Source organism: Coregonus lavaretus, assembly GCF_964263955.1.
Source record: "Coregonus lavaretus genome assembly, chromosome: 27".
In the NCBI taxonomy this organism is placed as follows: Eukaryota; Metazoa; Chordata; class Actinopteri; order Salmoniformes; family Salmonidae; genus Coregonus; species Coregonus lavaretus.
This window is the reverse complement of record NC_140014.1, coordinates 14,349,717-14,638,074: the sequence shown is the minus strand read 5'-3', so window position 1 is coordinate 14,638,074 and position 288,358 is coordinate 14,349,717. Positions and strand designations below refer to the sequence as shown.

General features: G+C 44.5%; 6 protein-coding genes, 1 long non-coding RNA gene and 4 pseudogenes across 12 annotated transcripts in view; 6 read left to right on the top strand and 5 right to left on the bottom strand.

Annotated features, from left to right (window-relative positions):
• LOC311103161 (peroxidasin-like) overlaps positions 1 to 33,576 on the top strand; it is a gene marked incomplete at its 5' end in the record, with an annotated part of 88,007 nt that extends 54,431 nt beyond the window's left edge. The window contains 18 exons of the mRNA XM_084144711.1: positions 3,574 to 3,645; positions 6,600 to 6,769; positions 9,509 to 9,626; positions 9,740 to 9,909; positions 10,788 to 11,060; positions 11,276 to 11,551; positions 12,980 to 13,092; positions 13,549 to 13,705; positions 14,352 to 14,460; positions 17,356 to 17,513; positions 18,614 to 19,620; positions 19,787 to 20,283; positions 20,388 to 20,522; positions 20,694 to 20,902; positions 29,145 to 29,259; positions 29,440 to 29,572; positions 30,252 to 30,365; positions 30,966 to 33,576. Of these exons, the coding sequence (XP_084000837.1) occupies positions 3,574 to 3,645; positions 6,600 to 6,769; positions 9,509 to 9,626; positions 9,740 to 9,909; positions 10,788 to 11,060; positions 11,276 to 11,551; positions 12,980 to 13,092; positions 13,549 to 13,705; positions 14,352 to 14,460; positions 17,356 to 17,513; positions 18,614 to 19,620; positions 19,787 to 20,283; positions 20,388 to 20,522; positions 20,694 to 20,902; positions 29,145 to 29,259; positions 29,440 to 29,572; positions 30,252 to 30,365; positions 30,966 to 31,136 (3,997 nt within the window). The 3' untranslated portion in view covers positions 31,137 to 33,576. The remainder of the gene's footprint in view (positions 1 to 3,573; positions 3,646 to 6,599; positions 6,770 to 9,508; positions 9,627 to 9,739; positions 9,910 to 10,787; positions 11,061 to 11,275; positions 11,552 to 12,979; positions 13,093 to 13,548; positions 13,706 to 14,351; positions 14,461 to 17,355; positions 17,514 to 18,613; positions 19,621 to 19,786; positions 20,284 to 20,387; positions 20,523 to 20,693; positions 20,903 to 29,144; positions 29,260 to 29,439; positions 29,573 to 30,251; positions 30,366 to 30,965) is intronic.
• Positions 33,577 to 74,312: 40,736 nt separating this feature from the next.
• Positions 74,313 to 75,520, bottom strand: LOC311102606 (C-C chemokine receptor type 6-like; annotated as a pseudogene). The gene is made up of 3 exons: positions 75,158 to 75,520; positions 74,637 to 75,022; positions 74,313 to 74,524 (listed from the first exon to the last, which is right to left on the bottom strand). The product of its transcript is annotated as a C-C chemokine receptor type 6-like (transcript).
• Positions 75,521 to 85,220: 9,700 nt separating this feature from the next.
• On the bottom strand, positions 85,221 to 86,576 carry LOC311102605 (C-C chemokine receptor type 6-like; the record flags this gene model as incomplete). Its single annotated transcript, XM_084143975.1, has 3 exons — positions 85,221 to 85,595; positions 85,713 to 86,123; positions 86,259 to 86,576. 3 exons carry the CDS (start codon positions 86,574 to 86,576, stop codon positions 85,221 to 85,223), a joined length of 1,104 nt encoding a protein of 367 aa, XP_084000101.1.
• A 5,957-nt stretch (positions 86,577 to 92,533) lies between these two features.
• On the top strand, positions 92,534 to 151,075 carry crybg1a (crystallin beta-gamma domain containing 1a). The gene is made up of 22 exons (XM_084144706.1): positions 92,534 to 93,214; positions 120,541 to 120,685; positions 123,641 to 125,004; positions 128,677 to 129,854; positions 130,130 to 132,849; positions 134,718 to 134,756; positions 135,998 to 136,116; positions 136,343 to 136,657; positions 137,305 to 137,431; positions 137,547 to 137,582; positions 138,391 to 138,563; positions 138,760 to 138,886; positions 139,093 to 139,238; positions 145,541 to 145,667; positions 145,878 to 145,907; positions 147,432 to 147,544; positions 147,745 to 147,877; positions 148,055 to 148,194; positions 148,618 to 148,741; positions 149,051 to 149,209; positions 149,459 to 149,624; positions 150,078 to 151,075. Exons 1-22 carry the CDS (start codon positions 92,871 to 92,873, stop codon positions 150,164 to 150,166), a joined length of 7,914 nt encoding a protein of 2,637 aa, XP_084000832.1. The 5' UTR covers positions 92,534 to 92,870; the 3' UTR covers positions 150,167 to 151,075.
• rtn4ip1 (reticulon 4 interacting protein 1) lies at positions 150,605 to 174,588 on the bottom strand (the record flags this gene model as incomplete). Of its 2 annotated transcripts, XM_084144708.1 has the most annotated exons (9): positions 174,080 to 174,588; positions 173,180 to 173,337; positions 170,656 to 170,724; positions 169,421 to 169,545; positions 168,061 to 168,109; positions 167,434 to 167,570; positions 167,082 to 167,265; positions 163,235 to 163,327; positions 150,605 to 151,390 (listed from the first exon to the last, which is right to left on the bottom strand). In XM_084144708.1, exons 1-9 carry the CDS (start codon positions 174,357 to 174,359, stop codon positions 151,262 to 151,264), a joined length of 1,224 nt encoding a protein of 407 aa, XP_084000834.1. In that variant the 5' UTR covers positions 174,360 to 174,588. The 2 variants fall into 2 exon arrangements, with proteins under 2 accessions (XP_084000834.1, XP_084000835.1); XM_084144709.1 differs by lacking the exon at positions 170,656 to 170,724 and having other exon boundaries at positions 151,262 to 151,390; positions 174,080 to 174,572.
• On the top strand, positions 156,826 to 157,255 carry LOC311103160 (uncharacterized protein; the record flags this gene model as incomplete). The annotated part of the gene is made up of 2 exons (XM_084144710.1): positions 156,826 to 156,939; positions 157,122 to 157,255. The coding sequence occupies exons 1-2, from the start codon at positions 156,891 to 156,893 to the stop codon at positions 157,253 to 157,255; spliced, it is 183 nt and encodes a 60-aa protein (XP_084000836.1). The 5' UTR covers positions 156,826 to 156,890.
• LOC311102573 (amino acid transporter heavy chain SLC3A2-like) lies at positions 161,161 to 162,556 on the top strand (annotated as a pseudogene). Its single transcript has 2 exons — positions 161,161 to 162,093; positions 162,238 to 162,556. The product of its transcript is annotated as an amino acid transporter heavy chain SLC3A2-like (transcript).
• Positions 174,589 to 174,652: 64 nt separating the features above from the next.
• qrsl1 (glutaminyl-tRNA amidotransferase subunit QRSL1) lies at positions 174,653 to 178,959 on the top strand. Its single transcript, XM_084144707.1, has 10 exons — positions 174,653 to 174,772; positions 175,196 to 175,355; positions 175,461 to 175,559; positions 175,668 to 175,764; positions 175,887 to 176,048; positions 176,158 to 176,449; positions 176,560 to 176,752; positions 177,365 to 177,482; positions 177,674 to 177,879; positions 178,177 to 178,959. The coding sequence occupies exons 1-10, from the start codon at positions 174,749 to 174,751 to the stop codon at positions 178,392 to 178,394; spliced, it is 1,569 nt and encodes a 522-aa protein (XP_084000833.1). The 5' UTR covers positions 174,653 to 174,748; the 3' UTR covers positions 178,395 to 178,959.
• A 32,239-nt stretch (positions 178,960 to 211,198) lies between these two features.
• LOC311102471 lies at positions 211,199 to 212,866 on the bottom strand. The gene is made up of 2 exons (XR_014610013.1): positions 212,728 to 212,866; positions 211,199 to 212,009 (listed from the first exon to the last, which is right to left on the bottom strand). It is a non-coding gene; the product is annotated as an uncharacterized lncRNA (long non-coding RNA).
• Positions 212,867 to 269,037: 56,171 nt separating this feature from the next.
• On the top strand, positions 269,038 to 280,498 carry LOC311102572 (isoleucine--tRNA ligase, mitochondrial-like; annotated as a pseudogene). Its single transcript has 19 exons — positions 269,038 to 269,297; positions 269,948 to 270,070; positions 270,767 to 270,837; positions 271,108 to 271,297; positions 271,457 to 271,506; positions 271,655 to 271,855; positions 271,982 to 272,097; positions 272,184 to 272,338; positions 272,531 to 272,601; positions 272,696 to 272,844; positions 273,051 to 273,211; positions 273,274 to 273,376; positions 276,015 to 276,108; positions 277,211 to 277,291; positions 278,036 to 278,144; positions 278,244 to 278,337; positions 278,461 to 278,586; positions 278,725 to 278,963; positions 280,408 to 280,498. The product of its transcript is annotated as an isoleucine--tRNA ligase, mitochondrial-like (transcript).
• Positions 280,499 to 281,520: 1,022 nt separating this feature from the next.
• LOC311102571 (rab3 GTPase-activating protein non-catalytic subunit-like) overlaps positions 281,521 to 288,358 on the bottom strand; it is a 26,468-nt pseudogene continuing 19,630 nt past the window's right edge. Inside the window, exons 14-25 of the transcript XR_014615773.1 lie at positions 288,121 to 288,281; positions 287,853 to 288,027; positions 286,508 to 286,681; positions 286,308 to 286,414; positions 286,075 to 286,141; positions 285,921 to 285,991; positions 285,773 to 285,808; positions 285,563 to 285,637; positions 283,308 to 283,523; positions 282,913 to 283,221; positions 282,604 to 282,768; positions 281,521 to 282,445 (exon numbers count right to left, since the gene is read on the bottom strand). The product of XR_014615773.1 is annotated as a rab3 GTPase-activating protein non-catalytic subunit-like (transcript). The remainder of the gene's footprint in view (positions 282,446 to 282,603; positions 282,769 to 282,912; positions 283,222 to 283,307; positions 283,524 to 285,562; positions 285,638 to 285,772; positions 285,809 to 285,920; positions 285,992 to 286,074; positions 286,142 to 286,307; positions 286,415 to 286,507; positions 286,682 to 287,852; positions 288,028 to 288,120; positions 288,282 to 288,358) is intronic.

Sequence of the window (288,358 nt, the reverse complement as noted above, 5' to 3'; positions counted from 1 at the left end):
TGGCCCAAAACCTGTTTTACAACTTCAGGGTTCTGTGTGTTTGTTAATCACTGACCCATCAGATTTCTATGTGCTATGTAGGACAGACGCTAAGAACCCAGGTCAGCTAGAGTTATCCTGCAGGGCCAAAGGGTCCACTGATAACACCTGGGCCTTTTGTCTGGAGAGATATCAACTCTCCTGACACCTAACATAGGTGGGATCTGAGAGAATTTCACCAGGGAAATAAGGGAACAATATGAGCGAACGATTTTAATGAAATAACTTTCTTATTGAAGTAACAGTAGACAGAGTGGATGAATAGAGTGAGTGTCGAGGCTCAGTGAACTATGTCAGACCCACTGGACCTGGACTGGACCTTCTACCGTGCGGATGGATGGATGGCTCACCGGCCGGCTGGCCTCTGTTTTCACGCTCTCACACCAGATGTGGGAGTGTTGGATCCGATCTGAATTCCTCCATCGGTGTCCATCTCTCCTCGTTTACGGGCTACCCCTGGAATCCCGCCACACACGTTCCCAACCCTCAGCAGAGAAGGAGCTGCCTGCACACAGCTGGAAAGGGGAAGGAATTCCCAGGTGCATTCATTCTGGAACGTTTGTAGGGGAAGATTTCCATGACAACGGAGTGTCCAGTTTCACTTGTTTGTGACCAAGAGAAGTCTGAAAGATGTATCTATCTCCTGTGGATTGAAAGAGAAGAATAAGAAGGAAAAAAATCTTGTTGAAAAATCTTGTTGTTTCTTTTGATTTACGGTGATCGCTAACAAAAGTGAAGGTTTGTTGGCGTTTGGGGAAAATCTTTCCATAGCTGTATTTATTCATCTTTAATCTGTTTTCAATAAAGGAATCCATAATCTCATCTTTGTTTAAGATCGTTGGATGGTTTTGAAGAAAGGGGTCATGGCACGGAGCCTTGATAGTTTGTCATGAATGGGAAACTGATCATATTTCTTATCCCAGATAAAAATAATATAAAATGGTAAAATGGCTGTCTTCCAAAAACATTTCAATATGGCTCCCAATATTAGCCTGCAGGCCAACATCAAAGGGACTGATGCTGTAAGCGATATCTTCAATGAATGTCAAAGTAGAAAGCTCAAGTAATTTAATAGAATATATGCACATTCCTCATGAGTCACTAACTTTATGTGTTTGTTTACACTGCGACATAGGAAATATGCTATAGGAAATATGCATATAACATAAAGGAAAATCTTTTGGTATTTGTTTCTGTCACGATCGTTGACTGAAGACTCGTGGAACCAAGGCGCAGCGTGATAAGCGTACATCTTTATTGTGTACTTAACAACACGAACAAAACAACAAACAAACGATACGTGAAGTCCTGAGGTTATACACAACAAAACTTTACGGAACAAGATCCCACAAACTAACTGGTGCCAACAGGCTGCCTAAGTATGGTCCCCAATCAGAGACAACGAGCTACAGCTGTCTCTGATTGGGAACCACCCTGGCCAACATAGATAAACACGATCTAGAACAAAAACATAGAAAACTAAACATAGAACATCCACACCCTGGCTCAACAATTAAGAGTCCCCAGAGCCAGGGCGTGACAGTACCCCCCCCCAAAGGCGCGGACTGCGACCGCGCCACACAAACACAACAGGGTAGGGGCCGGGTGGGCATTCCGCCTCGGAGGCGGATCCGGCTCCGGGCGTGACCACCACTCTCTCTCCACCCCCCCGTTGCGCCCCTGGTCTGGTCCCGCTGGCCGGAGCTGGACTGGACACCGGTGGAGCGGATTGCTCTGGCTCCGGAGTGGATCCGCTGACTGGAGTTGGACCGGACCCCGGTGGAGAGGATTGCTCTGGCTCCGGAGTGGAGCAGCTGACCGGTGCCGGACCGGGCTGACGACGCGCACCACTGGCTTGGTGCGGGGAGCAGGAACGGGCCGGACCGGGCTGACGACGCGCACCACTGGCTTGGTGCGGGGAGCAGGAATGGGCCGGACCGGGCTGACGACGCGCACCACTGCCTTGGTGCGGGGAGCAGGAACAGGCCGGACCGGGCTGGCGACGCGCACCACTGGCTTGGTGCGGGGAGCAGGAACAGGCCGGACCGGGCTGGCGACGCGCACCACAGGCTTGGTGCGAGGGACAGGAACAGGCCGGACCGGGCTGGCGACGCGCACCACTGCCTTGGTGCGAGGGACAGGAACAGGCCGGACCGGGCTGGCGACGCGCACCACTGGCTTGGTGCGGGGAGCAGGAACAGGCCGGACCGGGCTGGCGACGCGCACCACAGGCTTGGTGCGAGGGACAGGAACAGGCCGGGCCGGACTGTGGAGGCGGACTGGAGGTCTGGAGCGGAGAGCTGACACAACCCGTCCTGGCTGAATGCCTATTTCCACACAATATGTGTGAGGCATCAGCACAGGACGTACAGGGCTGTGCACTCGTACTGGCGCTACAGCACGTGGCACTGGCGCAGGATATCCGGGACCACGAGTGTTGAGCCGGCACACCCCGTCCTGGCTGCATGCCCACCTTTGCACGACACGTGCGTGGTGCTAGCACAGGACGTACAGGACTGTGCCGGAACACTCGCGGCACAGTACGTGGCTCCGCATAACACGGAGCCTGCCCAGTCTCACGCTTACTAGCCTGAGTACGGGGAGTTGGCTCTGCTCTAACTCTAGGCTCCGCCAACCACCCTTTTAGCCCCCCCAAAAAAAATTATTGGGGCTGTCTCTCGGGCTTCCTCCTCGGCCGGTACCCTCTGCGTTGCCGCTGCTCCTCTCTGTAGCGCGCCTCCACAGTCTCCTCCCAAGGACGGCGATCCATTCCGGCCTGAATCTCTTCCCAAGTCCAGGATCCCTTCCTGTGTTTTCCTGGACACGCTGCTTGGTCCTCTTTGGGTGGGATCTTCTGTCACGATCGTTGACTGAAGACTCGTGGAACCAAGGCGCAGCGTGATAAGCGTACATCTTTATTGTGTACTTAACAAAACGAACAAAACAACAAACAAACGATACGTGAAGTCCTGAGGTTATACACAACAAACCTTTACGGAACAAGATCCCACAAACTAACTGGTGCCAACAGGCTGCCTAAGTATGGTCCCCAATCAGAGACAACGAGCTACAGCTGTCTCTGATTGGGAACCACCCTGGCCAACATAGATAAACACGATCTAGAACAAAAACATAGAAAACTAAACATAGAAAATCCACACCCTGGCTCAACAATTAAGAGTCCCCAGAGCCAGGGCGTGACAGTTTCATTAGTCCATTGTTGATATATTTCCAAAAATGTTTTGTATGTCAGCAATCAAGTTTTTAAGATATATAACTTTAAAAATAGAGAAATACAGCCGATATGATGCATTTTGCATCATACCGGCTGTATTTCTGTCCTTGTATCTTAACTTGATTGTTGACATAGAAAACATTTAGGGACTATTTCAACATTGGAGTTTTCCTTTAATCCCTTTAGAGGTCAACCCCTGTCAACCTACTAAACAGTGTGTCAAATGTACAAATTACAAATTACACGCAGCATGAAGTCCATAATTAATGTGTCTGTCTCTCTCTCTTTGCCTCTTGCAGGTTTTTGCACAACAACAGAATCACCCATCTTGTACTGGGGACCTTCTCCCATCTCCAGTCCATGAAGAGACTGTAAGTTCACTGATAACATGCATGGACAGGGCAGCTGTGGTGTTGTCTGAGAATGCGTATCGACCAACATTTGACTCCCATTACACAGAGGGGTCATGGGGGAGAATACGAGCCGTTTTTCAACAGTACACCACTCTGTCTAGGCCCCTCAAATTAAAGGACCTCAAAGCCAGTTCTATTGCTTTTTTTAATTCTTCCCCTCTAATCAGTGACTTATTTGGACCTGGGACACCAGGTGGGTGCAATTGATTATTAGGTAGAACAGAAAACCAGCAGTACTCCGGACCTCCCAGGGTAAGATTTGAATACCCCTGGTCTAGGACTGTGAGAGAGATGAATGGCACTGACAGAGCCCTGCCTGTCTGTGTACAAAGACCAGGCAGTTAATTAGGATCTAGATTTTGGCCCTTTTGTTTTCTCACTCTTTTCAACAAGACTGACTTCCAGGATGTGTTAGATCCAGAGCCAGTATGCTGTGGTTGAGAGGTACAGTAGACAGACAGGAGAACTGGCAGGCTGGGAGGAACTGGATTCAAAAACAATATTTCCCTCTGATTATTGCAGCACTCAGATTTGGAGGATGTTCAGAGTGGGATCAGATTAAATGAGATTATTACTGTCTCCTGGAATGTACAAATCTCTCTGAAACCTGAAGAGACCTACTGGTAGAATAAAGAATAAAGGAAAGTCAGCCAGCAACCAGTCTGCACTCTGCTGTAGACAGACAGTTTCCCGCAGCAGGAGAGGAGTTCTACCAAAAAGGCCATGCTGAGTCCCAGTGTTTGGACGGAGCTAGGCCTAGCTGTATGGCATAGCTGGTGTGTGTGTGTGTCCATGTGTGCATGTGTGTGTCTGTGTTTGGCCAGTCTTGGTCCACACTGGGAGGCCACCAGCGAGGATTTACACTACCGCCCAGTCAGAGTCAGCCCACTACTGACACCAGACAGACAGACTCATACTGTTTACCTATACTACTGTAATAACACAGGACTGGTAGCAGTGTGATCTGTATTGTATGATGTACAGTTAATAGTCCTGTATTGATGTGTGATATTGCGGTCTACAGTCGTGGTCAAATGTTTTGAGAATGACACAAATACTAATTTTCACAAAGTCTACTGCCTCAGTTTTGATGATGGCAATTTGCATATACTCCAGAATGTCATGAAGAGTGATCAGATGAATTGCAATTAATTGCAAAGTCCCTCTTTACCATGATAATGAACTTAATCCCCCAAAAACTTTTCCACTGCATTTCAGCCCTGCCACAAAAGGACCAACTGCCATCATGTCAGTGATTCTCTCGTTAACACAGGTGAGAGTGTTGACGAGGACAAGGCTGGAGATCACTCTGTCATGCTGATTGAGTTAGAATAACAGACTGGAAGCTTTAAAAGGAGGGTGGTGCTTGAAATCATTGTTCTTCCTCTGTTAACCATGGTTACCTGCAAGGAAACACGTGCCGTCATCATTGCTTTGCACAAAAAGGGCTTCACAGGCAAGGATATTGCTGCTAGTAAGATTGCACCGAAATCAAACATTTATCGGATCATCAAGAACTTCAAGGAGAGAGGTTCAATTTTTGTGAAGAAGGCGTCAGGGTGCCCAAGAAAGTCCAGCAAGCGCCAGGACTGTCTCCTAAAGTTGATTCAGCTGCAGGATCGGAGCACCACCAGTGCAGAGCTTGCTCAGGAATGGCAGCAGGCAGGTTTGAGTACATCTGCACGCACAGTGAGGCGAAGACTTTTGGAGGATGGCCTGGTGTCAAGAAGGGCAGCAAAGAAGCCACTTCTCTCCAGGAAAAACATCAGGGACAGACTGAAATTCTGCAAAAGGTACAGGGATTGGACTGCTGAGGACTGGGGTAAAGTCATTTTCTCTGATGAATCCCCTTTCCGATTGTTTGGGGCATCCGGAAAACACCTTGAGAAGACAAGGTGAGCGCTACCATCAGTCCTGTGTCATGCCAACAGTAAAGCATCCTGAGACCATTCATGTGTGGGGTTGCTTCTCAGCCAAGGGAGTGGGCTCACTCACCATTTTGGCTGAATAAGAATGGTACCAACACATCCTCCGAGAGCAACTTCTCCCAACCATGCAAGAACAGTTTGGTGACGACCAATGCCTTTTCCAGCATGATGGAACACCTTGCCATAAGGTAAAAGTGATAACTAAGTAGCTCGGGGAACAAAACATCGACATTTTGGGTCCGTGGCAAGGAAACTCCCCAGACCTTAATCCCATTGGGAACTTGTGGTCGATCCTCAAGAGGCGGGTGGACAAACAAAAACCCACAAATTCTGACAAACTCCAAGCATTGATTATGCAAGAATGGGCTGCCATCAGTCAGGATGTGGCCCAGAAGTTAATTGACAGCATGCCAGTGCGGATTGCAGAGGTCTTGAAAAAGAAGGGTCAACACTGGAAATATTGACTCTTTGCATAAACTTAATATAATTATCAATAAAAGCCTTTGACACTTATGGAATGCTTGTAATTATACTTCAGTATACCATAGTAACATCTGACAAAAATATCTCATAACACTGAAGCAGCGAACTTTGTGAAGACCAATACTTGTGTCATTCTCAAAACTTTTGACCACGACTGTACTATATACTCTGTATTTAAGAGATGGTGAGTTATACTGAGGAAGAGTAGAACATACACACATCTAAAGACTTGCAGGTGCAGGATACACAGAAATCAGCATATGACAAACACTATATTTGGAGCGTTACTATAAACAGCCTTTTATTTTTTCCGCATGGTGAGTGATACTGTAGTAATCTCTCTCTCTCTCTCTCTCTCTCTCTCTCTCTCTCTCTCTCTCTCTCTCTCTCTCTCTCTCTCTCTCTCTCTCTCTCTCTCTCTCTCTCTCTCTCTCTCTCTCTCTCTCTCTCTCTCTCTCTCTCTCTCTCTCGCTCTCTCGCTCTCTCTCCCTCTGTGTGCAGGCGTCTGGACTCTAACACTTTGAACTGTGACTGTGAGCTGCTGTGGCTGGCTGACCTGTTGAAGCAGTATGCTGAGTCAGGCAATGCACAGGCTGCTGCCACCTGTGACTACCCCAGCCGGCTGCAGGGACGATCTGTGGCCACACTCACTGCTGAGGAACTGAACTGTGGTGAGGCCACACACAGGCGCTCACACACACTCACAACCCCCCCCCCCCCCCCCCCCCCCAACACACACACACACACATCACCACACACACACACACACACACACATCACACACACCTTCTCTCGCATACCGTCCACTTCACTGAAACCCCAACTCACTCCACACAAACCACGGCTTTCCTAGCCACACAAAACCTTTTCTGTCTGTTTAGCTGTTGGCTCCCGACCACAGTGGTCTTGAGCTGTGACGGGATTTCCCCAGGTGGGTCCCTGTCTGTCTGTCTGTCTGTCTGTGGAGGTTGGTCTGTGGTCTCCAGCCAGCTTTTGTTCCACCATGACCCCAGCAGCTGTGGTCCTGGGCTGGGTAGCATGTCAGACAGGAGCCCCTGCCACTGCTCTGAGCCCAAGAACCTAGCAGCCTGCCTCCTGAAGCCAGCATCTGCTAAGCCCATCAGGCCTCTGTGTCCTGGACGTGGGTGGCGGATGGATAGGTGGAGTGTGGATTGTAAGGGGTGGATAGAGGGACCAAGTCCATGTCTGCTGTGATTGTTTTGGGGTTGGGTGTGGGAAAGAAGGAAGGGGTGAGGGAACTGAGAAAGTGATGCATGTGTATGAGGGATGGATGGGTGAGGCTGGTAGAATATAAGCGCGAAAGCCGCCAATGGAACCCAAGAAAACCAGCCAAGTCAGGGCAGATTAAACGTGTTGAAATGCCTGTCTGGTTATTTCCATTACACTAGTCCTTTGGGAAAGGAAAGGAGTGGAGATATGTGTTTATCTTGCAGAACAATGAAATGTGTAGGTCTACTGTATGTAGTACTTAGGCCAGGAAGTCTTTCTCTCCCTAATGGACTTTTAAGCCAGTTTGATCCTGTTACATCAGAGTGGCTTTACCACCCTCATTATGCCCTCTTCTCCTCCCTCAGTAACAGCCATTGTGGGGTAGGCAGGCAGCAGCTGTCAGTTTACGTTATAAAAACCACACAAGCCTCCGCAGCTAATTTGACGGCTCTGACTTGCCTTTTCTTTCTTAATGAATCCCCTTCTGTCTGTCTGTCTGTCTGTCTGTCTGTCTGTCTGTCTGTCTGTGTGTCTGTATGTGTGTGGAGTAAAGTCTGTTTTAAACAGTGGAACCATTCCACTCTCCTTCTCTCCCCCTCTCTCCACTCCCTACTCACCCCTCTTCTCCCGTCCGTCCTCTCTCCTCTACTTCTCCTCTACCCTCCTCTCCTCACCCCTCATCTCCTCTCTTCTCTCCCTCCTCTCCCTTACCTTCTCCCCTCCTCTCTCTCCTCTCTGCTCCTCTCCCCTTTTCTCCCCCGGCTCTTCCTCCATTCCCCGTATAAATGAAGGAACAATGTGCAGCGGGCCGAGCAGCTGTCAAAACAACAGGGCCTGTGGATGAAGTGCCACCTCCCTGCTGGCCTGGCTACCCACTGGCCTCCTTCCCTTCCCTGTCCCTTCTCTGCCCTGGGCCTATGGAAGAGCAGGAGCCAGGGCTGGGTTGCCATGTTTGGAGTTAAGGGAAGCAAACAGTGTAATTAGTGCCCTGTGCCAATGTGGTCTAATGTGGAGGTGGTGAGAGAGAAAAGAGAGCCGGGCTGTTATATGCAGTCTGAGGTTACTGCTTCCCATCGGTCTTGTTTCGGCTGCTGGTTGGCCTGCTGGGCTGGTTGGTGGTGGAGGACCTGGAAGGCCCAGAGCAGACAGATTTATGTCTTGGCCTTTCCCATGTGCATGGTTTGTGCGTTAGGAGAGAGGGGAGAGCTGTTGGACTGGAGGGCCTACTCTATGCTCTCTAATAAATGTGTCTGCCACATGTAAACAAAGGGGCATGTGTGTGTTTGTGTGTGCACGCGCATGTGTGTATGGATTGGATGATGTATGTGCACCTAAAAGTGCCAGTCTGCCAGAGAGGACAGAGTATCTGAGGAGGCAGCAGCCGGAAGTCCAGCACCACCCATGTCCTAGCACACACAGGGTGGCTGACTTATTTGTGGAGCAGTTTAACTATTTCCTCACAGGAGGTGATTTGTGTGTGTGGGTGTGTGCCCCTGTTTCCATCCCTGATCCTAACCAGAGAAGCCCCCACATCAGGCCCCCTCACAGCGCCCTCAGCATACGTCCACAGGGCCAATCTCAGGAGAGCAGTGTCCTCTCTCCGGTCCATTACTCTGGCCGTAGTCATATCAGACCAGCAGAGAATAGAGACATGACTCTTGTCCTGAAAGGAAATGGTTCTGTATTTATGTGGCTGGTCTGGTTGCTTTATTGTTTTGCTTCAACCTGTCTTTATCCCTTCCTCTTCTCATCCTCCTCTCTTCCTCCTCTCTTCCTCTTCTCATCCTCCTCTCTTACTCCTCTCATCCTCCTCTCATCCTCCTCTCTTCCTCTTCTCATCCTCTTCTCATCCTCTTCTCATCCTCCTCTCATCCTCCTCTCTTCCTCTTCTCATCCTCCTCTCATCCTCCTCTCTTCCTCCTCTCATCCTCCTCTCTTCCTCCTCTCTTCCTCTTCTCATCCTCTTCTCATCATCCTCTCATCCTCCTCTCATCCTCCTCTCTTCCTCTTCTCATCCTCCTCTCATCCTCCTCTCTTCCTCTTCTCATCCTCCCCTCTTCCTCCTCTCCTCCTCCTCTCATCCTCTTCACTTCCTCTTCTCATCCTCCTCTCTTCCTCTTCTCATCCTCCTCTCTTCCTCCTCTCTTCTTCCTCTCCTCCTCTCCCTCTCTCCTGTGTAGAGGTGCCCAGGATCACGTCGGAGCCCCAGGATGTTGACGTGACGTCGGGGAACACTGTGTACTTCACCTGCAGGGCCGAGGGAAACCCCAAACCACAGATCATCTGGCTCAGGAACAAGTAAGGCCCGCTCTTCAATGAGGATATCAACGTTGAAACAGTTGTTCAGTAATGCGTCCTATACAACATATTGTACGCACATTAATATGGAATTGTATTTTTCTCCCTGTCAGTAATGCTCTGAACATGCATGACGACTCTCGTCTGAACCTGCTGGAGGACGGTACCCTGATGATCCAGGACACGCGGGAGACGGACCAGGGAGTGTACCAGTGCATGGCCAAGAACGTGGCTGGAGAGGTCAAGACCTCCCAGGTCACACTCAGATACTTTGGAGCCCCCTGTGAGTGGATCCCTCACATTATGTAACACATGTTGGAATATTTAAATATCCTTCCTTTGTCTCTTCCATGAAGTAGTCACTGCCTGCAAGCTCAACACTGTACAGCTTTCCCTTATCCAATCGTATTTGCTTCACAACGTCCCATTGTATTCAGACAGGGCCCATTTCAGTGAAGGAAGAAATGTGTGGTAAAAAGCATTCTGTTCAATGGAGAGAGTTCGAACAGCGGGGGTTGAAACAGCAATGACCATAGCTCTGTGTGCATATTGTAGAGAACAGTGGGGTTGCCATTTAGGTCAAAAGTCAAATAATTTAGAGGTCGCACCAAGCTGCCGGGCGAAGAAATCACACTGCGTTCCATGAGAAAAGCATTTCCCTCAACAGCCTTGTTTGTTCCCCTGACGACCACTGTCACCCCAAGAGATTAGCCGGGCTGTCTCCAGATGACCAGGGGTCATTGTCCGGGTGACGGATGGTTGCTGGGCCGACTCTACTTACAAACTGCTCTGAGAACAGCTGTTGACTGTTTCCTGTTTCTTTGATTTTAAAACGAGAGGACAGACAGTGTACATATTTCCTATAGCCCCGGGCCCACTGTAGCAGTGGGGGAGGGGTCAGATATAAACAGAGTTTGTCTGAGTTCATGGGCTGTATTATGTAAGTGTGCTCTGTGCTTCTTGCTCCCTTTCATTTGTTCCTCCACACCTGACCGATGATATGGTCATGTGTAGGGCAACATGTTTTTCCTGGTCAGATCAAGTGGTCAGGAACAACTCTTGACTTTATGTAGGAAATAATATACTTCTTTCCACCTATGTTATCACTTAGATACTTTGTCTCAATCTTCCTCTGTCTCTCCTTTGTCCTCTCTCCCTCAGCGCGACCCAGTTTTGTGATCCAGCCCCAGAATACAGAGGTGTTGGTGGGGGAGAGTATCACCCTGGAGTGTAGCGCTACAGGCCAGCCCCAGCCCCGGGTCTCTTGGACCAAGGGGGACCGCACGCCGTTGCCCACCGACGCCCGTATCAACACCACCCCGTCTGGGGGGCTGTTCATCCAGAACGTGGTGCAGGCAGACGGGGGGCAGTACACCTGCTTCGCCTCCAACAACGTGGACACCATCCACGCCACCGCTCACATCATCGTACAGGGTGAGTAGCACCATCGAGGTGTACATGGACCAAGTTATTAAGCAACAATGTACATTATCATTTGTTTTCAATGAAGAACCATAAGTGTAAATTGTATTTGAATGGTACAGATGTTTGTGTCTGGTAAGAATTGCAGACATCTTATACAGGACACTGTTGAGAGAACATGATCTAACTTGTTTGTTTCTAACGCTCCTGTCGTTCCTGTTGTCCAGAGACCCCCCAGTTCACAGTGACCCCCCAGGACCAGTCGGTGTTGGAGGGTCACACGGTGGATTTCGCCTGTGAGGCCAGCGGCTACCCCCAGCCTGTCATCGCCTGGACGCGGGGGGGCAGCCCCCTGCCCCAGGACCGACGCCACCTGGTCCTCTCCTCGGGCACGCTGAGGATCGCCCACGTGGCGCCCCACGATGAGGGCCAGTATGAGTGCCAGGCCGTCAGCCCACTCGGCACAGTGCGCACCGCCGTACAGCTTAATATCCAGCAGAGAGGTGAGACCGATCTCTACTCTATACCCTAACAGGATCCAGATGTTATGCCTGATGTATGAATATTTTATCAATCTGCATGCTGTTATGATTGATGTTTGAATTATGAATGAATGAAATGACAATTGTGTCTAGAATGGTAATTATAGGACATTTCGTTTTAAGCACTTTTCGAAACATCCAAGGACACTATGTCAATGTTGACAAGTGTCAAGTGAATGCCATCTGTGACATGATAATTATACTGCATCTTTATGTAGGCTAGAAGGGAAAAGGGTTTCAATGTATTATTGTAAGGGCCTCTCCAAGTGCTCATAGGCTTTTTAAAAGGAGTCAAGGGTCGTAAAGCTCGAGAGGGTGGGAGTGACGATACACAACGTTTCAGCCTGAAATCAGAGAAACAATTCCTCGACATAGTACAAAAACTAGTGACAGACATATGGCTGGGTCTCTCTCTTGCTCTCTCTCTCTCTCGAACAGAAATGACAGGCTTGTAGTTGTAAATGGGATGTGGAGCAGAGCAGGGCAAGAAAGCATGGCACTCTGTAATCCCAGATGGCACCATGTTTTCCATGTAGTAATGGCTGTTAACATGCAGAAAAGTACTGTAAACCATTTACAACACTGTAAACCATTTACACACAACCCCGAGACAACCCTGAGCAACACTTTAGTGTGTGATGGCTGCTTAAACACAGTGCGACTTTCAGCAAGCGAGACAGAGAGAGAGGGAGACAAGGAGAAAGATGGCTAGTTGGCTACATTGACATACATGTTTTTAGCCTGACATGATAGGGTGTGTTCAGAACATTATAGTATTTCCTAGCCTAGACTTTCCTAGTCTGCTTGGATAGCTTGGGAACAGTTCATCTGCTTTAAACCTCAGGATCCCTCAGGGCTTAGAGGGCTTTCCTCAAACTGGGAATGGTATCTTCCCATGACCAGGTGGCTAGCCGCAGGGGTTACACGCCCGCCATTGGGGAATTTGAATTTTTACTGGGAAGAGGAAAAGCACCTCCCCAGCTGTGTGTGAGAGAGATGAGTGGTCTAATCCATGTTCACAGGGACACACTGAGGAAACTCTCTATGCCTTGGATGAGAGTTGATCTTTGAGTGTTGTGTGTCAATTAAAATCTTCAGCTGGCCCCTGTTAATGTAATTAGAACAGAGATTTAATAGGACGTGGAACTTGAACATGTGAAAAAAGTGTGTGTGTTTGTGTGCGTGCTTGCATCTGTCAGTGTGTGTGTGTGTGTGTGTGTGTGTGTGTGTGTGTGCACATACTAGCATGAGAATCATGCCAGTGTTTGTTTTGACAGGCTGAGAACATTAGGATGACAATGTGTTGTACTGCATTGGGATTCATTTCACTACACTGTGAGCTGCTGCGAGCTTTGATGTAATCATTAACACATGTTTTTAAATCATCAGTAACGCCTGTTTTCACAAATGCTCCAAGGGACGTGACTGTGGAGTCTGGCACGGACGTCCAGATTCCCTGCAGCGCTCAGGGACAGCCCGAGCCTGTCCTCACCTGGAACAAGGTTAGACACCTGTCACCTGGTCACCATTTACTGGTCACCACGGCAACACCGTTGTCCCATCGCCGTGGCAACAAGGCTAGCATAGCCAGGCTCTAGCTGAGGACAGGGGATGGGGAGAGGGAAGGGGAAGGAGGGCAGGCTGCTCAGATCAGGAAATGGCTGTTAGTAACTTTCCCAATATTATTAGGCCTATATGTATTTAAAAAGTGATTTTGTACAGCCTAGAATATCACAGCTTATTGTAAAACATAGCCATGTATCCCAAGCTGATTTGAAAGACTCCATGTAACCCGACCCAGTCAGGCCTGACAGACCCTATGACTTTGACATTGTAACTCAAGACAGTGCCCTACTGTCAGGCTTTATGGCAGTGTTGTTCCCTGTTTGACCCCATAACCCCACACTAGTCCATACCTCCTGACCTTTCAACTCCTGTCTGTTCCGGCAACGCTGCAGGACGGCGTCCAGGTGACGGAAAGTGGGAAGTTCCACATCGCCCCTGAGGGCTTCCTGGAGGTCAAGGACGTGGGTCTAGCCGATGGCGGACGCTACGAGTGTGTCGCCCGCAACCCCATTGGCTACCAGTCCGCTAGCATGGTGCTCACCGTCCAAGGTAAAACGTAGCTAGAGTATGCTAAGCTATGCTAACACTAGTCGTGGAGAACTATAGGCTCTGCAAGCTTTGGTTCCAGCCCTGCTCTAACACACCTGACTCAGATGTGTTTTTGCTGGGCTAGACCCAAAGCCTGCACACACCAAGGCTTTGTGATGGCTGTACTGCAGTTATTGTAACATGTAACACAATGGGTTGGGCCTACTCCTCAACTCTAGCCTCAGTGTTGCTTATTTGCCCTGGCCTGCCTGTGTGCTGTCTCGTGGCAGTTGCTAGCTAGCGTGCTGCCAGTGAACTGTGACCATAATGGGTTGATGTTGGACAGGTCTGCAGCCCACACATCAGATACTCCATGTTTTACATGGCACACTATAGAACTACACTACAGTCTGCCAGAAATGTGTTCTGTTCTCTCCAATCTCCAGGGTTGTGATACACATGTACACCAGTGCCCAGCTCTATATGGTGTAATCACCCAGTTAACTTGCTCTCTGGGGAGAGGATTTTAAAGCCTTTAGTTGAACTTATGTTACCTCATGCTGTCTTGACCATGACAACGAATGACATACGCAGTTGAAACATCTGGTGTCAGTTTATGGCGAATAATTCGATCAGTATTAGTTGATTTTTTAATTATCTTTTGCAGTGCCTCCAGTGAGTAGGCAAGGGGACACCTTTGTGACATCGTCTATTGAAGAGGCCATCCGCAACGTGGACAGTGCCATCGAATCCACCAGGAGGCATCTGTTTGATGGGTAAGTCAAATGCCTTTTTTAGTCCGAAGGTTGGAATCAAACTTATGATACTGAGCTTTGTTGAATTATCATTTCTGAAGCCTATCTTGAGTTGTGCTTTGTGTGTGAGCGCTTTCAACTGATGATGTGTTTAACAGGAGCATGTTTCCATACACGCACACACACACACACACACACACACACACACACACACACACACACACACACACACACACACACACACACACACACACACACACACACACACACACACAGCCAGCTAGCTGGGGAATTCCAGCTCTGTTCTAATGACAAGCCCAGGAAGAAAAGTTGCCTCTGGGCCCACAGAGCTCAGTGGGTTCTATGTGACGTGTCTTTGTGCTCTGTGACTGGCTGGCACGTCCAGGCATCCTCTGAAGGCTGTTTACACAGCATGAGGGCGGGGTTGCAATGCTCTGTCCGATGCGAGTCATCATCACTATATCAAAAGGATGACGAGCATATCAAATATTCTTGATTTGGATGCTTTAAATACTACAGTGAGGTAAAAAAGTATTTGATCCCCTGCTGATTTTGTACGTTTGCCCACTGACAAAGAAATGATCAGTCTATAATTTTAATGGTAGGTTTATTTGAACAGTGAGAGACAGAATAACAACAAAAAAATCCAGGAAAACGCATGTCAAAAATGTTAGAAATTGATTTGCATTTGAATGAGGGAAATAAGTATTTGACCCCCTCTCAATCAGAAAGATTTCTGGCTCCCAGGTGTCTTTTATACAGGTAACGAGCTGAGATTAGGAGCACACTCTTTGTTACCTGTATAAAAGACACCTGTCCACAGAAGCAATCAATCAATCAGATTCCAAACTCTCCACCATGGCCAAGACCAAAGAGCTCTCCAAGGATGTCAGGGACAAGATTGTAGACCTACACAAGGCTGGAATGGGCTACAAGACCATCGCCAAGCAGCTTGGTGAGAAGGTGACAACAGTTGGTGCGATTATTCGCAAATGGAAGAAACACAAAATAACTGTCAATCATCCTCGGCCTGGGGCCTCCATGCAAGATCTCACCTCGTGGAGTTGCAATGATCATGAGAACGGTGAGGAATCAGCCCAGAACTACACGGAAGGATCTTGTCAATGATCTCAAGGCAGCTGGGACCATAGTCACCAAGAAAACAATTGGTAACACACTACGCCGTGAAGGACTGAAATCCTGCAGCGCCCGCAAGGTCCCCCTGCTCAAGAAAGCACATATACAGGCCCGTCTGAAGTTTGCCAATGAACATCTGAATGATTCAGAGGAGAACTGGGTGAAAGTGTTGTGGTCAGATGAGGTCAAATCGAGGTCTTTGGCATCAACTCAACTCGCCGTGTTTGGAGGAGGAGGAATGCTGCCTATAACCCCAAGAACACCATCCCCACCGTCAAACATGGAGGCGGAAACATTATGCTTTGGGGGTGTTTTTCTGCTAAGGGGACAGGACAACTTCACCGCATCAAAGGGACGATGGACGGGGCCATGTACCATCAAATCTTGGGTGAGAACCTCCGTCCCTCAGCCAGGGCATTGAAAATGGGTCGTATATGGGTATTCCAGCATGACAATGACCCAAAACACACGGCCAAGGCAACAAAGGAGTGGCTCAAGAAGAAGCACATTAAGGTCCTAGAGTGGCCTAGCCAGTCTCCAGACCTTTATCCCATAGAAAATCTGTGGAGGGAGCTGAAGGTTCGAGTTGCCAAACGTCAGCCTCGAAACCTTAATGACTTGGAGAAGATCTGCAAAGAGGAGTGGGACAAAATCCCTCCTGAGATGTGTGCAAACCTGGTGGCCAACTACAAGAAACGTCTGACCTCTGTGATTGCCAACAAGGGTTTTGCCACCAAGTACTAAGTCATGTTTTGCAGAGGGGTCAAATACTTATTTCCCTCATTAAAATGCAAATCAATTCATAACATTTTTGACATGCGTTTTTCTGGATTTTGTTGTTGTTATTCTGTCTCTCACTGTTCAAATAAACCTACCATTAAAATTATAGACTGATCATGTCTTTGTCAGTGGGCAAACGTACAAAATTCAGCAGGGGATCAAATACTTTTTTCCCTCACTGTACATATTTATTTTAAGAGTTGTTTGTAAGGAGAAGGGAATGTGCTTTGCTTCATTGGCCAAGTATGCATCTAAATGATAGCCATTTGTTTTGATTTGGGATTGGATATGATACCTGTAGGCACCTGGTATTGCCCTGCCTGGCTTGAACTGACCCAAGGCATGTGTGCTTGGTTGCGTGCATTTGTGCGTGTGTGTGTCCGTGCATGCGTGCGTGCCATGGTTTATGAATGCTGCGTTCAAAGCACCTCATAAATAACGATGCAGTCATTGGGATGCTATGAAAGAAATGTGATGCCCATATAAGGAAGTGAAAGCAGGTTTATTCCCACACCTACACTTGAGATGGATTATGAGATCAACTAGCTAGTGTTTACTTTTTTCACTCACACCCGTTTGTTATCGGTGAGGAGAATGTGTGTGTTGAGAGGAGTTTTATTGACTGTGCTTATCTGAACTCTTTCATCTGCTCATGTCATTTGGGTCAGGAAGGATGTTTTCACCATTCACTCCTGGTAGACAGATTAGAGTTGTTTTCCCTGGCAAGAACAAAGAAGGGCTGTAAACATTTCCATCTCTCAATCCAAAAGACTTGCAGGCACAGGATACACAGAAATCAGCATGTGACAAACAATATTTGAATTATTACTATAAACAGCCTTTTATGTGTTCTCCATGGTGAGTGATACTGTAATAATCTCTCTCTCACTTTCTCTCTCTCTCTCTCTCTCTCTCTCTCTCTCTCTCTCTCTCTCTCTCTCTGTCTATTTCTCCCCCTCTCTCCCCATCTCACTGTAGAAATCCTCGTACCCCTGGCGAGTTGCTGGCCCTATTCCGTTACCCCAGGGACCCGTACACAGTGGAGCAGGCTCGGGCGGGGGAGATCTTCGAGCAGACCCTGCTCCTCATCCAGAACCACGTCAACCAAGGCCTCATGGTCGACACCAACGGCACAGGTGAGACAACAGACATTGCCTTATTTAATAAAGATGACCATCTCTGTCACATAAAGCTCTGGTTTGGAGTTAGCAGACTATCTATGCAAAGTGAAAGTGAAGAGGACATGCGAATCCACAAACATTCCAATGTGTTAGCAGTTGACTGGATGCTCATAAAGTATTTTACTAGCCATGCGTCATCCTGTATAATGGCAGCCGAATGTGGTCAGTTGCCACGGGTGAAAGCCATCCCAGATTTGGCCGGTCCAGGGAGGTGTCCAATGACCCAAACAAGGGGACTGGTCCTCCATATTAAGGATTTATGGTACATAAAATGCTCATGTTAATGTGGCTAAGGTTTAACAGCCATGCAGGCTAAATGGACCAGTTGTGTGAGGTAATGGAGAACACTGGCTGATATAAGGCTGTGGTGCTACAGGCCTCAGATGAGTGAGTGAGAGAGAGTGAGTGAAAGAGAGCGCGAGAGAGAGAGTGAGCGAGAGTGTGAGAGAAAGAGAGAGAGAGAGAGACAGTGTTTTCACTGGTTATGACAACAGTCAAGTGTTCATTGTTACACTGGCCCCTAACTTTTGTCCGTCAGCAAAAACAATGTAGCCTGTTTGGTTTATGTCTATGTGACCTGGCACACCACCTAGCACTGCTACCCTGTAGGTTGTGTATGGCTGGATCGATTCTGTGAGTGACCAGAGAGGTAGAGGGGTGGCATTTTGGGGGAGATGGGAGGGGTGGTGGGTGTTGCCGTTTTCTCCGCCAGCTGGCTGCTGACAGGAAGTCTCACTTTTCCCCATTGATTTGAGCTACACAAGGCACACACACACACTGGAGCTGTAGCTCATGCACCGGAGCAGTAACACAGGAATTGTTACGTCTCTGAGCGAGTCAGGACATGTCAGAGGAAAACTCAAATCTGTGCCCTCAGGATGCAGGTTTAGATTCCCAGGGAAAACATAACCTACATGGTGCAATCAGCAGTCTCCTCTGTTAGGTGGAACTATAAAGTTAATGTAGTAGTGTAGTACACAGCCCTGTGCTTGTCTTCTCTGTATGTGGCCTTATATCCTCACTAAATAACCTATTTTCCCTCCCTTCGTCCCCAGCGTTCCGCTACAATGACCTGGTGTCCCCTCACTTCCTGGATGTGATCGCCAACCTATCAGGCTGCACGGCCCACCGCCGCTTCAACAACTGTTCTGACATCTGCTTCCACCAGAAGTACCGCAGCCACGACGGCACCTGCAACAACCTGCAGCACCCCATGTGGGGCGCCTCCCTCACCGCCTTCCAGCGCCTCCTCAAGTCGGTCTATGACAACGGCTTCAATCTGCCGCGCGGCGCCAGCGGCCGCCAGCAGAACGGCCACGCCCTGCCCCTGCCCCGCCTCGTCTCCACCACCATGATTGGCACGGAGACCATCACACCCGATGACCGCTACACCCACATGCTCATGCAGTGGGGGCAGTTCCTGGACCATGATCTGGATTCCACTGTTGCCGCCCTCAGCCAATCACGTTTCTCTGACGGCCAGCTGTGCACTAACGTGTGCACCAATGACGCTCCCTGCTTCCCCATCCAGTTCCCCCCGGGTGACCCTCGACAGGCACGCAGCGGGGCACGCTGCATGTTCTTTGTGCGCTCCAGCCCCGTATGCGGCAGCGGTATGACATCACTCCTCATGAACAGCGTGTTTCCACGGGAACAGATCAACCAGCTGACGTCGTACATCGACGCGTCCAACGTGTATGGCAGCTCACGCCACGAGTCAGAGGAGGTCCGGGACCTGGCCAGTCAGAGGGGTCTGCTGAGGCAGGGCATCGTCCAGCGCTCTGGGAAGCCCCTCCTACCCTTCGCCACGGGGCCCCCTACAGAGTGTATGAGGGATGAGAACGAGAGTCCTATCCCCTGCTTCCTGGCTGGAGACCACAGGGCCAACGAGCAGCTGGGTTTGACATCCATGCACACGGTGTGGTTCAGAGAACACAACCGCGTGGCTACAGAACTGCTCCGACTCAACCCACACTGGGACGGAGACACCATCTACCACGAGGCAAGGAAGATAGTTGGAGCACAGATGCAGCACATCACCTACAACCACTGGCTGCCCAAGGTAAGAACCTGCACTACTCCCTCATAATATAGATCTACTATTCTCTCATACTCTAACCAAGAGTTTTGTGAAAGGTCTTCAGATTGATGAAAGGTACTGTGTCTGTAAGTAATGATGTTGACTATAATATTGATGATGATGAAGATGATTTCCCCCCCTCCCTCAGGTCCTGGGTGACACGGGGTTGAAGCTGATGGGCGACTACCGCGGCTACAACCCAAACATCAACGCCGGCATCCTCAACGCCTTCGCCACGGCCGCCTTCCGCTTCGGACACACCCTCATCAACCCCATCCTGTACCGGCTGGATGAGAACTTCCAGCCCATCCCCCAGGGCCACATCTCCCTGCACCGCGCCTTCTTCTCCCCCTTCCGCATTGTCAACGAAGGGGGTATCGACCCCCTGCTGCGGGGCCTGTTTGGTGTGGCGGGGAAGATGCGCGTGTCGACCCAGCTGTTGAACACGGAGCTGACCGAGAGGCTGTTCTCCATGGCTCACGCTGTGGCACTGGACCTGGCCGCCATGAACATCCAGAGAGGAAGGGATCATGGGATACCGCCTTACAATGACTACCGGACCTTCTGTAACCTGACCTCGGCACAGAGCTTTGATGACCTGAGGAACGAGATCAAGAACCCCCAAGTCAGGGAGAAGCTACAAAGGTACTTTTGCTATAAGGCTTTCAGGAAACTCACCCCTGGATAAATAAAGATTAAATTACCATATTACCTTATCAAAAACAATCTGTATTTTTGTCCTTCTCCAGGCTATATGGCACTCCCCTGAACATTGACCTGTTCCCTGCTCTGATGGCTGAGGACCTGGTTCCTGGGAGCCGGCTGGGGCCCACCCTTATGTGTCTGCTGGCTGCCCAGTTCAAACGACTCAGAGACGGGGACCGGTGAGCTCACATCCCCTCAGCTACCAATTCTAGTCAGATTCATTTTACTCATCCCTTACACATTTACAGGAGGATGAGATAGTTACAGAAGGGTAGCCTTTGTCTTTATGGTGTGTTTACATGTAACAGATAACTAGTGTAACCCTCCCTCCTCCTGGGTTGTGCTACCAGGTTCTGGTATGAAAACCCAGGTGTGTTCACCCCAGCCCAGCTGACCCAGCTGAAGCAAGCGTCTCTGACAAGGGTGCTGTGTGACAATGGTGATAACATCACCCGTATCCAGCAGGACGTGTTCAACGTGGCAGAGCTGCCCCACGGATACGGCAGCTGTGACGACATCCCCAACATTGACCTGCGCATGTGGCAGGACTGCTGCGAAGGTGGGTCACATGGAATATAAAACACATCTTTCACATTTATGCTCTGTCTTGAATGACTCCTTATTCCCTAGATATACTGTTTGTCGTAGACATAGTGTATTGTCTTTCTATATGGCTTTGTTCCAAAGTAGTGGTCTGTGGGAATGGGGAGTTTCTGGGCTTGGTTGTGTTGATGCTGTGTTACACACTTGTGGACTGTGGCAATGGTACAAACCTCTTCAGTCAACTTCCTCTTCTCCTTGACTTCATCAGAATGGAAGGATTTTTAGAACTTACTGCTTCCATCTTGCATACAAATAAAGAACACTACCAAGACTGTTGGTACTCAGGGTTACACAGGGTCAATGTTCGGACGTTTAGTTCTGTGGAATGTGTAGTCAGAAGCAGCAGGACAAGACAGGCGTCCAGTTCTCTGTCATGTTGTGCTAACATTTTATTAGGAGGCACCTGACTAGGCTTTGTAATAATAATAATATAATATGCCATTTAGCAGACGCTTTTATCCAAAGCGACTTACAGTCATGCGTGCATAATTTTTTTGGTGTACGGGTGGTCCCGGGGATCGAACCCACTACCTTGGCGTTACAAGCGCCGTGCTCTACCAGCTGAGCTGGTCAGTACCCCACAGTGTTTGAGACAGCATATACAAAAGCTTGACTTTGTTTTGTGTGTTTGTCTGACAGTGCTATCTGTATGACTGCTGTCATGTGAAAACATCAAAGCAAGATAAGATAGTGAAGAGATGAAATAATAAACATGTCTTCAGGCTTCGTCTTCTCACAGTGAAAAGGGGCATTGACTAGCTAGATTGGGTCCCCAGTTGTGGCTGTATAGGGTAGGGCTTGCCTATCTTTTGAATGGATTAGTGGCTCAAAACTGTGCCTTTGATCAACATTAGAGTAAATGCAATGGGTTATTTAGCTGATTTTGCTAGTTTGTTTGTCGTGAGAGATGAAGAGAATCAGCTACCTCTTCTGTTGCACCCTACTACTCTCTGACCCCAGAACTGCTATTACATTACCAGGCTTTTTAAGAGACATTACCATGTGATTGTAGGGGCTAGAGATTATATTGAGAGAAAAAGCCCTGATGTTGTTCATTTTATCCCAGGGTTCCATTTACTAACCAAGTAGGCTACACTGGGATGACAGTAGGTACCCGTTTGAGCGCTTTCAGTGGGGGTTTGTCTCGCCTCATCCACTTAAAGATATTGTTTGGTTAACGTGTCGTCACATGTACGAGCAGCGCAGCCAATTCACCAATTTACTGAATTACATGGGACACTTATAAAATGAAGTTGTCTTCATCCAAAACATGCAGTAGTAGACTATGATATTGGAAATTCATGGAAAGTTGGAATTGGTGTCTGGGGTGCAGAGGTTTTCATATTTGGAGAGCAGCTGAATGTTCAGTCCAACAAACCCCTGAGTGGATGACTCTGAGCCTCTTATTCTGGGTGGCTGGGTGAGAATACAGGACTTCTGTGAGCAGTGGGCTATTACACATAATAAGCTATTTGCTCCCTACTGTGAGACACTCCAGTCGCCATGCATTTTCCATTGGCTCATTTGAATGTGTTGGATGAAGGCATGAGTTGCACTGAGTTAAAAACAGTTTGTATTCAGGTGGATACTGTGATGCGGTGGTTCCGTGTGGCTCAGTTGGTAAAGCATGGCGCTTGCAATGCCAGGGTTGTTGATTCGATTCCCACGGGGCACATGTACCAAACATTTATCTACTCACTACTGTAAATTGCTCTGGATAAGAGCATCTGCATCCACACTTTTATTGGTCATATGTGCCGAATACCATGAATGCTTATTTACGAGCCCATTCCCAACAATGTAGAGTGAAAAAGTAAGAAAAATATTTGCAAAAAAACAAAAGGAAATAGTAACACAATAAAATAACAATAGCGAGGCTATATACAAGGAGTACCAGTACCGAGTCAATGTGCAGGGGTACAAGGTAGTTGAGGTAATTGAGGTAATACAGCATGTACATGTAGGTAGGGGTAAAAGTGACTAGGCAATCAGGATAGATCATAAACAGAGTATGAAGTGTGTGAGGTGTGAATAGTTTGTCTGTGTGCGTGTGTGTGTGTGTGGCATCAATATGTGTGTGTTTTGTGTATGTGAGCGTATGTAGTGTGTGTGTTGGAGTGTCAATGTAGTATGTGTGAGTGGGTGGGTATAGTCTAGTGAGTGTACATAGAGTCAGTGCAAGAATGTCAGTTGAAAAAAATTACAACAACAAAAAATTATACAAAATGGGGTCAATGTAAATAGTCCTGATAGTCATTTCATTGATTAACTGTTCAGCAGTCTTATGGCTTGGGGGTAGAAACTGTTCAGGAGCCTTTTAGTTCCAAACTTGCCGCTCCGGTACCGCTTGCCGTGCGGTAGCAGAGAGAACAGTCTATGACTTGGATGGCTGGAGTCTTTGGCAATTTTTAGGGCCTTCCTCTGACACCGCCTGATATAGAGGTCCTGGATTGCAGGGAGTTCAGCCCCAGTGATGTACACTATATATACAAAATAATGTGGACACCCCTTCAAATTAGTGGATTCGGCTATTTCAGCCACACCCGTTGCTGTCAGGTGTATAAAATCGAACACACAGCCATGAAATCTCCATAGACAAACATTGGAAGTAGAATGGCCTTACTGAAGAGCTCAGTGACTTTCAACATGGCACCGTCATAGGATGCCACCTTTCCAACAAGTCAGTTCGTCAAATTTCTTCCCTGCTAGAACTGCCCCGGTCAACTGTAAGTGCTGTTATTGTGAAGTGGAAATGTCTAGGAGCCACAACGGCTCAGCCGCGAAGTGGTAGGACACACAACGGGACCGCTGAGTGCTAAAAATCGTCTGTCCTCGGTTGCAACATTCACTACCGAGTTCCAAACTGCCTCTGGAAGCAACGTCTGCACAATAACTGTTCGTCGGGAGTGTCATGAAATGGGTTTCCATGGCCGAGCAGCCGCACACAAGCCTAATATCACCATGTGACATGCCAAGCGTCGGCTGGAGTGCTGTAAAGTTTGCCGCCATTGAACAGTGAAAATCACGCTTCACCATCTGGCAGTCCGACAGACGAATCTGGGTTTGGCGGATGCCAGGAGAACGCTACCTGCCCGAATGTATAGTGCCAACTGTTAAGTTTGGTGGAGGAGGAATAATGGTCTGTGGCTGTTTTTCATGGTTCAGGCTAGGCCCCTTAGTTCCAGTGAAGGGAAATCTTATCGCTACAGGATACAATGACATTCTAGACGAATCTATGCTTCCAACTTTGTGGCAACAGTTTGGGGAAGGCCCTTTCCTATTTCAGCATGACAATGCCCCCATTCACAAAGCAATGATCTCAACCCAATCGCACACCTTTGGGATGAGTTGGAACACCGACTGCAAGCCAGGACTAATCACCCAACATCAGTGCCCAACTTCACTAATGCTCTTGTGGTTGAATGGAAGCAAGTACCCCGCAGCAATGTTCCAAAATCTAATGGAAAGCCTTCCCAGAAGAGTGGAGGTTGTTATGGCAGCAAAGGTGGGACCACACTGCCAGGTCTCTGACCTCCTCCCTATAGGCTGTCTCATCGTCATCAGTGATCAGGCCTACCACCGTCGTGTGGTCGGTAAACTTAATGATGGTGTTGAAATCGTGCGTGGCCACGCAGTCGTGGGTGAACAGGAAATACAGGAGGGAGGGACTAAGCACGCACCCCTGAGGGGCCCCTGTGTATAGGTTCAGCATGGCGGATGTGTTGTTGCCTACCCTCACCTCCTGAGGGCAGCCCGTCAGGAAGTCCAGGATCCAGTTGCAGAGGGAGGCGTTTAGTCCCAGAGTCCTTAGCTTAGTGATGAGCTTGGAGGCCAGTATGGTGTTGAACGCTGAGCTGTAGTCAATGAACAGCATTCTCACGTAGGTGTTCATTTTTTCCAGGTGGGAAAGGGCAGTGTGTATGGAGTGCAATAGAACAGTGGTTCCCAAACTGTGGGTGTGGTCCCGCCCCCCCCCCCCCCCCCCCCCCCAAAAAAAAAGGAACTCACTCCAGCTTTCAACTTACTCTTGAAAGTTGTAATAGTAGAATGCACAAGGTGCAATTTCGAAATTGGGTAGTGCATCATCAGTTTTCCTCTTGTCATGTCAGTCATTGCATACCTTAGAGAGCTACTTGTCCAGATCAACTGTCAGCTAATGTTTTTTAGCTAAGTTTTTTAACCCATAGATTGTTGTAATGTTTGAGTCTCTCAAATATCAAATGAATACAAATTAGACATGGCAAAATGTATAGAATTGCAAGAAAATTAACTTTCAAACTGCAACATTTTCTCTGCACCCGATGACAAAATGTGTAGAATTGCAGGAAATAAGCTTTAAACCTGCAAAATGTTCTCTCCTTGCCAACAATAGGGGTGTGAACAGTTTTTGTCATGTACAGTGCTTGTGCCCATAGACTGTAAATAGAAGTGGCTCATGCGCAGGGGGGGCATGGGATGTTCCCCAATGCTGGAAGGGGGGCCTGAGTGAAAAAGTTTGGAAACCACTGCAATAGAGATTGCGTCATTTGTGGATCTGTTGGTGCGGTATGCAAATTGGAGTGGGTCCAGGGTTTCTGGGATGATGGTGTTGATGTGAGCCATGACTAGCCTCAAAGCATTTCATGGCTACAGATGTGAGTGCTATGGGGCGGTAGTCATTTAGACAGGTTACCTTGGCGTTCTTGAGCACAGGGACTATGGAGGTTTGCTTGAAACATAGACGTAGACTGTAATATGGTAATTCATCAAGTAATAGTGAAATTAACAAATGTCAGAAATAGAAGTCAAGAATGCCATTATGGCTGTATCAAAATCAGCCTTGGACAACCGCCAACTAGTTTAATCAGTCCTTGCAATGCGCTCAGATAATTCCCCTTGAGAATTTAAGAGCCAGTCCTAATGATTTTGGGATTAAATATATGACCGTGGTTTAATAAATGGCGCTCTGTGTCTCTTATCCTTAGATTATTGTTTTCGTTTCTCTTGGATCTGACCCTGGATCAGCCTTCACAAATGAACATGGGAAAAGACAAGCTAATAAACAATGAATATCCTGTCAGTGGAGAGGGTCAGAGGAGAAGAGGACAGAGTAAATACATTTTCACAATTAGCTCATCTCTCAAATACATCACTACAGTTGTTAGTTTGCTAACTAGCAAATTTTTGGACATATAGACATGGTATAATTCAAAAGATCTCAACAGAAGACATGGTATCAAGAACAAGATACAACTAACTGAAACAAGCCACCTACGATTCCCCACATGGCAGCTTCCTGTCATTGTTGCTAACTATCTGACCGTTCCGTTCAGATTCATAACAACATACGGCCTTCCAGAGTTGTGGACTCGAGTCATATGACTTGGACTCGAGTCTGTCTCAAGTCACAAATTTGATGACTTAAGACTCGACTTGATAGAAAATAAAATGACTTGGAGAATCAAGAATCGGGACTCGATTTTGACTTGAGACTTGAAATTACCCTGCCAGATTTTGTAATGTTTTGTCACTCATTTTGTGGCACAGAGTCTACGTGGATGACTCTACATGCAGCCAGAGACAGTAGCCGCAGCATCGCCCTTGTAAAAAAAACATCCATGTTGCAACAGATTGGCTAGTGAAACACACACTTGGCACTCTGATTGGACCAGCAAAGGACCTTGTGAAGATGCTGGAGGAAACCGGTACAAAAGTTGTCCCACTGGCTATCATAAGTTGAATGCACCAATTTGTAAGTCGCTCTGGATAAGAGCGTCTGCTAAATGATGTAAATGTAAATGTAATGTATCTATATCCACAGTAAAACAAGTCTTATATCGACATAACCTGAAAGGCCGCTCAGCAAGGAAGAAGCCACTGCTCCAAAACCGCCATAAAAAAGCCAGACTACGGTTTGCAACTGCACATGGGGACAAAGATCGTACTTCTTGGATAAATGTCCTCTGGTCTGATGAAACAAAAATAGAACTGTTTGGCCATAATGACCATCGTTATGTTTGGAGGAAAAAGGGGGTAGCTTGCAAGCCGAAGAACACCATCCCAACCGTGAAGCACGGGGGTGGCAGCATCATGCTGTGGGGGTGCTTTGCTGCAGGAGGGACTGGTGCACTTCACAAAATAGATGGCATCATGAGGAAGGAAAATTATGTGGATATATTGAAGCAACATCTCAAGACATCAGTCAGGAAGTTAAAGCTTGGTCGCAAATGGGTCTTCCAAATGGACAATGACCCCAAGCATACTTCCAAAGTTGTGGCAAAATGGCTTAAGGACAATAAAGTCAAGGTATTGGAGTGGCCATCACAAAGCCCTGACCTCAATCCTATAGAAAATCTGTGGGCAGAACTGAAAAAGTGTGTGCGTGCAAGGAGGCCTACAAACCTGACTCAGTTACATCAGCTCTGTCAGAAGGAATGGGCCAAAATTCACCCAACTTATTGTGGGAAGCTTGTGGAAGGCTACCTGAAACGTTTGACCCAAGTTAAACCATTTAAAGGCAATGCTACCAAATACTAATTGAGTGTATGTAAACTTCTGACCCACTGGTAATGTGATCAAAGAAATAAAAGCTGAAATAAATAATTCTCTCTACTATTATTCTGACATTTCACATTCTTAAAATAAAGTGGTGATCCTAACTGACCTAAGACAGGGAATTTTTACTAGGATTAAATGTCAGGAATTGTGAAAAACTGAGTTTAAATGTATTTGGCTATGGTATATATAAACTTCTGACTTCAACTGTATATTACATATAATACTACAATAATTGCTAGCGTGTCATCATTCCATCCCGTACCGTTTATTGCAACATGTAGACATTTCTGTTTCAATGTTTGATAGGTCTACGATACATTTTCATTTAGCCAACCATTTGTTACCCTGCTCTGAGTGGGCGCAATGTGTATAGTGCTTTGTCTCTGTCAATTTTGCTGTGCGTAATAGGAGCCCGTGGCCTGCGCTCCATGCTTTGGAGTCAGAACGTTGAATAAGACACAATTATTGTTCCATGTATGCATGGTGTTGAAATATCATTAGTACTCATTAAGTCTGATTGAAGACGAATGTACCAATGTAACAATGGATGTGGAAATTGCCTTTTACATAATAGAACCAGTTTATTCCTTGTAATTGCCAATTGGGTAATTGTATGGTCCAGGGGGCCAAGTACTTATATTATGTAGGCCTACTTGTTTGAGCTCCTGTTAGACAGATTCGATTTGGTTTCTCAAGGTGAGGCTGTATAATTTTGCCCTCTACCTGTGTCGTTCAGAGAGGACAGGTTAAGCCTGACACAGAGGCTATTTCTTTTGGGCTATTGCCCGTGTATATCCGTGTATATTTGGTAAATCTACTTGTATATTTTGTATATGACACTTTCACCATTGGATCACCAAGACCTGTAAATAAATATACACTCTGAGCACTTCAACCTGCCCTGCCTTCTGCTGATTTCATGCCGTTACCACTGCTACATGGTCCATATTTTACAATTACATAAGCTAATCAAAATAATAAAAAGGTCTGTCCTCAATAAGTAGACAAAGATTTGTAGTTGAACAAGTAATTGCATGTATAGATTTATTTTACTTGACTTGAAACCTGTGACTCGACTTGACTTGCTCTTAGAATGCACGACTCAGACTTGACTCGAGTCTTGACCCGTTCTACTTGGGACTCGACTTGAGACTTGGACCTTGTGACTTGAGACTTGCTTGTGACTTGAAAATAGTGACTTGGTCCCACCTCTGCGGCCTTCTACCCCTGCGACGCGCACTTAACATTTTCGCGACATTGTCAGGCAACCCGTCTATAAGGTGTGTATGTGTCTGAGGGCTGGTGAGGCGAGTGTATTATCTGATCTGGGACCAGTCTGAATGGCAGTGTGTGGGAGGGTGGCCTCTCATTAGCCCTGCTCTCAGATCAGCTCTTTGAAGTGTGATGAAAGGGGACCGGCAGATGAAGTGGTGTGTATTCAGGGCAGATCCCCCACCTACCACCCACCACACTATACTATGGTGTGAGTGAGAGACTGTAATCAGAGACACTTCAGCTACCACCCTACCAGCATCAGTGATTACATCACAGCTAAGACTGCACATTGCATGGGCCCTGGGCTTGAACTAATTGGTCTTTATGCAATCTGAGTTTCCTGATATGCCCCGTTGTCTAAGTTGTGATTTGTTGTACCCCCCCAGACTGCAGGACCAAGGGTCAGTTCAATGCCCTGTCCTACCATTTCAGAGGGCGCAGGTCAGTGGACCAGAGCTCTGCCAAGAAGAAGCCTGTCAACAGCATACAGGAGAACAGCAGGTAACAACTAATGCTACTTGTTTGGTACCTTGTCATTCTCTGACTACATGAAGTTCCTTGAATGTGATAACCATTCTGCGTCATAGCTAACGACTGTGGTGACTAAAAACACTATAACTTACAAAGTTATGCTATAATAAGGTTGGGATGTATTTTGGGATGTGTTTTCTTACATTCCAGCCCAGCTGAAGGCGCTCCTGAAAGTCTTGTGAATGTCACTCTCACCTCACAACAAAGCACTGAACCCTCGCTGAATGACTTCCAAGACTTTGTCGTAGACATGCAGAAGACAATCACAAGTTTACGAAAGCAGGTGAGAACAGTTGTGTACTGCACACAGGCTACATCAGCTGGGTTTTTTTTTATTCTTCCTGCTCATCACACATTCAAATAGCAACCCCAGTCTTTTTTGGATAGTGATTTGAGTGCTTCCTTTCCTCCTTCCTTTACACTGCAAGTCCAGACATGTTCAGCTCAGGCTCTTACAGGCAGAACCCATGCAGAACCTTGTAGAATCCAGACACTGTTCCAATATTATTAGCCTGTATTCTATGTGCCCAGATTGAACATGATATGCTGCCTGAGGGTAGAGTATCATATAGCATGTAGCACACTGGGGTGGGATGAAGGGAAACTAACGGTGCTGTAGGCTAACATGGCTTTGATTAAGTCGTCAGCGGTATAGATGATTTAAACAGACTGGGCCCTGAGTCCCAGCCTTGGCCCCTCTGTGTGCTGCCTAGGTCTTTCAACACTAAGGGAGGGGTATTTATTGTAAGTCGATGGTTAAATAAATCTAGGTTGTTCGCATGACTTGCATTACAGGAAAGACGTGGGCTGTGTGCGTACGTACGTGTGTACGTGCTTTGTGTGTTGCTCTGATCTTTAGTTAGCAGAGAAAGATGGCATTACAGTAGTCTAAACTGTCTTCCCTCTACATACCTCCTTTTCTTAATCTCCATTTACACTCCTGTCCCTGTCTGTCTGTGCAGATTAAAAGACTTGAAGCTCGTCTGAGTAAGACAGACTGCACTGATGCGGAGGGTCGTGAACGATCGGACGGAGAGAGGTGGAAGAATGATCCATGTTCCACATGCGAGTGCAAAGTATGCACACACACACACACACACACACACACACACACACATACGTGTCCATACAGACCACACACACAAGTACAGACTACACACAGACTTGCACAACCACAGTCTATTCACCACCCACTCCTCAACAGGCACACAGTGCAAAGTGTACGTTATATTCACTTCTCACATTCACACCCAGCTTATCAGGCCTGTTTGCCATTAGGGGCCTCTTCCCACACCTTTTCACACTGCCCAGAGTTGGGCTAGCTGATTAGATTGACAGTGCCAGCCCCACTCCACTCAGCACCATGCCAGTGCCAGAATCCACCTGTCCTGTCCCGTTCTGTCCTTGTCTGACACCATGGCCAGCATTATATCCTTCTCTCGCTCTACCTTTTGGCAGTACCAACCATCTGGCACTGCAGACCCATGTACAGTGTGTCACTTTTCTGCTTGACCGACTCATTTCATCTCTTTATCTCCATGACTCTCTAGTCTCTCACTGTTCCAACTGATGGCAGAGGGGAAGGTCTCTCATGCCAAACCTGATGGTCCCCCCCTCTCTCCCCCCTCTATGTCTCTCCCTCTCTCTTTTTGTCTTCCCCCACTCCCTCACTCCAGGGTGCCCAGGTGACGTGTTTCGTGGAGTCGTGTCCACCGGTGGAGTGCCAGAGGCCTGTGAAGCTAAAAGGAGCATGCTGCCCCGTGTGTCTCAACCAGGGAGAGGGAGAGGCCAGCAACAGCCAGACCCAGACAGGGAAACAGGCGCCGGGTAGCCACCACCATGTATAACCTCTCAGGGGCCACCATGTATACACACAGAGGGAGAGACCCTGACGGTGTGCTTATCTTACAGCCACCTGCACCCAATTGCCTCGTTTTTTATTCGTGTTTCTACAAAAATCATTATTGTTTTCTTTTTTTGATTTTGATTGTCATGTCTCCGTGGCCAACTAACTGCCGGAGGCTTGGTTTCAAATCCACTGGCAACGGGAGAGCAGTCGCTATTGATCTGCTTCCTTCTGGAACGATGAATGGATGGATGAATAAATGGATGGATGGACAGATGGACAACCCCCCTTCCTGGCCCGGGCCCTCCCAAACAGGGCCTCAGATAGTCTCTGATCTGAAGTGTTACCCCACCACTGCATTTGAAGGCCCCACAAAATGCCTGAAACAAATGTGTGGTGTGAAGAGGAGGGAATGGCACTGCAGCCGAGCAGGAAGGGGAAGTAGGTCGGCCATGTTGTCTCACAAAGCTTTCTCAGGTTAGAGATGCTGAAAAAAACTGGTGCTATTTTTCCCCTTTGTCTTAACGATTTAGTCACTAAATACTTCAAAGTAATGTTTTCGTTTTTGTTTGTTTTTTAACAATATGCAAAGCAACATATACACTCATTATGTGCCTTCTCATCTTTAAAAAAATCGCATTTGAGATAATCTTTTTTTATTTGCTCGAAATACATTTTATGTACAAAATTACGCTTTTACTAAATTTATATGGTGCTCTATATCATATTATAAATACCGGTATGTATTTCTCCCTTTTGTATCACCTGCTTACATATGAAGATAATGTGAAGCCCTACAAAAACTTTTGTAATGCAAAGATGTCTACTGATTATTACCTTGTTATCACATGTTGCTCCAATGGCAACTGTTGGTGAACTAAATAACATCTGGTATTTAGATATGTTCTCTTCTCTCCCCAAGGCCATGTCAACACTTTTACGAACTTGAGGGATGTTGGTTGGAGTTGGGGATGGGGTTGGGTTTGAGGCAGGATGTTCCCTTTTGGCCTAACCACTCCTTATTGGAAGGCATAATGCATTTTTATCTCTCAAGATGTAATGCTTTTTTCACACTCCATGTTGTAAAAGCAGTGAAAGGCCATTTGTTACCACTGTAGAGATGTAGTAGTTTTTGTCCCGACGTTTTCAGTGTTTGCCTACTCCCTCAGTGCCTACTGCAAACCTACCACAGCAGTATTCTCAGTCTTACCCCTAGTGTCCCCTTTTCCCCTCTGTCCAGCATTAACCCATACTCAAACGTAGACATTGAAGGACTGCAGCCATACCACTTTACTCTAACTAACTATCTGGTGCTCTCATGACCGAACACACAGCTTTTCAGCTCCAGTTTACAGAAGGACACTCACATGCATTCCTTTCCCATTCCCAAGCACTCAGTCAATATGATGTTGTAACCATTCTCCTCTTGTGTGCTGGAGAGTGTGTGTGTGTGATCAATCATCAGGTTTTTCTGACGGCTCTTCAGAGCGTCTCTTTAGTGTTAATGCGGGTGATAAACCTCGCCTGGCTCTCATCTCTTAGGTTCCTGGGAGACGATGGAGATGGAGGCGAGGTGAGGTCATTTGGCCGGGTGTGTGAGGCGCAGATTTCTACCTCTCTGACCCCCATTCCTATCTAATGGAAGCCAGATGGGAGGGGAGGGGGAACGGGAGAGGACGCCAATCATATATCTGGCGCTGCTTTATTTCTGGAGGCTGTCTATTGTTAGTAATCAGCCAAAAGAGTGTGTCCCGTTGACAGACACACACACACACAGGCCCAAATACCAGTCACTCAGCCCCTTGTGCTGGTCCACTCTGCTCAAACAGTGATTCATAGTTATCTTCTGCATTATCTTTGTGTTGTCATGGTGATGTGCTCAGAATGTGGCAGAAATCAGATACAGGATGCTGGAGGTGTTTGGGGTTTCTCCAAGAATGTCAAAGCAAGCATGTGATGGTGGTGGAGCTGCATAGCAATGTTGGCACATTGGTATCAAACCACATGGACATTTCCTGCTTTTGTGTTGTAGATCTATACTGTTTCATCTCCTTCAGTGTTTAACCTTTCCTTTTCTCCTCCTTCTCATTTCCTTTGCGGTACCTTTGTTTTTACTCCTGCTCCAGTGTGTGTGTGTCTGTACGGTGTGAGTGAATGTGTATGCATGAACCCCCAGTTTTGGCTCCCCCTTTTTTTATTTTCATTCTAACCCCTCATCTTAGTGTTCTCCCTTTTGTTCCCCAAACCCACAACTGTCAACGGAATGCACTGCTCTACAAGATTGAACATGCTTTACCTACACTGTTCCAAAGTCAGTGGTCAAAGTGGATACCTATCTGACAATTGTATTGTAAGTTTGCCAAAGAATTGTTTGCACTGTAATGTATGCCTCTCTACAATAATAAAAAAAAATAGGCCACATTTGAAATACACAACCGCAATTGTTTGTTTCTGGCCTGTTATTTCCCTTCTCCCTTTAGATATGTTTCCAAACAGTCTCCTTATGGGTAAACATGTACAATACTGCCTCATGTAAAGAAGATTGATAATAGAGTTGTATGTCTTAAAACAGATGGGACCTAACTCAGTTTTCCCCAACGCTATCAATCCTGTACTGTACTACTGTATATAGCCATTCCTCATGGTCTGTTGTGATTTGGCTTTTACACGTGAATGGAGAACAAAAGTAAGTCATGTTTAATGAATACTTGTTGTTGTGGAAACCCTATCCCCTGTGTGACTAAGGGAAATCCATCTGTGGGTATCTGTGTTGTGGCACTGTGGAGTTAAACAGACCCAGATGTACTGTGTGTTTACTATTTATCTCTAGATTGGTCTGTAGAATGATAGAATTGTTCTGGTTTAGAACCTACCAATGTCTTTGGTTACCTCATCTATAGGGCCAGTTGTTTTCCTGACCAGCTTTACTCTTGTGTGGGAACTAACAATGCCTTTTGATACCTGATGTAATTATAGATTTAATCACATCCTCATTGTAAATTGTTCTCCCACCCTTTGTGTAGTGCACAGATGTGTTGTTTTCAGGATGTAACATGTGTTGTTAACAGACCAACAAGCATCAGAAAGCTTTGTTAACCAAACAGGAGACAGCTGGTGTTTACTGAATGACGTCTCTTCCATTGATCATCAAGCATTAGTACTATTACCAATGCATCATCATCATGCCATGGGTGCATTTTAAATGTTTTTATGAGGAAAAGTCTGTCTCAGATGTACCTCAGGTAAAAAAGAACTGGATCTTTTCAACCAAAGTGTTCACTTAAAAGAAAAGTAATTTTGAATTAGGATGTCTGATGCAATCATTTATTGTAGCTCTTACAAAGATATCCCAAACATTGTCTCTGGATTATGTCTTCAGGTGTCTGTCCCTGGATTACCTTCAACATTTAATCTAATTTGGTTCTGAAACACTGGAACAAATAGTCCTACATTGGGACTACAATTTATTCATGATGAGAAAGTAATGAGTGAATGAAAAGTTCTCCATGACGGAGTATTAATCAAACAAGCAGTCTGCTTGGTGTCCATGTCTGGCTTTTCTCTGAACCAGGTCTCTCTCATCTATTTTTCCCTTCCTCCTTCCTCTCTATTCCTGGCCTCTTCTCAGAGGAGGGTCTGATCCTTGTCCTCCCTCCGGTGGAAGCTCCTCTCGCAGCCAGGGAGACTAGAGGGAGGAAATTGGAGGTGGAAATTAGGTTTCCAGTGGCAGGCCTGATAAAAGGCCTCCTCTTCCCAGTCAGGAAAAGCTATTATCACCATAACAACATGGAAGCACCACTCCACGGCCGGCCTGGGGTGACGTCCTCAGAGGTCTGAGTCATCAGATCGGGAGAACCCTAGAGGGCATGTTGGAGGGAGGATGGGGGGGGGGGGGGGGGGGTCTCTCTCTCCCATTTCCCTTCATAGTCTACTCTTTCAGGTATCTCCCCTACTCCCTGCATGCACTGAAGCCTCACTCCTGGCCACTCAGCGCTGAGCGAAAGCCCAGTGTTGACTTTGGAGGGAAACAAGAGTGTGGACGGGGTGTGATTATGTAAGTGAGGAAGTGCTGTAGGTGTTACAGGGCCTGCTCCAGTCCAGACATAGGCAGACGGTGTGAAGCAGACAGACCTACAGACCCTCCCCAGCCTGCAGCTGCACAGCCCTGGCTCTCCACCGCCTCTACTCTACTTTCTTAATCAAGACCTGTTATTTCATTTGGAAGACTAGGTTTCGGTGTTGCATTAAGGTGGGGAGTTTCCCCCCTCCCTTCCTCTCTCGCCTGGAACGTCAGTCTAATTTTCTGATGAGATGAAAGGGAGAACTCTGGATCCTGCTGTAAGCGTCAAAGCACTGGGGTATATGATTGGATGTCATCCAGTGGAAGCCTTTTCCAAAATGGCACGCAACCCTTCTGTAGTATGTACAGTGCAGTCGGAAAGTATTCAGACCCCTTGACTTTTTCCACATTTTGTTACGTTACTGCCTTATTCTAAAATTGATTAAATAAAACAATTTCCTCAGCAATCTACACACAATACCCCTTAATGACAAAGTGAAAACAGGCTAATTTATTAAAAACAAAATACAGAAATACCTTATTTACATAAGTATTCACACCCTTTGCTATGAGACTCGAAATTGAGCTCAGGTGCATCCTGTTTCCATTGATCATCCTTGAGAAGTTTCTACAACTTGATTGGAATCCACCTGTGGTAAATTCAATTGATTGGACATGATTTGGAAAGGCACACACCGGTCTACGTAAGGTCCCACAGTTGACAGTGTATGTCAGAGCAAAAACCAAGCCATGAGGTCAAAGTAATTGTCCGTAGAGCTCCGAGACAGGATTGTTTCGAGGCACAGATCTGGGGAAGGGTACCAGAAAATGTCTGCAGCATTGAAGGTCACCAAGAACACAGTGGCATCCATCGCTCTTAAATGGAAGAAGTTTGGAACCACCAATACTCTTCCTAGAGAAATCGGGGGAGAAGGGCCTTGGTCAGGGAGGTGACCAAGAACCCGATGGTCACTCTGACAGAGCTCCAGAGTTCCTCTGTGGAGATGGGAGAACCTTCCAGAAGGACAACATCTCTGCAGCACTCCACCAATCAGGCCTTTATGGGAGCGTGGCCAGACGGAAGTCACTCCTCAGTAAAAAGCACATGATAGCCCGCTTGGAGTTTGCCAAAAGGCACCTAAAGGACTCTCAGACCATGAGAAACAAGATTCTCTGGTCTGATGAAACCAAGATTGAACTCTTTGGCCTGAATGCCAAGCGTCATGTCTGGAGGAAACCTGGCACCATCCCTACAGTGAAGCATGGTGGTGGCAGCATCATGCTGTGGGGATGTTTCTCAGTGGCAGGGACTGGGAGACTAGTCAGGATCAAGGGAAAGATGAACGGAGCAAAGTACAGAGAGATCCTTGATGAAAACCTGCTCCAGAGCGTTCAGGACCTCAGACTGGGGCAAAGGTTCACCTTCCAACAGGACAATGACCATAAGCACACAGCCAAGACAACGCAGGAGTGTTCTTCAGGACAAGTCTCTGAATGTCTTCGAGTTGTCCAGCCAGAGCCCGGACTTGAGCCCGATCAAACATTTCTGGATAGACCTGAAAATAGCTGTGCTGAGACGCTCCCCATCCAACCTGACAGAGCTTAAGAGAATCTGCAGAGAAGAATGGGAGAAACTCCCCAAATACAGTTGTACAAAGCTTGTAGCGTCATACCCAATAAGACTTGAGGCTGTAATCGCTGCCAAAGGTGCTTCAACAAAGTACTGAGTAAAGGGTCTGATATTTCCGGGTTTTATTTTTAATACATTTGCAAAAATCTGTTTTTGCTTTGTCATTGTAGGTTGTTGTGTGTAGATTGATGAGGGGAAAAACGATTTAATCCATTTTAGAATAAGGCTGTAACGTAAAAAAATATGGAAGAGGTCAAGTGGTCTGAACACTTCCCAAATGCACTGTACAGTATAGGCAGTGGCTGGAAAAAGTACCCAATTGTCATACTTGAGTAAAAGTAAAGATACCTTAATAGAAAATGACTCAAGTAAAAGTGAAAGTCACCCAGTAAAATACTACTTCATTAAAAGTCTAAAAGTATTTGGTTTTAAATATACAGTGCATTCGGAAAGTATTCACACCCCTCGACTTTTTCCAAATGTTGTGTTACAGCCTGAATTAAAAATTGATTAAATTTAGATATTTTTTGGGTCACTGACTTACACACAACAACCCATAATGTCAAAGTGGATAAATATTTTTTGAAAAGTGTACAAATTAATAAAAAAATGAAACGCTGACATGTCGAGTCCAGTGGTGATTTTAGCATGTAAATATTGGTGGGGCAAACAACATAATTGTTTTGATGCATGCCACAACACACCACTAAACAATACATGAATTACACTATAACGGTGACAAACGGTGCCCACAAACTGTTATGGCCTACATAAAACTGTCCCAACAGCAGAGCTTTCTTTTCATTACCATGGAGTGAATCCTTACCACCGCTACACCTGGCTATCAGCGGAGCCTTGTCTGGCAGCGAAACAGTTCATTCAGTCTCATTTACTGCCTTTAAAAAAAACATAGCTGATATGGCTGACTTGCTTAAACAAATGTGGTTTCTATTGACAATTGAGATGTACAAACTATGGCATAAGGTAACGCTGAGCGGATAAGAGGCAATCCGTAATTTCGATTAAGAAAATAATGAAGAAGCTAAGACGGGGAAAAAAAGTATTTAGTCAGCCACCAATTGTGCAAGTTCTCCCACTTAAAAAGATTAGAGAGGCCTGTAATTTTCATCATAGGTACACGTCAACTATGACAGACAAAATGAGAAAAAAAATCCTGAAAATCACATTGTAGGATTTTTTATGAATTTATTTGCAAATTATGGTGGAAAACAAGTATTTGGTCAATAACAAAAGTTTCTCAATACTTTGTTATATACCCTTTGTTGGCAATGACACAGGTCAAACGTTTTCTGTAAGTCTTCACAAGGTTTTCACACACTGTTGCTGGTATTTTGGCCCATTCCTCCATGCAGATCTCCTCTAGAGCAGTGATGTTTTGGGGCTGTCGCTGGGCAACACGGACTTTCAACTCCCTCCAAAAGATTTTCTATGGGGTTGAGATCTGGAGACTGGCTAGGCCACTCCAGGACCTTGAAATGCTTCTTACGAAGCCACTCCTTCGTTGCCCGGGCGGTGTGTTTGGGATCATTGTCATGCTGAAAGACCCAGCCATGTTTCATCTTCAATGCCCTTGCTGATGGAAGGAGGTTTTCACTCAAAATCTCACGATACATGGCCCCATTCATTCTTTCCTTTACACGGATCAGTCGTCCTGGTCCCTTTGCAGAAAAACAGCCCCAAAGCATGATGTTTCCACCCCCATGCTTCACAGTAGGTATGGTGTTCTTTGGATGCAACTCAGCATTCTTTGTCCTCCAAACACGACGAGTTGAGTTTTTACCAAAAAGTTCTATTTTGGTTTCATCTGACCATATGACATTCTCCCAATCCTCTTCTGGATCATCCAAATGCACTCTAGCAAACTTCAGACGGGCCTGGACATGTACTGGCTTAAGCAGGGGGACACGTCTTGCACTGCAGGATTTGAGTCCCTGGCGGCGTAGTGTGTTACTGATGGTAGGCTTTGTTACTTTGGTCCCAGCTCTCTGCAGGTCATTCACTAGGTCCCCCCGTGTGGTTCTGGGATTTTTGCTCACCGTTCTTGTGATCATTTTGACCCCACGGGGTGAGATCTTGCGTGGAGCCCCAGATCGAGGGAGATTATCAGTGGTCTTGTATGTCTTCCATTTCCTAATAATTGCTCCCACAGTTGATTTCTTCAAACCAAGCTGCTTAGCTATTGCAGATTCAGTCTTCCCAGCCTGGTGCAGGTCTACAATTTTGTTTCTGGTGTCCTTTGACAGCTCTTTGGTCTTGGCCATAGTGGAGTTTGGAGTGTGACTGTTTGAGGTTGTGGACAGGTGTCTTTTATACTGATAACAAGTTCAAACAGGTGCCATTAATACAGGTAACGAGTGGAGGACAGAGGAGCCTCTTAAAGAAGAAGTTACAGGTCTGTGAGAGCCAGAAATCTTGCTTGTTTCTAGGTGACCAAATACTTATTTTCCACCATAATTTGCAAATAAATTCATAAAAAATCCTACAATGTGATTTTCTGGATTTTTTTAACCCAATTTGTCTGTCATAGTTGACGTGTACCTATGATGAAAATTACAGGCCTCTCTCATCTTTTTAAGTGGGAGAACTTGCACAATTGGTGGCTGACTAAATACATTTTTCCCCCACTGTAACTTTTTGTTCGGCACTTTTGAAATGTACAGCGGCATAATTCAGAACATGGGCCGTTCTTACAGTATTCTCCCTGTACACCAAGTCAGAACCGTAGGATAAATAAAGGGGGCATATAAGCAGACAATGAAAGCTCTTACAATATTCGATGATGACATTTCTCTAAAACAGGCTATAGGGTACATGATGCACCACCAAGTCAGAACAGTAGGCCAAGTTATGAGGGGAAAGGGGACCAAATTATTAGGGTGAGACAAATGGGCTACTAACAGCTTATATTTAGTATTACTTTCTTAGTGACAGTAATATATATATATATATATATCTCACTGGCATTTTACTTCATTTTTGGACTCACCTTGTGCTCACTTGAACAGGACGGTGGCGCGGCAGTCCTTCTTTTGGGCAAATTTTGTCATCAAACTTTGTCATCAAAGTCTGGCATTCTCTGGATGTATGGTGCTTTCAAGACAACTGGGAACTAGGAAAAAAAACAAGGTCGAATTATGACATCAGTGATCTTGAGGTCGGAGCTCTAGAAAGAGGCCTGAGTTCCTGACCTGGAATTACGAGTTGGATGACCGTTCAAAATGTATTTTCCCAGTCGGAGCTCCCAGTTGTCTTGAACTCACTGAAGTCTGAGATTTCCCAGTTCCGGGCTTCCAGTTGTTTGGAACACAGCAAAAGTCAGGCTGGAAAACAGGAACATGAGAAAGACAGGCGCAAGGGGGAAACTGCTGGTATGCTTGACGAAACAAAACGAACTGGCAACAGACAAACAGAGAACACAGGTATAATGGGGAAGATGGGCGACACCTGGAGGGGGGTGGAGACAATCACAAAGACAGGTGAAACAGATCAGGGTGTGACAAGCATGGCCAATGTATTCAACATTTTCTGGCCCATGGTGTTGCATGTGAATATTTATCGTTTTAAGCTTGGAAAATAGACCCTTAAACCCAGACTTGGACCACACACCCTCTCCACTGAATAGTAGGCTAGTGATATATTCACAGTGCTTGCAGTTAGCCACTGATTCCTTCCAAACCACTCATTGTTGAATTTGCAATTTCCAACTTGTTGTGTAATGTTTATGTCCAGTTGGCCAATGAGCACTGATACATTTTCTCTATAATTTATCTTAATAATAATAATATAATATGCCATTTAGCAGACACTTTTATCCAAAGCGACTTACAGTCATGTGTGCATACATTTTTACGCATGGGTGGTCCCGGGGATCAAACCCACTACCCTGGCGTTACAAGCGCCATGCTCTACCAATTGAGCTACAGAGGACCACATCTTCATATGACAAGGATTGAAAAGGATTTGCCAGTAGATTGTCGACTTGATTTATGATGATGACTGCTTGTCTAGCTTGCTAGCTAACATTTTGAAAGTATGATGTTGACATGATCAGTCCAATCAAAGCCACGGTAGATATAACGTGATTTGACGTCAATTTAGCTGTGGCCAATGACCTTGAGCTTTCTTGGATGGGCACTTCTAATATTAATCTATGGCAGCACCCAAGGGGCTTTAATTTTTTACCTCTACCTGTAGATTTTGCAGTGACGTAGTTTCCCCATGAATGACAGAACACTGAGCCAATCACGACGCAACTAGAAAACATTACCAACCCCTATGCTCCGTATTTTCTGCTGGCTGCCCCACCACCACAGAAAGTGCTGAGTTAGGCTGAAACACCTGCATTTTGGAGCTGTCTTAACTCAAGTAAACAAAAAAAAGTCCATGTTTGTATGCAGCTGAAACCATCAAGCGCTATGATGAAACTGGCTCTCATGAGGACCGCCACAGAAAAGGAAGACGCAGTTACCTCTGCTGCAGAGGATAAGTTCATTAGAGTTAACTGCACCTCAGATTGCAGCCCAAATAAATGCTTCACAGAGCTTAAGTAACAGACACATCTCAACATCAACTTTTCAGAGGAGACTGTGTGAATCAAACCTTCATGGTCGAATTGCTGCAAAGAAACCACTACTAAAGGACACCAATAAGAAGAAGAGACTTGCTTGGGCCAAGAAACACAAGCAATGGACATTAGACAGGTGGAAATCTGTCCTTTGGTCTTAGTCCAAATTTGAGATTTTTTGTTCCAACCGCCGTGTCTTTGTGAGACGCATAGTAGGTGAACGGATGATCTCTGCATGTGTGGTTCCCACCGTGAAGCATGGAGGAGGAGGTGTGATGGTATGGGGGCGCTTTGCTGGTGACACTGTCTGTGATTTATTTAGAAATCAAGGCACACTTAACCAGCATGGCTACCACAGCATTCTGCAGCGATACGCCATCCCATCTGGTTTGCACTTAGTGGGACTATCATTTGTTTTTCAACAGGACAATGACCCAAAACACACCTCCAGGCTGTGTAAGGGCTATTTGACCAATAAGGAGAGTGATGGTGCTGCATCAGATGACCTGGCCTCCACAATCACCAGACCTCAACACAATTGAGATGTTTGGGATGAGTTGGACCAAAGAGTGAAGGAAAAGGAGCCAACAATTGCTCAGCATATGTGGGAAGTCCTTCAAGATTATTGGTAAAGCATTCCTCATGAAGCTGGTTGAGAGAATGCCAATAGTGTGCAAAGCTGTCATCAAGGCAAAGGGTGGCTACTTTAAAGAATCTGTTTAACACTTGTTTGGTTACTACATGATTCCATATGTGTTGTTTCATAGTTTTGATGTCTTCACTATTATTTTACAATGTAGAAAATAGTAAAAATAAAGAAAGACCCTTGAATGAGTTGGTGTGTCCAAACGTTTGACTGGTACTGTATATATACACTACCGTTCAAAAGTTTGGGGTCACTTAGAAATGTCCTTGTTTTCCATGAAAACATACATGAAATGAGTTTGAATAGGAAATATAGCAAAATTAATAGGAAATCTAGTCATTGACAAGGTTAGAAATAATGATTTTTAATTAATAAAATAATTGTGTCCTTCAAACTTTGCTTTCGTCAAATAATCTTCCATTTGCAGCAATTACAGCCTTGCAGACCTTTGGCATTCTAGTTGTCAATTTGTTGAGGTAATCTGAAGAGATTTCACCCCATGCTTCCTGAAGCATCTCTCACAAGTTGGATTGGCTTGATGGGCACATCTTACGTACCATACGGTCAAGCTGCTCCCACAACAGCTCAAAAGGGTTGAGATCCGGTGACTGTGCTGGCTACTCCATTGTAGACAGAATACCAGATGACTGCTTCTTCCCTAAATAGTTATTGCATAGTTTGGAGCTGTGCTTTGGGTCATTTTCCTGTTGTAGGAGGAAATTGGCTCCAATCAAGCGCCATCCACAGGGTATGGCATAGCGTCGCAAAATGGAGTGATAGTCTTCCTTCTTCAAGATCCCTTTTACCCTGTACAAATCTCCCACTTTACCACCACTAAAGCACCCCCAGACCATCACATTGCCTCCATCATGCTTGACAGATGGCATCAATCACTCCTCCAGCATCTTTTCATTTGGTCTGCGTCTCACAAATGTTCTTCTTTGTGAGCCAAACACCTCAACTTCAATTTGTCTGTCCATAACACTTTTTTCCAATCTTTCTCTGTCCAGTGTCTATGTTCTTTTGGCCATCTTAATCTTTTATTTTTATTGGCCAGTCTGAGATATGGCTTTTTCTTTGCAACTCTGCCTAGAAGGTCAGTATCCCGGAGTCGCCTCTTCACTGTTGACGTTGAGACTAGTGTTTGGCGGGTACTATTTAATGAAGCTGCCAGTTGAGGACCTGTGAGGCGTCTGTTTCTCAAACTAGACACTCTAATGTATTTGTCCTCTTGCTCAGTTGTGCACCGGGGCCTCCCACTCCTCTTTCTATTCTGGTTAGAGCCAGTTTGCGCTGTTCTGTGAAGGGAGTAGTACACAGCGTTGTACGAGATTTTCAGTGTCTTGGCAATTTCTCGCATGGAATAGCCTTCATTTCTCAGAACAAGAAAAGACTGACGAGATTCAGAAGAAAGTTCTTTGTTTCTGGCCATTTTGAGCCTGTAATCGAACCCACAATTGCTGATGCTCCAGATACTCAACTAGTCTCAAGAAGGCCAGTTTTATTGCTTCTTTAATCATCACAACAGTTTTCAGCTGTGCTAACATAATTGGAAAATGGTTTTCTAATGATTAATTAGCCTTTTAAAATGATAAACTTGGATTAGCAAACACAACGTGCCATTGGAACACAGGACTGATGGTTGCTGATGATGAGCCTCTGTACGCCTATGTAGATATTCCATAAAAAATTAGCCATTTCCAGCTACAATAGCCATTTACAACATTAACAATGTCTACACTGATCAATTTGATGTTATTCTAATGGACAAAAAATTTGCTTTTCTTTCGAAAACAAGGACATTTCTAAGTGACCCCAAATTTCTGAACAGTAGTGTATATTTTTTAGCTAAACAGGTGGGGCTGAATGACAGGTCGCCACTGCTTAAGTCAATACGTATTCAACCCCTTTGTTATGTAAAGCCTAAATAAGTTCAGCAGTAAAAATGTGCTTAATAAGTCACATATTAAGTGTCATGGACTCACTCTGTGTGCAATAATAGTGTTTAACATAATTTTTGAATGACTACCTCATCTCTATACACCACACATACAATTATCAGTTGAGCTGTGAATTTCAAACCCAGGTTCAACCACAAAGACCAGGGAGGTTTTCCAATGCCTTCCAAAGAAGGGCACCTATTGGTAGATGGGTAAAAAAAAAATCAGACATTGAATATCCCTTTGAGCATGGTGAAGTTATTAATTACACTTTGGATGGTGTATCAATACACCTGGTCTATCCCCCCCCACTCGGCGTTGGAGCAGAAAACCCTGACACCCGGCAGCTGTGCCGTCATAAGCTCTCGGGAGCGAGAGCCGAATCCCACTGGACCCCGGAGGTAAAACGATGGGTATCGATGTAGGTGGTGGTGTCATCAGAGGAGGTATAGGCAGACCTCCTCTCTCCCATCATTCCATTTTGTTAACCACACGTTCCATGGCGGTGCCGAGAGCCTGGATCATGGCCGCTTGTTGTTGTACGCGTTCCTCCATTGATCCGGCTGGCACCGCTGCTCCTGCTGACTCCATGTAGGGTGTGTGATTCTGTCAAAGGCAGCAGTGAAATGCGGTGGGCGAAGTCAAACGCAGGACACAGAGCTGATCAGAAAACGTACTTTACTAGAAAGTAATCTGAGAATACACAATCTCCACACAGGGAGGAAATAACCCGCACACTAACAACTGCCGATAACAATAACAATCACACACAACACACAGTGTAAGACAGAGGGTTAAATAGGGAAGACAATACTAAATAATGGGAAACAGGTGTAACCAATCAAGACAGAACAAGTCGAACATAGAAACATAGATCGGTAGCAGCTAGTACTCCGGTGACGACGAACGCCGAAGCCTGCCCGAGCAAGGAGGAGGGGCAGCCTCGGCTGAATCCGTGACAGTCCCCCCCCCCCCCTTGACGCGCGGCTCCAGCCGTGCGCCGACCCCGGCCTCGGGGACGGCCAGGAGGACGCGGAGCAGGGCGGGTCGGATGACTCTGGTGGAAATCCCTCAACATGGAGGGATCTAGGATGTCCCTCCTAGGGACCCAGCACCGTTCCTCCGGACCATACCCCTCCCACTCCACAAGATACTGCAGGCCACCCACCCGACGCCTCGAATCCAAGATGGAATGGACCGAGTACGCCAGAGCCCCCTCGATGTCCAGTGGGGGCGGAGGAACCTCTCGTACCTCAGACTCCTGGAGTGGACCAGCTACTCCCGGCATGAGGAGAGACACATGGAATGAGGGGTTAATACGGTAATTAATAGGCAGTTGCAACCTATAACACACCTCGTTCAATCTCCTCAGGACTTTAAATGGCCCCACAAACCGCCGACCCAGCTTCCGGCAGGGCAGGCGAAGGGGCAGGTTTCGGGTCGAGAGCCAGAAACAATCCCCCGCTCGCCTTTTATCGCCTGATAGCCCGCTGCAGGTGTACATGCGCAGCGTTCCAGGTCTCTTCCGAGCGCCGAAACCACTCGTCCACCGCAGGAGCTTCGATCTGGCTCTGTTGCCAAGGTGCCAGGACCGGCTGATAACCTAACACACACTGAAAAGGTGTAAGGTTAGTAGAGGAGTGGCAAAGTGAGTTTTGGGCTATCTCTGCCCAGGGGATATAACCCGACCACTCCCCCTGCTGGTCCTGGCAATAGGACCTCAGAAACCTACCCACATCATGGTTAACTCTCTCCACCTGCCCATTACTCTTGGGGTGAAAACCTGAGGTAAGGCTAATCGAGACCCCCAGACATTCCATGAACGCCCTCCAGACTCTAGAGGTGAACTGGGGACACCGATCTGACACTATATCCTCAGGTACCCGTAGTGCCGGAAGACGTGTGTAAACAGGGCATCAGCAGTTTGTAGGGCTGTAGGGAGACCTGGCATAGGAATGAGACGGCAGGCCTTCGAAAACCGATCCACAACGACCAAGATCGTGGTGTTCCCCTGTGAGGGGGGAAGGTCCGTGACAAAGTCCACCGATAGATGAGACCACAGCCGTTGTGGAACGGGTAGGGGTTGTAATTTCCCTCTGGGCAGGTGTCTAGGTGCCTTACACTGGGTGCACACTGAGCAGGAGGAAACATAAACCCTCATGTCCTTGGCTAAAGTGGGCCACCAGTACTTCCCACTAAGACAGTGCACTGTCCGACCGATACCAGGATGACCAGAGGAGGGTGACGTGTGAGCCCAATAGATCAATCGATCACGAACTTCGAGCGGCACGTACATCCGACCCTCCGGACACTGGGGGGGAGTAGGCTCGGTACGTAACGCCTGCTCGATGTCTGCATCAACCTCCCACACCACCGGTGCCACCAGACACGACGCCGGGAGTATGGGAGTGGGCTCAATGGACCTCTCCTCTGTGTCATACAGTCGGGACAGGGCGTCTGCCTTAGCGTTCTGGGAACCTGGTCTGTAAGTGAGCGTAAACACAAATCGAATAAAAAACATAGCCCATCTTGCCTGACGAGGGTTCAACCTCCTCGCCGCCCGGATGTACTCCAGGTTACGATGGTCAGTCAAAATTAGAAAAGGGTGTTTAGCCCCCTCAAGCCAATGCCTCCACACCTTCAGGGACTGAACCACAGCTAACAGCTCCCGGTCCCCTACATCATAATTGCGCTCCGCCGGACTGAGCTTCTTAGAAAAGAAAGCACAGGGGCTGAGTTTTGGTGGAGTACCCGAGCGCTGAGACAGTACAGCACCGATCCCAGCCTCGGACGCATCCACCTCAACTTAGAATGCCAAGGAAGGATCCGGATGAGCCAGCACCGGAGCCGAAGTAAACAGGTCCTTCAGACGCCTAAAAGCCCTGTCCGCCTTAGCCGACCACTGCAGACGCACCGGCCCTCCCTTTAGCAAGGAGGTAATGGGAGCCGCTACCTGCCCAAAGACCTCGGATAAACCTCCGGTAGTAATTGGCAAAACCCAAGAACCGCTGCACCTCCTTCACCGTGGTTGGAGTCTGCCAATTACGCACGGCCGAAATGTGGTCAATCTCCATCTCCACACCTGACGCGGACAAGCGGTGTCCCAGGAAGGAGATGGACTCTTGGAAGAACATACATTTCTCCGCCTTCACATACAGGTCATGCTCCAACAGTCTACCAAGCACCCGACGAACCAGGGACACATGCTCAGCTCGTGTAGCGGAGTATATTAGAATGTCATCGATATTCACCACTACACCCTGTACATGCAGGTCCCGGAAAATCTCATCAACAAACGATTGGAAGACTGAAGGAGCATTCATCAGACCGTATGGCATGACGAGGTACTCATAATGCCCCGAGGTGGTACTAAATGCTGTCTTCCACTCATCTCCCTCCCGAATACGCACCAGGTTGTACGCGCTCCTGAGATCCAATTTAGTGAAGAAGCGCGCCCCGTGCAATGACTCCGTCATACTAGCAATCAGAGGTAGTGGATAGCTATATTTTATTGTGATCTGATTTAGACCACGGTAGTCAATGCACGGGCGTAAACCACCATCCTTCTTCTTCACAAAAAAGAAACTCGATGACGCAGGGGAAGTGGACGGCCGTATGTATCCCTGTCTCAGAGATTCGGTGACATATGTTTCCATAGCCGCCGTTTCCTCCTGTGACAGAGGATACACGTGACTCCGGGGAAGCGCAGCGCCTACCTGGAGGTTTATCGCACAATCCCCCTGTCGATGGGGTGGTAATTGAGTCGCCTTCTTTTTACAGAAGGCGAGAGCCAAATCGGCATATTCAGGCGGAATGTGCAAGGTGGGAACCTGGTTCGGACTCTCCACCGTAGTTGCCCCTACGGAAACACCTACACACCTCCCCAAGCACTGATCAGACCATCCCTTGAGAGTCCTCTGTTGCCATGAAATAGTGGGGTCATGAGAAGCTAACCAGGGAAGCCCCAACACCACGGGAAACGCAGGAGAATCAATCAGATACAAACTAATCATTTCCTCATGACCCTCCTGCGTCTTCATCCTGAGAGGCGCTGTGACTTCCCTGATCAACCCTGACCCTAAAGGGCGGCTATCTAGGGCATGGATAGGGAAGGGCACATCGACTGGCACAATAGGAATCCCTAACTTATGGGTAAACTGACGATCAATAAAGTTCCCAGCTGCGCCTGAATCTACTAGCGCCTTATGCTGGGACTGAGGAGAAAACTCGGGAAACACAACATTCATACACATATGCACAACAGGGAGCTCTGGGTGAGTTGGGTGCCTACTCACCTGAAACGGCTCATCAGTGCGCTGCCTATTGCCTCGACTCCTAGGAGGCCCTCCCCAGTACCGACCAGCAGTGTGTCCTCTGCGGCCACAGTTGGTGCTGGGGACGGCCCCTCTACTGGTCTCCCTCATAGCAGCACCTCCGAGCTCCATAGGGGTAGGGTCGGAGGTGCTGGTGGATGGAATGGACGGCCCCGGATCCGGACGTCCGCGGGTAGCCAACAGGTTATCTAGTCGAATAGAGTCCACAAGTTGGTCCAGGCTTAGGTTGGTGTCCCTGCAGGCTAATTCCCGATGAACGTCCTCCCTCAAGCTACATCGGTAGTGGTCGATGAGGGCCCTCTCATTCCATCCCGCGTTGGCAGCCAGAGTCCGAAAGTCCAGTGCGAATTTCTGCGCGCTCCTCTTCCCCTGTCTGAGGTGGAATTGACGCTCACCCGCCGCTCTCCCCTCTGGTGGATGATCGAATACCGCCCTAAAGCGGCGGGTGAACTCCGCATAGCTGACAGTTGCGGCATCTATCCCCCCCACTCGGCTTTGGCCCACTCCAGCGCTTTACCGGACAAACAGGAGATGAGGGCGGACACGCTCTCGTATCCCAAGGGGGCCGGGTGGATGGTTGCCAGGTAGAGCTCTACTTGGAGCAGAAAACCCTGACACCCGGCAGCTGTGCCGTCATAAGCTCTCGGGAGCGAGAGCCGAATCCCACTGGACCCCGGAGGTGAAACGTTGGGTATCGATGTAGGTGGTGGTGTCATCAGAGGAGGCATAGGCAGACCTCCTATCTCCCATCGTTCCATTGTGTTAACCACACGTTCCATGGCGGTGCCGAGAGCCTGGATCATGGCCGCTTGTTGTTGTACGCGTTCCTCCATTGATCCGGCTGGCACCGCTGCTCCTGCTGACTCCATGTAGGGTGTGTGATTCTGTCAAAGGCAGCAGTGAAATGCGGTGGGCGAAGTCAAACGCAGGACACGGAGCTGATCAGAAAACTTACTTTACTAGAAAGTAATCTGAGAATACACAATCTCCACACAGGGAGGAAATAACCCGCACACTAACGACTGCCGATAACAATAACAATCACACACAACACACAGTGTAAGACAGAGGGTTAAATAGGGAAGACAATACTACATAATGGAAAACAGGTGTAACCAATCAAGACAGAACAAGTCGAACATAGAAACATAGATCGGTAGCAGCTAGTACTCCGGTGACGACGAATGCTGAAGCCTGCCCGAGCAAGGAGGAGGGGCAGCTTCGGCTGAATCCGAGACAATGGGTATGCTTGTAATCATTAAAGACTGGGGAGTTTGTCAGAATAAAAAATTAACAGAATGGAGCTAAGCACAGTCAAAATCCTAGAGGAAAACCTGGTTCAGTTTGCTTTCCACCAGACACTGGGAGATGAATTCACCTTTCAGCAGGACAATAACCTAAAACACAAGGCCAAATCTACACTGGAGTTGCTTACCAAGAAGACAGTGAATGTTCCCGGGTTGCCAATTTACAGTTTTGACTTAAATCTACTGAAATGGTTGTCTAGCAATGACCAACAACCAATTTGACAGAGCTTGAAGAATTTAGAAAAAAATGATTGGCAAATGTTGTACAATCGTGTGTTGAAAGTTCTTACCCAGAAAGACCCACAGCTGTAATTGCTGGCAAAGGTGCTTCTGCAAAGTATTGATTTAGGGATGTGAATACTTTTATTTTTTATCACTTTGTCATTATGGGGTATTGTGTGTAGATAGGGGAGAAAAAACATATATGTAATCAATTTCCAATTCCGGCTGAAACACAACAAAATGTGGAATAAGTTAAGGGGTATGAATACTTTCTAAAGACACTGTAAGTGCTTGAATTAACAATTTTATTTTCCTGCTAAGCATTCAAAATACTTTTGGGTGTCAGGGAAAATGTATGGAGTAAAAATTATATTGTTTTCTTTAGGAATGTAGTGAAGTAAAAGTACAAGTTTTCAAAAATATAAATAGTAAAAAAACTTACTTAAGTACTTTACACCACTGAGTATAGGTATACAGTAACTATGTTGGTTTATGTTCAGAAGGAGAATGTCAGTGGATCTGCTTTTGCACAGAAAGTGGACTAGATGAGACTCAGGGGAGAGGAGCACTTGTTAGCATTATATGGCAACGTACATTCCTTTTTCCAGTTCAGGCCTTGATTACATTTCCAGCTTTTTTGTCACTCCCAAAGTTAAAGTTACAGTAATTAGATTTACGGCTGAAACTCGAACCCAGAGAGAATGCTACATCTGATTCCTTCCCCCTGCCTCCCTCAGGATTTTCAGCCATCTGAAAATGCCAGCTTTCTTTCCTTAGTCTATTAATCCTAATTGCCTAAACAGAATATATCCTGTAAACCGAACTGCGAAAATGGGTCAGTTTTCAAGGAGGGGGAGTGTTCTGACATTAGATACGATCATTCACTGAGCGATAGAGGTGGTGGAGAGGGGGGAAAGAAGTGGTGGGGGTGGGAGGTGGGAGAGGGGGAGGGCACTTAATCCCCTGAAGTAATTGTTGCTGTCAAAAACAAAGCTAATCTTGTCTGAGGAGTGACTGACTTGTCCTGCATTCCTCTGCAGACTCCAACAGGGCTCGGTCTGCACCAGTAATAATCTCCTGCCTTCCAGGTAGAGCTCCTAATAAGCTCTCCTCTCCTAGGCCTGAAATGGCCTAATAGGCACAGCCGGGGAGGAAGGAGAGACTCCATAAAACAGACAGAGAACCTCTCCCTTCTGCAGCCCCAGAGGGGACAGGTCCGTCTACAGTACATACCCTCTCATCTCCAATCTGAAGGAATGTGAGATACTGGATTGATAAAGGAGATGTGGCTGTTTGTGGGAAATCTTGTGTTTTGAGGTGTGAGAATTGGAGGAGAAAGGATGAGATTGCCAAAATGGTTTGGAAATGTCTCAGTTATTCAAACTCGTGAAAAGCTTTATAAAGGGAATTCAGTTGATCTGTAAACACACGTCCCCTGTCCAAGCATGATCCCCTGCCAGGAGGCTTGTGTTGTCAGATTGTCAGTTATCAGACACTCAACAGAGTGTATTCTTTTGTTTAGAGTGTGCCAGTAGATTAATAATGAAACAGGATCCTGTGTCACCAACCCCTGGCTGTCAAACACTGCAATATCACTAGAGTCAATAAACATTGTATCCAATCTTCTCCCACATGTTTTTCTATTGCAGGTCTCCTGTTGGCTTTTCCAGTTTGCTCTGATACTGAAAACAGCGGGTGAAGATCAGTTCAGAAGATTAGCGTGTGTGTGTGTGCCCCCCGTTTTAAGATGGCTCCCAGGGACGGATTCTGCAGACTAGAAAAACACTCCTGCAGGAGATGACATCACTCCGAGGGTTGGGCAGGCTGATTTATGGTTGGCTGATGGTGCCTGGAAAAGGTAACACACACACACAATTACACACACACCGTAGTACAATTAAACACTGCTCCAGGTTTCTCAGGTCATTGGTATTTTCCCTCATTCCAAATTAAAGAGTTAAGTGCTAGGCTACATAAAACACTCTAATTCAGCTCAGCCCAAACGCTCACCTCTTGGACCACACTGGTTCTGAGCTGGTGTCAGTGAGGCATGGCTGCTTTTCCACATACCAAGTGGATGCATTTGTGTATTATGACAGAAAGAACCCCCCCAACACATACACACACACACACCTCTCCCAACATCTGGTGGTCCTTACCGTGCTCCTGGAACATCCAGTGTGTCAGCGTGTTTACTGAAACTGACCGTGGTTGACTGTCCCGTCAACAGTCCAGGGGAGCAGAGATTTATTTCATGCCGGAGAGTGACAAGGCTCACAAAGACTCTATTTTTGCAAGCCTGGTGGCATCTTTTTGTATGCACAACCCATCTCTCTGTGGAAACATCTGCCTGCCTGCCACTCTACTAGCCAGACACAGACACACACACACAGACACACACATAGACACACCACACACACAAACACAACCCTCTATCTCCCATCTACGCGGAAACATAGGACAAGACAAGCCCTCAGGCGTCCCATAGCTCATGGAGACAGGAAGGACCATCACGTCGTGTCTGGCATATTTCTCCCATACAGCACTTCCAAACACAAACACACACTACTGCCAGACAAACGCCTCGACAGGATGGGAACCCGGGAAGTGTGCATTGCCTCGGCTCTGCACTGTCCCCTTTCCACAGAGATGGCATATCGCCTCGAGGTTAGAGCGCTGTGCCAGTAATCGAAAGGTTGCTGGTTCGCATACCAGTGTTGATAAAGTGACAAAGAAAAAATCTGTCGCTGTGCCCTTGAGCAAGGTCCTTAACCCTAATTGTCCCATGGCGACCCTGCCCGTGACCTCACTCCCTGCGGGTGTCTCAGGGGGAGTTGGGATATGCAAAAACACGCATTCCCATTACACAAGTGTGTGTAACAAGACAAATATAAGCACCTCCCAAATTATTACTATAAAAATGAGTGTGCAAATGTCATGTTGGCTTGGAATGAAAACACATTCTCCTCTCCTGAAATGTTTTCACTGCAGGATTGGTCTAGGAGCAAAGTCTTAGAATTAGGCCATGCAGTTCCTGACCACCGGGTCTGGTGGGCTGGTTGCGTGTGTGAGGAAGACCCCCCTACCCCTCCTCAGTGGGTCAGACACAGGCTTCACAAACACAAACACACACATACTCAATCACACCCTTATAGCACATGCAATAGATAAACATATACACACTTTGCACATACTCTACCGGTCAAAGGTTTTAGAACACCTACTCATTCAAGGGTTTTTCTTTATTTTTACTATTTTCTACATTGTAGAATAATAGTGAAGACATCAAAACTATGAAAAATACACATATAGAATCATGTAGTAACCAAAAAAGTGTTAAACAAATCAAAATATATTTTATATTTGAGATTCTTCAAATAGCCACCCTTTGCCTTGATGACAGCTTTGCACACTCTTGGCATTCTCTCAACCAGCTTCACCTGGAATGCTTTTCCAAGAGTCTTGAAGGAGTTCCCACATATGCTGAGCACTTGTTGGCAGCTTTTCCTTCACTCTGCCGTCCGACTCATCCCAAACCATCTCAATTGGGTTGAGGTCGGGTGATTGTGGAGGCCAGGTCATCTGATGCAGCACTCCATCACTCTCCTTCTTGGTCAAATAGCCCTTACACAGCCTGGAGGTGTGTTGGGTCATTGTTCTGTTGAAAAACAAATGATAATCCCACTAAGCCCAAACTAGATGGGATGGCATATCGCTGCAGAATGCTGTGGTAGCCATGCTGGTTAAGTGTGCCTTGAATTCAAAATAAATCACAGACAGTGTCACCAGCAAAGCACCCCACACCATAACACCTCCTCCTACATGCTTTACGGTGGGATCATCCATTCACCCACACCGCGTCTCACAAAGACACGACGGTTGGAACCAAAAATCTCAAATTTGGACTCCAGACCAAAGGACACATTTCCACCGGTCTAATGTCCATTGCTCGTGTTTATTGGCCCAAGCAAGTCTCTTCTTCTTATTGGTGTCCTTTAGTAGTGGTTTCTTTGCAGCAATTCCACCATGAAGGGCTGATTCACACAGTCTCCTCTGAACAGTTTATGTTGAGATGTGTCTGTTATTGAACTCTGTGAAGCATTTATTTGGGCTGCAATTTCTGAGGCTGGTAACTCTAATGAACTTATCCTCTGCAGCAGAGGTAACTCTGGGTCTTCCTTTCCTGTGGCAGTCCTCATGAGAGCCAATTTCATCATAGCGCTTGATGGTTTTTGCGACTGCACTTGAACAAACTTTAAAAGTTCTTGAAATGTTCAGTATTGACTGACCTTCATGTCTTAAAGTAATGATGGACTGTCGTTTCTCTTTGCTTATTTGAGCTGTTCTTGCCATAATATGGACTTGGACTTTTACCAAATAGTGCAATCTTCTTTATACCCCCCCTACCTTGTCACAACACAACTGATTAGCTCAAATGCATTAAGAAGGAAATCAAATTCCACAAATTAACTTTTAACAAGGCACACCTGTTAATTGAAATGCATTCCAGGTGACTACCTCATGAAGCTGATTGAGAGAATGCCAAGAGTGTGCAAAGTTGTCATCAAGGCAAAGGGTGGCTATTTGAAGAATTTCAAATATAAAATATATGCAGTCGGTCAGTGAGGCATCCTGGGGAATGTATATGAGTGACTATACAGGCCTGAATCTGGGGCACTGTAGCAGTGGATTCAGAGGAATGATTATGTCATGAAAATGCCAGATGTGTATCTTAATGTAGGGAGTGGTAAAGAGAGCAGAGGAGTAGCCCCCCTCTTAAGGCAGTGACTAACTGTATACAGTGTTCTACTTTTAGGAAATATCCCCAAACATGTGTCAGTTTTCCTCACTTTCCAGCCCATGTTTTGTTATGGCACATCCTAGAAATGTGAGAAAAGTCATATGTCTACTTTTCTGTTTATCTAGATTGCTGGTCACCTTCATTCATCCTTTGAACATCTATTGGCTTGACAGTTTTATAACTGAAGTCTGGTCTTGTTACAGGATCAGTGGTGAAAGAGGCTGTAGCCAAAGTGGTGCCTAGCATGACACCTAATTCTACACCATTTTAGCCAGCCCATACCATAAGAGTGCTATGAGGATTCTAGCTGGAGGGGAGAGGGTCCCTGAATCATCCAGGAGAATAGCCTCTTACAGTGTGTCATTTAGGTGAATATAAGTGGAGGGTCATATATCACACTTCAGACCTAAAGCCAGGAAGCCAGGTGGAAAGTGACAGCAGGAACACACACACACACACACACACACACACACACACACACACACACACACACACACACACACACACACACACACACACACACACACACACACACACACAGTATATGCTGTTCTTTGCACAAAGCCTACAATCAGTATGACAGACAACTGAGTCACAGCCCGTTGACTGGTTAGCCCTCTGCAATGTGTTGCATTTCCACCTATTAGGATCATGGATCCCCACTGCTGATAAGGGGGGGGGGGGGGGGGGGGACCTTGACCTGGACATGACCTAGCCATGCCGAGGGGTACTGCGGAGAGAGTGATGAGAGAGAGAGCAAGGGTCTCCTTTACCAGATAACATTCTGAGGTATCAGTGAATGGGTGGCAAATCCTGACATCAGACATTGTTAGACATGCAGACTGAAGTATACTGTAGTTTAAGCAAGCTGTAGCATTGAACCACTTCTTTGGTTGGGGATAATTGTTACTGGGCATAGTGAGTGGCAGTTTCTCTCTCTCTCTCTCTCTCTCTCTCTCTCTCTCTCTCTCTCTCTCTCTCTCTCTCTCTCTCTCTCTCTCTCTCTCTCTCTCTCTCTCTCTCTCTCTCTCTCTCTCTCTCTCTCTCTCTCTCTCTCTCTCTCTCTCTCTCTCTCTCTCTCTCTCTCTCTACCACCACCACCACCACCACTGTGCTGCCTCACCTGTTGTGTCACTTTGGTTCGTGGGAGCTTAGTCCTGGTGTGTATCCTTTCCCAGCAGACAAAGGGCCAGTCTCACTGGGTCCACAAAAGTGAGGGGGCTCCTCTTAATTGGGCCTGTCTAACTAATGGGGAACAGGTGGATTGTTCTGTGGGAATGGCTGTGAGGTATGTTGCTGCCTGAGAGCGTTCGCTACCACACTGTGATCATTACAAGTTAATTTGGCTTTACAAGTGTTGGATTCCTGTGCCAATCTCCTTTGTGCAGTGTATGCTAGGCCTATGTGTCTGTCAAGATTATAATTATTTAACCATGAAATGTGGATATGTGACCCAACTGATTTTTCTCATGCACTGAACACTACTCCTACCTGCCTTCCTGCTACTGGTAGTTTGTAAAATTATGTATTCCCATTGCTGGGTAAATATGCTCATGGAGTATCTGTGGTGTTTTGATGTCTGGTGACTTCCGGTGGTGGGTTTAGGGACTGCTCTTCAGTGCCATTACACTGGCCCCTTCCAGACACAAACCCAGCCTTGGGCAATGTTTGAATTCTTTAAAAGTGCATCTTTCCTTTTTCCCTTTCTTGAGGTAATCAGTACTACGAGTCAACGGCTGGATTGTCATCCTCTGAGCTGCTCTCATTCTTTTGGTTAATTTGGTAATTTGTGCAATGGAGTGCATATTCAAATGTAAGTGTGGCATTGTTGTTTTGGGGTTGAGTTTGTAGGCCTACTGTTGTGCACTACTTTTACACAGTGCATTGTTTATTGGGCTAACAGTAGGCGATTGTGGTTGTTGCTCTAGCCTAATGTGCTATTGTTAGTGTATTTATCATGCCATTTCATCATACTCATAGGCTATATATTCTTTCAGTTGCATGCATTGCAGTCAGAAGGCCTACTTTGCATTTGCTGTTCATTCCATAACCATGTCCATCCACATTTCCAATAAAGTTGTCTGCGAAGTTGGCATGTTCTCCTAAAGCTTGATAAAGAACATTCCGACATTCATTTTACAATTAACTTTGTTGTCTTTCAGGAATAAATAACCTACTACCTCCCTGCTTGAGAAGGAACGCTGTTGCTGAGAAGGTTGTAATGATGGAAAACATGAGTGGAAACCTTCTTAACATCACTGGCATGGATATGGCCGCTCTCACTTCCTCCCACTTCGGAAGAACCATTGTCTCATCCGTTTGTAGTATTTTTCTCCTGACCCTCGTGCGCTTGTCGCGCCCCTGCAGGAACCAAGAGGTGATAGGAGCTGGCCATGTGATGCTAATAATAATAATAATAATAATAATAATAATAGTAAATAATGACCTTGTATTTACCTGTTATGGTGAATAAAATGTTGGCTACTCAAAACGTTGTCAGATAGTCCTATGTTAGGCTATATGAGCTGGCTAGACAAATACATCCTTTATTAGGCCTAATTCGTTCATGCAGGACCTAAGAAACATTATAAGACTAATACAATTTATTTTCAAAAGAATAGAATAGCATATTAGTTAAATTATGTGCCGCCCATGGCTGCGCATTCAATCATCAATCAAATGTATTTATAAAGCCCTTTTTACATCAGCAGATGTCACAAAGTGCTGTACAGAAACCCAGCCTAAAACCTCAAACAGCAAGCAATGCAGATGTAGAAGCACGGTGGCAAGGAAAAACTCTCTAGAAAGGCAGAAACCTAGGAAGAAACCTAGAGCGGAACCAAGCTCTGAGGGGTGGCCAGTCCCCTTCTGGCTGTGCCGGGTGGAGATTATAACAGTACATGGCCATTAAGGCCAGATTTTTCTCCAAGATGTTCAAACGTTCATAGATAACCAGCAGGGTCAAATAATAATCACAGTGGTTGTAGAGTTTGCAACAGGTCAGTACATCAGGAGTAAATGTCACTTGGCTTTTCATAGCCGGGCATTTAGAGGGTGAAATAGCAGGTGCAGTAGAGAGAGAGAGTTGAAAATAGCAGGTCTGGGACAATGTAGGACATCTGGTGAACAGGTCAGTGTTCCATAGCCGCAGGCAGAAGAGTTGAAACTGGAGCAGCAGCACGAGCAGGTGGACTGGGGACAGCAAGGAGTCATCAGGCCAGGTAGACCTGAGGTATGGTCCTAGGGCTCCGCTCCTCCGGGAAGGGAAGGAGCCCTAGGAGTGGTGCAGTGGTCTAAGGCACTGCATCACAGTGCTAGCTGTGCCACTAGAGATCCTGGTTCGAATCCAGGCTCTGTCGTAGCCGGCCGTGACCGGGAGACCCATGGGGCGGTGCACAATTGGCCCAGCGTCGTCCAGGGTAGAGGAGGGAATGGCCGGCAGGGATGTTGGTAGAGCATGGCGTTTGCAACGCCAGGGTTGTGGGTTTGTTTCCCACGGGGGGCCAGTATGAAAAAAATAATGTATGCACTCAGTGACTGTAAGTCGCTCTGGATAAGAGCGTCTGCTAAATGACTAAAATGTAAATGTAATGTAAAGTGAGAGAGAATTAGAGGGAGCATACTTCAATTCACACAGGACACCAGACAAGATAATAACACCACATATAACAGACTGACCCTAGCCCCCCGGCACATAGACTATTGCAACATACAGTTGAAGTCGGAAGTTTACATACACTTAGGTTGGAGTCATTAAAACTCGTTTTTCAACCACTCCACAAATTTCTTGCTAACAAACTATCGTTTTGGCAAGTCGGTTAGGCCATCTACTTTGTGCATGACACAAGTAATTTTTACAACAATTGTTTACAGACAGATTATTTCACTTTTAATTCACTGTATCACAATTCCAGTGGGTCAGAAGTTTACATACACTAAGCTGACTGTGCCTTTAAATTCCAGAAAATAAAGTCATGGCTTTAGAAGCTTCTGATAGGCTAATTGACATCATTTGAGTCAATTGGAGGTGTACCTGTGGATGTATTTCAAGGACTACCTTCAAACTCAGTGCCTATTTGCTGACATCATGGGAAAATCAAAAGAAATCAGCCAAGACCTAAAAAAAAAACATTGTAGACCTCCACAAGTCTGGTTCATCCGTGGGAGAATTTCCAAACGCCTGAAAGTACCACGTTCATCTGTACAAACAATAGTACGCAAGTATAAACACCATGGGACCACACAGCCGTCATACCGCTCAGGAAGGAGACGCGTTCTGTCTCCTAGAAATGAACGTACTTTGGTGCGAAAAGTGCAAATCTATCCCAGAACAACAGCAAAGGACCTTGTGAAGATGCTGGAGGAAACAGGTACAAAAATATCTATATCCACAGTAAAACGAGTCCTATAAGCAAGGAAGAAGCCACTGCTCCAAAACCGCCAAAAAAAAGCCTGACTATGGTTTGCAACTGCTCATGGGGACAAAGATTGTACTTTTTGGAGAAATAATGACCATCGTTATGTTTGGAGGAAAAAGGGGTGAGCTTGCAAGCCGAAGAACACCATCCCAACCGTGAAGCACGGGGGGTGGCAGCATCATGCTGTGGGGGTGCTTTGCTGCAAGAGGGACTGGTGCACTAGTCTAATCTAGAAGTGACAAAAGCATGGATTAGCTTTTCTGCATCATTTTTCAACAAACATGTTACGAAGATGGAAAAAAGCTGTCCATGAAATATTCTTGATTTGTTTGTCAAAAGAGAGATCAGGGTCCAGAGTAACATGGAGGTCCTTCACAGGTTTTTTTGAGACGACTGTACAACCATCAAGATTAATTGTCAGATCCAACAGAAGATCTCTTTGTTTCTTGGGACCTAGAACTAGCGTCTCTGTTTTTGTCAGAGTTTAAAAGTAAAACATTTGCCGCCATCCACTTCCTTATGTCTGAAACACAAGCTTCCAGAGTAGGCACTTTTGGGGCTTCACCATGTTTCATCGAAATGTACAGCTGCGTGTCGTCCGAATAGCAATGAAAGTTAACATTGTGTTTCCGAATGGTAAAATCATTAACCAAGAGGTCAAATATATAGTGAAAACAATAGGGGCACTAAAACGGAAATGAATTTGTTCATTAATGCCAGACTCAGTAAGTCCCAAATAAAACTGCCCTTTTTTTCTGGTTTAATATCTCGAAATGTATAGATGAAAGATGAATTTGCCGTTTGGATCACTTCAAAGTGACACAAAATAAGGTTTTACGAATTAGAAGTACAGCAGCTTTGTTTACAAATTGTAGGTCAGATTTATCCATGGAATTATGAGGCATAAGCCTATTGATAATTTATCTCGTTCATGTTCTACAGTGGGGGAAAAAAGTATTTAGTCAGCCACCAATTGTGCAAGTTCTCCCACTTAAAAAGATGAGAGAGGCCTGTAATTTTCATCATAGGTACACGTCAACTATGACAGACAAAAAATGAGGGAAAAATTCCAGAAAATCACATTGTAGGATTTTTTATGAATTTATTTGCAAATTATGGTGGAAAATAAGTATTTGGTCACCTACAAACAAGCAAGATTTATGGCTCTCACAGACCTGTAACTTCTTCTTTAAGAGGCTCCTCTGTCCTCCACTCGTTACCTGTATTAATGGCACCTGTTTGAACTTGTTATCAGTATAAAAGACACCTGTCCACAACCTCAAACAGTCACACTCCAAACTCCACTATGGCCAAGACCAAAGAGCTGTCAAAGGACACCAGAAACAAAATTGTAGACCTGCACCAGGCTGGGAAGACTGAATCTGCAACAGGTAAGCAGCTTGGTTTGAAGAAATCAACTGTGGGAGCAATTATTAGGAAATGGAAGACATACAAGTCCACTGATAATCTCCCTCGATCTGGGGCTCCACGCAAGATCTCACCCCGTGGGGTCAAAATTATCACAAGAACGTAGAGCAAAATCCCAGAACCACACGGGGGGACCTAGTGAATGACCTGCAGAGAGCTGGGACCAAAGTAACAAAGCCTACCATCAGTAACACACTACGACGTGTCCCCCTGCTTAAGCCAGTACATGTCCAAGCCCGTCTGAAGTTTGCTAGAGTGCATTTGGATGATCCAGAAGAGGATTGGGAGAATGTCATATGGTCAGATGAAACCAAAATAGAACTTTTTGGTAAAAACTCAACTCGTCGTGTTTGGAGGACAAAGAATGCTGAGTTGCATCCAAAGAACACCATACCTACTGTGTAGCATGGGGGTGGAAACATCATGCTTTGGGGCTGTTTTTCTGCAAAGGGACCAGGACGACTGATCCGTGTAAAGGAAAGAATGAATGGGGCCATGTATCGTGAGATTTTGAGTGAAAACCTCCTTCCATCAGCAAGGGCATTGAAGATGAAACGTGGCTGGGTCTTTCAGCATGACAATGATCCCAAACACACCGCCCGGGCAACGAAGGAGTGGCTTCGTAAGAAGCATTTCAAGGTCCTGGAGTGGCCTAGCCAGTCTCCAGATCTCAACCCCATAGAAAATCTTTGGAGGGAGTTGAAAGTCCGTGTTGCCCAGCGACAGCCCCAAAACATCACTGCTCTAGAGGAGATCTGCATGGAATGGGCCAAAATACCAGCAACAGTGTGTGAAAACCTTGTGAAGACTTACAGAAAACGTTTGACCTGTGTCATTGCCAACAAAGGGTATATAACAAAGTATTGAGAAACTTTTGTTATTGACCAAATACTTATTTTCCACCATAATTTGCAAATAAATTCATTAAAAATCCTACAATGTGATTTTCTGGATTTTTTTAAATCATTTTGTCTGTCATAGTTCACGTGTACCTATGATGAAAATTACAGGCCTCTCTCATCTTTTTAAGTGGGAGAACTTGCACAATTGGTGGCTGACTAAATACTTTTTTCCCCCACTGTATCTGTCCCTATCCATCCACGACCACAGCAACACATTAACAATACATATCTAGCTATATCCCTCTCAACATTAACGAGACTCGTAAAATGAGAGTTGAGTGATACAGAATAAACGTGTAATTTTGCTGACAAATGGATGTCGTAACGGTTAATCATATTGGCTCCTGGCTGTCAGTCCGTCTGCCTGTCTGTGCGACAGCTGACGATACGCAGGAGCACAGATTTGAAAACACTGGTGGGTCTGTCATTACAAAATTGCTTTGATGTTGCTAGCTTGAGTTTTTTTTAAAAGAAAATTGGAATTTGGGGTGATTTTCATTCACGAAAACCAGCTCTGTCTACTGGTTAGTGAAGCAAGCTAGCTAGCTAATTTAGCTGGCTAGCAAACAGATAGATCCACACACGATTGCTTGCAAATGTGCATATCCTACCGGTGGTTGATTAGCCTACAGCCAAATAAATGTTCAAGCACATGCAAACTTTGCTGGAGAGCTGGCTAATGTAATTGTTGTCCTCTTGGATGTGGTCGAGTTTACTATTGCAACCTTTTGATGGCAAATCTATTCAACCCAATAGTTGCTGAGGGTCGACTTTTTCAGGCAAGTGTTTGCACTGCAAGAGATCAAGCAGATAACGGCGCTACCTTTGCACTGCTGTAGGCGGGCTATATTGTTGAACTTATCTAGCTATGTAAATTAGAATGACATTTTACTGCTGTAACATTCATAGCAGACTCCACTTGTAAATTGTAATTTTTATACAGTAGAGTAACCTACATGCTTGTTGTAGGCTACAAGCAAACTAGAACACCAGCTGTCTGACTGACTGATCTAAGGGTGGCGGCCCAGCGGCCACTTGAGAACCCTCAGATAGAGCAAGTTATGAAGTCGTGCCTGGGTTTGTTTACATTATGACTTGCTTGAGTTTGTTTTATTGCCCTGACAGTTTGATATTTCATCATCACAAATACATAAATTAGACTTACTGGGTCTGGCTTTAAACAGACAGGATACACACTTAGGCTACATTACTCTGCCCTGATCACAGTCAACACACGTAGGGCCTATTTAAGAATTAATATAATGGAATATAACAGAATAAAATATTTTTCCACACACAACTTGAGTGTCAAACGTGTGGAACTGCTGTCATATATGCCTAAGCCTAACAAAAAGGTTTTATTTAGAAACAGAGCCCATGTCCTCATTTAATTGTTTTGCCTGTCCTCATATGCAGGGTAAATTCAGAATGCATTTCCGTCTTCTGTAACCTCTTTCACAGTTTGCATTCCCCCAGATTAAATGCCAAAGCATTTCTGTGACAATAAATTACAACAGTTCAAGGACAGAAATATAAAAAGGGTCCCCCATTTCTCAAAAGGTTATACAGCTGCACCATCGAGAGCATCCTGTCCGGTTGCATCACCGCCTGGTATGGCAACTGCTTGGCATCCGACCGTAAGGCGCTACAGAGGGTAGTGCATACAGCCCAGTACATCACTGGGGCCAAGCTTCCTGCCATCCAGGACCTATATACTAGGCGTGTCAAGTCTAGGTCCAAAAGGTTCCTTAACAGCTTCTACCCCCAAGCCATAAGATTGCTGAACAATTAATCAAATGGCCTCCCGGAGCGCCAAGTCTAGGTCCAAAAGGTTCCTTAACAGCTTCTACCCCCAAGCCATAAGATTGCTGAACAATTAATCAAATGGCCTCCCGGAATACTTGCATTGAACGCTGAGCTGCCATACAGGACCTCTATACCAGGCGGTGTCAGAGGAAGGCCCTAAAAATAGTCAAAGACTCAAGCCACCCTAGTCATAGACTGTTTTCTCTGCTACCGCACGGCAAGCGGTACAGGAGCGCCAAGACTAGGTCCACAAGGCTTCTCAACAGCTTCTACCCCCAAGCCATAAGACTCCTGAACAGCTAATCATGGCTACCCGAACTATTTGCACTATCCCCGTCTTTTATGCTGCTGCTACTCTGTTTACTATTTATGCATAGTCACTTTAACTCTACCCACATGTACATATGACCTCAATTACCTCGACTAGCCGGTGCCCCCGCACATTGACTATGTACCGGTACCCCCCCTGTATATAACCTCCCTACTGTTATTTTATTTCACTGCTGCTCTTTAGCTATTTGCTTTTATTTTCTATTTTTCTTTAATTAACACTTTTCTATTTTAAATTTTTCTTTAAAAAAAACTGCATTGTTGGTTAAGGGCTTGAAAGGAAGCATTTCACTGTAATGTCTACAACTGCTGTATTCAGCGCATGTGGCAAATACATTTTGATTTGATTTGATTTGATTTTACCTACAAAGCATTACATGGGCTTGCTCCTACTTACAGTGAGGGAAAAAAGTATTTGATCCCCTGCTGATTTTGTACGTTTTCCCACTGACAAAGAAATGATCAGTCTATAATTTTAATGGTAGGTTTATTTGAACAGTGAGAGACAGAATAACAACAAAAAAATCCAGAGAAATGCATGTCAAAAATGTTATAAATTGATTTGCATTTTAATGAGGGAAATAAGTATTTGACCTCCTCTCAATCAGAAAGATTTATGGCTCCCAGGTGTCTTTTATACAGGTATCGAGCTGAGATTAGGAGCACACTCTTAAAGGGAGTTCTCCTAATCTCAGCTTGTTACCTGTATAAAAGACACCTGTCCACAGAAGCAATCAATCAATCAGATTCCAAACTCTCCACCATGGCCAAGACCAAAGAGCTCTCCAAGGATGTCAGGGACAAGATTGTAGATCTACACAAGGCTGGAATGGGCTACAAGACCATCACCAAACAGCTTGGTGAGAAGGTGACAACAGTTGGTGCGATTATTCGCAAATGGAAGAAACACAAAAGACCTGTCAATCTCCCTCTGCCTGGGGCTCCATGCAAGATCTCACCTCGTGGAGTTGCAATGATCATGAGAACGGTGAGGAATCAGCCCAGAACTACACGGGAGGATCTTGTCAAGGATCTCAAGGACCATAGTCACCAAGAAAACAATTGGTAACACACTACACCGTGAAGGACTGAAATCCTGCAGCGCCCGCAAGGTCCCCCTGCTCAAGAAAGCACATATACAGTGCCATCTGAAGTTTGCCAATGAACATCTGAATGATTCAGAGGAGAACTGTGTGAAAGTGTTGTGGTCAGATGAGACCAAAATCGAGCTCTTTGGCATCAACTCGACTCGCCGTGTTTGGAGGAGGAGGAATGCTTTGGGGGTGTTTTTCTGCTAAGGGGACAGGACAACTTCACCACATCAAAGGGACGATGGACGGGGCCATGTACCGTCAAATCTTGGGTGAGAACCTCCTTCCCTCAGCCAGGGCATTGAAAATGGGTCGTGAATGGGTATTCCAGCATGACAATGACCCAAAACACACGGCCAAGGCAACAAAGGAGTGGCTCAAGAAGAAGCACATTGAGGTCCTGGAGTGGCCTAGCCAGTCTCCAGACCTTAATCCCATAGAAAATCTGTGGAGGGAGCTGAAGGTTCGAGTTGCCAAACGTCAGCCTCGAAACCTTAATGACTTGGAGAAGATCTGCAAAGAGGAGTGGAACAAAATCCCTCCTGAGATGTGTGCAAACCTGGTGGCCAACTACAAGAAACGTCTGACCTCTGTGATTGCCAAAAATGGTTTTGCCACCAAGTACTAAGTCATGTTTTGCAGAGGGGTCAAATACCTATTTCCCTAATTAAATGCAAATCAATTTATAACATTTTTGACATGCGTTTTTCTGGTCTGATTTTGTTGTTGTTATTCTGTCTCTCACTGTTCAAATAAACCTAACATTAAAATTATAGACTGATCATGTCTTTGTCAGTGGGCAAACGTACAAAATCCGCAGGGGATCAAATACTTTTTTCCCTCACTGTAGCTATTTTTTAATTATTTTTATTTCACCTTTATTTAACCAGGTAAGCCAGTTGAGAACAAGTTCTCATTTACAACTGCGACCTGGCCAAGATAAAGCAAAGCAGGGTGATAAAAACAACAACACAGAGTTACATATTGGGTAAACAAAACATAAAGTCAAAAATACAACAGAAAATATATATACAGTGTGTGCGAATGTAGTAAGTTATGGAGGTAAGGCAATAAATAAATAGACCATAGTGCAAAAATAGTTACAATTTCGTAATTAACACTGGAACGATCGATGTGCAAAAGATGATGTGCAAATAGAGATACTGGGGTGCAAATTAGCAAAATAAATAACAATATGGGGATGAGGTAGTTGGGTGGGCTAATTTCAGAATGGCTGAAAAGCTATCCATTTCCCAGCATGCGTCGTCATCCACTGACCTGCTGCCCTGTTGTAAAAGGCCTTCAGACCCTTGAAGACGGTACAGTCAAACGGCTGCATCTTGTGGCTGCAGAGTGGTGAGAATCACTTTTGCTGTCAGAACAGCCTCCAGGGTCTTATTATTATTATATATTTTTTGTCATTTAGCAGACGCTCTTATCCAGAGCGACTTACATGAGCAATTAGGGTTAAGTGCCTTGCTCAAGGGCACATCAACAGATTTTTCACCTAGTCGGCTCGGGGATTAGAACCAGCGACATTTCGGTTACTGGCACAACGCTCTTAACCACTAAGCTACCTGCCATCTTATGGAAGTGGTACCCATCGAGGATGAGGATGTGGGGTTCCTCAGGGGTGCAACCAACACTGTGGGCTAAGTGGTGGAGCCAGTCGACAAAGATGGTACTGTTGACCCAGCCTGACGTTTTGTATTCCCGTCTCATCCATGTTCCAAATCTTTGTAGGCCCGATGTCCCTGATGCTGTTTAAAACGTCCTCGTAGGCTGTAAAAAACTGGTCCACCTTAAGCTTATTAAAACCCACAGCCCTCGCAAGACTGGTTGCTTGCGGTACTCAAACTGACAGTTGAGGGTTGCGCTTCATGAAGCCACTGACACAATCCACCACTGCATACCCCTTTCCTTTGTTGAACCTGTACTTGATTCCCATCCTCTCTGCCAGATCGAAGGCAAGTTTTCTCACATCCCATGATGTTAGGCCAAATAGGGCTCTTCCCATTTTCTATTGCCTTCAGGGCATGCTGTATCACTGAAGAATCGTCTGTATTCTTCTTGCATGTTCTCATCTGAAAATAAAAACATGAAATTATATTAGGAACTGTCCCTTAACCTAAGCCCTGACCCCTTATCTAACGGATGGCCCCTAACCCTAACCCTTACCCAAAACCCTCTCTAACCCTAACCCCTAATCTAACAGATGGCCCCTAACCCTAACTACCCCACACAGGACTGTGTACCTTAAGACAAGACAGTTTCTTTCAAACCACCTGACTCAAAGTATTATTATTAACCTGCAGCGGGGAGAGGTGCCAATTTAAAAGCTCTCTCTTAAAAACGTAGCTTGACATAAAGTGCTGTGTAAAATAGCTAAAAGGCTATAAAGTAAGATTAACTGTAAAGCTATCAGTCACTAGTGGAAACATTTACAACTGCAATTAAGTTGTGTTAACTTTTTTAATGTATTTTACCTCAGACGATCTTGTGGTAAGGTTGCTAGCTAGCACTGCTAGCAGCTCATGCTAACTAGCATTTACTGCTAGAGAGGTTGCTAGCTAGCAGGTTAACATAAACTAGCCCTGTCTAAATGACAGGTAGAAACACACTCATAACCTAGTAGGGGAGGCGAGTTGCCCCGAACACACTCATCCAACATATTACTACTTTACTCAAAAAGGGTACTAGGGGGCAGATACCCCCTAGTACCCTACATTTAAATTGAGAGAATAAATGCATTAAAAGCATTTATGTGAATCTTTGTGATAAACAAAGTAAGTTTGATGTGAGACAACAATAGAATGTTCATGATTTAATTCTTGCCAAAGACGGTAAGATGAAAGGCAACATTTATACTGGGTTGGCAGGACTTTTAAATAGCCCACATTACCGCAATCATGACTAGGTCAGTTGGCGGAAATAAAAGTAGGCTACAAGCTTTGTTGCCGGCAATACATTTTAGATATAAATAAAATGGGGCAAGAAGTTGGTGGCATGGTAAAGTTGGCAGAAAAACAAATCGGAATGACAGGTATATAATTACTCATTCCTTCTATGCGCCATCCCAGCTAAAGAGTCACATTAGGTCATTAACTAACGTTTTCATAGGAACGTTCCCGTGATGTTCAAGGAATGTTTCCAAGTGTCACGCTCTGGCTCCGGGACTGTTGTTTTGAGCCAGGGTGTGTTCGTTTTGTTGTGTTTTGGTTGGGTTGTCTATGTGGGTGGTTTTCCTTGTTTGTATTAAATGACTCCCAATCGGAGGTAACGAGTGTCAGCTGTCGGCTCGTTATCTCTGATTGGGAGCCATATTTAAACTGTGTGTTTTCACCTTGTGTTTGTTGGTTTTTGTTCCATGTTCAGTCTTTGTCACTGTGGACTTCACTATCGTCATTTGTTTTGTTGTTTTCGTGGTTGCTTTAATTTAATAAAGTCAACATGTTCGCTAAACACGCTGCGCCTTGGTCCGCTTCCTTAGACGATCGTGACAAAAAAAACCACCGTAAAAGGACCAAGCAGCGTGTCCAGGAGCAAGACAGCTGGACATGGGAGGAAGCGCCGGGTAAGGAGATCGAGAGGCTGGCGATGGCCCAGGTGGGCAAATCGTGGTCCTGGGAGGACATGCTCGGGGGCAAGGGACCTTGGGGAAGGATCAAGGCCCTGGCAAGAGAGGAGCAACGGCGTCAGCAGGGCCATCGTCGGATGGAAGAGAGGCAACCCCCAAAAAAATTTGGGGGGGGGCACATGGCTTGGGCGGCTGGGCAGCAGGCGGCTGCTACAGGACGTTTTGGAGAGGTGGTCACCGGGTGTTGGGAGGCAGAAGGCAGGTTGGCGAGGCCTGGAGGTAGAGCGGAACCAACTTCCCGTACTCAGGCATGGCAGCATGAGACGGGGCAGGTTCCGCGGTATGCGGAGCAGCGTACTGTGCCACGAGTGGTCCGGCACAGTCCTGTACGTCCTGTGCAAGCACCCCGCACGTGTCGTGCGAAGGGGGGGATGCAGCCAGGACGGAGTGTGCCGGATCTACGCAAGAGGGCTCCAGTGCCTCTCCGCGGTCCCGGATATCCTGCTCCCGTATCGCGTGCTGTCATGTCGGTACGGGTTCACAGCCCTGTACGTCCTGTGCGGATGCCTCACGCAGAGTGTGTGAGGGTAGGCATCCAGCCAGGACGGGTGGTGGCCGCTCTTCGCTCCAGGTCTCCTATCCGTCTCCACAGTCCAGTGAGGCCTGTTCCTGCTCCACGCACCAAGCCTACGGGGTGCGTCGCCAACCCAGCCCGGCCTGTTCCTGCTCCACGTACGAAGCCTACGGTGTGCGTCGTCAGCCCAGCCCGGCCTGTTCCTGCTCCACGCACCAAGCCTACGGGGTGCGTCGCCAGCCCAGCCCGGCCTGTTCCTGCTCCACGTACGAAGCCTACGGTGTGCGTCGCCAGCCCGGCTCGTCCCGTTCCTGCTCCCCGCACCAAGTCAGGGGTGCGCTTCGACAGCCCGGCTCGGTCCGCTCCTGCTCCCCACACCAAGCCAGTGGGGTGCGGCGTCAGTCCGGCACGGCCCGTGCCTGTTCTCCGCACCAAGTCTGTGGTGCGTTTCGTCAGCCCTGTCCGGCCCGTTCCTGCTCTCCGCACCAAGTCTGTGGTGCGCGTCGCCAGCCCAGTTCGGCCCATCCAAGCTCCCCGCACCAGGTCAGTGGTGCGCGTCGTCAGCCCGGTCCGGCCCGTTCCTCGTCCACGCATCAGGCCAGGGGCGCGTGTCGTCGGTCCGGCTCCGGCCAGCGGGGCTGGACAGGACCAGGGGTACTTTGGGGGGTTGGAGAGGAGGTGGGGATCAAGGACGGAGCCAGAGCCACCGCCAAGGAGGTGTGCCCACCCAGCCCTCCCTTGTTTAGCCCGTATTGAGGCGCGGTCGCAGTCCGCGCCTTTAGGGGTGGGTACTGTCACGCTCTGGCTCCGGGACTCTGTATAGTGAGCCAGGGTGTGTTCATTATTTGGGTGTATTTCTATGTTTGTATTTCTGTTGGGTGCATTTCTATGTTTGGTCAGTGACTCCCAATCGGAGGTAACGAGTGTCAGCTGTCGGCTCGTTATCTCTGATTGGGAGCCATATTTAATCTGTATGGTTTCCTGTGGGTGTGGTGGGTTTTTGTTCGTGTGTGGTTGTGTATTGACCGTCGACTGTCACGTCGTTGTTTTGTTGTTTTGATCGGGTGATCATTCAAATAAATATTATGTTCACATTCAACGCTGCGCCTTGGTCCTCCTCCTCTATGTATGACGATCGGGACAGAAAAACCCACCAAGATGGGACCAAGCAGCGTGTCCCGGAGCCATCGCCAGGGAGATCCCTCACAGATCTCCTTCGCCTCCTGGACTGGGTCAAGCCGAGGGAGGAAGACAAGGGCTTGACGTTATGGCAGAAGGGCGAGAAGCTGGCGAGGGATATGGAGAAGTGGTCCACGGGTAGGAGAGACGCCCCGAAAATTTTTAGGGGGGGGCTCACGACGGCGGACCAGCAGGAGGCCGCGATAGAGCGGTCCAGTGGGTTGCCGGAGAAGGCCGCCGGGTTACGGGGGCCACTGGTAGAAGAGGGGATGGAAGGTGTGGAGGCACGGCGAGAGGTACTGGCGTGTGTTGCCAGTCCGGTCCGGCCCGTTCCAGAGCCCGGTGTAGAACCAGTGGTGTGTGTCCCCAGTACGGTCCGGTCTATTCCTGCTCCCCGCATCGAACCTGCGGTGCGCGTCGCCAGCCCAGTCCGGCCCATTCCTGCTCCCCGCATCAAGTCTGTGGTGCGTCTCGTCAGCCCGGCTCTGCCCGTTCCTGCTCCCCGCACCAGGTCGGGGGTACGCATCGCCAGCCCGGTCCGGCCCATTCCTGCTCCCCGCGTCAAGTCTGTGGTGCGTCTCGTCAGCCCGGCTCTGCCCGTTCCTGCTCTCCGCGCCAAGTCTGTGGTGCGCGTCGCCAGCCCTGTCCGGCCCGTTTCTGCTCTCCGCACCAAGTCTGTGGTGCGCGTCGCCAGCCCAGTCCGGCCCATCCAAGCTCCCCGCACCAGGTCAGTGGTGCGCGTCGTCAGCCCGGTCCGGCTCAGTCCTGCTCCCCGCACCAGGTCAGTGGTGCGCGTCGTCAGCCTGGTCCAGCCCGTTCCTGCTACTCGCACCAAACCAGGGATGCGAGTCGTCAGCCTGGTCCAGCTCGTTCCTCCTACACGCACCAAGCCAGGGGCGCGTGTCGTCAGTCCGGCTCCGACCAGCGGGGCTAGACAGGACCAGGGGTACTTTGGGGGGTTGAAGAGGAGGTGGGGATCAGGGCCGGAGCCAGAACCACCGCCGAGGAGGTATGCCCACCCAGCCCTCCCTTGTTTAGCCTTATTGAGGCGCGGTCGCAGTCCGCGCCTTTAGGGGGGGGTACTGTCACGCTCTGGCTCCGGGACTGTTGTTTTGAGCCAGGGTGTGTTCGTTTTGTTGTGTTTTGGTTGGGTTGTCTATGTGGGTGGTTTTCCTTGTTTGTATTAAATGACTCCCAATCGGAGGTAACGAGTGTCAGCTGTCGGCTCGTTATCTCTGATTGGGAGCCATATTTAAACTGTGTGTTTTCACCTTGTGTTTGTGGGTTTTTGTTCCATGTTCAGTCTTTGTCACTGTGGACTTCACTATCGTCATTTGTTTTGTTGTTTTCGTGGTTGCTTTAATTTAATAAAGTCAACATGTTCGCTAAACACGCTGCGCCTTGGTCCGCTTCCTTAGACGATCGTGACACCAAGATACCATTCCCTTAATGTAAAATACAACTTACCCAGAACGAGGTTAAGATGTTCTCAGAACTTAAGATATTCATGTTCTAGAACGTTGCAAGAACATTCATGCCCTTACGAAAAAAGATTGCAGTCAGAGTGCAGTATAATTGCAGTACACTGCAGTGTAACTGTAGTTAGAGTGCCGTATAACTGCAGTTCAAGTGCAGAACACTGCAGTTATTCTGCAATTACTGCGTCCAAAATACCACAGTTGACTTAAGTTACTGCACTTTTACTGCAGTTTCAAAAATGCTATCTTTTTTTGTAAGGATGTGTCCAGTTTTCTGTGCATTAGGAGAATATTCCATCAATGTCCCACCAAACATACACAGAACATGGTTGCCATGTTCTCAGAATATAAGATATTAATGTTCTAGACATGTTTCATGGGAATAATGCAAGAACATTTATGTGTCTCACGTCACCCCGCTCCTCCGCACACTCCACTGGCTTCCAGTTGAAGCTCGCATCTGCTACAAGACCATGGTGCTTGCCTACGGAGCTGTGAGGGGAACGGCACCTCCGTACCTTCAGGCTCTGATCAGTCCCTACACCCAAACGAGGGCATTGCGTTCATCCACCTCTGGCCTGCTGGCTCCCATACCTCTGCGGAAGCATAGTTCCCGCTCAGCCCAGTCAAAACTGTTCGCTGCTCTGGCACCCCAATGGTGGAACAAGCTCCCTCACGACGCCAGGACAGCGGAGTCACTCACCACATTCCGGAGACATTTGAAACCCCACCTCTTTAAGGAATACCTAGGATAGGATAAAGTAATCCTTCTACCCCCCCCCCCCCCCGTACCCCAACCCACCCCCCCCCCCCCCCCAAAAAAAAAATATATATGTATATATTTAAAAAATATAAAATAAAAATACGAAAAAAAAACATTGTAAAGTGGTTGTCACACTGGCTATAAGGTGAATGCACCAATTTGTAAGTCGCTCTGGATAAGAGCGTCTGCTAAATGACGTAAATGTAAATGTATGTAAATGTGTCAAAAAAACAAAAACATTACTGAGCCAATCAAGCGAACCACTGATAGCTCTTTGTCTGTTGGCAAAGTTAGGGATACTCACACACACAGTGCTTTCAACTTTGGCATACATGATTTCTGTAGATTGTGCATGTTCAGTTACAATAATTATTATTCATCATGGCCTCACCTGGGATTTGAACTCACAACCACTTGGTTCACAATACTCTGATCTTCCTGCTATGCCACCAGGTCCTGTTAAACTGACCCCCTCTGGTGGCATTTTCAAAAAAAAGAAATTTCTAAACGACACATAATATTATATACTACCCTCATAAAGTATATTTTGGTTTCAAAACTATAAGTCCTACAAACACATGCTGTTAGAAAGGTAAGAACTGTGGGATTCAGATAAAGGTGTCAGAAACAATGTGACTACTACAGAGCCCGAGATACAGCAGAACCCCAATTGTCCCCATGTTGGGGAATAAGAAATTTGAATGTCTAGTTTTGAGATAAAATATGTCACCAATTACTGTTCCAAAAGGAATGTTAATTAAAAAAAAAAATTACCTAATGGTGGCGCTCTAAACATGCGCAAATTCCTATTGGAACACAGCCATTTTAATAGTGCAGGCATGTGCAATGTGCCATACCTTCATTTTTTGTCTTACAGGAATGATATACATATGATGAGAAAGCTGAAGTCTCTACCTATCCTCTGTCTGATTCCCAGTTCGTCCCCTAGAGAGCAGTAGGAGATCACATTACTTTTCTTGGCCACTTGAAATCAGTTGCGTGTGGTTTGGGTAGTGAGTCACCATGCCACAATGGCTGAATGGATTTTCAACCCCCCAAATTCACCGGGCCCTGTACTGGGCCCAACTGTATATACATATATATATAATATATATTACCTTATGAGTAACGGAATAATATAACAAATTACTGTCTTCAAATCTTGTAACATTATTACAGTTACTTTTTCAAATAACCAGTATATTACTTTCAGATGCATATCTCTACTGGTGTGTTATATATCTTTTTTAAAGCCTTGTCTCATGCTAATGGAATTCATGCTGTAGGCTAACTCGTTTCCAATAGGCTATCTTAAAGCTGAAAATCTAAAAAAGATGCAACTGTGTTCTTACCCGGCTTAACCTTTTCCTAGTGGAAATGCTCCAATTATTTTGAGTTAATCGAGGAGAAGAGAACAACATTTTAGTCAAATGCAAACTCTGCAAAGGCAGCATTGATCTCTTCGTCCAGAAACACCACATCAAACCTGAAAAAGCATTTGGAGGTTGTGCACAAAGGCACAAAGCTGGTAGCGAAAGTTCCAGAAATGCATGAAAGAGAAATCTATATAAATTATGGTAATAAACAAAGATGCATAAATAATATTTCCAAGTTTTCTAATGAAATGTACATATAGACAATCAACACGGCAAGAATGTGATAGCAGGGAGACTCCCCTAGCAGGTTTCAAACCCAGGCCACCAGCATCAATGGCAAACACCCTAACCACTGTCCCAATAAGGTCTATTTCTAGGGCATGTGCTTATTGGGCCAGTATTGTTAGGCCCTATCCAGAAGAAACCTTAACCCCTCCTCCCTAGGCACTTGTGTAGATTTGAAACAACTTGATAGGTGTAAGCAATAGGGTGTCACGCCCTGACTCAGGGGACGCTTATATGTTGAGTCAGGGTGTGTATATTCCTTGTTGTGCTTTTTCTATGTTGTATTCTAGTATGTATAGATCTATGTTGGCCGGTGTGGTTCCCAATCAGAGGCAGCTGTCGCTCGTTGTCTCTGATTGCGGATCATATTTAGGCAGCCTATTGGCACTGTGTAGTTGTGGGATCTTGTTCCGTGTAAGGTATGTTGTGTGGTCTACCTTGGACTTCACGTTTCGTTTTGGTTGTTGTTTTGTTGTGGTGTTGAAAGGATGGGGTTAAGGCAGCAGTGGAGGTAGGCCAGGCTCCTGGTGATGGTGAGGGTGGTGAGGATGACCTTCTCCACCTCACACTCCCTCTGCTGGAACAGGGCAGGGCCACGTTGTAGGGCAGGTGGCACACAATGAAGAGCACCACCACGGCTAGGACCACACACACTGCCTTATGTGAGAGAAGATAGAGAAAGATCAACTTTAATTGACCCTATAAGAAACATTGATTGTATTCTTAGAATTAAACACTCTAATTCTATGGCTGGAACTTTAGTGGCTACTGGAACCTTCTGGGTGCTGTGGGCCCTCAGCAGGGTCCAGACGATGCTGGCATAGCAGAGGACCATGACCAGGAGGGGCAGGAAGAACCCCACACCTTCATCAGCCGGGCGGTTTCGTTACTTTCAAACTGCGCCTGGCACACAGCTATAGTCTCTACCAGTCTGTTGGTCACCTCAACCTGCTCGTTATAGATGACTGTGGGGATGGACAGGGCTACGGCCAGAGCCCAGATGGCTGTGCAGATGAGGCGGCTGTAGATCAGGGTCCGGGAGCGGAGGCCGAAAGAGCGCCTGGCCTGGACGATGGAGATGTAGCGGTCTCCACTGATGCATGCCAGCAGAAGCATGCCACTGTACAGGTTGATGCTGTAGGCTCCTCGTAGGGCCTTAGAAAATGAAGAACACATTCTTATAATTCCATGCAATGAGGAAATCTGCATCTGACTTCACTGTAACATGAATGACCTTGAAATATCAGGAGCTTTATTAGGAACTGCATCAGGAACTGTCCAAACCCGTACCTTGCAGACCGCTGAGCCCATGCTCCAGTCATGCTGCTCGTTGTAGATGATGAGCGGCAGGGCCACTATGAACAGCAGATCTGCCACCGCCACGTTCAGAAGGTACACGTCCGTCATGGTTCTTGTAGAAGGCATATTGTAGAAGGCATATGTGACAATCACCAACGCATTGCCACAGAGACCGAATACGCAGATGAAGGAATGGACGTAGGTCTGAATGACTATCTCCATATCACGGTTGAGATTCACTTTACAGATATATTCTGTTTCGTTATCATCAGGATAATATTTAGTGCAGTCTTCTGGGCCATAATAATCATCATAATGACATTCGTCTGTGTACGTCTCATTCTGCGCCTCCATGTTTATCACCAGTGGAGAATAAAAACAATATTTCTGCTAAAAGTAGTAGGCCTTCTATCATGATTTAGTCATTGAATGACTCTTTCATGTTGTACAATCAAGTCCATGACAGAAGATATAAACATCACAGTACCTGTAGCTGCAATGTGACATTTCTTATTTTACACATACAGCAGTGAAGGTGTTCAACTGCAGAGTGCAAACCCTATTTACTGAGAAACAAACATGTCTGAGAGCTTGAGAACATCCGCTGTTTGTGAATGACCCCATTTTCTGTTATGACCGAGAGCACATCAAGGCATGTGTAGGTGTGTAACAACCCTATTTGTCTGATCTAAAGCCCTGATTAGATCCTGATCAGACCCAAGGCTAGAGATACTGAGACACATTGTACACTGATTCTCTGATGTGTTCCCACATCAACACTAACAATACAGATGAAGTAACTATACCTACAGTGGGGAAAAAAAGTATTTAGTCAGCCACCAATTGTGCAAGTTCTCCCACTTAAAAAGATGAGAGAGGCCTGTAATTTTCATCATGGGTACATGTCAAATATGACAGACAAATTGAGGAAAAAAATTCCAGAAAATCACATTGTAGGATTTCTAATGAATTATTTTCAAATTATGGTGGAAAATAAGTATTTGGTCACCTACAAACAAGCAAGATTTCTGGCTCTCACAGATCTGTAACTTCTTCTTTAAGGGGCTCCTCTGTCCTCCACTCGTTACCTGTATTAATGGCACATGTTTGAACTTGTTATCAGTATAAAAGACACCTGTCCACAACCTCAAATAGTCACACTCCAAACACCACTATGGCCAAGACCAAAGAGCTGTCAAAGGACAACAGAAACAAAATTGTAGACCTGCACCAGGCTGGGAAGACTGAATCTGCAATAGGTAAGCAGCTTGGTTTGAAGAAATCAACTGTGGGAGCAATTATTAGGAAATGGAAGACATACAAGACCACTGATAATCTCCCTCGATCTGGGGCTCCACGCAAGATCTCACCCCGTGGGGTCAAAATTATCACAAGAACGGTGAGCAAGAATCCCAGAACCACACGGGGGGACCTAGTGAATGACCTGCAGAGAGCTGGGACCAAAGAAACAAAGCCTACCATCAGTAACACACTATGCCGCCAGGGACTCAAATCCTGCAGTGCCAGACGTGTCCCCCTACTTAAGCCAGTACATGTCCAGGCCCGTCTGAAGTTTGCTAGAGTGCATTTGGATGATCCAGAAGAGGATTGGGAGAATGTTATATGGTCAGATGAAACCAAAATAGAACTTTTTGGTAAAAACTCAACTCGTCGTGTTTGGAGGACAAAGAATGCTGAGTTGCATCCAAAGAACACCATACCTACTGTGAAGCATGGGGGTGGAAACATCATGCTTTGGGGCTGTTTTTCTGCAAAGGGACCAGGACGACTGATCCGTGTAAAGGAAATAATTAATGGGGCCATGTATCGTGAGATTTTGAGTGAAAACCTCCTTCCATCAGCAAGGGCATTGAAGATGAAACGTGGCTGGGTCTTTCAGCATGACAATGATCCCAAACACACCGCCCGGGCAACGAAGGAGTGGCTTCGTAAGAAGCATTTCAAGGTCCTGGAGTGGCCTAGCCAGTCTCCAGATCTCAACCCCATAGAAAATCTTTGGAGGGAGTTGAAAGTCTGTGTTGCCCAGCGACAGCCCCAAAACATCACTGCTTTAGAGGAGATCTGCATGGAGGAATGGGCCAAAATACCAGCAACAGTGTGTGAAAACCTTGTGAAGACTTACAGAAAACGTTTGACCTGTGTCATTGCCAACAAAGGGTATATAACAAAGTATTGAGAAACTTTTGTTATTGACCAAATACTTATTTTCCACCATAATTTGCAAATAAATTCATTAAAAATCCTACAATGTGATTTTCTGGATTTTTTTCCCTCATTTTGTCTGTCATAGTTCACGTGTACCTATGATGAAAATTACAGGCCTCTCTCATCTTTTTAAGTGGGAGAACTTGCACAATTGGTGGCTGACTAAATACTTTTTTTCCCCACTGTACATGTACATATTACCTCAATTACCTCGACCAACCGGTGCCCCCGCACATTGACTCTGTACCGGTACCCCCTGTATATAGCCTCGCTACTGTTATTTTTACTGTTATTTTACTGCTTTCATTTTTTTATCTATTGTTTACTTAACACTTATTTTTCTTAAAACTGCATTGTTGGTTAAGGGCTTGTAAGTAACCATTTCACTGTAAGGTCTACACCTGTTGTATTTGGCGCATGTGACAAATACAATTTGATTTGATTTGATTTGAGAACAAGATTCATGATGAAAACCGCTAACCTGCCGGAAATGTTAGTGAATGCTTATTTGTATTTGTGTGTACATGTACAGTATAACAGGCTACAAGGACAGTGGCCAGACATGTTGGTCTCTAAGCTGAATATGTTCTTCGTCTATACCTTTCCCTATCTGGCCACCTTCCTCTCTGATGCAGTGTTCTACCTCAGTCCCATGTACAAGAAAAGGAAAGCAATGCTTTATTCCAAATAGAGAAAACCTGCATTAAGCTGGAGTGACAGTAGAAAAAGTGTATGGCTTTGTATAATGTGCAATATTTGTACGTCACACTTTTCACTTACACTTTTCACTTACAATGCTCTGGAAGTGTACTCACACTCCTCCCCACCAGCAATAGATAAGAATAATAGAGGTTTGGGAGGTAATCTAGTGGATTCTATATCATGTTACTGTGTCTTGCTGCTGCTTGCTTCACTCCTTAGCACAATCAGAATACAGAGCCTATGTGGTTGGTTTATGCAAGAAGCTGTATGCAATGTATATAGCAGCTTTTATGTATCATGCTTTACACTTTAAACATTATTTTGTGTTTTTCTCTCAGTTTTTTTTGTTGCTATAATACTTTGAACACTACACAATGCTTTATGCAATAAACTTAAAGAATTCAACCTCAATTCTGAGTACATTATCAGTACTGAATCCATAGGCTTTAGTATCCATAGGCTTTAGTATCCACATGCTTTAGTTTCCATAGGCTTTAGTTTCCATAGGCTTTAGTATCCATAGGCTTTAGTATCCATAGGCTTTAGTATCCACATGCTTTAGTTTCCATAGGCTTTAGTTTCCATAGGCTTTAGTATCCACATGCTTTAGTTTCCATAGGCTTTAGTATCCACATCCTTTAGTTTCCATAGGCTTTAGTATCCATAGGCTTTAGTTTCCATAGGCTTTAGTATCCACATGCTTTAGTTTCCATAGGCTTTAGTATCCACATGCTTTAGTATCCACAGGCTTTAGTATCCACAGGCTTTAGTATCCATAGGCTTTAGTTTCCATAGGCTTTAGTTTCCATAGGCTTTAGTTTCCATAGGCTTTAGTTTCCATAGGCTTTAGTTTCCATAGGCTTTAGTTTCCATAGGCTTTAGTTTCCATAGGCTTTAGTATCCATAGGCTTTAGTTTCCATAGGCTTTAGTATCCATAGGCTTTAGTATCCACATGCTTTAGTTTCCATAGGCTTTAGTATCCATAGGCTTTAGTTTCCATAGGCTTTAGTATCCACATGCTTTAGTTTCCATAGGCTTTAGTTTCCATAGGCTTTAGTTTCCATAGGCTTTAGTTTCCATAGGCTTTAGTATCCATAGGCTTTAGTTTCCATAGGCTTTAGTTTCCATAGGCTTTAGTTTCCATAGTCTTTAGTATCCATATGCGTAGTAACAGTTTCCCCGCTATTGGTGGATGTGTACCTTCCTCATGGTGCAGGAAACTGCAGTCTGTGTGAAGACCCTCAGTCTCTACAGTATATCTGTCTCTCTATGCTAAGGCCCTATTCCCACTACGATAGATGAAGGAGAGTCTGAGGAGTGGATTGGCGAAAGCGATTTTTACTTTATATCCTTGCCTTGCTTTACCTTTCGTTGTGGCTGTCAAGACAACATTCTTGGTCCGCAGCTCAAATTGACCGTAAATATCACAATAGCCAATAGACAGTAAGCACAAACTATTTAACAATCTAAGCAACTTTTCTTCTAAAACATATTACACTATTGAATAATTTTACCAAACCATATTACACTCTTGAATAATGCAACAATCCACAAGCATGTGTAGACAATGAATGGGTTTATTTTCTCATCCATACACATTAAATGAGTTGACAATACACAGCTAACTTCTGCAAGTTAGCTAGAAAGATAGCTAAGTAACAACATGATTCATGATCCAGTAATGTTAGCGTGGTAATAATGAACATTTACCCCTCCCATAGCTATGAATATAAAAGTACAGAAACATTATCATACAGTGTTATTTATATTATAATATAGGCTACACAGCCAGCTAACGTTAGCTAGCTAAGCAAAATAATTTCTGCATCCTCCTCACATCAACGTGCTGGCTGTTAGCTGACGTTTAGCTGAACCATAGCTAGATAGGAGCTCTTACACTAGTTAGCGTATAACATTTATCGTAGAACAAACCAGGCTTAATTTGATCAATATCATGGAAGTCATTATATGAGAAAAAAATCATATTTGGTAAAAGCTTAGTCCCCTCCTGTATTCCCTGTTCACCCACGACTGCGTGGCCGGGCATGACTCCAACACCATCATTAAGTTTGCTGACGACACAACAGTGGTTGGGCTGATCACCGACGACAATGAGACAGCCTATAGGGAAGAGATCAGTGACCTGGTAGTGTGGTGCCAGGACAGCAACCTCTCCCTCAATGTCAGCAAGACAAAGAAGCTTATCGTGGACTACAGGAAACGGACAGCTGAGCATGCCCCCATCCACATCGACAGGGCTATAGTGGAGCAGGTCGAGAGCCTCAAGTTCCTCGTGTCCACGTCACTAAGGAATTATTATAGTTCACACACACCAACACAGTCGAGAAGAAGGCATGACAATGCCTCTTCCCCCTCAGGAGGTTGTTGGGGACTCGGCAGAGGCTACAAAGGAATTATCATGGTCCAAACACCAACACAGTCGTGAAGAAGGCTGAAAATATTTGGCATGGGCCCTCAGATCCTCAAAAGGTTATACAGCTGCACCATTGAGAGCATCTTGACTGGGTGCATCACAGCTTGGTATGGCAACTGCTTGGCATCCGACCGCACAGTAAGTGGTACCGATGCACCAAATCTTGAATCAAAAGGACTCTGAACAGCTTCTACCCCCAGGCCATAAGACTGCTAAATAGTTAGTTAAATAGTTAACCAAATAGCTACCCGGACTATCTGCATTTACCCTTTTAGCACTAATTCTTCTGACTCGCTACTGCTACTGTTTATATATCCTGTTGCCTAGTCACTTTATCCCTACCTATGTGTACATATCTACCTCAATTACATCGTACCCCTGCACATAGACTTGGTACTGGTACCTCGTGTATATAGCCAAGTCTTCGTTACTTATTGTGTATTTATTCCTCGTGTTATTATTTTTCGATTATTTCTAAATGTTTCGCTCTGCATTGGGCCCGTAAGTAAGCATTTCATTGTTAGTCTACACCTGTTGTTTACCATGCAGGTGACAAATATTTGATTTGGAGTTGCTTCAAAATGTTGCTCAACTATTACATTTTTTTATGTAAGACTATTGGTTCAACGAGACAACTGTTTACACTGCCCTGCTTAGAGTGGGGCAACTGTCAGGCGAGTGTCGTGTGCTACGTCCGGATGTAGCGGTCGAGAAGCGACAAGGTCGCAAGTTCAGTAATATGTGTAGCCGAGGGTATTTTTGCAAAAAGTGTAGTAAGTGTGAAGACCCTCTAATTCTTGTAAATCATCATAAGGAGTTATGTGAAAAATGTACCTTTGTGTTCAAGGGGGCCCTAACAACACATCCCGTATCCACTGTGTGTTGAGTTGAGTTGGTCACTTATAAACATACAGTTTATAGTGCATATGATAGTACACCGTGATAGAATCTATAATACACCATATGATATCACTGATTGTCATGAGAACCTGAAATCAGTCAAAAATGTATGTATCGTGAGCAGCCTAAGCATGCTGTGACTGTCTATATGATTGGATTTTGTTGAAGTGTGTCATCATTAGGATTTATTAGATGTTTAAGAACATTACAGGTGTCTTCTGTGACACAAATACTATAGACCTTCTCCTATTATGCATTAATTCCAATTATAACGCAGTTGTACAACTGTTTTATCATCTCCACTTTTAGCTTCTCTTCCTCCACTCTATCTATGCCTATTGACTCTGATCAACACGAACACTTTAATGTGGAAACTTAGTCTGAAATGGTTTTATTTTCTCTTACCCTCCTCTAATTTTGCTCAAACCAAAACTATATTTGTTGCTGAAAAGTGTCTTACCTGAAAAGCTAATACATATAATAAAAAACAGGATGTTAAGAAAATAAAGAGGAAAGTCTTAATGTGTCTTGTAGTGATTATGGGCACAGGGAAGGGAAAGTACTATGCTTGCTTTTGTAAATACAGTATACTGTATTCCAAGGCTTCAGGGGAGAGTGGGATAAGATGAACCATCTTTTAGATTCAGCATCACTCCATCAAGGGAAATATAGTATTATTTCTAACAAAGATATCTACATATATTTCAGGATGTTGTGTATCCCTGGAAATAATCTGAAATCATGTGAACATTAAAGTTTGGAAAACATAGCTTATCCAAAAAAAGTGTTCTCTTGACACAACTTACCCAGGGTATGGGGTGAGTTGAGCCTCGGGACAGGATCAGTTAAGCCACCTACACATTTCTGTACTGAATGAAATATTACCGCTACCTTTTAAAAACCATCTATCTTTATTTCCTAAACACAATTCAACACAATCACAATCGCTCTTTTGTCTTTTAATCATTTAAATAATATTTTAGTACAGGCTTAACGCCTAACAAACATTTTGTACCTTTTTAAACACTTTTCACATAGGCCAGGCGCTGTTCTTATCTCATATCCCAGTGATAATGCCTTCCATTACGCCTGGGAAGAAAACACTTTGCTCAACTTGCCCTTGGCTCCACTTAACTCAAGGCAAACATTTTGAGAATATAAGCCCACACAGCTACAAGGATACATTTCATGCTAGGTTTAGGACATCATATTTAAGCTTATAGAGACTGATCTGACATCTGATGCACAGTATAGAACAATCTTAAAATGATCTACTTTGGTTTAAATACAAACATCATGAAACCGATAACACAATAAATTCATTTGACTTGGTGAAAATACATTTTTGGGACCTACAGTGGTTTCTCAATTAAAAGTTTTGAGCTTATGCCTCCACACTTTGTGTGGTAGGCGGTGTCAGATTGTGGTAAAATGCATCATTGCTCCACACTATCACAAGGGAGAGTTAGAATGCTGATTATGCTTTTGGTATCGCTTTTGGTTTCCCTCCCTCGAAAAACAGACAGAAAGAATTCTAAGATTACAAACTGGCGTTATTTACCATGGTGTGGAACGACCGATAGCCCCTCTATATAAAGTGAGTTTCGGACGGAAAAGCAAGGATACGGACGGAAAAAGGTTGCCAATACTTTCAAGACCTGAGCTATTTAATTGATTTGTTTTGTTTATGAAATGTACTAGTTTCTTTAGGCAATGTAATATATTTGTTTAGGCTTGGCCTATTTAGTAGGCTATTTTGCAGCATAAAGTTAATCTGCTCATGTTGTGTGGGTTTATGTTCAATTATTTGTGACATTGTGGTTACAATGAAGAATGTAAATGAAAGAAATCAAATAAATCCTATTCATAATTAATCATCAGATTTGTGTTTGGAGCTGTCATTTTTCCAATATATATACAGTTCCAGTCAAAAGTTTGGACACACCTACTCATTCCAGGGTTTTCTTTATTTTTACTATTATCTATATTGTAAAACTATGAAATACAGTACGAGTCAAAAGTTTGGACACACCTACTCAATCCAGGGTTTTTCTTAATTTTTAACTATTTTCTACATTGTAGAATAATAGTGAAGACATCAAAACAATGAAATAACAGATATGGAATCATGTAGAAACCAAAAAAGTGTTAAACACATCAAAATATATTTTCCTTGTCACTTCTTCAAAGTAGCCACCCTTTGCCTTGATGACAGCTTTGCATACTCTTGGCATTCTCTCAACCAGATTCATGAGCTAGTCACCTGGAATGCATTTTAATTAACACGTGTGCCTTGTTAAAAGTTAATTTGTGGAATTTATTTCCTTCTTAATGTGTTTGAGCCAATCAGTTGTGCTGTGACAAGGAAGGAGTGGTATACAGAAGATGGCCATATTTGGTAAAAGACAAAGTCCATATTATGGCAAGAACCGCTAAAATAACCAAAGAGTCAGTCAATATGGAACATTTCAAGAACTTTGAAAGTTTCTTCAAGTGCAGTCGCAAAAACCATAAAGCGCTATGATGAAACTGGCTCTCATGAGGACCGCCACAGGGAAGGAAGACCCAGAGTTACCTCTGCTGCAGGTGAAGCTGGTTGAGAGAATACCAAGAGTGTGCAGAGCTGTCATCAAGGTAAAGGGTGAAATATATTTAGATTTGTTTAAACCTTTTTTGGTTACTACATGATTCAATATGTGTTATTTCATAGTTTTGATGTCTTTTCCACAATGTAGAAAATAGTAAAAATAAAGAAAAACCCTTGAATGAGTAGTTGTGTCCAAACATTTGACTGGTACTGTATATATTTATAACAATACAAACCATACACATACAAACAACAACATCACACAAGCATCAACTATATCACACCTGCTCAGACCCACATGCTCACACCCCCATCTCCAGCTCCTGTATCACTCTCCACCATATGGCCACAAACTGCACCATTTTGTTTCTCTCCATTGCTCACACACTTTCAACATTTAGATAGTAAAGCATTTGACCTTTCTATTGTGTTAATGATAACTGTAACTTCCTTACCACTTTTTCCATGTGGTTTCTTCCTTCACAGACTCCATGAAATGATGACCTCTTCCTAAATATTTGGTCAAATTCTTAATTTTGTGTATGGTTTCCTGGAAACAAGGGTGGCTCAACTTACCCCTTTAGCTCAACTTACCCCACTCTCCCCTACTGACTTGTGGGTCAGGGGTAAATTTGGGATTCAGCAATATTTCACCCAATAAGATCACACCCTGCTTCGTAGTAAGCACCTGTTTGGTCTTTCTGTTGGAAAGCTCCCCTTTGGCACCAAATTACTTTTACTGAAAGTCTGGTTTATGCAAAACATCCCATGGAACTAGTGAATGCTTATTTGTATGTTAGAATTTTTTAAAGAGAGATGAGATCTATCACAGACAAATACATTTCATTTAAAGACACATAGCATCATTGCATTCTATTAGATTGCATTCAGTTAATCTTTATTCTATTGTTTTTATGTTTGAGTCATTCTTGGCTATATTTGGACAAATAGCAGTATCATGCTATGAAACAAATTGGCATTGTTAAGCACAGAGGAATAATTCAATAGTTTTGTAAATACACATTGGACATTAGAGCAATTTCAATACATAATGATCATTATTCAATATGACAAATACCATGTACTGTAGCTACAGCATCAAACAAACGCTCATACTGAATATAACAGTCACTACTGTAGTCCCTGACTAACCATGTTATCATCACCCATAGTAGTTGGAGGCAATCTCTACCTACTCCCATCTTCACATGGTGAACGAGGAGCCATTCTCGTTGTTGGATCCGTCAGTGGACCTGTGAGCTGGGATATAGAGGTCAGAGGTCATGCGTGAGGAGCGACCCGAGGGGTAGATGTACTTCCTGCCCAGGCACCACAGGTCCTCCAGGATCTTCCTGAAGTGGTTCCTGAACTTGACTCCGATGAAGGCGTACAGGATGGGGTTAAGGCAGCAGTGGAGGTAGGCCACGCTCCTGGTGATGGTGAGGGTGGTGAGGATGACCTTCTCCTTCTTACACTCCCTCTCCTTGAACAGCGCCACTGTGTGGTAGAGCAGGGCCACGTTGTAGGGCAGGTGGCACATGATGAAGACCACCACCACGGCTATGACCACACGCATTGCCTTAAGCGAGAGAAGATACAACAAGATAAACTTAATTGACCCTATAAGAAACATTGACTGTATTCTTAGAATTTAACATTCTAATTCTATGACTGGAACTTTGGTGGATACTGGAACCTTGTGCCTCTGGGTGCTGTGGGCCCTCAGCAGGGTCAAGATGATGCTGGCATAGCAGAGGACCATGACCAGGAGGGGCAGGAAGAACCCCATGGCCACCTGCAGGCTGGGTACCAACACCTTCATCAGCCGGGCGCTCTCGTTACTTTTGAACTGCTCCTGGCACACAGTTATAGTCTCTCCCAACCAGTTGGTCTCCTCAACCCGCTCGTTATAGATGACTGTGGGGATGGACAGGGCTACGGCCAGAGCCCAGATGGCTGTGCAGATGAGGCGGCTGTAGATCAGGGTCCGGGAGCGGAGGCCGAAGGAGCGCCTGGCCTGGACGATGGAGATGTAGCGGTCTCCACTGATGCACGCCAGCAGAAGCATGCCACTGTACAGGTTGATGCTGTAGGCTCCTCGCAGGGCCTTAGAAAATGAAGAACACATTCTTATAATTCCATGCAATGAGGAAATCTGCATCTGACTTCACTGTAACATGAACGACATTGAAACATCAGGAGCTTTATTAGGAACTGCATCAGGAACTGTCCAAACCCGTACCTTGCAGACCGCTGAGCCCATGCTCCAGTCATGCTGTTCATTGTAGATGATGAGCGGCAGGGCCACTATGAACAGCAGATCTGCCACCGCCACGTTCAGAAGGTACATGTCCGTCATGGTCTTGGCTTTCTTGTAGAAGGCATATGTGACAATCACCAACGCATTGCCACAGAGACCGAATGCACAGATGAAGGAATGGACGTAGGTCTGAATGACTATCTCCATATCACGGTTGAGATTCACTTTACAGATATATTCTATTTCGTTATCATCGGGATCATCATAATCATATCCGTCTGTGTACGTCTGCACCTCCATGTTTATCACCTGTGGAGAGAAAAAATGTCTTTCTGCAAAAAGTAGTAGGCCTGCTATCATGATTTAGTCATTGAATTACTCTTTCATGTTGTACAATCAAGTCCATGACAGAAGATATAAACATCACAGTAACTGTGAACCCTTACCTGTAGCTGCAATGTGACATTCCTTATTTTACACATACAGCAGTGAAGGTGTTCAACTGCAGAGTGCAAACCCTATTTACTGAGAAACAAACATGTCTGAGAACTTGAGAACATCCGCTGTTTGTGAATGACCCCATTTTCTGTTATGACCGAGAGCACATCAAGGCACGTGTAGGTGTGTAACAACGCTGTTTGTCTGATCTAAAGCCCTGATTAGATCCTGATCAGACCCAAGGCTAGAGATACTGAGACACATTGTACACGGCATCTCAAATTTGTTTCCAGGTCAACACTGATGTGACAAAAACAGGTCAACCTGTTGCCAGTGAAGCCTGCTTGTCGCATACATATGAGATAAGCACATTGAGAATCAGCTCAAACACGGTATTATCATGACTGTCATGACTTATGTTTGATAAGAAACATAACTGAAAAAACAAGGTGTGTAAAGCTGAACTGCACTATTTTATGCAAGTACTGTAGCTATTTATAAGGGATAATAGTACAATAGCTGTAGAGATGTACAGTGACATACTGTATGAGGAACATTCTGCTTACTGTGTGGTATTGTCGTGCCACCACTCAAATGTTACACTCATGCTATGTTAAAAGACACTTAATAAAAATATGCCATTTAGCAGACGCTTTCATCCAAAGCGACTTACAGTCATGCGTGCATACATTTTTGTGTATGGGTGGTCCCAGGGATCGAACCCACTACCCTGGCGTTACAAGCGCTGTGCTCTACCAGCTGAGCTACAGAGGACCACCCATACACAAAAATGTATGCACGCATGACTGTTATCTCATACACTTCCCTGTTTCACTCAATACATGTTTCTGTTTCATATTTAGCTTCCCCAAAACACTCTGTATCTCACTGACAGCCGTTTAAATGGTTTATGAATTAATTTCAAGATTCTCTGTGCTCAGTGTCACAATAGTGCTGGTCCACAGTGTGAAGACTTTAATCTCTCAATCATCTAGGAACGGTTACGAATAAATGTGCTCATAGTGCTCAATGATTTGCTCTTGCCTTGGAATGTAGTGTGACTAGTTGCAGATCCTCTTCAAATAATAATAATAATAATAATACATGAGACTTATACAGTATATTGCTTTACAGTTATAGAAACAAAACTAAAAACCGAGCTCAACACCAGACCAAGTCACTATTATTCGAGTCACAAGCAAGTCACAAGGTCCAAGTAGAACAGGTCAAGTCCAAGTCGTGCATTCTATTTACAGGCCTTGGTGATCCAATGGGGAAAGTGTCATATCATACAAAGTATACAAGTAGATTTACCAAATGTACAAAAGAAATAGCCTCTGTATCAGGAATAACCTGTCCTATCTGAACTGACACAGGTAGAGGGCAAGACTGCACAGCCTCCCCTTGAGAAACCACATTGAATCTGATAACAGGAGCTCAAACAGGTAGCCTACATACACTGAGTGTACAAAACATTAGGAACACCTTCCTAATATTTAGTTGCACCCCCTTTTGCCCTTAGAACAGCCTCAATTTTTCAGGGCATGGACTCTACAAGATGTCAAAAGCGTTCCACAGGGATGCTGGTCCATGTTGATTCCAATGCGTCCCACAGTTGTGTCAAGTTGGCTGGATGTCCTTTGGGTGGTGGACCATTCTTGATTCACACGGGAAACTGTTGTGTGTGAAAAACCCAGCAGCATTGCAGTTCTTGACACACTCAAACCGGTGCGCCTGGCACCTACTACCATACACTATTCAAAGGCACTTAAATCTATTGTCTTGCCCATTCACCACCCTCTGAATGGCACACACCCACAATCCATGTCTCAATTGTCTGCCTTAAGGCTTAAAAATCCTTCTTTAACCTGTCTCCTCCCCTTCATCTACACTGATTGAAGTGGATTTAACATCAATAAGGGATCGTAGCTTTCACGTGGATTCACTTGGTCAGTCTATGTCATGGAAAGCCAGCTTACGTTAGCCATCAAGCTAGAATTCATAACATATCATAAGTTTTGCAAATATGTAACATAATGTACGTTTTGCTAATATAATATGAATTGTAATTTGTAACATATCATACGAAATAGGTAATGGACATCCACAAATTAATACATACCATACGAAACGTAACATATAATACTAAATGGAGTGTCCTGGATTTACGTACAGAATAATACTAAATGCGCTGAGACCAGTTTGCAGGCTCAAGGAAGGGAAAGCCTGTGATGTGTCCTGTATGAGTGAGCGAGCAGGTGGTGTTCATGTGTGTGTGAAAATAACACTGTTTTGGTTCGTCAAAGGTTTTACAAGCCTCATTCATTACTAGACATTATTTCAGATGTGACTAAGAACCAGTTTATATCAAATACACTTCATAAGTTATTAGTACATACAGTGGGGGAAAAAAGTATTTAGTCAGCCACCAATTGTGCAAGTTCTCCCACTTAAAAAGATGAGAGAGGCCTGTAATTTTCATCATAGGTACACGTCAACTATGACAGACAAAATGAGAAAAAAAATCCAGAAAATCACATTGTAGGATTTTTAATGAATTTATTTGCAAATTATGGTGGAAAATAAGTATTTGGTCAATAACAAAAGTTTCTCAATACTTTGTTATATACCCTTTGTTGGCAATGACACAGGTCAAACGTTTTCTGTAAGTCTTCACAAGGTTTTCACACACTGTTGCTGGTATTTTGGCCCATCTAGAGCAGTGATGTTTTGGGGCTGTCGCTGGGCAACACGGACTTTCAACTCCCTCCAACGATTTTCTATGGGGTTGAGATCTGGAGACTGGCTAGGCCACTCCAGGACCTTGAAATGATTCTTACGAAGCCACACCTTTGTTGCCCGGGCGGTGTGTTTGGGATCATTGTCATGCTGAAAGACCCAGCCACGATTCATCTTCAATGCCCTTGCTGATGGAAGGAGGTTTTCACTCAAAATCTCACGATACATGGCCCCATTCATTCTTTTCTTTACACGGATCAGTCGTCCTGGTCCCTTTGCAGAAGAACAGCCACAAAGCATGATGTTTCCACCCCCATGCTTCACAGTAGGTATGGTGTTCTTTGGATGCAACTCAGCATTCTTTGTCCTCCAAACACGACGAGTTGAGTTTTGACCAAAAAGTTCTATTTTGGTTTCATCTGACCATATGACATTCTCCCAATCCTCTCCTGGATCATCCAAATGCACTCTAGCAAACTTCAGACGGGCCTGGACATGTACTGGCTTAAGCAGGGGAACACGTCTGGCACTGCAGGATTTGAGTCCCTGGCGGCGTAGTGTGTTACTGATGGTAGGCTTTGTTACTTTGGTCCCAGCTCTCTGCAGGTCATTCACTAGGTCCCCCCGTGTGGTTCTGGGATTTTTGCTCACCGTTCTTGTGATCATTTTGACCCCACGGGGTGAGATCTTGCGTGGAGCCCCAGATCGAGGGAGATTATCAGTGGTCTTGTATGTCTTCCATTTCCTAATAATTGCTCCCACAGTTGATTTCTTCAAACCAAGCTGCTTACCTATTGCAGATTCAGTCTTCCCAGCCTGGTGCAGGTCTACAATTTTGTTTCTGGTGTCCTTTGACAGCTCTTTGGTCTTGGCCATAGTGGAGTTTGGAGTGTGACTGTTTGAGGTTGTGGACAGGTGTCTTTTATACGGATAACAAGTTCAAACAGGTGCCATTAATACAGGTAATGAGTGGAGGACTGTGAGTTACAGGTCTGTATAAAAGTTACAGGTCTGTGAGAGCCAGAAATCTTGCTTGTTTGTAGGTGACCAAATACTTATTTTCCACCATAATTTGCAAATAAATTCATTAAAAATCCTACAATGTGATTTTCTGGAGAAAAAAATTCTCAATTTGTCTGTCATAGTTGACGTGTACCTATGATGAAAATTACAGGCCTCTCTCATCTTTTTAAGTGGGAGAACTTGCACAATTGGTGGCTGACTAAATACTTTTTTCCCCCACTGTACCTGTAGACAAGCCCTTGAGAGGACAGGTTGCTGGGATACAAAACAGCTGATGAAAGACTTTCTGGTCAGGTTAAGTCCAAAATATATCCTTCTAAATCAAATCAGGCAAAGGCTGGTCAATCCTGTAAACTAGGATTCCCAGATATATGAACTTGAATTGAGAGTACTCATGTTAGGCTATAGTCTCGGATATCCCAGACATTGGTGCAACGTAAACTAGCATTGGTATATTGCCAGAAGCAACGGTCTGTCTATAGAGACTAGTTAGGCTACCTTATGATCTCTGCAGACAGAAGTTACTGTGTGTGTGGGCAGGACAGAGAGGTTCAGTGTGGTTGGTTGTGTCTCTCCTGGGAGGTGGAAACCCCACAGTGTCACAGCTACTAGCTTCTGCACAGGTTATCTGATCTCTCATTTTTTGATCTCATCTCCTGCACATCTACATCCCACCTGTGTTCAAAGATACGCAGGCTTGTATGTAATACCTACACACACCCTCTGACATCTTCATATTCAAATCAAACTTTCACTTGGCAGTTTGAGCATTTTCAGTTTCACATGAAAATGAATTGACATTTGAATATTCATACATGAACCCCTAGGCCCAACATTCTAGGCATAAGATCTGAAAGGATATGATGGGAATAGGCACTATGGCAATAGCTCCACCTTGCCCTCTGACAGGCTCTAGAGAGTTTTTACCACATTGCTTATACTTACAGTTTTAACCTCTTAGATGTTAAGTCGTCTATTTGGGGAACTTTGAGTGGTTCTGGACCAGTTCCGTCTGATATTTTGGTGTACAAAGCGCTCTGTGAACTTTGCAGGGTCCAGTGCCTTATAGCAGTGGTTCTCAAACCTCTTCTTGGGTACCCCTAGATGTCTCACAATTTTGTTGTGGCCCTGAACTAGCTCACCTGATTCACCTAGCCAAGGGCTTGATGATTAGTTGACAAATTGAATAATGTGTGCTAGCTGTGGAATAGATAATAATAATAATAATAATAATATGCCATTTAGCAGACGCTTTTATCCAAAGCGACCAAATACATGAAACGGCTGGGGTCCCAGAGGAGAGGTTTGAGAACCACTGCCTTATAGTGCCAGAAGGCCTCATCTGTCTGCTTTCGGCTACCACTCTGTCAGCGGAGCTGACTTGAAGTGTCAGGTTTCACATCCCACATTTGCATAGGGAGTGATGTGTCACATTTTCTGGCCTATCCAGAAAAATAATTGATTTCCTCTGCCTCAGAGCGACAGAGCCAAACTTGGGAGATCGCATTTTAAATCCTCCACAAAGGTGAATAGCTAGAGGTCGATTTGGGGGCTAGAGGTCGATTTGGATTGTTTCGTGACAATGTAGTTCGTGTGGATGAGAAACTGGTCCTTTGATTCTTCCAGATCTCAATTGTATTCTGCCATGTGAATAAATAAATACATTTGATCTTGAACATCCCCAATTTGGCCAGCAGGGAGGGCCAACATGTACAAAATGCAACTATTGAGACAGGTTTTGCCCAGTGATTAGGCTTTTACGCCACAAAATGCCCACTTGACACAGTTTGGATATAGCATAGCCTACATTTCTATGTGAGACACAAGGTATACAATTTTCTTCTTGCCCAAATAAAACACCCTTTATAAATGAAATATTTAGATATTGTATTGGCATAGGCCTACAAGTAAAGGACAAAAGGTTTGGACAAAAAAAGTTGTGTCTACTATTTGGAATATTGAGTGCCAGCACCAGTCAAATAAGTGGATACAGCTCTGCTTGAGCAACGTGTGATTCATGTATGAAAATGAATCATCATAATTATTCATCATTGGTTGTTTATCACTGTGACAAATATGAGCACCTTTTACCTGTAGCTGCGGGTGGCTCTGAGAGTGTGCTGGAACTCTTTTAGGACCCGGAAGACGACACTCCGCAGTAAAGGAGTTAAGAGATTTAGAAGTTCAACTGAGACAGGTAGAGCACCTTTATCACCTGCACATTTGGAAATGCGCTCTTGGCCACTTGGCATGCGTTTTTTTCATTGCTATAGCTTGCAAATAGTCTGCGTGGATCGGTTGAATCAACTTTTTTGGTTTCTTATTTCGATTGTTGTATAATTTTTCAATTCAATTTATTATCGACTTTATTGAAAAGCAGAATTTCGGGCAACCATGAGTAAATCTGGAACATTTAAAATAAATAAATTGTTTTATAAAACAAAGTCACCTGATAAAGAAAACAAGGATGGTGGAAAGCACACATTTAAAGATGTAACTTCATATGTAGATGGGGAACCTGCAAGCGCGTTACCGTCGAGTCCCGGACTTGTCAGCCCACATGATGGGACGCTTCCCGGTGATATTCTACCTACGAGTCCGCCGAGCAACGAGAAAAAGAAGAAGAAACGGTTCCCGTCCTTGAAGCGCAAGAAGAAACACTCCAAGGACTCAGGGAGCATCGATGACCCATTGTTCTGTAACGGTGCCGACGAGCTCGACAGCTTCAGCAGTAACATGTAAATTATAATCTTTATGAAAATTTGTGGGGACTGGGGTAGGTCTGTTATTACATTATCACCTTGATTTGTTGACACTATTTATATAGGTAGCCTAGCTCTTGCGCTTAAAGGTAAGACATAAAATAGATAGGCCTACCTATCCTAATTTGCCCCAATGTTTCATGCCACTATGACAGAATGGATGGCATATCTTACCCTGCAGGCTACCTGCATTGATACCTGTCAGCACCAGCTTGGCGCTCAAATGTAGGCCACAATTTAGGCTATGATACAGGTAGGCCTACCTCAGGCAGAGTTATACTTCTGACAACAAATCAACAAATAGACTGATTTTAACAGTATGGTTATTTGCCTTAAAGCTCACCTCCATAGTCAATAATTGGGGATTTTATTGAGAAACAGGCTATTTGCATTCAGAGATGTGATTAAGAATATATTTAAGCAATAAGGCCTGAGATGGTTTAGTATATGGCCAATATACCACGGCTAAGGGCTGTTCTTAAGCACAACGCAATGCTGAGTACCTGGATACAGCCCTTAGCCGTGGTATATTGGCCATATACCACTAACCCCCGAGGTGCCTTATTGCTATTATAAACTGGTTACCAACGTAATTAAAAATAAAGGTTTTGTCATACCTGTGTTATATAATAATAATATAATATGCCATTTAGCAGACGTTTTTATCCAAAGCGACTTACAGTCATGTGTGCATAAATTTTTACGTATGGGTGGTCCCGGGGATCGAACCCACTACCCTGGCGTTACAAGCGCCATGCTCTACCAATTGAGCTACAAAGGACCACAGCCGTCAGCCAATCAGCATTCAAGGCTCGAACCACCCAGTTTATAATATGTTTTAAATCCCTGTAGAGTTATCACAGATCTTCTATTGACTGATTGCCTAATCCCACTGTCTTTGTCTTGTATGAGGAGCAATTATTAGAAGAACTGGCTACTTTAATGTATGAATGCACCATGATCTGCACAGTGTAACAACAGCTATTAGTCGTGTGTGTGTGTGTGTGTGTATGTGTGTTGATGGGGTTGGTTAGCAATGTAGTTGAGATTGGCTTCTGGATTTCAACAGATATAGGCCTACCTGATATGATGGGCTGGATAAAACATAAATTATTTGGAATTTTCACGCCAAACAATGAGTCACAAGGAGTTGGCAAGATAGCGCAAACAAATCTGGGATCAGGCCAGGTAATATGCAGTAAGGGTGTAATTCTCCACCTGCATTCTCTCATTTGTACTCTCATAAAGATAAAGTGAGTTCCTCAAGTACTTACTGTATGTGCATATTATAGCGTAATAGATTACAGTCCCAGTTAATCCTATATTTCAGACGGGCCTACAATACATAACAACTCTATGGTATTCCAGGTAACACTATAGCTAGCTAATACTGTAACAAACCACCACCAGACCAGACATATGTTTCTCAAGTTAAACTCATTCCTCCAATAATGTTCACATGTATTACTGCACTGGAGGTGTTTGTCGACTGAATATATTTTGATGTATTCATGTCATGCTAAACGCAGAGCAGAGTGTATCTTTTCCCCTGTGGCAGTTTCTACAGGTAAACCAGTGAGGTGTCGAGTTCCTGCTCGTCTAGTTCAGTCTTGTCAGGTTTTGGTCACTGTTGAAGGGAAACAAGTTTGATCTGAAGTTTGGGTCGTGACCGGCATCCTTCCATCTGTGAGACATAATGGGGAATTTACCAGCAAGCAGCAGCAGTATAACAATGGGAAAAGCAATAACAAGGTGTGAGAAGGGTAACGGGGTAAATGAGGTGAACATTTAAATGGAAAAACTTATGTTAAACCAGGGTTATCAAACCATGTTCCTGGACAGCTACCCTCCTGTAGGTTTTTGCTCCAACACTAGTTGTAACTAACCTGATTCAGTTTATCATCCAGGTAATTAGAATCAGTTAGATTCGCTCCAACCTGCTAGATTAGGGTTGGAGCGAAAACCTATAAAACAGTAGCTCTCAAGGAACAGGGTTGGATAGCCCTGTGTTAAATTGTGGTTTATTATTTGTTTGTTCTTAAATGTTTGGGTGGATTTAAGTGTGCAATCTGTAATTTTAACAGCCTGGATGGGGTTGAGGAAATGTGTCTCGATATTTTTAAACATATTTTGAAGCTATACATGGCTTACCATATGGCATGAACAGCCATGGCAGCTGCTAGTTGTTCATGGTGGTTATGTCATGATTATGTTGCCCTTATGGCGGTGAAAATGTTTTTAGGTAAAGTGTAACCGACAGGGATACTCAACTCATAATGCATAAGTTATATTTAAACAATAAGGCCCGAGAAGGTGTGGTATATGGCCTATATACCACGGCTAAGGGCTGTTCTTATGCACGACGCAACGTGGAGTGCCTGGACACAGCCCTTAGCCGTGGTATATTGGCCATATACCACAAACCCCTGAGGAGCCTTATTGCTATTATACAGTGGGGGAAAAAAGTATTTAGTCAGCCACCAATTGTGCAAGTTCTCCCACTTAAAAAGATGAGAGAGGCCTGTAATTTTCATCATAGGTACACGTCAACTATGACAGACAAATTGAGAAAAAGAAATCCAGAAAATCACATTGTAGGATTTTTTATGAATTTATTTGCATATTATGGTGGAAAATAAGTATTTGGTCACCTACAAACAAGCAAGATTTCTGGCTCTCACAGACCTGTATCTTCTTCTTTAAGAGGCTCCTCTGTCCTCCACTCGTTACCTGTATTAATGGCACCTGTTTGAACTTGTTATCAGTATAAAAGACACCTGTCCACAACCTCAAACAGTCACACTCCAAACTCCACTATGGCCAAGACCAAAGAGCTGTCAAAGGACACCAGAAACAAAATTGTAGACCTGCACCAGGCTGGGAAGACTGAATCTGCAATAGGTAAGCAGCCTGGTTTGAAGAAATCAACTGTGGGAGCAATTATTAGGAAATGGAAGACATACAAGACCGCTGATAATCTCCCTCGATCTGGGGCTCCACGCAAGATCTCACCCCGTGGGGTCAAAATGATCACAAGAACGGTGACCAAAAATCCCAGAACCACACGGGGGGACCTAGTGAATGACCTGCAGAGAGCTGGGACCAAAGTAACAAAGCCTACCATCAGTAACACACTACGCCGCCAGGGACTCAAATCCTGCAGTGCCAGACGTGTTCCCCTGCTTAAGCCAGTACATGTCCAGGCCCGTCTGAAGTTTGCTAGAGTGCATTTGGATGATCCAGAAGAGGATTGGGAGAATGTCATATGGTCAGATGAAACCAAAATATAACTTTTTGGTAAAAACTCAACTCGTCGTGTTTGGAGGACAAAGAATGCTGAGTTGCATCCAAAGAACACCATACCTACTGTGAAGCATGGGGGTGGAAACATCATGCTTTGGGGCTGTTTTTCTGCAAAGGGACCAGGACGACTGATCCGTGTAAAGGAAAGAATGAATGGGGCCATGTATCGTGAAATTTTGAGTGAAAACCTCCTTCCATCAGCAAGGGCATTGAAGATGAAACGTGGCTGGGTCTTTCAGCATGACAATGATCCCAAACACACCGCCCGGGCAACAAAGGAGTGGCTTCGTAAGAAGCATTTCAAGGTCCTGGAGTGGCCTAGCCAGTCTCCAGATCTCAACCCCATAGAAAATCTTTGGAGGGAGTTGAAAGTCCGTGTTGCTCAGCGACAGCCCCAAAACATCACTGCTCTAGAGGAGATCTGCATGGAGGAATGGGCCAAAATACCAGCAACAGTGTGTGAAAACCTTGTGAAGACTTACAGAAAACATTTGACCTGTGTCATTGCCAACAAAGGGTATATAACAAAGTATTGAGAAACTTTTGTTATTGACCAAATACTTATTTTCCACCATAATTTGCAAATAAATTCATAAAAAATCCTACAATGTGATTTTCTGGATTTTTTTTCTCAGTTTGTCTGTCATAGTTGACGTGTACCTGTGATGAAAATTACAGGCCTCTCTAATCTTTTTAAGTGGGAGAACTTGCACAATTGGTGGCTGACTAAATACCTTTTTCCCCCACTGTAAACTGGTTACCCATGTAATTAGAGCAGTAAAAATAAATGTGTTGTCATGCCCGTGGTATACGGTCTGATATACCACGGCTTTCAGCCAATCAGCATTCAGGGCTCGAACCAACCAGTTTATAATATTCAAAAACCAATGGGTACCGTATATCATTGAAATGACCATTGAAGACAAACAGCAGATAGTCACTGTCACACTTGCATCTATCCAACCTGTATGTCTGTGTTACTATGCAGTGTAAATACTATGTTATTTATTGATATTACAGTACTTTCAAAAAGCTATAGACTCTCTCCTCATGGTTATGCAAGTGTACTGCATATGTTTTCCATTATAAACCAAATTCCATAACACACCCCAACAACTCTCCCAACAAGATGATGACAGTCAACCATAACCTAACAGGGTTCGTCCACTGTCAGACAGATACATTGTAAATCCTTATGGTGGGACTCTCACGCACATGGTGCTATCCAGTGTAATTGGCCTTGCAAATATGCATGCATTAATTCAGAAAAAGTGTTGTTTTCCTCCTACACATTGTATTGTTTTAGCATTGAACTTTGACTACTGACTAATCCGGTGTGATGGTGATGTAGTGTACATCATATGCCTGGCTGAGGAGGTGGCCTGGCCAGCCTTACATAATATTTGAATAGTTGATCAGAAACTTGCTGCACCGGTAGTCCCATGCAGTGCAATCATATCAGCCTGAGCTCAGTGATGTGTGATCCATGCAGGCCTGACAGGGAGGAATATGACTCACACGCACAAACACGCATGCACTCGTTCAGCATATTAAATGGAGATAGAGGAAGTTTTCAGATTCCCGGTAAATGCATGCTAACAGATCCTATCTGTTCTTGAGGTTAGAGGAGAACTGCTGTAACTTTTTATTGCAATACCGCAGTGACTGTCATCACAGAAAACCAGGTGGACTTACTTTCTGTCCTGTGTTTGTTTGTTCATTGTAGCTCAAAGAAACACAGGCCATTCAGTTTACATACAGTAACATATCTTTGTTCAGATATGTTTTCAGAGATATGCTCCAAATTCCTAAACCTTCTACCGTACTCTGTCAACAACACCCCTATATAAACAAACCTATTTATAGCACCCTAGTACAGTTCTGTATTCTCAGTCATAAGGTATAAGTGACACAATCGTTTTTCTCCACTGTGAATGACACAAGTCTTGCGCTCAAAACAGTTGTCAATGTAAGGTTTCAAATGGCCCTCAGCTGAAATTCTATACAAAGCATAGGTAAGGGATATGTAATGATTTGGATTGTAGCACAGTTGCCAGACGGAATGCCAGAAAGGTGTAGCTCATGGCTCCAGCATGCTTGAATGTATGGTTTTGGATGAGAAAAGACAAGTCACATACTGTACCAGTGCACAGGCCCTCATGCATCCATCAAAATGTTAGCATCATTAACCTAATAATCCATGTCTTTCTGTGGTTCCATTATCATTTCTTCAACAAAACAAGCACCCTTTAATTTTGCTGCCCACCCATACTGGAATTATAAGACCGAACACCATTCCAAAACAGAGTGCCTCTTGTTTTGCTTTATGGGCTTACTCACAGTCCTTCATTTGACATAATGTTGAATAGTGGGAAGGGATGTATTTGTTTTAGATATTTTTACATTTTTAGTCATTTAGCAGACACTCTTATCCAGAGCAATTGGGGTTAAGTGCCTTGCTCAAGGGCACATCAACAGATTTTTCACCTAGTCGGCTCAGGGATTAGAACCAGCAACCTTTCAGTTACTGGCACAATACTCTTAACCACTAAGCTACCTGATATGACCCACATAGTCAGTTTGCACAGTTTGTCCAAACATTCACAGCCTTACAGCTTGGATAAATTATTTGCTTATCATACTATAGAACTGATAGATTGTTTTCAGTAATGTACTGTAAATGGTGTTTTGTGACAGAAAGGGGACACTGATTGAGGTGCAGTTGCTCTCTTTCTGTGCTTTGTGAGTTTTGAGTTATATATTGTTTATTTTCCTGTCTTTTATATTTCCAAGCCTGCGGCTAAGTACTGCACTGTGTATTCAGTTCAAGTTTTGGACAGAAGTAACATAATAGCAGAGCATGAATGAAAGTAATTTAGTTACATTTCTCTCATGTAGGCCTTTTCCCCCAACATGCATCCTTCACTGACACAATGACATCGTATCAAAACTTGGGGCTATGAGCAATGCTCCCTCTAATTGTTTTAGGCAGTGAGCAAATTTCAGGTCTGCTGAGCGCAAACTTGAACGTTGTGAAAATTCTCTGCAACTTCCAGTGTGCGTTTACTGTGAACACTGAGGCTGTACCTACTTTAAGTTACAGTTTCAGACAGTGGTCAAGTAGGCTACTGTGGATGATCATAATATAGGCCTACCAGAGTGGCTTATGATCAAAAACAATGGAGAAAATGCATCCCATAACATGGAAATAGCTGTTCTATCGTTCAGACTACAGTAGCAGCCAATGTGTTGTGTTCAATGTAGGCCTACATTCCATGAGACTTTTGAAAAAAACATGCAGGGCTTGACATTAACATTTTTACATTAACATTTTAGTCATTTAGCAGACGCTCTTATCCAGAGTGACTTACAGTTAGTGAGTGCATACATCCAAACTGTTAACCTGTTTATCCACTTATCCTTCAGACAAGGAGGTGACTGAAAATGTTGCTGTGTTGATGCAAGAAACCACTTTACAAAATAAAATTGATTATTATTCCCATACCATTATTACAGAGAATCAGACAAATTATGCTACCCTTTGGCTATTGGCTACTTAGCTTATACAAGCCTGTCTCAAAATACAACACCGCCCCTTTAAGAAAAAAAAAGCTCTTTACCCGACTCGCTTTTCAAAGATGTCTAGAAATGCAGATGTTTTGTGGTCTTGTAAGAAGCAATCACTCCCCCATTGCTGACTACAAAGGATCTATAACTGGGCTAATAACTCACTAACTAGCAAAGGGTATGAACAAATGTGCACACGTGGCTGCATGCAGCTCTCGATTTGGTCTCAAAACAAGCACATCTACTCATGACTGCTCATGCTGTAAACACAGTTCATTTGTCACGGTTTCGGCCGAGGCTGCTCCTCTTCCTTGTTCGGGCAGGCTTCGGCGGTCGTCGTCTCCGGAGTACTAGCTGCCACCGTTCTATGTTTCATGTTCTTTTGGTTTTGTCTGTTTCATAACACCTGTCCCTTATTTGTGTCTTAATTGTTTCCCTTATTTAGTTCGTGTGTTTGGGTCAGGTGTTATGCGTGATTGTCTTGTTGTCAGCTGTTGCTCGATATTTTGAGTCGCTCGTATGTGTTACGAGAGTTCGCACTGCGTGCGCTTTTTTCTTGTTTTCTCCGCACAGTGTTTCGTGCGTAATCTGTTTGCGCCACCCGGTTGGGTTGACGTTTCTTGTCTGTCAGACTTGACTAAAAGTTCTGTGATAGTCCTCCTGGTTTCCTGCGTTTGATTCCTTCCTCATCTACACACACCACTCTGACAGAATCACGCATCCACCACCATGGAATCAGCAGGAGCGACCGCGCCGACGGCCGAGATGGCTGAACGTCTTCGTGGTCAGGAGGACCGCATCAACCAGGTCTGTCATGCCCTGGAGGGGGTGATGAATACTCTGCACCGATGGGAGACCAGCGGGGTTCCCACACCTCCAGGAACCGAACCAGCCCCATCGGCCAGCCCCCCCGTCTCATCTCCGGAACCTAGTGGGATTCGGCTCTCGCTCCCGAGGGCGTACGACGGCTCCACTGCCGGGTGTCAAGGATTCCTGCTGCAGGTGGAGCTCTACCTCGCCACCGTCCACCCGGCGCCCTCGGGACACGAGAGCGTCTCAGCCCTCATCTCCTGTCTCACCGGCAAGGCGTTGGAGTGGGCCAACGCCGAGTGGAGGAGAATGGACGCCGCTACTACGAACTATGCGGAGTTCTCCCGCCGCTTCCGTGCTGTGTTCGACCATCCACCGGAAGGGAAGGCGGCGGGGGAACGTCTGTTCTACCTCCGACAGGGGATGAGGAGCGCCCAGGACTTTGCCTTAGAGTTCCGGACCCTAGCGGCTGATGCAGGGTGGAATGAGCGGGCCCTTATCGACCATTTCCGCTGCAGCCTCCGGGAGGACGTCCAGCGAGAGTTGGCGTGCAGGGACACGTCGTTGACGTTCGACCAGCTGGTCGACATGGCCATCCGGCTGGATACCCTGCTCGCCACCCGTGGGCGTCCCGGAGGGGGGGGTTCGCCCATTCCACTCTCCAGCACCTCCGAGCCGAGCCCTATGGAGCTCGGAGGTGCTGGCGCTAGGGAACGGAGGAGGAGGAGCCCGAGGGGACCCGGCCCTTGCACCAACTGTGGTCGTGGAGGACACACCGCGGCTAGGTGTTGGGGCGGGTCCTCCAGTGAGGGAGATGGCAGGTCACGCATTGGGGGGTCCCCCCAGGTGAGTAGGCGCCCTGCTTACCCAGAGCTTTCTGTCGTGCACCTAACCTTGCCTGTTTGTTTCCCACAGGTTGCACCTCGTTCCCAGCATAAGGCGCTGGTAGATTCAGGCGCAGCTGGGAATTTTGTAGATCGCCAGTTCTGTATAGAGTTAGGGATTCCCCTCCTTCCAGTGGATAAACCTTTCCCCGTCCATGCCCTAGATAGCCGTCCGTTAGGGTCTGGGTTGATTAGGGAAGTCACAGCACCCATTCAGATGACGGCGCAGGAGGGTCATGAGGAGAGAATTCAGCTCTATCTGATTGACTCTCCTGCGTATCCGGTAGTGCTGGGTCTTCCCTGGTTGATGACTCATGACCCTATTATTAGGTGGCGAGAGAAAGCTCTTAAAGGGTGGTCTGCTCAATGTGAGGGGCGGTGTCTGGGTGTTTCCATAGGGGCGACCTCGGTGGAGAGTCCGAATCTAATGCCAGCACTGCAGATTCCCCCCGAGTATGAGGATTTGGCACTGGCGTTCAGTAAGACTCGGGCGGCGCAGCTGCCGCCTCATAGACGGGGGGATTGTGCGATAGATCTCCAGTCAGGAGCAGCTCTCCCGCGGAGCCATGTGTATCCCTTGTCTCAAGAGGAGAGAAAGGCTATGGAGACATACATCTCTGAGTCTCTGAGACAGGGATACATACGGCCCTCCGTTTCACCCGCTTCCTCAAGTTTCTTTTTTGTAAAGAAAAAGGATGGAGGTCTGCGCCCGTGTATTGATTACCGAGGTCTCAATCAGATCACAGTGAAGTACAGCTATCCACTTCCTCTGATTGCGACTATGACGGAGTCACTGCACGGTGCGCAGTTCTTTACAAAATTGGATCTTAGGAGCGCATATAACTTGGTACGCATTCGAGCGGGCGATGAATGGAAGACAGCGTTTAGCACGACTTCCGGACACTACGAGTATCTAGTCATGCCATATGGGTTGATGAATGCTCCCTCAGTCTTCCAATCCTTCGTCGATGAGATTTTCCGGGACATGCAGGGACAGGGAGTAGTTGTGTACATCGACGACATTCTGGTGTATAGTCCTACCCGTGCTGAGCATGTAGCCCTGGTGCGCCGAGTATTGAGGAGGCTGTTGGAGCATGACCTATATGTCAAGGCAGAGAAATGTCTGTTTTTCCAGAAGTCGGTCTCCTTTCTGGGTTACCAGTTGTCTGCGTCAGGGGTGAAGATGGAGGTGGACCGGGCGTCAGCTGTGCGTAATTGGCAGACCCCAACCACTGTGAAGGAGGTGCAACGGTTCTTGGGTTTTGCGAATTATTACCGGAGGTTTATCCGGGGTTTTGGACAGGTGGCAGCTCCCATAACGTCTCTGTTAAAGGGGGGTCCGGTGCGCTTGCGGTGGTCAGCTGAGGCGGACAGGGCATTTGGGAGACTAAAGGACCTGTTTACCTCGGCGCCGGTGTTGGCGCATCCGGATCCTTCTTTACCGTTCCAAGTAGAGGTGGACGCGTCAGAGGCCGGGATAGGGGCCGTTCTTTCCCAGCGTTCTGGCACTCCACCTAAACTCCGTCCCTGTGCGTTCTACTCTAAGAAGCTCAGTCCGGCGGAGCGGAATTATGACGTAGGAGACAGGGAGCTGTTAGCCGTGGTACAGGCCCTAAAGGTGTGGCGGCATTGGCTCGAGGGGGCTCAACACCCTTTCCTCATTCTAACTGACCATCGTAACCTGGAGTACATCCGGGCAGCTAGGAGACTGAATCCTCGCCAGGCTCGTTGGACTATGTTCCTAGCCCGGTTTGTGTTTAAGATCACATACATCCCTGGGTCCCAGAACGGGAAGGCAGATGCTCTGTCTCGGCGGTATGACGCAGAGGAGAGGTCAGTTGAGTCCACGCCCATACTACCGGAGTCTTGTCTGGTTGCTCCGGTGGTGTGGGAGGTTGATGGTGAGATCGAGCGGGCGTTACGCACCGACCCGAGTCCTCCACAGTGTCCTGTGGGTCGGACGTACGTTCCGCTCGAGGTACGCGATCGCCTCATTTGTTGGGCTCATACGTCCCCCTCCTCTGGCCATCCGGGTATCGGCCGGACAGTGCACTGCCTTAGCACGAAGTACTGGTGGCCAACGTTAGCTAGGGATGTGAGGATTTATGTCTCCTCCTGTTCGGTGTGTGCCCAGTGTAAGGCGCCCAGACATTTGCCCAGGGGTAAGTTACAACCCCTGCCTATTCCACAACGACCCTGGTCCCACCTCTCGGTGGATTTTGTTACCGACCTCCCCCCCTCACAGGGGAATACTACCATCCTGGTCGTTGTGGATCGGTTCTCTAAGGCCTGTCGTCTCCTTCCCATGCCGGGTCTACCCACTGCCCTACAGACCGCTGAGGCTCTGTTCACCCATGTCTTCCGGCATTACGGGGTACCCGAGGATATAGTGTCTGACCGAGGCCCCCAGTTCACCTCTAGGGTGTGGAGAGCATTTATGGAACGGTTGGGGGTTTCGGTAAGCCTTACCTCGGGGTACCACCCGGAGAGTAATGGGCAGGTTGAACGTGTCAACCAGGATGTGGGTAGGTTTCTGAGGTCATACTGTCAGGGCCGGCCGGAGGAGTGGGCGAGATATGTGCCCTGGGCCGAGATGGCACAGAACTCTCTTCGCCACTCCTCCACCCAACTAACCCCTTTTCAGTGTGTATTAGGGTACCAGCCGGTTCTGGCACCATGGCATGAGAGCCAGATCGAGGCCCCCGCTGTGGATGAGTGGGTGCGGCGCTCGGAGGAGACGTGGGACGCTGCACACGTCCATCTGCAGCGTGCCATACGTCGACAGAAGACGAGCGCCGACCTACACCGCAGTGAGGGGCCAGTGTACGCACCTGGAGATCGAGTCTGGCTCTCAACCAGAAACCTGCCCCTCCGCCTGCCCTGCCGGAAGCTGGGTCGGCGGTTTGTGGGGCCATTTAAAGTCCTGAGGAGATTGAACGAGGTGAGTTATAGGTTAGAACTACCTGTTGATTACAAAAATATTAACCCCTCGTTCCATGTGTCTCTCCTCAGGCCGGTGGTAGCTGGTCCACTCCAGGACTTTGAGATTGAGGAGACTCCTCCGCCCCCGTTGGACATCGAGGGGGCTCCGGCGTACACCGTGAGGTCCATCCTGGATTCTAGACGCCGGATGGGGGGTCTTCAATATCTCGTGGAGTGGGAGGGGTACGGCCCGGAGGAGCGGTGCTGGGTGCCAAGGAGGGACGTCTTAGACCAGTCCCTACTGACCGATTTCCATCGGGGTCATCCTGCGCGCCCTGCTCCGCGTCGTCCGGGTCGTCCCCGAGCTCCGGGTCGGCGCACGGCTGGAGCCGCGCGTCAAGGGGGGGGTACTGTCACGGTTTCGGCCGAGGCTGCTCCTCTTCCTTGTTCGGGCAGGCTTCGGCGGTCGTCGTCTCCGGAGTACTAGCTGCCACCGTTCTATGTTTCATGTTCTTTTGGTTTTGTCTGTTTCATAACACCTGTCCCTTATTTGTGTCTTAATTGTTTCCCTTATTTAGTTCGTGTGTTTGGGTCAGGTGTTATGCGTGATTGTCTTGTTGTCAGCTGTTGCTCGATATTTTGAGTCGCTCGTATGTGTTACGAGAGTTCGCACTGCGTGCGCTTTTTTCTTGTTTTCTCCGCACAGTGTTTCGTGCGTAATCTGTTTGCGCCACCCGGTTGGGTTGACGTTTCTTGTCTGTCAGACTTGACTAAAAGTTCTGTGATAGTCCTCCTGGTTTCCTGCGTTTGATTCCTTCCTCATCTACACACACCACTCTGACATCATTTCAAAGTGAATGGCACAGATGCATTATGGCAATGGTCTATTTGCATATAGGCCTACTGCCGTTATGGCGCACCGGTCTGTGTAGAGTACAGAACTGAGTCCTGCCTGTCAATGCAATAGAATCCTACTCCGGTGCGTTCTGCCTACAACAAAATCGCTTGCATAGTTAGTTTTGCATACTAAGTCTTGCAGAGTTAGTTTTGTTTCGGTATGTTGCATTGAAAGTGGATAGTGTTTGCGTTGTTTTGATCACAATTCCCACAGTAATGGGAAATGTTGAGTGAAGTTCAATCTCGTGCTTCTCTGCAGGGGCTGATATTTCTTCTGCAGAGCAATCCCTTGGGAACTGCGCGCCCGCGCACCGGCGCAGCTTAGAGGGAGCATTGGCTATGAGCCTTATAGACAAGTCTCTATCAGTATCGTTGAGCGTACAACTGCTCTATATTCCTACTAGACTCTGTACTGACAGGCTCTCCAGTATGATGTGTAACAGCCAGGTTGTGGTGAGTGCCTGGGGGGAAGGTGTGGACAGGGCCAAGTGGATTCTAACACAACACCTGTGGTTTCCCTTCACACTATAGGACTGCTCCAACACTCCGACGCTGTAGCTTATAGGCCTACCTGTGCTCCTGATTAACACATGCAATGTTATGGTAGGACTCATTTACTATGGGTTTGGACTGTAACAACTGGAAGGATGGTCCCCTTTGTGACACTAATGTTGTTGTTTCCTACTGTTGGTTAAAGTAGTCTGCTCTCAAATCCCAACATTGTGTTCTATGGGTGTGTGTACTGGTCGTCTTTGTCTGTTTTCATTATCTACTACTGAAATTGTAGTTGTTTTAAGCAAAGAGTAGGCTGTGCCCCTGGACAACTAGCTTTACATGGCCATTGGCCATAGTACAATTTACCTTCTGGGATGAATGAATATGGATATTCTCTCCATGCTTGTTTAAGTTTGCCATGGTTTCAACTACCATTGAAGATTTCGTAGTAGACACATTCCAGTTTAGTTCCCTGAAGTTAATGTTATGTGTTATTTTACCTGTAGGAGATTTCCGTTGGTAAGACTTTGATGATATTATTCATATATTAATTCATTATGAGTTTTGATGTTTTGATGTTATTGTTTATTGGGAATGTGGGAATGTGGCAGTTCAGTTACAGATTGTATGAACTCAGTTCTCTCCTGTAGAAGCGGACACATGCAGTATCTGTAGTAAAGGGTTATTTTCATTTCTGTTGATGGAGTTTGCCAGGGGAACTCAGAACAATAAACAGAGGTAGCCTGACTGCCAACTGCTGCAGATCAGAGCAGAGTCAGTCTATTAGTGGTCTGTCACCAGCTCCCTGCTTTCACTTTGATCCCAGCTGGCCCGGGGAGAGTGTTTGTATGAAACGTATTGTAGAGCGAAAGGAAAGATGCCATTGTGTTTGACTGATAATATTGTGGTGAGACACAGCACGCAGACACAGTCACAAAGCTCATCAGCTGACATGTTTCAATCATAGAATTAGAAGATGTAGACTAGCGATCATGTCGCTGTGTAGACATACTCGATTGCTCTAGTTCCAATCACTTTTTCACTTATTTAAACATTCCTTGCTCCATTATTCATATTTCCCAGGCTTGAACGGCTTTTCTTTACCAGATAAATCTGTGTAAATCTTCTCTGATGTGACATAATTTATTCCCCTACCTGTCCCGCGTTCCCTCGATCATCAGAGTCACTCCATTGGAATGCACTTAGCAAGCAAAGCTTTGACAAATAGTTCCCTACTTTAGGACCATTAGATAAGACATTGATTCACCATTCTGTCCATATCAGCCCTATTGATATCCTCTCCTACTGACAGACAGTATTGCTGCCTGGATTCCTAAACCGGTGTTGGCCATACCTCACTCCCAGGGGGAGGCTCTATATGTTTGTGTCAAGAAAACAACCATTTCATATGGTACAAGGCCTGTCAGTGGAGAGCATGAAGGACAGTTGTCAAAAGCATAAAAAAGTATAATTACAAACTCTAATCGTTCATGGCAAAGGTTGAGGGGAGTCATATCTGTGCTATCCTAGGTAGTGAGCATTATCATATTGAGCGCTTGTGTGAGTTTGAGTGGATTAAGAGAGAGTACCAGACAGGGCCCTGCAGGTAGAAACAGAATAGAGGGTGAGGTCGGAGAGAGGGAGCAAAAACAGGGATGGAATGAGGAAGGGGATGGGGTGAGGTTGGAGTGAGTGATGGGTGGGAGGCGTGAGTGAGAGGGAGGAGTATGGAGGGGTTGCGAGGCGTGGGAATGAGGAGGTGGGACAGTGGAGGATGTAGGGAGAAAAAAAACCTGTCTCCATGAGCTCAAGATGAGTGAAGCATATCGCCCAGTGCTTTCCAAGGGGTTGGGAGATGTACTTGGAATTTAACTGTCATGTCTGACTGGTTTTGGAGTCTAGAGAAGTAGAAACCTTAAATACTTGTCTGCAGTGAGCACTTGTCTGCAGTGAAATAGAATGCGCATGGTATGAACCCAGAACCAAGGTTGACAGATCCTGTAGAATTTGCTCTCCTGAATTAAATGTTTTGTTTGACTAGTTCCTTTATTGCTTTATTTAAAAATACATACAGAAAAGAAAAGGAGTTGAAAAGACTTAGCTTAACAGCCATTTAAACCCAATGGCTGAGGCGTCATGGCAAGGTCACAGTTACCATATCAGCACTATCTCTCTGAGTGACAGTATGTTGGTCCCTGCTCTATTGGTCTTTATTGTTTCTCCTCCCCATATTTCTCTATGTTGACAGATGACTCTCTACACCTCCAGGTAAAATGGATGCTTTAGGCGTCACTCCATCACCATCACCAACACATAAACACTGACACAATCACAGGGCCGACAAGGCCGGACGTAGCCTACAGCTCTGATGGGTATTTAGTAGGTTGTGCTGTTGTATCTTGTTAAGGCCAACTCTTGATTTTGAGACAATGAATCAAGGCTTTGCTTTTCAATGGTCAATTCAATTCAGCTTAGTACACCTGTTTTACCCTACCTATCATCATCCAAAATAAAAGGTTGTATTACTTTATATTTTTAATGTACGGAAGAGTATTGGGGCCAAGTGAAAATACATTTGTTTAATGGTGATGGCTGGTGGTACTTGCACGGATATTACTTTAAAAACTCAAAATACTTTGAGAATAAAGTCGACATTTTGAGAATAAGGTCTCAATTAATTTTCGAGAATAAAGTAAAAATTTAATTTTGTGAATAAAGTTGCAATATTTCAAGAATTAACTCGAAATGTAATTTAGAGAATAAAGTCAACAATTCTAAAATGAAGTCTACATTTTGAGAATAAAGTCGCAGTTAGGGTCAAGTAATACAATTTCAAGATTAAAGTAGAAGATTTGGTTAATTGCATTCCTCCCTGGCTCCCTGTTGCTGTGCGTGCCACAGTTAAAATGGCTGAGTTAGATGACTGCTGAAACTATACATTAGAATTGACTTTAGTAACAAGGAAATCCTTGCTCTTTAAGCACATATTAACCATATAATTAATACGAATTAGGACCTGGAAGAGGTTGTGCCACAGATTGGGTCTTTTCAAAAGGAGGAACCACACAGACTTGGACGAGGTATTTCGAGGCTGTGTAGTTACATACATAGGTAGATATGGGTGGGTTGTGTGTGTATGCAGGTGTGTGTGTATGCAGGTGTGTGTGTATGGGGGGTAAAATGTAAGGGCAAAAGAAACGGCCATCAATCTAATGATCAAATACAATTGTTTAAACAGGCATCGCTGCACACACACTCATGCTCGCACACACACACACACACACACACACACACCAAGTTTCCCCCTGGCAAATTCAGAGTGGATGGATTCTCCCTTTCTTGAAATAATCATTGATCTAAATATAGGTCTATTAGATCAATGATCAATAAATAAATAATCACTGATCTGACATGACTTGGTTGGAAGCCTAGCCGAAAATCTCCTTTCAGGTATCCATCTATCGGTGATGTTTTCAAGGATGGGAAGAATGAAGGTTATCCCAAAACAGGGGCATAGTCTCAGTTATGCTATAGGCTATGCATTAGTCTCAGCTATACAACTAACTTAGGCTACCACTTGTTCACCTTATAGAAGCTAGTGGATAGACCTGTTAGGTTATAATAATGGACTGTAAAATCGCTGTCTTAAATGGGGATTTAACATTCCTCCCTGCCCCGTGGCTATGCAAGTTCCATGACAGGGGTTTGGGGGCAGCCCTTGAGCCCGACAGGGACGCGCAATCGTTCTCCACGCAATCCGTGACTTACATTCACAAGATAATAATCATAGATCGGCCTATGAGGTTACTTCAGCGGAAGTGTACATAAAACACCATGCCATTACACACAAATTTGTAAGTTAACCTTTTGTTTTGACATATAGGCTGCTAGGCTAGCTATTACACTCTCTAAAATACAATGCAAGGTGTTGGCATACGCAGGGGATTGATAACATCATAGCGAATTGGGTGTGTGTATGTGTGTGTGATTTTGGTTTACTCTCCTTGTGGTGACCAGAAGGACAATTCTGACAAGTGAGGAAATTTCGCAAAATACTATTTTATGTTTAGGGTTACAATTAGAATTAGGGTTAGGGGTTAGTTTAAGGGTTAGGGTAAGGGTAAGGGTAAGGGTAAGGGTTAGGAGTTAGGGTTAGGGTTAGGGTTAGGGGTTAAGGTTAGGGTTAGGTTAAGAGTTAGGGTTAGGTTTAGGGGTTAGGGAAAATAGGATTTTGAATGGGAATCAATTGTTTGGTCCCCACAAGGATAGTAAAACAAACGTGTGTGTGTGTGTGTTCATTCAGAGTGGTTACATTTCGGAGTGGTTACATTTCCCAAGCCCAGCCCTCAAAAGTGTCCCTGCTCCTGATGCCTAGATAATGGATTGTAAAATATGAAAAGTATACAGCTTTGCTGTGACTCAGGTGACTCTCGTGTGTGCGTGGGCTTATGTGAATACTTGACTGGTTGTCATTGACAGGTAGTGTTTTCTCCACTTTGAGACAGGCCTTTCTATCAAGTTCGGAGGACTATGATTGGTATGATAATTAAAGAAGGACTTCTGAGGCTGAAGATCCTCCACCACACCTGGCTTCATTGTTTCCATTCTAGAGTAACATAAGGAGCCCCGTTTATACCTGGTTCTAACATGTGTGCTTTGCCCTGATCTTGTCAACATACTGATTGTGATCAGATCTTCCTGGCCAACTCAGGAATTAGTCAAGCACACATTGTGTCTGGACAGGGAAACAATGTAACCATTCACCATTATCCCATCATCTAAAATCATTGACAGCTGGCGGCGCACTACTGACTTATGGCATCAAGATGTGTCTTAAAATAAAGAAATATAATTTAGAAGAATTATCTGTCAAATATTTTGCATATAGGGAGACTATGAAATCTGGTCACAATGCGGATACAGTGGAGGGATAAGAGACACATCTTAATACCATGTGTAAACGCATTTCTGAAAATGTGGGCACAATCAGAATGTGAACAAGATCAAGACAGAGGACGCATGTTTGTGCCTGTTATAAACGAAGGCTAGGGAGTGTGAATGCAGTCTGTCTCTATGTATACAGCAATTTGGTGCTCCAGGTTCAACTAGACGAGAGTAAGTAACTGTTACCTGCAAAGTTTAAGTTTGGATAACCTGTGACAGTCCATTGGTCTGTTTTCAGTCCAGGCAATGGAATGTGGCTGGTACAGTCTGAGACTAGACATACAAACTGTTACAACTGACCCAGATTCAGCTTTAGGTAGTTAAAATACCAGATTACCTGGTGGCATGTGACAATGATCTGACCTGGGAATATAGCACTTGACATTAAAGGTGTAGCCTATTGTTATTTTTACATCCAAAGCCAATGCAATGCAATCTGGGTCAGAGTATTATAGGAGTGTGTGCGTGTGCTGCACATCCTGTTATTTGTGCATGTGTGTGTGTGTGTGTGTCTGTGTGTGTGTGTGTGTGTGTGTGTGTGTGTGTGTGTGTGTGTGTGCTCGCGCGCGCGCGCGCGTGTGTGTGTGTGTGTGTGTGTGCGTGACCTTCAAAAGACTATTGACCCTGTCAATGCAGTTCCTATCATTCTGCAAACCATGTATAGTAGCAGGATATTCATGTAATGTGTGTGTGAGTGTGTGTGTGGTGGGAGGAAGTGTTTCTGTTGTTTGAGGGGACTAGGTAGAAGTCAATAACTATTCTAGCTGTTTTTGGGCAAACACAGTCTTTCTAGAGGACTACAATGCAAACATAACCCTGCTTTGAACATCATCCCCCTGCACACACACACTGTATATACAAAGACAAAATCACATACCGTAGGTACTGTATACACACAGACCCACAGAGTGGTATCCAATAAAGACCTAGGGATCATGCTGACACCAGTCATCTTCTGGGGAAATAAAGCACTCTTTGTTGTGCTGCAGTGACGACTTAGCAATCATTATTGCAACATACAGACCTGCCTGTTTGAACGAGATGTGTTTCCTAGCCCCTCCCCCCTGGTTTTACTAAGATCCAGTCTAATTTCTCTGCCACCAACTTTGTTTTCTAGGGATATTTGGAATAAAAATTATTCCAAGATCTGTTGCATTTCTTCCATTTTGTCAGAAATCACTCAACTGCAGGGCTCCAGACTGTGACCATTTAGTCTTGGCTGTGCGAGTTACAGTTTTTATTGGTCACATCGGTCTGAGCTGCACATTCTACATGCTCACCTCACTCCAAACGTCCTCTTGTTTAGGCTACTAAAAGCAGGATTTGGTCAAACAGTAATGTGCATTATTCTCATTCTTTACTGTAATGAAAGTTGCTCCCCTGCCCCTGTGCCTGTTTCGCTGGAGCTTACTTCTGTGATGATCAAACCTCACTCCCTCTCCCAACTCGCTCCGGGAGAAAATAATGGGTTCTGATTGTAGGCTGTAACATTTCAAAATCCAACTGCGGGGATAACACAGCTTTGGAGGCAACTTATGTTGTCACTGTTGAAGAGAGAATATTCTCAGCTTTCTGTAGGTATAATTTGTATTTCTCAACTCTTAATATTGAGCTCTATAGCAATTATTTTACAACCAAGATATTTGATATGGCTTTGAGAAGTATTTTTTAGGACATTACATTTAATGTTAAATTAATACATGGCTACCAGGAGTGGGTATTATGTTTAGAGTTAATGATCTAGCTACCCAGCTAGCATATAACGTTCTGAGAACCATATGTTTCTTAGAGCTTGGTGAGATCGTGGTTGTCCTATGGTTATTTTTCAGGATAGTTGCTTAGCTTTGGAACATTCTTAGCACATGGAAGGAACTTGAGAAAATAACGGAATTTTCTTGGTATTTCATTACTTTAACAGAGTTCAAACATTGTTAAATTGTATAACATTTTGGTAATGTTCTAGGAACGTTCTCCAACTTGTTTGACATTGGGAATATTCTCAAATATTTCAGAGAACTTTAAGAAACAATGTTCTTCTGTGAGAATTTCAGTATAACATTTCCTACAGGTTTCCTCATGGTTCTATTTAAAGTAATGTCCTCAAATTGTTCCGAGAACGTTAAGAAAACGTTCCATAAAAAAAACAAGAACAATTTAGTAATGTTCAGAGTTCTAAAAATGTTATTTAAAAAACACATACACTATTCTCAGCATCAACAAAACTCTCTCTATCCTCTATCTTGTTAAGTGTGTTCAGCTGTGTTTGCCGCACCCACTAATTGGCCACACCTGGTCTTAATGATTGCTTGTTTCCTTTGAAACAAAATAAACAGCTTTGTATGAGTTATAAAAGCATGGCATGCTAGCCCCATCGTGGTGGTGCAGTGGACTAATTCCATGGATAGAGAACAGAAGAAGATCATAGGTTTGAATCTCACATGCCACAATAAAAAATACATTTGTTTGCATGATTAATGCCTAACCAAATGAATTTCTATGTGTCCTACCTGTGATTTGAGTTCAAAACAGTAAACTCAAACTAAGCTAGCAGTGTTATTAAAAGTCTTATTGAAAAATGTTTTTAGAACGTTATTTAATTACCTTCAAATAACCTATCATTTCCATTCTCAGAACGTTAATAAAACCTCCCAGGAAGATTCCCTGAATTTTAGGTTGCACATCAAAATATCTTGAATCATGACATTGAATACGACTTCAGAAGTCTATTACCCCTCTTAATAAAGCATAGTATATTAATTTATAAGATGATTACTACATTTTTCTATTGTGTGATGCCGCAAAAAAATAATTGGTGTCACCAAATCATGGGCTGGTGCAACCAACTGAAAAAGTTAGTCTGGAGCCCTGAAACTCATGATCTAAAGGCCCATAGCATTCCATATAGTACATTGTTATTCTGAACAAAACTTCATCATGTCAAGTATTGCGTTACATGTCCCATATATGTCTATCTTTATGTGGAGCAGTGAATAACAGGAGAGAGATAAGTGCCAGGATGGATGTGCGTTCTTTCCTCATCCTCCTCCAAAGTAAACATGTCAGGGTTACAACAGGCCTGATTGTGAAACCATCACAACCTTCAGTAGAACAGATCACACTGCGTTGGTCTGTTGTGGTAACATCATATTTGTTTTTCAGTCTCCTTGGTGATCAAAAAAGGGATTAATTTAGTTTTTATTACTCTCTACTGTACTTTTGGATCTCACACAATGTGGTGACAGATATCTATAGCCTACAGTAATTTATTCAGACACATACAGTGAGGGAAAAAAGTATTTGATCCCCTGCTGATTTTGTACGTTTGCCCACTGAAAAAGACATGATCAGTCTATAATTTTAATGGTAGGTTAATTTAAACAGTGAGAGACAGAATAACAACAAAAAAATTCAGAAAAACGCATGTCAAAAATGTTATAAATTGATTTGCATTTAAATGAGGGAAATAAGTATTTGACCCCTCTGCAAAACATGACTTAGTACTTGGTGGCAAAACCCTTGTTGGCAATCACAGAGGTCAGACGTTTCTTGTAGTTGGCCACCAGGTTTGCACACATCTCAGGAGGGATTTTGTCCCACTCCTCTTTGCAGATCTTCTCCAAGTCATTAAGGTTTCGAGGCTGACGTTTGGCAACTCAAACCTTCAGCTCCCTCCACAGATTTTCTATGGGATTAAGATCTGGAGACTGGCTAGGCCACTCCAGGACCTTAATGTGCTGCTTCTTGAGCCACTCATTTGTTGCCTTGGCCGTGTGTTTTGGGCCATTGTCATGCTGGAATACCCATCCATGACCCATTTTCAATGCCCTGGCTGAGGGAAGGAGGTTCTCACCCAAGATTTGACGGTACATGGCCCCGTCCATCGTCCCTTTGATGCGGTGAAGTTGTCCTGTCCCCTTAGCAGAAAAACACCCCCAAAGCATAATGTTTCCGCCTCCATGTTTGACGGTGGGGATGGTGTTCTTGGGGTCATAGGCAGCATTCCTCCTCCTCCAAACACGGCGAGTTGAGTTGATGCCAAAGAGCTCCATTTTGGTCTCATCTGACCACAACACTTTCACCCAGTTCTCCTCTGAATCATTCAGATGTTCATTGGCAAACTTCAGATGGGCCTGTATATGTGCTTTCTTGAGCAGGGGGACCTTGCAGGCGCTGCAGGATTTCAGTCCTTCACGGCGTAGTGTGTTACCAATTGTTTTCTTGGTGACTATGGTCCCAGCTGCCTTGAGATCATTGACAAGATCCTCCTGTGTAGTTCTGGGCTGATTCCACACTGTTCTAATGATAATTGCAACTCCACGAGGTGAGACATTGCATGGAGCCCCAGGCCGAGGGAGATTGACAGTTATTTTGTGTTTCTTCCATTTGCGAATAATCGCACCAACTGTTGTCACCTTCTCACCAAGCTGCTTAGTGATGGTCTTGTAGCCCATTCCAGCCTTGTGTAGGTCTACAATCTTGTCCCTGACATCCTTGGAGCGCTCTTTGGTCTTGGCCATGGTGGAGAGTTTGGAATCTGATTGATTGATTGCTTCTGTGGACAGGTGTCTTTTATACAGGTAACAAGCTGAGATTAGGAGAACTCCCTTTAAGAGTGTGCTCCTAATCTCAGCTCGTTACCTGTATAAAAGACACATGGGAGCCAGAAATCTTCCTGATTGAGAGGGGGTCAAATACTTATTTCCCTCATTAAAATGCAAATCAATTTATAACATTTTTGACATGCGTTTTTCTGGATTTTTGTTGTTGTTATTCTGTCTCTCACTGTTCAAATAAACCTACCATTAGAATTATAGACTGATCCTTTCTTTGTCAGTGGGCAAACGTACAAAATCAGCAGGGGATCAAATACTTTTTTCCCTCACTGTAGTTGCGTAATGTATGTACACAGAGTGCTATATAGTGTTTAATGTTCACATTCTGTGTCAATTAAATGTAAACACACGTATCATTCAGCTACCATTGTAAGCTGCTGTCCAAACCAGAGCCGTTAAAGTGTGTTTTGGAGTTTGCATTAGATTGGGCCTGGCAAGAACAAACTTATCTTTCATCAATAGCCACTGGTGAGTCACCCAGCCAGCCCCACTCATAACCTGTAGAATAGTGGTTGAGTCAGGCCTTGACTTCCCTCCATCCCTTGTTTGACTTTATGAAGTCCCACAGGGTCCACACGTTTTTTTCCACGCGTATGTTTATTAAAACATGTTTGTGTGTTTGTTTATATGTGATGAGTGATGCGATTCATGTGACTGTTTTGATAACCTAGGCAAGTTGGCATTGTCATGGCATCGTACTGTGCCAAGCTGTAAGTTGTGCTAAGCTGTCCAGTGTGTGTGTGTGTGTGTGTGTGTGTGTGTGTGTGTGTGTGTGTGTGTGTGTGCGTGCGTGTGTGTGTGTGTGTGTGCGCATGAGTGATGCACTGCCTTTTTGACAGAACAGTTGTGTTGTGTTACCATTGTAAGTGTATTGTTTAAACATGCCCAGGAAACTAGTGGGAGTGACCAAAGGTATTGCACAACAGTTCATTGAACTTCCAATATGTCTAAAACTTTGTACAACGTTTACATTTTCTATGCTAGTGTTTCAAGAAAACGTTTTCAAACTGTTAATGTTACACTCTTAGAAAACAATGTTCCAAAAGGGTACTTCTGCTGTCCCCATAGGATAACCCTTTTTAGTTCCAGGTAAAACCCTTTTTGGTTCCAGGTAGAAAGGGTTCTACATGGAAGCCAAAACGGTTCTACTTGGAGCCAAAAAGGTTCTACCTGGAAACAACAAGTGTTCTTCAAAGGGTTCTCCTATGGGATAGCCGGTTTTAGATAGCACCTTTTTTTCTAAGAATCTACCCGGTTCTTCTTGTTATGCAAAATTGTGCCCGATCTGAATACGTGCTATCTCCAGAGCTCTGTACTGTGTGGGTGACATCAGTTGGCATGGCATAAGGCTATGCTCAAACCCTACACTCCAACCCGAGCACTCCGTTCTGCCACCTCAGGTCTCTTGGCACTCCCACCCCTACAGAAGGGCAGCTTCCGCTCAGCCCAGTCGAAGCTCTTCTCTGTATCTGGCACCCCAATGGTGGAACCAGCTTCCCCCTGAAGCTTGGACGGCATAGTCCCTTCCCATCTTCCAAAAAAATCTGAAACCCTACGTCCTCAAACAGCATCTTAAATATGTATATGATATGTGGTTGTCCCACCTAGCTATCTTAAGATGAATGCACTAACTAAGTCGCTCTGGATAAGAGCGTCTGCTAAATGACTAAAATGTCAAATGTAAATGTAACAATGAAAAACCAGGCAGGTTGGAGCTGGTTGTTTGGGCCTTGGCTTTGTGTCAAGACGCTGCAAACTGCAAAATTGTTAATGGTTTCTGTGGTCTTTAAATTAACTTATAGTGCATAGTTGTTGCATTGGATAGGCCTATGTAATAGTGAATATCCATTATGAAACATATGAAAGCAATTACGTATTGTCATCCTTTCAGATCTTTTCATATCAAGCCATGTATTTGAGATATCGTAATCGTGTTCTGACAGACGTGTTTCCTCCTTGGGCTTGAAGTTTGAACAGATACCTCTGTCTTCACGTAGACAGTAAGAGAATGCAACTGCTCTGGATGCTTCCTCTGTGGAAGTCTTGCAAACTCAGCATAATTCATAATCAACACCATTCATGCAACATCCCTGGTTCATTCCCAATTCATGGCTCATAGAAAGGAATGTTGTACAGTGCGGAAAAAAAAGTTATCCCACTTAAAAAGATGACTGGCTAGGCCACTCCAGGACCTTGAAATGCTTCTTACGAAGCCACTCCTTTGTTGCCCGGGCGGTGTGTTTGGGATCATTGTCATGCTGAAAGACCCAGCCATGTTTCATCTTCAATGCCCTTGCTGATGGAAGGAGGTTTTCACTCAAAATCTCATTCATTCTTTCCTTTACACGGATCAGTCGTCCTGGTCCCTTTGCAGAAAAACAGCCCCAAAGCATGATGTTTCCACCCCCATGCTTCACAGTAGGTATGGTGTTCTTTGGATGCAACTCAGCATTCTTTGTCCTTCAAACACGACGAGTTGAGTTTTTACCAAAAAGTTATATTTTGGTTTCATCTGACCATATGACATTCTCCCAATCTTCTTCTGGATCATCCAAATGCACTCTAGCAAACTTCAGACGGGCCTGGACATGTACTGGCTTAAGCAGGGGGACACGTCTGGCACTGCAGGATTTGAGTCCCTGGCGGCGTAGTGTGTTACTGATGGTAGGCTTTGTTACTTTGGTCCCAGCTCTCTGCAGGTCATTCACTAGGTCCCCCCGTGTGGTTCTGGGATTTTTGCTCACCGTTCTTGTGATCATTTTGACCCCACGGGGTGAGATCTTGCGTGGAGCCCCAGATCGAGGGAGATTATCAGTAGTCTTGTATGTCTTCCATTTCCTAATAATTGCTCCCACAGTTGATTTCTTCAAACCAAGCTGCTTACCTATTGCAGATTCAGTCTTCCCAGCCTGGTGCAGGTCTACAATTTTGTTTCTGGTGTCCTTTGAAAGCTCTTTGGTCTTGGCCATAGTGGAGTTTGGAGTGTGACTGTTTGAGGTTGTGGACAGGTGTCTTTTATACTGATAACAAGTTCAAACAGGTGCCATTAATACAGGTAACGAGTGGAGGACAGAGGAGCCTCCTAAAGAAGAAGTTACAGGTCTGTGAGAGCCAGAAATCTTGCTTGTTTGTAGGTGACCAAGTACTTATTTTCCACCATAATTTGCAAATAAATTCATAAAAAATCCTACAATGTGATTTTCTGGAGAAAATAATTCTCAATTTGTCTGTCATAGTTGACGTGTACCTGTGATGAAAATTACAGGCCTCTCTCATCTTTTTAAGTGGGAGAACTTGCACAATTGGTGGCTGACTAAATACTTTTTTCCCCCACTGTAGCACACCTTTCTTCACAGTTTACCCAACGTCACTGTACCAGTGAATCATTAACAAAAGAGACTGGCTTCAAAGTGTTGGCAAAGTTGGCATGACCAGGGTAACTAAACAAATGCCAAGGGGAAACAATAGATTCTGTAGAATGGCAGTATGATGACTTTTTATTGTTCTGTATGATTCATCAGTCAATTTTGAAGTGAGGAAAATGTAATCTGATACACCCCCTTGTGGGCAAAGATGGTATAACAAAGCCAGAAGATGCTGGTCAGTGTTACCAGCTATCTTGAACAAACATAGCGTCCTTTTGTGGTGAGAAATTCACATGACCAGCCATTTTCACTTGGCAGGGGTTTAGGTGGTTGAAAGTTCCCGAAAGTAGAAGATAAAAATTTAAGTGAATAGTGTAGAAGATTATCTTATTGATTGATGTGAAAAGTGTTTCCCTATGTACTGGATTTATCTTCAACATTGCTGAAATATTTCTTAACATTTCACCCCTCTTAAAACACCCCTGGTGTTGCACACATATCTACACTATCAGTGGAATGCTGTTTACCATTCTGCATTCCGGGAGTGATTACCATAGCTCACTATTATGGGATGCCACAGTGGGTGAGCTAGCCTAACTGCTTCCATTGACAACACAGAGTCTACTTAAAAGCCTTTGGGTATAGTGATGACAGCCAACACCTCCTGAAAACAGACCAGTGCCTCTTCACATGCATGTACCAGAATCCACGCTGTGTATTCTAACTGCTGTACACACACTGGTGTGACTTGTGACTAAGAAGCCCTGTAGAGTGAATATCGTCCGACCAGTGTCCCATTTCTCTCTGCTATAATTGTTGTTGTTGTCTGCCATGGAGCACGACGAGGGTGTCAACACTTACAATGAATGCTCTAATGGACGCAACCCATTTGGAGGCAGGAAAATATTTTTGTTTGTTCCTGTACTGCAGTACGTGTATGTATGTACACAGTATGTGAAGAGAACAACAGATGTCAGAGTTGAAACAGGAAACACAAGTTTTGTCGTTTTGTTCTTGGATAAGTTGATGTTTAAGAAAACCATACTCTTCTGTTTTACAGGTGATGTTATTTTCAGAGGGTCAAGCAGTCATGGGAGGTGACTGGACCTTTGTACCTTTCATTTTGACAAGGTCATATAACATTCATGTGATAACAACAACATATGGGTGGGTAGGACAATCAGCCATGCCATGGGTCTGTGAGTGTGTGTGACAGAATGTGGGTCAGAGGATAAGGATAAAGAATATGATAGAAAAGAAATAGAGGCTGAGTGAGTAGACACAGGATAGAAACAAAGTTACAACATGTTATCTGTGGTAATGGGTGAGAAGATCTGCCTGCTCTAAGCCTAACAGTATCTCTCTCTCTCTCTCTCTCTCTCTCTCTCTCTCTCTCTCACTCTCTCTCTCTCTCTCTCTCTCTCTCTCTCTCTCTCTCTCTCTCTCTCTCTCTCCCTCTCTCCCTCTCCCTCTCTCTCCCTCTCTCTCTCTCTGTGTGACAGGAGTTTTGATCAGCTGAGCGTGTCGACGGAGTACAGCGTCAACAGCACCAGGAAGGAGAGAGACAGGGACGCTACCTCCATGTTCAGCTTTGACATGTCAGCCTTGAACAGCCTCAGCCTCAGCCCCACCCAGTCCAGAAATAAGGTACATCACAATATAGTAGACTACAACAGGAGTCCTCTTTTGTGTTGTGGAGAACTAATCTGGAAATATCCATGATATACTGTATCTGAATTACTGTACTTTTAAACCACACACTCTTTACTTTACTTCCGTGAGGCCAATCTGGACTCCTTTAGGATTTTTTGATTTGATTTATTAGGATCCCCATTAGCCGACATCAATGGCAACAGCTAGTCTTAGGACAGACTCATCTAAGAGTGATGTTGAAATTAATGATGAAATGTGACTATAGTTTACATAGTAGCTAATCATACTGTACCATACATGTTTACCATAGTTCTACTGTTCAACAATTGTCAAAAGTATGTGTCAACCATAGAGTACTTTCAGAGTGGTTAGATTGATATCCAACCCACTTGATAACACTTGATTTAAACAAATTGAAACTTTTTTCAAATCATTTGAGAGTGACAGAATCTGTCACTTAGCTTACAGACATTTACCCCAGACTACTGACTGCTAATGCTTGCGCTGAGCCTGGCAGGGAAGTCATATAAAAAGGGTGCAGAGGAGGGCAGTATTGACTCACTTTGCAGGGCATCGGCTGCAAGAGAGGTAGTGTGGTTAAAGGATGCATTCCAGATACACAAATCCTCCTCAGAATATCTTTACATATTGATTGTGTCATTTGCACAGACCTGTGCAGAAATTGTGTATCTGGAACACACCTGTAGTGTTATTGATTTTAACTGGCCATAAGCATTTATGCAGCAACTGAAATTCTTCAGACAGACCCCTCAATATAAGTTTATAACTCAATTAATAATGTAGCTTTGCATTACACAATATTTGAGTTTAGAATAACAATTTATATGAGAATTTATTCAATGCCTGGAGGCATTAAGATGAACGTAAGACTGACATTCTTTATCAGCAGCCCCTTCAAAATGGTATACAAATCATTAGGGTTGAAGGGTAAAATTATAAGATATCATAGGTTATTCACCATTAACACAGACTTGTCCAACCTGTTCTCCAACCTGGATATTATAGTTATTAATGGGGTAGGATTCACTCTCTGTGTTCTATTAATACAACTTTTAAAAGTACATAATTGAGCACATTAATCCGTTCAAGAAGAATTATGTTTTTCCTGGAAACCTGGTTACTAGGGTAGACTTTTATTTTGTTTAGAGGTATTTCTATGCTGAGCATACAATTTGGAACATGAACTGGAATACAGTACTGTAACCACAAAGTCTGTGCTTTTACCTTCCATGTGTTTCCTGAACTGTTTGAGACCATTTGGAAACAAAGGAACAATGAACTCTGTTTCAACAGGATTTTTAATAGGTACAAGTCCTGTTCTTCTCTGTTAAACCATTTCTACTACTGAATGAAGGATGTGCACAGGTCCATATGAAACAATATCAGCAAATCATTCAACTTGTGTCAATTTAGAGGGAAAGGGTCAAAATGTGTGTCCTTGCATGTGTCAGAGTTGGTCAAAACATTCATACTGTACACAACTGAAACATACTGTGTTACGTACATCCACAATAGATGTATTATTTCCTTGTTTCAGTCCAACTGAAAGTAGCTCTCCTGTCCATGGTATTATTATATTGATAAAGAGGTTCCCGGGCTACTGACTTGCTCCAGTTTGATTGAGGAAGGAAGGGTGGGGTTGTTAGGCAGACATCCGTGTCTATACATTCTCATTAGATCATTTATTCCTGTGAATGTTTGCTATGTGAAAGCTCGTTCACAATAGCCTTTATGCTGCACTGTACTTGGCGGTACAAATGGAATTATGCCCTGAAGCGGTGTACTGTAGTTTGTTTGATAGTCTACTCAAGGCTAGACATATACAGATACACACAGACATCACACACAGACTGTCTGTCTCTCTGTGAAGGTCATTTTTCACATTGTTGGATTTGGCGGCATTATGACTCTTATCCCAGCTAAGCAGGAAGTAAAAAGCTGATACACATTAACTTTTTGCACCTGATATGCGAGTGGTCAACTGGGGTGGAGTGGTGCAGTATATGGTCAGTATGTTGGGATTCTAAAGAAAAGAAATCTACGGGTTAAATTCCAGCAAGTGTCACTAAAATGGTATGTAGCGGTCTAATTTTTAGTGTTAGTGCGTATTATCTTTTGTTATGATGTTCTGTATCCTGTTCCAGCCTGTACTAGGAAACAGACAGAGTGTGCTGTGCTTTTGGATGTATGCCACTGTGTTTTTATCTGGTCAACTTTTATGTGATGTGTATGTTTTATTGATTCGATGGAACCCAGGACTCCCTGGAAAGCAGTGGCAAGTGTTCCTGAATGGACTATCCTGGCTAAATAAATAGATGAAAATAAATTAAAATACAGTATGTGACGAAACAAACAGACCACGTCGTTATTGACTTGCCTGGCTAAATATAGGTTGAATAAGACATGGCAATATATTGTACTTGCTTTTAGGTATGATATTTAATCCAATGATACTGTATAGATCTTATTACGAACTAGTATTATTTGATGACCCTCCCATTCCTTGTTTGCCTCGCTGGTTCTCATTCCACCTATCCCGCAGTGGGTTTTAATACCTGTGGTGACTGACTTGTGGGGATCACAGAAATGTTCCTGTAATGTTATATCTGTCCAATGTTGTCATTACCCATGTGCTGTAGCAGCCTGATCATGTTCAACCTGGCTGTTAGTAGAAAGACATCTTCACCATTCAGCTTGGCTTGTGTTTGATTTTGACAATAATCTTTACCTAATCTTTGCGGTAATAGTTAAGGATATTAAGGTAAATGTACTAAATTATTGAACACTTTATATATCAAGGACTGAAAAAAGTGAGATGAGACCCAACCTCTGTGGTTATTTGTATAGCTGTGTCAAAAACAACAGGTGTGTCTGTTCTCCATCTGGGTATTTATCTTTCAGTTTTTTTGTCTCTCTGTCTCCTCCCAGAGCTCAGATGGAGTGTTTAACCGCATCGGAAGTTTCTTTTCCAACAAAAAGAAGAAGAGCCGGAGTGGTTCACTCTCAGTAGGCTCAGAGGATGAATCCTGGCTGGGTCCTGGCACTCCCATCTCACCCCGGGCCCCTGGTTCTCCTCTCTCCCCCCACCAGGAGGACGGGCTGAGGACCACCACTACCCAGAAAGAGGGGGAGGTAGTGGAAGCGGGAGCTGGGCCAGTGCTGGGGAGTCTGTCGGAGCTCCAGGCGAAGGGGTCGGTGTTCAGTAGCAGCTTCAGCCCTAGTACATCCAGCCTAGCTTCTCTGGTGGCGGCAGACAGAGGGGACATGCCGTTTGCAGACAGTGACAGCAGCGGCCGGGGCAGCGTGAGGGAGGTGCATGTGTGCAGGGTCAGCCAGGCGGAAGCAGAGCCAGACGGAGAGGCAGAAGGGAATTCCGGGAATCTGACTCCCACTAACTCGTCCCCCTCCGGAGCAGAGCAAACCCCAGAGCTCAGCCTCACTAAGGAGGTGAGCAGGAGGCTGCAGGTATATCTGCAGAAACAAACCACTGTGAAAGACGGAGAGGGGTCGGAGAGGGGCAGCCCAGTGGTCCAAACCATCCTCAGGTCGTTTGAGCTCTCTCAATCTCACCTTAAGACTGACGTCACCTCTCTCGGCATAGAGTCAAAAAAGTCCTCTCTGAAAACATCTGTTGGAGGTAAGGAGAGTTACCTGGTGGGAGTGACTCTAGGCTCTCAGTCTCACACCCCGTCCTCCTCAGACCCACAGCCAGAGGGAGAGGAGGGAGAGAACAGCCCAGCCATGGGGAAGAAGAACAGGAGATCCACCAGCAGCAGCTTGGCTGAAACAGCTCCCTCCAGCCAGACCATGTTACCTGGGGGAGAGGGGACGAGGCAGGACTCACCTGTGAAGCTACACAAACCTGTGTGGGTGGAAACACACCTGGGAGAAGAGGCCATACCTGTGACTGTGGCCTCTGTGGAGTACACTGATACTGCTGGTGTCCTGGCCACTATAACCCTTTCAGCGGTATCCGGTGGCAGAGAGCCAGAGCTGGCTGTATCCACAGCACCAGTCTCCAAGGACTCAGAAACAAACACAGCCCGGCCAGAGGCGACCAGTCCAGGCACAGACTCAGAGAGCAGCCCCCCTCTAGAGGATCAGACGGCCCTGAGCAAAGAGGAAAAGCGCAGAAGTGTGAAACTCTCCCACAGTGAGAAGCTTTTTACTAAGAAGGTGTATGTGAGCCCTGAGCCCAGTTTTGATTGGGATGAGCAGGTAGAGAGAGAGCTGGAAAAGAATGACATCGTAGACTTGGCTTCAAAGATTCCTCAGAAGTTGGAGGTGAAACTGTAAGTGTCTTTATTTCACATTTTCTTTGGTATTTTTAAGGAGTGCTTTTATCCTTAACAGGGAGAGAGTGAGAGAGAGACAGAGAGAGAGAGAGGTGTGCAACCTGAGCTGTGTGTTCCCATGCCTCTTTGTACCAGAGGAGAACAATAAGAACAGTTCTTTACACAGCTGAAAAACTCCTGCGTCATTCAAATGTTCACCTACAGTACTAATACTTTACTTGGACTGCATGATACTGACAAGACTACTGTATGTACGGTAGGCCATCGACTATACAGCAATATCTTCTTATGTAATCGTCACAAAATACTGTGTGCACAGTCAGTCAGTCTTTACAACCGAGTCAGTAGGCTACCCTACATTGTTAAGAGTCTGCTGTTGAGCAAGAAAAAAAATACAGGGGAACTATTTCAATATTGTAGTATACTGTAATGCAGTGGTAAATAAATAATGATGCAGCAGTTATTTGAATAATATCATGAGCAACTTTTCCTTTTACCAAGCTAATAAGAATTTTGTTAAATTATGCTAGCAACGACCATGACAGCTTCAGATGTAGGATCTTAATTTGAGCCAATTTGCTACAGCAGGAAAATAATCCTGCAGCAACAGGAAATCTGAATTATTATGTGGATTAAAATGAATTTACATTTTTTGTAGGGGTTGACACATTTTTCTTAGGGCAAATCAAGTCTGACATTTTCAAGTGGAAATTCCAAACTTTAGAAGCCTTTTTATACCTCGAATACACTACAGGTTTGCATTTCCTGCTGTGCAGGAAAATTCTCAGCAACAAAAGAGTGATCAAATTAAGATCCTACATCTGTACCACTGCTGCAAAGCCTATTATCTTCACAATATGCTTAAGACTGTTAACTGTGTCCTCTGGCACAGGGGATTCTGAAGAGATAAATGTTCAGCCCAACCAAGATTGTCTTAAAACAACAGTTTTTTGTTGTTGTCTTAAAACAACTAATTTTCGAATTCTGTCAACTGTAACATTTCACACTAGTTATTTTGGAGGCCACTTTACTGGAGTAAGCAGAAGTTTGTAAACAAAACATTCAGAGTAGATAAAGGTATGATGTGTAAAATATAATATACACTACCGGTCAAAAGTTTTAGAACACCTACTCATTCAAGGGTTTTTCTTTATTTTTACTATTTTCTACATTGTAGAATAATAGTGAAGACATCAAAGCTATGAAACAACACATATGGAATCATGTAGTAACCAAAAAAGTGTTAAACAAATCAAAATAGATGTTATATTTGAGATTCTTCAAATAGCCACCCTTTGCCTTGATGACAGCTTTGCACACTCTTGGCATTCTCTCAACCAGCTTCACCTGGAATGCTTTTCCAACAGTCTTGAAGGAGTTCCCACATATGCTGAGCACTTGTTGGCTGCTTTTCCTTCACTCTGCCGTCCGACTCATCCCAAAGCATCTCAATTGGGTTGAGGTCGGGTGATTATGGAGGCCAGGTCATCTGATGCAGCACTCCATCACTCTCCTTCTTGGTCAAATAGCCCTTACACAGCCTGGAGGTGAGGTGTGTTGGGTCATTGTCCTGTTGGAAAACAGATGATAGTCCCACTAAGCCCAAACCAGATGGGATGGCATATCGCTGCAGAATGCTGTGGTAGCCATGCTGGTTAAGTGTGCCATGAATTCTAAAGAAATCACTGACAGTGTCACCAGCAAAGCACCCCCACACCTCCTCCTCCATGCTTTATGGTGGGAAATACACATGCAGAGATCATCCGTTCATCTACTTTGCGTCTCACAAAGACACAGCGGTTGGAACCAAAAATCTCAAATTTGGTCTAATGTCCATTGCTTGTGTTTTTTGGCCCAAGCAAGTCTCTTATTATTATTGGTGTCCTTTAGTAGTGGTTTCTTTGCAGCAATTCAACCATGAAGGCCTGATTCACACAGTCTCCTCTGAACAGTTGATGTTGTGATGTGTCTGTTACTTGAACTCTGTGAAGCATTTATTTGTGCTGCAATTTCTGAGGCTGGTAACTCTAATGAACTTATCCTCTGCACCAGAGGTAACTCTGGGTCTTCCATTCCTGTGGCGGTCCTCATGAGAGCCAGTTTCATCATAGCGCTTGATGGTTTTTGCGACTTCTTTGCTTATTTGAGCTGTTCTTGCCATAATATGGACTTGGTCTTTTACCAACTGGGCTATCTTCTGTATACCCCCCCCCCCCCCCCACCTTGTCACAACACAACTGATTGGCTCAAATGCATTAAGAAATTCCACAAATTAACTTTTAAGAAGGCACACCTGTTAATTGAAATGCATTCCAGGTGACTACCTCATGAAGCTGGTTGAGAGAATGCCAAAGCTGTCATCAAGGCAAAGGGTGGCTATTTGAAGAATCTCAAATATAAAATATATTTTGATTTGGTTAACACCTTTTTGGTTACTACATGATTCCATATGTGTTATTTCATAGTTTTGATGTCTTCACTATTATTCTACAATGTAGAAAAGAGTAAAAATAAAGAAAAACCCTTGAATGAGTAGGTGTTCTAAAACTTTTGACCGGTAGTGTATATTGCATGAGATGTAACCTGCTAATTAAAATCACTGAAAGAAAAAGTAACGTTTGTTCATATGAACTGTTATATTTCAATCAAAATGGAGGGCATCTCCCACTGGGCCCTCACTGGTTGAATCAACATTGTTTCCACGTCATTTCAATGAAATTACTTTGAACCAACGTGGAATAGACGTTGAATTGACATCTGTGCCCATTGGGCTGTGTTTACTTCAGGCGTTATTTCCATCCTGAATGATGACTCATGATGGAAGTTACTCTAAAGGTGATCACAAGTCACTCACTTTGTTTGACTAAAAGGTTTACTGAATAGAATCAGTACAATGCTGATAAAAGTAAGGCATGCCATTCTGATATCCATCTTTCAGATGTAGTTTTGCCACAAGGAATATGTATTTAGTTGTGTCATATTCAGGTGGAATAGCCTGTGTTTAGATTAAAACTATTGTTATACCTCAATGGTATCGAATTACAAAATGCTTGGATTTATTGTTCTACTGATACCTGAAGGGATGTTCTGCATTGCTGGAAGTTTTAAGGAAGAGCAGTTTAGAAGAATCTGTTTTGTGAAGTTACACAGAGCAGAAATATTTCAGTTTCACTTTGCACTTACCGGTATTGCTAAAGGCTGTTTTTCCTTATCTGAAGAATGTGTTTATGTATTTTAAAGTTGAATGTATAAATCAGGTAGCATCATTGTGGTGAGAAGTTTGTTCTGCACACTAAATTGTTTTCCCCTCCTCCCCTCAAAGTTAATATTTTACTGCAGTGGGCTAAATCAGGGTCACACAGAGTGATTCTTGGTAGTCTTAAACAAATCTACTTTGAAACAAAAGTATACACCTCACACACATGGTTATGGGCTTAAAAAAAAGAAGACACCTGTACCATGCCAGATATAGAGTAGAAATGTATTCAATTTTGAGTTTTCACCCCAATATTACACTTTATATACATCACAGAAGATTGAAATATAACCAAACTGTTTGACATAGAAAAAACGGATTAATAACATTCCACCCATGAGGCCAAAGAGGGAGCTTTTGGTCATTGACTGCACGAAAGGTCTACTCACTGTTTTTCTATGTTCTCTCTCCAGGCTGCCAAGCCTCAAAAAGGTGAATGTAGATCTCAAGGAACCAAACAATGACTGTATCATCACTGCAGGAGAGATAACTGAGGGTACAGACTTTTACCTAAGCCACCATGAGCCCAAAGCTGTAGACAGTTCCACAACAACCCCAACCCCAGAGCTGGATGAGGCCTCTCCAACCACAACCATGCCAGGACGCAAAACACAGCCCAACACTGGGAGTTCAGGGGTTAGAGGTCAGGGGACACCACAGGTCACCCCGTCTAAACCAGAGGATAAAGTAGAACATGTTGCCAGTCGGTTAAAGAGCCCATCTCCTTTGGTTGGACAAAAGTCCAAAGTTGGCCTGGGCATGGCTAAGGGAAAGGGTCTCACAGATGGTGGCAAGGCGGGGGTTTCTAGTGGGGCTACATCGCAAATGACAACTAAAGATGGCGGTGAGAAAACAGAGGTTATGCCATCTACATTAAAGGATCAACTCACTGCAGGAAAAACAGAGGTCACCGACAGCCCCAAGTCGAGAATCCCCAAAAAGTCATTGTCAGAAGCTACATCGAAACCCCCACTATCACCAGACACAACCTCAGTGGTTGATGTTTCAGTGGTTGTGCCTGTGGCTGGTTACAAACAACAGAAAAACCCTAAACCTAAACATTTAATGATGAAAACAGACACAAAGCCTACCATTGAGGAGGTGAAGGGAGTGGGTTCAGGAGGAAAACAAACGTTTGGGCCTGTTAAGTCAGAAGAGGTCTCACCTACTAAAGTACCACTCATGTCACCTGTGAAGTCCAGCAAAGAGAAGAGCAAAGAGAGTTCAGATAAGGTTAACCTGGCCAATGGCCTGGAGAAAGACCCAGAGGACAACAACACTACCACACCCAAAACAAGTGAACCCAAAGATGTTAGAAAACAGGCTCCCACATGCCCAGACAGCAACAACAGCAGCATTATACCAAAGAGTCGGTTACCCAAAGCCCCTGACAACTCTTCGTCTTCGGTCAGAAAGGCGAAAAATGGCAAACCCCAAACCATCGACACAGGCAGTAAAAATACCAAAACCCCTGAGAGAGCATCAGGTGTCAATAGTAGGCCTTCCACACCAACCAGTCCAAAGCAGCAGGAGCTTCCCAGCCCAGAGGAAAGGCCCACAGATGAGACCCTGATCCCTGAACCTGAGAAGGGTAAGACAAACGTGTCATGCATTTTAAACATGCGATATGTTAAGATAAGATTCTCTCTGCTTATTTATGGCATCTGTCTAGCTAACACATTTTAGTTGTGTGGTTAGTAGTGGTAATGTTTCAGAATTATCCAATGGTTTAATTGCTTTGATGGACTCGAGGTACTGTACATGTCACATATTTTAGAGAGAGGTATAGCTCTCATTTTGCATTGTATGATGAAAACGAACCAACAAACCGCTATACTGTCTGACTAACTAATTTATCACCAACAGGAAGCAAGCTGCCCTGCTCATTGCCAACAAACTTGCCTCAACAGCCCTCCAATAAGAGCACTCCCCGTGACGATAGTGACACACCCACCTCTCCCTCACTGGTGCCAACCAAGTCAGATAAACCTGCCTTCCTTAGACTGAAGAAGCAGAGTAACATCACATCTCCCACTATGAACAAGACTGCTGATGATGCTGGGAGTTTGAAAAGTCCAGTGAAGGATCCAAGTGATTCTGTGACTGTGGCTAGCAAGCTTCCAATGTTGCGTCAGAAAAAAAAAACTAAAGGAAAACCCAGCAAACCCCTTAAGAAATTTGAGCAAACTGTGAACTCTGAAACACTATCTGAAACACAATCTACATTTGTACAAGATCATGTGTTGCTGGTCACAGATAACTCTCAGATAGAAGATCAACAAATCAAACCAGCAACAGACTCCTCACTAGTAGCAGACTGTAGCACTGAGCTTGTAAAATATCAAACAGATAAACCAGCAATCACTGGCACGAAGGAATCACTGAAGGACAGCTGTAGTAGTACACCTGAAACAAAACTGGATGCAAAATCGGAAATTGCACAAGAAAAATCCCTATCGGTCAAAACGACCTCTATTACACAGAAACAACAAACCAAACCACCCCCAGATCTCTCATCAGAGAGTAACAGTGACTATGTGGAAGCCTTAACAGATACACCACAGCTGCAGACAGGTAATGTAGAGCCAGTTGTCGTCGTGGAGAAACGCCCATCTGAACCAAGCCCCATTGTGTCTGCCTCAGGCACACCTACCCATGAGGAAGTAATAGATACATCCACCAAGCCTGCATTGACTGACCTCATTCATACTGACACTGACACCCGAACCAATCAGAAGAGTGATGAGAGCAATGACAATATCTCTACAGCATCAGAGAAGCTCATATCCGGTGCTGGAGAGGAAATAGGTAGTAAGAATCAGCCTGCGGAAAATGGCCTGGATGAAGCTAAGGAAAGCTCACCCAAAAACGCCTCCACTGTGGTTAAAAGTGGAGATAGTCACGATATGGCAACACAGCCAAATCTGATTGGCTTGGAGGAAAAATCACAGGCACTAGCTAATGTTCAAACCCCAGATATAGTACCTATTGGTAATGCCATAGTTTCTGATATATCCATAGTTTCTAGGAAAGAGAGTGAAGTACAGGAGGGAGAGCCAGTGAAGGTCTCAGACATTCTAACAAAGGGTGGGACTGTTCAGAAACCAGTTGAAAATGGTGAAGTCCAACTGAACAAAGAGCTTCCTTCACTGACACAGAATTTGGCAGATGCACATGGGCAGCCACACAAAGGAAATAAACAAGAGGACAAACCAACTGAGGCAGCCACTAAGAGTACCGTAACTAAGATGGATACAAAACAGGAATCAAAGACCATAACCACAAAGGCTATGAAGAAGAAGGAGAAGGTGACAAAACAAGAAGACAGACCGAGTGAAGGAGTGACTAAAAACACTGTCTCTAAGATATTAGACACAAAACAGGAATCAAAAACCATAAGCACAAAATCTCAGGAGGAGAAGATATTGGTCCTCAAAGAACCCCCTAAAACTAAAAAAGCAACCCCCAAGGCTGAACTGCCTTTTCAGCTGCCAACTTCTCTGAAGCTCCCCTCTCCCCCTAAACCTCTCCCTTTGAAACAGGACTCTCCCTCCAGCTGGTTAGATGTGGAGTATGGCTCCAAGCGGGAGCAGAAGAAGGAAACCAAGAGGAGGCTGAACTGTTCAGCCAGCGAGGATGAGAGTCTGGCTGAGTCTGACGATGTGGAGGACTTCATCAGGAGCATAAAGGAACTGGGCACCCCCTTTTCCCTGCCCCCCAAGAGGCACCACAGTCATCCCAAGACCCCCTCGCCCCCCTTTGCTATGCCCGCCATCAAGGAGGACCGCTTCGAGAACCCCTTTGACGCTGAGGGCTTCCAGTTTGGCCTGAAAAAGAGGACGAAGGATAAAGTAACCCCGGCCATGTTGATAAAGAAACAGCCTCACCAAGAGGAGAATACACAGAAAAGACAGGCTAGAGTAGAGGGCAGCCTTCTCTACAAAGCCCTCCAGTCTCCATCTAGAGCCCTGAGAAAACCAGGGTATCAAACAGACAGGAAAGATGGAGAGGTGGAAGTGAAGGGAGAGGTGGAAGTGAAGGTAGAGGTAGAGGTGAAGAGGGAGGTAGAGAAGGAAGAGGAGCCAGGGAAAGTAGAAGAAACCGGGCAGCTCTCGTCGCGGCTAGGAAGGATGTCCATACTATCCAAACTGTTGAGTTCCCCCAAGACTTGCAGAAAGGGCAACGGGGATCCTTCCTCCTCAGTCTCTAATGGTGCTCCTCCTTCTATTACAACCCAGGGCACAGTTCCAGGAAGGGCGGGTGGGAGCAGTATGGATCCAGGCCTGCTTGTGGGTGTGGGTGCAGCTTGTGAGTCAATAATCAGTCCCTCCTCACCTCCTCCTTTTCCCTCATTCACTGAGCTAAAGCTTCCAGATCACCTGGAGAAATATCTAAGGAAAGACAAAGGAGCTTCACAGAGTAATGTTACACAGAGTGCTATGGTTAATCCTGTAATGGACCTAGGTCAGGGTGCTGGACTTCCTCCTCTAAATATGGGCCTAAAGGGACTTACGTTAGGACATCCTTCCGCCGATAACCACATCCCACAGGCCCCTCTGAATGGTCTTCTTACAGCCAACACAAAGGTAAGAGTCTCAGACGACTGCATGAAACCAACTGACAGTTTGGGGTTTCACATTGATGTTATGTCTACCTTATTATACTCTTTAGCCAGATAGGGGAATTTTTGTCAGCAAGACAAAACATTGAGGTGAGGGGAATTTGTGTTCTTCTTCATAGGTGAAATTAAACAACATCAAAAAGAGTATTTTCTTTGTAATTGTTTAAATTATGGGAGTATCCATGTATTCTGTATCCAACAGTTATGTTTGTTGAAAAGAGGAAAGGGAGAGCTATATTTCAAACCTATTTTGGAGTTCCTAGGTCAAGCCATGTGGTAACCAGCATCTTAATTAGGGGGTGGTTGGGGATGGTTGTCACATGGAATGTGGGGTTGGTTGTCACTATCAACTCCATTATAATAAATCCCAAGCTCTTTCGTGCATGTGCTATAAAGAGTTCCCTTTGTTGCCTCTCTCCCATACATATTTTTTCTGTCACACACCCACACACACACACGTGTGTGCAAACACACACATACACACACAAATATACTCAAAATGTCAAACGTTATTCTCATGGCCTAAAATTGCGAATTTTGTTAGGAATATCGTTTGATCAAAGAAAGGCTTGGCTATTTCTAAGACTCTTTATGTTATATGGCTTCATTTCCTGTTACAAAAGGAATAAGGTACTAGCAAACATTGTGACAACAACCAACATACTGTGTGACTTCCAACCCCGAGATGTGTCTGGTTGTCACAAGTAGACAGAGTATGATGGCTTATGTTGGAATAATATATGAGGATAAAAAGGGACCCCATTTTAACCCAAGACCTTGGTCTTGCTCCTAATATTGAAAATAGTGTTGTAAGATATACTGGTGCTGAGAAATGACAACCAACCCCGGTCTACCCTACTTCGACTAGATTTAGAAGTTATTTTACATGGAGACAATATAGAAGTGTATGATTAAGACATAGCTATGGTTGTCTCTACCTGCTTCTATTATATTCGCTCAGTACCGTCACTGCTTTAATGCTGCAAACCGATAATTAACTTTAACAACTGAATGAGTTTTGACCTGCAAGGCATTGTTTTATGGGCTGGGCAGGTCCTTCAGAAACTGTTCACTTTGTACAAAGTCCTGACAGCTACAGTATTATCTATCCCCAAGGCAACACATCACTAAATCACCTCAAGTCCAGCTTTTTCTTTTGGAATGTTGAAATCCATTCACAAGTTTTAGATCTTTACAAGGTATGGCTCTTAGAAACAAGCCATACATTGTTTGCAAGTAAAGACAAGAAGAAAAGGCATTCTTCACAATAAATGTTTCATATACGTCTTTGCCAGAACGACCTCATTTTGTGCATCAGTGATTTATTCTCAGACCAGAGGGATCAACATGCAAATAGCCCTACTTCTCTCATGTTGTTTTGTTTACATGAGCAAGATGCCATGATTGCCATCTTACTTCCTGCTCAGCAAGCAGTGGGTGTAGACCAACGATGGTTTGTTCTTACATTTACATATACATTTACATCATTTAGCAGACGCTCTTATCCAGAGCGACTTACAAATTGGTGCATTCAACTTATGATAGCAAGCGGGACAACCACTGTTTTTATGGGGGGGTGGGGGAGGGGGGGTGGGGTAGAAGGATTACTTTATACTTTATATTCTTACACACCACATACTGTGTAGACGACTAACTATTGATGTTCTATAGCTGGCACATTTTTTACTGCTAGTCTTTTGTTGAGTTATTTTTATCTGGAGGCGGTCCAGAGTTTTGTCGGGAGTACAGGAAATACACAGGATACTTCTGCTTTTCCACTCCCCAGTCCCTCAGAAGAAAATGAAAGACAGCATGCTCTCTTTTTCTTTGCAGATTCCAGAAGCGAGAGGTTTTCATAAACGGCCTGGGAAGGTACGGTTGACTTTACATTAAACTAACGATCCAATATCCAGTCCTTTACAGTAACACACTGATATTAGAATATGATGTAAGGGATACAACTAGTTGCGTTTTGGAGAGTTCTAAATGATTCACTCTTATATACTTTTTCATATTTTGTGATAATCTGATATTTAATAAAACAACATCTGCAGTATTCAATTCTATTTTACACACTAAAAACAAATGGTTCTATATAGTGCCAAATTAGGGTTATTTGGCTCGTAACGATAGCGGGTCCCTTTTTGGTTCTATATAGAACCCTTTTTTGAAGGTTCTACAAGGAACCATGCTCATAAGGTTCTAAATGGAACTTTTATGGTGATATAAAGAACCCTTTCCTAAGGTTCTATAAAGAACCATTAAATAAAGGTTGTATATAGCACCAAAAAGGGTTCCGCTATCATTACAACCCTTTTTGGTGCTATATAGAACCTTTGTTTATGGTTCTTTACAGAACCATTATGGAGAATGAGAAAGTTTCTTTATAAAACTAATCTACAAAACCTTTTGAAGAACCATCAGTGTTTTTTATACTGGTTAGCCATATTATATTGTAAAAACCCCATAGGTGTCATTATTTTGTTAATGACAAGTTGAACCAGGTGTGCGTATGCTAGTCATGGAACAGCTGGGTGTCCCTGAGAATTCAGAACCACTGATTTAGACAACAGTTCTCAATTGACGCAAGGCCATACGTGAGTTTTTCACAAGACACAGTCACTGGCCATAGTCATATTTAATATGTAATCGCATAACACAACAGATTAGATCAGGACTGCCCAACCCGGTTCCTGGAGAAGTACCATCCTGTAGGTTTTTGCTCCAACCCTAATCTAGCACAGCTGATTCTAATAATTAGCAGGTTAATAAAATGAATCAGGGTTGGAGCAAAAATCTACAAGAGGGTAGCTCACTCACGGTTGCACAAAAAGATCTGGGCGCAAACCACACCCCAGAATATTCTAATGAGCCACCGCCCCTAAGTTTTAATTATCACTAAATGAGGAAATAACCATTTTCTGAACTGCAAAGAACCATTGAAGGGCTCAAAGGGTTCTTTGAGTCATTATGGTTCCACATAGAACCATCACCCTTCCCAAAGAACCCTTGAGTGTGTATGAGTAATTGCAAGTGGCCATTATACACTCACCAAGTGTCACATGTAATGACCATGAGATATACTTACTGTCATTCTCTACTTCCTGTTGTAGATAGTGCTCCATGAGCAGGCTCAATTTGAAGGAGAGGCTTACGAGGTGTTTGGTGACGTGGATGATGCCTCCACGATGAAGCTGTCTCCTGTCATCTCAGTCAGGGTCGTCAGGGGATGGTAAGACTGTTTGTGGGGGACAACATTCATCCCTCGTTCCCTCACTTTTTATTCCATCAATAAATGCTTAGAATAATACAAATCTTACACACATAAAAATCGTATTAACTTGTCACAATCCTTTATGAATTGATTGTTTCATATTAACAAAGCATGACAGCAACTCTAAACATATTGTCACCGTTATGAACATGCCTCTGTATGTCATCACTTCCTGTCTGTGTAGCTGGCTGCTGTATGAGAAGCCAGGGTTCCAGGGGCGGACCATCGCCCTGGAGGAGGGCCCCATGGAGCTGGTCAACGTGTGGGCAGAGGAGGTGACATCAGGGACACTGGACCAGATGGGTCAGCCTGTGCCAACCTCACCCATGATCATTGGATCCATCCGCCTGGCAGTGAGGGACTACAGTTTACCTCGGATTGACCTGTACACTGAGGTGAATGGTCTGGGGAGGATGTCATCATTTTGCGACGACATCATCGAGGTCTGTTCCTACGGGAACATACAGAACACCGGCTCCATCAAGGTCCACTCTGGAGTGTAAGTTCTACCCTCTTACCAACCAGGTTGAAGGTTCAAATCATAGTCCAGAAATTGCTTTAATATTAAGTTTAATCCAATATACTGTACTACATCAGGCTTGCTATTGTTCAAAAGCGTGTTGAAATGGATGATTCAGTTTGCAAACTATCATTTTGCATGTTCACTCAATATTGTGTGTAAGCGTTATTGTTGGCAACTCTTCTCATGGACAGAGTTTAAGGCACTTTAGAAATACAGTGTTATATAAAATACACAATAAGACCTGAGAGTGTATTTGTCTGGCATCTTTCTTCTCTTTCCTCAGTGGAAGGCAGGCTGGACTGTTTATGTTTGTTGGAGTGACTTAAACCTGCAGTTAGATGTTTTCACTCAGTCACTCATACTGTTGTTTTCTATATACAGTAGGTTACCTTGGTGATTTTATATCGATCGTCATTTTAGAGATAGTTTAGTAGATCTGCTCATGTCTGTCTTCTCAGGTGTGAATGACAATCACGGGGCTAACACCTGAACTTGTATTGGGATTTTTAAAAAAATATAAATATTTACATGGCAGCTGAAAAAGAAAGGTGCGATGTACGTCACTTAGTGTCTAATCTTTGTATGCGGTGTGTGTGTGTGGGGCCCTTTTCTCCATCCTGTAGCTGGCTGGTGTATGGTGACCCAGGGTTTGGGGGTCTGCTAGCGGTGTTGGAGGCAGGAGAGTACCCCTGTCCAGAGGCCTGGGGATTCCCTCAGCCCTTCATCGGATCTCTGAAACCCCTCAAAATGGTACTGGCATCGTCATGGCATCCTTATCTTTTGAAAAACACTTTCCCCATATAGCTTCTACTATTTTATCTTTATGATGTTAAAAGCCTAATGTGTGGTTTTGTGTCTCTTACAGGGTGGGATAAAGGTGGAGCATCCTAATGAAGTAAAGGTATGTTTACCCTTTGTGAATTCTTCTGTTTTATAGCTATTCCCATGGCCATTCATATTTACATCAATGTTTAAAGATGAAAAAAATAAACATAGTCAGTGAATGACAGTGGGAAGGTTCAACAACTGCAAGAGCCTCTTACCACAAAACTCATAATATCTCAACTCAATTTTATTCTGGTGACATGGCTGAAGACTAGCTGTGATATGATGACATGGCATATTATTATAGCACAGCTGCCATCCTAAATCCTCTGCCGTATCAAATCTGTCCATTGTGAAACAGACAGACAGGCTTGTTGTTGCAGGTGAATTGGCCAGTGACTAGTGAGAGAACGATGTGTGCACTGGCAGCTCTATGGACACATGGCACCACAGTGCTGTCTCTGCATGCTCTCACTCTCTCTGTCTAACCCAGAAGACAGGCCTGTGGTTACCAGTAGAGATGTTTGTTTAGGTCAAGTTCAATAGTCAATGTAAAATGTAGAAATATGCAAGCGCAGTTTATACATTTCAAGAGGCTGATAATGTAGTTGTCTGGCCCAGTATGTGCTGAACATTTGTTTATCCATTCAGACATACGATTGATTTATAGGTTAGGAAAAAGTACCAGGTAGCCATCTGGGCTTAAATTACACTGACATACAGGCAGTGGTGAAATACAGTATGTTTTGGCCAGATGGCACAGGGCCTAGGGAGCTGGAATGTGTGGTATGAGGAGCATGCAGCCCTGGGATGGGGACGGGCATGGAGAACACTGCCCACCTCAGCACATCAGCCTCAACTTTAACCCCTTCTCACCCCCTCAGGCTCTGGTGTACGAGAGGCCGTGCTTCGAGGGCAAGTGTGTGGAGATTGACGATGATGTTTACAACTTCAGAGAGGGAGGAGATGAGGAAGATGAGGAGGAGGAGGAAGAAGGGAATCCAATCAAAAGGAAGACATTGTGTTCTGTGGGATCCATCAAGATCCTTAGAGGACTGTAAGTACTTGTGGTTGATCTCAGCTGACATACTGTACAGTAAGGGATAGTATTGTAGAATTGTGTATCTTATCTAACTATGTAATGACCCCCTTCTGCCCATATTAACCTGTCATAACACAGAAAACGGTCTATTAATTCTATACTGTATTGGGTTGTATGTACTCTAACATCACCCTCCTGATTGTCCCTGTAGCTGGGTGGGCTATGATGAGCCAGAGTTTGAGGGTCACCAGTATCTCCTTGAGGAGGGGGAGTACCCTGACTGGAGGGAGTGGGGAGGCTACGGAGACCAGCTCCTGTCACTACGCCCTGTATGCACTGTAAGTATTGCAACTCACATCCATTCAGAGCTATGTCAACATGACCATGGTTTAAATCTGTTTAATCTGTTGCAGAGCCGTCTTTGATTGGTTTTGATGATTAAAAGTATGAATGGTGAGGTAGTTGAAAAGATGGTCTAGTTTGATCTTGTTAATCCAGAGGGGCCATTTGAATGGTGTTTGTGTGTACATTCTCTGTGTTGTAGGACTTCCTGTCTCCCCACGTGAAGCTGTTCAGTGAGAGGGACTTTGGGGAGAGAGGGGTCAACATTGACCTGCTGGGGCCTGTCACTAACATGGAGGACACCGGCTGCAGCCCCAAGACGCAGTCCATCAATGTCCAGGGTGGAGTGTAAGTCAACTTCTCTGACAGTCCTATGTAGCAGGCCTTGCATCTACTGAAACTCAGTGTTTCACAACTTCAACAAGTATTCAGACCCCTTGACTTTTTCCACATTTTGTTACGTTACAGCCTTATTCTAAAATTGATTGAATTGTTTTTTCCCCCCTCATCAATCTACACACAATGCCCCATAATGACAAAGCAAAAACAGGGTTTTAGAAATCTTTGCAAATGTATTAAAAATAAAACACAGATCACATTCACATAAGTATTCAGACCCTTTACACAGTACTTTGTTGAAGCACCTTTGGCAGCAATGACAGCCTCGAGTCTTGGGTATGACGCTACAAGCTTGGCACACCTGTATTTAGGGAGTTTCTTCCATTCTTCTCTGCAGATCCTCTCAAGCTCTGTCAGGTTGGATGGTGAGCATTGCTGCACAGCTATTTTCAGGTCTCTACAGAGATGTTCAATCGGGTTCAAGTCCGGGCTCTGGCTGGGCCACTCAATGACATTCAGAGACTTGTCCCGAAGCCACTCCTGCATTGTCTTGGCTGTGTGTTTAGGGTCGTTATCCTATTGGAAGGTGAACCTTTGCCCCAGTCTGAGGTCCTGAGCACTCTGGATCATGTTTTCATCAAGGATCTCTCTGTACTTTGCTCCGTTCATCTTTGCCTCGATCCTGACTAGTCTCCCAGTCCCTGCCGCGGAAAAACACCCCCACAGCATGATGCTGCCACAACAAGCTTGGCATTCAGGCCAAAGAGTTGAATCTTGGTTTCATCAGACAAATCTTGGTTTAATCTTGTTTCTCATGGTCTGAGAGTCTTTAGGTGCCTTTTGGCAAACTCCAAGCGGACTGTCATGTGCCTTTTACTGAGGAGTGGCCTGATTGGAGGCCTGATTGTCCTTCTGGAAGGTTCTCCCATCTCCACAGAGGAACTCTAGAGCTCTGTCAGAGTGACCATCGGGTTCTTAGTCACCTCCCTGACCAAGGCCCTTCTCCCCCGATTGCTCAGTTTGGCCGAGCTGCCAGCTCTAGGAAGAGTCTTGGTGGTTCCAAACATCTTCCATTTAAGAATGATGGAGACCACTGTGTTCTTGGGGACCTTCAATGCTGCAGAAATGTTTTGGTACCCTTCCCCAGATCTGTGCCTTGACACAATCGTGTCTCGGCGCTCTACGGACAATTTGTTCGACCTCATGGCTCGGTTTTTGCTCTGAGATGCACTGTCAACTGTGGGACCTTATATAGACAGGTGTGTGCCTTTCCAAATCATGTCCAATCAATTGAATTTACCACAGGTGGACTCCAATCAAGTTGTAGAAACGTCTCAAGGATGATCAATGGAAACAGGATGCACCATGAGCTCAATTTCGAGTCTCATAGCAAAGGGTCTGAATATTTATGTAAATAAGGTATTTTTATTTAATTTATTACTGTTTTCGCTTTGTCATTATGAGATATTGTGTGTAGATTGCTGAGGATTATTATTTTTTAAATCAATTTTAGAATAAGGCTGTAACGTAACAAAATGTGGGTCACTCCTATCCTCTGATCGCAAGCTTTTAATGAACACACACTCACACACACAGCACTGGAGGGCACAAACATGAAAGAGAGGTGTGATTGTCACGCTTAGTAAAGTAATACTGAAGGTTAGACAATGGGTATCACGCCCTGGTTCTGGGACTCTGTTATGTTGAGCCAGGGTGTGTTGTTTCTATGTGTTTTGTGTTCTAGGTTTATTATCTAGCTCTTGTGTTTCTGTGTTGGCCGGGGTGGTTCTCAATCAGAGGCAACAAGTATCAGCTGTTGCTTGTTGTCTCTGATTGGGAACCATACTTAGGCAGCCTGTTTGCCACAGTGTTTGGTGGGATCTTGTTCCGTGTATGGTTAGTGTCTGTTACCAAGGACGTCACGTATCGTTTTGTTGTTTTGTTCGTGTGGTACTCTAATAAAATAAGTATGTTCGCAAATCACGCTGCGCATTGGTCCACTGTGTTCGACGATCGTGACAATGGGTGAAGAAATGAGAGTGCTCTCTAGGGCTATATATTCTTAAAGATTAGGGTGTAAAGGCACAATCCTGGAGTCAGTATTAAAACCGTATAAGCTTTGTACATTTTTCGAAGGGAGTGGCAATGTTCCAGACATTCATTTAATCACCTTGAGCTTCATTGGCTATTAGCGGGATGGATGCCGGAGCTCTTTTATATACGGTATAATCAGTTGTCTCAGTGGTTCATAAACTATCATGAAAGTCTCTGTGTTAGAATGAACTTAGAACTTTCATTTGAATGTATCTTTCCAAACTATCTAGTTATGTAGGGCCCGATTCTGACCCAAGTTAAGCACATATAAATGGAACATAATTCCCTTTTTATGCACTTTTCTTTCTATGTGTATTTTGACCTTAAACTTAAACATGAGAATAGCATGCTATTAACCTACTATTCATTAAGGTTGGAGATCTAAGAAATCAAGGTGTGGCAGAGGTGTATTCTGACCTTGACTTAATTCCTAAATAATTCTACCACCTTTACACCACAATTCTCCATGCACTGTAATTTAGAACTCGGTAAGTGCTATTGATGAGAGCAAGATAAATGAGTAATCCGTTTGGATAAGGGAATTGTAAATATAGGCCTAAATTACACTTGTTTTAGATCTATTTGACCTTATAATTGCTGGAGACTAATGTGAAACCAGTCATGTGGCAGTAAACTGAAGCATATCAACATATCAACTTTCCCACATTAAAGTTTATGAAATGCTGTGCCAGTATGCAGAATTTCAAGTGTACGGCCTTTTAACAAGCAGCGATGGGCACTCTCAAATGTCTTAATTGAAGGTTACCTCGACTTTCTCTGTCTCCTACAGTGGGGAAAAAAAGTATTTAGTCAGCCACCAATTGTGCAAGTTCTCCCACTTAAAAAGATGAGAGAGGCCTGTAATTTTCATCATAGGTACACGTCAACTGTGACAGACAAAATGAGAAAAAAAATCCAGAAAATTACATTGTAGGATTTTTAATGAATTTATTTGCAAATTATGGTGGAAAATAAGTATTTGGTCAATAACAAAAGTTTCTCAATACTTTGTTATATACCCTTTGTTGGCAATGACACAGGTCAAAAGTTTTCTGTAAGTCTTCACAAGGTTTTCACACACTGTTGCTGGTATTTTGGCCCATTCCTCCATGCAGATCTCCTCTAGAGCAGTGATGTTTTTGGGCTGTCGCTGGGCAACACAGATTTTCAACTCCCTGTTTTCTATGGGGTTGAGATCTGGATTCTTACGAAGCCACTCCTTCGTTGCCCGGGCGGTGTGTTTGGGATCATTGTCATGCTGAAAGACCCAGCCACGTTTCATCTTCAATGCCCTTGCTGATGGAAGGAGGTTTTCACTCAAAATCTCACGATACATGGCCCCATTCATTCTTTCCTTTACACGGATCAGTCGTCCTGGTACCTTTGCAGAAAAACAGCCCCAAAGCATGATGTTTCCACCCCCATGCTTCACAGTAGGTATGGTGTTCTTTGGATGCAACTCAGCATTCTTTGTCCTCCAAACACGACGAGTTGAGTTTTTACCAAAAAGTTCTATTTTGGTTTCATCTGACCATATGACATTCTCCCAATCCTCTTCTGGATCATCCAAATGCACTCTAGCAAACTTCAGACGGGCCTGGACATGTACTGGCTTAAGCAGGGGGACACGTCTGGCACTGCAGGATTTGAGTCCCTGGCGGCGTAGTGTGTTACTGATGGTAGGCTTTGTTACTTTGGTCCCAGCTCTCTGCAGGTCATTCACTAGGTCCCCCCCGTGTGGTTCTGGGATTTTTGCTCACCGTTCTTGTGATCATTTTGACCCCACGGGTGAGATCTTGCGTGGAGCCCCAGATCGAGGGAGATTATCAGTGGTCTTGTATGTCTTCCATTTCCTAATAATTGCTCCCACAGTTGATTTCTTCAAACCAAGCTGCTTACCTATTGCAGATTCAGTCTTCCCAGCCTGGTGCAGGTCTACAATTTTGTTTCTGGTGTCCTTTGACAGCTCTTTGGTCTTGGCCATAGTGGAGTTTGGAGTGTGACTGTTTGAGGTTGTGGACAGGTGTCTTTTATACTGACAACAAGTTGAAACAGGTGCCATTAATACAGGTAACGAGTGGAGGACAGAGGAGCCTCTTAAAGAATAAGTTACAGGTCTGTGAGAGCCAGAAATCTTGCTTGTTTGTAGGTGACCAAATACTCATTTTCCACCATAATTTGCAAATAAATTCATTAAAAATCCTACAATGTGATTTTCCCGATTTTCTTTTCTCAATTTGTCTGTCATAGTTGACGTGTACCTATGATGAAAATTACAGGCCTCTCTCATCTTTTTAAGTGGGAGAACTTACACAATTGGTGGCTGACTAAATACTTTTTTCCCCCACTGTATTTCTATTATGTTAAATATTAGCCACTTTCATTATTGACTGTCAGTAGGCCTAATAACCACACATATTTAACTGCCAATTTAGTATTAGTTCCCTTCAGTTGGTATAGCCTACATTATCATTCCATTTATAATATAAATAATATGCCATTTAGCAGACGCTTTTATCCAAAGCGACTTACAGTCATGCGTGCATAAAACAATTTTTGTGTATGGGTGGTCCCGGGGATCGAACCCACTACCTTGGCTTTACAAGTGCCGTGCTCTACCAGCTGAGCTACAGCTACATTTAATTACATTGTTTCGTTTAACGTAATTTACTTCCTCTGTAAACGCCGTCACGGCTGTATGGTTGTTGCTGAGGATCATTAGTAACAGTTGATAATGTTAACAAAAAGATATGTAGGCTAATTAAATCGTTATTGAGCGCAGACCAAGCCGTAACAGTTTGAAGCCGACACATGGCGCAATACTTGGCTGTGTCATCACACAGTTCCATGGTTAGTACAGGCAATAGACAAGGGTATAGCCTACTATTGTACACTATTGTACACTATTCTCCTGAGTGGCGCAGTGGTCTAAGGCACTGCATCGCAGTGCTAGCTGTGCCCCTAGAGATCCTGGTTCGAATCCAGGCTCTGTCGCAGCCGGCCGCGACCGGGAGACTCATGGGCGGCGCACAATTGGCCCAGTGTAGGGGAGGGAATGGCCGGCAGGGATGTAGCTCAGTTGATAGAGCATGGCGTTTGCAACGCCAGGGTTGTGGGTTCGATTCCCACGGGGGGCCAGTAAAAAAAAGAAGAAAATGTATTCACTAACTGTAAGTCGCTCTGGATAAGAGCGTCTGCTAAATGACTAAAAAAAAAAAATATATTATAATTCTATGTTCACTAACCTTCTAACATTACCATGGGTTGAATAACTGAATGTGGCAATTTTCAGAATGAATCAAACCACATTTTTCTTTATTTAGTGTATAAAGGCTCTCCAATCCAGTTTTTATGATTCATAAATACTTTCCTAAACCTAAATAATCTACAAGATCCGAGTATTTATAAATCTACCAATTGGTGCTGAAACGGAGACGAGTATGCATATATTTAGATGTTTTTCTTTCATTGAACCCTAATATTCTGAACCTGTTCTCTCGAGTCTGTCGCCAAAATTCTAACTAAAAGGTACACCGTATTTAAAGTGATGGCTTAAGATAAATGTACTGAAAACCCTATTGAATGAAAACTCCAAGAGAAAAACTGTGGGCAAGTGGGAGGGTTTTCAGCGGTTGAATGAAATGTATTCAGAGCGTGCAAGGTAGCCACACCTGCAGAGCGAATTACCCGACTGAATAAGTTAAGTCTGAATACCAAATACTGAGAAGTGCGTAGGAAAGGCGTAAATTCTTAAATTGGAATCGGCCTCGTAGAGCATAATCGTAAATCTTATGTAGTTCAGAATGAACCACTGAATGGGGATAACCTTTACATAATCTCTTTTTATAACCTTCTACTGTTTATTCACTAATTGTTTTATGGTCTTTCAAAATGCCAGGGCAGTTTGTTTGGTTAGTATGGAGCTAGAGCTAGTGATTTAAGTTATAAACATCTAATGCCAGGGCTGGTGGTTTGGTTAGGAATATAATGGATTTACAGCTAGTGATTTAAATTATAAACATGTAATGTTAGAGGACTAGAGACTACAGTGAAATGATAAGGCCCATAATGATCATATTCAGACCACCTGTTTAAAGTTTATGTAATACGGAAGGGAATTATGTTATATTGTAAAATGGTACAGTATTATGGGGTGTCCTACTTACTGTAAGTGTTAATTTACCAGTTCCAACCTGTTGTGTGTGTGCTCTAAACAGATGGGTTGCCTTTGAGAACCCAGTGTTCTCCGGAGAGCTCTACGTTCTAGAGAAGGGCCTCTACGGAAGCCCAGAGGACTGGGGAGGACAGAACCTCAAGATCTCCTCACTGCAGCCAGTGTTCCAGGTAAATAGAACTTGTCCAGGAACTGTTAATTGGTGGACTAGGGAAAGCTGTTGTACAATAATAATCACAGTAGTACCACCTTTATAGGATCATACTAAGATTTTACTTGCATGACTCTGATAAGTTATGAGGTTGGTGAGGATACTTTGAACTGGTTTATCCAGTGACAATAAAGAATATAATCTAGAATTCCTTCTTTATTACTTTCAGGATAACCTGGGTGGATCAAGCAAGTTCAAGGTAAGTTTAGATAGTTAGTTAATAATATTTGTTTATCACTATCTTAACATAGTCAATAGTGTATGGTAGTGATTATACCATCAGTTTGCATGAAGAGTAGCCTACCTGCAGTGGTGTAGTGGAGGGTATAAGCAGGTATACGCCGTATACCCACTTATTTTTCAGTGGGCATTGCGCATACTCACTTCTTAATCGCCACTGATACGTACCAGAGTAGTGCAAAATGTTGATAAACTATTATTTCTTCACATTTTCAGCGCAGCAATGTGCACACGGCGGTAGCCCTAGAACGGTGCAAATGTTCCAAAATGCAATTTGTGGGAAAACACTGTTCTAAAATGCATACCACATGTGCGAGTGGTTTCATGGACAGAGATGGAAATATCTGTTAGAAATTTAGAGAGGTGAGATCTAAAGATGCAACAACTATCATGGGTTGCTAAAATGACTAGGATAATGCCTTTAGCTGCTAGATAATGAAATAAAGTTGAAAGAAAACCAATAGAACAGGAGAAAGCATATGAGGAAGTCTTTATAAAATAATTGCCTCCAAGTTTCTATGGTGGGATTTTAGCTATAGGCTACTTTGAAGCAAGGTCAGACATGCCTCCATAATATGAAGTAAAACGTCTAGGTTTCAAACAATTAAGGAACAGGAAAAAAATAGCGACGCTAATGATAAACCTAACCGTCTTCTGGTAGATCTAGTGTCAAACTCATTCCACGGGGGGCCGAGTGTCTGCAGATTTTTGCTCCACCCTTGTACTTGATTGATGAATTAAGGTCACTAATTAGTAAGGAACTCCCCTCACCTGATTGTGTAGGGCTTAATTGAAAGGAAAAAACAAAACCCCGCAGACACTCGGCCCTCCATGGAATGAGTTTGACACCCCTGTGGTAGATGGAAATGCTTTCCCAAAAACCTTCTCAATGAAATGTTAACTAGCTACAAAGTAGCCTATGGCAGAATGATGTCATGATTATTTGCATCAATCCTGTGGCCATTTGTTTTGCAAACTCCATCTCATGTTCTACAAAAAAAACACTACTAACCAAACAACAGTGTTAGGTGCCCGAGCACTTTCATTAAAGGGTAACTACACAAAATATAAAACATTTCTTCTATTTTTCCCAGGCATCAAAAGTGGTGTCCTGATGTGGTTTAAGCATTATTGTGGACTTAGAACATCCAATGTTGTAGTTTTTCTATTAAAATTGTGAATTTCTGACTCAGTTGACAGCCTAATTTATCTGTTTCAATAGTAGGCCTACTTGTACAGCTTGGGTTGGCCTGACTGTGAAAGACCAATATGGGATTTATCATTTTAGGTCATTCAGACTGTATGTCACTGTTTCTCATATAATTTTTCACACATGGCACCTTTCCTTTGCCGGGTGGGCCGTTTGGGAAATGTTGGGCAAAATTAGAGTATACCCACTTCTCCATGCACCACTACACACCTGTAATCCACTGTACATTATGGTGGGCCCGTCTCATGTCTGTCTCCTGTGTATGTACTGTAGGTCCAGCTGTTCTCAGAGCCTGGGTTCCAGGGCAGAGTTGTGGTACTGGAGGACAGTGTGGTAGCCCTGGAGGAAGACTTCTCCCCTGGCTCCTGTAGAGTACTGGCTGGGAGGTGAGCACAACATCCGCTTTAAATGCAGCATGTAAACAACAATACTGTACTTTTGATAGGTACAAAAAATACTGAAATTGTGAGCTTTCCTTTTATATCTGTTGACGAAGACATTGTCCAAGAGCCCTCTGAACACTCAAAGAGGACTTAGTACTGGAGAGAGCTGTTGTTGACTGTGTGCCTCTGTGCGTATGTTCCAGCTGGGTGGCATATGAAGGATCCCAGTTCACAGAGCACATGTATGTCCTGGAGGAGGGAGATTACCCCAACACTGAGTCAATGGGCTGTCTGGGTCCTGACTCTACCATCCGCTCCATACAGACCATCAGCCATGTGAGTACAGAGGGGATTATGTGCGTTAGCATGGTATGCATGCGTACAGTATTTGTAAACCTAAGTCATGTCTGTGTAAAGTGACTGCATATCTTGGAGATGTCCTGTACCTACAATACCGTAATAATGTATAAGCTCACGTTTTACCCACCCACCCCTTCCCCCTTGTCTCTCCAGGAGTTCTCCCTCCCATCCATAACGTTGTTCAGTAAGGTTGGCTGTAGAGGCCGTAGGGTGGTGCTGACTGGAGAGGCAGTGAACCTGCAGCTGGCTGGGGTGGACAGACGTATACACTCCATGGTGATCCACGGAGGAATGTAAGTCATACCTGCATAGATTTGACCATTTTTATTAGGCGATAAAACAAACATAACATTTTAAAGCAAGAGTTGCATCTACAATTCATCTTGGTTGGTTGAAGCACTGTCTAAGCACCTAATAAACCATCAACTAGGGCTCAGATTGCGCAATATAAATGTAAATGTTATTTCCGATTGAGCTGACATATGCAGTGTTTACCGTGAATGCGGTCTCCGCTAACGCGGGAGCATTGCCTTTAAATTTAATCACACTGTAAAGCTGAACTTCCACGATACGGATTGAATAGAGCCCATAGTTTTGCTGGGCTATTGTAAACAGAAATGGTGTAGGAAGCTTGATTGTTTACATTTGAGGTGTGTTAGAGATTTTGAATAAGAAGACCAACTGACTGTGTGTGATTGATTTCTCCTGCCCTACAGTTGGGTGTTGTATGAGGGTAGTAACCACCGTGGCCGTCAGATCCTGCTACCGCCAAGCGAACTGGGTGATTGGTGCAAGTTCAGCAGCTGGCCGCGAATCGGATCCCTGCGACCACTATTGCAGGTATGGAGGCGGGGCATGGTTCCGTTTTAGAATCACATATTGCTGTCTGTCCAATACAGTTTTCCCTATAGCTAAACAACAGTCAATGGACTGCATCCTAACATGAGATCTGTGTACACAACTCAATGTTTGCACTAATCTCATTTTGTCATCAATGCATGAATTACCCCATAATGCAAATTATATGCAGCCACCTGAAGTTAGGATTTGGCCCTATGACTCATAATGACCACTATCAGGTGAGAAGAACTCTTATCTAGCGTAGTCAAGCTAATGTTATGTGTGTTGTTTGCCTGTTGCCCTCTACAGAAGCAGGTGTACTTCCGTTTACGGAGCAGGGAGACAGGCTATGTGATGTCCCTGTCAGGGCCTCTGGATGAAATCAAGCTTTTGCGGGTCCAGGCCCTGGAGGAGACAGGGGGAGTGGACCAGGTCTGGATCTACCATGACGGAGTCCTACGCTGCAAGGTACTTCATGGGCTCAAGTCTTTGCACTGGATCATCATTTCGACTCATTCCATCGCCACCAACTTCATGCATTCCAGAACTGGCTTCCTCATTCTTTCAACATAGTTTCATGTCACGTGCTGAGCATATCCCAGTGCAATTGTAATTTATCTCATATAAAATCAAATGAAACTTTCTGTACCATGCTTGTCAGTTTGTATTCAATACAGAATCCACCCACATCTGAACCCATATTCCCTGTCTCTATAGCTGGTGGAGGACTGTTGCCTGCAGACATCAGGGAGCATTGTTATGGCGGGCAGCAGGCTGAGTGTGTCTCCTCCGGAGCAAGGGAAAGACAACCAGCTGTGGAACATTACCCCAGACGGCCTGGTCAGATGCCACCTCAAACCTGACCTGGTGCTGGAGGTTAAAGGTCAGATCCGCTCTTCTTGTCTCTCTCTCAGCTAGCCTTACTCTCATTAGCAAAGATCTACAAAGGTAGGAGCTCTGACGTTCAGCTCAGTCTCCATAGTTATCATCTAGCTCCATCTGGTGGTAGGTTTAGGAAGTGTAGTTCTTTGCATTACCCACCTGTTGCCACATCCTCAAACTATTGAATAGGTAGCCTACACCAAACCTAAAGATTAAAGATGCACTCTCAAACTTTTGTATAATTTCAGCCAGTAATTTTGAAAGTGGTGCTCACGAGCCAAAAGTGGTCCCCGTTTTGTGTACTAGGTCATCAAATTGTGTACCTCATCATCCATTTCATATATGTTATGTCCTGTGCACTTTTTTTTTTTGCAATTCGTATAATATGTTACGCATTTGTTGTGCTTAAGATCCTGGAGTGGAATTTTTACTGTATTATGTCTTCTTTTCACAGGTGGACAAAGTTATGACAAAACTCAAGTGATTCTCAACACATTTGATGAGAGAAAACACACCCAAAGATGGTCTTTGGAGATCCTGTAATGGCATATCAATCTGACCATTGCTCTTCCACAGCAGCTCTACCGTGGGACCCATACTCTTGCTTCTTGATGAAGTTACTCCATGGGCCTTAGTGCTCTGTGATGCTGGTCTGCAGTGGGCCTCGAGACATTCTGCAACATTTGTTGAGCATGAGAGCATAAATTCCAAACTGTCTTTGTGAAATACAACTCTGAAGACAAAACTACACACGGCTATAGAACTATCTATCAAGCAAGGAGCACTGCATTTTAATACATGCGGCTATAGAACTATATATTGAGCAAGGAGCACTACATTCTACTGTGAGGACTTGATGATGCTGTACAAATACCACAATTCATTTGTTCACTTACCTCTCATTGACCATGCCAAAGAATAACTGTATGGGAATGCGCTAGTGTCTCTACTGTATTCATATAATTTACAATGACTTAAGCCCTGTGTTAATGCTGATTTTATCCACAAATCTCTTTTCTATGGTACTTTACCAGTCAATTACTGAGATGTCTGTTTTCTTACACAAAAATGTTGTAAATGTATATATTTTTTAGCACACTTATTGTTCTATGGCCACACATTCTTAATGTCATAGATGAACACTCCTTAACTTCTCCAAATAATGTTGTGTAATGTTTTTTCAGGTCTTTTGAAGTCAAATTAATATTGGATTAATATTTTACTACTTTACTACAGACATCACTGCACAGTACATTTGCTGCAACAGGTGTATAGATTTTGTTGAATGATTAAATATCAATTTCAACACTGCTACAATATCATGCTAACCACTGTCTTAAATGTAAATATGTCAACAAAATGCTGTTACCATCTACAAAAAAATGGATGCGTTTGTTTTCTTGATTGGTGTTACTATGGCGAAGAATCTCAATTACACTTTCAATGAAGATCACAAGGACTTGAATTAACTTTACTTATCACATAGCTACAACAGGCAGCCTATTCTAAGACAGACACACAATCATAGCCTTAGCACAGACGGTCATAAAGGATCATCTCTTGTCCTTTAGAAATGTCTCATAATGGATGCCTCAGGAAAACCTTAAGCCCTGTGGTGGTGGTGGAGTATTTCACTGGTTACTCGGATGAGTCCTCTCCGCTGCTGATCTTGACTACAGTCTTCCCCCGAGCGTGACCCTGCTCTACCTTCAGCATGGCCTGGGGCACCTGGGAGAAGGTAAACTCCTCCTCCACCACTGCACGGATCTGCAGGAACAGATCAAAAACAAACCTGACTTAGACGTGTGAAGGGGCAAAGTTCGGGATTCATTCAAAGGCTTGTTGTCGACAAGTGCATTGCGCTTGCCTTCAAAATATAATTTACGCTTGAGCCAACATCTCTGCAGCATTTAGCATGAATTGATCTCCACAAACATCTAGGAAATTGCCTTTAAAAGGCGCATTGTTGGTAGTGCAGTGCACAGCCTGCAACGGGCCTTTGACTGAATCCCGACCAAATTGATCTTCCAAAAAAGAAATGAATAACAGAAAAAGATTAGAGGTCAGATATGGTGTTTATCTGTCAGCACAGTAGCCTACATTGAAAAATTGAGAGGATGCTGTGGTGATGATTAGGCCATCAAATCATTTCCTCTTCTACACAGAATGACCTGATCTTAACCTCTGTGGATTGAAGATAAACTGTAATTGAAGTGGTGAGGATGTACTGACATCCTTCACAAACTACGAAGTACACCAACACCGTACACAACAGCACCCTGTTCAGCCTAAGCTGCTCTCATCATGTAGGTGTATCGTATATTTGAAAATGAGTTTAAAAAAAAGATTTTCAACAAATCACTGAAGAGAAAATTACATCATTGACATAGTATACTACTGCATATTCTGTTGCTAACCTAACATTGTAATGAGTCAACACACACCTTTGCATCCTGTTGTGTTTGTTGTCATGACAAACATACCAACAGCATGGTATGACAACCAATTGTACAGTCGTGGTCAAACGTTTTGAGAATGACACAAGTATTGGTCTTCACAAAGTTCGCTGCTTCAGTGTTATGAGATATTTTTGTCAGATGTTACTATGGTATACTGAAGTATAATTACAAGCATTCCATAAGTGTCAAAGGCTTTTATTGACAATTACATTAAGTTTATGCAAAGAATCAATATTTGCAGTGTTGACCCCTTTTTTTCAAGACCTCTGCAATCTGCCCTGGCATGCTGTCAATTAACTTCTGGGCCACATCCTGACTGATGGCAGCCCATTCTTGCATAATCAATGCTTGGAGTTTGTCAGAATTTGTGGGTTTTTGTTTGTCCACCCGCCTCTTGAGGATTGACCACAAATTCTCAATGGGATTAAGGTCTGGGGAGTTTCCTGGCCATGGACCCAAAATGTCGATGTTTTGTTCCCTGAGCCACGTAGTTATCACTTTTGCCTTATGGCAAGGTGCTCCATCATGCTGGAAAAGGCATTGTTCGTCACCAAACAGTTCTTGGATGGTTGGGAGAAGTTGCTCTCAGAGGATGTGTTGGTACCACTCTTTATTCATGGCTGTGTTCTTAGGCAAAATTGTGAGTGAGCCCACTCCCTTGGCTGAGAAGCAACCCCACACATGAATGGTCTCAGGATGCTTTACTGTTGGCATGACACAGGACTGATGGTAGTGCTCACCTTGTCTTCTCCGGACAAGGTGTTTTCCGAATGCCCCAAACAATCGGAAAGGGGATTCATCAGAGAAAATGACTTTACCCCAGTCCTCAGCAGTCCAATCCCTGTACCTTTTGCAGAATATCAGTCTGTCCCTGATGTTTTTCCTGGAGAGAAGTGGCTTCTTTGCTTCCCTTCTTACATTTTACATTCACATTTTAGTCATTTAGCAGACGCTCTTATCCAGAGCGACTTACAGTTAATGAATGCATACATTTTAGTTGTTTTGTTCTTGACACCAGGCCATCCTCCAAAAGTCTTCGCCTCACTGTGCATGCAGATGCACTCACACCTGCCTGCTGCCATTCCTGAGCAAGCTCTGCACTGGTGGTGCCCCGATCCCGCAGCTGAATCAACTTTAGGAGACGGTCCTGGCGCTTGCTGGACTTTCTTGGGCACCCTGACGCCTTCTTCACAACAATTGAACCTCTCTCCTTGAAGTTCTTGATGATCCAATAAATGGTTGATTTAGGTACAATCTTACAAGCAGCAATATCCTTGCCTGTGAAGCCCTTTTTGTGCAAAGCAATGATGATGGCACGTGTTTCCTTGCAGGTAACCATGGTTAACAGAGGAAGAACAATGATTTCAAGCACCACCCTCCTTTTAAAGCTTCCAGTCTGTTATTCTAACTCAATCAGCATGACAGAGTGATCTCCAGCCTTGTCCTCGTCAACACTCTCACCTGTGTTAACGAGAGAATCACTGACATGATGTCAGCTGGTGCTTTTGTGGCAGGGCTTTTGTGGCAATGTTCTTTTGGGATTAAGTTCATTTTAATGGCAAAGAGGGACTTTGCAATTAATTGCAATTCATCTGATCACTCTTCATGACATTCTGGAGTATATGCAAATTGCCATCATCAAAACTGAGGCAGCAGACTTTGTGAAAATTAGTATTTGTGTCATTCTCAAAACTTTTGACCACGACTGTAGAGGATCTGGTGACCAGGCTGAAGCTAGCCGTCGCCGTTTCATCAGAACAGAATAGAACCATGATGTCATGGTGGAACGCTTCCATAATACCCAGGCAGGCCATGAAGAGACAAGAATCTGTCCCGCTTCCAGGCTGGGGAGTGGACCCGGGGGCCCCGACAGGGCCGCAGACAAAGGTCCCGGATTAAGGGCCTAGCAGCAGGAATACACTGGCATTCCATGTTGGCTGGTCAGGACGGCCCGACATACCAAACCCAGCCTGCCTCACTGTCCCATGAGGAGAAAGTCCTTTCATAGTTTTTTTGTGTACCACCAAATCGATTCTTGTTTGCCATTCTCTGTCTGCACACAGATTCATTGCCAGTGCACATGGGAACGATTCAGAAGTAGAAAATGTATGCCTTTCCTATGCACTTCTCAGTATTCAGACTTACCTAATTCAGTCGCCTAACGCGCTCTGCAGGTGTGGCTAACTCGCATTCTTAATAAATTTGATTCAACCACTGAAAACCATCCCATTTTCTGGCCAAAATAAAGGTTTTTGCCTGTGCTGCTGACGGCTATATCGGTCCGCTAATACAGGACTATTAAAGGCCTAGTGCACTACTTTTGTGAGAAAACATTTATTTTCTCCCCACATTCTTTTTGCAATTAAATACACTACCAGTCAAAGGTTTGGACACACCTACTCATTCAAGGGTTTTTCTTTATTTTTACGTTGTAGAATAATAGTGAAGACATCACAACTATGAAATAACACATGAAATCATGTAGTAACCAAAAAGTGTTAAACAAATCAAAATATATTTTATATTTAAGATTCTTCAAATAGCCACCCTTTGCCTTGATGACAGCTTTGCACACTCTTGGCATTCTCTCAACCAGCTTCATGAGGTAGTCACCTGGAATGCATTTCAATTTGTCACCAAAGCCCCATATACTACCCACCACTGTGACCTGTACGCTCTTGTTGGCTGGTCCTCACTACATATTCGTCGCCAAACCCACTGGCTCCAGGCCATCTATAAATCACTGCTAGGCAAATCCCCGCCTTATCTTAGCTCATTGGTCACCTTAGCAACACCCACCCATAGTATGCGCTCCAGCAGGTATATCTCACTGGTCATCCCCAAAGCCAACACCTCCTTTGGCCGCCATTCCTTCCAGTTCTCTGCTGCCAATGACTGGAATGAATTGCAAAAATCTCTGAAGCTGGAGACTCTTATCTCCCTCACTAACTTTAGGCATCAGTTGTCAGAGCATCTTACCGATCACGGCACCTGTACACAGCCCATCTGAAATTAGCCCACCAAACTACCTCATCCCCATATTGTTATTTATTTTGCTCATTTGCACCCCAGTATCTCTATTTGCACATAATCTCTTGCACATCTATCATTCCATTGTTAATACTAATTGTAATTATTTTGCACTATAGCCTATTTATTGCCGTACCTCCATAACTTGCTACATTTGCACACCCTGTAAATATATTTTCTGTTGTATTTTTGACTTTATGTTTTGTTTTACCCCATATGTAACTCTGTGTTGTTGTTTTTATCGCACTGCTTTGCTTTATCTTGGCCAGGTCGCAGTTGTAAATGAGAACTTGTTCTCAACTGGCTTACCTGGTTAAATAAAGGTGAAATAAATAAATAAATAAAATAAATAAATAACCGGTGTGCCTTGTTAAAAGTTCATTTGTGGAATTTATTTCCTTCTTAATGTGTTTGAGCCAATCAGTTGTGTTGTGACAAGGTAGGAGGGGCATACAGAAGATAGCCCTATTTGGTAAAAGACCAAGTCCATATTATGGCCAGAACAGCTCAAATAAGCAAAGAGAAACAACAGTCCATCATTACTTTAAGACATGAAGTTTCTTCAAGTGCAGTCACAAAAGACATCAAGCGCTATGATGAAACTGGCTCTCATGAGGACCGCCACAGGAATGGAAGACCCAGAGTTACCGCTGCTGCAGAGGATAAGTTCATTAGAGTTACCAGCCTCAGAAATTGCAGCCCAAATAAATGCTTCACAGAGTTCAAGTAACAGACGCATCTCAACATCAACTGTTCAGAAGAGACTGTGTGAATCAGGCCTTCATGGTCGAAGATCAGTGCCCCGCCCCCCCTTTGTTTTTACACTGCTGCTACTCGCTGTTTATTATCTATGCATAGTCACTTTACCACTACCTACATGTACAATTTACCTCGACTAACCTGTACCCCCGCACATTGACTCGGTACCGGTACCCCCTGTATATAGCCTCGTTATTGTTATTTTATTGTGTTACTTTTTATAATTTTTTACTTTAGTTTATTTGGTAAATATTTTCTTAACTCTATTTCTTGAACTGCATTGTTGGTTAAGGGCTTGTAAGTAAGCATTTCACGGTAAGGTCTACACCTGTTGTACTCTGCGCATGTGACAAATAAAATGTGATTTGGTTTGATTATTAGGGAATGAAAGAAAGCCATCTAAATATATGCATATTTGTCATCCTGAAAGTTGCCACATTCAGTTCTTCAACCCATGGTAATCTTGGAAGATTAGTGGACATAGAATTATAATAAGGAGAATTGTGTACAATACCCTCGTCTATTGCCTGCACTACCCATGGGGTTCAAACTTATGTCTTGGTCTGGGCTCTGCTCCATAAAGATTTAATTAGCCTACATGTATTTTATTATTTGTATATAATAAACTGTTACTAATGATCCTCGGCAGTGACGGCGTTAACAGCAGAAGCAAATGAAGGTAAACGAAACATATCGTTGTATAGATGTAATTATAATGTAGGCTGTACCAATTGAAGGAAACAGTAAATTGGGAGTTGAATGTGTGGTTATTAGGCCTACTGACGGTCGATACTGATAGTGGCTAATATTTAACATATAAGAAATGTTAAATATTAGAACTACTGTTTATTGACTGATCAGATAAGCCTCTTTCATTCAATTGGACCACAATCATCTCCACCCCTGAATAGGGATGGTACTAAAATTAGGTTATAAAAGAAGACACATAGAGATAGGAAAATACATTTTCATCGTTTCATTCTTCTAAACGGAGAGTAATTTTCATCAAATCAAAGACCATGAACAGCCTGATGATCTTCATGCTAGTGGCTCTTTTAGTCATTGCTTGTAAGTCAAATCAAATTCATTCTTAAAAGGCAGTATATGTGTAACAGCTCCTCTAACTAAGCTTCGATTATACAGTTGAACAGTAAAAAAAAATGTTTAACTGTTTTTGTAAACTGTAAAAACTTGATAAATGTGCTATATGGTAGGAAATAATGACATTTACATTTTTCTGGTAATTCCAGGTGGAATACAAGAGGGATCTGCATCTCTACATTTATGTTTTATTAGTGGGGGCGGGTGCAGAAACCTTCCTTTGTGCCTTGCTTCTGGTGGTACTAACATTGGAAAAATAGGATGTACATGGCCGAACGTGTAAGTTTATCAATGACCGAAACTGACTTGATAAAACAGAAATGCAGTGTTCTATTATGGATTTAAAACACACATTCCAATTACTGTATGCATATAAATACAGTAGGGACAGTAATATCAGACTGGACTCCCGTTTGCTATTTTACGTAAATCTTTGCTCCTCTAATAAGTATATGGAACATTTCGTATGGGTACTAAAGACAGAAGGTTACTTAAGGGGAGGTTGGTCGGGCCGGATGAGTGGGCGTATAGTGCGACTGTGTAGCAATCCAAAGGTTGCGTGTTCAAGTTACATCGGGGACAAGTGTAGCATTTTAGCTACCCCTTCCCCTAACCCAATTCACCTAACCTTTAATTAAATTATCCTAACTTTTCGTATGATATTGTATGTATATTGAATTGACCGCTTTTCCATTCATAATGTAATGTAACATAAGGTAAGTAGCTTTGCACGATCCTTGGCTTTGTCACATGAACAAGTACAGTGAAATGCTTAACTTGCAAGCCCTACCCAACAGTGCAGTATTCAATAGAAAGAAAGTATAACTAATAAGAAAATAAAACAATAAAAAACACAAGAAATAAGAAAGGAAGCTATATACTGGGTAAATTTACAATTTGCAGGAATTGGAGTATTTGAGGTACACTACATGACCAAAAGTATGTGGACACCTGCACGTCGAACATCTCATTCAAAAATCATGGGCATTAATATGGACTTGGTCCCCCCTTAGCTGCTATAACAGCCTCCACTCTTCTGGGAAGGCTTTCCATTAGATGTTGGAACATTGCTGCTAGGACTTGCTTCCATTCAGCCACAAGAGCATTAGTGAGGTCAGTCACTGATGTTGGGTTTAGGCCTGGCTCGCAGTCAGCGTTCCAATTCATCCCAAAGGTGTTCAATGGGGTTGAGGTCAGGGCTCTGTTCAGGCCAGTCAAGTTCTTCCACACCGATCTCGACAAACCATTTCTGTATGGACCTCACTTTGTGCATGGGGGCATTGTCATGCTGAAACAGGAAAGGGCCTTCCCCCTAACTGTTGCCACAAAGTTGGAAGCACAGAATCGTCTAGATAGTCATTGTTGTGGCGTTAAGATTTCCCTTCACTGGAACTAAGGGGCCTAGCCCGAAGCATGAACAACAGCCCCAGACCATTATTCCTCCTCCACCAAACTTTACAGTTGGCACTATGCATTCGGGCAGGTTTTTCCACTGCTCCAGAGTCCAATGGCGGCGAGCTTTACACCCCTCCAGCCGACGCTTGGCATTGGGCATGGTGATCTTAGGCTTGTGTGCGGCTGCTCGGCCATGGAAACCCATTTCATGAAGCTCCCGACAAACAGTTCTAGTTGTTTCCAGAGGCAGTTTGGAACTCGGTAGTGAGTGTTGCAACCGAGGACAGACCATTTTTACGGGCTATGCGCTTCAGCACTCGGCGGTCCTGTTCTGTGTGCTTGTGTGACCTACCACTTCGCGGCGGAGACGTTGTTGATCCTAGACATTTCTACTTCACAATAACAGCATTTACAGTTGACCGGGGCAGCTCTAGCAGGGCATACATTTGACGAACTGACTTGTTGGAAAGGTGGCATCCTATGACAGTGCCAAGTTGAAAGTCACTGAGCTCTTCAGTAAGGCAATTCTACTGCCAATGTTTGTCTATGGAAATTGCATGGCTGTGTGCTCGATTTTATACACCTGTCAGCAACGGGTGTGGTGAAATAGACAAATCCACTAGTTTTAAGGGGTGTCCACATACTTTTGTATACAGTGTAGATATGTACATGTAGGCAGGGATTAGGAGAAAGTAACTGGTAGCAGGATAAATCATAATAATAATAGTAAACAGTATGGCAGCAGCATAGGTGGTGAGTGAGTGTATTGTGCAAGAGTGTCAGTGTAGCCGTGATAGGCAGATATACATGTAAACAGGGCTGAAAATTACTGGTAGCAGGAATACATAAATACCTATGGTAATATATACATGTAAACAGGAGTAATAGTGTCCAGTAGCAGGCTAAATATACTGAACAAAAATATAAACGCAACATGCAACAATTTCAAAGATTTTACTGAGTTACAGTTCATATGAGGAAATCAGTCAATTAAAATAAATTAGTTAGGCCCTAATCTATGGATTTCACATGACTGGGAATACAGATATGCATCTGTTGGTCAAAGATACCTTTCAAAAAATGGTCCTCAGGATCTCGTCACGGTATTTCTGTGCATTCAAATTGGCATCGATAAAATGCTATTCTGTTCGTTGTCCGTAGCTTATGCTTGCCCATACCATAACCCCACCATGGGGCACTCTCTTCACAACGTTGACATCAGCAAACCGCTCGCCCACACAATGGCGGTTGGACGTACTGCCAAATTTTCTAAAATGACGTTGGAGGCGGCTTATGGCAGAGAAATTAACATTAATTTCTCAGGCAACAGCTCTGGTGGACATTTCTGCAGTCAGCATGCCAATTGCATGCTCCCTGAAAACTTGAGACATCTGTGGCATTGTGTTGTGTGACAAAACTGCACATTTTAGAGTGGCCTTTTATTGTCCCCAGCACAAGGTGCACCTGTGTAATGATCCTGCTGTTTAATCAGCTTCTTGATATGCCACAGCTGTCAGGTGGATGGATTATCTTGGCAACGGAGAAATGCTCACTAACAGGGATTTAAACTAATTTGTGCACAAAATTTGAGAGAAATAAGCTTTTTGTGCATATGGAACATTTCTGGGATCTTTTATTTCAGCTCATGAAACATGGGACCAACACTTTACATGTTGTGTTTATATTTTTGTTCAGTGTTGATATACTAATGGTAATGGCAATCAATAATCAATTAACAGCAGCGTAGTGGTAGTAATACATCTAATCAATAATCTATTTAGCAGCAGCGTAGGAGAAGCCTATCTACTGTTTCTGTAGCGTGAGGCAGCTTGAAGTACAAGTACACCCCCTGGACAGGATGCTAGTCTATCATAGGGCCTTACCCCAATTATTTCTCCTAATGCTGAGTGCCAAGCAAAGACGCATTGGTTCACATTTTTACAGTCTTTGGTATGACTCGGCCAGGGATCGAACTCCCAACCTTCCAATTTCAGGGCGGACACTAACCGCAAGGCCACTGAGTTGGTCGTAACGTATTGTATCATACTAAATGGAGGGGAACAGATTTACGTACCAAATCTTACGAATTTCCCCGAGGCCAGGTTGGTAATATTCAATGTGTTCTATACAGCTCTAAATGTTGGTGTTGCTTGTTTTTCCAAACCAAATCTATTGGTTGCTTTCTCTTTCAGATGCTGTAAATGATACTGTCCAGAGTCTTGACAATGGCCACTGAGGATCCCATGGAACATTCAGCAAGAATAGGGACTAGGGGGTGTTAACCCCTGTGTCTTGGCCAGATGCCCAACTGGCAACTCCTACTGTCTTGGCTACCTATAATCTATTTTGGTTCGAATTGACTATCCCTGCCTGACCTTGTCGTCATCCCTTTTGCTGAATAAAATTGCAATGGAAAACACAATTTGTTCCGTTTTCAATTACACAACACTATATCACAACAACATTTGAAAGGTTTTCACACATGCTTTCTTGCGGCACATGAAATAGACCTATGTTGCTATGCCTTGACCTGGAGTACTGATCCCACTTTCATTGTATAGCTGATATACTTTAATGCCTAAAAGTACAGTACAACTGATGCTAAGACAGTAATGAGCCGGGCTTTGACACTGTGCGATAACACAAATAACAGTTTCTGAAGCAGGTAAAGTTTTACAGATTAATTTCCTTCCCCCTTTGAGAGAAAACTGCTACATTCGGAGTTGCACCTAGTTGCACTCCTCACCAAGCCAACAGCCTTCACCTATCCGTCATTCAGAATGCCTTTGTATGGGACTAGCGATCCCGGTTACAGCAGCATGACGGCCAGAACAGGCCCCAGGCTCTTAATCAGTCTGGGTGGTTCTGAGACCCTCACACTGTTGATGCTGAAGCCTGAACCAGAAGCATCCAAATAGCAGCCCATGTCCAAGGAGGAACTGAGGCTTGTGGCTGGGGGACCAGGGTGGAGGAAGGTGCATTCCAGCCTGTTGCTGATCTTCTGGCTAGGTTGACTGGCCATGCTGGGCGCCACTATAGTCATCATAGCACAGGCACGGAGCCCTCGGCCTGTTCCACCACATCTTCTCTGGTGGCAGAGGACAATGTTCTTCCGCCTGCAGCCAGCCTCGTTCATGGACATAGAGAGCGAGAGACCAGGGGGTATCAGTATGCCCTACCTGAAGTCCCTTGGGGTGGGGGCTCTGATTCTGGAGGGGCGCCGCGACGTCTCCCCTTCTGACCTCACAGAGATGGACGAGGGAGAGTTGACAGTGGCTGAGATCCAACAGCTTCTCATGGAGAGCCACGAAGCAGGCCTCAGAGTCGTGTTGAACCTCTGTGACCTGGATCTGCTCAGACCACGGGACACTGAGGGTTACGACACAGAGGTTCCCTCAGGCCTCTCCAGGTCAATACAGTATGTCCTCCGATACTTGTTGAAGCGGGGGTGACAAGATTTGGAGTCTGTGACACAGATCCTGCATATTCAGAGCAGACTCTGACAGAGTGGAGAGTTGTGGTCTAGGAGTTCAGCTCAGAGGACGATGACAGGAAAGTGATGGTGAGACAGACAGGAGTCTCTAACTGCCTTGAATGGCGCCAACATCTCATTATTGGATTTAGTTGTGAGGTCACTGCTGCCACGCACAAATCACGACTTGTCCGGACAGGAAGTGGCTGTTGCCATGGAGAGACACCTGCAAACACATTTTGTAGAGTCTGATGGTGGGCAGTGGTGAAGCATCACAGGGGCTGTAGGGGGTACTCATGTTTCTGGTGATGACACTACCTGGAACACCTGTTTTCAAATGCAGCAAAGAAATCAGCCATTCACAGAGCATGTCTGTAGAGGGCAGGGCACGTGATCAGAGCAGACCAATGGACAGGGGGATCCTCAGGGGGAAAAGGGGAAACTCAAACGCTCCACCTTGGATCTCTTCCGCTCCCTCAGTTGCTCCCGGTCCAGAGAGGAAACCCTCCTTTTTGGCAGCTTCACCTTCCTCCCTTTCAACACTTCCTCCATCCCCTTCTCCTCCTCCTCCTCCACCTTCTACCCAGCCCTGCCATCGCCCCCCATCCTAGCCTTCCTATGCTCCTGGAGCTGTGTTCACTTCCTGGAAACAATGAGGCTTCAGCCACAGAAGGCCGTTGTCATCAAACTGTATGAGTCTTGCAGCTAGTCAGCCTACTGGACTATGATTTTATGGACTATAAATAATGTACATTCTACAGTAATTAGAAATGGATTATGTGAATAAAGTTTGATCATCTGACTTCAAATGGTGTTTAGTCATTAGCATTCTTACAAATCAACTTCCTTGTTGTTGTGAGAGACCTTATTTGGCAGAAAGTGTTTGGCCAAAACTGCCATATAAAGAATGTCGTTCAATTCTGTTAATTCCTTCAACATTTCAATTTCTCTTAGTTTGATTCAGATTACAAAAGTCAGGTTACAAGTCGAGCGGAACAGAGGTTTTCATCAAATCCAAAGACCATGAACCGTCACTGTCTGATGATGTGGTCCTCTGTAGCTCAATTGGTAGAGCATGGCGCTTGTAACGCCAGGGTAGTGGGTTCGATCCCCGGGACCACCCATACGTAAAAATGTATGCACACATGACTGTAAGTCGCTTTGGATAAAAGCGTCTGCTAAATGGCATATTATTATGATCTTCATGCTCTGTTAGTCATTGTAAGTATTCAAATGTATTCAACATTTCCTGGATGGTTGCATAGTTTAATATTGTACCAATGACCATTCAGTCAGGATGCTTTCAGCACCTGTTATTCAGCTTGATTACTCTTATAAAAAGGGAACACAGCTGGTGGCTCAACTGAGAAAGTGCACGTTAAGACTGTACAGCACCTTTCCTGCATCCACCATCTCGCTGATGTCATCCAGGGCAGGTCCGTTGGGTGCAAACATCCCCCAGCGATAGTGCACTCCCTTGGATAAATGCTAGGAGTGACAGAGGAGAAAAAGGGAGATGAACAAGGTTTTGTACCCTCAAATAAAACAAAGACATTAATGTTGGTGTTGTTTTCCACCCATACACAGACTAACATGCAGATGCTTAAGTCAAGATATGTGTCTCAGATGTACTATATACAAACTTATACAAACTACAAACTTCACATACAAACTTATCAGTCCATAATTAGGTTGAGATTATTACCAGTTTATAACTCACTCCTAACTATGGGCCTATAAAAGAGAAACATACATATGTAGATGATCACCTTTGTCTGAATCTCTGGTTACATTTGCCTTCATTGCATGTGGTATATCCATGGTTTATAATGCTACTCATTACAAATGCATTGGTTTTATTCTTCTGCTGTCGATCACTCACTATACCATTGAGAGGCAGTGTTGGCACATACAAGGCAAGACACCGACCCACACAGACACAACGGCATCCCTGGCTGTATCAACAACCTTCTATCCCAGACACCATACACACAAACGCGCAGATTAATTTTTTTTTTTAATGAGGTGACATTCTAACCCAAAGAGGACTGTCTAAGTCTAAGGGTCAAAGTATGTCAGGTGACAGGGCGTGGAGCACCCCTCTTTCATGAAGGCATTTCCTATTCATTATTTTTCCCAGCATCGAGATGGGATTCCAAAAGGAGACGGCTGAGTGCTAGGGTTTGTGGGTCGTGTCTCAGGAGGGTGTGGTCCAGGGGAAGGTTACTCAACATAAAGCCTCTGGGGAGATAATAGGATTTTAAAATGAGGACAGTTCAACTGGCAAACCGGTTGTCTGCACTTTAGTTCTCACTACGCTGTGCGTGCACTATGAACACTAAGAGTATGTGGAGAAAGAAAGGTTGGAACTGAGAGGGTGGATTATTTCCTGTCTGAACCCACAGACTACATCGGCAATTCATTATTTTCCACTTTGAGCTTTTGCATTCAGTGCTGCTCATCAATGCTTTATTCTACCAGTGCCCAATCTTCTGCTCCGTGGCCACATACAAACTTATGACACACACAGTTAACAGAGTTTCAATGGTTGGAAGGAGAAAGACATGTTGAGGAGAGCCACTGTGTGTGAATAGGATAACCGCTGTTCCTTTGGAACTCATTTAGACACCTAACAAACCAGGTGAACATACACTATCTGTATTAGTAATAGTAAAACAAAATATGCCTCCAAAGTGTCTAACCCCCAAACCATTGGTAAACATTTAAACATTAACCAAATCTGTTAATGTACATTCTACAGTAATTAGAAATGGATTATGTATTCCTGTCTGAGGGCTGTTTCCATGGAGATGCTAGGCCAGGGGTTTGAGGAGCGAATTGTACCCTGTTGTAACATGCTCCCTCTCTGGGGACAGAGGCCTTCTCTCTACCAAAACTACCCAAGGCCCACTAATACTGGGCTGGCCGCGAGATCAGCTCGACACTCCCACAACATTGCAGCCAGCTTTGTTTCCCCAAAGCCTGAGGGCCATGTTTTCCCATCGTTGGCCCCGGACATTAGAGGGCCCAGGGGGCTCCATTACTGCTAATCACTTTGTAGGCTATGTCTTGGAAATGAGAGATCATATGTTATAGAGAGTGGAGAGAGACAGTAAGGGAGAGGGGAGAAAGATCTGTGGGTGTTCAAAAAGGGATAGATAGTATGGGGTGTTGATAAGGTGTGTTGACTTAATTCCCCCACCTCTTCTATATTCTAGCCAAGGTCTGACTCTTTCAACTGTTAACACTGTCCCGGGACAAACCCCATGGTACAAATCCACCATGCCATTCTACCTATAGTTGGGTAGAAGAACGGTGCATGTTTCCATGGGGTTCCCCCAAGACAAACCATGTCTTCACACACCCACCTTGTCTTCAGTTTCTATTTCCCAGAGTCATTGTCTTTCAATTTCTGTTACTAGAAACTATTACAGTACTGATAAAGTGAGAACCTTATGGCACTGGAGTACAATGTGTTCAAGTCCTACTTTTGCCTAGAAGTGCTACAGTCGTGGTCAAAAGCTTTGAGAATTACACAAATATTAATTTTCACAAAGTCTGCTGCCTCAGTTTTTATGATGGCAATTTGCATATACTCCAGAATGTTATGAAGAGTGATCAGATTAATTACAATTAATTGCAAAGTCCCTCTTTGCCATGAAAATGAACTTAATCCCCAAAAAACATTTCCACTGCATTTCAGCCCTGCCACAAAAGGACCAGCTGACATCATGTCTGTGATTCTCTCGTTAACACAGGTGACGAGGACAAGGCTGGAGATCACTCTGTCATGCTGATTGAGTTAGAATAACAGACTTGAAGCTTTAAAAGGAGGGTGGTGCTTGAAATCATTGTTCTTCCTCTGTTAACCATGGTTACCTGCAAGGAAACACGTGCCATCATCATTGCTTTGCACAAAAAGGGCTTCACAGGCAAGGATATTGCTGCTTGTAAGATTGCACCTAAATCAACCATTTATCGGATCATCAAGAACTTCAAGGAGAGAGGTTCAATTGTTGTGAAGAAGGCTTCAGGGCGCCCAAGAAAGTCCAGCAAGCGCCAGGACCGTCTCCTAAAGTTGATTCAGCTGCGGGATCGGGGCACCACCAGTGCAGAACTTGCTCAGGAATGGCAGCAGGCAGGTGTGACTGCATCTGCACGCACAGTGAGGCAAAGACTTTTGGAGGATGGCCTGGTGTCAAGAAGGGCAGAGAGGAAGCCACTTCTCTCCAGGAAAAACATCAGGGACAGACTGATATTCTGCAAAAGGTACAGGGATTGGACTGCTGAGGACTGGGGTAAAGTCATTTTCCGATTGTTTGGGGCATCCGGAAAAAAGCTTGTCCAGATGCTACCATCAGTCCTGTGTCATGCCAACAGTAAAGCATCCTTGCCATAAGGCAAAAGTGATAACTAAGTGGCTCGGGGAACAAAACATCAACATTTTGGGTCCATGGCCAGGAAACTCCCCAGACCTTAATCCCATTGAGAACTTGTGGTCAATCCTCAAGAGGCGGGTGGACAAACAAAAACCCACAAATTCTGACAAGCTCCAAGCATTGATTATGCAAGAATGGGCTGCCATCAGTCAGGATGTGGCCCAGAAGTTAATTGACAGCATGCCAGGGCGGATTGCAGAGGTCTTGAAAAAGAAGGGTCAACACTGCAAATATTGACTCTTTGCATAAACTTAATGTAATTGTAAATAAAAGCCTTTGACACTTATGGAATGCTTGTAATTATACTTCAGTATACCATAGTAACATCTGACACAAATATCTAAAAACATTGAAGCAGCAAACTTTGTGAAGACCAATACTTGTGTCATTCTCAAAACGTTTGACTACGACTGTACAGTATTCCAGCAGTGCTGTACTAAATGAATGTAATCAGCACATCACAGTTCTGGTTCTCCCTGATAAGACTCACATAAACATACAGCTATCTGTACTTCTTTGCGATTGTGTGGTGAGGTGTTGAGTGGGAGTAAGAAAAAGTGGAAGAAACTTGCTAGGCACAAAGCCTCAAATGTACTGCACATTTTGCGGTCTGTACACCACAAATGCCAACAGGATGCCAGTGTCACTCTGTCAGGGTTGGATGACAAGCAAGGGGAGTGAGATGGGATCTTGCCTTATAAGTCTTGTAAGTACTTTACTGCATATGTTCAAGGCAGAGGTCTTATATGGTTCTGTGATCACCTGTATGAATACATTAAATAGAGAAACACTGCCACAGTTACCTTGAGGGCCTTGGATGCCACAGTGACCCCGGTCTGGAGCATTCCATCAGCGATACCCAGCCGGTCCGTGTTACGGAGGAAGGGCGTTACCAGTGTTACGTACTTGGCACCGCACCACGGCTTCAGCAGGCCCAGAGCCCAGTTCTCTGTGTCCCCGCCCACATTATCAAGAACCAGATCAAACCTAGGACGGGGGGAGTGGTAGAGAGAGATGGAGAGAGAGAGTTCATTTCATTACATGGAGGGTCATATTTTCCCACACACCAATGACAGTTTACTATGGCTATGAGAGAGAGGTGCTCAATCCTCGATTACAACTAACTGACCCATGAGTTTGTGTGTCTGAGCTCACTTTTCCAGCGCCCTCAGGGGCACCTCAACAGGCCCAGCTGTGTAGTCCACCACGTGATCCACCCCCAGACCCCTCACCAGCCGCTCAGCATTCTGGGAGCAGGTTACTGTCACATGGGCTCCCCAGGCCTTCAGCATCTGAGATGAGAAAACAGGATCTACATCATCATCAACACACTCTTTGAGGTACCTGGAATGAGGTTGATAATATCAGTAAGACTTGTGTATAGAAGTGAGCGAGGGTGCAGCCGGTATACATATAATCTCTTATAACAGGAGAGATCAGATGAACCAGCCCTGAAATACTAATGTAAGATAGATGTGCAGATTGAGGTCACAGCAAAAGGGTGAAGTGGCACACTAGGTCACCCGATCCCAGACGAGTGTATAACATTACTGACATAATTATAAACAGCTTTCTATGGAACAGAATTTATATGATTTATATAATTGTTTGTTTATGATTAAGGCAATTTTTTTACACCATTGTTTGTATTATGATCATGTAGCTATCGTCACTGCGATGTGGTTTGAATACCTAAGATTGAAAGTAAACTTCAAGTCACATTGAAGATTAGGTCATGAATCTACAGAATGAGAACATCATGGTTATCATCAGCATGATCACCTGTATGGAAAACGTTCCGACTCCTCCTGAACCTCCCAGGATCAGAATGCTGTATGAGGACGGAAAACAACGGATTAAAACACAGATAAGTAAACACAAATTCATAATGGAGACAAAAGTATGTCCCTTTAGTAATCCAGGTTTTTGTATTTGACTTTGATATACATTTAATGTGTGTACAAAAAACACACACACATTAAACTAAGTGTACAAAACATTACGAACACCTTCCTAATATTGAGTTGCAACCCTTTTTCAATCAGAACAGTGTCAATTCGTTGAGGCATGGACTCTACAAGATGTCAAAAGCGTTCCACAGGGATGCTGGCCCAAGCTTCCCACAGTTTTGTCAAGTTGACTGGATGTCCTTTGGGTGGTGGACCATTCTTGATACACACGGGAAACTGTTGAGCGTGAAAAACCAAGCAGCGTTGCAGTTCTTGACACACTCAAACCAGTGCGCCCAGCACCTACCTAACCCTGTTCAAAGGCATTTACATATTTTGTCTTGCCCATTCACCCTCTGAATGGCATACATACACAATCCATGTCTCAATTGTCTCAAGGCTTAAAAATCCTTCTTTAACCTGTCTCCTCCATCTATACTGATTCAAGTAGATTTAACAAGTGACATCAATAAGGGATCATAGCTTTCCCCTGGATTCACCTAGTCAGAAAGAGCAGTTGTTCCTAATGTTTTGTACACTCAGTGTATATTTACATTTTAGTCATTTAGCAGACACTCTTATCCAGAGCGACTTACAGTTAGTGAGTGCATTTTTATTTTTTTTTCATACTGGTCCCCCGTGGGAAACGAACCCACAACCCTGGTATTGCAAACGCCATGCTCTAGTCGCTCTTCTGTCTAGCTGGATTGCCCCTACGCTCAAAATGTGCTGCAGGAAATTGAATTTTTCCCTCTGGGTTGATTCTCAATAGGGGGAAACACAGTTCCGACTGTTCTAATACCCACCAGGGTTGGAGCCAATTCCACCTAAATTATAATAAATTATAATTTATCAAAGTTACACACAAAAATGTGTTCAATTGTTCTATCTATTGCATGTGAACCAGGTGATTCAAAGTGCCAAGTCCAATGCCATGCCAGCCACTGATGAAGCCCATTTCCAAAGAGCCAACTACGCCCACAGTCCAATTCCCTCCACATGATCAGTACCCACAGGCCTCATTCAGACAGCCTTTTTATGAAATAACCAAGTTGAATAATCAACTAGATCAAAGACATGAGGAGTTTTTAGATGAATATGGACAACAGCATGGGTTAGAAGGGGAAAGAGACAACTTGAACTCAAAGTGGCAGGAGACGTGTGTGTGTGTGCGTGGGCATGTGCGTACTTGCCGTTTCTTGGCACAGTTGTCCTTGTTGAGGCCTCCTGTGTTGACCAGGGCAGACAAGGCTGTGGCAGCCACGTAAGGAACAGCCGCTGCCTCTATGTGACTCAGACATTTGGGCTTTTTGGACACCTGGCTCGGACACAAAATGGCACACTCAGGACTCAGAAGTAGGTCACGTATCTGTTCATCCTCCAAAATGTTAAGGTAAGGATTAGGGGGAAGAGAAATCTGATCCTAGATCAACTTCTACCTTGAGCCTGATAAACCTCCCACCAAACCTGTCACTATCTGAAATGGTTCAGTAATCATCCATTAAAAGTTATGCATAATGATGCCAACTCAGAGCTGACTAGTCTGTCTGCAGTCCTAATTGCTCCTCCTCTTCACATAGAAAGGCCAGTGTTTCCCCTATATGCATTTAGCAGCAGCGCACCGGCAGCAGCGCACCGCCACATTACTTATACATATATAATTTTGGGGATGGTTAAATGTTTTCAGTGTGAACTTAAACGACTAAAACTAGATATAAAGTATGAAGAAAAAATTATTGAGCAATATATTTAACAGTGCCTGTAAAACCACGCCATTGGCCACGCCCACACCCACTACTACGCTAATCAAAGGGGAAACACTGACAACAACCTCTCCCTCAATGTGAGCAAGACAAAGGAGATGATCGTGGACTACAGGAAAAGGAGGGCCGAACAGGTCCCCATTAACATCGACGGGGCTGTAGTTGAGGCACGACAACACCTTTTCCCCCTCAGGAGACTAAAAAAGATTTGGCATGGGTCCTCAGATCCTCAAAAAGTTATACAGCTGCACCATCGAGAGCATCCTGACCGGTTGCATCACAGCCTGGTATGGCAACTACTCGGCATCCGACCGTAAGGCGCTAGAGAGGGCACTGTCTACGGCCAAGCTTCCTGCCATCCAGGACCTATATACTAGGCAGTGTCAGAGGAAGGCCCAAAAAATTGTCAAAGACTCCAGTCACCCAAGTCATAGACTGTTCTCTCTGCTACCGCACAGCAAGCGGTACCGGAGCGCCAATTCTAGGTCCAAAAGGCTCCTTAACAGCTTTTACCCACAAGCCATAAGACCGCTGAACAATTAATCAAATGGCCACCCAGACTATTTACATTGACATGTATTTGAATGTAGAAATAAGCAAACAGTGGTTTGGAAAACAAACAAACTACAACATCATACATAAATGGGTCAGAAACAAAACAGTACCTCATTTGCACTCAACACCACAAACTCAGCCAGACTGCCTTGTTTCCATGGGGGAATGGCTGCCCACACCTGAGAAGAAAAACAACAACAATGGCTTAACCAACCATGCACTGGTATGACCCTGCATGGGTGGCACAGATACCAAGATTGTGACATGTTTTATTCTCTGTTTGGATATACACAATATATACAAAAGTATGTGGACACCCGTTCAAACTGGTGGATTTGGCTATTTCAGCCACACCCATTGCTGACAGGTGTATAAAATCGAGCACATAGCCATGCAATCTCCATAGACAAACTGGCAGTAGAATGGCCTTACTGAAGAGCTCAGTGACTTTCAACGTGGCACCGTCATAGGATGCCACCATTCCAACAAGTCAGTTCGTCAAATTTCTGCCTCGCTAGAGCTGCCCAGTAGGTGCTGTTATTGTGAATTGGAAACGTCTAGGAGCAACAACGGCTCAGCCGCGAAGTGGTAGGCCACACAAGCTCACAGAAAGGGACCGCCGAGTGCTGAAGCGGGTAAATATCACCTGTCCTCGGTTGCAACACTCACTACAGAGTTCCAAACTGCCACTGGAAGCAACGTCAGCACAAGGACTGTTCGTCGGGAGCTTCATGAAATGGGTTTCCATGCCCGAGCAGCCGCACACAAGCCTAAGATCACCATGCTCAATGCCAAGCGTCGGCAGGAGTGGTGTAAAGCTCACCGACATTGGACTCTGGAGCAGTGGAAACGTGTTCTCTAAACTGATGAATCACGCTTTACCATCTGGCAGTCCGACGGATAAATCTTGGTTTGGAGAACGCTAGAAGCCCAAATGCATAGTGCCAACTGTAATGTTTGGTGGAGGAGGATAACGGTCTGGGGCTGTTTTTCATGGTTCAGGCTAGCCCCCTTAGTTCCAGTGAAAGGAAATATTAACGCTACAGCATACAATGACATTATAGATGATTCTGTGCTTCCAACTTTGTGGCAACGGTTTGGGGAAGGCCCTTTCCTGTTTCAGCATGACAATGCCCCTGTGCACAAAGTGAGGTTCATACAGAAATGGTTTGTCGAGATCGTTGTGGAAGAACTTGACTGCCCTGCACAGGACCTTGACCTCAACCCCATCGAACACCTTTGGGATGAATTGGAATGCCGACTGCGAGCCAGGTCTAATCGCCCAACATCAGTGCCTGACCTCACTAATGCTCTTGTGGCTGAATGGAAGCAAGTCCCCTCAGCAATGTTCCAACATCTAGTGGACAGCCTTCCCAGAAGAGTGGAGGCTGTTATAGCAGCAAAGGGGGGACCAACTCCATATTAATGCCCATGATTTTGGAATGAGATGTTCGACAAGCAGGTGTCCACATACTTTTGGTCATGCAATGTATGTTATGTTTACATCCTTTGATGGGATAGTGTTTCACTGACAATGCATCGCCCCATTGGCTGCAAGCCACGGGCCCAATAAATGATGCTACTTGTCAGTGAGGGGATTCGATTAATCTGGCCCAGGCTCCCAGGTTGGTATGTTAAGTGCCGCCCTATGTTAAAAATGTAAATATAATTCATAGCAAGCAGTGCACTGGAATGACATTCACACTCATGGGATGGGTGGCCGAAAATAACTAACTGTAAACCACACCCCCATTAAGCCACGAATATGATAATATTGATGCATACAGTATGTCACTGTGATTCTATGGTTATATATATTTATTTATTTTTCACCTTTATTTAACCAGGTAAGCCAGTTGTTAACAAGTTCTCATTTACAACTGCGACCTGGCTAACATATATTTATAACATATATTTATAACATATATACACCATGCCACTGCCTACTTCATTTATTAATTTAGCAAACAAGAAAGCTCATAATCCAGTTCCTTTATCACAGTCAACACATCTATATTTGAGCTTTAAAATGAAACATTTTCTCTCAGCCTCATGGCAAAAATGTGTACAATAGCATGAGATTAGCTATGAAATTGCACATGTTCTTCTCTGCTCCATGGCAAAAACTGTAGAATTGTAGGAAATTAGCTTTAAAACAGTAACATTTTCTCTCAGCCTCATGTCAAAATGTGTATAATAGCATGAGATTAGCTTTAAAACTGCACATGTTTCTCTTTGCCCCATGGCAAAATGTGTAGAATTGCAGGAAGTTAGATGTGTTTTTTGGCCCACCTAAAGTTCTGCAGGCCCCCCCACAAACACATTTCTGGCTACACTACTGCCCCAAGGTGGTGCAATTAAATGTAGCATTATACAACAGCTGTGCTTCGATTAAGTAAACAAAGCACTAACAGAAGAGACAAAAAATAGACAGCGCCTCACTGTCACAACATGCCACAATGACATGACTTCATGAAGAGGAACTGTGGAGCCACATAGGCTTATAGTATAAATACACACACAGGCACACACACACATGCACACACAAACAAATACGCAGAGCCACACACCGAACCCATCCCGCAGAAAGTGCCGCCCTATTCTACTCCATCCTGGGGCCTGTGTTTGTGTTACCTCATCCCCCTCTTTAAAGTAGGCTGGTGCCACATCCAGACCACACTCCATGATGACTCCGGACATATCTCGGCCCAGAATGAGGGGGAACTCACTGCCCGACTGGTTGATGTTCAGGGGGTCTCTCTTCATGGCCATGGTGGCAGCCCCATACCCACCTGAGAGGGCAGAAACAACACAGAAATTAGGCCTAACACAATTAGAAATAACCACAAAAACAGTACATGTGGAGACAAGTGGATTCAGTTACGAACAAGATGATGAGAACACAGATTAGCTGGCAAGATCATCACTGAATACACCGAGAGGTAACCATCAAGAACTCCAAGCACCCCACATCCTCAAAGAGCACATCTAGGCCTAGCTGTGGTTTAACAGTCGCTGAGTGGTGGGAGCGAGTAAGGAGTTGATGATTAACAATTAAACACCCAAACCACATGTTGCGTCACAGTCTACTTTCCCTTTGCGTCAGAAGAGCTTTACTCGTTTCCTGGGGTGATCCATTCTGCCCACATAGCTCTCTCTCACACAGACCATATTTGAATGGCAAAACATATGCTCAGTCAACTCTGAGGGATGTTGAAATTCCTTTTCACTAGTGGTGTGCACAAATGTGAAGATGTCTTGCATCTGTCTTCATATTGGTGCAGGAGCTCTACAATACGTTTGAGCTAATATTCTATAAGAGGAACAGGAGCTCAAGCAGTAGAACGTTTGAGGTGCTGGTACTCCGGTGAGCTCTTGCCCAAGTCAAGCACAAGCTATATGTAAAATATCTGATAGTCTATGTTCTCTAAGAACTGAAGGTTATAGGAAAACCACTGACATGAAGCCTACAAAAAAGTTACATCAAGGGAATCAAACGAGCTAGAAGACCACATATCTTTATCAGGCACCAACCTCTCATGCTGACGTCAATGGGGTTGAGACCTGCGGCATGAACTTTGACGATTACTTCATTCGGATAGTTGATGATTGGGAACCCAGCGTTTTTAGTGAACCGTAGGACATCATTGCTGCCGTATCTATCGATAACCCAAGCAGGCATGATTGTCATACGGCTGTTTGAGGTGTTGAACAGTCTCCTCTGATCTCCATGGAACAATGTTTTTACACATGGTGCTCTACTATTTAGGAGACACGACCATCGACTGCACGCCAAGTGTCTCAAAGGATGCATGATTATGTTCAGATATCAATTGTCAATACACTTGCTCTTCAATCGTGTACTATGCATATGATTTATCAAGCAATGCACGCGACTACAATTAGCTAAATTACTGATATCTAATCTTTCCTTTCATTAGACAATGCAAAGTTGCAGATACTATCGTTTTTACAGTCTGGAAGGACAGCGTTCACTTCGCTCTGCACTCATGCTGCTTCCTCGTCTACTGCTGGCAGCGTCTGACAGTTTCTATTCAACCAATGGTAGTGCGGTTTACTCATCCCCCATCCAGTCACAGAGCACGATGTTGAGATTCCAGAAGCGAAACAAACATGGCAGCCCCCTGTCGCTGAAGGTTGCTGTAGATTTCCCAGGTTGATTTGATACATGACATAGAAAGCATGTTGAGCTTATCTATAAGAGAGGTACGTTTAATCAACTCGTTACTAGTAACATGAGCTAGTTTGTATTTGGCGTACTTTATTGGCAGTAACGACTAGTCTGCTTGTTGCAATGTAATGTAGCTAGCTAACGTTAGCTAGTTACTTAGCTAGCTACCTAACGAAAGCTAGCTACTTAGCTAGCTACCTAGCTAATTACACATATCAACTGATGCAAAGCCTTAAACTCAGGGTGTTAGCTAGCTAGCTACAGTATCACATCTAAAACATCAGTTTATTAGTCCACATCCCCACAGAGACATGGTTAAAGTTGAATGGCAAAGATTTCCAACCATTTCAGCAGTGCCCTGTATGTTGATTCTGTCATGTTGATTCAGCAACCATAATGTTCACAAAATGGAAATGGTGATTATTATAGAATCATACACATTTTACATTATTTGACAGGTGTCCTTGGCTCTGAGGGAGGGTAGGATCTCCCCCACGGAACTGTGTCGAAAATGCCTGAACCGCATCAAGAAAACTCACCATCTCAATGCTTACATCACTGTGACAGAGGAGCTTGCATTGAAACAGGCACAGGAGGCTGAGAGTAGGCTCCTCAAAGGTGTGTGTTTCCTGTCTATCTGTTTGTTTCTGTGAGTTGTATGTGCATGTGTTGTACAGTGCAGATTATGATCAGGTCTTGCCTTATTATCTTTCTTTCCTACAGGTGCACCCAAAGGTCCATTGGATGGGATCCCCTTTGCTGTGAAGGACAACTTCTGCACAGAGAACATCAAGACCACTTGTGCCTCCAAAATGCTAAAAGGTATGTCTGCTAACATCTAAAAAAGGGATTCATTGCTCCTCATTTGAGTTGGGTTCAAAAAAAAAAAAAAAATTTGATCATGCAAATCGCCTGCTGTCTGTTTTGTAGACTACACTCCTCCATACACTGCTACAGTGGTTCAGAAGCTCCTTGATCAGGGTGCTGTTCTCATGGGGAAAACTAACCTGGATGAGTTTGCAATGGGGTAAGCATCTTAAACACATTTTAAGAACTAAACATACACTAAGAACTATATTTATTTGCAGAATTACTAAAGTATTATCATCTTCTGGCCTTCATTACATCCCTCCCTCCATCCTTCTCCAGTGCAGGCAGTACTGACAGTGCTTTTGGACCTGTCCGGAACCCCTGGAGCTACGCCGCCCCTTACGGAGAGAAGACTGGGGCTGACATGGACTCTGACTGGGTCATCACTGGAGGCAGCTCTGGAGGAAGTGCTGCAGCCGTGGCCTCTCTCACCAGCTTCCTGTGAGTCTGCAGACTCAGGGCTACGTTCAAGGGCTTTGGACTGTTGCAAACTGAAATGACAATTTAAACACAAAAATTCTGTATTGTTTCCTTGTTCTGGCACTTGCAGCGCTTTAGGGTCGGATACAGGTGGCTCCACCCGTAACCCAGGGGCATTGTGTGGTGTTGTGGCCCTGAAGCCCACCTACGGCCTAGTGTCCAGACATGGCCTCATCCCCCTGGTCAACTCCATGGACGTCCCAGGCATCTTAACCAGGAGTGTCCATGACGCAGCTACAGTCCTGGGTATTCTCCAAGGCCATGATGTCAAAGACTCTACTACCATAACCCATAACCCCTCCACACTGACACACCTACCTGATGACTTTGATATCAAGAACATCTGTGTGGGCATTCCCAAGGTGAGCTTTCCCAATACGCCCAGTAGGATCAGGCTTCTCAGTTCATCCCAGTGGTTTAACATGGAGATTGTTGTTCTGGCTGTGTTGTGTGTCCGTTCCCCCACTGTCAGGAGTACCACGCCCCAGGTCTGTCCCAAGAAACCCTGGCCCAGTGGAGCCGTGTGGCAGACATGTTTGAGCGGGCGGGGGCACGGGTGGAGCAGGTGTCCCTCCCCCACACCCAGCACTCCATCGTCTGCTACCATGTCCTATGTCACACCGAGGTGGCATCCAACATGGCACGCTTTGACGGCCTGGAATATGGTAAAACCAGGTTTCAATATTTAATGCTGCGCACTGAAAATGCCTGAAAATTGCCACTTATAGATTAAGTTGTATTGAATTGAATGGTTCTATCTATCTGACTGTTTGTCTGGCTATGCCATTGTTTGATGATCTATGATGTGAATTTATATAGCTCAGTAAATGAAAGACAAAGGTAATTTGATTTGAAAGCCCAACAAAGTGAAGTTTTCCTTAACATTATATTTATTGTAAACGCCCTATAGCCAGCAAAGCCCATGATGGCCATCTCTGTTTATTTTCATTATCGCTGTATGTGTAGGGAGGCAGGTAGCCTAGCGGTTAGAGCGTTTGGCCAGTAACCAAAGGCTCGCTGGATCGAATACCCGAGCCGACAAGGTGAGACATCTCTTGATGTGCCCTTGAGCAAGCCACTTGACCCTAATTTGCTACAGGAATGTCATACAGCTATGGCTGACCCTGTAAAACAACACATTTCACTGCACCTATCCGGCATATGTGACAATAAAACATATACAAAAAACAACAACATAATATTTATTTACATTTACAAGGGATTTGTCATTGTAAAGCAACATTGATATGATATTATTTGTGAATTGTTCTCCACAGGCCACCGTAGTGGGGTCGACAGTTCAACAGAGGCAATGTACGGCACCACTCGCCACGAGGGATTCAATGATGTTGTACGAGGAAGAATCCTCTCAGGGAACTACTTCCTGCTCAGACAGTAAGATACATCAGACACATTTTCAGTAAAATAAATCACATTTTAATTTCAATAGCTTATTTATAGCTAATATAAAAAAAATACTTCACATTTCTACGACTGTAAGATCGGTGATCATGTTGGGGATGGAAGCATAAATTAGAGTATTTGGACAAAAGTTAAGACGGACTCTCACGGGTTGCCTCCCTCAGGAACTACGAGCACTACTTTGTGAAGGCCCAACAGGTGCGGCGGCTAATAGCGGAGGACTTCAAGCGAGTGTTCAGCTCTGGTGTTGACGTGCTGCTCACGCCCACCACACTGAGTGACGCCATGCGCTACACAGACTTCATGCAGGAAGACAACCGCACACGCAGTGCCCAGGAGGACATTTTCACACAGCCCGTCAACATGGCAGGTACTGAGGACACACACACTCCCCCCACACTTCAAGGGAAATAATGTTAATCTTTTAACTCTCCCTTTTCAAAGGAATTGGGTTTGAATTCATAGTTCGGTCAACCCATTGATTATAAATCAGATAAAGGTCTATCTCAAACAGTTAATCTCCAAAAGGAAAACCGATCACTTTGAGGGCAGTTAAAGCTTCACCCATATTTTATCCTCGCAGCCACTGATCTTCAAACAACCTTACCCTCCCAACCTCTCGACTTTCTCACATTTACCCCTTCAACTCTCTCTATTTCTGCCCCAGGGCTCCCTGCTGTTTCCATGCCAACAGCGTTATCGAAAAGAGGCCTTCCCATTGGCCTGCAGCTGATAGGCCCCATCTTCCAGGACAGGAAGCTGCTGACGGTAGCCCAGTGGATAGAGCAGAAGGTGGGTTTTCCCCCCATTCGTTACCATGGAGATGCCGGAGAGGGGGAGATGGGTGAGGAGGTCCATGAGAGAGAGCAGACCTCCGTTGTATGAGGAGAAACATGGACACTAAACTAATGATACAGACCTACTCATGGATGATGGTCAAGGAAAGGACATACTCAGAAATAGCCCATTTCTGGTTACCCTTCCAGGGTACTACCACCCAATGAACCCACTTAAAGTGATGCTCCAGAACTTTTCTATAATTTCTGTGTACTACGTCATCCATTTCAAATGATATGTTATGTTGCAATTTGTATGATATGTTACGAATCCAATTCGTACAATATGTTATGAACTTGTTGTGCTTAAGATCCCAGACTACATCTTTAATGACTTGCTGTTTGTCTGGCAGTTCCAATTGAATTTGTATGAATGACTTAAAAAGATTAGATTATGTCACATCCAGAAGACATATTGTGAACCTGGGCGTCGAACATCAGTGGTAAGGTGTGGAGAACACAATACACCCTCATCCTGTTACAATCTTTAACATGGAACACGCAGCCTTCTCTGAGCTGAGGGAAAGGAAATCCATTGCATCACATGCAGTACTATAACTGTTCAATTTGTAATGTTAATAAAGGAACACCATGAAATGTGGTAGTTGACCGTGGCTATTAAATGTTGCTCCCTTGTGTCTGAAGATAAACAGAAACTGTTTCAGTAGTATTTGATTTGTACAGAGAACCCTTTCACATGTTGCATTAGGAGTATGTTTACACATCTGTCTGATTATAATGGCCATTATAAATTAGCCTTTATCTTGTGAAATGTGTACTTAAAAGCAACTGCTGTGTGTCTGCAGAGTTTTCAAAAGGCTTTAATCAATATTTGTACTTGAAACTAAAGAACACAAACCCCTTTCCATACACAGTGCAGATAGTAAAACTTTACCAGGCAATATTCATCTTATATACTACTGTTTACCTTATTATCAGAAGATGTTTTGGTAACTTTGAGAATGGTTGTTAATGTGTGCAGCTCCAAACAGTACTCAGGAGAGGGTTGTGAGGAGACTAGTTTGCCTTAGGTTAGGTTACCATACCCTGAGGCACGGTTAGTCACATGGCACAACATAAACACAGAGTAGAAAGTCTAATATAGCTAATTTCATCACCTAAAGGTTACGTTTAGGATTGGGTGTAGGATCATCTAGGCCCGTATTCACAAAGTCTCAGTGTAGGAGTGATGATATAGGATTGGTTTTGCCTGTTAGGGGGGAATTCAGACCTGAACTGTATTCCCTTCTTATGCACTTTTCTTTCTAAGCGTATTCTGACCTTGAATTTACGCATGGGGAAAAGCTAGTGCCAGCAAGGTACGCGTTTGGAGTGGAGATAAAATGTAGTTCTGGCGGAGGTGTGTCTACAGATACTCTGTATTCTGACCTTGACTTAATTCCTTCATGATTCCATCCTCCTTTACGCTCTAGTGGAAAAACATTGAATTAATTGTTTCCAATAGAAGTAACACCATTCTCCATGTACTGTAATTTACTAATTGATGAGTAGGTAAATGAGTAATCCGTTTGGATAAGAGATTGTAAATATAAATGACAATTGTTTAAGATCTATTTTACCATATGATCACTGGAGACAAATGTGAAACCAGTCATATTTCAGCAAACTGAAAAACATGTTAACATGACAGGTATTTTGGTCTCTTTTCCACATTATAAATGGCTGTATTTATTCAGAATTGTATTGTAAGGCCTATGGCTTCATAATTTGTGGGGCTGGAATTTGGAGACCCAAGCCTAGGCTGTAGCCTATATAAACCTGTGTGCACTGACAGCAAGTTTATTTATGCACTTTAGAATGATTTAATTATATGCCCAGATTATTTGTATTTTTTTAAACCATTTCGGTATCCACCGTCAGTAATACCCGCATACATAATAACTGTCACTTTGGTGCAGTGACTGTTAGTTTCCTTCACTTTGTAGCCTTCATTTTGCATCATTCCTGACATCATTAGTTTACCTTTCTTTCCTCTGTCACATTTGTGTGGTTGTTCCTGAGGATCGCTAGCAATAGTGGATCATATTAGGCTAAGGTATTGCAGGTTGTGCAATTATTGCGGGCATGTAGCCTATTTTAATCATTATGGAACGCAGATCATACATAGCAGTTTACACCTGGAGCCTGGGCATGTTTCATGACAAGTGGACCATTGTCATCACAGTTCTGTAATTAGTGAGGATTAGGGTAGATTTAAAGGACTATAATTCAACCGCTATTGTACACTTTTGTCACTTTCCAATATTTCATGGATTGAATAATTTAATATGGCAACTTTCAGGATGAATCAAACAGCATTTTTTATTCACCAATATATTTAGTGTGTAAAGGAGCCACCTCTGCAAAGCCCTTTCTTATCCACCCCTTTCCTACGCACTTCTCAGTAGTTGGTATTTAGACTTACCTTATACAGGTGCGTAACGGGCTTTGCAGGCGTGGTTCCCTTGAGCACTGAATAAATGTAATTCACCCACTGAAAACCCTCCGACTTGCTGGCCAACAGATTTCCTTGTGGAGTTTTCATTCAATAGCTTTTTCAGAACATTTATCTAAAGCCATCCCTTTAAATTTGGAGTACCTTCAGTTTTTTTTTTTTTTGACAGACTCACTAGAATATATGGTGAGAGGGGATCTGAATATATGGGATCAATAAAAGAAAGTAATGTAGGCCGAAGTAAACGCATATTCCTCCCCATCCCCTTTCCCATTTTCAGCACTAATTGGTAGATTTAAAAAATACTCTGATCTTGTATATTCTTTTGGGGTTAGGAAAGTATTTATGAATCATAAAAAACAGGTTTGGAGAGCCTTTATGCCCAAAATATATATGTGGGAAAAAAATACAGTGGTTGGTTTGATTCATCCTGAAAGTTGCCATTTTCAATTATTCAATCCATGAAATATTGGAAGCTGAGAAAAATGTACAATAGGGGTTGAACAGTAGTCCTATAAATCTACCCTAATAATGCTCACTAATCATGGAATTGTGATGACAATAGTCCAGTCGTTGTGAAACTTTTGCAAGGCTCCAGGTTTAAACTGCTATGTATGGTGTGGGTGCAAAAAATTGTTTTGTTACAGTCTAAAATGCTATGAATATGCTTGAGTTGTATAGCACTATTAAACTGGTAATTGTCCATTACTGTCTTGTGTTCCTCTTCTCACAGCGCACAAAGGAGTGATGTGCTGCTGGCTCCAGAGGCCTAGCTCAAGGTTGAAATCTTCTTGCAGCTGCATAGGCTTTAAAGAACTCATTACTCCCCTCTCTTAGACATGTGGGCTGTGAGGACTGGTGTACAATGCTTTAAGGAAGTGGAGCCAACTACCCCTTATCTCTCATGTAAGCTGGCCTCCTTTTAGGAGAGGCAAGCAGCTCTTTGTGTAAGAAGAAGTTTATAATGACTGTGTGTGACTCTGTAACTTTAAATGTTCCTCTCAGATTCATTTTGAGTGTAATCTCCCTTGCAATTGATTGAATAAACTCTTATTAACTGGATAATGAGTTCTCCCTGATCCTTGGAATGAGTTTTCCTCAACAATGGTCTGCGTTCCATAATAATTCCCAAATTATTGCACAATTTGTAATACGTTAGCCTAATATGATCCACTATTGCTAGCGATCCTCAGGAACAACCACACAAACGTGACACAGGAAAGGGAAACTAACGATGTAATGGAATGATGCAAAATGTAAGGCAACATTAAAGTCAGTGACAGTTCTAAATGTATGTGGGTATAACTGACGGTGGCTATCGATAAAGGCTAATATTTAACACAATACAAATTCTTTAAAAAATAATTTCAAAAGTCCTGGGATATAATTAAAACATTATAGAAATCCTAACTCGGTAGGTTTGGCGCTATACTGTCAATTGCGCATCTAGAGAAGCCTATAGCTTGGGCCTCCAAATTTCATTCCAAGTTATAAGGCCTGTATTTCATAAACTTCACTGTGGAAAATGTGAACATCTCATTCCAAAGTCATGGGCATTAATATGGAGTTGGTCCCCCATTTGCTGCTATAACAGCCTCCACTCTTCTGGGAAGGCTTTCCGCTAGATGTTGGAACATTGCCGAGGGGACTTGCTTCCATTCAGCCACAAGAGCATTAGTGAGGTTGGGCACTGACGTTGGGCAATTAGGCCTGGCTCGCAGTCGGCGTTCCAATTAATCCCAAAGGTGTTTGACAGGGTTGAGGTCAGGGCTCTGTGTAGGCCAGTCAAGTTCTTCCACACCGATCTCGACAAACCATTTCTGTATGGACCTCGCATTGTACACAGGGTCATTGTCATGCTGAAACAGGAAAGGGCCTTCCCCAATCTGTTGCCACAAAGTTGGAAGCACAGAATCGTTGAGAATGTCATTGTACAGTGAATTCATAAAGTATTCAGAACCCTTGACTTTTTCCACATTTTGTTACGTTACAGCCTTATTCTAAAATGAATTAAATCGTTTTTCCCCCTCATCAATCTATACACAATACCCCATAATGACAAAGCAAAAAACTTTTTTTTAGACATTTTTGCAAAGGTATTAAAAATAAAAAACAGAAATATCACATTTACTTAAGTATTCAGACCCTTTACTCAGTACTTTGTTGAAGTACCTTTGGCAGCGATTACAGCCTTGAGTCTTCTTGGCACACCCATATTTGGGGAGTTTCTCTCATTCTTCTCTAAAGATCCTCTCAAGCTCTGTCAGGTTGGATGGGGAGCGTTGCTGCACAGCTATTTTCAGGTCTCTCCAGAGATGTTCGATCGGGTTCAAGTCCGGGCTCTGGCTGGGCCACTCAAGGACATTCAGAGACTTGTCCCGAAGCCACTCCTGCATTGTCTTGGCTGTATGCTTAGGGTCGTTGTCCTGTTGGAAGGTGAACCTTCGCCCCAGTCTGAGGTCCTGAGCGCTCTGGAGCAGCTTTTCATCAAGGATCTCTCTGTACTTTGCTCCGTTCATCTTTCCCTCGACCTTGACTTGTCCCTGCCGCTGAAAAACATCCCCACAGCATGATGCTGCCAACACCATCCTTCGCCGTACGGATGGTGCCAGGTTTCCTTCAGACATGACGCTTGGCATTCCGGACAAAGAGTTGAATCTTGGGTTCATCAGACAGAGAATCTTGTTTCTCATAGTCAGAGTCCTTTAGGTGCCTTTTGGCAAACTCCAAGCGGGCTGTCATGTGCCTTTTACTGAGGAGTGGCTTCCGTCTGGCCACTCTACCATGAATGCCTGATTGGTGGAGTGCTGCAGAGATGGTTGTCCTTCTGGAAGGTTCTTCCATCTCCACAGAGGAACTCTGGAGCTCTGTCAGAGTGACCATCGGGTTCTTGGTCACCTCCCTGAAGAAGGCCCTTCTCCCCCAACTGCTCAGTTTGGCTGGGCGGCCAGCTCTAGGAAGTGGTTCCAAACTTCTTCCATTTAAGAATGATGGAGGCCACTGTATTCTTGGGGACCTTCAATGCTGCAGAAATGTTTTGTTACCCTTCCCCAGATCTGTGCCTCGACACAATCCTGTCTCAGAGCTCTACGGACAAATCCTTCAACCTCATGGCTTGGTTTTTATTCTGACATGCACTGTCAACTGTGGGACCTTATATAGACAGGTGTGTACCTTTCCAAATCATGTCCAATCAATTGAATTTACCATAGGTGGATTCTAATCAAGTTGTAGAAACATCTCAAGGATGATCAATGGAAACAGGATGCACCTGAGTTCAATTTCAAGTCTCATAGCAAAGGGTCTGAATACATATGTAAATAAGGTATTTCTGTTTATTTTATTTTATACATTTGCAAATATTTCTACAAATCTGTTTTCGCTTTGTCGTTATGCGGTATTGTGTGTAGATTGATAAGGAAAAACATTAATTTAATCTATTTTAGAATAAGCTGTAACGTAATAAAATATGGAAAAAGGGAAGGGGTCTGAATACTTTCCGTATGCACTGTATGCTGTAGCGTTAACATTTCCCTTCACTGGAACTAAGGGCCTAGCGCGAACCATGAAAAATAGCCCCAGACCGTTATCCTCCTCCACCAAACATTACAGTTGGCACTATGCATTGGGGCATCTAGCGTTCTCCAAACCAAGATTTATCCGTCGGACTGCCAGATGGTAAAGCGTGATTCATCAGTTTAGAGAACACGTTTCCACTGCTCCAGAGTCCAATGTCGGTGAGCTTTACACCACTCCTGCCGATGCTTGGCATTGAGCATGGTGATCTTAGGCTTGTGTGTGGCAGCTCAGCCATGGAAACACATTTCATGAAGATCCCGACGAACAGTTCTTCTGCTGACGTTGCTTCTGGAGGCAGTTTGGAACTCAGTAGTGAGTGTTGCAAACGAGGACAGACGGTTTTTACGCACTTCAGCACTCAGTGGTCCCGTTCTGTGAGCTTGTGTGGCCTACCACTTGCTCCTAGAGGTTTCCACTTCACAATAACAGCACTTACAATTGACCGGGGCAGCTCTAGCAGGGAAGAAATTTGACGAACTGACTTGTTGGAAAGGTGGCCTCCTATGACGTGCCACGTTGAAAGTCCCTGAGCTCTTCAGTAAGGCCATTCTACTGCCAATGTTTGTCTATGGAGATTGCATGGCTGTGTGCTCAATTTTATACACCTGTCAGCAACGGGTGTGGCTAAAATAGCCGAATCCACTAATTTTAAGGGATGCCCACATACTTTTGTATATATAGCGTTGATATGCATCAGTTTGCTGCCATATGACTGGTTTCACATTTGTGCCCAGCAATAATAAGGTAAAATATATCTAAAACAATTGTCATTTATATTTACAATCCCTTATGCAAACTGCTTACTCATTTACATATATCTTATCAATAGCTCTTCTCGATTTGTAAATTACAGTGCATGGAGAATGGTATTATTTATTTATACTGGAAAAAATAAAGTAGATGTTGTTCCACAGCTTGCTCGACCTTACTCATCGTTTCATCGAGCGTAACGTGAACTTATGAGGGAATTAAGTCAAGGTCAGAGTACGCTGTATCTGTTGACAATCCTCCACCACAAACCTTCATTTCTTTGATCTCCACCCCAAATGAATAGCGGGTGAATAGTATGCTATTCTCGTGCATATATTTTCCATTTACGCGTGCTTATTTGCGTTCGGAATTCCCCCCATTTCATCGCAGTTACAGAGCTGTAGCGTAAACTCACTAGTGACATGAATGCAGTCTCACTTCACTGTGTAAATGTTTTTTCACTGAAGGACACCCACACACTGACACATAATAACACACACTGACACATAAGGAAAGAGGAAAGGGAAAAGGGGGTATCTAGTCAGTTGTACAACTGAATGCATTGAACTGAAATGTGTGTTCCGCATTTAACCCAACCCCTCTGAATCAGAGAGGTGCGGAGGGCTGCCTTAATCGACATCCACATAATAACACACACACAGGATAACTCAGAGCCCTGGCTTTCCTCTTGTTACAGTTGAAGTCAGAAGTTTACATACACTTAGGTTGGAGTAATTAAAACTCGTTTTTCAACCACTCCACAAATTTCTTGTTAACAAACTATAGTTTTGGCAAGTCGGTTAGGACATCTACTTTGTGCATGACACAAGTCATTTTTCCAACAATTGTTTACAGACAGATTATTTCACTTATAATTCACTGTATCACAATTCCAGTAGGTCAGAAGTTTACATACACTAAGTTGACTGTGCCTTTCAACAGCTTGGAAAATTCCAGAAAATGATGTCATGGCTTTAGAAGCTTCTGATAGGCTAATTGACATAATTTGAGTCAATTGGAGGTGTACCTGTGGATGTATTTCAAGGCCTACCTTCAAATGCAGTGCCTCTTTGCTTGACATCATGGGAAAATCAAAAGAAATCAGCCAAGACCTCAGAAAATAAATTATAGATCTCCACAAGTCTGGTTCATCCTTGGGAGCAATTTCCAAACGCCTGAAGGAACCACGTTCATCTGTACACACAATAGTACGCAAGTATAAACAGCATGGGACCACGCAGCCATCATACCGCTCAGGAAGGAGACGCGTTCTGTCTCCTAGAGATGAACGTACTTTGGTGTGAAAAGTGTAAATCAATCCCAGAACAACAGCAAAGGACCTTGTGAGGATGCTGGAGGAAACAGGTACAAAAGTATGTATATCTACAGTAAAACAAGTCCTATATCGACATAAACTGAAAGGCCGCTCAGCAAAGAAGAAGCCACTGCTCCAAAACCGGCATTAAAAAGCCAGACTATGGTTTGCAACTGCACATGGGGACAAAGATTGTACTTTTTGGGGAAATGTCCTCTGGTCTGATGAAACAAAAATAGAACTGTTTGGCCATAATGACCATCGTTATTTTTGGAGGAAAAAGGGGGTTGCTTGCAAGCCGAAGAACACCATCCCAACCGTGAAGCACGGGGGTGGCAGCATCATGCTGTGGGGGTGCTTTGCTGCAGGAGGGACTGGTGCACTTCACAAAATAGATGGCATCATGAGGAAGGAAAATTATGTGGATATATTGAAGCAACATCTCAAGACATCAGTCAGGAAGTTAAAGCTTGGTCACAAATGGGTCTTCCAAATGGACAATGACCCCAAGCATACTTCCAAAGTTGTGGCAAAATGGGTTAAGGACAATAAAGTCAGGGTATTGGAGTGGCCATCACAAAGCTCTGACCTCAATCCTATAGAAAATTTGTGGGCAGAACTGAAAAAGCATGTGTGAGCAAGGAGGCCTACAAACCTGACTCAGTTACACCAGCTCTGTCAGGAGGAATGGGCCAAAATTCAAACAACTTATTGTGGGAAGCTTGTGGAAGGCTACCCGAAACGTTTGACCCAAGTTAAACAATTTAAAGGCAATGCTACCAAATACTAATTGAGTGTATGTAAACTTCTGACCCACTGGGAATGTGATGAAAGAAATAAAAGCTGAAATAAATCATTCTCTCTACTATTATTCTGACATTTTACATTCTTAAAATAAAGTGGTGATCCTAACTGACCTAAGACAGGGAATATTTACTGGATTAAATGTCAGGAATTGTGAAAAACTGAGTAAATGTTTTTGGCTAAGGTGTATGTAAACTTCCGACTTCAACTGTACCATCACACACACGCACACACACAATAGCAGACAGGAACATATCCTAATACCACTCCAACCCTTCCACACCACACCTCAGGACAGGCACACACACACTCACACATGGACACACTTAACACACACATACATCCACCTACTCCCCCATCACATCCCCTCCTCAGTGGACTCCAGGACAACCCAAAGGCACTTAATTTCATTGTATCCAAGTGCTGTGGTTATTGGTCAATTTTTCCATTACAGTAGACCCAATGTTATGGCTTGTTTCCACAGTATATTGATGAATGATTAAGATAATGTACTGTACATGTACAAATGTACTACCAACACTTCTGTCCATGTGATTTGCATGCTATGACGAACAATATATGACACAATGTAATTGAATACATGGAAACTGCTTTCACTTTATAACCTGCAATGAAACCAAGTCTTGAATTCTCACAAATTAGATATTGATGAACAAAGTCATTTCCAAAAGGTGAGTGGAATTGGCACAATTTTGTGGGAAAGAGAAGAATGGAGTTACAAAACTCAAAGTAAGCTGAAACAATAAGGCAGAAGTCACTGGGCTGGTGGAAGAGGAACAAGCAAACAATGGACCCTCTTCAACAACTGCTACGAATGAGCAGTCTCCACTCTGCACTGAGTGCACTTGTCCAAAGTGCACATGGACGCGGTTGTGTTTTCACAAAGATTAGAGTGGGCGACCATTGGCTCAATGCAGAATTCAAATTCCGTGTACACAGCCACCATACAATGGTCCCTCTGACATGCATACTTCATCCTCTGATGTGGTCTTTTGATTAACAGCACTCACACTCCTGATTCACAGCCCATATGTTGGACAATCTAATCCCATTCAGTCTCACACATGCAAGATACTGGATTGTTAACATCATAATAATTGACCACACACAACACAATAAATGAGTCTACATTGTCCACAAAGCATTCTTGACAGTATTACATTCCTGACTGCAAGGGAAAATGAGAAAATAGCCATTTGACTGTTCTCGGAGGTGGCTACTTTTACTTCAAGGAAAATGGAGAGACAAAAAACAACGACCACTTATGTCCATATATAGCAAATCTTTCTCTCTGAATAGTGAAGTTGGGGACTTTACATTGCAAAAATAACTGATGAACATGATGTCTCCTTCCTGCTCATCCAAGTAGAAAACAGGTGAGGATGGTAACCAGAATAGGGAAGTGTGTGTGTGTGTGTGTGTGTGTGTGGACATGTTTAACTATTCTTGTGGGGAACAGAAGTCCCCACAAGAAAACTAAACTAACAAATATTTGACCAACTGGGGAGATTTTGTTATTTTGCTATTTCTAAGGGGTTTAGGGTTAAGGTTCTAATTACTGTTAGGGTTAGAATTACGTTAAGGGTTAGGGTTAAGAGCTAAGGTTAGTTTTAGGGTTAGGGTTAGGGGTAAGGGTAAGGGTAAGAGTACGGGTTAGGGTTAGGTTTAGGGGTTAGGGAAAATAGGATTTTGAATGGGACTGAAATGTGTGTCCCCACAAGGTTAGCTGTACAAGACTGTGTGTGTGTGTGTGTGTGTGTGTGTGTGTGTGTGTGTGTGTGTGTGTGTGTGTGTGTGTGTGTGTGTGTGCGTGTGTGTGTGTGCGTGTGTGTGTGTGTTTCTGCGTGTGTCTAGGTCCTTTTTAAACTGGGGATTAGCGACACAGCACGGCACCATCCAGGTGATGGGATGTTGAATGTGGTTGTCCTACTCTTAATCCAAAGATAAACTTTGGGTTGCATAAACAGTTAGGCCTATCTCTAAGGAAAACATCTGACGCTCCCCAAAGGCAAATAAAATCAGTTGTTGCATACAGCAATCGGCCAATAGCTGGACAGAGATTTGATCTCTCCATTGTCCTGAGGGATTTGCTGTATACAATGCCTTCAGAAAGTATTCACTACCTTGTCTATTTCCACATTTTGTTGTGTTACAGCCTGAATTAAAAATGAATTTTTTACACATTAATTAAAAATGAAAAGCTCAAATGCCTTGTGTCAATAAGTATTCAACCCCTTTGTTGTGGCAAGCCTAAATAACTTCAGGAGTAAAAATGTGTCACATAATAAGTCACATAAAAAGTTGCATGGATTCACTGTGCAATAATTGTGTTTAACTTGATTTTGGAATTACTAACTCATCTCTGTACCCCACACATACAATTATCTGTAAGATTCCTCAGTCGAGCAGAGAATTTCAAACACAGATTCAACCACAAAGACCAGGGAGGTTTTCCAAGGACTCGCAAAGAAGGGCACCTATTGGTAGATGGGTAATAAAAGCAGACATTGAATATCCCTTTGAGCATGGTGAAATTATTAATTACACTTAATACACCAAGTCACTACAAAAATACAGGCATCCTTCCTAACTCAGTTGCTGGAGAGGAAGGAAACCGATCAGGGATTTCACCATGAGGCCAATGATGACTTTAAAACAGTTACAGAGTTTAATGGCTGTCAGAGGAGAAAACTGAGGATGGATAAACAACATTTAAATTACTCCATAATACTAACCTCAATGACAGAGTGAAAAGAAGGAAGCCAGTACAGAATACAAATATTCCAAAACAGGAATCCTGTTAGCAATAAGGCACTAAATTAAAACTGTAAAAAATGTGGAAAATAAATTAACTTTATGTGCTTAATACAAAGTGTTATGTTTGGGGCAAATCCAACACAACACATCACTGAGTACCACTCTTCATATTTTCAAGCATGGTGGTGGCTGCATCTAGTTATGGGCATGCTACTCATCGGCAAGGACTGGGGAGTTTTTTGGGGATAAAAATAAACAGAAAACCTGCTTCGGTCTGATTTCCAACAAACACTGGGAGACAAATTCACCTTTCAGCAAGACAATATATACAGTGCCTTTTATTAAAAATAAAAAACGTAAATATCACATTTGCAATTTCCTCCCAAGTTATAAGGCCTGCATTTCATAAACTTCACTGTGGAAAAGGTGAACATCTCATTCTAAAATCATGGGCATTAATATGGAGTTGGTCCCCCCTTTGCTGTTATAACAGCCTCCACTCTTCTGGGAAGGCTTTCCTCTAGATGTTGGAACATTGCTGCGGGGACTTGCTTCCATTCAGCCACAAGAGTGGAAGCAAGAGACCACAAGAGACTTGCTTCCATTCAGCCACATCTTCTATCCAAGATGACGTAGCAGTGTGGTCGTGTATTCTGTTGTGTCCTCGTGTAAATAGCCTGTTTTTTTGTTTTGTTTGATTTTTCATATATATTCTCACTTCCCATCCTTTAACCAAATATACTTTACTGCAACCCACCTCACCCAATGTGGAACGAATTCTATTATTTATTTATTTTTATCAAGAACCTACGGCTGAAACTACTGTCCGTGGCCTGCACTACCTACCAGCCAACTCTAGCCTGGACAATTATAGGTCTGCACAGCGTGCTATCGACCCAGAGCATATCGGATTTTCTGCCGGAATCACTGGACCTTAACACCAGATCATTGCAACTAGCTAGCTGCAACCGAATGGCTGTTGTTGGCTAATTCACCACTGTCCCGAAACACCAGTTAGCCTTGAGATAGCCTTGAGCCAGGCCCATCTCCCAGCTATCTACCTCTCTGTCAACCGGACGGGACCTCCTAGTGTCGACACGGAGCCCCGCCGATCCATCACGACTGGTCTACCGACGTAATCGTCTGATGTGGTTTCAACAGGCTTCCCGTTGCGACGACCACGAATATCCATCTGCTAGCATACAAACTGCTCCCGGACTTAGCTATTGCTGTTCACTGGACCTTATGATCACTCAGCTACACAGCTGATGCCTGCTGGACTATTCCTTTACACGGTACCCTATCCTGTTTATCTGTTTAGCCTCAGCCCAAACTTTCGTCGTCATTACCAGTTGTTGTCTTAGCCCTCTCGAATAACACCTGTGATTGCGTTATGCCTCTCTCCCATGTCAATATACCTAGGCTATTGCTGTTTGGGCCAGTTCCTATTGTACTATTTCACTGTAGAACCTCCAGTCCCGCACAACAAGCCTCAGAGAGCTCCTTTGTCCCTCCCCCATACACGCGGAGACCGGCTCAATCGGTACCTCCAGTGATGCTACCTCTTTCATCGTTATCCAATGTTTAGGTGTACCTCCACTGTGTGGCGCAGTGGTCTAAGGCACTGCATCGCAGTGCTAGCTGTGCCACTAGAGATCCTGGTTCGAGTCCAGGCTCTGTCGCAGCCAGCCGCGACCGGGAGACCCATGGGCGGCGCACAATTGGTCCAGCGTCATCCAAGGTAGGGGAGGGTTTGGCCGGCAGGGATGTGGGTTCGTTTCCCATGGGTGGCCAGTATAAAAAAAATAATAAAAAAAACATGTATGCATTCACTAACTGTAAGTCGCTCTGGATAAGAGCGTCTGCTAAATGACTAAAATGTAAATGTACTCATATCCTTGTCTGTACATAATGCCCTGAATCTATTCTACAACGCCCGGAAATCTGCCCCCTTTATTCTCTGTACCCAACGCACTAGAAGACCAGTTCTTAAAGCCTTTAGCCGTATCCTTATTATATTCCTCCTCTGTTCCTCTGGTGATGTAGAGGTTAACCCAGGCCCTGTAGCCCCCAGTATCACTCCTACTCCCCCGGCGCTATCATTTGTTGACTTCTGTAACCGTAAAAGCCTTGGATTCTTGCATGTCAACATCAGAAGCCTCCTCCCAAAGTTTTAGTTATTCACTGCGTTAGCACACTCTGCCAACCCTGATGTTCTAGCAGTGTCTGAATCCTGGTTTAGGATCCTGAATTACAACATTTTCCGTCTAGATAGAACTGCCAAAGGGGGCGGAGTTGCAATCTACTGTAGAGATAGCCTGCAGAGCTCTATCATACTATCCAGGTCTGTGCCCAAACAGTTTGAGCTTCTACTTCTAAAAATCCACCTTTCCAGAAATAAGTCTCTCACTGTTGCCGCTTGCTACAGACCCCCCTCAGCCCCCAGTTGTGCCCTGGACACCATATGTGAATTGCTTGCCCCCCATCTATCCTCAGAGTTCGTACTGCTTGGTGACCTAAACTGGGATATGCTTAACACCCCGGCTGTCCTACAATCTAAACTAGATGCCCTCAATCTCACACAAATTATCAAGGAACCTACCAGGTACAACCCTAAATCCGTTAACATGGGCACCCTCATAGATATCATCCTGACTAATTTACCCTCTAAATACACCTCCGCTGTCTTCAACCAGGATCTCAGCGATCACTGCCTCATTGCCTGCGTCCGTGGTCAAACGACCACCCCTCAACACTGTCAAACAGTCCCTAAAACACTTCAGCGAGCAGGCCTTTCTAATTGACCTGGCCTGGGTATCCTGGATGGATATTGACCTCATTCCGTCAGTAGAGGATGTCTGGATGTTCTTCAAAAGTGCTTTCCTCTCCATCTTAAATAAGCATGCCCCATTCAAATAATTCCGAAATAAGAACAGATATAGCCCCTTGTTCATCCCAGACTTGACTGCCCTTGACCAGCACAAAAACATCCTGTGGCGTACTGCATTAGCATCGAACAGCCCCCGCGATATGCAACTTTTCAGGGAAGTCAGGAACCAATATACACAATCAGTTAGGAAAGCAAAGGCTAGCTTTTTCAAACAGAAATTTGCATCCTGTAGCACTAACTCCAAAAAGTTTTGGGACACTGTAAAGTCCATGGAGAATAAAAGCACCTCCTCCCAGCTACCCACTGCACTGAGGCTAGGAAACACTGTCACCACCGATAAATCTACGATAATCGAGAATTTCAATAAGCATTTTGATATGGCTGGCCATGCTTTCCACCTGGCTACCCCTACCCCGGCCACCAGCTCTGCACCCTCCGCTGCAACTTGCCCATGCTTGTGTTATTGACTGTACGTTTTGTTTATTCCATATGTAACTCTGTGTTTGTTGTTTTTATCGCACTGCTTTAACTTGGCCAGGTCGCAGTTGTAAATGAGAACTTGTTCTCAACTGGCTTACCTGGTTAAATAAAGGTTAAATAAAAAATAAATACAATTTAAAAAGAGCATTAGTGAGGTTGGGCACTGATGTTGGGCAATTAGGCCTGGCTCGCAGTCGGCGTTCAAATTCATCCCAAAGGTGTTCGACTGGGTTTAGGACCAATCTCGACAAACCATTTCTGTATGGACCTCGCTTTGTATATGGGGTCATTGTCATGCTGAAACAGGAAAGGGCCTTCCCCAATCTGTTGCCACAAAGTTGGAAGCACAGAATCGTCTAGAATGTCATTGTACAGTGCATTCGGAAAGTATTCAGACCCCTTGACTTTTTCCACATTTTGTTACATTACAGCCTTATTCAAAAATTGATTAAATTGTTGTTTTTCCTCATCAATCTACACACAATACCCCGTAATGACTAAGCAAAAACAGTTTTTTATGAATTGTTTGCTAATTTATAATAATAAAAAAACGTAAATATCAAATTTACATTTACATTTTAGTCATTTAGCAGACGCTCTTATCCATTTACATAAGTATTCAGACCCTTTACTCAGTACTTTGTTGAAGGACCTTTGGCAGCGTTTACAGCCTCAAGTCTTCTTGGGTGTAACGCTACAAGCTTGGCACATCTGTATTTGAGGAGTTTCTCCCATTATTTTCTGCAGATCCTCTCAAGCTCTGTCAGGTTGGATGGGGAGTGTTGCTGCACAGCTATTTTCAGGTCTCTCCAGAGATGTTCGATCGGGTTCAAGTCCGGGCTCTGGCTGGGCCACTCAAGGACATTCAGAGACTTGTCCCGATGGCACTCCTGCGTTGTCTTGGCTGTGTGCTTAGGGTCGTTGACCTGTTGGAAGGTGAACCTTCACCCCAGTTTGAGGTCCTGAGCGCTCTGGAGCAGGTTTTCATCAAGGAACTCTCTGTAATTTGCTCCGTTCATCTTTGCCTCAATCCTGACTAGTCTCCCAGTCCCTGCCTCTGAAAAACATCCCCACAGCATGATGCCGCCACCACCATGCTTCACCGTAGGGATGGTGCCAGGTTTCCTCCAGATGTGACACTTGGCATTCAGGCCAAAGAGTTCAATATTGGTTTCATCAGACCAGAGAATCTTGTTTCTCTAGGTGCCTTTTGGCAAACTCCAAGCTGGCTGTCATGTGCCTTTTACTGAGGAGTGGCTTCCGTCTGGCCACTCTACCATAAAGGCCTAATTGGTGGAGTGCTGCAGAGATGGTTGTCCTTCTGGAAGGTTCTCCCATCTCCAGAAAGGGATTCTAGAGCTCTGTCAGAGTGACAATCGGGTTCTTGATTATATATTTTTTATTTTTTTTTATTTAACCTTTATTTAACCAGGTAAGCCAGTTGAGAACAAGTTCTCATTTACAACTGCGACCTGGCCAAGATAAAGCAAAGCAGTGCGATTAAAACAACAACACAGAGTTACACATGGGATAAAACAAAACATACAGTCAATAAAACAATAGAAAATCTATATACAGTGTGTGCAGATGTAGTAAGTTATAAATAATTACAATTTAGTATTAACACTGGGGTGATAGATGTGCAGAAGAAGATGTGCAAATAGAGATACTGGGGTGCAAATGAGCAAAATAAATAACAATATGGGGATGAGGGAGGTGGGTGGGCTAATTACAGATGGGCTGTGTACGGTAAGCTGCTCTGACAACTGATGCTTAAAGTTGGTGAGGAAGATAAGAGTCTCCAGCTTCAGAGATCTTTGCAGTTCGTTCCAGTCATTAGCAGCAGAGAACTGGAAGGAATGGCGGCCAAAGGAGGTGTTGGCTTTGGAGATGACCAGTGAGATATACCTGCTGGAGCGCAGACTACGGGTGGGTGTTGCTATGGTGACCAGTGAGCTAAAATAAGACGGGGATTTACCTAGTAGTGATTTATAGATGACCTGGAGCCAGTGGGTTTGGCAACGAATATGTAGTGAGGGCCAGCCAACAAGAGCGTACAGGTCACAATGGTGGGTAGTATATGGGGCTTTGGTGACAAAACAGATGGCAATGTGATAGACTACATCCAATTTGCTGAGTAGAGTGTTGGAGGCTATTTTGTAAATGACATCGCCGAAGTCAAGGATCGGTAGGATAGTCAGTTTTACGAGGGAATGTTTGGCAGCATGAGTGAAGGAGGCTTTGTTGCGAAATAGGAAGCCGATTCTAGATTTAACTTTGGATTGGAGATGCTTAATGTGAGTCTGGAAGGAGAGTTTACGGTCTAACCAGACACCTAGGTATTTGTAGTTGTCCACATACTCTAAATCAGAACCGCCGAGAGTAGTGATTCTAGTCGGGCAGGCGGGTGCAAGCAGTGTTCGATTGAAGAGCATGCATTTAGTTTTACTAGCGTTTAGGAGCAGTTGGAGGCTATGGAAGTAGTGTTGTATGGCATTGAAGCTCGTTTGGAAGTTTGTTAGCACAGTGTCCAATGAAGGGCCAGTGTCGTCTGCGTAGAGGTGGATCTGAGAGTCACCAGCAGCAAGAGCGACATCATTGATATACACAGAGAATAGAGTCGGCCTGAGAATTGAACCCTGTGGCACCCCCATAGAGACTGCCATAGGTCTAGATAACAGGACCTCGGATTTGACACTTTGAACTCTATCTGAGAAGTAGTTGGTGAAACAGGCGAGGCAGTCATTTGAGAAACCAAGGCCATTTAGTCTGCCAATAAGAATGCGGTGATTGACAGAGTCGAAAGCCTTGGCCAGGTCGATGAAGACGGCTGCACAGTTCTGTCTTTTATCGATCGCGGTTATAATATCGTTTAGGACCTTTAGCGTTGCTGAGGTGCACCCATGACCAGCTTGGAAACCAGATTGCATAGTGGAGAAGGTACGGTGGGATTCGAAATGGACGGTGATCTGTTTGTTAACTTGGCTTTCAAATACTTTCGAAAGGCAGGGCAGGATGGATACATTTGCAAACATTTCTAAAAACCTGTGTTCGCTTCATCATTATGGGAAATTGCGTGTAGATTGCTGAGGAAATTGTTTTATTTAATCAATTTTAGAATAAGGCTGTAACACAACACGTGGAATAAGTCAAGGGGTATGAACACTTTCTGAAGGCAATGTATCTGCTTTACTATCGTATGGTAAGAGCTGGTTTAGTTTCCCATGTTGATATGGATTCTGAGTGTGTGTGTCTGAGATTGTAAACAAGACGTGGGGAGAAGCTTAGTTTATAGGTGCTATCCTCTCCATTGGTTTCAATACAGATTTGGAACATACACTCACACACAACTTTAACGGTGCCTGATAGTCATTCTACACTTAACATTTCCATATCATAATCCAATAAAATTATCTTATCTCCTTCCTAGCCTCGCAAGCCACCTGATCTTGTGAGCTTACATGAATGTTTGCTGCACAGATATCATATGATAGCGCAGCGGTAATCAGTCTGGTAATTACGAGGCTATCGCCTTCCCAACTCAGGGTGAGATGCAGTAGGCCCACTGTGTCAGATAGATGGATTACAGAAAGGGCTAGTATGTCCGATGTAATTAGATCACCATGGTGATGCATAGAAGGTTGCCGATGACAACCAGGCTCTGGTACAGACGATTGGATGATTTCCCTGTCATTATCTGCAGGGAACCCAATCAAAAGTGGAAGACTTGAGTGGACCCCTTCTGCGCTTTGGATCCTGAGTGTTAAATAGAAAGTGGTGTAACACCACCACTGGGTGAAGAACAAGTACTGTGCATACAGTAAATAATATAAAACATACTCAAGAAGAAGAAGAAGAAGAAGAAATCTCACATGGAACACTTTTGTTATGTCATGCATGACAAACCCCATGTGTTCTCAGCTGTGATGTGTGTACAGTGATGCATGGAGAGATGTCATCATAATTACATAACCTGTACGTGCAAACAGGCTATTTTAAAACCATAAAAATACCCTATGTCAATGTGTTATTCAAACTCAATGTACTGTATGCCAACATAATTATGTTTTATTCTGAAAGCAGTATACACACAACAATAGATTGCATTCATAAAGCACACATCTATGCATACACCCTAAATCACTTGACTGCACCCAAGCTCTCCTATTCCTGATCCACCACTGATGTGGATTCCACACCTGCTTCAAAACAAAGACCACAGAGAGGGAGCGGACAGCTTTGAATCAAAGTACACCTTTGGATACTCTTTGAATAATTTCTCTGTTCCTTTTGCTCTACGTTGCTGCCATGAGGAGCTCTCAGCAGGCTTTGAAACCAGATACCTCTCTCTCAGCCAGGGACTGTGAGAAGGCTAACTGCATGGTCCCACTTACAGTATATCACCAAGGTGGATCAGGTATGGTGACTCCAGTCAATGCCCACTTCAGCTCGACTATAACAAGCCTCTATTGTTCTGGGGTTCCCCTTGAATACTCCCCTCTGATCTTTCTCTCAAACTCTCTGATCTCGCTCTCTCTCCAATTCCCTGTCTCTCTCTCTGTCCCTTTCTCCTCTGCTGTCCCTCCCCCATCCCTCTCTCTCCAGCAACAAGTGGTCTCTAGGAGGATTGATCTCAGTTTCGGCTGTCTCTCTGTTTAATGAGTAAACACACCCTGAACACTGGGAGAAGATAAGGCACAGATTGCATTCAGACTAATAGACGCCTACTGTGTATCGTTCTGTTTTTTATCATACAAAATTCATTGAGATGTTAATTATTAAGAAAGAAATATCCACACCCCTATTTTCTGCACATCTGAGAGACAAATGACATCCCCCTTTTGCTTGGCAGGTGTTGTATGTCACTGGCCTTCATGTTATTGTATTGAACACTCATTAATCAGTTCAAAACTCTCCTCAATGATGTCTCTGTACTTGTAGAAGCTGGATTGAATGAGAACAGGAGAACATTAGGGAAAAACAGATGACATTGGCTCTGAGCGATCACTGTGCCACAGCAACACACTGACGTTGTGGCCAAAGTGTGTGTTTAAACCTCTAGAGTGCATTTAGCCTGATTTAATAATGACCAGAGGCGATTTTAGCATGTAAATCTTGGTGGGGCAAACAAAACAAAAGCCAAAACACAACTCTAAACAATACATTAATTGCAAAATAACGGTGACAAACGGTGCCCACAAACTGTTAGGGCCTATATAAAGCTGTCCCAACAGCAGAGTCTGAGGGCTCTTTGTTGTGTGGCTCTGCCCCACCTGCCCTGAATGACGGGTCACCACTGATAATGACATAGCATCAGCGTGTTCCTTTTCAAAGGATACGGTTAGAGATTTCTGAAAGGTCCTTGAAATGTTATGGACTTTATGTTGGGTCACTCACAACTCATGAAGCAAGTCCACAGTTTTTCCACTGAATGTACTGTATGAAGCAACCCACGTCTTGTGACTCAACTCGTCTTCTTCTGACCAATACAACACACACCTGCTGGTGGAGGCCAGGGCACAACCTCTGGGTGCTAGGCAACATGCTGGCAACCCACATAGAGGGAATAGGGATATCTGTTTCTGGCCATGCTAGTCTTTTACCAATTCATGAAGGACAAAATCCAAGCCATTGTCTTAAGCAGCATAGTAGTGATAGAGTGAAATTAGGAACAATGTTGAATCACTGTGGCGAGGCTGCAACAACATTTTAGGAATGTTCCTGAAATGTTGTCCACCAACAATGTTTGGGTGTAAAAATAAACATAAGAAGTCGTACTGTGCATACAGTTGAAGTCGGAAGTTTACATACACCTTAGCCAAACACATTTAAACTCTGTTTTTCACAATTCCTGACATTTAATCCTACTAAAAATTCCCTGCCTTAGGTCAGTTAGGATCACCACTTTATTTTAAGAATGTGAATTGTCCGAATAATAGTAGAGAGAATGATTTATTTCAGCTTTTATTTATTTCATCACATTCCCAGTGGGTCAGAAGTTTACATACACTCAATTAGTATTTGGTAGCATTGCCTTTAAATTGTTCAACATGGGTCAAACGTTTCGGGTAGCCTTCCACAAGCTTCCCACAATAAGTTGGGTGAATTTTGGCCCATTCCTCCTGACAGAGCTGGTGTAACTGAGTCAGGTTTGTAGGCCTCCTTGCTCGCACACGCTTTTTCAGTTCTGCCCACAAATGTTCTATAGGATTGAGGTCAGGGCTTTGTGATGGCCACTCCAATACCTTGACTTTGTTGTCCTTAAGCCATTTTGCCACAACTTTGGAAATGTGCTTGGGGTCATTGTCCATTTGGAAGACCCATGTGCGTCCAAGCTCTAACTTCCTGACTGATGTCTTGAGATGTTGCTTCAATATATCCACATACTTTTCCTTCCTCATGATGCCATCAATTTTGTTTAGTGCACCAGTCCCTCCTGCAGCAAAGCACCCCCACCGCATGATGCTGCAACCCCCGTGCTTCACGGTTGGGATGGTGTTCTTCGGCTTGCAAGCCTCCCCCTTTTTCCTCCAAACATTACGATGGTCATTATGGCCAAACAGTTCTATTTTTGTTTCATCAGACCAGAGGACATTTCTCCAAAAAGTACAATCTTTGTCCCCATGTGCAGTTGCAAACCGTAGTCTGGCTTTTTTATGGTGGTTTTGGGGCAGTGGCTTCTTCCTTGCTGAGCGGCCTTTCAGGTTATGTCGATATAGGACTCGTTTGACTGTGGATACAGTGGGGAGAACAAGTATTTGATACACTGCCAATTTTGCAGGTTTTCCTACTTACAAAGCATGTAGAGGTCTGTAATTTTTATCATAGGTACACTTCAAATGTGAGAGACGGAATCTAAAACAAAAATCCAGAAAATCACATTGTATGATTTTAAAGTAATTAATTTGCATTTTATTGCATGTCATAAGTATTTGATCACCTACCAACCAGTAAGAATTCCGGCTCTCACAGACCTGTTAGTTTTTCTTTAAGAAGCCCTCCTGTTCTCCACTCATTACCTGTATTAATTGCACCTGTTTGAACTCGTTTTCCCATGATGTCAAGCAAAGAGGCACTGAGTTTGAAGGTAGGCCTTGAAATACATCCACAGGTACACCTCCAATTGACTCAAATAATGTCAATTAGCCTATCAGAAGCTTCCAAAGCCATGACATCATTTTCTGGAATTTTCCAAGCTGTTTAAAGGCACAGTCAACTTAGTTTATGCAAACTTCTGACCCACTGGAATTGTGATACAGTGAATTATAAGTGAAATAATCTGTCTGTAAACAATTGTTGGAAAAATTACTTGTGTCATGCACAAAGTAGATGTCCTAAACGACTTGCCAAAACTATAGTTTGTTAACAAAAAATTTGTGGAGTGGTTGAAAAACAAGTTTTAATGACTCCAACCTAAGTGTATGTAAACTTCCGGCTTCAACTGTATGTGATGTGTGGTATCATAGCAACAAAAACAAAATCATCACAGGGTATTACCTTGATGTGCTTGACAAACACATGCTTGTAGATGTTTGATGACTCTGTATCAACCAAATGATTAGGTGTTTCGGAGTGGTTTGCTGCCGGTAGAGTTGCCCTACTGAAAAAATACTACAGTTTACTATAGAATACTACAGTACTTACTATGGAATTATACAGTAGACTGTAGTATACTGTAGAATACTATACTACACGCTGTAGTATCCCTCGATTATGTGTAGAATTTACTATAGAATGTTTTAGTACACTGTAGAATAGTATAGTAAATCCTACTACACCGGCTCTGATGCTCGTCGGCAGGGCTTGCAAACTATCATGGATTACGAAGGAAAACCCAACTGAGAGCTGCTCAGTGACGCGAGCCCTCCAGATGAGCTAAATGCCTTCTATGCTCGCTTCGAGCAAGCAACACTGAACCATGCGTGAGAACACCAGCTGTTGCTGTTTGATCACGCTCTCCGTAGCCGATGTGAGTAAGACCTTTAAACAGGTTAACATTCACAAGGGCCAGATGGATTACCAGGACGTGTACTCAGAGCATGCGCTGACCAGCTGGCAAGTGTATTCACTGACATTTTCAACCTCTCCCTGACCCAGTCTGTAATACCTACATGTTTCAAGCAAACCACCATAGTCCCTGTGCCCAAGAACGCCAAGGTAAGCTGTCTAAATGACTACCGTCCCGTAGCACTCACATTTGTAGCCATGAAATCCACAGATGATGCAATCTATATTGCACTCCACACTGCCCTTTCCCACCTGGACAAAAGGAACACCTTCATGAGAATGCTGTTCATATACTACAGCTCAGCGTTCAACACCATAGTGCCCTCCAAGCTCATCACTAAGCTTAGGACCCTGGGACTGAACACCCCCCTCTGTAACTGGATCCTGGACTTCCTGATGGGCCGCCCCCCAAGTGGTAAGGGTAGGCAACAACACATCCGCCACGCTGACCCTCAACACAGGGGGACCCTCAGTGGTGCGTGCTTAGTCCCCTCCTGTACTCCCTGTTCACCCACGACTGCGTGGCCGCACATGACTCCAACACCATCATCAAGTTTACCGATGACACAGCGGTGGTGGGCCTGATCACCAACGATGATGAAACAGCCTATAGGGAGGAGGTAAGAGACCTGGCAGTGTGGTGCCAGGACAACAACCACTCCCTCAACGTGGGCAAACCCAGTGCTTAACACCTCTCAGATTTGACTTTGTTTGTTCCGGTACCTCTCATGGCATGATTTGTTAATTGTTTCACTGTAGACATTCTATTAAAAGCGATTAGCGTTAAATCAAGTAGCCTCCTCGTTATTTATCCCGCCCCCCCCCAGAAAGACCATCATGTAAAAGCATGGTGATCCTTCTGTGTAATCATCCTATCCTGCCACACTGATTCCAGACCTGCTATCTTATTTGTACATAGAGGTTATGGGGAGGGCCGGTGGGGTAAGTAACTGATCTTGACACAGGTCTTGGTAGTGGTGGTCAACTAGTGGAGAGGTCCCTACTTAATTACGTCACGTAGCCTCGGCTAGTCGTCTCCCTACTACATTTGAATCGTGGGAAAGCCAAATAGAAAATGGATAAGACATTTTTCAATTTCAAAAATCCAGAGAAAGATGGGGAATCGAACCCAGAACGAGCCAGAGAACTGTCAGTACCGGAGGAGAGGAGTGAGGGGCAAACTGTTCCTGATAGTGATGCCTTAGCTAGCAGCGCTGCAATTAATCCTGTCAATTCAGCATCACCACCGGCACCTCCACTAGCTAGTAGCCCTACTAGCGAGTCAGACTCAGCTGGAGAGGGAGACGGGGAGCTGGTTCATCCACCGACTAAGTGCTCGGAGCAGGTTCAATTTGCAGTTCAAGAACAAGCAAACGTATAACCCCTGGCATGTCATGCAGAATTCAAAGTTGGGCTGTACAAAATGCAGAAAGGTAGGGAGCTTGGGTCTAGAAACGACTGGAGGGATTAAACTAGTAAAAGAGGGGGTGGAATGTACAGTAAGTTAACATCCTATGTCTCAGACATTTAAAAAAAATACAAAATACAAAATAAAGAGCCCTCAGAAAAAAGGGTTTTGAACAGGTGCATTTGGTGGCAGCAAGCCTTGTAGACAAAGCTAAAGAGGACACCCAGGTTATAGTTAACACTCAAAATCTTCAGAATAGCCTTAGAAGGAGGCTAAACTTCACATCCACAGGCCCGCTCATGGCTTTGAGCAAGCAATGGACTCTCAGGAGTTAAATAGATTTGACATGGGGAGAGTCATTGTGGGAGCTTTTGAAAACTAAGGTAGGACATTTTTTTTCCTTTACAAACTTGTTCTGTACTGTGAAGGTAATCTGAATATGTGCTTCATATTACCACATAGGCAGGAGGCCTATATATTCTCATAAGTGTGTTCTGCTGTAGCCTACATTTACTTATTTGAAGTTATATTCCGATATTGTGATATTTGTTCTACTGCTACATTGATGTCTTGAAATTATATGAAATTCGGGTCTTGTAAGCCCCACAGCTGAGTATGTGTGCATATGCATATGACGGGTGTTCTGCAGTGTCATCTAAAAATGTTGCTGTACATTGATGTCTAGAAAATGAGGCTATAAGAAATTCGGACTTGTGTAAGACCCGCGGCTATACTCAAGTATGTGGGCATACTGCAGTGACGTCTAAAATGCTTTGAATTAATCAGCACCTTGGAGAGTGCTGTCCGTTTCACCACCATAGATAGTAGGCTACTTGGCTGTTTACTCTGTCTGCTGCGCTGCTACGTTGTGTTTGACACTTTTTTCTCAATGTGTTCCGTACAGTGACTCAGAGCCCTCCCCCACCCTCGCGCTCACTATATGTTCCGGGGCTTCCCGATATACAGGTAAAAGTCAGTAAATTAGAATATTTTGAAAAACTTGATTTATTTCAGTAATTGCATTCAAAAGGTGTAACTTGTACATTATATTTATTCATTGCACACAGACTGATGCATTCAAATGTTTATTTCATTTAATTTTGATGATTTGAAGTGGCAACAAATGAAAATCCAAAATTCCGTGTGTCACAAAATTAGAATATTGTGTAAGGGTTACATTTTGAAGACACCTGGTGCCACAAAATAATCAGCTGATTAACTCAAAACACCTGCAAAGGGCTTTAAATGGTCTCTCAGTCCAGTTCTGAAGCCTACACAAACATGGGGAAGACTTCAGATTTGACAGCTGTCCAAAAGGCGACCATCGACACATTGCACAAGGAGGGAAAGACACAAAAGGTTGTTGCAGAAGAGGCTGGCTGTTCTCAGAGCTCTGTGTCCAAACACATTAATAGAGAGGCAAAGGGAAGGAAAAACTGTGGTCAGAAAAAGTGTACAAGCGATAGGGATCACCGCGCCCTAGTCAAGATTGTGAAAAAAAAAAAAAAGCGAAAAGCGTCTCACCTGGGCTAAGGAAAAAAAGAGCTGGACTGCTGCTGAGTGGTCTAAAGTCATGTTTTCTGACGAAAGCAAATTTTGCATTTCCTTTGGAAATCGAGGTCCCAGAGTCTGGAGGAAGACAGGAGAGGCACAGGATCCACGTTGCCTGAAGTCTAGTGTAAAGTTTCCACCATCAGTGATGGTTTGGGGTGCCATGTCATCTGCTGGTGTCGGTCCACTCTGTTTCCTGAGATCAAGGGTCAACGCAGCCGTCTACCAGCAAGTTTTAGAGCACTTCATGCTTCCTGCTGCTGACCTGCTCTATGGAGATGGAGATTTCAGGTTCCAACAGGACTTGGCGGCTGCACACAGCGCAAAATCTACCCGTGCCTGGTTTACGGACCATGGTATTTCTGTTCTAAATTGGCCAGCCAACTCCCCTGACCTTAGCCCCATAGAAAATCTGTGGGGTATTGTGAAAAGGAAGATGCAGAATGCCAGACCCAACAACGCAGAAGAGTTGAAGGCCACTATCAGAGCAACCTGGGCTCTCATAACACCTGAGCAGTGCCAGAAACTCATCGACTCCATGCCACGCCGCATTAATGCAGTAATTGAGGCAAAAGGAGCTCCAACCAAGTATTGAGTATTGTACATGCTCATATTTTTCATTTTCATACTTTTCAGTTGGCCAACATTTCTAAAAAATCCCTTTTTTGTATTAGCCTTAAGTAATATTCTAATTTTGTGACACACGGAATTTTGGATTTTCATTTGTTGCCACTTCAAATCATCAAAATTAAATGAAATAAACATTTGAATGCATCAGTCTGTGTGCAATGAATAAATATAATGTACAAGTTACACCTTTTGAATGCAATTACTGAAATAAATCAAGTTTTTCAAAATATTCTAATTTACTGACTTTTACCTGTACAAATGAAGCTCTGGGCAAACCAAAGGAGCTTATCGTGTACTACAGGAAACGGAGGGCCGAATACGCCCCAATTCACATCGACAGGGCTGTAGTGGAGCAGGTCGAAAGCTTCAAGTTACTTGGTGTCCACATCGCTAAGGACCTATCATGGTCCAAACACACCAACATAGTCGTGAAGAGGGCACGACAACCCCTCTTCCCCCTCAGGAGGCTGAAAAGATTTGACATGGACACTCAGATCCTCAAAAGGTTCTACAGCTGCACCATTGAGAGAATCTTGACTGGCTGCATCACCGCTACTACAGTAATGTCCGCAAAAACACTACACTTTTTTAACTGTAGTAAATACTACAATATTTAATTTGCAAATACCCTGCCATTCCCCTCGCCATATCGCAATTTGTGCCACACATAAGTGAGAAACCTACATGCCAAGTCTAGACCATATATTACTGCATTGTTGGATTTAGAGCTTGCAAGAAAGGCATTTCACTATACTTGTGCATGTGACATTAAAACTTGAATGATATATTGTGTTCCCTGCAGGTTATAGAAAAGAGCAGAAGCTCTGAACTATCTGTTCAGACCCGAGTCTTATCTACCTACAGGTTATGGAAAATGTGCTCTTTTAGTATTTCTCCAGTAGGTTGTCTGAACGAGAAGCCCTCCACTTATATGTCAAAGATAATAAAACAACAAAACTATAGCAAATACTACAGTATAGTACAATTCGCAAAAACACTAAATTAATTATTATAATACAGTATATAGTACAGTTTTCTTTTACTACAGTATTTATACTATAATTAACTGTAAACACTACAGTATACTACAGTAAATACTACAGTGAATACTACAGTAAAGTCCACAAAAACACTACAGTGAATCCTATAGTATTTTTTCATGTCGGTGGTTCGACTGGTGGTTTCTGAAATGTTGATTCCTGGCTCAAGGTCCCTGCATGGGGTTCTGGTTAAGTGGTGAGAGTACATAGAGTGTCCTTCACCTTTCAGGCTGACCATATACCCCCACCTGCCCTCTATATACCTCCCAATCCCCTCCCCCTCACCCTCCCCTTTCTTTCTCTCTCTCTCTCTTCCCTTTACTTGCTTTTAATCCCCAACCTATACTCCCCACACCTCCACTCAGGTTTCTCTATAGGTTTCAGGTAGGGTTTAGGTGGGGTGGCGTTGCAGGGGGTGTTGCAGGAGGGTGGGGGTTAAAGAGAGTGGAACACACACTGGATTGAAGTGGTCATGCAATGGTGACTAGAGTGAAAGAGTGGCGAAACCTTCTCTCCACGTCACCCCAATCCACTCCACAGTCCTCAGTTTCGTGAAAGCATGCACAAAGAGCGAGAAAGAGATCGATAGAGAGAGCGAGAGAGAGGCTGAAGAAGTAGAAAAGTAGTTGAGGACCCCATTTCTGGATTCAACATTTAATAGTGTAGGGGTGGGAAATAAAAGGCAGACAGAGAGCCAGGAGGAGGGATTTTAGGAGAAAGCCCTTGAGTTGAGTCTACTTCTGAAACAGATAAGATGCGAGCCTTGGAGGGACAATGGGGCTTTGTCATGTGATAAGTGTAGGAGGAAGTTTCAACAGCTATGAAGACTGGGTGTCAGTCTGGGTGGTGTGTGCGTGCGTGCGTGTGAATGGATGTGAATGGGATAGTTGTTTGTGTGTGTGTATGGTGGGGATGTGGATGTCACAGAATGACTTTGTTTCTGTCTAGAGGGGAAAACCAGGGACACAGTGACTGACACGGGTCACCTCACATTCAAATATCCACCTGCCCATGTCAATTATTGATGTGTTTTTATTTGTCACTGTGTCTCCAATGAGAGTGACAGGTATGTGAGCACCACTAGCTGGCTGTCCATCTTACAGTGAGCACTCCCATGCTGCTTTTCGACTGCAACACCAGTGTTACACTAGTTTATACACCCTTATGTTATACTAGGGAAATTGTGTTGACAGTGAGGACCTATGAAGAGCAGAATCAACCACCTCTGCATAATCAAAACAGTTGCTTCGTTATGTAAGTGCAATCTGAAAAGTACCAGTGGTCTGGCTTTGGCCCCAAGAGAGAGCAGGTACGCCGGAGCCATTGCCCAGTGAGACAGGGTGCCGGCCCGCATAGATGGCCTTTTGGGTAAAACACCAGATTAAATCCTATATAGAAATGCACCACCAGTGACCATAACTTGAGCATCTAACAGTGAATGAGAGTAAGAGCAGATTACTGACACAAAATCCAGATCAGAGCTCATCTCCTCTCAAAGTTTTGCAAACAGAGGATTTTAAGATTTAGTTTAAACCAAGAAGCCTTTTTTCGGAGAAGAAAAAAGTGGTTTCTTTATCAATTCCCTTAATGTGTTGAACACATGCCTTATACACTGAGTGTACAAAACATTAGGAACACCTGCTCTTTCCATGACAGACTGACCAGATGAAAGCTATGATCCACTATTGATGTCAGTGTAGATGAAGGAGAGGAGACATAAATTGAGACAATTTAGACATGGATTGTGTATGTGTGTCATTCAGAGGGTGAATGGGCAATACAAAAGATTTAAAGTGCCTTTGAACGGGTTATGGTAGTAGATGCCAGGCACACCGGCTTGAGTGTGTGCAACTCAATATTAGGAAGGTGGTCCTAATATTAGGAAGGTGGTCCTAATGTTTTGTACACTCAGTGTCTATTTAGGCACCTGGGTAAAGGAATATTGCTTAGGCCTATATTCTTATTCACTGAACTGAATCCTAACTTTAAACCAGCATGTAACATTCATATTGGCATCAATGCATGATTTATGCTTACCCAGACATACCTTGAGTAATATGAAAAGGCATGTAGCATTCTATAGGAAGAACTTGTTGCCATTTTATGTCAACGCAAATTTGCTGGATCATGAATTTTTACTCCATGGGCAATAATCAAAGGGCAACATGGTTGTTTGCTCCCTGATGCTGTCAGTTGACCTTTCAGAATGGCCTCCCTCCCCAACGTGCCCCCAAAGGCAAATCTGGTTCACACTGGTTCTAATGCTCCCTCTCAGCCTTTCAAATAATTAAAAGTTATCAGATTTAGTTCAACCATCCTTGGTGCTTATTTTCACAGCACAGCGTGGTAAAGTTCTACCACTGGGGCACACTGCACAAGGAAAGCCACACAGATGTCATTCCAAGTGAGTGGAACTGGTCAGTGATGTGCATGGTAAGGTTCTGTTGTGACAGAGGTAATGATATTCAAAGGCAGAAAAGGAATAATAAAACCTTAGTTTCCTTGGGTCATCGTGGATTCCACCAAGTTAGATTTTGAAGAGTGTTTTCCAGCCTTGTAAACCAGCCAGACTATGCTCAATTGTTTCACTTCGAGGTTAGGTTTGCATCAAAATTATTTGAAAATGTGCACACCATAACTATGTACAACAAGCAGATGAGCTTTAGTGTTGCTCCTTCGGACGTCTTATGTAAAACAGCCTACTTTACCTCAATGGAAGCAGGAAACGCCATGCATGCTGGGAGGAGATGGATGCAAAAGAGGGATTAAAATTAAAACAAATGGATGTAAAATAAAATGCAAACTCTTTCCACAGCAGGTGTGTGTGCAGACCATGGAAACCTTGAGCCCAAAGGACATACATGATTCACTTAAGAGGCCCTGTTAGCGAGGCTCATGTAGAAATGTCAGAGGGTCTTGTTTCATCTTGATGTGATCTGTTTTATTTATTGAACACTACCGCACATCTATGGCAAAGTTCTGATTCCGTTTTAAGGCGTAAATGAACTGGTGAAAACCATCAGGCACCTGTATCTTGCTGCCATCCAATACACCTTGACAGAGTTGCTGATCAAAAGGATTGCAGGGATTTAAGGAAATGAACCCATTTGGTTGATACCTATAATCCATTGTAAACTAAATGTATGCTCTTCAATCGAACGCTGCAGGCACCCGCCCACCCGACTAGAATCACTACTCTCGATGGGTGTGACCTAGAGTATGTGGACAACTACAAATACCTAGGTGTCTGGTTAGACTGTAAACTCTCCTTCCAGACTCACATTAAGCATCTCCAATCCAAAGTTAAATCTAGAATTGGCTTCCTATTTCGCAACAAAGCCTCCTTTACTCATGCTGCCAAACATGCCCTCGTAAAACTGACTATCCTACCGATCCTTGACTTCGGCGATTTATTCATTTACAAAATAGCCTCCAACACTCTACTCAGCAAATTGGATGTAGTCTATCACAGTGCCATCTGTTTTGTCACCAAAGCCCCATATACTACCCACCACTGTGACCTGTACGCTCTTGTTGGCTGGTCCTCACTACATATTCGTCGCCAAACCCACTGGCTCCAGGCCATCTATAAATCACTGCTAGGCAAATCCCCGCCTTATCTTAGCTCATTAGTCACCATAGCAACACCCACCCTTAGTATGCGCTCCAGCAGGTATATCTCACTGGTCATCCCCAAAGCCAACACCTCCTTTGGCCGCCATTCCTTCCAGTTCTCTGCTGCCAATGACTGGAACGAACTCCAAAAATCTGAAGCTGGAGACTTCTCCCTCACTAACTTTAAGCATCAGTTGTCAGAGCACCTTACCGATCACTGCACCTGTACACAGCCCATCTGAAATTAGCCCACCCAACTACCTCATCCCCATGTTATTTTGCTCATTTGCACCCCAGTATCTATTTGCACATCTATCATTCCAGTGTTAATACTAATTGTAATTATTTTGCACTATGGCCTATATTGCCTTACCTCCATAACTTGCTACATTTGCACACACTGTATATGTTTTGACTTTGTTTATTACATATGTAACTTGTTTTTAATCTTGCTTTGCTTTATCTTGGCCAGGTCGCAGTTGTAAATGAGAACTTCAACTGGTTAAATAAAAAAAAATAGTGGGGGTGGTTTAGGTAACTGATAAGATGATTTGCTCACAGGGAGCAGAGGGACACGAAACTACTCGATTGGAACAAATCTAAGACTACTGGCACAATCTACAGCATTGTTTCAGACCCCCTATGGTCAATTAGCATTTTAAAAAATCCCCATAAAAAGCAGTCAGTTTAAGCTAGAGATGTTTCTGCTTTGGATGAGTCTCAATCCAGTGTGTGCTGAAAGGTGACAGAGCTAGAGCGGTGTTCGTCACACCATGAAACCCCCAAAATCGGTCTTCTCACAAAATCATACAGTTGTCTACACCATGACCCCTCTGTGGAAAGGTGAGACGCAAACGTGTCACGTTTTGTGGGAGGACACGCACAGGCCTCAAGACTAGTCTGAAGGTTCCCCAGTAGAAACATTTTTTTTGACCGTTTAGTGCCCAAAAAGGGTTAAATACCTGTTAACAGTTCTGACCTCAGCTCTAGGACAGACATCAGAACTTCCTTTAGATTTTTTGGGGACTTTGGATGAGAGCCAACCAGCGAGACCTAGCATCAAGGTAGAATTCCAGTTTTAGTTCAAATATACATTATGCAGACAGGCCTACCATGAACATCTTTGTAGACTAGTTTGCAAATGAAGACTGGTCACAGGTTAATGTAACTAGGGTCAAGTAAAAACTTAATTCAAGCAGCCTACAAGTGTGAGCAAACTGTCAGGAAACTGCAAGGCTCTGTTTAGGCCACACAAGGAATCAAAAACTAGTCATGTCCTAGCTGACATGGCTCCAAATAAAACAAACTGGCCAAAGGCAAACATTCCTATACCCCATGCTAAAATAAGGATTTAAATTGTGGAAAGTCAAACCAGGTCTACCTTTGTAAATCCCTGTTAGGCTTAGCTATGTGATCAATAAAGGGGCTGGAGACTCAAACGGAACAAATTACTTGGCATGTCAAGCTTTAGAATTTAGAGACAGGAGACAACCTTATGTTAGTCACATTTTATTATACAAGAACATTCAATACCAATTGTCACACGTAGCCTACATTTCAAAGCTTTATTGAACCTGGCCTTAAAAACAAGTAATCTTAGCTTATCACATCACTGCTTTACACAATTAAATCTCACATATGCTAACTCATACAATTAGACATTCTTCAAATAAAAAACCAATCACAAGTGTACATCAAGCCACTGAAATTATTCACTGCAGTTGCAGAGACACCACAGTTAAGGACATGTGCCACAGATGAATGATACCTTATTTTAGAAGTGTTCTATTTCTTACATATGTTAAGTTAAGAAACTACGAAACGAGTCAAAGAGCAGAGTTCCGTACAGTACATCCTCATCATGGCCTGCCTCCATGGAGGGGACCTTCCCGTAGGGCCTATGGGCATGGTGTCAGTGTGCACGGAGTGTGTAGCCCTACTGGTTTGAAGCCGCCGGGAAGGTGTGAGCGCAAATAACAATTCCCATCAGTGAAGTACAAATGGGTTCTCGTCCGGAACTCAACTCCACCAAATCGCTTCGGTTAGGCGCGCATATGACTGCCTTTCGAATTTTTATAAAAATGTGCTCTTTGTAAAACAGTTTGCCCATCTATGCCGCATACGTTAAAGTCTTGCCTGTTCAGTGCACAAGAGCCCTCTAGAAGCGGCCCTGTAGGAGTGAGCCCGCCACCACGATGGGGATGAGGAGCGCGACCGAGCTGGACTGCAAGGACACACTGGCTCCTTTGGGAATGTTCTTGGTAGTAACATCCGGCATCTTGGTCATGTTGGAACTCGCGCCGCCAGCTGTGGTCGTACCATTCATGGCCGGGTACTTTGTGGTAGTGTTTTGCGCGTGGACCTAAAACAGGAGAGCAGAGGGGCTTGTCACTGACTGAGGATTGGCGACAAATCTCACATGTGAAAAACATGACACATTTGACGAATCGGGACAATTATCAGTATGCCTTCACTTTCGTCCGAGTAACTTAAAATAAGGGCAAAAGTTCAACTAGGCACACGGAGTAGCCTACGCGTAAAAACACAGCAGCCCTATGGTAATATGTCCTAACAAAATGCACCTTTGAAAACTTAAGATATGTTGTAAGTGTCATCACCTTGTGGGAAGTGTTTTCCATAGCCTATAGGGTAACTGACAAGGTCCTGCATTTGAATTGCGCAGTGGACGCGAAAAAGATACCGTCGCGCTCAAATTACATTAGCCAGTTTATGCATGTTGTAGTAACTTTATATCTGAAGGGAGGCGTCACGGTTTCACATTGCGCTCCCACGCTAGATTTCGCCAACACATTGTCATAATCATAATGACTGAAAACATCTGAGGCCAATTATCCGCGCCATCATTAGCTTGTCAATGAGAACCAGTCAGGCGAAAAATCATACATTTAGACTGACATTTGTAACCATAGAAAACTGATGAATAAGCCATAATGAATGTTGCACCTGTCCTGTTGAAATGCCTTTGCTCTCCAGAATAATGGATAGCCTAATTAAATAATCTGGGTTCATCTGAAACAAACATTTTAAAGAGTAAGTCATTTTAGAAGAAAAGTTATTACCTGTGATGAAAAATGCATGGCAAGGAGAAGGAATCCAATGTAAGCCATCACAATTTTAGTCATCTTGTTATCGGTTTCTTTCTCAGCCACAATTACGCGTAATGTAGCTGTCCTGTCTACGACTTTTCTCAAGGTGAATGACTGGAGGACAAACCCAGGGGATTTTATACCACCACCGAGCGTGACGTTAGTCAACAGGGCGCATCCCCCAAATACCTGTGTAGCCTTCCCCTCAAATGGAAACCTACAGTTTGTTAGAAACTTCCCATAAACCACACCTCTGAGACCGCTTCTTATACATCTTAGGGTGTGACTGTCGGCAATACAAATAGCCTTTGTGTTTATAATCATTGTCTTTTTAATATAACGGTCAGTGAATATGAATTCACAGGTTTATAATTTGAAGAGTTTGAGACTGTTATTCCCTCTACCTTCCTCCTCAGAGAAGGTTGATTCCATGAGCATGATGGGCACTATTTTCATACAATAATAATCCTATAGGTAGGCTAGTTTATGGTGTTCAAAATATATGTATGGAGATATTTTGCCTGGTAAATGGCACAGAAAGGTTTTACACATAAATAGGTCTTACAGCGACCTCTTGTGGTAAATATAAACGTTTTACCACAACGCAATTCGATTCATATGTCCCTTCCCTGTCCGTAGGAGTAGGCCTACTGGTCTCAAATGGAAGCAATACTTCACTGGTGGTAACTAAGGTCAAGTAAAAACTAGAAAAGTACGTTTCCTAAAGAAAATGTGTGTGCTTGCTAGCTTGTCTTGAAGTAATATGGTTGATAGTATAGGATAGCCTGAACATGTGAAAGTTGGTTTTGTGTCTCTAGCTTGAACGGTTCAAGAGTAAGTCCTATACTATTACTGTTGGTGGGTTATTTATGCTAATTAATGAACATGTAAATAGTTTTAATTTATTACTTTTTGAAAATGTTTAAGTTGTTTTCATGTTTGTAGCTGAAATGGTTAAAGAGCAGTAGCCTTTAAAATGTCTATCGCCTGTGTTCTTATGGTTGGCATTGGGAGATTCTCAATTGGTCAAAAGTCCATCCTCCATAGCAGCGGGAAGTAGGGGTGCTGGGGGTGCGGTGGATATGGAGTTCTTTGAAATCAAATCAAATCAAAAAAAAATCATCACATGCTTCGTAAACAACAGGTGTAAAACTAACAGTGAAATGCTTACTTACGGGCCGTTCCCAACAATGCAGAGAGAAAGAAAATAGATACAAATTGGAAAAAGGAATAACTTTATTATAAAGGTGATTTTTTTTCTTCAGTCAGCACCCCCTGCTCAAAACATCTTTCTGCGGCTATGCCATCCTCTCCTTGACTCCTTCGTCCTCCTCTCCTCCTTGACCCGGAAACCGATAAGTGGTTGAGTGGTCGAGGATAGTGTAAATTAGTTAGTTGGCGAACAAAGGAGTGTCCTCCTCTCCTTAATTACCTACTTCAGCAGAGGATGTACTGAGATGCAGTGCCTTAGACCACTGCGCCACTCGGGAGCCCACACTAAGGCTTTGTTGGCAGAATAGATGGATACAGTTCAATGCATGATTAATATAAATCACCGGTACATTTCTTGGTAATCCAAAAAATATTGCTATCAGGTTGTAAATCCCAGCTGGCCTGGTACATTGTTTGCTGCCTCCATTCGGGATGCACTGTTTCAGTTTAATTACTCAATATTCTGGACATAAACGGACGAATGTAACTAACGCTGGGAATGTCAATACAATCAAACTAGCAAGGGCAATGATCACAAGTCAGTCATAACATGGCTAATAGGCTAGTGTATTTATTTATGTAGCAAGCTAAAAACACAGAGCCTAACGTTAACTAGCTAGATAGCTAGCTAGCTGCTAGGAGGATGTCATGTCATACCATTGGAGGAGTTGGTGAGTGAGTGACTTTTTCCCCTCGTATTGTTTTTCGGTGGCTAAACACCGCTAGAGATGCAAGTGTCATTTGTTAGCTAGCAAGAACTTGAACGACTGTTATCCAGTTAGCATATCTCTTGCGTTCGCAAATTCACTCTGGCTATCTACTCCGATTTCAGAGCACTCTTGTCTGAGGGTTCCAGAGCGCAGAACAACTGATGAATTTACGAATGTGCAACACCCGCTGAATATGACCGGTGTCAGTAAACGTAGGCAAAAAAAAGTAATAGTTAGTCAAGAACACTCTAGATAACATGTAAACAGCCTAACCAGCTATGCTAGAGCAAGTAAAATGGTCAGAGTGAGGTGTTCTCGCATTTGGGTCTGGAAGTAGCTAGCTAGCAAGCTAGCCAACTTTAGCCAGTTAGCTTGGGTGCTTGGTTGGGACAAGCATACATTGGCAGGCAAGCTGCTGAAGGATGAGTAGGCTACAATTCCCCATCGTTTATCAGTGCAATTTTGACAGCTGTTCCTTCGTTAGATTTTAGCTAATCTTCCCTTACGAAAACAGATTGCAGTCAGAGTGCAGTATAACTGCAGTACACTGCAGTATAACTGCAGTTAGAGTGCAGTATAACTGCAGTATGCTGCAAATACTGCATCCAAAACGAAACTGCAATCATAAGGGTAGTTGTTGATCTTGTTGTTGTTGATGTGCATAGCTGAGGGAGAGAGAGCCTAACTTTTCAGGGTTGTTTGATCAATAGGACTGTAAAGTTCTCAAATGTGAGAGGACTCCCAGGGTGTTTACATATTTGCAGAAAATACATTCAGGTGTATTTTGTGGCTTTTGGCGAATGCGTTCTAATGATCTAAAGTCGCGCTGTTGCAACTGCCTGTAAACACACAGTCCAGTTGAAAGTGAATGATGGCAGGCCCGTGTGGCAAATGGCTTGTTTCTACTGTATAAAGGCCTACTGTAGCTCTGATTGGCTATAGTGCACCGGTCTGCGTAGACTCCGGTCCTGGAAAAAGACAGATGTTTGTATTCCGTTTAATTTACTACAGTGTCTATTAATTGTCCAAACGCACGGCCGCTTTCCCACTCCATATTGCTATAAAAATTTTCACAAATGCCTTAGTATACGTAATTCCCAAACATTCTAAGAATTTATGAAAATGTGAAAATGACCATATCTAAGTGGTCGCTTGTCAGAAAATGTTTAACAAAGTGTCTTTCTTCCTGGGGGTGTATACAGTGGGGAGAACAAGTATTTGATTCACTGCCGATTTTGCAGGTTTTCCTACTTACAAAGCATGTAGAGGTCTGTAATTTTTATCATAGGTACACTTCAACTGTGAGAGACGGAATCTAAAACAAAAATCCAGAAAATCACATTGTATGATTTTTAAGTAATTAATTTGCATTTTATTGCATGACATAAGTATTTGATACATCAGAAAAGCAGAACTTTTGGTACAGAAACCTTTGTTTGCAATTACAGAGATCATACGTTTCCTGTAGGTCTTGACCAGGTTTGCACACACTGCAGCAGGGATTTTGGCCCACTCCTCCATACAGACCTTTTCCAGATCCTTCAGGTTTCGGGGCTGTCGCTGGGCAATACAGACTTTCAGCTCCCTCCAAAGATTTTCTATTGGGTTCAGGTCTGGAGACTGGCTAGGCCACTCCAGGACCTTGAGATGCTTCTTACGGAGCCACTCCTTAGTTGCCCTGGCTGTGTGTTTCGGGTTGTTGTCATGCTGGAAGACCCAGCCACAACCCATCTTCAATGCTCTTACTGAGGGAAGGAGGTTGTTGGCCAAGATCTCACGATACATGGCCCCATCCATCCTCCCCTCAATACGGTGCAGTCGTCCTGTCCCCTTTACAGAAAAGCATCCCCAAAGAATGATGTTTTCACCTCCATGCTTCACGGTTGGGATGGTGTTCTTGGGGTTGTACTCATCCTTCTTCTTCCTCCAAACACGGCGAGTGGAGTTTAGACCAAAAAGCTATATTTTTGTCTCATCAGACCACATGACCTTCTCCCATTCCTCCTCTGGATCATCCAGATGGTCATTGGCAGACTTCAGACGGGCCTGGACATGCGCTGGCTTGAGCAGGGGGACCTTGCGTGCGCTGCAGGATTTTAATCCATGACGGCGTAGTGTGTTACTAATGGTTTTCTTTGAGACTGTGGTCCCAGCTCTCTTCAGGTCATTGACCAGGTCCTGCCGTGTAGTTCTGGGCTGATCCCACACCTTCCTCATGATCATTGATGCCCCACAAGGTGAGATCTTGCATGGAGCCCCAGACCGAGGATGATTGACCGTCATCTTGAACTTCTTCCATTTTCTAATAATTGCGCCAACAGTTGTTGCCTTCTCACCAAGCTGCTTGCCTATTGTCCTGTAGCCCATCCCAGCCTTGTGCAGGTCTACCATTTTATCCCTGATGTCCTTACACAGCTCTCTGGTCTTGGCCATTGTGGAGAGGTTGGAGTCTGTTTGATTGAGTGTGTGGACAGGTGTCTTTTATACAGGTAACGAGTTCAAACAGGTGCAGTTAATACAGGTAATGAGTGGAGAACAGGAGGGCTTCTTAAAGAAAAACTAACAGGTCTGTGAGAGCCGGAATTCTTACTGGTTGGTAGGTGATCAAATACTTATGTCATGCAATAAAATGCAAATTAATAACTTAAAAATCATACAATGTGATTTTCTGGATTTTTGTTTTAGATTCCGTCTATCACAGTTGAAGTGTACCTATGATAAAAATTACAGACCTCTACATGCTTTGTAAGTAGGAAAACCTGCAAAATAGGCAGTGTATCAAATACTTGTTCTCCCCACTGTATGAACAGATTTTAATAAGATTTCATGTTGCTAAAATGCTGTCAGTTCCACTTTAAATGCAACAATGTTTCACACATAAGCAGTGGCGATTTTAGCATGTGAATCTTGGTGGGGCAAAAAAAACATGGGATGCATGCCAGCAAAGCCACTACACAACACAACACAACATTAATTGGACTATAACGGTGACCAACGGTGCTCACAAACTGTTACGGCCTACATAAAGCTGGCCCAACAGCAGAGGCCCAACAGCAGTCCCAACACCTTACCACTGTTACACCTGGCTATCAGCAGAGCCTTGTCTGGCAGCGAAACAGTTCATTTAGCCTCATTTACTGCCTTAAAAAAAACATAGCTGATATGGCTGACTTGCTTAAACAAATGTGGTTTCTACTGACAATTGAGATGTACAAACTATGGCATAAGGGGACGACGAGCGGATAAGAGGCAATCCGTAATTTCGATTAAGACATTAATGAGCGAGCTAGGACGGACATAGTCAATATAACTATTTGTTCAGCACTTTTGAAATGTACAGTGACAGAACTCAGAACATGGACCGTTCCTACAGTATTCTCCCTGTACACCAAGTCAGAATCGTAGGATAAATAAAGGGGGCATATAAGCAGACAATGAAAGCTCTTACAATATTCGATGATGACATTTCTCTAAAACAGGCTATAGGGTACATGATGCACCACCAAGTCAGAGCAGTAGGCTAAATTATGACGGGAAGGGGACCCAATTATTAGGGTGAGGCACATGGGATTCTAACAGCTTACTACACAAAATACACTTCGTATTACTTTCTTAGCTACAGTATACATATCTCCCTGGCATATTACATAATTTATGCAGTAGCATACAATACATTTTTGGACTCACCTTATTGTGCTGTGCTCACTTGAACAGGAAGGTGGTGCGGCGGTCCTTCGTGAGCAAATCTTGTCATCAAAATGTGTCATCAAAGTCTGGCATTCTCTGGATTTATGGTACTTTCAAGCCAACTGGGAATTCAGAAAAAAAAACAAGGTCGAATCATGACGTTAGTGATCTTCAGGTCGGAGCTCTAGAAAGAGGCCCGAGTTCCCGACTTGGAATTTTGAGTTGGATGACCGTTCAAAACGTATTTTCCTAGCCAGAGCTAGTTTTTTTCAGAGTTCCCAGTTGTCTTGAACTCACTGAAGTCTGAGATTTCCCAGTTCCGAGTTTCCAGTTGTTTTGAAAGTGGCAGAAGTGATGCTGGATTGACATCATGGCCAATGTTGAATGTTTATCCTTGTAAGCTTCAAAAAGAGACCCTTAAACCCAGACTTGGACAACACATCCACTCCACTGAATAGCAGGCTAGTGATTGCTTTGTAATGTTTGCAGTTAGCCACGGATTCCTTCCAAACCATTGTTGAATTTGCGATTTCCAACTTGTTGTGTAATGTTTATGTCCAATGGCCGATGAGCACTGATACGTTTTATCTATAATTTCTCTTCATAATTTCTCTTCATATGACAAGGATTGAAAAGGATTTGCCAGTAGATTGTCAACTTGATTCATGATGATGACTGCTAGCTTTCTAGCTAATATTTTGAAAGTATGACGTTGACATGATCAGTCCAATCAAAGCTACTGTAGATATAACGTGATTTGACATTATTTTATCTGTGGCCAATGACCTTGAGCCTTTTTTGGATGGGCACTTCTAATGTAACTCTATGGCAGCACCCAACTGGCTTGAATTTTCGAGCTCTCCCTGTATTTATTGCGGTGACGTAGTGTCCCCATGAGTGACAGAACACTGAGCCAATCACAAAGCAACTAAAGAACATTACCAACCCCTACGCTCCGTATTTTCCACTGGCTGCCCCACCACCACAGAAAGCACTGAGCTAGGCTGAAACACCTGCATTTTGGAGCTGCGGCTTTATTAACTCAATTATTATTTATATTTTTTACATAGTTTGCAAACTGACATGTGACACGTATTATTTTGTATATATATATATTTAGTATCTAGACAGGCTCTGCCCCACCTGCCCTGAATGACAGGTCGCCACTGCAATGGGCACATATTGAAGATGCACATTCCCAGAATCTTTTCATGTGTCTATTTTTAGAGGATAAAGCTAAGAACATTAACAACTTCATAGTTAGGAACACTATAACAATATGTAAGAAAATGGAACGGATTCTACAAGAACCAATATCTCTCCCAATAAACACCAAAAAACATCCCTATGGAACAATCCTTTGATAGCTTGTCACGCCCTGGCTCTGGGGACACTGTTATGTTGAGCCAGGGTGTGTATTCTATGTTTGTATTTCTATGTTGGCCTGAGTGACTCCCAATCAGAGGCAACGAGTGTCAGCTGGTTGTCTCTGATTGGCAGCCATATTTAACTGTCTGTCTTTCACTTTGTGTTTGTGGTTTCTTGTTCGTGTTGGTTTGTGTTTAAACCATAGACGTCACGTTTTTCGTTTGTTGTTTTGATCGTGTGATCATTAAATAAATAATAATATGTTCACCTGCAACGCTGCGCATTGGTCCTCCTCCTTAGACGAGCGTGACATAGCTTTTCAGATTTCACCATTTAATTGTTCCACATGGAAATGTAAAGACATATATTTATGTGACAGAATTAAAAAACTATTTTGGATTGACCAATGTAGATATTTTCAATTACATGCAACTTAAAAGTTTCATATCACGAAATTTCGATTTTAAATGTTTTAGACATCAGAGCAATGTTGAGGGAATCCTCTTTGAGTCAGAAAATGACACTAATATGACAGGTAAGATATACAAAACCTTGCAGAGATCCTATCCAAGTGATAATGTCTTAGAAAAAAATATTAACTATTGGAACCAAGACATTGGCACAAGATGGAGGGAGTGTTGGAACATACAGTGCATTCGGAAAGTATTCAGACCCCCTGACTTTTTCCACATTAAGTGTAAAATGAACGATGACTCAATCATTCATGCCTTCTGGGAGTACTATAAAGTCCAAAAGCGATGGGCAGAGTTAACAAATTGGCTGTCAGAAGTTTTACAATTTACATGTTTCGGCTGTCGTTAGTGTGCGGGTTTGTTCCCTCCCTGCGTGGAGGTTGTTGTTCATTCTTTTACCTTCGAGTAAAGTACGCCTTCTGATTAGCTCTGTGTCCTGCGCCTGACTTCGCCTACTGCATTACACTGACGCAGTGACAGAAACACACACCATCTACATGGAGTCAGCAGGTACAGCGATGCCAGCCGGATCGATGGAGGAACGCGTCCAACAACAAGCGGCCATGATCCAGGCTCTCGGCACCGCCATGGAACGAGTTGTGAACACTATGGAGCGATTGGAGAGAGGAGGTATCCATATACCTCCTCCGATTACGCCACCACCTTCACCGATGTCCATCGCTTCACCTTCTGGGTCCAGTGGGATTCGGCTCTCGCTCCCGAGGGCTTATGACGGTACAGCTGCCGGGTGTCAGGGTTTTCTGCTCCAGGTAGAGCTCTACCTGGCAACCATCCACCCGGCTCCCTTGGGATACGAGAGCGTGTCCGCCCTCATCTCCTGTCTGTCCGGTAAAACGCTTGAGTGGGCCAACGCCGAGTGGGGGGGAATAGACGCCGCAACTGTAAGCTATGCGGAGTTTACCCGCCGCTTTAGGGCGGTATTCGATCATCCACCAGAGGGGAGAGCGGCGGGTGAGCGTCTATTCCACCTCAGACAGGGGAAGAGGAGCGCGCAGGAATTTGCACTGGACTTTCGGACTCTGGCTGCCAGCGCGGGATGGAATGAGAGGGCCCTCATCGACCACTACCGTTGCAGCTTGAGGGAGGACGTTCGTCGGGAATTGGCCTGCAGGGACACCATCCTAAACCTGGACCAATCGATTCGACTGGATAACCTGTTGGCTACCCGCGGACGTCCGGATCAGGGCCGTCCATTCCATCCCCCAGCACCTCCGACCCTACCCCTATGGAGCTCGGAGGTGCTGCTATGTGGGAGACCGGTAGAGGGGCCGTCCCCTGCACCAACTGTGGCCACAGAGGACACACTGCTGGTCGGTGCTGGGGAGGGCCTTCAAGGAGTCGAGGCAGTAGGCAGCGCACTAATAAAACGTTTCAGGTGAGTAGGCACCCAACTCACCCAGAGCTCCCTGTTGCGCATATGTGTATTAATGTTGTGTTTCCCGAGTTTTCTTCTCATTCCCAGCATAAGGCGCTAGTAGATTCAGGCGCAGCTGGGAACTTTATTGATCGGGATTCCTATTGTGCCAGTCAATGTGCCCTTCCCTATCCATGCCCTAGATAGTCGCCCTTTAGGGTCAGGACTGATTAGGGAGGTCACAGCGCCACTCTGGATGAAGACGCAGGAGGGGCATGAGGAAATAATTAGTCTATATCTGATTGATTCTCCTGCGTTTCCCGTGGTGTTGGGGCTTCCCTGGTTAACTTCTCATGACCCCACTATTTCATGGCAACAGAGGGCTCTCAAGGGATGGTCTAGTCAGTGCTTGGGGAGGTGTGTAGGTGTTTCCGTAGGGGCAACCAGGTTCCCACCATGCACATTCCGCCTGAATATGCCGATTTGGCTCTCGCCTTCTGTAAAAAGAAGGCGACTCAATTACCCCCCCATCGACAGGGGGATTGTGCGATAAACCTCCAGGTAGGCGCTGCGCTTCCCCGGAGTCACGTGTATCCTCTGTCACAGGAAGAGACGGCGGCTATGGAAACATATGTCACCGAATCTCTGAGACAGGGATACATTCGGCCGTCCACTTCCCCTGTGTCATCAAGTTTATTTTTTGTGAAGAAGAAGGATGGTGGCTTACGCCCTGCATTGACTACCGTGGTCTAAATCAGATCACAATAAAATACAGCTATCCATTACCTCTGATTGCGAGCATGACGGAGTCATTGCACGGGGCACGCTTCTTCACTAAATTGGATCTCAGGAGCGCGTACAACCTGGTACGTATCTGGGAGGGAGATGAGTGGAAGACGGCATTTGGTACCACCTCGGGGCACTATGAGTACCTCGTCATGCCATACGGTTTGATGAATGCTCCTTCAGTCTTCCAATCTTTTGTTGATGAGATTTTCCGGGACCTGCATGGACAGGGTGTAGTGGTGTATATTGATGACATTCTCATATACTCCGCTACACGGGCCGAGCATGTGTCTCTGGTGCGTCAGGTGCTTGGTAGACTGTTGGAGCATGACCTGTATGTGAAGGCGGAGAAATGTCTGTTCTTCCAAGAGTCCATCTCCTTCCTAGGACACCGCCTGTCCGTGTCAGGTGTGGAGATGGAGATTGACCGCATTTCGACTCTAACCACGGTGAAGGAGGTGCAGCGATTCTTGGGTTTTGCCAATTACTACCGGAGGTTTATCCGGGGCTTTGGGTAGGTAGCGGCTCCCATTACCTCCTTGCTAAAGGGAGGACCAGTGCGTCTGCAGTGGTCAGCTGAGGTGGACAGGGCTTTTGGGCATCTGAAGGACCTGTTTACTTCGGCTCCGGTGCTGGCTCATCCGGATCCTTCCTTGGCATTCCAGGTTGAGGTGGATGCGTCCGAGGCTGGGATTGGAGCTGTGCTGTCTCAGCGCTCGGGTACGTCACCAAAACTCTGCCCCTGTGCTTTCTTTTCTAAGAAGCTCAGTCCGGCGGAGCGCATTTATGATGTGGGGGACCGGGAGCTGTTAGCTGTGGTTCAAGCTCTGAAAGTGTGGAGGCATTGGCTTGAGGGGGCTAAACACCCTTTTCTCATTTTGACTGACCATCGTAACCTGGAGTACATCCGGGCGGCGAGGAGGTTGAACCCTCGTCAGGCAAGGTGGGCCATGTTCTTCACTCATTTTGTGTTTACTCTCACTTACAGACCAGGTTCCCAGAACGCTAAGGCAGACGCCCTGTCCCGACTGTATGACACAGAGGAGAGGTCCATTGAGCCCACTCCCATACTCCCGGCGTCGTGTCTGGTGGCACCGGTGGTGTGGGAGGTTGATGCGGACATCGAGCGGGCGTTACATACCGAGCCCACTCCCCCCCAGTGTCCAGAGGGTCGGATGTATGTGCCGCTCGAGGTTCGTGATCGGTTGATCTATTGGGCTCACACGTCACCCTCCTCTGGTCATCCTGGCATCGGTCGGACAGTGCACTTAGTGGGAAGTACTGGTGGCCCACTTTAGCCAAGGACGTGAGAGTTTATGTTTCCTCCTGCTCGGTGTGCGCCCAGTGTAAGGCACCTAGACACCTGCCCAGAGGGAAATTACGTTCCACAACAGCCGTGGTCCCACCTATCGGTGGATGTTGTGACGGACCTTCCCCCCTCACAAGGGAACACCACGATCCTGGTCGTTGTGGATCGGTTTTCGAAGGCCTGCCGTCTCATTCCTATGCCAGGTCTTCCTACAGCCCTACAAACTGCTGAAGCCCTGTTTACACACGTCTTCCTGCACTACGGGTTACCTGAGGATATTGTGTCGGATCGGGGTCCCCAGTTCACCTCAAGGGTCTGGAGGGCGTTCATGGAACATCTGGGGGTCTCGATTAGCCTTACCTCAGGTTTTCACCCCGAGAGTAATGGGCAGGTGGAGAGAGTTAACCAGGATGTGGGTAGGTTTCTGAGGTCCTATTTCCAGGACCAGCAGGGGGAGTGGTCAGGTTATATCCCCTGGGCAGAGATAGCCCAAAACACACTCCGCCACTCCTCTACTAACCTTACGCCTTTCCAGTGTGTGTTAGGTTATCAGCCGGTCCTGATCAGATCCAGATCGAGGCTCCAGCAGTAGATGAGTGGTTTCGGCGCTCGGAAGAGACCTGGAACGCTGCTCATGTACACCTGCAGCGGGAAATCAGGCGACAAAAGGCGATCGCCACCGCAGTGAGGCCCCAGTGTATGCACCGGGGTACCAGGTCTGGCTCTCGACCCAAAACCTGCCCCTTCGCCTGCCCTGCCGGAAGCTGGGTCGGCGGTTTATGGGGCCATTTAAAGTCCTAAGGAGATTGAACGAGGTTTGTTATAGGTTACAACTTCCTATTAATTACCGTATTTACCCCTCGTTCCATGTGTCTCTTCTCAGGCCGGTAGTAGCTGGTCCACTACAGGAGTCTGAGGTATGGGAGGTTCCTCCGCCCCCACTGGACATCGAGGGGGCTCCGGCGTACTCGGTCTGTTCCATCTTGGATTCGAGGCGTCGGGTGGGGGGCCTGCAGTATCTCGTGGAGTGGGAGGGATACGGTCACACCTGTTTCCCATTATGTAGTTATGTCTTCCCTATTTAACCCTCTGTCTCACACTGTGTGTTGTGTGTGTTTGTTCATGTTTCGGCTGTCGTTAGTGTGCGGGTTTGTTCCCTCCCTGCGTGGAGGTTGTTGTTCATTCTTTTACCTTCGAGTAAAGTACGCCTTCTGATTAGCTCTGTGTCCTGCGCCTGACTTCGCCTACCGCATTACACTGACGCAGTGACAATGTTGGAGTGAGACAAACGTATGGGTATGGATGTGGTGGGAACATGTGGGTTTGAGCAGGTGTGATGTCATTGATGTTTATTGGAATGTTATGTGCATCTGTCTTATATTATGTCTATGTATATTTACATAGACATAGAATTAGGCATAATGATTATGGCTCTAGACTGCAGGAAGTTTCAGATGTTTGAAAAATGCACAATTCTCCACACCCCATGTCCCCCCACCTCCATCCTCCTAAAATAATGGGTGCATGACGCCCCTGAGCATGGAAGAGTTTTACCATGTGCTATACCCCTTTTGAATCAGCTTTTGTTTTCTTGAAGGAGAAAAGCATGCACACGTAAAAATTATACCCTACTTATCCTTTTATCTATCAAATGTTTTGCACAACTAGCTACATTTGTGTTGATCATTTTACACATTTATTTTGGGATTCCAAGCCTGTAAACATCATCTAACTGATGACTCGTGAGTGGCGGAGGGGCCATACTTGCAAACATTAGAAAACGTTTAAAGGAAAATACCACTCAAAAACTATCTTTTGGTATTTATTTAATTGATACAGTCCCAAAATATTTTACATGTCAGCAATCAAGTTTTCAAGATCTAGAACTTTCAAAATGCATAAAGTGTCACAGTATAATGCATTTTGCATCATGCAAAAGTTTAAACTGTTTCTCAGTCTCAAAATTGTTGATTCACTTGCACATGATAGCTGATCCCATTCGATTAACCTGGCACACGTTAGCCCTATGCTAACCTCACCAGCTGACAGTGATTATTTCCTGTAACAAGTTCTGCATGAGTCAATTCAAATGTTGATGTAGATGGACCAAAGATGTTTTACTCAGGCCGTTTACCATTGAAACAAATGGTCACAGTTCCGATCTGCTTAAGCTAGGGTGGCTCTCCCATAGACAACAAAGTGATGGCAGCTGGGTCTGGTCTGCTTAGGTCATTGACTGTACATGAACCAGAAAAAATGAGGGAGTGGGATCTCTCTTCCTCTTCCGGATGGACATATTCAAACACCTTTCCATGAGAGCATCCATCACAGGCGTAACGCAGTTTCTCTGGGCCCCCACAAGGTCGGCGTTCAGGCCCAGACAGGCTGCAATGATAGGCTCTCTATGGTGCCAGGGCATAGCTTTGCTTTAACGAATGGATAAAAGTACAGTGCATTTCGAATGTATTCAGACCCCTTGACTTTTTCCACATTTTGTTATGTTACAGCCTTATTCAAAAATTGATTACATTGTTTTTTTCACCTCATCAATCTACACACAATACCTACAAGGCCTACAACGTTTTTTATGTATTTTTATCATCTACTTTGACACATGCATTATTTGACTCGAGGACCAACAGGGGAGCGTTTTTTCCTCAAATAAAAACCTTGCCCGAGGTGGATACAAACTCACAGCTGACGTATCTCGCTGTCTCTGGGCTTACTGCCATAGTGGAACACACCACCAAGTACACTGAAAAAAGTTGTCAAGTGTTGATCCCATGTTTCATGAGCTGAAATAAAAGTTCTCAGAAATATTCCATACGCACTAAAAGCTTATTTCTCTCAAATGTTGTGCACATTTTTTTTTACATCCATTTTAGTGAGCATTTCTTCTTTGCAACGATAATCCATCCACCTGACAGGTGTGGGCATATCAAGAAGCTGATTAAACAGCATGATCATTACACAGGTGCACCTTGTGCTGGGGACAATAAAAGGCTGCTCTAAAATGTGAGTTTTGTCACACAACACAATGCCACAGATGTCCCAAGTTTTCAGGGAGCGTGCAATTGGCATGCTGACTGCAGTAATGTCCACCAGAGCTGTTGCCAGATAATTTAATGTTAATTTCTCTACCATAAACTGCCTCCAACGACGTTTTGAGAATTTGGCAGTACGTCCAACCGGCCTCACAACTGGAGACCACGTGTATGGCGTCATGTGGGCGAGCGGTTTGCTGATGTCAACGTTGTTAAGAGTGCCCCATGGTGGCGGTGGGGTTATGGTACGGGCAGGCAAAAGCTACGGACAACGAACACAATTGCATTTTATCATTGGCAATTTGATGGACAAAAATAACTTGACGAGATCCTGAGGCCAATTGCGAGACCATTTTTTAAAAGATATCTGTGACCAACAGATGCATATCTGTATTTCCAGTCATGTGAAATTCATAGATTAGGGCCTAATTAATTTAAATTGACTGATTTCCTTATATGAATAACTCAGTAAAATCTTTGAAATTGTTGCATGTTGCGTTCATATTTTTGTTCAGTATAGGTATAGCAGTAAGGTGTCAAGTACGCTATTTGACAAGACCATTCTTTTCAATGCGATCTTCGTATTCTGATAGAAGTCACGTGTAGACACGACCTCTGTTACAATAAATGATCACCGTCAGCTGGTGAGGTTAGCATAGGGCTAACCTGTGCCAGGTTATCTGGATAGGACCAGCAAACAATGTAGCAATCCATCACATACAAGTAAATTGACCATTTTTATTGGGTGACACAAATTGACAGTTTAAACAGATTTTTGTTCGCAAGTATGGCCCCAGTCTCATTTCATACAAGCGCATTGGTTTCCACGTTCCTTCCTTACCGCCTCTCCTCGGTTACCTTTTTCAAAACGAGGCAAGGGGAGGAGGTAGGCAAAACCAATTGAGATTCTCCCATTGAACTTATTAAGTTATGCAAATTGTTTCTAGTTCAAAAAGTATACAGTGAGGGAAAAAAGTATTTGATCCCCTGCTGATTTTGTACGTTTGCCCACTGACAAAGAAATGATCAGTCTATAATTTTAATGGTAGGTTTATTTGAACAGTGAGAGACAGAATAACAAAAAAAAATTGATTTGCATTTTAATGAGGGAAATAAGTATTTGACCCCCTCTCAATCAGAAAGATTTCTGGCTCCCAGGTGTCTTTTATACAGGTAACTCTTAAAGGGAGTGCTCCTAATCTCAGCTTGTTACCTGTATAAAAGACACCTGTCCACAGAAGCAATCAATCAATCAGATTCCAAACTCTCCACCAGGGACAAGACCAAAGAGCTCTCCAAGGATGTCAGGGACAAGATTGTAGACCTACACAAGGCTGGAATGGGCTACAAGACCATCGCCAAGCAGCTTGGCGAGAAGGTGACAACAGTTGGTGCGATTATTCGTAAATGGAAGAAACTGTCAATCTCCCTCGGCCTGGGGCTCCATGCAAGATCTCACCTTGTGGAGTTGCAATGATCATGAGAACGGTGAGGAATCAGCCCAGAACTACACGGGAGGATCTTGTCAATGATCTCAAGGCAGCTGGGACCATAGTCACCAAGAAAACAATTGGTAACACACTACGCCGTGAAGGACTGAAATCTGGCAGTGCCTGCAAGGTCCTCCTGCTCAAGAAAGCACATATACAGGGCCGTCTGAAGTTTGCCAATGAACATCTGAATGATTCAGAGGAGAACTGGGTGAAAGTGTTGTGGTCAGGTGAGACCAAAATGGAGCTCTTTGGCATCAACTCAACTCGCCGTGTTTGGAGGACGAGGAATGCTGCCTATGACCCCAAGAACACCATCCCCACCGTCAAACATGGAGGTGGAAACATTATGCTTTGGGGGTGTTTTTCTGCTAAGGGGACAGGACAACTTCACCACATCAAAGGGACGATGGACGGGGCCATGTACCGTCAAATCTTGGGTGAGAACCTCCTTCCCTCAGCCAGGGCATTGAAAATGGGTCGTGGATGGTTATTCCAGCATGACAATGACCCAAAACACACGGCCAAGGCAACAAAGGAGTGACTCAAGAAGAAGCACATTAAGGTCCTGGAGTGGCCTAGCCAGTCTCCAGACCTTAATCCCATAGAAAATCTGTGGAGGGAGCTGAAGGTTCAAGTTGCCAAACGTCAGCCTCGAAACCTTAATGACTTGGAGAAGATCTGCAAAGAGGAGTGGAACAAAATCCCTCCTGAGATGTGTGCAAACCTGGTGGCCAACTACAAGAAACATCTGACCTCTGTGATTGCCAACAAGGGTTTTACCACAAAGTACTAAGTCATGTTTTGCAGAGGGGTCAAATACTTATTTCCCTCATTAAAATGCAAGTCAATTTATAACATTTTTGACATGCGTTTTTCTGGATTTTGTTGTTGTTATTCTGTCTCTCACTGTTCAAATAAATCTACCATTAAAATTATAAACTGATCATGTCTTTGTCAGTGGGCAAACGTACAAAATCAGCAGGGGATCAAATACTTTCTTCCCTCACTGTAAATGGTATCACAAGCTGTATGCAAGCAAAGTTGCCCAGTATGCACATTAACACAGAGTTGGAGGCTTAATAGGTTCAAGGAGTAGTCTAGAATTTTGAACGTTCAAGTCTATGGCCATTGACATGCATCGTTTCATGGAAATATGGTAGTACAAAAAGTGTAAATAGTATCAACCAATCAAAGTTGGCACCCTGTACATTTTAGTTGATTTTGTGTTTATAGTTCAACGTTTTAGCACTAGAGGAAAAATATAATTATGAGTAGCCTACTAGATAGCAGCCTATGTTCAAAGTGCCATGAAACTGAAAGTTAGCCCATGTTCATTTCACTTTATTGTAGCCTACAAGAACATTAAATATAAATTGTCACAAGCACATTTCAAAGCTTTATTTGACCTGACAGGACAAACAATTTAAAAGCTTATTAGGCTACATCACTGAATTACACAACTACATTTATCACAAGAATTTATACAATATAAATGTTGATATTGTTCAAATAATATCACAAGTGTACATCAAGCCTCTGACAAAGAGTCCTTTGCCATTGCAGGCCTAGAAATACCACTGTTAAGGACATGTGCCACAGATGAATGGATACATTATTTTCAAAAATGCACTTACAACATTTCTTTATATTCCGTAGATTTCCCAGGCACAGCCAAAATTATCTATATAAGTTACAAAACAGTCAAACGAACCCCTGCTGTCTGCACATAGGAACAGTGGGACCAAACGAGTCAAAGCGCAGAGTTTCGTAAATCCTCATCATGGCCTGCCTGAGCCTCGATGGAGTGGACCACACTGTAGGACCTATGGGCTTGGGGCCAGTACGCACGTAGTGTGTAGGCCTTCTGTTTTGAAGCAGCCAGGAAGTGTAAGCATTCTCATCAATTAAATAGAAAGGTGTTCTCGTCCAGCACTTCAACCTCCTAATTCCACCGAATCGCTTCGGTTAGATGCGCAAATGACTTCCTTTCGAGAATGTATAAAAATGTGCTCAATGTAAAACAGTTTGCCCATCTAGGCCGCCGATGTTAGTCTTGGGGGTGTCTGTTCAGTGCAAAGGAGCCCTCCTGTAGGAGCGAGCCCGCCACCGCAATGGGGATGACGGCTCATGTACAGTCATGGTCAAAAGTTTTGAGAATGACACAAATATTAATTTTCACAAAGTCTGCTGCCTCAGTTTTTATGATGGCAATTTGCATATACTCCAGAATGTTATGAAGAGTGAGCAGATGAATTGCAATTAATTGCAAAGTCCCTCTTTGCCATGAAAATGAACTTAATCCCAAAAAAACATGTCCACTGCATTTCAGCACTGCCACAAAAGGACCAGCTGAAATCATGTCAGTGATTCTCTCGTTAACACAGGTGAGAGTGTTGACGAGGACAAGGCTGGAGATCACTCTGTCATGCTGATTGAGTTAGAATAACAGACTGGAAGCTTTAAAAGGAGGGTGGTGCTTGAAATCATTGTTCTTCCTCTGTTAAACATGGTTACCTGCAAGGAAACACATGCCGTCATCATTGCTTTGCACAAAAAGGGCTTCACAGGCAAGGATATTGCTGCTAGTAAGATTGCACCTAAATCAACCATTTATCGGATCATCAAGAACTTCAAGGAGAGAGGTTCAATTGTTGTGAAGAAGGCTTCAGGGCGCCCAAGAAAGTCCAGCAAGCGCCAGGACCGTCTCCTAAAGTTGATTCAGCTGCGGGATCGGGGCACCACCAGTGCAGAGCTTGCTCAGGAATGGCAGCAGGCAGGTGTGAGTGCATCTGCACGCACAGTGAGGCAAAGACTTTTGGAGGATGGCCTGGTGTCAAGAAGGGCAGCGAGGAAGCCACTTCTCTCCAGTGTCATGCCAACAGTAAAGCATCTTGAGACCATTCATGTGTGGGGTTGCTTCTCAGCCAAAGGAGAGGGCTCACTCACAATTTTGCCTAAGAACACAGCCATGAATAAAGAATGGTACCAACACATCCTCCGAGAGCAACTTCTCCCAACCATCCAAGAACAGTTTGGTGACGAACAATGCCTTTTCCAGCATGATGGAGCACCTTGTCATAAGGCAAAAGTGATAACTAAGTGGCTCGGGGAACAAAACATCGACATTTTGGGTCCATGGTGTCACGGTTTCGGCCGAGGCTGCCTCTCTCCCTTGTTCGGGCAGGCTTCGGCGTTCGTCGTCTCCGGAATTCTAGCTGCCACCGATTGATGTTTCATGTTCGTTTGCTTTTGTCTGTTTGTTTCTACACCTGTTTCTGTTTTGTAGTAATTAGTGTCCTATAAGTTTCTCGTTGTGTTTGTCTTGTGTTGTGTGTGATTGTTACCGTCAGTTTGTGTATTGCTCGGTTGAGCGTTATTTTCTCCACTGTTTGCTGGAGCGTTCGTTGCACTTGTGTGTGCACTTATTCATTTTGACGCACCTGTTTGTGCGCATTGTCTTTTCGCCTTCGTGCGTATTTTGCTGTCAGGCTTATTTTGTCCTGGTGCCTGTGTTTAGGCAGTAATACAGCTTTTTGGAATTCAGTCTGCTTCCTGCGTTTGATTCCTACACCACACCTACAACACGACCTGACAGAATCACACACCACACAGTATGGAATCAGCAGGAGCCGAAGCAGCACATACAAGACTGGAAGCCCAGGTTCGGGAACAGCAAGAGCAGCTCCTGCAGATGGGGGCCGCCCTGCAGGAGGTGATGACCACCATCCGAGGCTGGGGTCCGCCTCCACCGCCAGCCGCCCTGCCAGCACCATCGGCCAGCCCACCCAGTCCAGCGCCGGAACCTCGCGGAGTCCGACTATCTCTCCCGAGGTCCTACGACGGGACCGCAGCGGGGTGTCAGGGATTCCTGCTCCAGGTAGAGCTGTACCTGGCCACAGTACATCCGGCACCTTCAGGGCATGAGAGCGTGTCCGCCCTGATCTCCTGCCTGGCCGGTAAAGCGTTGGAGTGGGCCAACGCGGAGTGGAGGAAGATCGACGCCACGACTATTACGTACACCGAGTTCTCCCGCCGCTTTAGGGCGGTGTTCGACCATCCCCCGGAGGGGAAAGCGGCGGGGGAGCGTCTGGTCTTCCTCAGGCAGGGGAGGAGGAGTGCCCAGGAATTCGCACTCGAATTCCGTACTCTAGCGGCAGATGCAGGGTGGAATGAGCGGGCCCTCATCGATCTATACCGATGTAGCCTCAGAGAGGACGTCCGTCGGGAGCTGGCCTGTAGGGACACCAGTCTCACTTTTGACCAGCTGGTCGACATGTCAATCAGGTTAGATAACCTATTGGCTACCCGCGGACGTTCTGAGGGGGGTCCGTCCATTCCATCCTCCAGCGCATCCGAGCCGTGTCCTATGGAGCTCGGGGGCGCTGGCGCTAGAGATAGGAGGAGTCGGCAGACTAGGGGGTCCATCCACTGCACCAACTGTGGTCGGGGAGGACACACCGCGGCTAGGTGCTGGGGATGGCCTCCTAGGGGAGATGACGACAGGTCCCGCACTGGGGATTCCCTCCAGGTGAGTAGGCGCCCCACTCACCCAGAGCTCACTGTTGCCCATTTTTGTATACCTGTCAGTTTTCCACAGGTAGCACCTCAATCCCAGCATAAGGCGCTGGTAGATTCAGGCGCGGCTGGGAATTTTATTGATAGAAAGTTTTGTTTAAGGTTAGGGATTCCCCGTATTCCTGTTGACGTTCCTTTTCCCGTTCATGCCCTAGATAGTCGTCCGTTGGGTACGGGCTTGATCAGGGAGGTCACGGCGCCACTTAGGATGTGTGCGCAGGGGAGTCATCAGGAGATGATTCAGCTGTTCCTGATTGACTCTCCTGCGTATCCGGTGGTGCTGGGCCTACCTTGGTTGAGTACCCATAACCCCGCTATTTCGTGGCAGGAGAGGGCTCTGATGGAGTGGTCTGCTCAGTGTGTGGGTAGATGTTTAGGCGTTTCCGTAGGGGCTACCTCGGTGGAGAGTCCAAACCAGGTGCCCGCATTGCACATTCCACCTGAGTATGGGGATTTGGCTATTGCGTTTAGTAAGGCAAGGGCGACGCGGTTGCCACCCCATAGGCAGGGGGATTGTGCGATAGACCTTCAGGCAGGAGCTGCGCTCCCACGGAGTCATGTGTATCCTCTGTCTCAGGAGGAGAAGAAAGCTATGGAGATTTACATAGACGAATCACTGAGACAAGGATACATACGGCCGTCCACTTCCCCCGCGTCCTCGAGTTTCTTTTTCGTGAAGAAGAAGGATGGTGGTTTGCGTCCGTGCATCGACTACCGTGGTCTCAATCAGATTACGGTGAAGTATAGTTATCCACTCCCGCTGATTGCGACCATGACTGAGTCGTTGCATGGGGCGCGCTTCTTCACGAAATTAGATCTCAGGAGCGCGTACAACTTGGTGCGCATCAGGAAGGATGATGAATGGAAAACAGCCTTTAGTACCACCTCGGGCCATTACGAGTATCTAGTCATGCCATACGGGTTGATGAATGCTCCGTCGGTTTTCCAATCATTCGTGGATGAGATCTTCAGGGACATGCAGGGACAGGGAGTCGTTGTGTACATAGATGACATTCTCGTGTACTCACCTACCCGTGTCGAGCATGTGGCCCTGGTGCGCCGGGTGTTGCGGAGGCTGGTGGAGCACGACCTGTATGTGAAGGCAGAGAAGTGTCTGTTTTTCCAGGAGTCGATTTCCTTTTTGGGGTATCAGTTGTCAGCTTCAGGGGTGAAGATGGAGGTAGACCGAGTGTCAGCCGTGCGTAATTGGCAAACACCAACCACTGTGAAAGAGGTGCAGCAGTTTTTGGGGTTTGCGAATTACTACCGGAGGTTTATCCGGGGTTTTGGGCAGGTGGCAGCTCCCATCACGTCTCTCTTGAAGGGGGGCCCGGTGCGTCTGCAGTGGTCAGTCGAGGCGGACAGGGCGTTTGGGAGGCTGAAGGACCTGTTTACCTCGGCTCCGGTGCTGGCGCATCCGGATCCCTCTTTACCATTTCAGGTAGAGGTGGACGCGTCTGAGGCCGGTATTGGCGCCGTGCTTTCACAACGGTCAGGCGCGCCACCTAAACTCCGCCCCTGTGCCTTCTATTCCAAGAAGCTCAGTCCGGCGGAGCGAAATTATGACGTCGGGGACAGGGAGCTGTTAGCTGTGGTACAGGCCCTTAAGGTGTGGAGGCACTGGCTTGAGGGGGCTCAACACCCTTTCCTCATTTTGACGGACCACCGTAACCTGGAGTACATCCGGGCAGCGAGGAGGCTAAACCCTCGGCAGGCTAGATGGAGTATGTTTTTGACCCGTTTCTCTTTTAAGATCACCTACATCCCTGGGTCACAAAACGGTAAGGCAGATGCGCTGTCTCGGCGGTATGACGGGGAGGAGAGGTCCGTGGAGCCCACTCCCATACTGCCGGAGTCGTGTCTAGTGGCACCGGTGGTGTGGGAGCTCGATTCTGAGCTCGAGCGGGCATTACGCACCGACCCTAGTCCACCACAATGCCCGGAGGGCCGGAGGTATGTTCCGCTCGAGTGTCGGGATCGATTGATCTATTGGGCTCACACGTCACCCTCCTCTGGACACCCGGGTATCGGCCGGACAGTGCACTGTCTTAGTGCCAAATATTGGTGGCCCACGTTGGCCAGGGATGTGAGGGTTTATGTTTCCTCCTGCTCGGTGTGCGCCCAGTGTAAGGCGCCTAGACATCTGCCTAGGGGTAAGTTACTGCCCCTGCCCGTTCCACAACGACCATGGTCCCACCTCTCGGTGGATTTTATAACTGACCTTCCCCTCTCTCAAGGGAATACTACCATCCTGGTCGTTGTGGACCGGTTCTCTAAGGCCTGTCGTTTGCTCCCCATGCCGGGTCTTCCTACTGCCCTGCAGACCGCCGAAGCAATATTCACCCATGTGTTCCGGCACTACGGGGTGCCCGAGGACATTGTGGCTGACCGAGGTCCCCAATTCACCTCCAGAGTCTGGAGAGCTTTTATGGAGCGGTTGGGGGTCTCGGTGAGCCTCACCTCGGGTTACCACCCGGAGAGTAATGGGCAGGTGGAACGCGTTAACCAGGATGTGGGTAGGTTTCTCAGAACGTACTGCCGGGATCGGCCGGAGGAGTGGGCGAGATATGTGCCCTGGGCCGAGATAGCACAGAACTCTCTCCGCCACTCCTCCACCCAACTAACCCCTTTTCAGTGTGTTTTGGGGTACCAGCCGGTTCTGGCACCATGGCATGAGAGCCAGATCGAGGCCCCCGCTGTGGATGAGTGGGTGCGGCGCTCGGAGGAGACGTGGGACGCTGCACACGTCCATCTGCAGCGTGCCATACGTCGACAGAAGACGAGCGCCGACCTACACCGCAGTGAGGGGCCAGTGTACGCACCTGGAGATCGAGTCTGGCTCTCTGCCAGAAACCTGCCCCTCCGCCTGCCCTGTCGGAAGCTGGGTCGGCGGTTTGTAGGGCCATTTAAAGTCCTGAGAAGGTTGAACGAGGTATGTTATAGATTACAGTTACCAGTTGAGTATAAGTGTATTAACCCCTCGTTCCATGTGTCCCTTCTCAGGCCGGTGGTAGCAGGCCCACTCCAAGAACATGAGATCTTGGAGACCCCCCCGCCCCCGTTGGACATCGAGGGGGCACCGGCGTACACCGTGAGATCCATCTTGGATTCTAGACGTCGGAGAGGGGGTCTTCAGTATCTAGTGGAGTGGGAGGGGTACGGTCCGGAGGAGCGGTGCTGGGTGCCGAGGAGAGACATCTTGGACCCGTCGCTCCTGACGGAATTCCATCGGGGGTATCCGACGCGCCCTGCGCCGCGGCCTCCGGGTCGTCCCCAAGGCCGGAGTCGGCGCGCGTCTGGAGCCGCGCGTCAAGGGGGGGGTACTGTCACGGTTTCGGCCGAGGCTGCCTCTCTCCCTTGTTCGGGCAGGCTTCGGCGTTCGTCGTCTCCGGAATTCTAGCTGCCACCGATTGATGTTTCATGTTCGTTTGCTTTTGTCTGTTTGTTTCTACACCTGTTTCTGTTTTGTAGTAATTAGTGTCCTATAAGTTTCTCGTTGTGTTTGTCTTGTGTTGTGTGTGATTGTTACCGTCAGTTTGTGTATTGCTCGGTTGAGCGTTATTTTCTCCACTGTTTGCTGGAGCGTTCGTTGCACTTGTGTGTGCACTTATTCATTTTGACGCACCTGTTTGTGCGCATTGTCTTTTCGCCTTCGTGCGTATTTTGCTGTCAGGCTTATTTTGTCCTGGTGCCTGTGTTTAGGCAGTAATACAGCTTTTTGGAATTCAGTCTGCTTCCTGCGTTTGATTCCTACACCACACCTACAACACGACCTGACACATGGCCAGGAAACTCCCCAGACCTTAATCCCATTGAGATCTTGTGGTCAATCCTCAAGAGGCGGGTGGACAAACACACACCCACAAATTCTGACAAACTCCAAGCAGTGATTATGCAAGAATGGGCTGCCATCAGTCAGGATGTGGCCCAGAAGTTAATTGACAGCATGCCAGGGCGGATTGCAGAGGTCTTGAAAAAGAAGGGTCAACACTGCAAATATTGACTCTTTGCATAAACTTAATGTAATTGTCAATAAAAGCCTTTGACACTTATGGAATGCTTGTAATTATACTTCAGTATACCATAGTAACATCTGACACAAATATCTCATAACTCTGAAGCAGCGAACTTTGTGAAGACCAATACTTGTGTCATTCTCAAAACTTTTGACCACGACTATAACCTGGCATGCGGTAAATTGCCGCTTCGGCCGCCCAGAGTGGCTCGCTTGTGGGCGTGCTGGCAGCATATGGCAGCACGTTCGATTGTGCGTCAATAATTCAGCATAGCACGTTTGTATGAAGGTCTGGTTATTAAATGGGTAAATAGTTTAATCCATTGTCCATTTCATGAATTTATTCACAGGTAAATAGTAATATGCTCTAAACCGCTCTGGTGACAAACAAACTTTGCTTCCCTGTTTCCAATCTTCCACATGGCTGGGAGAACCTATTCAAGTAAGTAAATACGAGCTGCTAACGTAGCTAGCTAGCTATCTAGCCAACTTTACATACTGTATAGATAGCTAGCTAAGTGAATTAAATTTGACCAGCTACCTAACTTCATATTAGCTAGCTATCTTGATGTATTTATCACTGTAAAAAACAAATACCAAATGCATTTGTAGGTAGCTAGCTAACAGCCATGGAGGAGGGTGAAAGGATAGCAGCTCCATCTGTCAAAGTGAGAGGGTAGGCTATTCTGGATAGGGCAGGTACTTTTGTGTAGTTCCAGTCCCTAGATGTGGGGACGGAGATAATAGTAACATAATATTCAGTGCGGTCTAATTTGAGTATAATGAAGTCTGTTTCTTGTGAGGTTTTCTGTCCTCAGATACAGAGAGCTGTGAAAGCCTGTCTGCAGTTGAAGAGGTCCCAATGAAGAGCAGTGGTTCTCAGTCCTGGTCCTGGGGACTCAAAGGGGTGCACATTTTTGTTTTTGCCTTAGCACTACACAGCTGACTCAAATGATCAAGTCATCATCAAGCTTCAAGTGGTATTTATGTATTCATTTGTGATGCTATCCTTGATACGATCCTGCTATTGTCACATGCTACACATGCATGTATGTTCCCACTCATCTATCTATCCAATGTTATCATGAGTTGCTATAAGGGATATTATACTTTAGTAATCCACAATGACATGGTGATGTAAAAGTCTAAAATGACATTCTTCCATATTCCTACAGATACCTTGTAACGGGAGATTCCTTCAAAACGATTGTCTACAGTTACCTTGTACAACCAAATGCTCATTTAAGAGCCATCCACATTGCAATAAGAGTATTCTTCCATTTACTTAGCTATGTCAACTGCAGTTATTAAATTCCCAGTTTCTCTCCTTTTGATTTCTACTTCTCAGGTGAGGGTGCTGTTCAGGTAAGGGTGATGTCTGTACAAAAACAAAACAGGCTCTTTTAAGAGTCACCCATATTGAAAACATTTAGAACAATTAGACACCCTATAACCCACACCTACACACTCATGTATCAATCTGATTGATGGATTGTGTTGTGCAGTAAGCAGGCTCAGGTGTATAACTGTGGCTCCTTCCAACTTCAAAGAATAGGCAAGAGGACCAACCATGGAGAATAGTAAGACACTTCATTATATAACTACGCTATATTGTTTGTCCTCATGTGTCTGTGCATGTTTTTCAGTATAAAGTACTCTGCAGCCACTTAATGTGGACACCAGGTGAGACCACATACACAGATTCCTGTTGAACATTGTCTCTTTAACTACCTTATTTTCTCAATAACAGTCTCTCTCCTTCACTTCATCCCTCTCCCCCCTTCTCCTTAAATCCTCTAGGTTATATCAGTTGTGTCGGTGAACCCCTCCCGCATCTGAACTGGCTGACGCAGAGGGCACAGCATGATCAGAGGTGAGAGGTCACTTGTTCGGGTCAACAGGAAGAATTATTAAAGAGATGCTTTACATTGAAATGCAGAGAGATGTAAATTATTTCATGTGCCTCTGTGTAGGAGACCTGCTGTATAGCCCTGACCCTTGCCACTTCATACTCCTTTACCCTAACCGGGCATTCCAGGGAATTGGGAACGTGGTTGCCATCACAATTACAACATCGTACACCATCAGATTCTTCAACAACTTTCCTTCGGCACACACTTGATACCAGTGGTGTAAAGTACTTAAGTAAAAATACTTTAAAATACTACTTAAGTAGTTTTTGGGGGTATCTGTACAGTACTTCACTATTTATATTTTTGACTACTTTTACTTCACTACCTTCCTAAAGAAAATAATGTACTTTTTACTCCATACATTTTCCCTGACACCCAAAGGTACTTGTTACATTTTGAATGCTTAGCAGGACAGGAAAATGGTCCAATTCACGCGCTTATCAAGAGAACATCCCTGCTCATCCCTACTGTCTCTGATCTGGCAGACTCACTAAACACACATTTACATTTTAGTCATTTAGCAGACGCTCTTATCCAGAGAGATTTACAGTTAGTGAGTGCATACATTTTCATACTGGCCCCCCGTGGGAAACAAACCCACAACCCTGGCGTTGCAAGCGCCATGATCTACCAACTGAGCTATAGGGGACTACATGCTTAATTTGTAAATTATGTCTGAGCGTTGGAGTGTGCCCCTGGATTTCCATAAATAAAATAAAAACAAAGAAAATGGCGCCATCTGGTTTGCTTAATATAAGGAATTTGAAATTATTTGGACTTTTACTTTTGATATAGACTTTTACTCAAGTAATATTTTACAAGGTGACTTTCAATTTTACTTGAGTCATTTTCTATTAAGGTATCTTAACTTTTACTCAAGTATGACAATTGGGTACTTTGTCCACCACTGCTTGATACATGTCCATACCTTTTGCAAAACAACGGCTTGGACACAAATGCTCTTACCGCATATCTAACATATCCCATCTTCACATGTGAAGGGAGATACTCTTCGTCAAACATCAATAATACAGACAGGCTCTTCTTTCCCCCACCCACTCCACGGTTCAGCCGGCGTGCTCCAACTACTCCTGGTATGCTCTTCGTAAACCACGAGGCCTCCACATCCAACATGATGCCAGAGATGACACCTTTTAAAGGTGCTCTGCTACAAAACCACCTGTCTATCCTACCCCTCAAATAGAGTACCACAGTATGAGTCATAATACTCATAAAACCTAGCGGTCAAACAGGGAAATGGTTCCAATCGTTTTTCCACCATTCATTTTCCCCATAGGGGATAGAAACACTTCAAATAAGGGCTTTGTTTTGTGTAGGCTTACCCTGGTGTGACGTTTTGATAACCGTGTAAATCTCTCTAGGACAAGGTGACTTTTACCAATATATTCGCCTGTATTTACCCCCCAAAAATGAAACGCTAATGAGCTGCTAATGTGGCTATCATAAAGAACTACAAATACCATGATGATCTGGATGAGACTACTGAATCGGGGCAAAGGTAAGAATCTCTGGACTAACTATCTAATGTTAGCTGCATGTAGTAATGAATAAATTGGCAAAATGTCTTTAAATGGACAATTCTGTGAACCTTCTTGTGCAAGTTTTAAATTGACACAATCCCTGTTAGCAAAGGTGTCAGCTAGAGATGACGTGCAGGAGCTTGCAGGGATTTGTAGTTTTGCATGATGTCTACTTTGATGCTCATTAGCATTTTCGAATTTGAGAGTAAATAGAGCAGAATATATTGATAAAAGTCACCTTGTCCGAAAGAGTTTTACATGGTTATCAAAACATCATGCCAGGGTAAGCCTACACAAAATACAGCCCTTATTTGAAGTGTTTATAAAATCCCCTATGGGAAAAATGTATGACGGAAAAATTATTGGAACCATTACCCTGTTGACCGCTAGGTTTTATGGGTAATATGACACCTCCACTGTGGGGCTCTATGGAAACCTACCGTTTATCAGAAACCTCCCATAAACCACATTGCTGAGATCTCTTCCTATCAGTGGAGGCTGGTGGGAGGAGCTGTAGGAGGACAGGCTCATTGTAATGGCTGGAATGGTATCAATGGAATGGAGTCAAACGTGGTTTCCATATGTTTGATGTTTTTGATACAGTTCTATTTATTCCATTCCAGCCATTACAATGAGCCAGTCCTCCTATAGCTCCTCCCACCAACCTCCTCTGCTTCCTATACAACATGTTAGGGTGATTGTCAGCAATACAAATAGACTTTGTTTTTATATAACGTTCTGTGAATATTAAATTCACAGTTTACAATGTGAAGAGTTTGAGACTATTATTCTCTCTACCTTCCTCCTCAGAAAAGGTTGACCTCCATGAGTATGATGGAGACATTTTTCTACTATACTAGTCCTATTGGTAAGCTAGTTTATGGTGTTCAAAATATACACTGCTCAAAAAAATAAAGGGAACACTTAAACAACACAATGTAACTCCAAGTCAATCACACTTCTGTGAAATCAAACTGTCCACTTAGAAAGCAACACTGATTGACAATACATTTCACATGCTGTTGTGCAAATGGAATAGACAACAGGTGGAAATTATAGGCAATTAGCAAGACACCCCCAATAAAGGAGTGGTTCTGCAGGTGGTGACCACAGACCACTTCTCAGTTCCTATGCTTCCTGGCTGATGTTTTGGTCACTTTTGAATGCTGGCGGTGCTTTCACTCTAGTGGTAGCATGAGACGGAGTCTACAACCCACACAAGTGGCTCAGGTAGTGCAGCTAATCCAGGATGGCACATCAATGCGAGCTGTGGCAAGAAGGTTTGCTGTGTCTGTCAGCGTAGTGTCCAGAGCATGGAGGCGCTACCAGGAGACAGGCCAGTACATCAGGAGACGTGGAGGAGGCCGTAGGAGGGCAACAACCCAGCAGCAGGACCGCTACCTCCGCCTTTGTGCAAGGAGGAGCAGGAGGAGCACTGCCAGAGCCCTGCAAAATGACCTCCAGCAGGCCACAAATGTGCATGTGTCTGCTCAAACGGTCAGAAAAAGACTCCATGAGGGTGGTATGAGGGCCCGACGTCCACAGGTGGGGGTTGTGCTTACAGCCCAACACCATGCAGGACGTTTGGCATTTGCCAGAGAACACCAAGATTGGCAAATTCGCCACTGGCGCCCTGTGCTCTTCACAGATGAAAGCAGGTTCACACTGAGCACATGTGACAGACCTGACAGAGTCTGGAGACGCCGTGGAGAACATTCTGCTGCCTGCAACATCCTCTAGCCGGTTTGGCGGTGGGTCAGTCATGGTGTGGGGTGGCATTTCTTTGGGGGGCCGCACAGCCCTCCATGTGCTCGCCAGAGGTAGCCTGACTGCCATTAGGTACCGAGATGAGATCCTCGGACCCCTTGTGAGACCATATGCTGGTGCGGTTGGCCCTGGGCTCCTCCTAATGCAAAACAATGCTAGACCTCATGTGGCTGGAGTGTGTCAGCAGTTCCTGCAAGAGGAAGGCATTGATGCTATGGACTGGCCCGCCCGTTCCCCAGACCTGAATCCAATTGAGCACATCTGGGACATCATGTCTCGCTCCATCCACCAACGCCACGTTGCACCACAGACTGTCCAGGAGTTGGCGGATGCTTTAGTCCAGGTCTGGGAGGAGATCCCTCAGGAGACCATCCGCCACCTCATCAGGAGCATGCCCAGGCGTTGTAGGGAGGTCATACAGGCACGTGGAGGCCACACACACTACTGAGCCTAATTTTGACTTGTTTTAAGGACATTACATCAAAGTTGGATCAGCCTGTAGTGTGGTTTTCCACTTTAATTTTGAATGTGACTCCAAATCCAGACCTCCATGGGTTGATAAATTTGATTTCCATTGATAATTTTTGTGTGATTTTGTTGTCAGCACATTCAACTATGTAAAGAAAAAAGTATTTAATAAGATTATTTCATTCATTCAGATCTAGGATGTGTTATTTTAGTGTTCCCTTTATTTTTTTGAGCAGTGTATTTATTTTGCCTGGTAAATGGCACAGAAAAGTTTTACACATAAATAGGTCTTACAGCGACCTCTTGTGGTAAATATAAACATTTTACCACAACACAATTTGATTAATATGTCCCTTCCCCGTCCGTAGTAGTAGGCCTACTGGTCTCAAATGGAAGCAACACTTCACTGGTGGTAACTAAGGTCAAGTAAAAACTAGAAAAGTATGCTTCCTAAAAAGAAAATGTGTGTGCTTGCTAGCTTGTCTTGAAGTAATATGGTTGATAGTATAGGATAGCCTGAACATGTGAAAGTTGGTTTTGTGTCTCTAGCTTGAACGGTTCAAGAGTAAGGCCCATACTATTACTGTTGGTGGGTTATTTATGCTAATTCATGCAAATGTGAATAGTTATAATTTTAAAATATTTGTAGCTGAAATAGTTAAATGGCTAAAGAGCAGTAGCATTTAAAATGTATATCACTGTGTTCTTATGGTTGGCATTGGGAGATTCTCAATTGGGCAAAAGTCCATCCTCCATAGCCGCGGGAAGTAGGGGTGCTGTAGTACCCACTGTGGTGAAATGGCAAAACAGCAGCGCCCCCTGCAGAAGTGTAAGAATTTGTGTAGCTGCAAAAAAACGAAAAAACACATTTTCTGTTGCATTATTGATGTAAATAATAAAGGGATTGGGGTAGGGGATAATTTTTTTCTCTTCAAACTGTAGCCTACAACCAGCAATTAAATTGGTCCGGGTCCCGCCGGGTCCAAGACCTGATCCTTTTATTTTTTTAATGGGGGGCACCCATGATCCAAATGAGAGCCAGGCGGAGCTGAGCCCTGGTACATTTCCTTATGTGAATTTTCCATACAACATTATCTAATAAAATCAATCCCGTCAGTGTCCCAAAGGCACACACCTTTCTGACTGCTCTCCCACACCTTTTTCTTTACACGATGCTGAGCTGTGTCAACAGCCTGTGTCCGCAGAAATATGCGTTGTATACTATAAAGTTAGTGCAAACCGTTTTCCTGAGCTTATTATACAAGAGTAAAAATCTTAATAAATGAATGTGAATCTTGCTGGCTGCAGGTAATTTTATCTATCTAGCTAGCTAGCTAACATTAGCTAAGCCAAAATAAGGGCATTGCGTTCATCCACCTCTGGCCTGCTGGCTCCCCTACCTCTGCGGAAGCATAGTTCCCGCTCAGCCCAGTCAAAACTGTTCGCTGCTCTGGCACCCCAATGGTGGAACAAGCTCCCTCACGACGCCAGGACAGCGGAGTCACTCACCACCTTCCGGAGACATTTGAAACCCCACCTCTTTAAGGAATACCAGGGATAGGATAAAGTAATCCTTCTACCCCACATTTTGTTGTGTTACAGCCTGAATTCAAAATGTATTAAATATTTTTATCTTCTCACTCATCTACACACAATACCCCATAATGACGAAGTGAAAACATGTTTTTATTCACTGTCTTCTTGGTAAGCAACTCCAGTGTAGATTTGGCATTATGTTTTAAGTTATTGTCCTGCTGAAAGGTGAATTCATCTCCCAGTGTCTAGTGGAAAGCAGACTGAATCAGGTTTTCCTCTAAGATTTTGCCTGTGCTTAGCTCAATTCCATTACTTTTTTATCCTGAAAAACTCCCCAGTCCTTACAAGCATACCCATAACATGATGCAGCCACCACTATGCTTGAAAATACAAAGAGGGGTACTCAGTAATGTGTGGTATTGGATTTGCCCCAACAATAACACTTGGTATTCAGGACAAAAAGTTAATTACTTTGCCATATTTTTTGCAGTGTTACTTTAGTGCCTTGTTGCAAACAGGATGCATGTTTTGGAATATTTTTATTCTGTACAGGCTTTTTTCTTTTCAGTCTGTCAATTAGGTTAGTATTGTGAAGTAACTACAAAATTGTTGATCCATCCTCAGTTTTCTCCTATCACAGCCATGAAACTCTGTAACTGTCACCATTTCACCATTAGTGAAATCCATGAGCGGTTTCCTTCCTCTCCGGCAACTGAGTTAGGAAGGACGCCTGTATCTTTGTACTGACTGGGTGTATTTATACACCATCCAAAGTGTAATTAATAAATTCACCATGCTCAAAGGGATATGCAATGTCTGCTTTTTTTTTACCATCTACCAATAGGTGCCCTTCTTTGCGAGGCATTGGGAAACCTCCCTGGTCTTTGTGGTTTGAAATTCACTGCTCGACTGAGGGACCTTACAGATAATTGTATGTGTGGGGTACAGAGATGAGGTAGTCATTCAGAAATCACGTTTGCAACGCCAGGGTTGTGGGTTCGTTTCCCACGGGGGACCAGTATGAAGAAAAAAAAACACAGTGAGTCCATGCAACTTATTATGTGACTTGTAAAGTTAGTCCCGAGTGGCGCAGTGGTCTAAGAAACTGCATCGCAGTGCTAGCTGTGCCACTAGAGATCCTGGTTCGAGTCCAGGCTCTGTCGCAGCTGGCCGCGACCGGGAGACCCATGGGCGGCGCACAATTGGTCCAGCACCATCCAAGGTAGGGGAGGGTTTGGCCGGCAGGGATGTGGGTTCGTTTCCCACGGGGGGCCAGTATGAAAAAAATTAAAAAATATATGCATTCACTAACTGTAAGTCACTCTGGATAAGAGTGTCTGCTAAATGACCTAAATGTAAAGCACATTTTTGGTCCTGAACTTATTTAGGCTTGCCATAACAAAGGGGTTGAATACTTATTGACTCAAATTTTTATTAATTTGTAAACATAATTCCACTTTGACATTATGGGGTATTGTGTGTAGGCCAGTGACAAAATGTTTCTATGTAATCCATTTTTTATTCAGACTGTAACACAACAAAATGTGGAAAAAGTAAAGGGGTGTGAATACTTTCTGAAGTCACTGTATTACAGAGTGGAGTTGGTAAAGTCATATTGAGTCAACAGCACAGCACAGAGTGGTACAGCCCAGACTAGTTCTATATCGTGGAGCTCCGCCCCATAGGGGAGCTCTGCTCCTAATGGTTTACCCTCTGCCCTAAGGCAGCAGCAGCCTGAGACAAAATTATGCACACATCTACAGCCAATAGGAGTACAGGTGTCCCTATAAGAGGGGGTGCCTCCCCTCAATCAGCCTCCCTTTTTCTTCAGCGACTGGATGAATAGACTGAAGAGCCAAGAAGAGACGAAGCACGAAGACTCAGGACGAAAACGCCGTTGATATTCCAGTCATCAACGTCGTCTAAATGAGCACACCGGGAGATTTTCCACCCCCAAAAGCTCTTTTCAGAGCTCAGTGCAGATGCACTTCCATGGCGGCCGGTGACCACCACGACTTATGTTTCGTGTGTTTGGGAGCCCAGCATGCCAAGGAAGGCGTCTGCAGTCCCCCGAATTGCGCCTCCTGCGCCCTCCTTTCTTTAAAGGAGAGGAAGCAGCGTTGGGCGTTTTTCAGGGAGGACATCCCCCTTGAGGATGTGTTGTCGATACTAGCCTCTGCTTCAGAGGCGTCGTCCGACGGCGCAGACTCGGGGGAAGATGGGGATTTTGAGGAAGGGTCTGGCATTCCAATGGAACAGTCGGACCCCGTCCCTCATACTTTCAAGCCCCCCTTTCCTTTGGAGAGCGAGAGCTCTGAGAGATCAGAAGCTCTCTCTTTCGCTGCAGCCTCTCTGAGAGCGGATTTTCCGGGTCTCATTGAGAGAGCTGCTCAACGGCTGGCAATAGAGCTGCCCCCTCTTCCCTCCGCACCGGAGGTTGATATGATGGAGGGCGGTCCTTATTCCAGGCCAAGGAAGGCGGCAGAGCCAGTGGCTCCTGCCATGCCTTCTTTGGCTAGGTACGTTGGAGGCTCGTGGGAGGCACCTTTAGCGGCGCGTTCGCCTGTAAAAGCGTATCTCCCATTCACGAGAGTGGAAGGAAGGCTTCAGGGTCAGGGAATCCCCAGGTTAGAGAGCGCCATGGCGGCGTATCTCGTACCGGGTTCGAGCCCTTGGCCCTCTTCCAAGAAGGCCACGTTGCCATCCCAGAAGGACCGACTCACAGCGTCGCTGTTAGAGAAGTCTTTTGGGTTGGGAGCCCAAGCTGTAGCAGCAGCTAACAACATTGCCCTCTTGGCGGCCTCTCTGTCCCGTTTAACCACGGGTAAGACAGAGATGGCACCGGAGGAGGTGGAGGAGGCGTCCAGAATTTCTGGCGCCATACTCCACCTTACACAGGCGTCCGCAGTCTGCGCGGGGAGATCCATGGCCACTTCGGTGGTCGGGGAACGACACCTCTGGTTGTCTTTGACTTCCATGAAAGAGGCAGACAGGACGTCTCTCTTGAACGCCCCCCTCTCTGACGACGGCCTCTTTGGGGTCGCAGTCAAAGAGGCGACGGAGCGTTTTTCGAAGTTGGAGGAGGAGAAGAAGCAGTTGGCCAAGCACCTGCCGTTGGCAGGACGACTCGGCCCCCCTCCTCCCCAAAGGCCATCTACCTCCGCCCCTCTAAGTAGACCGGGATCTACGACGAGGCGGCGTAATCGGCGTCATCCGGCGGCCACGAGCAGCAAGGGAGCGGGCTCGGCCCTCCCAGCAGCTACGGTAGCCCCACTACAGCCGGCGAGGGAGGTGACGAGGACGCCGACCTGGCCCTCCAAGGGAGGCAAGAGGAGGCGTACGTGACGGGACGCGGGGGAGAGGATGGAGGACGCATCGATGGTGTCGAACGCGCCCACTGTTCCCCCCCACCCTTCGGTTGAAGGGACGGGTGCTGATGTAAATGCTTTTGTTGATGTGTTTAATAAAGAGTTGGCTCCACCTGACTTTGTCAAAAAAGAGCCTCTTTTCCATAATACGTCAGAGAGCGTTCAAATCTCACCCTCTCTTCCTTACCACTCTAAGAGCCGTTCAGCCCACCGAGGGTGCATTGCTGAACAGGCACTAAGAGTAGGTATCCAGAAGACCTCAATCAGGTCGTCACATCACACTTCACGTATAAGAAGTGCTTTACATAGAAGGCAGCAGTCCCGGTCAGATTCTGACATGAGGACGCAGCCGCTATTTGGGGATGGCGCACTAGTACAGACTAAGGTCTCCACTAGTACGAGCCAGACCCATGCTGCGTTCACGGAGGGCCCGATTACCGCGGTCACCAAGGTGCCCAGAGTATCGGCGCCCCCAGGCATTGTAACACAGCAGCTATCTGGGGACGGCGCATTATTGCAGACCAAGGTCTCGGTTCATGCGATTCAGACCCATGCTACGTTCACGGAGGGCAGGATTACTAGCGTTATGGGTATAACCAAAGTATCAGCTCCCCTGACAGAACGAGCCAGTACTCACCACACTGAGCGTGAATCAACCCACCAGGGGTGCAGAGTTGAACACACACAGAAGGTGAAAGTTAAGAAGGTATCAAGGCGCCGCCTTGTTTTACCTCATAGAGACCTCATACTACAGACTTCTAGGAGTACTGTAGTGAAGGGCTCTGATAGCGAATTGCAGTCACCTAAGATGACGCAATCGCTTGCTGGGGATGGTGCCCTGCCGCAGGCTGTGTCCTCGGTCAGTGCAATTCAGACCCGCGATGCGTTCAAGGAGGGCAGGAATACGACGGTTACGGGTTTAACCGACGTCCCTACTCCTCTTTCTTTCTCAGAACGCATTTCCTCTCCCTTTCACGGGAGGCCCACCTTGGGCTGTTCCACCACTTCAATGTTGGGGAACAGTGGCGGTAAGGGCCATAGAGGAATACAGGTCCTTCCTACTGCACCACAGCTTCGCGCCCAGCCACTTTCTCAGCATTGCTGGCAGTGGCGAAGAAGCTGCACCCTCTCACGCTGGCTAGAACAGACGTTGCAGAAGGGTTATGCTCTCCAATTCCACCGGACCCCACCCCCGTTCAGGGGAGTGGTGGAGACGGTGATGAAAACGCCAGACAAAGTGGCCGCTCTGATGACAGAGATTACGGAACTTTTGGCGAAGGAGGCGGTGACAGTAGTTCCCCGGGAGCAAAGGAACAAAGGGCTATATTTGCCTTATTTCCTAGTGCCCAAAAAGACGGGGGGAGTGAGGCCGATTTTGGATTTACGCATTCTCAACGAGAGCATAACCAAACGGCCCTTCCGAATGCTAACGACAAAACGTCTGCTGGAATGTGTCCAGAGAGGGGACTTTTGTACGAGCATAGACCTAAAGGACGCGTACTTTCATGTGCCGGTTCAGCCGCGTCACAGGAAGTTTCTGCGGTTCGCCTTTCAAGGGGTGGCGTACGAATACACGAGGATGCCATTTGGGTACGCCCTGGCACCTCGCACATTTTCCAAGTGTGTGGAGGCGGCATTGGAACCGTTGCGTCGTCAGGGAATACGGCTACTAGCCTACCTGGACGACCTACTGGTTCTCGCCCCGTCAGCAGAGCTGGCGATCACTCACACAACACAGACAGTGATGCATCTCACAAGTCTGGGGTTCGCTGGGAATTGGAAAAAGAGCGCGCCCTGGCCCACTCATCAGATTGTCTACCTGGGGATACAGCTAGACACTGTGAGGATGAGGGCTCGAATCTCGGACCCCCGAAGGGTAGCTTTGTTGCTAGCCCTAAGGAAGTGTCGTCCGAATCACACGGTGACGGCGCTGTCGATCATGTCACTTTTGGGTCTCATGTCGTCAGCCCACTCTGTGGTTCCGCTGGGACTCCTGCACATGCGCAGGACGCAGCGATGGTTCGCCCAACTAAGACTAGACCCATTGCGTCAACGTCATCGGTTGGTGGTGGTTCCCCTCTCGCTCAGTGCAGACCTAAACTATTGGAGAAACTCGCGCGTTCTCACGCACGGAGTCCCGATAGGAAAGGTGTCCTCTCACATCCCAGTATTCACGGATGCGTCCCTGACGGGATGGGGAGGGACATGTCAGACACAAGCGATAGGAGGTGTGTGGCCTCAATCAGGTCGTCACATCAACCTCCTGGAGTTGGAAACGGTTCGACTGGTTCTGACCCACTTCGCGTCTACCCTTCGGGGTCGCGATGTGCTGGTCTGGTCAGACAACCGGACCACAGTAGCCCACATAAATCGCCAGGGTGGAGTCAGGTCGCCTGCTCTCCATCGGGCGGCAGAGGAATTGTGGCTGTGGGCTCACGAGCACCTTCGCTCATTGAGAGCAGCACACATTCCGGGCTACTTGAACGTAGGAGCAGACCTCATGTCAAGAGGGGGTCCTCGAGACGACGAGTGGTGTCTGCATCCAGACATTGTTCTCCAGAACGCGCAATGTCCTCTGTGGTTCTCTCTGAGGGAACAGGACGAACCGCCACTGGGAAGGGACGCCTTTGCGCACCAACCGTGGCCGAGAGTTCTCCTGTATGCATTCCCTCCGCTGTCCTGCATTCTCCCACTGCTAGCCAGGGTGAGGTCAGGGGGGCTGTCAGTGATACTGATACTGATAGCGCCCAATCGCCCGGGGGCTCTGTGGTTTGCGGAGATGAGTCAGATGTTGATTGCGCCACCTTGGCCAATTCCACATCGACGGGACGCGTTGTCTCAGGCGGGAGGCACGATAGGGAAATTGCCCATAATCGGCCAACCACTGAAGGCCTGGCTGCTGAGAGGGACAGGCTAGAGCGCCGTGGGTTATCTGATGCAGTGATCAGGACCATACAGGGTTCACGTGCCAGTTCCACTTCTAAGATGTATGCCAGTAGATGGAACGTGTTTTCACGATGGTGTGTCACACAAGGTGTGGACCCCATGAGCTGTCAGGTGGAGAGTATTCTCTCTTTTCTGCAGCTCATGTTTGATAAGCAAAAATCGCCTGCCACGATTAGAGTGTTTGCAGCAGCGATTTCAGCTTTTCATGAGGGTTTTGGCAGAGACAATGTCTTTAGTCACCCTCTAGTGAAACGCTTCCTATTAGGAACGCGGCGACTTAGGCCAACACCTAGAGTCACGCTTCCTCAGTGGGATTTGGCTTTGGTACTCGAAGCGCTATGTAAGTCGCCGTTTGAGCCATTGAATCAAATACCCCTCAAGATGCTGTCTATCAAGACAGCACTGTTGCTCGCTTTGACTACAGCTAAGCGGGTCAGTGATTTGTGTGCTCTTTCGACGAGACCTGACTGCCTGGCCATCAATGGTGACCTGAGCAGAGCAGTGTTACGTCCTAACCCGGCATTTGTGCCGAAGGTTATTAAGAGTTCATATAGGTCACAGACCGTGGAGCTGTGGGCTTTTTCTCCTCCCCCTCATAGAGAGAGGAGTGAGGAGAAGCTCCATCGCCTGTGCCCGGTACGCGCTTTGGCGTGTTACGTCGAGCGCACAGCAGCGATTAGGTCATCGCCTCAGTTGTTTGTGTGTCACGGTGCGGCTGCACTAGGTAGACCACTTTCAAAACAGAGGCTGTCTCACTGGCTTTGTGAAGGCATTGAGACAGCTTATGAGGTAGCAGGGCGGCAATTGCCTCAGGGTATCAGAGCTCACTCCACTCGTGGAGTAGCGGCTTCTACTGCCCTTTTTAGAGGAACAGGAGTAGAGGATATCTGTAGAGCAGCATCCTGGTCGACGCCGTCTCCATTTATCCGTTTCTATCTCTTAGATATGTCTTCTAATTCTCTGGCTCGATCTGTACTCAGCGTGGCTGAAGGGAGATCTTGAGCAAGAAAGAGAGGAGAAGCAGGACTGTGGACTCAGGTTTCCATCAGGTCCGCTTTGGTTAGGAAGACGTGTTTTTGACAGATGTGTTTTCTAACTCTTTGGCTCGGTCTGTACTCAGCATAGCTGAAGGGAGATCTGGAGCTAGGAAGAGAGGGAAAAGCAGGACTATGGACTGGGTTTCCATCAGGTCCGCTTTGGATAAGAAAACATATTTTGTGACATGAATCCTGACTGACAGGATCAGTACAGTAGAGGCATGCGTTGATTAACAGAATATGAGGTCATCTATCTGCTTGTTCAGTTAGTATGACTCATGTTTTTGTTCCTGCCCACTAATCTCTGGGATTCCATTGAATGAGTGAGGCGGTCTACCGCGTTCATAATGTAGAGTGACACTTGATGTCATTCCATTAGTGGTCGGTAGTGTTTTCACAGGATATTGAGGCACATCTATCTGCTAGTACAGATTAGTATGGCTTCTATTCTGGTGATCTGCCCACTAGTCATTGGCATTGCCATTGGACTAGGTGGGGCGGGTTTTTTAACCGATGACGCGGTATATTGTGACGCCCGTAGGGTTTTTTAGTTGCAGTACTGCGGGACTCGGTTGCAGCCATTGCTAGGCTTGACTTTCTCGTTTCGATGGGAAGTGTTAGGCTCGGCAGGGAGTACATTTTGGAGCGCTACGCTCCGCCTTAAACCATTAGGAGCAGAGCTCCCCTATGGGGCGGAGCTCCACGATATAGAACGATTAGTTACCGGAGTGTAACTCCAGTTCTATGAGTGGAGCGGAGCCCCATAGGACTTAAGGCCCTGCCGACCCTCTCTAGTCTCGCTGAAAAAAAATATCTTGGGAGGCTGATTGAGGGGAGGCACCCCCTCTTATAGGGACACCTGTACTCCTATTGGCTGTAGGTGTGTGCATAATTTTGTCTCAGGCTGCTGCTGCCTTAGGGCAGAGGGTAAACCATTAGGAGCAGAGCTCCCCTATGGGGCTCCGCTCCACTCATAGAACTGGAGTTACACTCCGGTAACTAATCGTTCAGCACAGGCCAGTGCAGCACTTCACAGCCCAGACCAACCCAATCCTGCATAGCTCAAAGCAGTACAGTCCAGGCTAGCACAGCCCAGACTCTGCAAAGTTTGCCAGACTGCTGGGAACTGTCAATATGAGCACTTCAAAAAAATATTCTCATTCATTTTGGTAAAGGACAAAAAGCTAGCATGTAAATCCTGTAGGGATGTGGGGTCACTTGGGGTATATAGACAAGAGTGGTCACAAAGATACACGTTTTCCACTGAGTGACAAAATTACAGAGTTGGTCCATATGTGCAGACAAAGCCAAAACAAATGGGATCTCTGCGAAAGAAAATATATGAACACTGATTCACAGAGCCATACAATTCTTCAAAAAAGAGCTGCAAAAGAGCACAGGATGAGAATATTTTTTCTACAAAATCTGTCTTCAGAATGGCTTACTATGTCACCTTCACTGACCATCCTGGGCTGATAGACCTACAGAAGGTCAACTGTGTTAACATGGGTCGAGTGCTACATTCAAACATGACATGTTCAGACATTATACATTTCATATCAAAAGAGATGAGACAGGCTTTGATGGCCAGTATCAAAAGCACTAGGCCAAAACTAACTGTTCTCATCGACGAGAGCACTTATCTTAGCAAGAGGTCTTGTTTGGTTGTCTACCTTAGAACATCAGCTCATCATCTTCTATCCTCAAGCCATAAGACTGCTGAACAGTTAATCAAATGGCTCCGCTGACTATTTGCATTGGCCCCCTTATTTATTATACACTCACTGGACTCTTACCACACATACTACACTGACACTCCAACACACACACACATATTGCCGCTACACAAACATACATTCACACTCTTCACATGCGCTACTGATACTCTGTTTATTATCTATGCATAGTCAATTTACCCCAATCTATAGTCTACACAAATATAAACGCAACATACAACAATTTCAAAGAATTTACTGAGTTACAGTTCATTTAAGGAAATCAGTCAATTGAAATGAATTAAATAGGCCATAATCTATGGATTTCACATGACTGGGAATACAGATATGCATCTGTTGGTCACAGATATCTTTTTAAAAACGGTCCTCGCAATGGATCTTGTCACGGTATCTCTGTGCATTCAAATTGCCATCGATAAAATGCAAATTGTGTTCGTTGTCCGTAGTTTATGCCTGCCCATGCCATAACCCCACCGCCACCACGGGGCACTCTGTTCACAACATTGACATCAGCAAACCGCTGGCCCACACAACGCCATACACAACACCACTCATGCGGTCTGCGGTTGTGAGGCCTGTTGGACATACTGCCAAATTCTCTAAAACAACGTTGGAGGCAGCTTATGGTAGAGAAATGAACGTTAAATTCTCTGGCAATAGCTCTGGTGGACATTCCTGCAATCAGCATGTCAATTGCATGCTCCCTCAAACCTTGGGATATCTGTGGCATTGTGTGACAAAACTGCACATTTTAGAGTGGCCTTTTGTTGTCCCTAGCACAAGGTGCGCCTGTTTAATGATCATGCCATTTAGTCCGCTTCTTGATATGCCACACCTGTCAGGTGGATGGATTATCTTGGCAAAGGAGAAATGCTCACTAACAGGGATGTAAACACATTTGTGCACAAAATGAGAGAAATAAGCTTTTTGTGTGTATGGAACATTTCTGGGATCTTTTATTTCAGCTCATGAAAAATGGGACCAACACTTTACATGTTGCGTTTATATTTTTGTTCAGTGTACATATACAGTGCCTTCGGAAAGTATTCAGACCGCTTGACTTTTTCTGATTTTTTTTTTATTCCTGATCAATCTACACACAATACCCCATAATAACAAAACGGAAACAGGTTATTAGAATTGTATGCAAATGTATAAAAATAAAAAACAGAAATACCTTTTTTACATAAGTATTCAGACCCTTTGCTACAAGACTCGAAGTTGAGCTCAGGTGAATCCTGTTTCCATTGATCATCCTTGAGATGTTTCTACAACTTGATTGGAATCCACCTGTGGTAAATTCAATTGATTGGACATGATTTGGAAAGGCACACACACCTGTCTATATAAGGTCCCACAGTTGACAGTGCATGTCAGAGCAGAAACCAAGCCATGAGGTCGAAGGAATTGTCCGTAGAGCTTCGAGACAGGATTGTGTCGAGGCACAGATCTGGGGAAGGGTACCAAAACATTTCTGCAGCATTGAAGATCCCCAAGAACACAGTGGCTGCCATCATTCTTAAAAATGGAAGAAGTTTGGAACCACCAAGACTCTTCCTAGAGCTGGCCACCTGACCAAACTGAGCAATCAGGGAAGAAGGGCCTTGGTCAGGGAGGTGACCAAGAACCCGATGGTCACTGTGACAGAACTCTAGGTTTCCTCTGTGGAGATGGGAGGACTTTCCAGAAGGACAACCATCTCTGCAGCACTCCACCAATCTGGCTTTTATGGTAGAGTGGCCAGATGGAAGCCACTCTTCAGTAAAAGGCACATGACAGCCCGCTTGGAGTTTGCCAAAAGGCACCTAAAGACTCTCTGACCATGAGAAACAAGATTCTCTGGTCTGATAAAACCAAGATTGAACTCTTTGGCCTGAATGCCAAGTGTCACATCTGGAGGAAACCTGGCACCATCCCTACAGTGAAGCATGGTGGTGGCAGCATCATGCTGTGGGGATGTTTTTCAGCGGCAGGGACTGGGAGAGTAGTCAGGATCGAGGGAAAGATGAACGGAGCAAAGTACAGAGAGATCCTTGATGAAAACCTGCTACAGAGCGCTCAGGACCTCAGACTGGGGCAAAGGTTCACCTTCCAACAGTACAACAACCCTAAGCACACAGCCAAGACAATGCAGGAGTGGCTTCGGGACAAGTCTCTGAATGTCCTTGAGTGGCCCAGCCAGAGCCCGGACTTGAACCCAATCAAACATCTTTGGAGAGACCTGAAAATAGCTGTGCAGCAATGCTCCCCATCCAACCTGACAGAGCTCGAGAGCATCTGCAGAGAAGAATGGGAGAAACTCCCCAAATACAGGTGTGCCAAGCTTGTAGCGTCCTACCCAAGAAGACTCGATGCTGTAATCGCTGCCAAAGGTGCTTCGACAAAGTACTGAGTAAAGGGTTGAATGCTTATGTAAATTTGATATTTCTGGGGGGGGTTTCAGTAATAAATTTGCAAAAATTTCTAAAAACCTGTTTTTGCTATCATTATGGGGTATTGTGTGTAGATTGATGAGGAACAAAAACAATTTCATTGAAGGCTGGAACGTAACACAATGTGGGAAAAGTCAAGGGATCTGAATACTTTCCGAAGGCACGTCGACTAACCCATACCCCTGCACATTGACTCGGTACCCCTTATATATAGCCTCATTATGTTATTGTGTTACTATTTTTCTGTTGAAGCGCCCCCTGAAAAATATTGTTTTAAAATTATTCTTAAAAAGTAGTGCACTAGGCCTTTAGTAGTCCTGTATTAGAGGCGCGATATAGCCATTTGTAGCGTGCGCAAAAAAATATCTGCGCCCCCCCGCGAAAAAAACTACGTAGCACCCCCGCCCCCAATTAGTAACAGCAGAAAGGGGTCAAGTACACTTATTTGACAAGACCACGAGTTCGACTTTTTTTTAACGATGTACGAATACAAACTTTCATTTTGCATTTTGCAACGTGAAATGTCGTCACAAGTACATTCCAAAGCTTTATTGAACCTGTCAATACAAATAATCTAAGAGCATATTAGGCTGCAACACAATTACATTTCATGACGAATTTATACAATATAAAATGTTATACTCGCCAAAAAAGCATACATCAAGCCTCTGACAAAGTATCCTTCGCAGTTGCTGGAGTAGAAATACCACTGTTATGACACATGCAACAGGTCAGACGAATGGATGCGTAATGTTGGAAGAAAATGCTCCTCAACCAACATATTCCCTTTATATTCCGTAGATTTCCCTGGCACGGCAAAAATTAACATTTCATTAGCTACAAAACAACTCCTGCAGTCTGTACACAGGAACAGCGGGACCAAACAAGTCAGGAGTTTCGTACATCCTCATGGCCTACCTCCATAGAGACCACACATTAGACCATATCTGCTTGGCGCACCGGAATGGGTAGACCTACTGGTTTGAAGCGGCCGGGAAGGTGTGAGCGCGAATACGAATTCCCATCCGTGAAGTAGAAAGGTGTTCTCGTCCGGCACTTGAACCTCCCAATTTGTGCACATCCGCCTTCAGCGAATTTTTATTTTAAATAGTGTTTTGTAAAACATCGTTTGCCCAGCTAGGCCGCCGATGTTAGTCCTGGCGGTGTCTGTTCAGTGCACATCAGTCCTCTAGAAACTTCCCTGTATGAGCGAGTCCACCACCGCAATGGGGATGAGGAGCGTGACAGCGCTGGACTGCAAGGACGCACTGGCTCCTTTGGGAATGGTGATGTTCTTTGTAGTAACATCCGGCATCTTGGTCATGTTGGAACTCGCGCCGCCAGCTTTGGTCGTAGCAGTCGAGCGTGGACCTAAAACAGGAGAGCAGAGGGGCGCGTCATTGACTGACCATTGGCCCCAAACTTCACATGTGAAAAACAAAAAAACCTGAAACACTTGACGAATCTGGACCTTTCTCAATAGGCCTATATCCCTTTCTTCCGACTAATTTCAAAGGGCAAAAAACACATACGTAAAGGATAAGCACGCGGAGTATCTTAGGCCTACGCGTAAAAAGACAATAGCTCTATGCACCTTACAAAACTTAAGACATGTTGTAAGTGCCATCACCTTGTGGGGAATGTTATCCACAGCCTATTGGGTAACTGCCAATATCCTGCATTTGAATTGCGCAGTGGAGGAGAAAGATACCGTCCCTCTCAAATTACATTAGCCTATGCATCTTGAAGTACCGCTATATCAAGGATTCAGTATCTGAAGGGAGGCATCATCGTTTCACATTGCGCTCGCACGCTAGATTTCGCCAACAGTCATAATCAGACTGACAGAAAACATCCGAAAAAACACGTCGATACTCTAAATAAATCCTACATTGTTGTTAAACCACAGAAAAGGGATCAATAAGCCATATTGAATGTTGCACCTGTCCTGTTGAAAAGCATTTACTCTCCAGAATAATGGGTAGCCTGATTAAATAATATGGGTTCAACTGAAACAAACATGTTAAAGAGTAAGTTATTTTAGAAAAGTTCTTACATGTGATGAAAAATGCATGGCAAGGAGAAGGAATCCAATGTAAACCATCACAATTTTAGTAATTTTGGAATCGGTTTCTTTCTCAGCCTCAATTACGCGTAGTATCACTATACTGTCTATGGCTTTTCTCATGGTGAATGACTAGAGGATAAATCCAGGGGATTTTATACCCCCACAGTGTGACGTCAGGTCAAAAGGGCACATCCCCAAAACCAGCTGTCTAGCCTACCCCTCAAATGGAAACCTCCCATAAACCAAACGGCTGAGACCTCTTCCTATACATCATCTTAGGGGGTGACTGTCAGCAATACAAATAGCCTTTGTGTTTTTAATCATTGTCTTTCTTTATATTACGTCAGTGAATATTAGGCTAATTCACAGGCTAATCATTTGAAGTTCGAGACTAGACTCCTCAGAGAAGGTGGACCTACATGAGCATGATGGGGACATCTACAATACTATTACTCCTATAGGCGGCAGGTAGCTTAGTGGTTAAGAGCATTGTGCCAGTAACCGAAAGGTGGCTGGTTCTAATCCCCGAGCCGACTAGGTGAAAAATCTGTCGATGTGCCCTTGAGCAAGGCACTTAACCCTAATTGCTCCTGTAAGTCGCTCTGGATAAGAGCGTCTGCTAAATGACAGTAATGTAATGTGAAATATATTTATGGAGATATTTTGCCTGGTAAATGGTAAAGAAAAGTTTTACACATAAACAGGTCTTATAGCGACCTCTTGCGGTAAATATAAACTATTCACCACAATGCAATTCGATTCATACAGTATGTCCCTCCCCATCCGTAATAGCAGGCCCACTGGTCTCACATGGAAGCAACACTTCACTGGTGGTAACTAAGGTCAAGTAAAAATTAGAAAAGTACGTTTCCTAAAGAAAATGTGTGTGCTTGCTAGCTTGTCTTGAAGTAATATGGTTGATAGAATAGTATCGCTGGAACAGGTGAAAGTTGGTTTGGTGTCTCTAGCTTGAACGGTTCTAGAGTTAGGCCTATAATATTACTGTGGGTTATTTTATGCTAATTCATTTACATTTGAATAGTTATAATTTATAAAAGTTTAGAAATGTTTTATGTTGTTTTAATTATTGTAGCTCAAATGTTAAAGAGCAGTAGCATTTAACATGTCTATCACTGTGTTCTTATGGTTGGCATTGGGAGATGCTCAATTGGGCAAAAGTCCATCCTCCATAGCCGCGGGAAGTAGGGGTGCTGTAGTACCCCCTGTGGTGAAATGGAAAAACAGAAGAGGTAAGAATTTGTGTTGTTGCAATAAAAAAACATTTAAACAATTTTTCTGTTGCATTATTGATATAAATAATGAGATTGGAGTAGGGGAGAGAAAAAATCACGGGATACTTAAAAAAAAAAAAGATAAAATCCTAAAATCCTGTAGGCTACAACCAACCGTTGACAATGCACTACCGCGAGGTTGAACGTTTCCGGTTCATTCCTTCCTGTAGGCTAGCAGTTAGCCCAGCCCACTATTGCCACACAATGGAGACCGAAGCGGTGGCACCCGAAGCAGGAGAACTCAGGTGGAGACGCAAGTTCTTTGAAGCGGTGGATGTGATGCAATCAGAAGTGGAGAGAAGATTCAACCAGGAAGGGCTAGGTATATACGCAAAATGAGAGAGAACCATAATTGACGCAGCAAAAGGAAGCACAACTCAACTGGATGCACAGTCCCTTGACTCCCTAAATATACAGCTACGAAAAATAAAGATGAAAACTCTGTTGGTAAATAGTATGGTCTGCAGCTCATCATGAGGTATTCGAACTCTGGTGAGCAAAACCTTGAGACTTCCTTAATATTAGAGATCACGCACCAGCTGTTGTTAAGAGACACACACCTCCCCCTTAACTTTAACCTTATCCGAAGCTGCCGTTCGGTCTTGACGATGCATATAAAACCAGCTAGATATATATTATCCATGTCCTTGTTCAGCCGAGACTCTGAAAAACATAAGATATTACAGTTCTTTAGGTCCCGTTGATAGGATAGTCTCAAATGGAGCTTGACCTGTTTTGTTCTCTAGTGATTGTACGTTCGCCAATAGAATGGAGGGATAGGATAGTTTTCTCGCCGGCGTATTCTCGCCAGGGAGCCCGCTCTAGAAATCTTCATCCAAATCGAGGTTAGGGATCTCTGTTCTGATGTCCAGAAGCTGCTTTCGGTCATAGCGAAATGGCAGAAACATTATGTACAAAAAAAGTTACAATCAGCGTAAAACACACACAAAAAAAAGGCGAGGAGAGGACAGAGGAGGAGGCAGGAGGCGAGGAAAACCAATTGAGATTCTCCCATTGAATCCATGAAGTTATTCATATTTATGCCAATTAATTGTTTATAGCTCAAAATGTATAAATGGTATCAAAAAGCTGTATCAAATCAAATCAAACAGGTGTAGACCTTACAGTGAAATGCTTACTTACAAGCCCTTAACCAACAATGCAGTTTAAAGAAAAATAAGTGTTAAGTAAAAAATAGATAAGTAAAAAGAAAAAAAAAGAAACAATTATTATAATTAAAGAGGAGTAGTAAAATAACAGCAGCGAGGCTATATACATGGGGTAGCGGTACAGGGTCAATGTGTGGGGGCACCGGTTGGTCGAGGTAATTGAGGTAATATGTACATGTGGGTAGGGGTAAAGTGACCATGCATAGATAATAAACAGAGAGTAGCAGCAGCGTAAAAAGAGACAATGCAAATAGCCATTTGATTAGCTGTTCAAGATTCTTATGGCTTGGGTATAGAAGCTGTTAAGAAGCCTTTTGGACCTAGACTTGGCGCTCCGGTACCACTTGCCGTGCGATAGCAGAGAGAACAGTCTATGACTAGGGTGGCTGGAGTCTTTGGCAATTTGTAGGGCCTTCCTCTGACACTGTATGCAAGTAAAGTTGCGTCAGTATGCATATTTCAACATTGATTGATTTGATAGCTTAAGTAGCATCTAGAATTTTGAACGTTTGACCATTGAAGTATATTGTCATTGACATGCATTGAGTTTCATACAAATATGGTATTACAAAAAGTATAAATACTATCAAGCAGTCTTAAGTTGGGGCCGTTTGCTCATTTTAAAGTTGATTGTGTTTATAGTTTAAAGCGTTTTAGTGCTAGAGGAAAAATAGAATAATAATAAAAGTAAGTAAGAGGGGCGTACTAGAGTAGTCTTGCTTTCAGCAAGCACACAAAATGTCGACCAAGATAGCAGCTTACAGTGCCTTCAGAAAGTATTCACACCACTTAACTTTTTCCACATTTTGTTGTGTTACAGCTTGAATTTAAAATGGATTAAATGTAGATTTTGTGTTACTGATCTACACACAATACAATACCCCATAATGTCAAAGTGGAATTATGTTTTTAGAAATATTTACAAATTAATAAAAAATTAAAAGCTGAAATGTTTTGGGTGAATAGGTGTTCAACCATTTTGTAATAGCAAGCCTAAATAAATTCACGAGTACAAATATCCTTAACCCATTACAGTCTAAGCCGGGATTGGGGATTCTACTAAACTATATGGAATTGTTTTAAGAAGGTCATACCAAGGATAATTTTGCTGTCCTATATCTGAGAGACATTATTGTTGATGTTTTTTTACATTTATTTAACCCCTTATTTTTGGCACTAATCAGTCTAAGGGGGGGGGGTTCAGAATAAAACATATGCCAAAACATGCATCCTGGTTTGCAATAATCAAATGTTATTGGTAGTGTACACATATTTTGCAGATGTTATCGCAAATGTAGTGAAATGCTTACGTTCCTAGCTCCAACAGTGCAGTAATACCAATAACATATATAACAATACAAAACAATACAAAACAATAAACACAAATCCAACAAATAAAAAGAAAGGAATTAAGAAATATATAAATATTAGAACGAACAATGTCAGAGTCTGGAATATACATATATACAATGAGTGTACAAAACATGCTCTTTCCATGACATAGACCAGCATATTTCAACATTGATTGATTTGATAGCTTAAGTAGCATCTAGAATTTTGAACGTTTGACCATTGAAGTATATTGTCATTGACATGCATTGAGTTTCATACAAATATGGTATTACAAAAAGTATAAATACTATCAAGCAGTCTTAAGTTGGGGCCGTTTGCTCATTTTAAAGTTGATTGTGTTTATAGTTTAAAGCGTTTTAGTGCTAGAGGAAAAATAGAATAATAATAAAAGTAAGTAAGAGGGGCGTACTAGAGTAGTCTTGCTTTCAGCAAGCACACAAAATGTCGACCAAGATAGCAGCTTACAGTGCCTTCAGAAAGTATTCACACCACTTAACTTTTTCCACATTTTGTTGTGTTACAGCTTGAATTTAAAATGGATTAAATGTAGATTTTGTGTTACTGATCTACACACAATACAATACCCCATAATGTCAAAGTGGAATTATGTTTTTAGAAATATTTACAAATTAATAAAAAATTAAAAGCTGAAATGTTTTGGGTGAATAGGTGTTCAACCATTTTGTAATAGCAAGCCTAAATAAATTCACGAGTACAAATATCCTTAACCCATTACAGTCTAAGCCGTCTAATCACTAATCAGTCTAAGGGGGGGGGGGTTCAGAATAAAACATATGCCAAAACATGCATCCTGGTTTGCAATAATCAAATGTTATTGGTAGTGTACACATATTTTGCAGATGTTATCGCAAATGTAGTGAAATGCTTACGTTCCTAGCTCCAACAGTGCAGTAATACCAATAACATATATAACAATACAAAACAATACAAAACAATAAACACAAATCCAACAAATAAAAAGAAAGGAATTAAGAAATATATAAATATTAGAACGAACAATGTCAGAGTCTGGAATATACATATATACAATGAGTGTACAAAACATGCTCTTTCCATGACATAGACCAGGTGAATCCAGTGCCATTCAGAGGGTGAATGGGCAAGAAAAAATATTTAAGTGTCTTAGAACAGGGTAGATGCCAGGTGCACCATTTTGAGTGTGTCAAGAACTGCAACGCTGCTGGGTTTTTCATGCTCAACAGTTTCCTGTGTGTATCAAGAATGGTCAACCACCCAAAGGACATCCAGCCAACTTGACACAAGTGTGGGAAGCATTGGAGTCAACATGGGCCAGCATCCCTGTGGAAAACTTTCGACACCTTGTAGAGCCCTGCATGACCTGATGAATTGAGGCTGTTCTGAGGGCAAAAGGGGGTGCAACTCAATATTAGGATGGTGTTCCTAATGTTTTGTACCCTCAGTGTAGGTATATGATGGTGTGTATAGACATTATGGACAGTATATGAATAGAAAAGGTGTGTACAACAGTAGTTATATAAGATGAGCCTTGACTAGAATACAGTTCAGTATATACATATGAAGTGGGTAAAACAGTATATAAACATTATTAAAGTGACCAGTGTTCAATGACAATGTACATAGGGCAGCAGTCTTTAAGGTATACGGTTGAGTACGGGTGGTAGCCGGCTAGTAACAGTGACTAAAGTTCAAGGCAGGGTACTGGGCGGAGGCCGGCTAGTGGTGACCATTTAGTCTGATGGCCTGGAGATAGATGCTGTTTTTCAGTCTCTCGGTCCCAGCTTTGATGCACCTGTACGGTCTCCGCCTTCTAGATGGTAGTGGGTTGAACAGCCCTTGGCTTGGTTGGCTGAGGTCCTTGATGATCTTCTTGGCCTTCCTGTGACACCGGGTACTGAAGACGTCCTGGTGCTCAGGCAATGTGGCCCCGGTGATACGTTGGGCTGACCGCACCACCCTCTGGAGAGCCCTGCGTTGGCGGACAGTGCAGTTGCCGTACCAGGCAGTGATACAGCCCGACAGGATGCTCTCAATGGTGCATCTGTAAAGGTTTGTGAGGGTCTTAGGGGCCAAGCCAAATTTCTTCAGCCTCCTGAGGTTGAAGGGGCGCTGTTGCGTCTTCTTCACTACACTGTCTGTGTGGATGGACAATTTCAGGTTGTCAGTGATGTGCATGCCAAGGAACTTGAAGCTTTTCACCCTCTCCACTGCGGCCTTGTCGATGTGGTCATGCTCCTTCTGCTGTCTCCTGAAGTCCACGATTAGCTCCATCGTTTTGTTGATGTTGAGGGAGGTTATTTTTCTGGCACCACTCCGCCCTTTAGGCTGCCACGTCGCTGTTGATAATCAGGCCTACCACTTGTGTCGTCTGCAAACTTGATTGAGTTGGAGATGTGCGTGGCCATGCAGTCATGGGTTAACAGGGAGTACAGGAGGGGGCTGAGCATGCACCCTTGTGGGGCCCCTGTGTTGAGGATCAGCATAGCGGAGGTCTTGCCTACTTACACCACCTGAGGTCGGCCCGTCAGGAAGTCCAGGACCCAGTTCAGATAAGACAATAAAGTAATACTGCAAAAAAATACTCAGCTGTAATTGCTGCTAAAGGTGAGTCTAACATGTATTGACTCAGAGGGTTGATTTATCAAGAGTTTTATTATCCATACCTTTTTTGTTAGCATCTCTCTTCCACTTTGACTACAGTATTTAGTGTAGATTTTTGACAAGACAATTAAATACATTTTAATCCCACTTTGCAACAACAACATGTGGAAGTCAAGGGGTGTGAATACTTTCTGAAGGCACTGTATATGTTCAAAACTGAAAGTTGATCTAGGCTAGTAGGTCACATTTAGTTGACAATGGCTGAAAAATGACTGCCTGAAGAATGGCAAACATGCCAGCACTATAGTTAAGCTAAGGTAAATAATAATTGTGGGAAGTTAAACCAGTTTTAACTTTGAAAATCCCTACTAGGCCTAAATAGCCTAGCCTACAGTATGTAGGGTCTGGAGACTGAAATTGAGCAGAGCCAATTAGTTTACATGTCAAGCATTAATACAGAAACAGGACAAGTCACTGTTAGGCCCATGTTAATTTAGCATTTTATTGTAGCGTACTGTTCCCACAGGAACAGTGGGACCAAAGGAGTCAAGGATCAGAGTTTTGTACATCCTCATCATGGCCCGCCTCCATGGAGGGGACCATACTGTAGGCCCTATGAGCTTGGGGCCAGAGCGCAAGGAGTGTGTGGGCCTACTGGTTTGAAGCGGCCGGGGAGGTGTGAGCCAGGGGGACTTGGGAATTTGGTTGGAGTGGCTTCACTTCAGGTGTGGAATGTATGTCTTTAAAGGGGAACTGCACCTGCTGATTTGGCCTCGTTTTTTGGCTTGCTCCTGAAGAAATTCTGGCAGCCATGACAGAAGCCAAATGTAAGTTGGCTTGGGGATGTTTTTGAGTTTGTCCTTGCCACCACCAAGACACACCCATCTGTCAGAACCTTGCAGCTGTTTCCCTCCACTCAATCACAACAAACAAACCTCCTGCAGGTTGAGTTCAATAACTACAGGCAGATGTATGGCCAGATGCCAGAGGAAGCTTTGAATAGGTCAGTAGCTTACAGAGTAATATGAGAAGAATGCAATTGCTAAATTTATGTAGATATTCTAAACTAAGCATTTTGATAACTTCCAAATGCAGTAATAGGTCCATGTAAAATAAACAACCCTTTACATAATACGATAGAAGCAGTGTTCTGCTAATATAACAATGTGCACCTTCATCTTTCATTGTCATTCTAAGCCGATACATTTTGTCTGGTGATGTCCAGTATACAATAGCAGTTCCCTGGTTCTGGTGCAGAATACACAGGGTTGCAGAATACACAGGGTTGCAGAATACACAGGGTTGCAGAATACACAGGGTTTCTCCCTCCCCATATTGATTGATGCCATTCAACTCAATACTAAAAAGAAAACACAAGTAAAAGTTGTGTCTAGTCACATTTTTATGCAGAGTGCCAGGTCTCTCTTCATTCAGACATCAGTATCAAGCCCGTCTTTCAGTCTGGACTTCATTCTCCATACTTGTTTTTGTGAACAAATACTGTACACACAGTCACTGTTCTATTACCAGTGGCAGTTAGGATAGGTAATATCTGACACACAAACAGGTACTATGTTGAAGTTTGAACAGGTCATATAAAACCTACCCAATTATGGTCACCCCATCAAACGACAGGCTGCCCTCTGGCAAACATATCTCCAGTCCACCTGTAGAAAAAAGCAGAGCTGAGGCAGTTAATCTGACACCCACACATTGGGTTATCAAATGTATCAAAGTGGGTTACCTTCTGTATTTGTACAAATGATGAGAATGCGAAAGCTGTTGCCGCTGACAGTTGCTGGCCAGACACTTGCCAACATGTGGCTGACCATTCCATTCACAGGAATGCTCAGTGAGGGCATGTCTACATGATGCTGATGAGGGCCCCCCCTGGTCTTTTCTATGCTGCAGGTTTGGCTCCAAACTGGACAGCTCTCGAACAACTGCAGCAGGCAATCTTCTGGTAGGTCCCGGCATCCGTTCATAACCAGGGGATCAGTCTGGCACCCAACTGTGCACTTTGTCTAACAGAAAAAGAGTCAATGCTTATCATCCCTCAATTATAAACATAGCTTGAGAAATAACAGAAACTTGTTTGAAAGTTAATGCTACGCTTTACAGATGTAGACTGGCTCCTGATTGGATTAGATTCAGGCCAGTGACAATACCACCAACTGTGACATGTTTTGCTATGAGTTTGCTGCTTATTAGTACACTGGTGTAGTCAGACATGTTAGCTAGTACCACCATAGCTGCATTCAATATTTGTGCCCTAGACATGAGTTGCACCCTAGGCTAATGTGACAGTTGTCTAAATTACACTTAGTGGCATGGAAATACAGTACGACGACGCTAAAATACACAAACTTTGCCAAGTCAAATTTACTTTAGAGAGATGGTAATGTAGTGATTACAGGTACTAGCGAAATTCCTCAAAAATAGCTAGCAATGCTAATATTAGCCATCTTAAACAATTCAATCTGAAGGTCACATGTTCAAGCCTAGCAGTACCCATTTGTTTTAACCCCATCCCTTCCAACATTCAAAATGAATCACTTAACATAATGCTTTAACCCTATCCAAAACCTTAACTTCGAGAGGTAACGTAGAGAAACTGAATACTGAGCCGGAGCCAAATACTGAAATGTGGATCAATGTCAGAATCTTTAGACAAATTGGTAAAACCAAGAGCTTGTCGCATAAAGCAACTTGGAGTCAGTATGCACAATTCCTACTAGGCCTTGATAGCTTAGCCAGGTCTGGAGACAAATTAACAGAGCCAGTTAGTTGGCAAGTCAAGCGTTGGACTACGGAGACAGACAAGTCAGTTAAGGCCAATGTCATTTTATTGTAGCCTACAAGAACAAATACATTTAGTCACAAGTACATGTCAAATAATTACATTTAACACATGAGAATTACACTAAAACTAGATATTATTCAAATAAAATCACATCAAGCTTGACAGTACCCATTGCAGTTGCAGGAGTAGAAATACCACAGTTAAGGCCATGCATGCCAAAGATCAGACTAATGGATACATTATGTTCCACAATGTGCATCAACCAACATTTCTTTATATTAGTGGATTACCCAGGCACAACGCAAATTTACACTTAAGTTAAAAAAGTCCAAAATGACCCTACCATCTACAGTGGGACCAAACAAGTCAAAGAGTAGAGTTTCATACATCCTCTTCATGGCCTGTCTCCATGGAGGGGTCCACACCATAGGCCCTATGGCCAGTGCACACGGTGTATAGGCCTACTGGTTTGAAGTGGCCGGGGAAGTGTAAGCCCAAATAAGAATTCCCATCAGTGAATTACAAAGTGGTTCTCTTGCAGCCTCCCAATTCCACTGAATCTCTTCAGTTAGGTGCACACGTGACTGCCTTTAAGTTAAGTGTACTCATTGTAAAACATAATTGTCCCCATCTAGGCAGCTGATGTTGGTCTTTGTGGTGTCTGTTCAGTGCACAGGAGCCTTCTAGAAGCGGCCCTGTAGGAGAGAGCCCGCCAACGCGATGGTGATGAGCGTGACCGAGGAGGACTGCAAGGCCACGCTGGCTCCTTTGGGAATGATGATGTTATTGGTAGCAACAACATCGGGCATCTTGGTCATGTTGGAACTCGCGCCGCCAGCTTTGGTCGTGGCAGTCATGGCTGGGGACTTTGTGGTAGTGTTTTGCGCGTGGACCTAAAACGAGAGCAGAGGAGTGTCATTGGCCAAACTTCACATGTGAAAAACTATTTAAAAAGTCAATCTTAAACATTTGACGAATCGAGACAATTCTCAATACATACTTTCGTCAGACTAATTTCAAAGCGGCAAAACGCATGCGTAAAGTTTGGATCTAGACTACAAGTCATGTGCCTAAGACCAATAGCCCCACAGCAAATATGTATTCCAAACAAAATGCACTTCGGATAACACGTCATTAAATTAAGTCATTTAGAGCACTCACCTTGTGGAAATATTTATTTTTTCCCATAGAATATAGGCCAAATGCCAAAATCCTGGATTTAATTTGTGAAGATTTAACATCAGCAGGAATTACTGTTGCACATTGGCACGTTAGAATTCGAACACATTTTGGCATTATAAGACTGACAACATCGGAGGACAATTATCCACGCCATCATTAGGTTTTCAATGAGAAAACCCGCCGATTGTCAATAAATCCTAAATTTAGATTGAAACTATAGAAAATTGGTCAAAAGCCATATTGAATGTTGCACCTGTTGAAATGCATTTACTATACACAGAGTGGGTAGCCTAATTAAATAAACTGGGTTCATTTCAACAAACTTTGTAAAGAGTAAATCATTTTATAAGTTCATAGCCTACCTGCGATGAACAATGCAAGGCAAGGAGAAGGAATCCAATGTAAGCCGTCACCATTTTTGCCATTTTGTTGTCGGTTTCTTTCTCAGCAGCTTAGTGTGACCGTCCTGTCTATGGCTTTTCCCACTGTGAACGACTGAAGGACAAATCTAGGGGATTTTATACCCCTACCGTGTGACGTCAGATCAAAAAGGCGCATCCCAAAAACCACCTGTCTTATCCTCAAATGGAAACCTACACTTTATCCGAAACCTTATCATATACCACACCGCTGAGACCTCTTCTTTTACCTAATTTAAGGGTGTGACTTTCAGCAATACAAATAATAGCCTTTGTGTTTTTAATCATGGTCTTTTTTAGGCCTATATGCCTGTAACGGTCAATTAATATCCCTATTAATTCACAGGTTTATAATTTGAAGATCGTGACAATATTAGGCTAGGGTCTCCCCTCCTCCTAAGATTTATCACGGTTGTCCTCCCTGATCTCTTGCGGTAAAAAAATAATAAACGAATTACCACAACGCAATTCAATTAATTTGTCCCTTCATAGTGTCCATAGAGCTCTCTTCTAGAGAACCATTTCACAACAACAAACCAACCAAACTGCCTCTTTTTTAGAATTTTGGTAGCTAGATCTGAATAGTACAAAGTGCTTGCCTCTCCATGCTGCTGTGCCGCATCTCAGCAGTGAGCCAGACCGTAGCGAGATGGGGACCGAGTGCCTGGAGTGGCGCCCTACTCCACCGCGCACTCTCCTTCAACACCAGCTCCTGTCAAAATGTCAGCTCCACGGAAGGCACCGTTCAGTCTGCAGCCGCCCAGGGAGCGGGGCCCGTACTGTGATAGTGTGTTGTTTCTCCGCACTGAATTCCCCATGAAACTAACCGGACAGAAACTCATACAATGACATTCTAGATGATTATGTGCTTCCAACTTTGTGGCAACAGTTTGGGGAAGGCCCTTTCCTGTTTCAGCATGACAATGCCCCCGTGCACAAAGTGAGGTCCATACAGAAATGGTTTGTCGAAATCGGTGTGGAAGAACTTGACTGGCCTGCACAGAGCCCTGACCTCAACCCCATTGAACACCTTTGGGATGAATTGGAACGCCGACTGCGAGCCAGGCCTAATCGCCCAACATCAGTGCCCGACCTCACTAATGCTCTTGTGGATGAATGGAAGCAAGTCCCCGCAGCAATGTTCCAACATCTAGAGGAAAGCCTTCCCAGAAGAGTGGAGGCTGTTATAGCAGCAAAGGGGGGACCAACTCCATATTACTGGCCATGATTTTGGAATGAGATGTTCGAAAGCGAGTGTCCACATACTTTTGGTCATATAGTGTAGCTACTAGCTAGCTTACCAGTGAGCCACGTTTTGAAAGGGTGTGACCGATTGCTAAGAAACGTGAGATAAACTAACAAGACATGTTTGCTACCCACTTCAGGACTAGCTAGTATCATTCTGGTTTGCTAGCTAGGCGTTTCTCCATGAGACAGAGTGTCTGAGATTGAGCTATGTGCCTGTCTTATGACTTCAGATTTGACAGTCAGTGTATTGATTCTTCCTGTGTCTAGGAGTGTGGCTTTGCAGAGCTCTACTCATGGCAGAGCGAGAGGAAGGCCAAGAAGGAATGCTGTCTCCACGATGGCCCCCCATACGCCAATGGGGACCCACATGTGGGACATGCCCTCAATAAGGTACAGTATGTTGTTATCAATGAAGCAACGATGGGTATAAACCCTGGATGACTGATAGGGGGCGCTGTATTGAAGCCACCGTGCAGCCATCTTGGTAGTCCTCCTCAATTGTAAAAAAGATTTTGGAAGCTATAGAAATGCATTTATTAATGTCTACATTTGTTGTTGACACGTTTATTCTATTACAGACACCTTTATGTATACTTTTAAGTTATATTATGTGAGCTAAACATAAAAATAATATATATATATATATATATATATATATATATATATATATATATATATATAAATGTTTTCCTTACTGGTTTTTTTGTGTACTAATGTTACTGGCCCCACTACAACAAAAAAATACTTAAATACATGTAATTTTGTCCTTGAAATATTTAATTGAAATGGAGTAGAATTCCGTTAATTCCTCTAGAGGACTGCTCCTATTAGGGAGTGCCAATATGGCCGACCGGTGGCTTCAAAGCCTCTCAATGGCCAATACATAGCATGCGCAATCCAGGGTTTATATCCATCATTGGTTGTTATTAACTAATTACTGAGAATCCAGCTGTGCAATGTTTCTTAAGTGGACTTGAAACTATAACAGAGATTAGCCTAATCAGTGGTCACTCAATGTCAAAGCAGGGCTTTCACTAGGGCAAGTCAAAGCCCTATCAAAATGCTTCCTTATGTTGTGTGTTCCAGATTCTCAAAGACATCCAGAACCGCTTTGAGATGTTGAGGGGGAAGCAGGTCCACTATGTCCCAGGCTGGGTGTAAATAGCTCATACTTACTGGTCACTTACTGTGTACGGATGGAACTGACTGGGTATCAAACCCAGGTCGCCAGCAAGAGCCGGCTAGGATCATGTTAGCCTATTGAGCTGAAAGCGTAGGCCACTAAAAGCCTAGGCATTGAAATATTCAGGTCTCAGGCAAAATGACTCATCACATGACAGTTGATCACTAAAACACAAAAACAACTCTGCCTATTGATTGAATAGAATCTGATATCCCCCTGTGTATGTATGATGCAAGAAAATCAGCTGTGTCTCTGTTGATAAACTCTGGTCCCTCTGCTCTCCAGCTTGGGAGTTTGCGGAGGAGGCAATCGCTTGTCAGCGCGCTGCGTTCCAGCGCTGGGGAGGGATGTCGGACTGGGATAATTGCTACTACACCTTTGATGGGACTTATGAGGCAGCTCAGCACAAGGTCTTCCAGGAGATGCACAGCAAGGTGGGATATATTCAATTTTATTCTATTCTGTTCTATTCTATTCTATTTGGGCCAGCCTGCCTCTCCAGAGGACCTGACTCATTCTTACTCTCTCTTTCTCTCTCTTGCTCTCTCTCCATTTCAGGATCTAACTGTTTGTTCTTGTGTTGTCATTTCTAGGTTCTGATCTCACAGGACTATACACCAGTGTTCTGGTCTCCTTCCTCCAGTTAGGTAGCACTGAGTGGCTTCTGGATATCACAAGTCTCTACTTTGGTGGCTTTCTCTGTCCCTCCTCATTCTCAGCCCCCCTCTCACCCCTCCTTCCATTCTCCCCCTCCATATCTCTATTTCTTCCTCTACCTTCTCTCTCTCCAGGACGGCTCTTGCGGAGGCAAAACTAGAGTATAGCCCCCAGCATGTGAGCAAGGAAATCTACGCCACCTTCGCCCTGGTCATCCTGCCCACTAAGATGGCGGAAGCTGCAGGGGAGTTGGGCAGCATTTCTGTGTTGGTGTGGACCACCCAACCATGGACCATCCCAGCCAACCAGGCTATCTGCTTTATTTCCAATGCCCAGTAAGTGCCACTGTCAACAGACACCCCGCACACAGATACCTGCAGACTGCACATTCACTAGAATCACTAACATGATAAGGTATATCTCCTATCTGTTGTCAATGTGTTATCATTTCTCACCCACAGGTAATCAGTAGTGAAGAGGGCAGACAGCTCACAGCTTCTCCTAGTGGCCACAGAGCGCGTTTCCAGCCTGGCAACTCTGCTGGGCACAGAGCTGGAGAGTGTGGGCACCTTCACAGGTAAACTATCCACACTCTCAGACAAACACACACACTGTCTTTTCACCTGTCATTCTAATGCTTTTTCTTCCCATCCCCACCTCTAGGTGCAGAACTTGAGGGCGGAGTCTGCCAGCATCCCACCATTCCCGGGAAAGAGGTTCCATTGCTTCCAGCTAATCTTTTGACCATGGGAAAAGGAACAGGATTGGTCCACACAGCTCCTGCCCACAGTGTGGCCTCACAGTTTAAACTAACAGGGGTGCGTTCTTTTAGTTGACTGATATAGCAGCTGGATTGACAGAGCAGAATGAGTTCACTAACTTGGATGCCAGTTAGTCTCTGATAAGCCAACTCCCGAAACAGTCTGGCGTCCAGGCTAAAACAGTAGTTTGTAAGTCTTTATGAACTTCCAATTATATATGTACGGCTGTGTATGTTTCTCCTGTTCCAGGAGTGTATGGTGGATGAGGAAGGCAGGTTCAATGAGCTAGCAGTCTGTGATGGGGGAGGGAAATTACACGGGTAGGACGAAACTGTATGTGTGTGAGCGACAGAGTTCTAGTTCAGCTTCTGCCTCTCTGTACACGCTTTTGTGTGTTTTCTGTGTGTGTATCAGTGATCATGCTGAAGGCGGTCTGTGCTCTTGTGAAGGAGGAGGAGTGTGTCCACAGCTACCCATACGACTGGGGGAGTAAACAGCCTGTAATCATCCAACCCAGAAAACAGTGGTTCATCAACACTGCAAGCCTCAAAGACAAGGCCAAGGTTGGAATCACACACTGGGAATAACTCTTACAAACAGAGAATGATTCTCAGTTCTCACTGTGATACATTAAGAATGATTCTTTCAAACAGGCGATGACTCTCACTCACATAACTTAGAACAAGTCCCACCCAGTTAGTTGGACTCTTAGAAACTGAGAATGCGTCTTCCTCTAGGATTAAGAAACTCTTTCTGACTGTGTGTGTAGGACGTGCTGGCAAAGGTGCGTGTAATGCCAGAGTCAGCAAAGGGCAGTCTGTTGGCCCAGCTGGACAGAAGACCGTACTGGTGTATCTCTCGCCAGAGAAGCTGGGGTGTGCCCATACCTGTGTTCTACCACAAAGAGACAGGAGAGCCTCTCCTGAACAAGTAATTACACACACACACACAAACCGCCACCACACTCTGACCCCTGCACTCTCCCCCTACAGGCACACTGTATCCCATGTGGCCCAGTTCTTCTCAGAGAAGGGCAGTGACTGCTGGTGGGAGCTGCCCCTGGAATCTCTACTGCCCCCTGAGGTGCTCAAGAAGGTGATTCTCCGCAGTGCAGAGCAGGGAACAGTACATATACAGTGCCTTCAGAAAGTATTCACACCCCTTGACTTTTTCCACATTTTTGTTGTGTTAAAAAGTGGGATTAAAATTGATTTAATTGTCATTGTTTTGTCAACGATCTACACAAAATACTCTGTCAAAGTGGAAGAAAAGTTATGTTTTTTTTATGAACAGAAAATAAAACACCAATATATCTTGATTATATAAGTGTTCAACCCAGTGAGTCAATACATGTTAGAATCACCTTTGGCAGTGATTACAGCTGAGTCTTTCTGGGTAAGTCTAAGAGCTTTGCACACCTGGATTGTACAATATTTGCCCATTATTCTTGAAAAAATGTGTTAAGCTCTGTCAAGTTGGTTGTTGATTATTGCTAGACGGCCATTTTCAAGTCTTGCAATAGATTTTCAAGCCGATTTCAGTCAAAACTGTAACTAGGCCACTCAGGAACATTCAATGTTGTCTTGGTAAGTAACTCCAGTGTATATTTGGCCTTGTATTTTAGATTATTTTCCTGCTGAAAGGTGAATTTGTCTCCCAGTGTCTGTTTGGAAAGCAGACTGAACAAGGTTTTCCTTTAGGATTTTGCCTGTACTTAGCTCTATTCTGTTTATTTTTATCCTAAAAAAATCTCCCTAGTCCTTGCCGATGACAAGCGTACCCATAACATGAGGCAGCCACCACCATTCTTGAAAATATGAAGAGTGGTACTCAGTGATGTGTTGTGTTTGATTTGCCCAAAACATAATGCTTTGTATTCAGGACAAAAAGTTCATTTATTTGCAACATTTATTTGCCACATTTTTTGCAGTATTACTTTTGTGCCTTATTGCAAACAGGATGCATGTTTTGGAATATTTTTATTCTGTACAGGCTTACTTCTTTTCACTCTGTCATTTATGTTAGCATTGTGGAGTAACTACAATGTTGTTGATCCATCCTCAGTTATCTCCTATCACATCCATTAAACTCTGTAACTGTTTTAAAGGTCCCAAACAGTCATTCTGATTCCCATGTAAAATAGCCTTTTTAAATGACTAAAATATCACTCATAATATTTTTGGGGGATAAAAATGCTAAGAATTTGAGAAAAAGTACTATTTTTCTCATGGCTAACTACCAGGAAGTTTGAAAAGACAGGCTGAGTGGGCGGGGAGCTTATTTTAATGAGCTCGCCTTGTCTGACAGCTCTTTGAAACGCCTATGTCAAGAAACTTGGATGCAGTGTTGCAGTAATATAATCTCATGCAAATTTGGTGATGCACAAAGTAACTCAAACAAAATAAAAATTGCATCAATGTTTTTATACATCTCCCATTTGGCATGTCTCTTGTGATGCAGTTCATAGCAGCACTGACGGATGTGTTGACATGACAACTGCGTCAGAGTTTTGAACGACCCTTCCCCCACTTTTGTTCCATGCTGGCTGAAGACCTAGCTAGCCAGTAACTAGCTAACACCAGACACAGATGAAAGTATCTTTGCCATAGATGAATAGTGTAAACTTTTAATTATATTTGCTGACACCCTACAGTAAAATGCTGGCACCAGTAGAGTAGCTATCTAGCCATATAAACCATGCCCCTCCAAACACGCCTTTTCCAATGTTGGTTACAATGTGGTACTTATTTAGATTAGGTAAGAGAATATCATGTTACCATTGGTGTATTAAAATGAGAGTTAGGGTGATGTCACCCTATCCCCTTAATAATCCTGCCTCCTAAATCCAAATGTTTGAAATGGGAGAGTGGACCAGTAACTTTATGATCAAACTTTATCAATATAGAAGCCAGTCATTTTCCATACTTTGGTCATCATACTTTGATCTGGTTTCATTCAAATAGCATCCAATTTCATGAAAAATATGATTTTGATTGTTCATGACCTTTAAAATCACCATTGGCCTCATGGTGAAATCCCTGAGTGGTTTCCTTCCTCTCCGGCAACTGATTTAAGAAGGGTGCCTGTATCTTTGTAGTGACACCATCCAAAGTGTAAAATTAATAACTGCACCATGCTCAAAGGGTATTCATTGTCTGCTTTTTTTTTTTTTTACCCCTCTACCAATAGGTGCCCTTTGCAAAACATAGGAAAACCTCCCTGGTCTTTGTGGTTGAATCTGTGCTTGAAATTCACTGGTCGACTTAGGGACCTTACAATTATCTGTATGTGTGGGGTATATATTTGGGGTAGATCTAAAAATCATGGGAAACACTATTATTGCACACACAGTGAGTCCATTCAACTTATTATGTGACCTGTTCAGCACATTTTTACTCCTTAACCTATTTAGGCTTGCCATAACAAAAGGGTTGAATACTTATTGACTCAAGGCATTTCAGTTTCATTTGTAATTAATTTGTAAACATTTCTAAAAACGTAGTTCCACTTTGACCTAATACGGTATTGTGTGTAGATCAGCGACACAATCTTAATTTAAGCCATTTTAAATTCAGGCTGTGTAACACAACAAAATGGGGAAAAAGTCAAGGGTTGTGAATACTTTCTGGAGGCACTGTAACTGCTACTTTCACTCACAAGTCAGTGAATATGGTTGTATAATTAGGAGATGACTTTAGCACCGTGTGTGAAGGTTAACACGTGTGTTTGTCAGAGTAAAGCAGAAGAGGTAACAGACTATGAGCGTGGAGAAGATGTGTTGGACATCTGGTTTGACAGTGGAACCTCCTGGGCTGCTGTTCTTGAAGGTGAAGTTCAGTGTTAGCTACTCTGGCAAAGCTACATACTACTGCTGCCAAGTATTCTTACACTAGCGATTACGTTAAATTCTTAGAATTCAAGGTTGTTTCTGAAGGTTGCGTCTTAGCTAGGCCTAGCTAAATCACAATTTGGTAAGTGCCTACCTATGCTCACACAGCCAGTAATGCTAAGCGTCCTTACTGCACTACGCAGTTACTGAAGACTTACAAACTTCCTGGTAATGCTATCTCTATTTGCCACATTGCTCATTGTGAATAGTTCATCCAGTAGCAATTACTTAAACTCTATCTCTACCTATGTAGCAGCTTAGTCCTCTCACATCAACAACTAGATAAGTCTCCCTGAGGAACACACACTGTGACACCTCCTTAGATAAGTGTTTATTGTTGATGGTGAGGATGATTGTACAAAACATTAGGAACTGCTCATTACATTTACATTTTAGTCATTTAGCAGACACTCTTATCCAGAGCGACTTACAGTTAGTGAGTGCATACATTTTTCATACATGACATAGACTAACCAGGTGAATCTAGGTGAAAGCTATGATCCCTAATGGATGTCACTTGTTAAATCCACTTCAATCAGTGTAGATGAAGGTGAGGAGAAAGGTTAAAGATGTATTTTTAAGCCTTGAGACAATTGAGACATGGATTGTGTATGTGTGCCATTCAGAGGGTGATTGGGCAAGACAAAAGATTGAAGTGCCTTTGAACGGGCTATGGTAGAAGGTGCCACGTGCACCGGTTTGTGTCAAGAACTGCAACGCTGCTGGGTTTTTCAAGCTCAACAGTTTCCCGTGTATCAAGAATGGTCTGCCACCCAAAGGACATCCAGCCAACTTGACACAACTGTGGGAAGCATTGGAGTCAACTTGTGCCAGCATCCCTGTAGAACGCTTTTAACACCTTGTAGAGTCCATGCCCTCACAAATTGAGTCTGTTCTGAGGGCAAAAGGGGATGTGCAACACAATATTAGGAAGGGGTTCTTAATGTTTTGTACACTCCAATGTTCAGATACATGTAAACCACACCATTTCCTGAGATGTATCCATGTTGCCATTGTGAGTGGTTGTGTTGTGTTTTCAGAGATGAAGGAGGAGAGCGACTCTGACTCTGAGTCACGGCTCAGCTGGCTCCCTGCCTCCCTACGCAAACCCCTTGTGCCAGGTTAATAACCCAACCCAAGACTTTACTCTCTCTACTCATCCCTCCTTCTCTTTTACCTCCTCTCCAACACCTTCTCTCTATTTCCTTTCTCTCGCTTTCTTTCTCTCACTTTCTCTCTCCCTCCCACCCTCTCTCTCTGACTCTCTCCTCAGCATGTGGGACTCTGAGCACCTTATCTGGGAGCTGAGCACCTTAAGGGTAGTTTCCCGTTCAGAATTCACTCCCTGACTGTGCTCCTTTCTGTTTAGTCAGCTATCTGTCTCTCGAAAGGCAGCAAGGGGGGATCTTCAAGCCTCTCTCTAACCTCTACACTGCCCTGTGGCTTTGGAAAACTGCCCGTCATGTAACATTTCTGTACTGTCTCTGAAGGCTGGCCAAGGTGGAATGTATGTTGCTACTACATTCACACAGGGCATTGGTCAAGGCGTTGTTGCACGATATTGGTGTACTTCAGTACACTGCAGACTTGTCATATGCGTAGGCCTCAATGTCCTCACTAACAATGGCTGTAGTCTGTCTCCCTAGACTTCTCCTGCCTCTGTGGACAATGTCAGTGAAGTTCTCCTGATACTATCTGATTAAAGCTGGAATCTGCAGTTGCTACATACATTTTTGGACTTATAAATGAATGCTTTTGACTAAAACAGAGCCGAGGAGTCTGCTTTATTGTTTCAGCTGCAGATGCTAGCTTTCAGAGAACCACTGCTAAAACCTCAACATATTTCTCCCCTTTCTCTCCCTCAGAGTCGGACGCAAGGGCTGATGTGTATGTAGAGGGGAAGGACCAGATAGGAGGTTGGTTCCAGTCCTCTCTGCTCACCAGTGTCGGCGTGCAGAAAAAGGCACCCTACAAGTCAGTGAAAGTCTTTAATATCGAAGTGGGCTTGCTGTATCTGTGTCTGTATGAAATTCAGAGACGAAAATGTATACATTAGTAATTTCTCTCTCTCAGGGCTCTAGTAGTACATGACTTTGTGGTCAGTGAGAAAGGAGAGAAGTCTTTAGGCAACTTAGTAGACCCAGATACAGTCATCCACGGTGGGAAGGTGAGAGGCAGTGGATGAGATCCCCACTTACTGGAGAAACACATACACACACACTCCTGGGGTGGGAAGGCGACCCCTCTCTCATCCCCTATCTCTCTGTCTCTTTCCCTCTCTTTCTCCCAGGACCCCAGTGTGTCTCCTGCCTATGGGGTGGATGTTTTGCACTGGTGGGTGGCAAAGTCCAATGTCTTCTCTGAGGTCCAGATCGGCTCAACCATGCTCAACTCAGCCAGAGACATCATCGATAAGGTGAGTCTCTCATGGTGTCTTCTGTGTGTCTGTCAATTTGTCTGAAAATATGTCCGTCTGTATGGAAGTTGGTCTCTCCCTGCTTCTCCAGACTGACAATGCTATAATAACTCCTCCACCCACCCTTTCTCTTTCTAGTTGAGGAATACCCTGAAGTTCTTGCTGGGGAATCTGCAGGGTTTTGACCCTCGTACTCAGGCAGTGGACCCCAAAGAAATGAACTACATTGACCAGTAGCTGCTGCACCTGCTCTAGGACTACAGGATGAAGATGACAGATGCCTACAATGACTTTGATGCGGGCAGGGCCATCCGCCTGCTCCAAGCCTTCATCACCAGGGACCTCTCCAGCTTCTACTTCAGCATCATCGAGGACAGGTACTGATACTCTTGGTAAATAGTATTTCTACTACTACCACTGCTATTGTTATGTTATTACATAGTTACTACTAGTCTATTCACGGCCGGCCCGCTCATTAGGCAGCCTATGACGGCAGATTGACGAGGTCAGCATTTTCTGAGCTAAACTGACCAAGACGCACCTCCAACAACAACACATAAAACCTTACATAATTCTGCCCCAAAACAATGACAATTTCTCTCAACCAGTTGCATAAGGGCTTTTAAGATGAGCGTTGATGCCACCCTGTGGTAAGCAGTGCCCACTTTGTCAAAGGCAGGGGTGCAAAATATTTTGCTTGTCCATTCCCAGCGCACCTCTCCAGGGTGCTGTTGGAGAGACGCATCGCTGCCATGCTCCACCAACGTTCCGTCAAGGAAATAATCTAACATAAATCATGTAGCAGATATAGTATATGGAAGAAAGAGTATGTGGCCTTTTCTGTAGCCTACAGGCTGGAGATAAAATGTATGACAATGTAATAAGACAGACACTTTTTACATCATGCAGATTTCACAGATCAAATAGCCTAACCTAAATGGCGCCCAATCAAATAAAACATTTGTTTTCAGGTTAACAAACAACATATCCTAAAAACAGGACAGGTCAAAGAGGACAGGTCAAAGTAAAATGGACAATCACAACTGTTGTCCAGGAGTTTCAACCCATTTCAAGTTTGTATCCGTAAATTTTTGACAAGCTGATCATAGCGAAAAAGAAAATACTTCTGCATTTCCTGCTGTGTAAACACATTGCAAATAGACTCACGATAACTCCTGATAAAGTTGGGTAGCTGATATTCAGAGCTTAAATAGCCAAATTGATTAGTCACAGGAACCAGTAAGCAAGAGCCAACATATTTTTTTTTGGTGTTTTACAAACGGTAGGCTTACCACAGATGTGCATTCATAAAATTCAATTTCAGGCAACACTGTAGGCTACACATCAGTAAGCACGGGCCGACGCCTTTTGAACGTCTTTTTTGGTGCATTTCGGACCGGTCTTGATATCCACATCCACGGACATGTTTGGTTCAGAACCGAAAATGAACCTAACTTCAACGTCTGGAAAATACTTATTTTCACCTTTCATTCAGAACCTAAATTCAACCTAACTTCAACGTCTGGAAAATACGTCTTAGTAAACGTCGTTTTAATGTCATTTTGCTTACTGGGACTATTCTAGTTTTGCGGGGACTGCCTTCTTTGGTCTCGCCTAGGGTGGCAGAACGGCAAGGACCGGCCCTGACTCTATTACACTGTTACTAGAACACTACTACGAATACACTGTCATTAATTAATAGTGTGTTACAACTACTCTCTCTTCCCTCTGTCCAATCAGGTGGGATTATCCATGAGGACAGTGCTTACCAAGTAGCGGCAGTGCCCACCTCTATGACCCGGTGCCGCCGTTACACCTCAGACTCCCCGGACTGCCCCTGCTGCTAGACCATCCTCACCGGGGCACAGTGACACCCCCGCCCACACCCGTCACCATTACAACCTGCAAATGACCCTCTGACCCGGTCTGTCTGCTTGAACAAAGAAACACACCCTGCTTAGCAACAGTACTGAGGGGTAACAGAGCGACAGCCACTGTCTAGCAGTTGCCAAAACTACATTACCCACAATTCTTTAAGTGACATTGACTCTGGCATGTTGTTGCATGCAGAGTGAGGATGGATGGATGGTTTAGCACACATTTTGTTTTTATTTATTTAAGAAAGAGGAGAGAATTATCATCTGGTGTAAGAGCTATGCAGTCCTTTTGGGATTATATGACACCTCTCCCAAAGAAGGGCACACGTCAGTGATGTTCCCTGGAAAGGGAAATGTATTTACTCCTGAACCACTCCTATGAGACACAGAGAACAGTAATATACCTACTGAGAGAATCAAGTCAAAGGGCAGACATGAAGTCAGATTAAAGTTTATATGTGTATGTTGAGAGGATATATAGGGGATGGTACAATGGAGTGCTTTGGTTTTTATTTTTATTCAAGTTTAATGTTGAATTGGAAGTCATAATGTAACTCATGTTACTATGTCAAAAGTAAAGAAATGTGGGAGAGATGTTTTGAGTTCATTAACAAATTATTATGATGGTTTTGGGTGATTGTTCTTCCAAATGTTTACTTGTAAATGCAAATCTCTGTATAATACTCCTATCCCTGTACACTATACCAAACTCATTAAATAATTAAAGATTATTATTTTAGTTTGAATATTAACCAACACAATACACATGGAAGCCAGATATGGTATATTGGGGATTGCGCTACCTGACAGTAATCATCAAATAGTCAGTGATTCCCATCACCCTCTGAATGAGGTCATTGACCAACCGTATGAACCCAAGAAAAAAAACAGTCACTCATTATGTACAAATGTTACGAAACGTTATAAACATCGATCTACCTGAATGGTCTGGAGAGAATACTGTACTGCTACCGATTAGAAATTACCACCATGACCAGCATTGACTGTTCTTACCCCAGACCCAGAGAGAAAGAGACCAACGATAGATAGACCATGCTGAGCATTAAACCTATTTATTCTGTTTTGTCTGCCCCCAGTGGGTTCCTCAGCCAGGGTGTAGAACTACAGAACAGTACAGAGGGGACAGGCACAGCTAGTACAGTACAGCAGCGTATATATATATATATATATAACCCAAAATAACCATATCATCCATTCTGTCTGTTTATCATACATCATCATTACCAATCTGAGGGACAGGTGAGGAGAAAGGGATGCTTACTAAACAATGATATGGCACACAAACACACCCTGCAACCCCCTTTGATTGGATCGTTAAGTCTCAGAATGGACAGTACAGGGGCTGCTAGGTATAGCTGACAGACAGAAAAGTAAAAAGAAACAATAAGTAGGAAGTGACAAAAACAAATGCATATCCAACGCCATACTCCTCTAGCCAGTCATATCCCCTTCAGAAATGCAGACTTAACCATTGATAATTAAGCACTGGATTGAATAAAACCATTAATAACAAATAAAAACATCCTCTCTGTCCCTCCCTCCATCTTTCATTTACAATTAATTTTGTTCAACTGAACACATGAGCCTCCTTCCTCTCATAAAAACGCCCCGTTTCCCTGACCTCTCCTTCCTGTACTGTACATGATAGGAAATATATAGGATTATAGACTTCACCAGTTTACTACCACACTCTCTCACTCCTATCCTGGATGCTAGCAATGAAAGCAGGAACGGAATTTCACACAGGCCATCTAGCTCCCTCTCTTCCTGAGCCTCTTGCTCTCTTCCCCCCCCCACCTCTATCTCTCTCAGTCCTCTCCCTGCAGGGCCTCCACAGCCTCCAGTAGGTGTAGTGCCAGGCTGTACTGGCCGTGGTTCTCAGGTAGGATCTCTATGAGGCGGCTCACCAGCCTACTGGTCTGGCTCAGGGGCACCGACGGGCACCCCAGCTCACTGGGGTCCTGGGGACAACACACACACATAAATAATAACACCATTAGTAACCCACGCAACACTAGGGATGTTGAATTAAGCTAAGAGACAGATGCTTTTAAGCACCTTGAGCCAGTTGTTCTACAGTGGTTCTAACATGTTATAAGGTAACACAGGTTGGTCTCACCATAGCCTTGAGCCAGGTGCAGAGTGTGGGGGGGAGGCGTGCCAGCAGCTCCATGGCAGGCTTAGTCTGGGTCTGGGTGTGGAGCAGGGAGTAGCTCAGCCTCTGGCCTGTTAGAACCAACAGCTGGGAACCCAACACGTCCTTATCCTCCACCTCCAACATCACCTGACAGACAACACACACACACACCAGTTGGCTTCCGATTTTTTTATATACCTTGTGAGTGATCATATTCATTTGATTAATATGTGTGTATAGCGTTACTTGTATTTTGTATTGAGGGACCTGTTGGTGTTTATGACTACCTACTTGCTCTGCCCGGGGGTCCAGGCCCTGGTTGTACAGCTCACACACCAGGTGTCTGCGCAGGATGTCTGGGTTGACTTGCAGCAGGGGCCCCAGGTCCAGACACAGAGAGGGCCACGTCTCGTCCCCTGAATCAAGGTCCGGCCGGGCAGATGCAGGAGCCTCCCCCGTCCCTGCCTCCCTCTGGGTCTTCACCCAGCCTGTCAACACCCTGAGCAGGAACTCCTGTCTAAGGGAGACCAGGCCAGGGTCCATGTCTCCACTGGGCATCAGCTGGATGGACACCAGCTCTCTGAAGAAGGCACTCTTACCCTGGAAGAAGGAAAGACTTGCAGTGAGTATACTGTAGGTGTTATGCATGTGTGTACTTTTTGGTTTACACCACGTGTTTGTCTCACCTTGCTGTCGAACAGGCTGAGTGGTTTGACTCGGAGGCTGAAGGTCATAGCAGCGTGTAGTACAGAGGCCAGGAGACAGTGGTGTTGTACAAGGGGGTAGTGGACTCCCCTCTGCTCCAGGGCTAACTCTGCTATGGAGGCAGGACCCTCCGCTCCCCCCCACACCTCCTCCACACACAGCTCTGGAGGGGTAACCTCTTCTATCCCCGAGTCCGCCTGGAGGAGAGGGGGAAGTGGTTCAGAGTTACCAAGGAAAAGCCTCACTTGAGAGTATCACTATCAAATCAACCAAAGTGGCGTCTATCTGTGCATCTACAAATGCTTTAGTTCAAAAGTAATTTTTCAAAGTCCCTGTGCTGCAGCAATGGTACCAGGGCTCGCAACTAACTTTTTTCCTCCTTAATGAAAACAGACAAACATCCATTACATTATTAATAATAATAATAATAATGTATTAATTGAACATGTTAACCACATGTATACAATATATCTAAGAGAGAACAATGTTATTGTGAACTGGTTACTGAATAAACTTAAGTTAGAGACATTACATTCCACCACCAGCTGCCCCATTAAACAACATAACACAACAATAGCCTATACAATAAAGAACATGTATGTGTTCCCCAGCCTTCACTTTCTCTGCTTCACCCTCCCTCTTCAGTCACTGAAGAATGGTCACCTTTACCTTTTTGAGCACCACCACTTACATAACAGCCAGGGCCTCAAATTTACTTTTTGGTTCACCAGCCACTGTGGCAGGTAGATTTAAAAATCTACCAGCCACTCAGATTTCTTACCAGACAAAATAAAAAAATGTCCAGTAACATTACACCAACAAAACACACAAAAACATGAGCATGCTTTGTAATGTTTCTGAAACAATACATGCATTACTAGTAAGACGTAATTTCATTTCATTTTTTGTGACCTGAGTCTTTGAACAAAAATATCACAGATGAGACAAACATTTTCACCTGCCGCTTTAAAAGGAGGGTACCGTGGTAACGCGACTTGAGTCATGTTTGTGACAGATCGAGAGTGACTAGTATCCGCGTTGTTTCTCTTCCCTAGCTATTGAAACTCAAACATGGAAAAACAACCTAGCTTGTGAACAAAACAATGTAAATAGCCAAGAAGCACAAGGACAAAGTCTTACTTCAGTAGACTCATTTAAAGAAAATTAAACAAACTTTTTTGCCTGTGCCCAGCGCTTCTAAAAATGAATCTGTTACTCAGCTCTTCACGTGCGCACGCACAGCCCCCAGCCATGCAGTGTTGCAGCGCGAGGCAGAAATACTTTGCACATTTTACAGTGTGCATTCAGTTCAGGCCACAGAGATACAACCTTATTCTCTGGAATAACCTTAAGACAATGCAAATGCCACAGCAACTCCCGGCACACGCAACCTCAGATCCTGGCCAGTAGGCTCGCAGACAGGCTGGGAGAGAGTAAAATGTGCATTCTAATAGGCCTATTTGCCCAACATTGTAATGAAATTCTAATATTAAACATTTCCATAACCTAAATAAATATATATGCGAAGTCTAGCCAGCCATATCATTGTTTGAAACCTGGACGTTTTGCTTTTAATAGCCTACAGCCAAAATTAGACCATAGAAAAAGAGTGAGTTCTTTAAGATTTCCTGATATGCCATTGAAACCAGAATTGTTTCTTCTACTGTCCAAAGGCAGTAAGGCACAATCCTATTGTTGCATCTTTAGATATTCCCTCTTTCCAAGTTTCTACCATTAAGTTGTATATCCATCTCTGTCGCATTTTAAAAACTGCTCCCATCAGGTGCACGTTTGAGAATGGTGTTCTCCCGTAATAGCATTTTGGAACATTCACACATATGGCCGAGACGAGTGAACACATTGCTGCGCTTGTAATATGAATTATTCATAGTTTATCAACTTTTAAGCTAAATGTTGTTATCTGTTTGAGCAGCCTCATCTTTGTGTTACATTTTTTTAGTATGGAACCACTGTTGTATGCATTTTAATTGTATGGCCTATCGTCCCCCAACCTTCCCAACGTCTGTTTAGAACCATCCCAGACATATTAATTTTTTTATCGTCCCCGGGACGCCCTTAATTTCAAGCCCTGAATGGTACATCATTACTGTGGCAAACCCTCTTGCAGGGTGGCGTTGACTTACATCCACTTTGCACACAGCACATGCTTTTTACCTGTGCTGCAGCGCAGTTAATTTGCCTAACTGTATGCATCCATCCATCTTTTTTTGTGTACCTCCATCAGAATCTGTAGCAGCTCAGCACAGGAGCCCAGGAATGATGTCATGGCACCGTCTCCCATTCCCACATCCTGAATAAACACAGAAACACCACAAATTGTATATACCGTTATGTACTATGTCTATTCACAGCCCAAGATCAACAAGTTCCAATCAGAGAGGTAGACATGTAGCTGTAAAGCTGAATAGGGCAGTGCTCTGCTCACCCGTCGACACAGGCGGTCTTTAGGGGCCTTCCCAACCTGTGGAGGAGGAAACACAAACAGAGGATGGGTTGGAGCATTATAAAGATAATCATGATCAACGACGTTTCATGCATCAGAACTCTCTCACATACAAACAATCGCTGCTCACCTTCTCCATAAGGAAAGCAGCAGCTGAGAAACGTTTAACGATGAACGTGTTCCACATCATTGAGGAGATGCCTGCAGGAGAAAGAGAGTCGTCTTATAGCACAAACCAAGGGACACACTGCGTGAATATTAAATACGATTCTGTATAGTCTGACCCAGCTGGATGTGAGGACTAGAGACTAGCTTCAGGTGTTCTACTGCACAACACAGATACCTCCCCTCCTACAGAGAGAGAAAGAGAGAACAAAACATTAGATTGTACACCTCAAACTGGGTGTATATAGATGTATACGGATGTGAGTGTATGTGTGTGTATAGATGTGTGAGTGTGTGTGTATAATGTGTATGGATGTGAGTGTCTGTGTGCTGGTACTGTATGGAGCCAAACCTCTGGGTCTTTGTTCCACTGAACTACGTACTCCCAGCAGCAGTGGGCAAAGAGCAGGTCAGGAGAGAGGGAGTCTGGGAATCGCTGACACACAGACACCAGCAGCTCTGGAGGGACACAGAAAACACACTCTTTAATACAACAACAACCACACTTCCTATAGAGGAATCCGTTTAGTGACCACAGGAGTACCCACTCACCTGCTGCCCTATTGAAGTCTGCATCCTTCTGGCTTTTCTCTCCATCCCCCAGCACTGGCTGGGACGGCTGTTCCGTGCTCTGGGCCTCCCCCCTCCTCTGCAGCATGTTCTTCAGCCGCTCAGGGGCCAAGTCCTGCCTGAACACCCACTTAGCCACACTGTCTGCTATACCACCTGAGAGAAAGAATGGGGGGGAAAGAGAGAGAGAGAAAGAAAGGGATCTACTGTTCATGTGATTGGATTGGTGAAAGCAAAGTTTCACTTTACCACTCTCACCAATCCCAAGCCTCTCAGATCTGAGATTCCTTCAAGGATTTAAGTGGCTGCGGATCCAACTTTTCTGGACCTTTCTTCCTGGGGGTTAAAGGTCCTGAAGCTTCTGCGCATGTGTGGGATTCTGTACTTTACACACAGTCTCTGCTCTACTCGTAGAGAACAGGCTACTCTGGCAAATGGCGCTCGTTTAATAGTTACCGGTAGATCAAAGCTGAATCAATGTCTGCAAGATCACAATGACAGTATATAATAGCATAGTATACCGTTATTGTAATGAAGCTGAAATGGTCTAACCACAAGGACACCGTAGTGAAGAAGGCACGACAGCGACTCTTCAACCTCAGGATGCTGAAGAAATTCAGCCTGTCCTCGAGGGCCCTCACAGTGTTCTACTGGAGCGCCATCGAGAGCATATTGTCGGACTGCATCACAGCCCGGTACGGCAACTCCACCACCGTGGACCGCAACGCTCTTCAGAGGGTGATACGTGCAGCCGAACGCACCATTGGGTGCACACTGCCTGCCAACAGGACACCTACAACACCAGGTGTCGCAGGGAGGCCAAGAAGATCAGGGACCCCAGCCACCCAAGCCATGCCCTGTTCTCCCCGCTTCAATCACTCAGACGCGGTCAGTACATGGCAAAAACTCAAAGACTGGCCAATAGTTTCTACCAGGCCTAATCGCCCAACATCAGTGCCCGACCTCACTAATGCTCATGTAGCTGAATGGAAGCAAGTCCCCACAGCAATGTTCCATCATCTAGCGGAAAGCCTTCCCAGAAGATTGGAGGCTGGTATAGCAGCAAAGGGGGGACCAACTCCATATTAATGCCCATGATTTTGGAATGAGATGTTTGACAAGCAGGTGTTCACATACTTTTGGTTACGTATGTGCTTTGATTGAATCGAAACACAGGTATGCTGCAGTTTGTTAACACCATCTGCTCAAAAGTTCACACACATGCGCAGAAAGTGATCCGGATCTTTCCATGGGGTTCTAGGGGGGGTGAGACGGGGACGGATTCGCAGCCACAGCCTTTTTATTTCTTATAGTATTCATCTAGTACCTCGGCCTCCCTCCAGCAGGGCTTTGACTGAGCAGTGTGGTGTGACGCCCCCTGGTGTTCCCTTAAGAGGAGGCATACACAGCAGCGTCTGCAGGGCCAGCACATCCTCCAGCTGTCTCACACACACCGCCCACTGCTCCAGCTCCAACGACACCGCCTCCCACTCCGACTGGAACTGACACACACACACACACAAAGAGAGAGAGAGTCAGTGACGAAGCACACATATCAGTGTGTGTGTGTGTGCGCGTGCGCATGTGTATGTTACCTTGGTATCGGCCAGGCTGGTGATGTTATCCTTGGCAGCGCGGTGAGCCACTATTGCAGCCAGCAGTGCAGCAGCAGCACTGTGGGACTGGACACACGCAGACCGCACCTGCTGCCACCAGGGGGAGACACACTGCATGTCCCATGACTCCTCCACCGCACCTAAGGAGAGGAGGAAGAAACACAGACGTCTACGAAAGTCAATGGGAGTCCACCACAGGAGGCTGCTGAGGGGAGGA

Coding starts and splice junctions, on each gene's coding strand:
- qrsl1 (XM_084144707.1), top strand. CDS start 174,749: ATGTTGAGCTTATCTATAAGAGAG. Junction 174,773..175,195: donor TGAGCTTATCTATAAGAGAG/GTACGTTTAATC, acceptor ATTATTTGACAG/GTGTCCTTGGCTCTGAGGGA. Junction 175,560..175,667: donor TGCCTCCAAAATGCTAAAAG/GTATGTCTGCTA, acceptor TCTGTTTTGTAG/ACTACACTCCTCCATACACT.
- crybg1a (XM_084144706.1), top strand. CDS start 92,871: ATGAGTAAATCTGGAACATTTAAAATAAATAAATTGTTTTATAAAACA. Junction 120,686..123,640: donor CCACCCAGTCCAGAAATAAG/GTACATCACAAT, acceptor GTCTCCTCCCAG/AGCTCAGATGGAGTGTTTAA. Junction 138,564..138,759: donor ATCAAGATCCTTAGAGGACT/GTAAGTACTTGT, acceptor TTGTCCCTGTAG/CTGGGTGGGCTATGATGAGC.